The sequence below is a fragment of the Carcharhinus amblyrhynchos genome, chromosome 25, assembly GCF_965287045.1.
Source record: "Carcharhinus amblyrhynchos chromosome 25, sCarAmb.v2.hapA, whole genome shotgun sequence".
NCBI classification, from domain to species: Eukaryota; Metazoa; Chordata; class Chondrichthyes; order Carcharhiniformes; family Carcharhinidae; genus Carcharhinus; species Carcharhinus amblyrhynchos.
Genome location: NC_137348.1, coordinates 29385964 through 29674321, shown reverse-complemented (window position 1 = coordinate 29674321; position 288358 = coordinate 29385964). Strand labels below are relative to the sequence as shown.

The 288358-nt window shown below is 42.9% G+C and overlaps 4 protein-coding genes across 6 annotated transcripts; 1 reads left to right on the top strand and 3 right to left on the bottom strand.

Moving 5' to 3' along the window:
• Nucleotides 1–28942: 28942 nt before the first annotated feature.
• Nucleotides 28943–142676, bottom strand: LOC145358263 (dual specificity testis-specific protein kinase 2). 2 transcript variants are annotated; one of them, XM_080212132.1, is made up of 9 exons: nt 141849–142676; nt 79935–80131; nt 58961–59082; nt 50894–50942; nt 50631–50780; nt 41000–41173; nt 34881–34964; nt 32689–32775; nt 28943–30161 (listed from the first exon to the last, which is right to left on the bottom strand). In XM_080212132.1, exons 1-9 carry the CDS (start codon nt 141910–141912, stop codon nt 30060–30062), a joined length of 1029 nt encoding a protein of 342 aa, XP_080068258.1. In that variant the 5' UTR covers nt 141913–142676; the 3' UTR covers nt 28943–30059. The 2 variants fall into 2 exon arrangements, with proteins under 2 accessions (XP_080068258.1, XP_080068259.1); XM_080212133.1 differs by lacking the exon at nt 141849–142676 and adding an exon at nt 126736–127169.
• Nucleotides 142677–148360: 5684 nt separating this feature from the next.
• On the top strand, nt 148361–219167 carry LOC145358437 (dipeptidyl peptidase 2-like). Its single transcript, XM_080212519.1, has 12 exons — nt 148361–149672; nt 168106–168245; nt 171669–171832; nt 177288–177423; nt 187913–187994; nt 189434–189600; nt 189773–189833; nt 209360–209478; nt 217747–217903; nt 217985–218049; nt 218130–218200; nt 218344–219167. Exons 1-12 carry the CDS (start codon nt 148427–148429, stop codon nt 218444–218446), a joined length of 2511 nt encoding a protein of 836 aa, XP_080068645.1. The 5' UTR covers nt 148361–148426; the 3' UTR covers nt 218447–219167.
• LOC145358439 (kelch-like protein 9) lies at nt 190703–209750 on the bottom strand. The gene is made up of 6 exons (XM_080212523.1): nt 209699–209750; nt 203828–204003; nt 202426–203473; nt 197957–198209; nt 195482–195642; nt 190703–193573 (listed from the first exon to the last, which is right to left on the bottom strand). The coding sequence occupies exons 3-6, from the start codon at nt 203467–203469 to the stop codon at nt 193208–193210; spliced, it is 1824 nt and encodes a 607-aa protein (XP_080068649.1). The 5' UTR covers nt 203470–203473; nt 203828–204003; nt 209699–209750; the 3' UTR covers nt 190703–193207.
• A 323-nt stretch (nt 219168–219490) lies between the features above and the next one.
• On the bottom strand, nt 219491–278668 carry LOC145358438 (endoplasmic reticulum mannosyl-oligosaccharide 1,2-alpha-mannosidase-like). 2 transcript variants are annotated; one of them, XM_080212520.1, is made up of 14 exons: nt 278619–278668; nt 273923–274065; nt 271383–271491; nt 262141–262244; nt 258419–258576; nt 252532–252635; nt 248331–248516; nt 247520–247668; nt 243522–243710; nt 241154–241344; nt 240008–240128; nt 228694–228888; nt 223844–223975; nt 219491–220972 (listed from the first exon to the last, which is right to left on the bottom strand). In XM_080212520.1, exons 2-14 carry the CDS (start codon nt 274025–274027, stop codon nt 220772–220774), a joined length of 1944 nt encoding a protein of 647 aa, XP_080068646.1. In that variant the 5' UTR covers nt 274028–274065; nt 278619–278668; the 3' UTR covers nt 219491–220771. The 2 variants fall into 2 exon arrangements, with proteins under 2 accessions (XP_080068646.1, XP_080068647.1); XM_080212521.1 differs by having other exon boundaries at nt 262141–262241.
• Between the last annotated feature and the right edge of the window lie 9690 nt (nt 278669–288358).

The following is a 288358-nucleotide window of genomic DNA, read 5'->3' as shown; positions in this document are numbered from 1 at the left end:
ATGGCTTTAGCTGAAATTGCTAAATCAGCCTTTCAAAAGGCCCTTTAGATCAGGAGCAACTCCCTTGTTCCCTCCACAGCTGTGTAACCAGGAGTGTTTGTGACGGTGGTCTCTTTTACTTCCTCCCACTATCAAGGAATTAATCATTCTAAGTATAGATTTTTGTAAAGTCGCTTCCTGGTGTCAGGGTCTGTACCTTAGGAGAGCACTTTGGAATAGCAGGTTCAGAGGTCAGAGAGCCTGCACAGATATTACAAATGTTATAAACCTCTCCCACTCAAAGCACTTTGAATTTCTATAATAGGAGTCACACGTCAGAACACTGAATTGTTCAAGTGCAGAAGGAGGCCATTAAGCCCACGGTGCCTGCACTGAATCTCTGAATGAGCTATCCAGTTAATGCCATTCTCCCATCCCTGCACATTCTTTTCAAACAGTCTAATTGCATTCTGAATGCTCCATTTGAACTTGCCTTCAACAAACTTTATTCGTTTGTAGGACATGGACGCCACTGGCTAGCCAGCATTTATTGCCCATCCCTAGTTGCCTGAGGACAGTTGAGAGTCAACCACATTGCTGTGGCTCTGGAGTCACATATGGACCAGACCAGGTAAGAACAGATTTCCTTCCCTAAAGGATGTTAGTGAACCAGATGGGGTTTTCCTGACAATCAGCAATGGTTTTGTGATCAGTAGAGTCCCAATTCCAGATTTTTTTTTATTAAGTTCAGATCCCACCATCTGCTGTAGCAGGATTTGAACCCAGGTTTCCAGAACATTAGCTGGCTTTCTGGATTAATATTCTAGCGATAATACTTCAGGTCATCACCTGCCCAAAATTTAAGCAGTGCATTACAGACGTTAACCGTTTTTCTCTTTTCATTTTTGCTTCTTTATTTTAAGTCAGTACCCTCTCGGTCTCAATTCTTTCATGAGTGGAAACAAGTTCTCGCCACTGTCAAGAGCCTCTCACAATTTTGAATGTGCTAAGGTGCACACCTCCTTTCAACATATCCTGCATTTACTGCATATTCACACCAATGTTGCTTTGTGTAATGTTTTAAGGCCTCGTTGACCTGTTGAGGTGAAAAACCACACAGCTCAACTTCACTCTAAGTACACACCACAAAAGCAGCATGAGGAACAAGTGATAGAGTCAGAGAGAAACAGCATGTAAACTGGCCCGTCAGCCTAACTTGTCCACGTGGACCAAGTTTCTTAAACTGAACTAGTCCCATATCCCGCTAAACCTTTCCTATACACGTACCTGCCTCACCTTTACTCCAACAAAGATAAAACGCTGGAAAATCTCAGCAAGTCTGGCAGCATCTGTAAGGAGAGAAGAGCTGATGTTTCGAGTCCAGATGACCCTTTGTCAAAGCTCAAAGGCATAGAAAGTGGGAGATATTTATGCTGCAGGGTGAGGGAATGAAAGATGAATCATAGCCACAAAAACAAGAGCCTGCATGAATATTACAAGTGTTATAAATCTCTCCCACATAAAAGCACTTGGCAGCCCAGAGAGAATAAAAAGTGCAAATGGCCGATTGGCAGAAATCAGAGGGTAAATTGTGACACGCAAAAGATGTGGCGGGGGGGGGCGGGGGGGTGCACGGTTGGAGAGTTAAAAGGGGGAAGCAAAGGGGGAGAAAAGGTAAGGAAAGGGGGTATAAAATAGGGGAAAGAAAAATAAAAGACAGACAATAAAGTCGTAAAAGGTAGAGAACACTTAAAAATTAAAAATGAAGTGAAAACGAAGGAGTCGTCGAACTGGGGTAGAACTAATTATCTGAAGTTGTTGAATTCGATACCTTCTTTTAACCTTCACTCCAGGGGTTTTAGCACCTTTACTTGACACAATCCTCTACCCAACTGAGATTTACTTCATCCCCAGTATCTGCTGCTTTTAAATCGGAACGGGTTCCACACACACCGCCCCAGGGCTGAGGGAATGGGTAAACGTCTCTCCTGGAGGCTCAGCCTCTGTTTAAGGTTATTTCCCTCTCACTTTCCAGAATTTGACAATTGTCTCAAAAGAAGCCAAGGCTCCTGCTTCCCCACCCCATGATGTTTGATTATAATTCATCACAGAAATCTGCATTCATTTAAAAGCTTGGTGATAAAGCTCCCTTTGTTCTGAAATGCTGTAGTGTAGTCATGACAACTGTTATAAATATAATCAATATAACTCGTGCTAAAGTGAAGCCTGTGGGATTTTTTCTGCTATTTCACTCAGGCAGTAGTTCTGTATTTTGCAGGTTGCTACGATACATATCACATACTTTCTTATCATATTAGGTTTCATGCATCAGTTTTTAAAAGGATAAACATGGATCTTTAAAATGAATGTAACATTGTATCATATTGGGCATTGTGCCTTGTATACCCTTGTTTCTTAGGGCAATATGTAGCAGCTTAATTGAGCTTTTTGTTTGTAAAATGATATTGACGTCAAATATGTGGACTCCCGATAGAGATGTCTGATAGATGTGCTTTATGACAGTGAGATAAATCCAATCACACTGTGGCTATTGTACCCAAGCACGATACACCCAAGCTTACTCTACCTGCAATGGCAAAGCCCTCATGTATTTTTAGCTTGGCTGTTTAAACAGCTAAGGGCCAAGGGTCAATAGTTTGGATGCGGGACTGCAACTTCTGCCCAAGGTCGAGATAAGCTGATAGATGTCCAAAAGCACCAGCCAGTAGTAGAACATCTTCCGACCTGTCAGAAAAGTTGGGGGTTGCGATGAGAGAATTCTTAGGTTATTCCAGTTTAAACATGGTACAAGGACTTTGAGTTAGAGATATTTCACATCAAGTCCCCCAGGGTGGCACAGTGGTTAGCACTGCTACCTCAGTGCCAGGGATCCAGGTTTGATTCCCAGCTTGGGTCACTGTCTATGCAGAGTATGTACATTCTCCCCATGTCTGCATGGGTTTCCTCCAGGTACTCTGCTTTCCTCCTACAGTCTTAAAGACATGCTGGTTTGGTGCATTGACCCAAACAGGTGCAGGATTGTGGCGACGAGGGGAATTTCACAGCAACTTCATTGCAGTATTAATGTAAGCCATACTTGTGACTAGTAAATAAACTTTAAAGTTTTGAAGCAGAGGAAGACACAGGGTGATGGGGAGAAAGCTAACAATGTGATTTGTTTTTCAGCATTCTAAGTAAAGTTCTCGCGTGGATGCGATGGGCCAAACAGTCTGTTTATTTACTCTCAATTTCCATGGTTTTCTGGATGATCAGAATAACATGCTCTGGATGAGTGTAGCTCCAACAGCACTCAAGAAGCTCATCAGCATTCAGGATGAAGCAACCTGCTTGATGGCTACCCCTACCACAAACCAACAGTGGCAGCCATGTGTACCATCTACAAGGTGTACTGCAGGAAATCACCAAGGTTTCTTAGCACCTTTCAAACCCATAATCACCACTATCTAGAAGGATAAGGGCAGCAGAGACATGGGAATATTGTATTAGAATTTGACTTAGAATACGTAGCTATTCCTTCACTGTTGCTGGGTCAAAATCCTGGAATTCTCTGCCTAACAGAACTATGGGTATACCTATACCACGTGGACTGCAGGGAGGAAACCGAAGGGTGGTAGTGGCACCGTGGCTAGGGCTGCTGCCTCAGTGCCAGGGACCCAGGTTTGATTCCTGGTTTGGGTCACTGTGTGGAGTCTGGGGGCTCTGGTTTCCTCCCACAGTCCAAAGATGTGTGGGTTAGGTGGATTGGCCATGCTAAATTGCCCCTTAATGTCAGGGGACTAGCTATGGTAAAAAGCATGGGTTACAGGGATAGGGCCTGGGTGGGATTGTGATCAGTGTATACTCAGTGGACCTAATGGCCTCCTGCACTGTAAGACTATGAGTTCAAAAAGGCAGCACACCATCACCTTCTCAAGGACGATTAGTGATGGGCAATAAATGCTGGCCTAACTATAGAATGAATTTTAATGAATGTTCGAGTTACCTTTATTCCATATTTATAGGCCAGAAAGGATTTTGTTATCTTAATCCCCATTCCAACAGAATGCCAAAATTACATTAAAAAGAACAGAATTATGGGCAGCAATTAACCATCATTTGCTGTCTTCCAAAGATTTGAGAGAACAGTTCAGTGGGTGACATGGTGGCACATGGGCAGCACAATGGCACAGTGGTTAGCATTGCTGCCACAGTGCCAGGGACCAGGATTCAATTCCCAGCTTGGGTGACTGCGTGGAGTTTGCACATTTTCCCTGTCTGTTTTTCTTCCAGGTGCCCCGTTTTCCTCCCGCACCCCAAAGATGTGCAAGCTAGGTGAATTGGCCATGTTAAATTGCCCCTTCGTGTCACGAGGTGTGTAGTTCAGAGATATCATGGTAAATGTGTGAGGTTATGGGAATAGGGCAGGCGTTGGACCTGGCTAAGATGCTCTGTTGGGGAGTCAGTGCAGACTTGATGGGCTGAATGGCATCCGTCTGCAGTATAGAGATTCTATGATTCTGTTTTATACTCTTGCCTTTCATTTCATCTTTCCTGTGACATAGACTAATCAAGGACTTTCAGGATAAGAAACTGGTCAAGACGTTTCACAAGTATGCAGTATTATAATTCTGTAGATGGATGAAGTTGTATTTACTCAGGAAGTCATTCATATATCTTAATCACCCTGTGGGCTCAAGTATAATCTGGCTGAATGCCCGCCCTGTGACTTCATGAACAGATCTGCTGCTGAATTCCCTCGCTCAGAGATTTGGTTCTTATAGACATGCAGACTCTTTAGGAGTTTTTACCCACCACTGCATGGGAAGGGTGCAGCTCCTGAGGCAATGAAATTCTTCATATGAGTTGAGCTTGAGGTGGCTGTGGGTTTTTTATTTGGAGCACAATTTCTCAGAAGATACTTGATCTAATACAATCGAACATCCCCATCACTGTAAGAGGTCAAAAAAATTTTAAGTGTATAGCAGGCGAGCAAACAGGAAGTTTTCTCACCCATTTTCTCAGCAAGGTCAATTTACAGCACTCTGCGCAAGACCGAGGCTGTAACGTGAATCCCACCAGCATTGGGTGGGGGGCGGTGGTGGTGAGAAATCTTTGCTGGCTGCTGAGCTACAGGGTGCCGCTGCTCAGATGCTGCGATCTTCCAGATTCCTGGGTGTGAGGTTAATTTTGCTGTAGAACGGGGCTGGCAAGAGGTGAGAAATAGTGTGAACCTGATTTTTCACCTCTCGCTCTGTCTTACCGGGTCGCCATGCTGAACAACAAGTGTGGCGACCCGATAAGATCCTGCCCAATGTGTCTCAAATACTGGGAGAACTCAGCACTGTTATTGGCCTTCAGACTCCTGGAGTTTGAATTGGGGCTAGAGGGATCAAGGGATATGGGAGGAAGGGGCATCAGGATATTGAATTCGATGATCAGCCATGACAAAGATGAGTGGAGGAGCAGGCTCAAAGGGCCAAATGGCCTACCCCTGCTTTGAGTTTCTATATTTCTATGTTTTTATGTCCTCCGTGGTTAGATGTCAAATCTAATTGTACAGCTGGTAATCTGAGCAAGTAAATCCCCACCAGTTACCAAGATATCCCTGTTGTTCACAAAAACCATTAACCTTAAAATGATCTTCTGAAGAAACCATCCAATTCAAAATTAACTAGCTGCACCGGGACTTATTCTGGGGGGAGGCAATGGCCTAGCGGTATTGTTACTAGACAAGTATTCCAAAAACTCAGCTAATGTTCTGGGGACCTGGGTTTGAATCCTGCCACGGCAGAAGGTGGAACTTACATTCAATAAAAAGAAATCTGGCATTAAGAATCTACTGATGACCATGAAACAATTGATGATTATTGAATCAAATGGGCTTTTCCAACAATGTTCTTTATGGAAGGAAATCACCCATGCTTACCCGGTCTGGCTTTGCTGTGGCTCTGGGGTTACATCTATGTGGTTGAGTCTCAACTGCCCTTGGGCAGCTAGGGATGGGCAATAAATGTTGGCCAGCCAGTGACGCCCTTGTCCCATGTATGAATTAAAAAAAAAAATAAAATAAGATTGCTGATTCTCAATACCTGCCTTTTTGGATGTAGTGCTTTGCAGTTGTCCTTTGGGATATATGGACACGTAGTTCTTTTCATGCTAACTACCTCTCTTCTCGCGTCTCCAAATTTTCACAAATAAAGGGCTTGATTTAACTGAAGAAGATAGGTGGGTTTGGACAGGGAAGCAGGGACGTTAAAGAGTTGGAAATATATTTCCTGCCCCAATCCTTCCTCCAACTTGTCAATTTTCATCCGGAGCAGAGGTTGCAATGTGGACAGGCGACCAACCCAATCCAAGGAGAGAGTGGATGGCACGTTTAGTCTGGAGAGTGTGGCTTGGAACTTCAGTGTCATTCTGCTTGTGAACTATGACTGCTGTTGCCTGGTTTTTCCAAGTGATGGATAGTTCAGCAGCTTCAAGTCAAAAACAACTTGATGGATTCAGGAAGTAAGCAACTTGCATTGCCCACCTCCTGGATCCAAGTGTTGCGAGTTGAGCTTCTGCAATTGGGGCTCCCCCCCCCGGATGAGCATTTGTCACATCATAACATTCAGGGCTATGGGCCAAATGCTGGAAGATGGGATTAGGTGTGAGTTCAGGTATTTTAATGTGTCAATGCAGACTCAAAGGGCTGTTTGTGCTGTACAATTCTCTGTGATGAGTGATATTGACTGAGGTATAAGTATTAAACAGTACTAAACAGCACAGGTCAGCAGGGTTAGCACTCCTTTGGTTGAAGTGATGCTGTGGGATCTTATACATCCACCTGAGAACTCAGGGGGATTGTTTAATATCTCACACTAAAGGGAGAACCTCCAAACTCAACCGGAATGGCCAGCCAGATTTTGCCCTTTTGTTTCTGGAATGGAGTTGGCCTCTGACTCTGAAGCAAGTGTGGGTGATTTTCAAAATCGGGTGCTAAGTTATACCAGAAGATGCCTGAGTGGCATCATTTAATTAATTGGCTTGTAAGATAGCAACAAAAACCACAGGAACAGATCATTAAGTCAGCTAGACAATCACCATCTTTTTCCAAAGGTAGGGGAGTCTAAAACTAGAATGCGTAGGTTTAAGGTGAGAGGGGGAGATACACAAAAGGGTCCAAAGGGGCAATTTTTTCAAACAGAGGTTGATGAGTGCCTGGAACAAATTGCCAGAGGTAGTAGTAGAGGCATGTACAATTTTGGCTTTTGAAAAGCATTTAAAGTTATTTGGGTAAGATGGGTATAGAGGGATATGGGCCAAATGCAGGCAATTGGCACTAGCTTAGTAGTTAAAAGGTGGCATGGATAATTTGGGCCAAAGGGCCTGTTTCAATGCTGTAAATCTCTCTGACACTGACTATTTGCCAATCATTAAAACACAGGGCTTCTCTGAATACTTTTGTCTCTGAAACCTTTTAATAGCAGGTGGCTAAATTGCTTATGTGGAAGAAAGACTATCTTCACTTAATATGTTCAAAAGGAGGAAAGGAAGTAAGCAATGTAATACGTGCCGTTGTGGTATGAAATCACTTTGGAGTTTTGAAAACTAACAACCCAAAACACAATAAATGTTCGTGGCAAATAAGGCAACGACAGAAAGAAAGCAGGCGAAGGTATTCACCCTGATGAATGCAGAGGCAGCCGTACATGAGAAAGATAAATAGAAAAGTGCAACATTACTGCGCTAAGCAAGCAGAAAAATCAATGTGACATCGCCCTGTTGAATGAATAGATTGCTGTGTCAGCCCATTGATTGAATGCAAAGGGCACTGGCAGCGAATCCTCTGCAGCTACCACATACCATTGCATGACCCACAAAAACCCAACTTTAACCTATTTGTCTGCCAGAAATCTGCTTTTTCACCTATGCTCCAAGTAGTATTGCAAATAAACACAGTATGTTAAAGAGACACATAGGATCCTGGGCTTTACACAGAGGTAAAGAAGCAAGAATGTGACGCTAACCCTTTATGCATTACTGGTTAGGCCTCAGCTGAAGTAAAGGGGGTTCCCTTTTGGCATTTCCCCATTTAACCTTTGTTTCAGTTTAATGTCAGGAAGTTAATGGGGCCTGTAATCTCATTGATTATCGTGAGATTTATTTAAACATCATTTCCTGCAATGATCCGATTAGCATCACTTTGGAGCGACCTCTCTTGCTCTCTAACTCTGAATTCCATCTCTCCCTGTGCCTGACTTTTGACTTGTACCTCCTCCCTCATCTCTGACATGCAACTTCTCCCAGTGTCCAACTTCTGAACTGAGGCCACTCCCCACCCAAAAGGGAAAAAGGAGTTTGAAACAATATTCTTATTTCCCCTTTTTTTTTACTATTTTTTCCTTCTGGGCTGGCCCACAACCTGACTTACTCTCTCTTGCCGTGCCCAATCTCCAGCTTGCAGCTACACCCCGTATCTGACCTCCAGCTTGTGGCCACTCCCTTGCCCAACCTCTGGCCTACAGGTCAGACTTCTCTGCCTGACCTCAGATTTGTGACCTCTCCCTGTGTCTAACCTCCAGCTTGCCACATCTCCTGCGCCTGACCCGACTTCCAGACACTCCCAGTTCCCAGCCCCTGACCTGTGACCTCCCCTCATTACCTGACCTCAGGTCTCTCCATGCCTGACCCAGCCCCTCATGGAACCTCCTGCTGTCTTCCTCCTTACTTCCCGTGAACCTGCATTCCTGTTCAAGTTCCAGATCCCAAGCTCTAGGGCTGTAAGAATGTGAGTTCCAGTGATGCAGTAGTGCCAAGCTGGAGCTGTCAAACATTTTTTAAAATTACCCAAAGTTGCTCATCTCCAAAGGCCTCAGTCACACTGAGGGTTTAGGAGAAGCATCCCTGATTTAACCATCAATTAGGACTCAGATAACTCATACTCTAGCAAGCCAACTTCATTATCCTGGCTGAAATCACAACTCCCCCCTTCCCCCAGTGAAAGTGACTGCCTTCTGACAGTCTTAGGACTTCAGAGGGATTTTCTCACCTGCGGCTTCCTATATAGAGGGGAATTCCTTCTGCTGAATGGAGTGCTGAGGTAATTTGGAATCCTTCCAGCTGTTCAGGGGGCATGAAAATTAGAGTGACCAGGGAACTTGAATGGTTTGAGGACAGAGACAATAATGAATATTTATGCCAGGATGGTGGCAGAATTTGCCATCCTGAGACCGAGCAACACTTTTGCCCTGGCTGGAAACAGGAAACCAGCCACAAGACCCCCGTCCTGAGGGGAGACTGCCAAGTTCAACCCCTTGCCCCCAGCCCAAGCCTATCCAACCTCCAGGATCCTTGGAGAGAACCTCCCTCTGCAACCTGGCAGATGGGCACTGAACCCACATTCAGGGTCCAAGATGCCAGGGGCAGTACAGCATTAGCACTGTCAAGGAGCAGGGCTTGAAGAGGAGGGCCTGAGGAAGACGTGAGGATAGTCTATGGGGGAGGGGAGCTGGTCAGGTTGGGTCATTCTCATGCCTGCATGGTGTGGCGGTGTCTGGTTATGTCAACGGTGGTGGGGCAAGGATGACCCTCTTGGCTGAGGGGTTGGTAGTACTCCCCTTGTCAACAGAGGGGTCCACCATTGCTGTGGGAGAATTCTACCTGACAGTTACTACCAGTGCCAGCTTTCATTTTCCTGCTGGCTTGGGCACTTAGTCCTAAGTCAACAGAGTCCTAAGTCATGGCCATAGAAAATCAGAAATAGGGAGAATGAACTCTGATCATGTTTGATGTCAGAACACTGAAGGTAAATAATTGCAAACATTTTGAACGCTGCAGTTTTAGGCCTCCTGATGGACAATGGTGTCACTATTTGTCATGTCAAATAATGTCAAAATGATTGTGACTGATTTTAAATGAGCGTGAATGAACACTGAATGCAAATGATGGCAATATTTTCTGGTAGGGGAAACAATATAGAAAAATTTGATCATGTTACAGACTCGTGGTTTGAATTGTGGTTATGTTCTTCACAATGTTTGTGGTTTATACTGTATGCCACTGAAGTCAATTAAATCCTGAAAATCAAAGGGAGATTCCATGGCCGTTAAAGGCAGAGTAAGAAGTCTCACAACACCAGGTTAAAGTTTAACCTGGTGTTGAGAGACTTTTTACTGTGTTTACCCCAGTCCAACACCAGCATCTCCACAAAGGCACAGAGTGCCATGCTCTGAAATCAAACCTTGCATTTCATCATTCATTACTTTTCATGTATAAACTAAAGGACACAGAAGTTTAGTTTTACATTTGGTAAATGTGCCTTATTCTAGGGGATGCATGGCAAATGTCCTTCATGAATGATTGATAATTTCAGCAGTAACCGGGTTGAGATTATGAAATGGTGATGCTGGCATTGGACTGGAGTGGGCACAATGAAGTCTCAACACCAGGTTAAAGTCCAGGTTTATAATAAACCAGGTTTATTTGGAATCAAGAGCTTTTGGAGCACTGCACTTTCATCAGGCGAGTGATGAAGGAGCAGTGCTCAGAAAGCTCCCGATTCCAAATAAACCTGTTGGATTTTAACTTGGTGTTGCAAAACTTCTTACAGATTGAGATTGGATTGAAATGGAATTGCTAAATTGTTACAAGATGTGTAATTACCTTTATAATGCTGTTATTTTTGATTTTGATTTGATTTATTATTGTCACACATTGACATACTATGAAAAGTAGTGTTTCTTGCGCACCAAACAGACAAAGCAAATCATTCACAAATGAGGAAGAGAGAATGTGAAATGTAGCATTAGTCATAGTTAGGTTGTAGGGAAAGATCAACTTAATGCAAGGCAAGTCAATTGAAAAGTCTGACGGCAGCAAGTTTGAGTCAGTTGGTACGTGACCTCAGATTTTTGTATCTTATTCCTGAAGGAAGATGGTGGAAGAGCGAATGTCTGGGGTGCATGAGGCCCTTAATTATGCTAGCTGCTTTCCCAAGGCAGCAGGAAATGTAGAGAGTCAATGGATAGGAGGCTGGTTTACATGATGGATTGGGCTGTATTCATGAATTTTTGTAGTCCCTTACAGCACTATAGCAATAGCGTTATTCACCTCATATCATACTAAGTGTGAAACTGCATTTATTCAATAACCATCCAGCAGATGTTGCATGATATAATGACATTGTGCTAGTGTGAAAGGGATAGATCACTGGGAGGAGAGATAATTAAGCAAACTACTGTGTTCCTGAGCTTCTTTTCTTGCAGCTGCACCCGTCCTGGCAAGTTGCGAGTATTCCAGCACACTCCAAATCTGAGCCTTGCCGCTGGTGAAGAGGATGATGGAACTTGAACTGAGCATCAGTTGGTAATGCCATGGTCAGTTTAGCTTAGTTGACTGAATAGTTAGTTAATGATGCAGAGCAACACCAACAGCGTGGGTTCAATTCTTGTACTGTATTCATGAAGGCCCAGCCTTTGCAACCTTGGCCCTCATCTGAGGTATGGGGACCCTCTTTGGGATTCTCCCAGTCCCTACACCTGATGTAATCTGGTTCATGTCCACCAAGTGTAAATCAGATTAGGGGACCTGATGTGCTCTGATGAAGGGTCATTGCGACTCGAAACATTGGCCCTATTCTCTCCACAGATGGTGTCAGACCTGCTGAGATTTTATGGCATTTTCTGTTTGTATAAACCAGATCACCATGTTTAAATAACCATTTAAATATGCAGGGTTGGTTAGGAGCCAGATTGCTAAATGCCTTTCAGTTCCACTTGTGTAAGCATTGTGGTCAGGTACAATGGGGGTGTGGGTAAGCACTTGATCTGCATTCAAGGTTGAAGGGAAAGGTAAATAAAAATAGCTGACTGTACGCTGAGTAAAACCATTAAGTCAAAAAGATAGTTAAAAGGACTGGACTCTAATTGAATGGAAACAAAGATTTTCAGGGGGTTTGAAGGCTATTGTTTTCTATGAAGGCTCAGATTGCAAACAAACATGAGCTCTATTGAAGGATCATCCTGACTTGAAACATTGACTCTATTCTCTCTCCACAGATGTTATTATACCTGCTGAGTGTCTCCAGCATTTTCTGTTTTTATTTCAGATTCCAACACCTGCAGTATTTTACTTTGGGCTGCATGGCCTCTTTCTGCACTGAGATGAGCATGTTCCATCAAGTTTGCACTGACCACAATCCCACTCAAGCCCTATCCTCTTAACCCCCACGTATTTACCCTACGAGTCCCCCTGACAACAAGTGGCAACTTATCAAGGTCAATCAACCTAAGCTACACTTCTTTGGGAGGAAACTAAAGCAACCAAGGGGGGTCAGAACACGGAGAACATCGTGCAAACTCCACACAGACAGTGACCCAAGCCAGGAATCGAACCCAGGTCCTTGGCACTGTCAGGCAACCGTGCTAACAACTGTGCCGCTGTGTTGTTCCATTCATGCGAATGTCTTCAACATAAGGACAAGAAACAAATTAGAATTATGCTGGCATCATGTTCACTTGCAAAGTTAGCCCAACTTAACACCTTTAGACTTGAAATAAATAATAGTGGTTGTATCCGAGACTGAATGACCAGCTTAGAAGGGAAATCCTCCCCCTCACCTTGTGAAATTGACTGACTTCTTTCAGTCAGAGGACTTGAAAGGGATTTCCTCACACTTGCAGCTTTCTAGACAAAGGGAATGCCTTCTGCTGAACAGACTGCTGTGGTGATTTGGACCTTCTAGTTGTTTAAGGGGCATGAAGATTAAAGTGACCAAGGAACTTCAAAGGTTTTAGAGGACAGATAATAAGTATCTTATCCCAGGATGGTGTCAATTTTTTTAAAAAACAGAAACCATTGTGCGACTCAAATTGACAAAGATCACGAGTGGAGGGGGGAACTCACTGTTAAAATGGTGGCGCAGGCTCGTTGGGCCAAAGGGCCTGTTTCCTGGGCTGTTTTGTTCTTTGTTCAAATGCATTCTGGGTGAATTCTCCTTCCTCGCTGTAATAATATTGTGAGGCCTGTGTTTTTGTACAAAATTTAGGATTCCCAGCACTGGAGAAAAATATTAATAATTACTAACAGTGGTTGGTACCTCGTCACCTAGTCGTGCACATTCATCTGTTCCCATAGCAACGTTTTTCCTAGAAGGAGGTCATTGGCCTGTCACCAGATAACTTCTATCTTGAGGACACCGCTCCGCAAACATGGCTGACTAAGAGTCTCTCCCGCTAACCAGCTACCGTTGGCATGTTTGGAAGGATTAGTCACATTATGAATTCACTTTCTTTGGCCACCAAGTTCTGGGGGTGGGACTCGAGCTCCTGGCTTCAAGGCAGGGGAGTGCTAGACACTGTCACGAGATGTCTAACATTCAGAGTGAAGCCTAATATTGTTCTGACCAGTATCTTTTTCCACATGCATTGCTAGACAATTATGTCTAAAGTTCTCAGAAGTTGAATTACATTCACACTGCAATGAAGTTTGTGAAAATCCTCCCAGTTGCCACACTCCAGCACCTGTTTGGGTTTGCTCAGGGAGAATTTAGTATGGCCAATGTGCCTAACAAGCATGTGTTTCAGACTGTGGAAGGGAACCAGAGCACATAAGAACACAAGAAATAGGAGTAGGAGTAGGATTAGGCCATCTAGCCCTTCGAGCCTACCCCGCCATTCAACAAGATCATGGCTGATCTGAAGTGGATCAGTTCCACACTGAGCACCTGGCACCCACAGCTGGAGGAAACCCATGCAGACATGGGGAGAACGTGCAGTCTCTGCACCAGCAGTGACCCAAGCCAGAAATTGAACCTGGGTCCCTAACACTGAGGCAACAGTGCTGACCACTGTGCCAAATTATGATCCATAAAGATAAATTTGATCAATGTTATGCATCATTCACTTGGAGTTCAAGATAATAAGCTGAATGTTTACTGGATGTGTGGATCAGTAATTTGAAACTTAGCCCTCATATTTATTAAGCCTCACTTTACAGGTCATCGAGCAAGTTGCTATTGACAACTTGATAACAAAACAGTGTCTGTTTGAAAAGGTTGAATTATTTTGTGGTTTATTGGCCCCAAAGAAGCAGAAAAATTGATTATAATTTTTAAATCTTTCATTACATTTTCCACAATAGTGTTGTGCTCCCTTGCTAAAAATGGAGTTCTAATTTTAGAATCAAACATAGAACATAGAACACTACAGCACAAACAGGCCCTTCGGCCCACGAGTTGCGCCGATCACATCAACACCTATCTATAACCCCCAATCCCATAAAACCCCATATACTCATCCAGAAGTCTTTTAAAAGACCCCAGCGAGTTCGCCTCCACCACCACTGACGGCAGCCGATTCCATTCACTCACCACCCTCTGAGTGAAAAACTTACCCCTAACATCACTTCTGTACTTTCCTCCCCGCACCTTTAACCTGTGTCCTCTCGTAGCGACCATTTCAACCCGGGGAAATAGCCTCCGAGAATCCACCCTATCTATTCCTCTCAACATTTTATAAACCTCTATCAGGTCGCCTCTCAACCTATGTCTCTCCAGGGAAAAGAGACCCAGTTCCCTCAACCTAACTTCATAAGGCATGCCTCCCAGTCCAGGCAACATCCTTGTAAATCTCCTCTGTACCCTTTCAATAGCTTCTACGTCTTTCCTATAGTGAGGCGACCAGAACTGCGCACAGTACTCCAAATGAGGCCTGACAAGGGTCTTATAAACATTTCCATTGGGGGCAAAAGTAATTTTTTCAATGTTGTTCAAAAATGGGTCCAACCCAACCTCCAAAGGTTAACCTTACTGGATATAGTATTATCTTCAATCCATGAAGATCACCTTGCCAATTCACTCAAATGATAATTTTCACGTTTAGATTTGTCAGGTATTCTGCAGTTTGCTGCCATTCCCTCTGGGGAATGGATTTTCCCCATTTCTCTTACACAAGTTCTCGTAGCCATCTGAGCAGAGACACGTTCATCCTGAAAGTTTAAATCTTGGTCACAGGATAATATTGTACATTGAATAGAATCCCTATAGTGCAGAAAGTGACCATTCGGCCCATTGGACCCAAACTGACCACGGTGCCACCCAAGCTCTATTCCCATAACCCCACATATTTGCCCTATTAATCTCCCTGACATTGAGGGAGAATTTAGCACAGCCAATCAACCTAACCTGCACATCTTTGGACTGTGGGAGGAAACTGGGGCATCTGGAGGAAACCCACCCAGACTTGGGGAGAACATGCAAACCACACAAGGCTGGAATTGAACACAGGTCCCTGGTGCTGTGAGGCAGCAGTGCTAACCATTGTCACTGTCTCCCCTTCTGTATCCAGACAAATTCTCTTCTGCTTTTTGTAAAGTTTTACAGCTTTGAGTGCTGTCATTTAGTGACAATTTATATTTTTGAAATTTAGATCAGGTGCAGAATATTTAGAAACTGGAACTCATGGTTTATTCTTTGATAGGTTTCACACCTTAAGAAGTCTCACAACACCAGGTTAAAGTCCAACAGGTTTATTTGTTATCACAAACCAAAAGCTTGTGATACCAAATTATCCTGTTGGACTTTAACCTGTGTTGAGACACTTCTTACTGCACCCACCCCAGTCCAACACCAACATCTCCACATCAGGTTTTACACCTGTCATTTGGGTTAAAAATCAGGGCTCAGGTCACATAAGTTTTCAATCTTTTAGTGAGGTCTTTCCTCAGACAGAAAGGAAGTTCCTCACTTTCCAGCTGTAATCAATTGATGCCGTGTGTCACTTTCTTTGGCATTTATTCAGATTCTACAATCCAATTTTTAAACAATGCACTAAGGATAAGTTTTCTTGGAAAGTAAGCTGTCCATACTTTGATTTCAATAGTTAATAAGACAGAAAATGTCCTAGATGAGAACTTTTGAAGACATCAGGTTTACCTGAAGACTAACAAGCTAGAAAGCTAGCACGAGGGGGCATGGCTTTAAATTAAGGGGGGGTAGCTACAGGACGGATGTCAGGGGTAGGTTCTTTACCCAGCGGGTGGTGAGGGATTGGAATGCCCTGCCTGCTGCAGTTGTAAATGCGCCTAGTTTGGGGGCGTTTAAGAGATCTGTGGATAGGTTTATGGACGAAAAGGGATTGGTATAGGCTAGTGGGTCATTGTTTTTGTAACTGGTCAGCGCAACATCGTGGGCCGAAGGGCCTGTTCTGCGCTGTAATGTTCTATGTTCTATGTTCTACATTTGTGGAAATCCACAAAGGCTCAGTATGTTTCATTGTCTGAAGAAGGATATTAATGTAGCTTCCACAGCTTAGCTTCAATTATCTTCACATTAGATCTTTTGAGACCAATTGTGTCAGATAACACTGTTTTCCTATTTGGAATGAACATTGTCACTACCTTGCGACATTGTTCAATTGCTCAAGCCCAATATTAGCCAGGTAGGGAAGATTATTATAGAATATCAGTATCATCTGTCGATCTATAGCTTGACAGCACCAAATAACTCATTGTCCGTTCTTCACCGATTGCCCCAGGTGTGTAACAAAGCGCAGCCTTTATTCTCATTCTACGCACAGTCATGACTCTCACCAGCTCTATTAAAAGTATTGGTCTGAGGTAATGGTTAACATCACACGTAATTGTACCATCAATTTTAACTGCATTAAACTACATATTCCAGGCAAAATGTTGGGTGCTTAATGTCCACCTACATTTGGGAGGTGCAATCTTAAATCTTGTTAATTGCACCGTGTATAGACACAGCCTTCTCCATTATTCAATAACATCCTCATATCTTAGTTGAGTGTTTCATAGTGTATTAGTATTTTGAAAAATACAGTGGTCATTTTGTTCACTTGAAGCAATTACATTCATTTGCACTAAAAGATGGAGTCTAATTAAGCCATTGTTACACATGCAATTTTAATTCTACATGCCTCTAGCTGTTTTTTGTCCCAAGAACTTCACAAAACAGAGTGATTTTCACTTAGTCTTCAAAGTAAAGTGTTTCCCACTGTATAATCTATAAATGGTTGATCATTTTGCATTGCCAAGCAAATTGGGAACTTCAGTTCTATGGGTTTTTTAAAAATTATTAAGGAGGGAGAGATGTACATTTTATTTCCATCACTGCTAAATCTGCTCTCCCAATAGCTGCAAGTAATTGCTCAGTCTGTACCTTTAAGAATCGATTACCTGTAAAGACTCACATTCCAACCACTGTTTTGTAAGCTGAGTTTGTGTCTTTATATGCCCTGTTTGTGAACAGAAATCCCACTTACCTGATGAAGTGGCAGTGCTCTGAAAGCTAGTGGCTTGTGCTACCAAATAAATCTGTTGGACTTCAACCTGGTGTTCTGGACTTTATCAGAGTCCCTTTGGGTGTTTCAGCACAGCAATTGGGTTGGCTTTGTTGGTTCCTTTCCAACTCTCTTTTCATTGTATGGTAACAGTATATGCTTGTAAATGAGTGCACTTTCTTTCTGCCAAATTGCTTTTCATCCCAAAGGAATGCTTCTCCTCCAGAAGGAACTCTTCAGTTGTAGGCAATAAAATAAAAAAAAAACACTCCAACTCATAAATCAAAGAAAAACGTTTAATAAAGAGATTTCATTACTGCAACACTTGAGACCTCACCATGGGCCATTCTAATCTCCCCCAGGTGCCAACAGATTCTTATTTATACTGAGTCAGCTGGTCAGCTGACCACCATAGCATTTTGTCATTGGTTACATAGTTTACTGGGTCAGCTGATCCTTACAGCTTGTTACCATTGGTCACACTATAACAGATCCAATGTTATCATTGGTTACATCCCAACAAGGAATGTGTATTTTCTCAATGGAAACTCAAAGATCCCATGGTCACTTTCTTACAGATATCACCATTTTAATTGTAAGGGTAGTATACAGTCTTTGGTGGAGTTTGGTTGTTCTTGTAAGTATTTTCACTCCCTGAAAGGTGAACAGGATCTGAGCACCAAACTCAGCAGGAGCTTGTAAAAGCCAGGCTGGAGGTGGGCTGGGAGGTGGAAGGCCTTGTAAAGTATTGGCAGCAGGTTTCAAGAAAGGAACTCAATGCTGCCATGAGCGGCAGAGTGTTAGTACTGCTGCCTCTCTGTGCCAGGGACCTGGATTCAATTCCAGCCTCGGGTGACTGTCTGCGTGGAGTTTGCGCATTCTCCCTACATAGAACACTACAGCTCAGACAGGCCCCTCGGCCCACAAGTTGAGCCGATCACATCCATACCTACCAGGCCAAAGAACTATCTATAATTCCCAATCCCATTGAACCCCATGTGCTCATCCAGAAGTCTTTTAAAAGACCCCAGTGAGTTTGCTTCTACCACCACTGACGGCAGCCAATTCCACTCACTCACCGCCCTCTGAGTGAAAAACTTACCCCTGACATCTCCTCTGTACCTGCTCCCCAGCACCTTAAACCTGTGTCCTCTCGTAGCGACCATTTCAGCCCTGGGAAATAGCCTCCGAGAATTCACCCGATCTATACCTGGAGGAAACCTCTGTGGCTTCCTCCCACAGTCCGAAGATGTGCGGGTTAGGTGGAACGAATTGTCCCTGAGTGCCAGGAGGACTAGTAGACTAAAGTATGTGAGGTTACAGATATAAGGCCTGGGTGGGATTGTTGTCAGTGCAGGCTCAATGGGCCAAATGACCTCCTTCTGCACTGTAGGCATTCTATGAATCGAGGATATTCTCAAGGGCATGAACACACACCCCCCCCCCCCCCCCTCCCCCAGCACAGCTGCTGTCTGATTTGAGGCAGGAACCTGATTAAACTAATTAGGACCACATCCTTCACCCCCACCCTCGTCCAATCATTCCCCGTTATGTTGCAGCATTTGAAAGGATGGGCACCGTGTCGAGATCGCTAGGTAAACCCTGGCAATTCTTCATTAGGGTGTCATGGGGGAGGGCCAACCTTTCATCACAACTGGCTACATCCAGAAGGAAACAAATTTGGGAAGTATTCTTATTTCCCTGTTTTACTGTTTTCCCTTTCAAGGTAGAAAAGAGCAGTTTAGAGCAGAATTCTTGTTTCCTTATTTTACTGTTTTCCCTTGTGTTCTGCAGCTTCTTGTTCTACCTTACTTGTGTCAGCATCACAAACTAACATCCTTAGTCCGCCAATGTTTATTTTTATAGTGCTCACTAACCCAGGGAGCCGGATGGAGACCATTTCCGCACCCCTCCCCCCCCCGCCACCACTCCCCCTGCCCAATCGTGGCATACCTGCCTAGATAGGCAAGGGAATGAGATGGACTTACCTGGCCATTGACGGTGCCTCAAATTAGAGGCTACTCTGGCCACTTCTATCAGTGGTGCTGCCAAGCTGTTGACCCTCTGACAAAGCCTTGACCAAGGATCATCCTGACTCGAAACTTTCTCCACAGATGTTGCCAGATCTGCTGAGATTTTCCAGCATTTTCTGTTTTTCTTTCCGATTCCGGCATTGGCAATATTTTGCTTTTATGCTGACCCTCAGATCGTCCTGGGAGGCAAGCCACATCCCTCAATTAGATGGACATGTTGGCGGCAGACAATTAGAGGCCGCCACTGGTAAAATGCCATCCAGGTTCCTACTGCCTATCGACGCAGGATCATAAGAACATAAGAAATAGGAGCAGGAGTAGGCCATCTAGCCCTTCGAGCCTGCCCTGCCATTCAATAAGATCATGGCTGATCTGAAGTGGATCAGTTCCACTTTCCTGCTTTCTCCCCATAACCCTTAATTCCCCTGTCTATCAGAAACCTATCTACCTGTGACTTAAATATATTCAGCGAGGTAGCCTCCACCACTTCAACAGGCAGAGAATTCCAGAGATTCACCACCCTTTAAGTGAAGAAGTTCCTCCTCAACTCTGATCTAAACTGCCCCCCACTTATCTTGAAGCTGTGTCCTCTAGTCCTGCTATCCTTTCTAAGCGGGAAGAATCTCTCTACCTCTACCCTATCTAGCCCCTTCATTACCTTATACGTCTCGACAAGATCCCCCCTCAGCCTTCTAAACTCCAACGAGTACAGACCCAGTCTATTTAGTCTCTCTTCATAGGCCAACCCCCTCATCTCCGGTATCAGCCTAGTGAACCTTCTCTGAACTCCCTCCAAGGCCAATATATCCTTCCGCAAGTGTGGCGACCAAAACTGCACACAGTACTCCAGCTGTGGCCTCACCAGTGCCCTGTACAGTTGCAGCAAGACCTCCCTACTTTTATATTCTATCCCCCTCGCTGTAAAGGCCAACATTCCATTCGCCTTCTTGATCACCTGCTGCACCTGCAGAGTGGGTTTTTGCAACTCGTGTACAAGGGCCCCCAGGTCCCTCTGCACCGTAGCATGCTGCAGCTTTTCGCCTTTTAAATAATAATCCCTCCTACTATTATTCCTGCCAAAGTGGATAACCTCACACTTGCTAACATTATACTCCATCTGCCAGGTCCTTGCTCACTCGCTCAGCCTATCCAGATCCCTCTGCAGACTTTCCACACCCTCCGCGCAATTTGCTTTTCCACTCATCTTCATGTCATCAGCAAATTTCGTCACCCTACACTCAGCCCCCTCCTCCAGATCATCTATATAAATGGTAAACAGTTGAGGCCCCAGCACCGATCCCTGCGGCACTCCACTAGTCACCAGTCGCCAACCAGAATAGCACCCATTGATACTAACACTTTGCTTCCCATTACACAGCCAATCCTCTATCCACGCTAACACCTTACCCCCAACTCTGTGCACCCTAACCTTCCGTAGCAACCTTTTGTGAGGCTCCTTATCAAATGCCTTTTGGAAATCTAAAAACACCACATCCACCGGTTCCCCTCTGTCTACCAAACTAGTCACATCCTCATAAAAATCCAATAAATTTGAGTTCCGCTTTTTGGTGGAGTGACCATTTGTCTCCTGGAAGCATTCCTCCTGCATTTGTTTCTGTCAAGTTCTCCAATCAGTTAGTATTTCATGGAAGTTGGTGAGTAAAGCTTTAACTAGATCCTGCAAATGGGTGGGCTTCTTCCAAGTGCTCTGGTTTCCTCCCACAGTCCAAAGATTAGGTTTTAAATGTGCAGGCAGAGTCATCCAGGAGGATATCAAGATTGGATTTGTCTTTGATGCAATGTATTTTGCTTCAGAAAGTTCACTTGTGGATTTGTAATACTACACTGGGTTCAGAGCATCTGAAGTGATAAAACTTCCAAAGATTAGGTTTGTTTATTAGTGTCACACAAGATTAGGGTTAGGTTGATTGGCCATGCTAAATTGTCCCTTATTGTCCCGGGATGTGTAGGTTAGAAAGTTTAGCGGGGTAAATATGCGGCGTTGTGGGATAGGACCTAGGGTGGGATATTTTCTGTGCAGACTCAATGGACCAAATGGCCTCCTTCTGCACTGTACAGATTCAATGGTTTCTAAATGATGGTCTGGAATATATCCCAACATGGATTTGGACTGGGCATTATTTAATCTTTCCAACAGTTCCATAAGACAGAGACTGAGATCAAATCCCTCAAGAATGTTTCATGTGTCTACCCCACAAAAAGAATTTCTTTCTATGGTAATGAATATTGGTGACTCATATTGATTTAATAAATAAAAATTATCCTAAAAGAAATAAAGATAATCAAAATAACTCAATTCCTCTCTAAAGGCCAAAATTACAAGGCCCCATTCTCTCTCTCTCATTTGACATTTTAGAAAAAAATCTTTGTAGACAATGTTCACTTGATTCGAATTCTCATCGGAACATAAAAAGTAGGAGCAGGAAGTGGCCATTCAGCCCTTCAAGTCTGCTCCCACGTGCATTATGATCCATGGCTAATCATCCAACTCAATAACACGATCCCAGCTGCCTCCCGTATCTTTTGATCCCCTTTGCCCCAAAAACAATATATAACTGCTTCTTGCCCTCAATTACTTCCTGTGATAGTGAATTATATAGGTTGACCACTCTCTGGGTGAAGAAATTTTTCCTCACTTCTGTCCTAAAAAGTCTACCCTGTATCCTCAAACTGTGACCCCTGGTTCTGGACGCTCCCACCATCGGGAACATCCTTCCTGCATCTACCCTGTCTAGTCCTATTAGAATTTTATAGGTTTCTATGATGCCCTCCTCATTCTTCTGAACTAGGGCAGCACAGTGGTTAACACTGCCATCTCACAGCGCCAGGGACCAGGATTCAATTCCTGGCTTGGGTCACTGTCTGTGCAGAGTCTGCACATTCTCCCCATGTCTGCATAGGTTTCCTCCAGGTGCTTCAGTTTCTTCCCGCAGTCCAAAAGATGTGCTAGTTAGGTGCATTGGACATGCTAAATTTTCCCTCAGTGTACCCAAACAAGCACTGGGTGACTAGGGGATTTTCACAGCAACTTCATTGCAGTGTGACACTAATAAACAAACTTAAACGTAAAATCCAGCAAATATAAGCCTAACCAGCTTGATTACTCCTCATACATCAGTCCTGCTATCCAGGAATCAATCTGGTAAACTTTGGCTGTACTCTTGCTCAGGCAAGAGCATCTTTCCTCAGTTAAGGAGACCAAAACTGGAGACAATATTCCAGGTGTGACCTCAGCAAGGCCTTGTATTATTGCATTAATTACTCTCAAATACCCACTATTAAAACCCCCAATACCCTACCCCACCTTTATGTGACGATTATAAAATAAAAGCCCACTTATGGGGTGATTTAGAATGCTTCACTGAGAGAGAGAGTAGAAAAAGCAATGGGATTTGATTGTTGAGCTTGTGTCAGTCAAGGCTTGGTCCATTTCAAAGTTAAAATGGGTTAAAAATATGTGCATCTGCATCCACATCCCCACCATCCCCGCACGCCCCCCCCAACCAACCAGGAGGCCAGATCACTTGGTTTTTCCTCAGTCACAAGGAGGGGTTTAAAAACAGGTGGAGAAAGAACATTGACTATCACTGTTACTCTGTACATTCTCACTGTTTACAGTATAAAGCAGCTTAGCTATTTATATTTAGCCTCATCTCATTAAAGTGTCATCAGCCCAGGCACTGAAGACTGGGGAAGTACAATGTTCCATCCAAACTGCTCAACCCTAAAGCTCCCTCTCAAGGCTGCACACACGTCAGTCTCTTTAAGTATGGCATCAGTGCCCATACCACAACATGCAAAAAAGATCTGAAAGGAACTGCACTCTTGAAGGAATTGGCCAGGCACCACACAAAAAAATTAGGGGGTATGTTGATGAGGATATTTGAGAATGGGCCGGATCTGCCAAACGCGCCCTCAGCGAAGATTTTCCAGTCCCGCTGCAGGGAATGGAGATTTGGCTGAGCGGCAAGTTCTCCGTTCTCGCTGGCAGCACTGGAGAATTCTGGCCAACATCTATTTCAAACAGCAACAGGATGCTGCTGTTACCACCACACTACCCAACCCCCACCCTCCTTTCCCCAACCCCGGGGTCACACAGTCCTGTCATCAAAATCCTTAAAGAGCGAGATTCTCTTCCTTAAGTCTCTCCACCTCTCCCTCCTCCTTTGACACTCTGCTTAAAGCTTTAATCTTTGACCAAGCATTTGGTCACCTGCCTTAGTACAGCCTCACTTGGCTGATTACAATCTTGTAAACAGCTTTTCACTGTTTTACTGTACTAAAGGTGTTTTTATAAATGCAAATCTTGCTGATTAGATTGTGGGCAGCACTCACCACTTACTGGAATGGCCACCGCCTGAGGAGATTATCGGCAGTCTTGAAATGTGTCATGGTGGTATTTTCATAAGCTACTTTTAATATAAATCGAGTTTTCTTTAAGCTATTTGCAGGTTGTCTGAAACACCTTTGTTTCTTCAATCGGCAAGCAAATGAATCAAATGTACAAAAGCCGTGTTTCTTTCAAATTAACTTTTATTGTTTCAAAACCATTATATGTATTAATGGGTGAACAACCCCTCACTATCCTTGACTAATGTAAATATCGGAATTTAAAAAAGATAATTGAGATGATTAAAGTAATATCCATTTTAACAAAATGTGCATTATTAAATGTTTTTAGTAATAAGTAACAGCTAGCTTAAATTTTCAATTGCAAATCTTCAAATGCAAGGCAAAAAAACAATTTCTTGAGTATGTTCAGTTCTGCGCAATGCTTTTCAATAATTTAGCACCATCTAGAACCAGCAGGCACTGACCAAATCACATGCTTTTGTCTGTAAGCATATCTATATACATATAGATATGAATATGTACATTTTATCAATCCACAGGTGTACAGTGCGTTATATACAATACTTGGCTATAAACAGGAGAAGCAGGAGAAACTCTGAACAAGGATCTTAAAATCACAGACTGACGTCTTGGCATACATAATGAACGAGCGAGTCAAGTACTCCTTTGCAATGCAATTCTATGCAGCATAAAAAAAAATCAGTTCCTTACTTGTTCTGACCAGTTTCACAGCTAAAGTCAGTTTCGGATGGGTCTGATGACCCTTAAGGACTTGGTGTGTAAAATAGCTCCCTATATTTATTGTTTCTGATTTTACACTTTCAATGCCCATTATAGGTTTTCTTTTTGCAAAACAAAAATGGTCCCCTATTAATATTAATTTGCCCTTCGAGATGACCGACGTGGAACTCAATTCCCTAGACTTGGTTGGTGCTGAGCCAGTAGCATTTGGGGAAATGAAGGCAGCTTGAAGTGTCTCTTCCCTGAAAGGTCTTCTGAACTTCCCTAATTTCCTGAGGGAAAAGCAGTCTCGTGTTCTACTTGGGTAGTTGCTCAGATTGCTCAGTCCAAACTAAGGAATTACTTTGGAACAACAGAGATTGGACATGCCCAGCTACACCCTGGCATGACATACTGGTAGTCTTTAAGTCTCTTACACAACTGAGCAGTTTTTTTTTTATTTCTATAACTTAAGAAGTGCAGACTGGAAGATTTCCCTGATCAAATGCTCCTGTCACAAAAAAAAAGTGATTGCACTTGGTACAGCCAATTAAATCAGAGACTCTCCAAGCAATACAACACAAAAATAAATTGACCATTTTTCAGAAAATTAAATGCATTTCTCTCCAGTTTTCACATTCTACACTAGGGTATTAAATACTGCAAATCTACAATATAATCTTACACTTTCAAACGCTACTGTTCTATTTTATAGTCAGCATCACGAACATTCAAAGCAGTCAATGTGTATTTGTTCTATGGCAGATAACATAAGGGAAATAATTCAGTAACTGAAATGTTAAATCACCTTCTCTCTACCTCCAAGGATTGGGTTCGAAAAGGGTCAGCCCTGAAAACTGCTGCACCATTTCATCCATTCACACAATAGATGCACCTTTCCAAAACAGCAGTGCCAGAGATTTTAAAACAATTGATACTGAAATGATGACAGTTGTATTTCACAGATTTCGGGGATCTCAAAAAGGCGTTCAAAATCTATTTAAAAACTGCACACAGATTTCACAGCTTTGCTGACCTATTGTGAAATGTGATTTAACAGTCCCAAACTGGAGCTAAAGAAAACCAAGGGAGAATATTAGGTCTTTAATCTCAGGTTTTCTCTTTATTTTCATTTTTGCCCAGCTGTTAGTAATATCGAAAGTGTTACCGCTATGTCCAGTTCCATCTTTTCTCTTGAAGATATTGACTTATGCTGGGTACAATTCACATAGAATCGCTGCAGTACAGGAGGAGGACATTTGGTCCTTTGAGTCCGTACCCACCATATCCCATCCAGGCTCTATTCCCATAATAGGGCCTCATTTATCCTGCTAATCCCCCTGACATTCGGGCCAATTGAACATAGCCGATCAACCTAACCCACACATCTTTGGACCTGTGCTGGACACCTCAGGACCATAACTGGGTATGTCATCCCAGAGGTGACTGCAGGCTATTTTCAGAATGGACAGCATCGTAACTGAGCCCAGTCCTTCCCTGGCCTGACACAAACATGCTTTCCAGCCAGCAGGCATGGAATACTGATTGCTTTCTTTCCTTTTTCCAAACACTGGTTCAGAATTGTTAAAGCCATTTGTACCATTATCGCAAATGAGATTAGTTAACATAGCCATGATCAAGAACCAAGCCTAGAGCTTCTTTTATCCATATGTAGACATTTTTTTAAGTTTGTCATGAATTTTAATTGGTATCTTGGCCAATATTCGTTCCTTAATCAACAGTTACCTTAAAACATTACCACTGAACGTAAGAACTCAAGAGTTAGGAGCTTCAGTAGGCAGTTCAACCCCTCCAGCCTGCTCAGTCGTTCAATACCATCAAGGCTGAGCTTGTCTTGGACTCAACACCACCTTCCTACCCATTCTCCATAATCCTTCAACCCATTACTAATTAAGAATCTGTCTAGCTCCCCCTTAAATGTACACAATGGCCAGAATTTAACCGGCATGCACGCCTCGGAATCAATTCTGGGGCGGGCGAGGCTCACAGAATGGCATTCTCCATTGGCCTCTGGTGGGATCTTACGAGCTTCAGGCGTGCGAGGCAGTAAAATTCTGGTAAAGATCTCTGCGTCCACCGCAATCTGGGGTGGTATCTCACAACCTAGGAGAGAAATAATTTCTCCTCAAACCTGTTTTGAATCTGCTATCCCTTATCTTAAAACTATTACCCCTCAAGAGGAAAAATCTTCTCTATGGCTAGTCTGTCAATCCTCTTTAGCATCTTATATACCTCAATTAGATCTCTCATTCTTCTAAATTCGAAAGAGAAAAAGCCTAATCTCTCTTCATTAGACAAACACCTCATCTTTAGAATCAATCTAGTGAACCTCCTTAGGGTGTATTTTTGTTCTGGGATCTGATCCCCAGACCGTTTTCTGGTCCTGATCTTGTGTCATAATAGTAATGTGATGTAATTTTCAAAGTGGCAGCAACTAATTGGCCCATGGGTGAGTTAAGCGCTCATTTAAGGCAACCTCGTGGTTCTCTGATGCCTCCCCTGGGGCTTTGCTTGATATTATGGTGGAAAGAAGAGCTATATTCTTCTCTTCATCTGGAAGAGAGCCAGCCAAACCAGGCATGGCTAGAACTGGCTGCAGATGCCAGCAGCCCCATGTTCATCTTAGGAGTCTAAACACACTCTCCTCTCAAAATCAAGCCCCCCCCCCCCACCGCAACCCCCTCCCCCACCCCGGCTCTAGCAAAAGTAACCCTGAGCCAATCCACGAGCAACTGAGTCTCAATCTCCCCTTTTGTGTAATTTGTTCATTTCAGCGATGGTGGCACCCCGCTGTGTTCCTGATGGTTAGACACAAACTTGTCCCAGACCCTCCATGTTCCTCAGGCTGGCTATTTGAAAACTGCTGTCTGCTGTTCTCCATACTCCTCACACGTTTTCCAAGGAGCTTAACAAGCCTCTAATTAGAGGCAGGAAGGTTATCATAGAATCATACAGTGCGGAAGAGGCCTTTCGACCCATCGAGTCTGAACTGGTACGTTAGAAACACCTGAACTCCCAACTAATCCCATTTACTAGCACTTGGTCCATAGCGTTTAATGTTATGATGTGCCAAGTGCTCACTCGGGTACTTTTTAAAGGATGTGAGGAATCCCTCCTCCACCACCCTCCCAGGCAGCGCATTCCAGACCATCACCATGCTCTGGACAAAATAGTTTTTCTTCAAATCCTCCCTGAACTTCATGCCCACCACCTTGAACCTATGCCTCTTGTGCCTGACTCTTTAACTAAGGGGAACAGCTGCTCCCTATCCACTACGTCCATGCCCCTCATAATCGTATATACAAATTATGAGCTGTACTCTTCTAGTCTCCTTTTGAAAATGCAAACGTGTTGCTCAGAAACCAGTGACCTCTTTCCAATACCCAAATCTGCTCCCGTGGGCAGTGAAAAATTTAACCCATTATCACTGTGGGCTGGGCACAGTAAGAAGTCTCACAACACCAGGTTAAAGTTCAACAGGTTTATTTGGAATCAGAAGTTTTTGGACTCACCTGAAGGAGCAGTGTTCCAAAAACTCAGATTCCAAATAAACCTATTGGACTTTAACCTGGTGTTATGAGATTTCTTATTGTGCCCAGCCCAGTCCAACATCGGCATCTCCAAACTGTAGGCTGAGTTTTGATGCTGTGTGAAAACTGGCCTACACTACAACAGTGACTAGGCGTCGAACATACTTAATTGGCTGCAAAGCACGTTGAGACATTCTGAGGTTTTGGAAAGGTGCTTTATAAATTCAAGTTTTCAATACCTGAAGCATCAAGGGAACTTCTACATCCAAACCCTTTTGCTTTTCCAATAAAACTCTGAATAATCAGTTTTTGTATTCAAGATAATGAGTAATTAGTTCATCAGTGGAACAGATACAAATTACTTTTGATTATTTTTCAGTCTGAGCACTACTTATGGTAGGTACTAGAATTCAAGTTTTCACATAATTATGAAAAACATATATAGCAGAGGATAATTAATTGCTTCTATACGTACTGGAATGCCATCTAACAAAGGAGGATGTCAGCTTGATGCAGCAGGGAACAGCTCTTTCATTAAATTCAAGATAGACTTAATTATCGTGAACCCATCTTCTTGAAATATTTTGGCTTCTGCTTCTGTTTGCTTTTGAGGTTTAATGGGGGCACTATGCTGCCATTCTTCAGAGCATATATTACAGTAAAAAAAACAAGGTATTGTTAAGGCAGACATGATATCATTGAAGGATAAATAAAATAACGGGTTCCAAAGTTGAGTCCACAAGGATTTGGCTATTCTGGGGAGAATCCACCAGAATTGGCTTCACTGAACCTTGGTCTCAATTTTCAGTCAATTGACAGATAAACCTCTTTAGAAATCAGATCCATCCCCCGATGTTCTTCTCTTGTGCAATAATTGCCTGTGGGTGAGGCACTTCCGCGTTTGATGGGTGGCATTTGGGCTGAGCCAATATTGGTTCTCTAGATATTACTGCCAACCCTTGGAGGTCAATTTTCTTGGGACAAAAAAAAATCAAAATTCAGGTAATACTCCTCATACAAATTTAATATGTAATATTGTTTCCTTCTCTGACGCTTGCTGTAAATTATTCAGTATTAGCAACTTACACAAGATTTGCTTAGCACAGTGTAATCAAAACACAGTCAGAAATACTGCAGAGAAAATTCACTAATGAGTTAGGCAGTAGACTGACTCTTTTGCATGGATAGCTTTAGATTCACAGAGGTTGCATTTCCAATGAGAGCAGTCTTCAGGATGTACATTACAGTCCATCAAATCAAAGAATCAAGAGTCAAAGAACCCTGACCGTGCAGAAGAGGCCATTCAGCCCATCAAGTCTGCACCAATTTTTTTGTATCTTAGCCAGGCCCTTTGCTCTGCCCTATTCCAGTCACCCCATCCATTTACCATGGCGAATCTATCTAACTTACACATCTTTGGGCACTAAGGGGCAATTTAGCATCACCAATCCATTTAATCCACACATCTTTGGACTGTGAGAGGAAAACGGAGAACACAGAGGAAACCCATGCAGGCACGGGGACAACGTGCAAACTCCACACAGACAGTCACCCAAGGCCAGAATTGAACCCGGGTCCCTGGTGCTGTGAGGCAGCAATGCTAGCCACTGTGCCATCATGCCACCCTGTACTCCATCAAGTATGATGGATTCAATGAAACCACTTCTCTGCCCGGTAACCCAGAATAATGGCAACTTTTCAACAAGTGCCAAACATTAATATCTTGAATTTTGTTTACTGAAGGTGGGATCATTTGGACATTGAGTAACAACGCAAAATGAGGAGATATCAAATCAGCCATCCATGCCTTGCTCCCAAATTTAATTTCCATTAAGGGACAAAAAGATCAAGAGAGATAACAGGTGGCTGAATCAATATTGCCCATTTAACTTGATAACTCCACATTCAAAATTGCACCACTCCCCTTGACTAACACATTGATGTAGTTTGATAGTTGAGTGGGTCCTTTCACTATCTTGAGTGAATCAGTCCGTTTGAACATTCAATTCCCACAGGTCGCAGGTACATTTTTCCTCTCTTTTTCTCTCAATACTCTAGATGACGTTAACAGTAATTGCTGTCACCCACGTAAGGCCTTGTGGCAGAGTTAAACATTGATAAATTCACACAGCCATCTGATTGTCCTTATTTGTCTCCAAACTTTCAGCGACCTCCTCGAGTTGGTCCAATAACTCACTGAAGGATGGCCTCTTAAAGGCATCAATCTGTTGGGTGAAAAACAGAGTACAGGTTTGTAAGGAAAGATACTGACGTGGTGTACAGCCATAATGAAACTGTACAAACAGAAAGAAAAATATCAAATTATTGCTGCCTTGCATATATGTTTTGGCATCATTTTAAAATGCTATAATTTGGTATTAGTTTTTCTCCCCCCAGTAATGAGATTTTGACGCATCAAAGGTGGATAATCTGGGTGTTACTTGTGAAGTGTAGACTCCACATATTGGGCAGGATTTTCCAGCCTCGCTCGCCCCAAAACTGGAAAATTACCATGGTCTACGCTTCACTCGCTCTGATTCTCATGATGGACGGGAAAGTAAAATTCACCCCATCATGTGTAAATAAAAATCGTACAATTGAGAATATCAAAGGAACACCCAATTCTAAGACACTAAATAATCTTTCACTTATAAAACACATGCTACAGTCTTGTTCCGTTTGTTAACCAGCCAATGTGTCCTTGTGATACCTATTCCAGCAGTTGATCATTCATCTTGACTTCTGCTTTTCCACTAGTCATAATTCCAATCTTCATGACTTTGATCCTTTGTACATTAAGTTTCATGTCAGAAGTTTTCACCACTTAATTCATTCTATCCATTACTGTCTCCTGCTGTGCTGGCTACTAGGGCCTGGTCATCTATGAATCTTACTAACTTCACCCATTGACTTCCTGCACCTTACTGGATTTCATCTAGTGCTTCCCTCACCATGGCTTCCACGTCAATGTTAAACATCAATGGTAATTGTGAACAACCTTTTCCCACTCTGCACTCAATTACACCAGGTTCAATTCCACTACTGTCCTGATTCTGTCAGTCAGTCCCTGGTACAGAGCTTCAGTCATTATTTTATCCCTCCCAATCTAATCTGATGACCTCCACTATTTCTAACAGTTTTTGCCAATTCACCCAGTTGAAAGTTTATTCCCAATCAACAAAGGAGGTCTAAATGTCTTGTTAATATTCTATGTTTCTTTCACTTAACACACTCATCACTCTTTATCCTCTCGAATTCACAACCTTTTATGGGCGGCACAGTAGCACAGTGGTTAGCACTGCTGCTTCACAGCTCCGGGGACCTGGGTTCGATTCCCGGCTTGGGTCACTGTGGCTGCACATTCTCCTCGTGTCTGCATGGGTTTCCTCCGGGTGCTCCGGCTTCCTCCCACAGTCCAAAGATATGTGGGTTAGGTTGATTGGCCATGCTAAAATTGCCCTTAGTGTCCTGAGATGCATAGGTTAGAGGGATTAGTGGGTAAATATGTAGGGATGTGGGGATAGGGCCTGGGTGGGATTGTGCTCAGTGCAGACTCAATGGACCGAATGGCCTCTTTCTGTGCTGTAGGGTTTCTACGATTTCTTTTCTCAAATCACATTGATCACAGCCAATACAATGGTTTGCTTTGGCTTCTAATCCTCTTAAATATCTGGGAAGTGTGTTGTCAGAAGATGGTTAATGCCACAAAGAAATTATAGCTAGAATAGCACTGGCAAACAATACATTCTCCAAACGTATAGGGCAGGATTTTCCAGCCGTGCTTGTCCCAAGACCGGAAAGTCCTGCCAGAGATCAACAAGCCTTTGCATAGTCCGTATTCCACCCACTACAATTCCCGTGGTGGGCGGAATGAGAAAATTCCGCCCATAGGATTACTTGGTATGGGAATGAGTAGCGAGCTTACAAAAATAATTATAAAGATTGTGATTTGGAGTTTATATTGTTTGAGGCTGAAGCATGGACTTTGCTGCCTCACAGGGCCAGGGACCCGGATTCGATTCCTGGCTTGGGTCACTGTCTGTGTGGAGTCTGCATTTTCTCCTCTGGGTTTCCTCCGGGTGTTCCGGTTTCCTCCTACAATCTGAAAGACGTGCTGGTTAGGTGCATCGACCCGAACAGGTGCCATAGTGTGGCAACTAGGGGAATTTCACAGTAACTTCATTGCAGTGTTAATGTAAGCCTTACTTGTAACTAATAAATAAACTTTACTTTACTTGAGAATAGTGAACATCCATAGATTAGAAAGTTGTGAAAGCTGTGATCACGAAAGGACCTGGGCTTGGCAGACCACAGCTATATGTGCTCCCATGTTAGACTGGCCAGGACTGTTCGAATTTCATTAAAAAGTTAGGAATATTAAAAGTTCAAATGACTCAGTATGATTAATGATCACTGCAACAACACATTCATTTGAGATTCCTTTGTCTGACGTTTAATGGGTGCAAAAGCCTGTCCAAGGTCTATGTAATATAACTAACAACAGAGCAGTTAAGTAACTCTGTAGAAAGCATGATGGTTAATCATGAATACAATAGAATGGAATAGAATAGAATAGGATACGGTATTGTACTGAATACAATAGGAACTGTATTGTTCACGCAAAATTGGAAACTTGTCCTCACCTTCAGTATAACATATAATTATAAAGTCATTTGTTTAAAACAGTGACTAGTTCAGGACACCTACATTCATACATTTGTGTAAATATAACATACAAACATAACTCCATACCTTACAGCAGTTCACAGTTAATTCCAGGACACATTTTGGACAGCCATTCACCATTTCCTTAAATGCTTCAGCATTCAGTCCATAATCCTAGAAAATATTTATAAGAACATAAGAAATAGGAGCAGGAGCAGGCCATCTAGCCCCTCGAGCCTGCCCTGCCATTCAATAAGATCATGGCTGATCTGATATGGATTAATTCCACTTTCCCGCTTTCTCCCCATAACCCTTAATTCCCTTATCGATCAGAAATCTATCTACCCGTGATTTAAACATATTCAACAAGGTAGCCTCCACCGCTTCAATGGGCAGAGAATTCCAGAGATTCACTACCCTCTGAGAGAAGAAGTTCCTCCTCATCTCTGTTCTAAGCTCCTTAACTCTGTTCTAATTTGAAGAAAATCTATTTAAGAATCGTGTACAGTTTTTCTACCTGCTCTGTCAAACTTTGTGTAAACACGTGGTATTAATAATTGCATTCCAGGCAATAGCTTTAAACTGCATCATTGGCTTCAGCCAGCATTTTGATAAGTAGATGCTAAATAGGTTACTATACAGGTTCACATGCTGTGTATATATAAAATTCACTGTCGTCACGAGAACCTACGGGCTGGATTTTGTGGACAGTCACAAAGTGATAGCACTCATCACTAGCCACTGGAACGTTGCTCACATAGATCCAGCAGCCTCTGGGGCATGGGTTTCACTTTTTCTAATGTTAATCAGCTGTTTGTGTTAAATTTTTTGATCCTGAGGTCTTTTCAGTAACCGCTGCACAGTTGGGCATCAGGGAACATGATTCTTTATTCAGTATACTCGCTCCGCACTCCAAACATTGACTGCCCAGTTAGAGCGGTTTCCAACCAGCTCACCCAACACCCAAGGTCACATGACCTGTTCCTTAATGGGCTATGCCTTAACAGTAGAGGTCTCTGATGGCCAACAACAGTGATGTCATCAAGTAAACAAAGCAGCCATTAAAATAGTGAAGAATTCGCAGACAGAAAATTAAGAAAGAAAATGCACTAAGAGTCCTTCATATTTAATCATTGTACAGAGAATGAAATAAAAATTGAGCTATACAGGAATAGGAAGTCCTGTCGTCATGATGTGGAGATGTTGTCATGCCACGGGCAGTGTCCCTGACTCCAAGTGCCATTTCAGAGTTAAGCACATTCCTGTGAATCTGGAGTCACATGACCAGACTAGATAAGGACAACAGATCCTTATTGAGCCACATGGAATTTTATGACAATCAACAATGGTTTCATTAGATTTAATATCCAGATTTTTACTGGATTCATATTTTGCAATCTGCCATGGTGGGATTCAAATCTGGTGCCCCAGGCATTATCCCTGGTTTCTGGCTTACTAGCCAAGTGACAATACCACTACACTACCACCTCCTATTATCTTATTATGAAATTTGCTGTCAAATCATAATTTGACATCGAATTTAAATTATTCAGTTTTATATTTAGAATTACCATCTATCTTCTCTCTGATCATTTAATTAATCCTGTCTGTTGACAGTTTTGTTATTGTTCTGTGACCATGAATCAGGTAGTACATTGGTGAATCATTTGCTGGTTTATATTATGATATCTAAGCATTCAATTTCATTCCCATTATTTTGTTCAATCTGGAAATGGAACAAAATTAAATCTTTTGTTGCTGACCTCCACATTTCATATAGGCTCAAGGGAATGACCAAATTCAGGTTTTCATTGTGTTAAAAATATTCAGTTGTTCTGCACTTACATTGATGCAATGGATGGCACAGTGGCATAGTGGTTAGCGCTGCTGCTTCACAGCGCCAAGGACCCAGGTTCGACTCCCTGCTTGGGTCACTGTCTGTGTGCAGTTTGCACATTCTCACTGTGTCTACATGGGTTTCCTCTGAGTGTTCCAGTTTCGTCCCACAGTCCAAAAGATGTGCTAGTTAGGTGCATTGGCCATGCTAAATTCTGCCTCAGTGCATCTGAACAGACGCCAGTGTGATGACTAGAGGATTTTCCTACTAACATCATTATGAATGTAAGCCTACTTGCGACACTAATAAACTTAAAAGACCATCAAATTTTGGGTGTTGATCCATTCCCACCTAAAATGGCTTCACCTTCCACTTAAAAGTACTATCGTTCAACTGTTCTGGGATTCAAGTGCAGCCAGCTAGCCAGGCTGTTAATAGGTACCTGCGTTCTGGGAAGAAATTCAGGATCAGCGGTGACTCTGCCAAGTATTTCACACAATACTATACCGAAGGAGAAAACATCAACCTGAAAGATACGTAACAAAGAACAACAACCTAATTTGATACCAGATATCAACGTACCTTTAAAAAAAAACATGAACCCTCATGGATAAATCAAACCATGGCATTTCTAGCAGGTAACAATGCACTTTCATATCATAGATCACTCAAAAATCTTGATTTATAGGACAAAGAAACCTTGGTAAGAGTAAAACATAATTCACAGCCTTTACATTCATAGTTTTATCAGCTTGTCTGTATAAGTATATTCCCCTTCGAAACAATGTAATCTTATGGTTAACGCTAAGATAGGTACATAGAAACATAGAAGATAAGAGCAGGAGGAGGCATTTGTCCCTTCAAGTCTGTTCCACCATTCTTCATGATCATGGCTGATTGTCCAACTCAATAGTCTAATCCTGCTTTTTCTCCATAACCTTTGATCCCCTTTACCCCAAGTGCTATATCCAGCCGCCTCTTGAATACATTCAATGTTTTGGCATCAATTACTTCCTGTGGTAATGAATTCCATAGGCTCACCACTCTTTGGGTGAAGAAGTGTCTCCTTGTCTCCGTCCTAAATAGTCTATCCTGATTCCTCAAATTTGACCCATAGGCTCCCTTACCATCAGGAATAACCTCCTTACATCCTTCCCTAAATGGATTCTCCTAAGAGCTCCAATTATGATATTCAGGATAGTGCATTTTAGTGTTTGTGTTCAGGGTTACATTACCTAGGAAGAAATATAAATGGAAAATGCAGAGTAGCTGTTTCTAAAAGCAATGTGAATTCAGTTAAGTTTGCGTTAACAGAGTGTATCAGCTCCATAGGTGGGATTTTCCAGGCCTGGCTGGTCTTGGGATTATGTAATCCTGCCAAATGTCAATGGCATTTTGGCTGGGCCCACCAGAACTCCCACAATGGATCTCATCATGGAAGGACTGCGCTCGACCCAAGACCAGAAAATCCCACCTGAGGTCAACAGACTTTTGCATTGTCTTGTCCCACCCACTACGATTCCCGTGGCAGGCAGTATGGGAAAATTCCGCCCTATATCTGTAAGTAGTTGCAAACGTGAAGAAATCAAATTCTAAGTCTCTTGCTCTCCATGTTGGTTTGGGCTGACGTCTTCAAGACCTTTAAGTAATTAGTAACCTGTTTGTGATTGACAGTCGGTGAGATAATTATCGGTTGTGAATTGGACAGAAGCAAATTACATCTGAGGCATTAGTCAGTATGAATCTGAATTGCACAAACATCTGTAAGGGAACATAGGAACATAACAGGCCATTCAGCCCCTCCATCTTGTTCATCCATTAAATGAAATTGATGCATGGCTAATTTGTACCTCAATATTCACTTTCATTCAATATCCTCTTTCATTCAATATTCTTTAGTATCTTTACCTAACAAGAAGCTGTCCATCTCACCCTTAAACATTTCAATTTGTCCGGCGTTCGTAGATTCTTGGGAGAGAGAATTCCAAAGTTTGTATGAAAAATCTTCCTGATTTCACTCCTCAATGATCTAGCTCTAATTTTAAGATTACGGCCTCGTATTCTGGATATCTTCCATCAGAAAAAAATTGTTTCCTCACATCCACTGTGTCAAATTACTTTAGAAACACTGGGATTTTCCGGCCTTGGGCCAAGTATGGCTGGAAAATCCCATCCCCAGGTCAAGAGATGTCTGCGTGGTCTGCCCTCGCTTGCTATGATTCCCATGGTGGGCAGGATAGGAAAATTCTGTTCCTGGAGTTGTTCACCCTTCAGCCTCCTAAACGTGAGGGAACACAAATTAAGACTTTGAAATCTGTCATCATGATTTAACCCATGAACTCCTGGATTAATTCTGGTGACTGCACTGCATCGTGTCTGAGGCCAATACATTTTTTCTGAAGGTCAGTACATAAAATTAATGCAGTATTCCAGGTATGGTCTGACCTCACTTCCTTCATTTTGTATTCCGAACTCTTCATGAGTACCTTCACCTAACAAAAGGCTGTCCATCTCACTCAGGGAGTTTTCCCTGAATTGCACTAAGTGTGGCAGCAGACATGAAGAACTATGTTATTCCTGTCAGTTGCTATGGTGTGTTTTTGCACCATATAGTCCGTTTCCTGGTGCATCCCGTGTCGTTAATAATGGGTTCACAGGTAACATGCAGGATTGCTGGTGGTCAGGTTCAGTTTTGTCTGCCACACCGTGACCTCAGCGCTTCTTCACTCCAGGCACCATATTTAAAGTGCACTAGAGCACAGCATACTTCATGAATACAGACAACACATTTTTTCTTTGCCCACAGCTTGAATTTTCCACTCACGCTGCAGTGAATGTAGATTTGGCTGGGTGTCAGATTTTCCGTTCTCACTGGTGATGGGGTATAAACGGTTGGGGAATTCTGGCCCAGGACTGCTCCAGGCCACAGATGGCCCTGAAAGCCAGAACTGTGGCAGCCCCAAACTTAGTAATGCATATCCTTTTGTATACTGTTGAGGACCTCCACGATGGCCTCTATCCTATTCTGGCTGCATGGTGTCCACCAGAGGCAATGGCAGTGGCAGTCAGCACCAACTGAGCACAAAGAAGGTCAGCCCTACACTATCACAAGAGGAATGTTTTTATTATTCATTCATAGGAAAAAGGCGTCACTGGCTGGCCAGCATTTATTGCCCATCCCTAGTTGCCCGAGGGCAGTTGAGGGTCAACATTGCTATAGCTCTGGAGTCACATGTAGGCCAGACCAGGTAAGGACTGCAGATTTCTTTCCCTAAAGGACATTAGTGAACCAGATGGGTTTTTCCAAGAATCGACAATGGTTTCATGGTTATCTGTAGATTCTTACTTCCAGATATTTTTTAATTGAATTCAAATTCCACCATCTGCCATGGCAGGATTTGAACCCGGGTCCTCAGAATATGAGTGGATTAATAGTCTAGCAATAATACCACTAGGCCATCTGTTCTGCCAGGTCCATTCAACCAGCCTGTCAAAATCTCATTAGCATGGTGTAAATCGGATTCACGTTGGCCTCCAGCATTATTGGCAATCAGCGTGGAGGACACCAATGCATGATCCTGCTGTGATTTCAAACTGGCATGAAACCAATTGCTGTCCCCCATCAAATTCCACATCCCCCCCCGCTCCCTCACCACCCTTCACTCCCAACCTGTGGTTCTGGGGCTTCTCCTCAAAAGCTACTCCCTCCACAGTCAGGGATCAGGGAACACAGCTCTTTATTATGTCTGTATGTTCTACAATCCAAACGTAGACTGCCCTCTCAGGGTGGATCCCAACAGCTCGTTCCATACCCGAGCTCACAGGACCCATTCCCTTAAAGGGGCTATGTCCCGACATACATAACAAAGCTTGCCATGAAGCCTGTCACAAATGGGAGCATATGGGTGGTTGTGTAGCACAGTGGTTAGCACTGTTGCCTCACAGCGCCAGGAACTGGGTTTGATTCCCGACTTAGGTCACTGTCTGTGCAAAGTCTGCACGTTCTCCACAAGTCTGTCTGGGTTTCCTCCAGGTGCTCCAGTTTCCTCTCTCAGTCCAAAAGACATGCTGGTTAGGTGCATTAGCCATGCTAAATTCTCCCTCAGTGTATTCAAATAGGCACTGGAGTGTGGCGACTCAGGGATTTTCACAGTAACTTACTGCAGTGTTAATGTAAGTGACGAATAAATAAACAATAAACTTTAAAATCCTGACCTTTGTGATAAAGGCCATTCTTCTTTTTGATGACGTTTTGAACCTGTAAACTAGATTTTACCGATTTGTACACACGGACACCTTAGACCTGTTGCTTCCTGTGTCAGCATTAAGAAAACATGCTGATTTACATTTCACTGATAAAGTGGATGGCCTCCTCTGTCTGCCATAGACATCACTGCTGAAGGAGTAAGGTAAGAACGATAGTGTTTCGGACAGCTAAATGCGATTCCAAGTCTGTTTTAGTGAGGTCTGAAAGAGGGTGAGAACTCATTGCCATCACTGAGTCAAAATTCTGACATTCTCCTAGCCAGCTGTAGAGTTGGGGATACCTTCACCATGACGATTGCCATGAATTGAACCACTCGTTGGTACCCCCATGAATTAGGCAGTTGGTGGTTCAATTTCCTACGTGTGAATCTTAGTCCAATAATTAATGTATTCCTGATTTTTTAAAATATTTGCTTTGTGCTACTTTGTCAGAACAATCAACCTGTTTCAAATAGAATTAACAGCTGTGTTCAAATAGGGTGGACAGGAATGTGCGAGAATATATGAAATAGTGCTTTGAGTCGTACACTTAAATTAAATTAAATCTCCCAGTGGGGACAAAAATCCGTGGCAGCATTGAGAATATCTTCTTAATTAAATCTTTCATGGACACAATGAAGGAAGCTCTGTGCTAAATGTAGAATGAGAATATTTTCACTAGAAAAGTCACAAACATTGGCTACAATAAAGAGAAGCTATGAAAGGAGTGGCCCACAATGTTCCATCCTTATTGAATGTGGACCCAGGCGCTTATTGAGCAAGGAACTAATCATTAATGATTTACATTTTCTTTACCGGTTTAGAATATATTCAGTTGACCCTTTACAGGGCCCAATGTTTATATCAGCTATATCATTAGACCACTAACAACACCCCAAAGCAATTGTGCTATTTATTCCTTGGGGTTTGAGCCTCACTGGGAGCCTGGCATTTTTTTTTGCTGATCTCCACTTGCCATTGAAAAGGAGGTAGTGAGTTTTTCTCAATTCATGGCAGGCCACATGGTGAAGGTATCCCCACTACTACAGTTGGCTAAGGGAATTTCAGAATTTTGACCAGTGATGGCAATATGTGCCCCAGTCAGTATGATAAGCGTTGGGGATTGGGGGGTGGGTCTTCCAGCTGGGGAAGGTTGTGGATTTGGGAGGTTTTGCAAGTGAAGCCTTGTTAAGGTACAGCAGTGCATCCTGCAGACACCGCAGCCATAGTGCATTGACGTGGAGAAATTTGATCATTAAGATAGCACATGGGTTTACAATCAGGTGGTCTGCTTTGCCCTATTTTTCAATACGAAAGAGACACCGGTCTGTGGAGCAGGGGGTGCTCTCTTTGACTCCACAGACATCATTAACAACCCCTACACAATCATTCACCTCCCAGGACAGACCAGTAGGACACAGCCAGTGAAGTAAGCAGACCCAGCGTTCATCATCTTCAATGAACGAGCTACCTGGGAAAGTGTGACAGGCATTGGCAGCTTGTTAATGAGGTTTGGGCCGGTGTCTGTGGGAGTTTGCACATTCTCCCCGTGCTTGCGTGGGTTTTCTCCGGGTGCTCCGGTTTCCTCCCACACCCCAAAGATGTGTTGTTAGGCTGATTGGCAGGGATAAATTGTCCCTAAATCAGCTTCCCTCAATCTGGATGGCCATAAAACATTAGACAGGGGTCATGGGTAGAGAGGTGGACTGGTGGTGTTGAGATGGCTGCACGGGCTCGTTAAGCCGAAGGGCCTGTTTCCCGGGCTGATTTTGTTCTTTGTTAATTCCAGGCCAGCTTCAGGCCCCCACAGTTAGTGCAGTGATAAGTCTCTGCCTAAAGTTGGACAATGCTTAGGGTGCAATCTCACTGGCCGTTCACGCCATTCTCCCGCTGCTGCGAGGCTGGAGAATTTGGCGGCCCAGCCAAATCTCCGTTCTGGAGGGGATGGGAAAAATTTTACTTGCATGAACAATGGTACCATTCTGACCCTTAATCTCCAACGCATTCAGTCCCAAAAGAGTTAAAGATAAACCATTGATTAAACCAAACAAGCAAGGACATGAAACGGAAAGTAGGGAATAATATTGCCTGAGACAGGCAAATCTGTCTGAAACTGAAAACTGAAACTGGATTTATTCTAAAGAGATGAGAGAGCCTGATTTCATATTACGTTTGTACTTGTAGCTTTTTTTATGGTTTTGTTTCACATTTGTTTTTTAAAACAACACATTCAAATTAATTTGTATCTTGTTATAGTGGGAAAACAATTGAGCAAGAGGAATTCTACCATTTTCCAAGTTTAGAACCACGCTTTACCTTTCTGTCGTAAGGTTCACCACGTAACATTTCAGGTGCCATCCAGAAAGCTGATCCGACCAAGGAAAGCTTCCGGTCAAGGTCCTTGGTAGGCAGCTCAACTACTTCTCGTGCCAGCCCGAAGTCTGTAACCAAGGCCTCTCTCCCACGCGACGTTACCCTGATCAAGCAGTTCTGATGCAAAATACAAGAGCATGAAGTTAGCTTATGTCAGCATTTGGGAATTATTGATGACAATTTTTAGAAAACACTTTTTTCGAAATTGGAAACAGATTACTTTTATGCAAAAGTGTACCAATGAAACCATGTACCAGGTGGCATAGTGGTTAGCACTGCTGCCTCACAGTGCCAGGGACTTGTGTTCAATTCCGGCTTCAGATCACTGGCTGCGTGGAGTTTGCACATTCTCCCCATGTCTATGTGGGTTTCCTCCAGGTGCTCCGGTTTCCTCCCACACTCCAAAGGTGTGCAGGTTAGGTGAATTGGCCACGCTAAATTGTCTCTTAGTGACCCAAGATGTGTAGGTTAGGGGGATTGGTGGGGTAAATACTTGGGGTTACGGGACACAGGTCTGAGTGGGATTTATCCTCCATGTCAGGGGGATTATGTGGGGTTACAAGGATAAGGTCTGGATGGGAGTGTTACTGGTGCAGACTCGATGGGCCGAATGGCCTCCTTCTGCACTGTGGCAATTCTATGTAGGGACTCTATGGGAACACTCACAATTTAATCGTTTTGCAGTAAAGTTGGAACTAAGTTTGAACATCGTGATGAAGTAAAGCGTTGGTCATGCACTTGGTCGAAGCCAATGAGGTTATACGGAGGCTTCACCTGAAGCAATTGTTCAAAGTTGTCTCAGCCTTTAGGCTAAGATGAAACTCAGGTCAAACCCAGGAGGGGGTGTAATGCCTCATCCTGCCAGCTTGGGTCTTATTGATCGAGCCCACGTAGGTGGTATTGGCCCTGTCTTGTCGGCTTGGATCTGTAATGTCTCTCTTGTGGGAACTCTAATCGGGTCAAATTGGGTTTTTGATTGGAAATAAATAAAAATTGGTAACCCAGCTTCTACATCAGCAAAGGATCTCTTGAACGACACACATACACACTCAGGATAATGTAACTTTGTAACAAAACACTCAACTACTATGTTGAAGGAAGTAGTGCTGAATGTTTCTGGAGCAAAGCCAAGGATTGCACAACTTAGGACCAAGCAATGTTTGCATTGAGCTTGTATGCAGCTGTTTGACTCCAGGCATGCCAAGCTATCGCTGGCCCCACAGCAAAGCAATTCAATATTTGGCTAGATAGACATACCCTTTGCCAATAACATGATTCCATAACCCGCTGAGGAATAAACTGAAAGCAAAGCTACCTTTGATATATCATTGTTGAACTGAGCTGATTGTTGGTGTTGGCCTTTAACTACTGTGCCAACAATCGTTGGCACAAGTGATTATGTTTTTAATCAGAAATGGCATTTTTATTGCCTCCAGGACTTTCATACAAATTACAATTACAGTGCAATTTAGACAAAATTATAGTTTTTATACAAAATTACAAGAGGGCAAGCCTAATAATTATAGCTCAGAAATTTTACTGTATATGTGATATGCGCTGAAAAATGCATACAACAAAATTATGGCTTCTGATTAAAGCCTCCACATGATTTTGAAGAAGAAACCAAGCATAACTAGTGTGCCAACAACAATTTGCATCACTAGGATTACTCGTACAGTAACTTTAGTACAAGATAATGCAAGTTAACTTATTTTTATATGTATTGTATTTACAGGAGATCCTCCATCTTTAATAGTTCCTTCCTCCCTTCCTTGACCTCCATGGGAAAGCTTCACTATTCTTCTATCAATTTAATTCCCTGTTGCATTATGTGGATCAGCTGAAAGCAACAATTCTACGTGGCAATGCACCCTTGCAATGTTTATTGCGTTATAAAATTGCATTAGTGGCAATGGATATGTGTCGAGTTGTCCTAGCAAATGTTGGCAGCACAGTGGTTAGTATTGCTGCCTTACAGTGCCAGGGACCTGGGTTCGATGCCGGCCTTGGGTGACTGTCTGTGTGGAGGTTGCATCTTCACCCAGGGCCGGATTTTATGGCCTCGCTCATCCCAAAAGCGTAAAATCCCACCCAAGGTCAGCAGACCTCTCCTTGGTCCACCTCTCGCCCATTCCAATTTCCATGGCGGGCAGAGTGGTAAAATTCCAGCCCCCGTGTCTGCGTGGTTTCCTCCAGGTGCTCTGGTTTCCTCTACAGTCCAAAGATGTGCAGGTTAGGTAGATTGGTCATACTAAATTATCCCATGGTATCCATAGATGCATAGGTTAGACAGATTAGCCACGTTAAGTGCACAGGATTAAGGGAATAGGACAGAGGGAATGGCCCGGGTGGGATGTTCTTTTGGACAGTTAGTGCAGAATCGATGGGCCAGGTGGGCTTTTTCTGTATTGTAGGGATTCAAAGGGGAAAAATACCTTTTAGGGGGATTTGGGAAACTTTTCTGTCACCAACAACTTGAAGACCTATTAATTAAAAATGTTACTTTTGCTGACCTTCTCCTATGAAAATCTTATTTTGGGAAATAATTGCTGATTAGTACAGTTGGGATGACAGCTTTCAATCCCAATGAAGCAAACTGAAATGTTGTTCCCAATTCACAATGAGCATGTGCTCACCATAAGATCTGATATGTAAATAATACTCCTGTTTTAATCATACTGGTTTCTAATCTACTTATGTCCAGGTACAAAAGTATATCTGCAGGTGTGCCTTATGTTTTATGAAATTCATTAACTGCCCCAGATTTCCTCAGGAGCTCCACTGGACTCTTATTGCACCAATTCGCTTTCCTTTCTGAGATTTCCTGGTTAGCATCATCAGGGACACCATCCCATCTACAAAGCCAAAGACTTATTAACGGCATTAAAAACAAAAGCAGGGATTCTTTGACTTATACTTCCTACTTCACTCGCTCGGATTTGCTATATGAAGTAGGCGTCATCCTTCTCCGAATTTGATTTTGGATCGATATTCCCAATCCAGCATGCAAATCGACTGACTCCTTCTACACTCCTCGGAAAAGCAGCCAGCAGAATCAAGAACTCCACACACCCCGGACATACTCTCTTCCACCTTCTTCCATTGGGATCACGTATGAGATTACATATCAACTGACTCAAGAACAGCTTCTTCCCTGCTGCCATCAGACTTTTGAATGGACCTACCTTATATTAAGTTGATCTTTCTCTACACCCCAGCTATGACTATAGCACTATATTCTGCACTCTCTCATTTCCTTCTCCCCTACGTACTCCATGAACGATATGCTTTGTCTGTATAGCGCACATGAAACAATACTTTTCACTGTATACCTACAAGTGGTAAACAATAACAATAATAAATCAAATCAAATCAAAAAAGTCAAAGATATTTTTCATGCACCAAGGGAGAGACCAATGAAGCCTTTGGGAGAGAGTTGGCAAGAATAGGTCTGGTATTTTCTCTCCAATATGACAGGCTGATGCCTAATTTCCCAGTTGAATGGTGGCATGTGTGCCCATAAACCTCACCTAAACAAGAAACCCCCACCCCTCCACTCCTGGTGATTCAGTACATTTTGTTAGTGTCACTACAGTCAACACTGAAGGATTTGATCCCAGTAGATATTTAATAATCAGAGGAGTAATTTTCCAAGTATGCATTGGCAGCAAGGAATCTTGTCCAGCGCCACATACTGAGAAACCGTGCCAGTATGCACTGATGGTAAGGAAGGTTCTTTGTCATTGGTTAGTACTTGGAAAATGATATCCATATAGATGAGTTAAAGTATATTTGATTTAAGTTAAAGGATTGGTGGCATCTTCTTTGATATGTAATAGTGAGATGATATATGATACACAAGCTGCCTGTGTTAATGTAGCATGAGTCAGATTCCATCTCCTGGAAGCAATAAAAGAGAGTATCTTTCTCTTCAGGTGTTTGGTCAATTTAGCCAAAGTCAAAATTTTGTACATCGTTGACAACAAATTGCCATAAGATGTAATGTACATTCTGAGTCAAAAATACCCTATTCACCACATCAGACAAAGCATTGCAGGAGAGTATAATAGCGAATGCAGCATCTTCTGTGGATATCCCATGTTTCACCAATGGCTAGCACGCAGCCTCACAGTGCCAGGGACTGGGGTTCGTTTCCCAGCTTGGGTCACTGTCTGTGCGGAGTGTGCACATTCTCCCCGTGTCTGTGTGGATTTCTTCTGGGTGCTCCGGCTTCCTTCCACTGTCTGAAAGATGTGCTGGTTAGGTGCATTGCCATGCTAAATTCTCTCTCGGTGCACCCGAACAGGTGGAGTGTGGCGATGAGAGTACTTTCACAGTAACTTCATTGCTGTGTTAATGTAAGCCTATTTGTGACACTAATAAATAAACTAAACTTGAATGCAGGAGAATAATTGTTCCTAGTTATTGGGATGTTTGGTTTCATCCGGGTTATTGCAGTTTTGTTTATTTTTTGGATTGTTCCCTGAGGTTTTGGGGTAAGGTTGATTGACAACAGCACATCATATACTAATGGGAGGAACAAAGCTTACAGAGGGAAAAAGCGTTAAAGTTTAAAGGCTCAAAGTTTATTTATTAGTGTCACAAGCAGGCAATTTCTGCTTGGATTTACAAAGAGCGGCAGCTCTTCTCTTTTTCTCTCTCTAAAGCTTGAACTCTGGGACCTGCTAGAAAATAGTTATCTCTCTCCCAGAGATGTTATGGAGGTCTGAGGACTAGCAGCCCACATACTAGCTCATTAGTCTGTTGTTTGCCGACTAATTTTGAAGAAGAGTTTACGTGCATGAGGAATATTGCTTAAATTGGAACTAATAGAGATAGGCTAGTAGTTAAGAATTATATCTTGTCACATTTATGTATTTCAATTGATAAAAGCTACGCTAATTCTTCTTGTTATAGTTAAATGGTATTGTTAAATAAAGTTTTGTTTTGATAAAAGCTTACTAGTGGATCAATCAGATAACACCTGGAGTGTAACACATTATGTTCATACTAATGCTAAAACCAAAAATAGTTGGGGTCTAAGCTAACTTCATAGTATACCTTGAAGTTTCTGAATTTGTTCCTAACAAAATCCCACCCCAAAGACTTGAGCACATTACCTAACCTGAAATTTCATTGTAGTACTGTACTGAGGGAATGCTGCACTGTCAGAAGTCTTTTAGAAGGGACATTTAAGTAAAGTCCCATCTGCTCTCTTGGGTAGATATTAAAGATCCCACGGTACTGTTTTGGAGAACAGCAAGGGAAATTTCTCTGTGTCCTGGTCAATATTTATTCCTCAATCGATATATTAATGTAGATTATCTGGCCAATATCTCAGTATTATGCTTGGATATGCCGTGTGAGAATGCTGTGTTAAATTGGCCCCCTTGCTTCTGACATTATAATAGCAACTGCACTTCAAAAATACTTCATTGGCTGTAAAACACTTTGGGAAGACCTGAGGACAGGAATAAGTGCTATAGAGATGGAAGTTCTTTCATTTTCCTTTTAAGTACCCATCCAATCATCCTTCAACATTTCAGTTACCAAGTGTGACATGGCTCACAACTGTCTATGTCAAAACTGGAAGTAATTGCCACAGGCTAGGATTTTCTGACCCCTCCTGCCAGCTGGATTTTCCGTTCCCACCTAAGACATTTGAATGGCTTGCCCCATCCTCCATAGTGGAACTCGCTGTGATGGAACTGGAAAATTCCAGCCATACTCTTAGCTCTCCTACTTTCTGGATGTAGAGGTCACAAAATGCACAACTCTAAATACTGTAGACTACTAATACTAATGTATAAGTGAGATCTCCATTTCTTTCTAATCTTCTGTACCTCTGTTAGCAAGATGAAATGGCATTTTCTACGCAGTGCTTCCTCTTTCTGATCTGGATCACCAGTCATTCATGTGTAAACTCTTTGGCCATGCCAAATTCTCCCTCCATGCAGCCAAACAGTCAGCTGAGTGTGGCAACTAGGGGATTTTCACAGTAACTTCATTACAGTGTTAATGTAAGCCTACTTGTGACACTAATAAATAAAACTAAAACTTAAGCATGAAATACGTGAAAATCCTGAAATACATGTTCATGATTTGGATGAGGAAACTAAAGGTATTGGGCGAGTTTCTTTGGCCTCCCTGCCACCTGTTTCCCGACAGCGGCACATTGCTTGCTGGTGGAGTGTTTCTCTGGTCCCACTGTCGTCAATGGAAATTCCCACTGATGTCACCCCGCACTGGCAGAAAACCCACAGGGGGAATGAGTTGCCACTGGGACCGGAGAATTCCACCCGCATAAAGGGCTGGAGAGTTCTGGACATTATCTCCAAATCTGCAGATAATATAAAGTTGGATAGGAGGGTGAGCTGTGAGGAGGACGCAGAGATTCAGCGTGATTTGGAGCAGCTGAGTGTGTGGGCATATGCATTGTAGATGCAGTATAATGTGGATAAATGTGAGGCTATCCACTTCAGTAGCAAATATAGGAAGGCAGATTATTATTTGAATGGATGTAAATAAAGAGAGGTGGCTACAAAGCGAGACCTTGGTGTCCTCATGCACCAATCACTGGAAGTAAGCATAGGGGTACAGCAGGCAGTAAAGAAGGCAAATGGTATATTGGCCTTCATAGTGGCAGAATTTGTGTATAGGAATAGGGATACGTTACTGCAATTGCTCAGGACATTGGTGAGCAACACCTGGAGTATTGTGTGCAGTTTTGTTATCCTTATCTGAGGAAGGATGTCCTTGCTATAGAGGGAGTACAGCAAAGGTTTACCAGGCTGATTCCTGGGATGGCAAGTCCGTCATCTGAGGAGAGACTAAGTCAGTTAGGTTTGTATTCATTGGAGTTTAGAAGAACGAGAGGTGATCTCATAGAAACTTATAAAATTCTAACAGGGTTAGTTAGGGTAGATTCAGAAAGAATGTTCCCAATGGTGGGGAGTTCAGAACTAAGAGTCATAGTTTGAGGATAAGGGGTAAACCTTTTAGGACCAAGGTGAGGAGAAATTTCTTCACCCAGAGAGTGGTGAATGTGTGAAATTCGCTACTACAGAAAGTAGCTGAGGCCAAGATATTGTGTGATTTCAAGAAGTAATTAGATATTGCTCTTGGGGCTATGGGGATCAAGGGATATGAGGAGAAGGAGGGATCAGGATATTGATTTTAATGATCAGCCATGAATGGCAGGTTTGAAGGGCCGAATGGCCTACTCTTGCTTCTATTTTCTATGTTTCTAAGTAGCATGCTGCATATTGTGGCAGGAGAGCTTTGTATTCTCCAACAATGATTCAACAATATCCTATAACTCTACGAGCTGTAGTCTGTGTTTTTGTAAGGAGCTGACCAACTGAACAGTGCAATTCCAGTTACATAACAGCTTTCAAAATTACACTGAAAGAGAATAAAGGCAACCCAGTTCTCGTGAATAAGAAAGTTAATCCTTATTATCTGCATCCTTCACATCATGTTTTCACCACATGATAAAGAGGAAGTGGTCTTTATTCCACTCAATAAAAGACATTATTCATTTATCACCATCTGAAAATTGAACAGAATGTTTATCAATATTTTACAGAGAATGTTCTCTTCTTGTATCTCTGAATTGGTGAAGATTTGTTGTATTCAGGCAGCAACCTTGATATTTCTTTTTGTAATTGGGCTATTAATCATTCTATATTTCCCATTCAAAAGTTGCATCCACTTCAATCTTTCTAAACCCATTCTACAGTTAAAGGAAGAAAGCAAAGTACTTGACCAAATCAACTTCATATTCTTTTTATTATTTTTGCTTATTTTTTGCGGCACAGATATAGGCCTTTGTCCCAGCCCATTTTGGTAACTGTAATTGTCCATTATGCTGTTCAGTTAGTGTCAGTCAACCCTTGATTTGCAGCAATTCAAAGATTTCTTTTTCTGAAAAGCCACATTCATTTCAAGGATGTGATATTCAGAAATGTGGCAACGTCTTTTAATCCTTTTTTTGCACTTCCTAAAACCCCTGAATCTTGCTGGCTTAAGATGACAGGTTACCATTTTCTACAGCATTCTTTGTGGTTAGTTGACAAGGTATTACTAAACTGGAAAGAGTGCAGAAAAGATTTACTAGGATGCTACTGGGACTTGATGGTTTGAGTTATAAGGAGAGGCTGGATAGATTGGGACCTTTTTCTCTGGAGTGTAGGAAGCTTAGGGGTGGTCTTTTAGAGATCTATAAAAAAAAAGAGGGGCACAGATCAGCTAGATGTTCAATATCTTTTCCCAAAGATAAGAGAGTCCTAAAATTAGAGGGTATAGGTTTAAGGTGAGAGGGAAGAGATACAAAAGGGTCCAGAGTAGCAATTCTTTTCACACAGAGGTTAGTGAGTGTCTGGAACAAGCTGCCAGAGGTAGTAGTAGAGACAGGGACAATTTTGTCATTTAAAAAGCGTTTAGACAGTTACATGGGTAAGATGGGTATAGAGAGATCTAGCCAAACGCAGGCAATTGGGACTAGCTTAGTGGTTTAAAAAAAGGGTGGCATGGATAAGTTGGGCCAAAGGGCCTGTTCCATGCTGTAAACATCTATGACTCTATGACTCAGATTGTCCATTTAAGAGTCATTTTTTGAGAAGCAGTTAACTGGAAATCAGGCGAACTAAAAATTGACTTGAGACCCAGGACAGTTTGAGCTAAGAGACCAAAAAGAGGAAAGCATTTCATCCATGTGACTGAGATTCAAACCCAAATCTCAGGAATGAAATACAAGTGATTTAACACACAGCTCAACCTTGTGTCTAGAGAAAGGAGGCACTGGCATGAGGCGCCTCTTCGCAAGCTGTGCCCAGCATAGTCTCTAATTCTATCTTTTACTCTCCTTCTATGCTTCTAAAACTTTATCCTAACTCTTTTAAACTCTAAAATGCACTATTACAATCTCTTACAGATTTGGCGCACTACATTTTGCATTCTCTCCTTTCAATTTGTACAGTATGCTTTGTCTATATAGCACACAAAAAACAATACCTTTCACTATATACTAATACACGTGACAATAATAAATCAAATCAAATTTGCACGGTGGCACATTGGTTAGCGTTGCTGCCCTATAGCAGGGACCTGGATTCAATTCTCGGCTTGAGCCACTGTCTGTGCGGAGTCTGTACATTCTCCTCATGTAGGCATGGGTTTCCTCCCACCCTCCGAAGATGTGTGGGTTAGGTTCATTGGCCATGCTAATTTGTCACTTATTGTCCCAGAATGGATGGGTTAGAGAGATTGGCAGGGTTATTATGTAGGGTGACGGAGATAGGGCCTGGGTGGAATTGTTGAAGCTGTAGACTTGATGGGCCGAATGGTCTTGTTCTGCACTGTAGGGATTCTATGAAAAGTTCCTCACTTAAAAACAACTCTGATTTAGGAACTGGGAAATAAACATAAATTCTTATTCGAACAACCTTAAGTTGTAAAGAGAAAAAAGTTCGGGTGAAGTGTTGGGGATTTTAAAGAACAAAACACGTTTTATTGTGACAGCTAAACTGAAGACAAACTGAATATTTAAGTATATAAAGGCACTGTTTTTTACCTTGGAGTTTAAGTCCCTGTGATAGATATTCTTTGAATGTAGGTATACCATTCCTCGTGTAATGTCTGATGCGAGATCCACTTTTTCCTTCCAAGTGAGATTAACTTCTTTGTTGGCTAGAAGTTCTTCCAGGCACCCGCCATTAATATACTGCAAAACAGTGCACACACAAATATTTGAGAACACAAGTGCACTAATTTGCTTATCTCTTGTTTGCATTGTATTTGTGAGGTAAAACAATGTTTATATGAAATAGTAATTACCTCAAGCATAGGGTAGAGTTTATCTTCTTTAACACACACCCCCAGATACCTGGAAAAAAGTCAATATGAAAACTTTTTGTAAAGTAGGTCACAAGTTTTGCGTTAATGTGTGTGACGCAGCAAATCTTTCCCATGTTGATTTGGTACTTGGAGCAGAGATTACAATTTTTGACTTTGAAATTAATGAATGATATCTTTCCTCCCTGTGTCCTGAGCAGCTAATACATTTGTGGTAGATAAGCAGGATGGAATTTAAGTGGAGGCGGTAGCCAAGTGGTATTATAGTTGGACTATAATACCAGGAACTCAGCTAATGTTCTGAGGACTTGAGTTCAAATCCTGCCACGGCAGATGGTGGAATTTGAATTCAATATAAAGATCTGGAATTAAGAATCCACTGATGACCATGAAACCATTGTCAAGATGGAAAAACCCATCTGGTTCACTGGGTGGCACGGTAGCACAGTGGTTAGCACTGCTCCCTCACAGTGCCAGGGACTCAGGTTCAATTCCGGCCTCAGGTGACTCCTGTGCGAAGCCTGCGCATTCTCCGTGTCTGCATGGGTTTCCTCCGGGTGCTCCGGTTTCCTCCCATAGTTTAAAGCATGGGTTAGACTGATTGCCCACGCTCAATTGCCCTTTAGTGTCGGGGGATTAACAGGGTAAATACATGAGGTTGTGGGGGTAAGGCTTAGATGGGAATGGCGTCTGTGCAGGTTCAATTGGACTGTGGGAGAAAACTGGGAAACCTGGAGGAAACCCACGCAGACATGGGAAAAACATGCAGACTCCACACAGTTATCGGAGACCAGAACCAAACCTGGATCCCTGGTGCTGTAAGGCAGTAGTGCTAACCACTGTGCCAGAATGCTGCTCTACGCATGTGCTAACAGAGCAGTCAACTCTTGGATCAGGATATGGTAAATTATCAAAAGAATATTGCAGTGGTATGGTTTGACTGTTGTGTCTCACACCCTGCACAGACCGAATAATGAAACGCCTCACTACTCTTTCATTATTAAAAAACACAACATATTGAAAATGTTTACTCATTACACGTAATAATGCCAGAAAGGTTTTCATTAAAATATATATTATTATTGCATTAACATAAGTTTGTTTAAATCATTGGCATCTGTGTACCAAAGAGTTAACTAATTTGTTCCATATGCTGTGACATTATTAAATAAAACAGTATTATTTTCACTTGAGTGAGACAAATTTAGATTAATAAATTATGATTATCATAGACTCCCAGGCAACGTCTTAAAAATTACCTTCTGTTTAATGATTTGTTAGGTGCAATTATGCAAATGGTTTTGGGACTGGTTACATTTTTGCCCATCTTTCATCAAATTGAACGTTAGCATTTTTCACCCATGCTGTACTTTTGTGCATGAGACCCCACTGATCACCCAGGTGGTAATTGGCTATTCAGTGCTTTGGGCTACAAAGTCCCAAAAGGCAATCACCGGAATTCCGCTGCCTCGCCCGGCACGGAATCGGAGTGGGCGAGGGGTAGACAACGGAAATGTCCAGTGACCTTGGGCGGGAATTTTCGGTCTCGCTCACGGCCATAAAATCCCAATCGAGAAGACCAAAAGAAATAGGAACAGGAGAAGGCTGTTCAGCCCTTTGAGCCTGCTCCACAATGGCTGATCTAACATTCATTCCGCCCACTTTCCTGCCTTCTCTCTGTAACCCTTAATGCCTCCACTAATTAAAAGCCGATCAATCTCAGCTTTCAAAATCATAGAATCCCTACCAAAGGAGGCCATTTGGTCCATTAAATCTGCACTGACTCTCTGACAAAGTATCTTACCTAGTGAAGCCATGTTTAGAATATTGTACATAATTTTTGTCACTTTATTTAAGGAAATATATATTATCATGGAGGAGATTTACTGGGTTGATATGGAACAACTGCCACAAGAGAAAAGATTAAACAGGTTGGGGTGGCACGTTGGCACAGTGGTTAACACTGCTGCCTCACAGCGCCAGGGACCCCCACTTCAATTCCTGGCTTGTGTGGAGTTTGCACATTCTTCCCGTGTCAGCGTGGGTTTCCTCCAGGTGCTCCGGTTTCCTCCCACAATCCAAAAGTTACGTGGATTGGCCATGCTAAATTGACCCTTCATGTCAGGGGGACTAGCTGGGGTAAATGTATGGGGTTGTGGGGATAGGGCCTGGGTGGGATTGTGGTCAGTGCAGGCTCGATGGGCCAAACGGCCTCTTTCTGCACTGTAGGATTCTATTATTCTATGAGGTTGAGCCTCATAGAACTCCTTAGAGTTCAGAAGAATGGGAAGTGATATACCGTATCCCCAAAACAGCACACATTTACCATGAACAACCCACCTAATCTTTGGACTGTGGGAGGAAATTGGATCGTCTGGAGGAAACCCATGCAGAGATGGGGAGAATGTGCAAACTCTACACAGGCAGTCACCCAAGCCAGGAATTGAACCCGGGTCTCTGGCACTGTGAGGCAGCAGTGTTGACCACTGTGCCACCATGTGACCCTAAGCATTCAAAGATTCGGCCACCACAACTTTCCGGGATAAAGAATTCCGAAGATTCACCACTCTTTCAAGAAGAAATTATTCCTCAAATCCATCTCAAATGAGTACCCTTTATTCTGCAACTGTGCTCTCTGGTCCTACACTGTCCCATAAGTGGAAATATCTTTCCAACATTTACCCTGTCTAACCCCCTAACAATCTTCTATGCTTCAATCATATCATCTCACGTTCTCCTGAACTCCAAGGAGTACAGGCTCAACCTTTTTAATCTTTCCTCATATGGCAGTTCTTCTGCATCCAGGATTACCTAGTAAACCTTCTCTATGATTATATACCTTTCCTTAAATAAGGTGACAAAAACTATCATAGTATTCTAAATGTGGCTTCACTAGTACCTTGTAGAGTCGCAACACCTCTTCACTGCTGTACATCAGCCTTCTTGGAATATAAGCAAGCATTCCATTTGCCTTCCCTAATACCTTCTGCACCTATATGCTAGCTTTCTGGGTTTCATGAACAAGGATCCCCATTCCTTTTATGCTACAACTTTCTGTGGTCTCTCCCCACTTAAATAATAACCCGCCTTCTTATTCTTCCCTCCAAAATCTGCATGGAGTTGACTGATCTCAGGAGGTTGTGGTGAGGGCACTATAATTGCTTTAGTGCCATGAGCTACGGGGAACGAATGCAGCCTATGGTCCCTGTTGGAGGACGCACACATGGATACCAGAAGAGGATCAAGTAAAGGCAAAATACTGTGGATGCTGGAAATCTGAAATAAATACCAAAATAGAAGATAACCTCTGGATTAACTCAACAGGCTCTGAAAAGGAATCGTATGGACTTGAAAAGTTAACTCTGTTTCTCTCTCTCCACAGGTGCCGCCTGATTTGCTGAGTTTGTCCAGCATTTTCTATTTTTATTACAGAAGAATGGTCAAGACCTGACTCAACTATAAAATCTTCCACTGTTGAAAATAATTCATGGTTGAAAAGTCAGCCCTGGGATTTGCTGACTGGCACTCCTTATAAGCTCCACTTCTTGCTAAGAGTACCAGTCGGAGCCAGCCTTACATAACAACTTTGTTTAAAAGTCAAAACAAAGCAAACATTGGAACAAACTATTAGTTTCGGGCATCAATGGAACAGTCATTTAGGGAATAAAGATCAGGTACATCGGAATAGTGTGCAAATTATTTTTTAAAATTTTAAAATTTCAAATTTGTGAATTTGAATGAAAGATTTCAGATGTCTAGATGGGTTAGTAATGACGTTCTACACAGGAGAGGGAGGGGGAGATCTTACTGGATCAACACGCTGGTTGATCAGCATGGCGAGCCAATACGATTGGGCGAGATATGAAAAACCGGGTTCGTGCCCAGTGTTTTGCCTCTTGTGATGTTACGAGCCCCAGAAAGGGGATTAATTGGGGTAAAGAATAACTGAATATAAACAAACTGGTTGTGGTCTATAGTATACCACACGCATATCTTGGAAGACAGTTCACTGAGGAAATCTAACCCAATCATGTGATGTATAGCCAGCAGGATAAGCCATAAATTGTGAAAGGCGATGTATTTGTGGAAATCACCGATACGGACATGGCTGGAGTACCATACACTGGGAGATTGGGGCACCTGCGTAATGACAGCCCTAGGGCTCTGATGACAAGTTCCAGACAAGAAGATGCTCTGCCCCCTCCCACTGCAGGCAAGAACCACACTTGGGCTCTTGCATTTTCTAAGTGCCGTACAATTGCATCTGGGAGCTCGCCCAAATAATGGGCAAGATTTTCTCCCCTTTTTCACTCTCATTTGGCACTTAGAATTTTATTGGTAAGAAAGCCCCCCATGGGTATTTCTGATAACAGGTCAACTAAAGGAGAAAGCTGATAGCAGGTTTTGAATCCTCCACCAAACAGCATCGTCAAAGTAGAGTTCCTGTTTACACCACTCAATCACACTCTAATCCTGGTGCCCTTCATTCTATCTATTGAAAGCCAGAGAGACTGTCTCGATGATGTATTCTCAGGTATTAGAATGAAGGAAGTGGGGAGTAGGGGGATTAGTTTTCTGGTGAGGTTTTTGAGCTTTCATTACAATACATCATCATCGTGCTGCCACAGAAGACTTAAAAGTTTGGAAATGCAATTTCCAAACAATCAGAATGTGTCAGAATTGTTTGGATATATTGATTTTAAAAAGCTAACCACTTGCAAGTTAATAACTACTCCTTGTAATTCTAGATCTTAAATGTTTGAAACTAAATCCGTTGGTAAGACTATTTGATTAATTCATCAATCCTGCACTTCCAGCAGAGAACTACATGCTAAGAAATCACAGGTCAAAGAATTGACACTAAAGTCGATAGCCCAATCCTTTTCTCTTTGATAGTAGATTTGGTGAACTGACCATTACATCTTTGCTTTTAAACCATTTTACTGAAGTAGAAGGAAGTAAAATTAGCAAATGGAGTTAAGCTGTTATTTCATTGCTACAATGCCCAATGTATTTTATATTTAATCTAGAATTTTAATACGTGTGTCATGGTTTGTCAGGCCATCACACGCAGCACGGTGACACAGTGGTTAGCACTCCTGCCAGGGACCTGGGTTCAATACCTGGCTTGGATCACTTTGTGTGGAGTTTGCACTCTCTCCTCTGGGTGCTCTGATTTCCTCCCACAGTCCAAAGATGTGCAGGTTAGGTGTATTGGCCATGCTCAATTGCCCCTTAGTGTCAGGGAGACTGGCTAGGGTAAACGCATGGGGTTATGGGGATAGGGCCCGGGTGGGATTGTGGTCAGTACAGACTCAATGGGCCAAATGGCCTCCTTCTGCAATGCAGGAGTCTATAAGCTTTTTAAGCTGTTAACTTTACAATGCATATGTCAACTTGATTGTTTCATAAGAAAAATGGGCTTTTTCATTGAGATTGGAGTCTCTCAGTAAAAAGCGCCAGCTTTTTAATCTAGCAGTTGTCCACTTATTAGCATTACAAAGAAAAAGACACTTTCTACAGTCCAATGATATGCAGGTTGGTTGGCTAAATTGCCCCCTTATTGTCCCATAATGTGTAAATTAGGGGGATTGGCCAAGGTAAATGTGTTGTTTACAGGCATAGGGTGGGTGCACGGGCCTGGGTCAGATACTCTGTCAGAGAGTCGGTGCAGACTTGATAGGCCGAATGGCCTCTTCTACACTACAGGGATTCTATGACTCTCTTCACTGGGACTAAGGATTCACTGTCTTCCAACTCATAGCAGACAAAGGTCAAACTGAAACCTGTCTGAATCAGTCACGTGGAAAGCAAAACTCAGACTGACACCATTGAGAGCCAATTGGACCAGTTGAAAGAGGTACACAAGTCTGTTCAAGCTAATCAAACTCAACTACTTTTTACCCACTGTTGGTGGCACACAAATCTTGTGAGTTTGAAGGGGATTTCCACACCCCCCCCCCATTCCGCCCCGTGTTTTGCGGCATATAAGGTGACCCGCCATTGGCCGGCAGTGAGATCTTCCAGTCCCACCGCTGTTCACACCCTCCTCCACCATCTGGGAACCTGTGGCGGGGAGTTGCCGTTAGTGAGATGCGGTGATCCCGTCGGCGGGACAGGCTGGAAAATCATGCCCAATAACAATCTGTCTGATTTTACTTCCACTTTAATGAACAGGAGAATTTGAAGAGGCCAGAGCAAAACTACGCTCTATCTGTATAGTGCTTAATGCCCAGACAATAAATGGGTATAAATTAACCCTGATGTTTCCGTGTGACATTCCAACCCAGGCACTTGTTCAACTGAAACATCAAAATATATTAAAAGTTATAGGGCTAGGTTCTCAAGTTTGAAACAAAAATTGTGTCATTGAAGGAGGAATGATGGTATTGGCTCACAAATGAGAGTTTTACACCTGGAAGAGAAGTTAAAAATCAAGCCCCCCCACATGAAGTCTTTACAATTATTTCATTTCCTTTTTATTTTTAGAAACCTTTCTTCCAGGATGGATATACTTTGCAATGAAGAGCAAAGTCTTAGGAAGTTCCAAATAAGAGAAGATGCAGAGTCAAAGGTCAAAGTTATGTGTCTCCCAATCCAACTGGCAAAGAAGCCTTGCTTCTTCAGCTATTCCCCTTCACTGATTTCTAATTCCATTGCTGCTGTAAATTGCGCCTTTATGTACTTCAGATTTTATGCTCTACCATACAAGTGGCAAGTATTGAATAAATCTTGCTTAGAAGTCATCTAATTCTTAGGTCAATTAATCACAGGGCAAGAGCTAAAGGAATTTACAGTGAACTAACAGCTAATGCTCAATCCCTGCCCATAGAGCAGACCAGGCTCTGAAGACAAGCAACACCCACAGAAAATAATTGGCCTTCTCTTCCTTTATACCTTTGATGCTCTGGAGTCTGCGATGTGAGACTCGTGGCCTGAATTTTAAGGATGGTGCGTGTTTGGTGCCCAGATTCCTGAGAGTTGGCGGGGAATGCACTCTAACAGGCCTGATGCCATTTCACACTCAATTGAGCAGCAGGCCAGCCACTTAAAGGCCTTAATAAAGGCAAGGGTAGACTTCATGAATGAGGCCCTGCTTGCCCTAACCTAAAATCTGCAGGTGTGATCCTAGGAGGAATCCTGTTCATGCAATCTCATGTCAACCCCCCCATTCCCCAAAACCCACCACCATCCAAGCCTCAGAACCTACGGGGAATTGGGGAGGGGGGGGGCTGTAGAATTCTGGCTCATGTGCTGGATGGAGGATTAAGTTTCAAGTTTATATATCAATGTCACAAGTAAGCTTACATTAATGCTGTAATGTAGTTACTGTGAAAATCCCCTAGTTGCTACACTCTTTGGGTGCACTGAGGGAGAATTTAGCACGGCCAGTACACTAACCAGTACGTCTTTCAGACTGTGGGAGGAAACCAGAGCATCCATTGGAAACCCACGCAGACACAGGACGGACAGTGACCCAAGACAGGAATCTAACCCGGGTCCCTTACGTTGTGAGGCAACTATGCTAATCATTGTGCCAACATGCCACCCCATGGATTATCTGGGTATGTACAGATAGACAAACACAAAGATGTTGCAAGTATGTTAGCGTAGTTGCTCTGTTACAAGACCGGTAAATTTTGAAATTAACTTCAATACATTGTGTAATTTGTGCCCCTCAGACTGTTTTTTATCGAAATGTAACTAGTTCAATAATGTCCTTTGATGCAAAGGAATCTCTAATCTATACCCAGTGCGAGCTTCAGGTGACGATAGACTCACACTCCACTGTTAGTACTTAATACTTTCTCAAGTTGACCAACAAGCTAATAGAATACTAAGTAAAAATTGCTTTGTTCACTAAAAGAGCAATGTCAATGTCACTCACACTCTAAGAACAAACAATAGCATGAATGATTTCTAGAGTTTTGCATAGTTAATATTGTAGCAAAGGGCTGGCATTGGATTTTATAACTACCATTATTTAATGCACTCTCAATAAAGAATTATTGGAACAATTAATCAGGAATGAAAATCCCTAACTTTTACCTGACAATGTTAGGATGAGAGAGTTTCTGGAGAAGGCTGATCTCTCGTACAATGGCATCCTGGTCAACATCCTGCTTGTAAATTTTTACCACCATAACTTTATGAGTTGTATTGTGAGTCACCTGTTGAAAGAGAGGGAGAGAAAAAGAGGCTGGATTACAAAGGAAGCACCAAAACAAAAGTAGTGTTAGGTGAGGTGAGACTGACTGCTTTTGACATCAAGTGAATAAGACATCAAATAGCCCTAACAAAACTGAAGTCAATGGGAATCACGGGGGAAACACTCCGCTATTTGGAGTCATGCCTGGCTCAAAGGAAGATGGCAGTGGTGGATGAAGGTCAATTATCTCAGTTCCAGGACATCACTGCAAGAGTTCTTCAGGCGAGTGTCCTAGGCCCAATCATCCTTAGCTGCTTCATCAATGAACTTCGGTCAGAGTGGGGATGTTCACTGATGACTGCACAGTGTTCAACACTATTTATGACTTTTCAGATACATAAGAATATAAGAACATAAGAAATAGGAGCAGGAGTAGGCCATCCAGCCCTTCGAGCCTGCCCCGCCATTCAATAAGATCATGGCTGATCTGTCGCTGCTCAGTTCCACTTTCCCGCCCTCTCCCCATAACCCTTAATCCCCTCTCCTATCAAAAACCCATCAACCCGCGTCTTAAAAATATTTAGCGAGGCAGCCTCCACCACTTCAACGGGCAGAGAATTCCAGAGATTCACCACCCTTTGAGTGAAGAAGTTCCTCCTCAACTCCGTTCTAAACCGCCCCCCTTTTATCTTGAGGCTGTGCCCCCTAGTCCTACTGTCTTTTTTGAGCGGGAAGAGTCTTTCCACCTCTATCCTATCCATCCCATTCATCATCTTATACGTCTCAATGAGATCTCCCCTCATTCTTCTAAACTCTAACGAGTACAAGTCCAGTTTATTCAGCCTCTCCTCATAGCTCAACCCCCTCAACTCCGGTATCAGCCTAGTAAACCTCCTCTGCACTCCCTCCAAGGCCAAAATATCTTTGCGCAGGTGCGGCGCCCAAAACTGCACACAGTACTCCAGCTGCGGCCTCACCAATGCCCTATACAGCTGCAGCAAGACCTCCCTACTTTTATATTCAATCCCCCTCGCTATGAAGGCCAGCATCCCATTCGCCTTCCTGACCACCTGCTGCACCTGCAAGCTGGGTTTTTGCGACTCATGCACAAGGACCCCGAGGTCCCTCTGCACCGTCGCCTGCTGCAGTTTTTCGCCCCGTAAGTAATAGTCCTTCCTACCATTCTTCCTACCAAAGCAGAGTCAATGGTCAAATGCAGCACTACCTGGACAATACTCAAGCTTGGGCTGACAAGTGGCAAGCAACATTTGGGCTGTACATGTTCCAGGCAACGACCATCTCAAACAAGAGAGAATATAACACTTCCCCTTCGATATTCAATGACATTACCATCACTGAATCCCCTACTATTTGGGAATTAACATTGACCAGAAGCTGAACTGGACTAGTTATGTAAATACTGGGACTACAAGAGCAGGCCAGAGGCTTGCAATCATGTGGCAAGTAATTCACCTCCTGGTTTCCCATCACCTGCATGGCATAAGTCAGGAGTGTGATGGAATACTCCCCACTTGCCTGGATGGGTGCAGCACCAACAATACTCAAAAGTTTGGCATCATTCAGGGTAAAGCAACCTAATGATTGGCACCCCTTCCGCAAACATTTACTTCCTCCATCACTAACGAACAACAGCAGCAGTATGCAACATCTACAAGATGCACTGCAAGAATTCAGCAAGCCTCCTCAGACAGCATCTTCCAAACTCTCAACCACCACCACCATCTAGAAGGACAACAGCAACAGATACATGGGAGCGCCACCACCTGGGAAGTTCTCCACCAAGTCGCTCACCATTTTGACTGAAAAGTATCATCATTCCTTCATTGACACTGTGTCAAAATCCTGAAACTCCCTCTCTAATAGCACTGTGGACATACTACACTACACGCACTGCAACAGTTTAAGGCGGCACTCATTTGCAATCCAGAGATTCAGGGTAATATTTTGGGTACCTCTGTTCAAATCCTCCCATGACAGATGGAGAAATTTGAATTCAGCAAAAATCTGGAATGACAAGTCTAATGAAGACCATGAAACCACTGTCAAGTATCGTGAAAATCCATCTGATATAATAATGTCCTTTAGGGAAGAAGATCTGCTGTCTTTACCTGGGCTGAGCTACATGTGACTCCAGACCCACAGCAATATGGTTGACTCTTAAGTGGTCTAGTGGGGACGGGCAATAAATGATGGCCTTGTCAGTGATGCCCACATGCCATGTAAGAATAAAAAAAGGTGCACATTCAGGTGAGAAAACATTAAATTTAGGTCTCAATTGGCATCTAATCCCTACATGTCAGAATGAATATAGGGTCAAGTAGTCACAGCTGCAGTGCAGAAGCAGCATGCACTCGACAAATGTTCACGTTTCCTTCATGGTATCCAGGACACATGTTTGCACTCAGGACTTAAGTGCAAGATATCTTGGCATTTCAGCAAATTACCTCTAAGCTTCAGAGACTCATAGATTCACCAGTCCTATATACTTATGTAATGGTAACTAAACATGAATGTGTATTATGAATGGTTACACTTTTTTGGAAGAGGGGAAATTATCCTTAAAAAGAAAGCGATGTTGTTATTATGCCTTTAAGGAATAGCAGCATGGCATCACTCAAAGGGAAGTGTGGCATGTGATCCAATATTAGCTTTGCTTTTCTTTTGAGCAGAGCACATGCATGCATGTATGCTTGTGCACATGCACACAGCTCTGTTGTTGATGTCTTCAAGGTTTACACCTATGTATATTTGTTTTCATGTGGCTCATCTTAAATAAATGAAGCCACAACATGTTTACCCAATCCCTTATGAGCAGCTTTTTTTATTCAGTCATTTGATTTGTTATTGTTACATGTAGTGGGATACAGAGAAAAGTATTGTTTCTTGCATGCTATACAGGCAAAATATACTGTTCATAGAGTACATAGGGGAGAAGGAAAGGAGAGGGTGCAGAATATAGTGTTACAGTCATAGCTAGGGTGAAGAGAAGATCAGCTTATTATACGGTAGGTCCATGTCAGCAGGGAAAAGCTGTTCTTCGCTTGTTACGTGATCTCAGACTTTTATATCTTTTTCCCGATGGAAGTAGGTGGAACAGAGTACGTCCAGGATGCGTGGGGTCCTTGATTATGCTGGCTGCTTTTCCAAGGCAGCGGAAAGTATAGACAGAGTCAATGGATGAGAGGCTGGTTTGCGTGATGGACTGAGCTACATGCACAACTCTTTGTAGTTTCTTGTGGTCTTGGGCAGAGCCGGATCCATATCAAGCTGTGATTCATCCAGAAACGATGCTTTTTATGGTGCATCTGTGGAAAATTGGTGGGATTCGTAGTGGACGTCCCGAATTTCTTTAATCTCCTGAGAAAGTAGAGGTGTTGATGGGCTTTCTTAATTATAGAGTCAGTGTTGAGAGACTAAGGCAGGTTGTTGGTGATCTGGGCACCTAAAAACTTGTAGCACTCGACCATTTCTACTTCATCACCATTGAGAGTGGGGCATGTCCTCCATTTGGAAGGGCATGTCCTCCATTTACAGGATGTGGCCATTGCTGGCTGGGCCAACATTTGTTGCCCATCCCTAACTGCCCTCTATTTCAGAAGGCAGTTGAGAGTGAACCACACTGATGTGGATCTGGAGTTTTGTGTAGGCCAGACCAGGTAAGGACGGCAGATTTCTTTTATTAAAAGACATTAGTGAACCAGATGAATTTTTTCCAACAATCAACAATGGTTTCATGGGCATCATTAGATTTTTAATTCCAGATTTTTTATTAAAATCAAATATTACAATGTACCATGGTGGGATTTAGAACCCAGGTCTTACCCAGGGTCTCTGGGTTACTAATCTAGTGACAATAACACTGCGCGCACAGCATTCTCTCCGTTGGTGGATTTACATCATTATAACAACATGACAGGCACCACTCCCTCTCAGCCTAAATCCACATTTTAGAATCCACTGAAACATTTTTGATGCTGGTGAAATAAAGTCAACTTTTATAAGATCACGGTGCTCTTAAACTCTTTATCAAATGTTATATCTTGTTCGTGACTCATAGATCTCACATAGGGAACTGCAATGTTGTTTTGTAGTGTTTCCCAGGTAGCAGACAGTAATCCTGAGAATAGCATTCCAAGTCCTGAGGCATATCTCACACATTTCATTCACTGCAACTCAAACACTGAGTTTCTGAGGCAGCAACCATTCCATCGCTGCTTCTAAAATTGCTGCCAACATCTAGAAACATAGAAACTAGAAGTAGGTGTAGGGCCATTCGGCCCTTCAAACCTGCTCCGCCATTCATTTTGATCATGACTGATCATCAAATCTGCACTATTAATAATCTGCAAAGCTAGTCAATTTCAGGTTTACCTTGTGAAATGTGAAAGTATTATATCTGAGTAACAGCAACAGCTACAGTACCAAAGACACACATGCAGAATGTCTATCCCTTGCAGCTATGAGTGCAAAACTCTTAAGCTCTGAATAATTAATAAAATAGTAAGAGAGACGACCTGAGCATTCTCTTGTATGCCTGAATCCAGTGTGGTAGTTTAGTTATCACGCTACTGGACTAATAAACCAAAGGGCTGAACAAATGATCAAGAGGCTTGGGTTCAAATCCCACCACAGCAACTACAAAATTTAAATACAGTTAATTAAATAAATTTGTAATTAAAAATTTGTATCAGTAGTGGTGACCACAAATGATCACACTGTTAAAAATGCCTTTGCAGTTCTTTAATTCCCTCTAGGGCATGAACTCCCTGCTCTGCAAATAGCCCACCATCTCAAAAGCAATTAGGAATGGGCTGTGATAATCCACTTCCCATGGAATGGTCAAAAGACTGGAACAGAAAGTTCTACTACTGTCTGTTCAGAGTTGCATAACCAGTTTTATTTTTTAGACTTAGAAATATTTCCATGCTGAGATTAAGACCAACTATCCACTGTCGTAAACGCTTCAGGCTCTGATTTTACAGCAACTGAAGACCAGTTTTTCTCCAGAGTGCAAAGTGTTTCAAGGGATTATTTTCTGACATAAGAATGAAACCTATTTCCATGCAATTTTCCATCATGGTCAGTCAAATATGTTGTTTTTTTTTCTACATTCTACAAAAAGTTCTGTTTTTCAGCATGCAAAACGATATAGATTTACGCAATAAAAACAGAAGAAGCTGAAACTCAGCAGGTCTAGCAGCATCTGTGGAGAGAAACACAGAGTTAATGGGCACGGTTTTACAGCCTCGCTCGTCCTGAAACTGTAAAATCCCAACCAAGGTCAACACACCATCACATTGTCTGCCCCTTGCCTGCTCCGATTCCCGTGGCAGGCGGGGCAGTAAAATTACAGTCAATGTTTCAAGACGATATGACTCTTCTAAACAACTAGTTTAGGAAATGGATTTCAATCCAGACTTCCACTGTACTCTGCAATATTGGCCTCTTTACAGGAACACAATACTTACATATGGCTCCATCTGAAGTAGCAAATTCTTTCTGCTGGGGAGAGGTAGCAATAGATCTGCCAGCAAGACCAGCAGATTTATGAACCATAAGGTTTAATCTCTCTCTTCAGGCTTCCTATATGGTATATCAGCCTCATTAGATGATATCTATGTTTCTGAGTCACAAGGTTCCAGGTTCAAATCCCACCTCAAGTGCACCAATCAAGATTGACACTCCAGTGCACTACGGAGGGAGTACTACACTGTCAGAGACACCATCTATCAAATAAGACATTAAACCGAGACACTTCTATCATTATGGGTGGATGTAAATGATCCCATGGCACTAACTTTGAAGAAGCAACAGGAAGTTATCCTTGATGTCTGGTCAAATATTTATTCCTCGATTAATGTCACTTAAGACAGCCTCTCTAGCCACATTGCTACTTTTGAGAGCTTGCTGTATGCAAATTAGCTGCTGTATTTTGTACATTGGAACAAGAATTAAAATTCGGGAAGCATTTTGTTGGCTATAAAGTAATGTGAGATGTCCGAAGTTTGTGTGCAACATTACATGAATACAAGCCTTTTTGTGATGATTTAAGGAAAGGATAATCATTCATAGAATCACAGAATCCTTACAGTGCAGAATAAGGCCATTCAGCCCATTGAGTCTGCATGACCACAATCCCAACCAGGCTCTATTTACCCTGCTATTCTCCCTGACACTAGGGTCAATTTAGCATGGCCAATCAACCTAACCTGCACATCTTTGGACTGTGGGAGGAAACTGTAGCACCCAGAGGAAACCCACGCAGACACGGTGAGAATGTGCAAACTCCACACAGTGATTATTGTCCCAGATAATTGATAAGCCATCGAGGATCAGAGTCCTGTGGTCTGTGCCTGCCAGATTAGGACCAGACGCAAACTGGATTTGAAAATCGAGGTTCTGGAGGTTGAATCCTGATCCCGACACCTCCAGGACAGCCTAAACTTTCAAAGGGCCAGCAGCAGGAAAGGAATGGGAAATCTCCTGGCACCCAATTACCAGGCCATATAAGTCCCTTAAGGAGCATGTTAAAGGGGTTTGTGAAGTCAGGAGTGTAACCACTCACATAGCTATACAAAATGCTTGAGAAACTCAACAAGCCTGACAGCATCTGTGGTGAGATAATACAGCCAACGTTTTGAGTCTGCTTGACCCTTCGTCAGAGCTCCACAGCATCCAGAAAAACTCTGACAAAGGGTCATCTAGACTCGAAACTTTGGATCTATTCTCTCCCCACAGATGCTGTCAGACCTTTTGAGTTTCTCCAGAATTTTCTGATTTTGTCTCAGACTCCAGCATCCGCAGTATTTTGCCTTTATCAAAGAACAAATAACAAAGCAAAGTACAGCACAGGAACAGGCCCTTCGGCCCTCCAAGCCCGTGCCAATCATGATTGCCCTAACTAAACTAAAATAAACCTTCTGCCTTTACTCGGTCTATATCCCTCTATTCCCTCTCTATTCATGTACCCATCCAGATGCCTCTTAAATGCCTTTCGGCACCCGCCACTCTCTGCATGAAAGATCTCCCCTGCACATCTCCCTTAAACTTTCCCACTTTCACCTTGAACCTGTGCCCCCTTGTAATTGACACTTCCACCTTTGGAAAAAGCCTCTGACTATCGACCCTGAGTATGCTTCTCATAATTTTGTAGATCTCTATTCTGTGTCCCTTAAGCCTTCGTTATTCCAGTGAAAACAATCCTAGTTTATTCAATCTCTCCTTCTGGCCAACACCCTCGAGACCAGGCAACATCCTGGTCCATCTTCTTTGCCCTCTCTCCAAAGCATCCACATCTTTCTGATAGTGTGTGACCAAAGCTGCATGCAAAACTCCAAACGTGCCCTACCCAAGGTTTTATACAGCTACAATATAATTTCCCAACTCTTGTACTCAATGTCCTATTGTGCGTTTTTCACTCTTTAGTTTGGCAAGCCTAAATATTCTCGTGCTACACAGTTCACCCAAACCACTCTTCCCGTGAATGGTTTTCACAGTTGCAGATTCAATTGAACTAATTTAGTCTCTGCAAATTTTCACCTTGCCTCAAAGGGGAATTGTGAAAAATTCTGACTGAATATCCAGCAGTATGCATCTTAAGTGTGTTTCATTTGCTATTGTCCATAAGTGGCCTAAGAAGCAAGGGCCCTGATCATGTTTGTGGTTGTAATGAAGCAAAATTGGCTGTGTTCACTGTCATAACTCCTCTGAAGTGGAGCAACCTCTGGAGGCCTTGCAGCTGCAGCTAAAAGCAGAAATCCAGATGCTGCTGTCAATGATTCTAGCCTCCTCCATGGGGTATGCTGTTCAGGTCCACCCAAATTCAATGCCGAAACAATGAACTGATCAAGTCCTCCATTTGTTTCACTGTATCGGAGATCTTATAGCCAGTATGGATTATACTGGTGTCAAAAGCACAGGATTCAATTACTGTTCTGATTGGCGTGGATTCAGGACCTCCTTCTTGCCCTGACCATAGTGGAGTTTGTGGCACTTTGACTCAGACCTGCCTGCTGGTGGTGAACTGTACGAGAAGGACGGCATGGTGGCACAGTGGTTAGCACTGCTGCCTCACAACACCAGGGACCCGGGCTCAATTCTGATGTTGAGTTACTGTGCAGAGTTTGCACGTTCTCCATGTTTGCGTGTGTTTCCTCCGGGTATTTTGGTTTCCTCCTACAGTCCAAAGATGTGCAGGTTAGGTGGGCTGCCCATACTAAATTGCCCCTTATTGTTTCAAGATGTAAATATTAGGGGGATTAGTGTGGTAAATAGGTAGGGTTATGAGACAGGGCCTGAGTGGGATGCTCTGTTGGAGAGTCGGTGCAGACTTGATGGGCCAAATGGCCTCCTTCTGCACCGTAGGGATTCCATGAAGAAGTTTCACTGTAAAAGTAATAATTTGCTGAATGAGGTGTAACTGGGTTCAGGACAGCATTCTAACTTCACAATTACTGCTGAACAATCTCACTGGCTCTGAATGAGTAATCTTATGTATGTTGAAAATCAAATTTTTCCGTTATGACTTTAGGCCGAATTGCCAACTCTTGCTTCTAATTTCTATGTTTCTATTCATCTGATCGCTGAGACCACAAAGAAGCAGGGCTGGCACGGTGCTTAGCACTGCAACCTCATAGCGCCAGGGAGCTGGGTTCAATTCCCGACTTGGGTCACTCTGACTGTCTGGAGACTGCACATTCTCCCTGTGTCTGCATGGGTTTCCTCCAGGTGCTCCGGTTTTCTCCCACAGTCTAAAAGCCATGCCAGTTAGGTGCATTGACCATGCTAAATTCTCCCTCCGTGTACCCGAACAGGCGCCAGAGTGTGGCGGCTGGGGAATTTCCACAGTAACTTCATTGCAGTGCGAACGTAAGCCTACCTGTGACATAAGAACATAAGAACATAAGAAATAGGAGCAGGAGTAGGCCATCTAGCCCTTCGAGCCTGCCCCGCCATTCAATAAGATCATGGCTGATCTGTTGTGGCTCAGTTCCACTTTTCCGCCCTCTCCCCATAACCCTTAATCCCCTCTCTTATCAAGAACCCATCAACCCGTATCGCTTCTTAAAAATATTTAGCGAGGCAGCCTCCACCACTTCAACGGGCAGAGAATTCCAGAGATTCACCACCCTTTGAGTGAAGAAGTTCCTCCTCAACTCCGTTCTAAACCGCCTCCCCTTTATCTTGAGGCTGTGCCCCCTAGTCCTACTGTCTTTTTTGAGCGGGAAGAGTCTCTCCACCTCTATCCTATCCATCCCATTCATCATCTTATACGTCTCAATGAGATCTCCCCTCATTCTTCTAAACTCTAACGAGTACAAGCCTAGTTTATTCAGCCTCTCCTCATAGCTCAATCCCCTCAACTCCGGTATCAGCCTAGTAAACCTCCTCTGCACTCCCTCCAGGGCCAAAATATCCTTGCGCAGGTGCGGCGCCCAAAACTGCACACAGTACTCCAGCTGCGGCCTCACCAATGCCCTATACAGCTGCAGCAAGACCTCCCTACTTTTATCTTCAATCCCCCTCGCTATGAAGGCCAGCATCCCATTCGCCTTCCTGACCACCTGCTGCACCTGCAAGCTGGGTTTTTGCGACTCATTCACAAGGACCATGAATAAATAAATAATAAATGAAATAAATGGAAGCTATTAGAACAGCTTGTAACAAACTGGCACCCATTCCATGCATAGCCATAAATGCAGCTGCAGTTCAATGGGGGAAATAGCATGAAAATAGCATCACTGGGCTTAAACTCGTTGATCCACTGCTTGCGTTGTAACACAGTGATCTAATCCATTCCATTGTTCGCAATAACTCCATTCCATGTTTTAGTCAGCGAGGCGGCTAACACAGGATTAAAGGGGTCTGAGCAGCAAGCTGAAGTATAATGAACAGCCTGGATATACAGCCATGTTTAAGCTGTTTTAAACAAAATATATTAAACATTACATTTACAATGTTGGAGACATTAGAAGAGGATTTTCTAGTCTGGGAAACTAAAATAATCACATTTGTTGCAGCCAATCTTGCTTCTAAAAATTTCTACAACCTAAGCACTTTTGTGTCTTGTAAATCCCTTTACCACCACCTCATCACTGTTAATCCAGATTTATGAATATTTGAGTGCCAGACAAACACCTTAACTACAAGCTGCTTGACTCCCAGCAATAATAACGAAATTGTAATCCAAGTATGAATAGTGTTCTGTTGTACATTATATTCATGATTTCTCATAACCGTATGCCCTGGACAAATAAACCCCTGCAAAAATTTAGTTTGATTCAACTGCGCTGCTGCTCTTCAAAACTGGTTAACTCTTGATTCTAAGGCATCTCTGTTCCACTATCAAACTGATGGGCATTTTGTCCACACTTCAATGGAAGTATCCCTTTGTAAATAGCTTGAATTTTCTTTTTATTTAGAGTGACAGACATCACTAAGACATCCCCAAAATCAACAAGCACAATTTCATTCTGCTCCTCTATGTAAGAGAATCCCCAGTTAACTTCCACCACCTGAATACAATTAAACAACTAACTAATATACAACTAATAGAAGCTAGAAGCAGGAGTAGGCCATTCGGCCTTCGAGCCTGCTCCACCATTCACCTTGATTATAGCTGATCATCGAGTTCAATATCCTGATCTCCCGTTCCACTCTCGATCCATTAAGCCCCAAGAGCGATATCTAATTTCTTTGTGAAATCACACAATGTTTTGGCCTCATGAATTCCACACATTCCTCATCCTCTAGATGAAGAAGTTTTTCCTCACCTCAGTTTTAAAAGGTTTACCCCTTTATCCTCAAACTATGACCCTTAGTTCTGGACTCCTCCACCTTTGGGAATAATTTTTCTGAATTCCTGTTTAACACTGTTAGAATTTTATAAGTTGCTATGAGATCCCCTCTCACTCTTCCAAACTGCAGTGAATATAATCCTAACTGGCTTACTCTGTCCTCAAATAACAGACCTGCCATCCCTGGAATCAGCTTGGTAAACCTTTGCTGAACTGCCTCTATAGCAAGGACAATAATATCAATTATTCGTCCAGACTTTCTGCAGATTCCCCCTGAGAACACAACCCAACCTTTCCTTGGCCTGATGTAATCTAAAACCCATTACAAAAAGCACATCAAGCAAGCAATTGCCTACTCTGAACCTGTACCGTGTGCATTGCATGACTTCCTGTCTCCAACTATTCCAAGTAATCAAACAGTTTTTCTTTCCAACTGCCAATATTTTTTATAATGACCTCAATGAGGCCTCTTGGAGGATGAGCTTCCTGACTGAGGTAATGATTACCTGCCCAATCAGGGAGTCTCACCTGTGTATATATTGAGGAGTGTTCAGGGCTACTGACACTCTGGGGGTGATTTTACCATTTTGATACTAAGTGCTGAATCTGGGCGTAATTCAGGTCCAACTTGGAAACCCGTTCTCAGGTGGCCTCAGCCTGAAAAAACACAGCGAGTCCGAATCGTGCTACGGATGGGGCTTATCGCGCCCGAAACGCTGCAGCTCTGATCAGAGCTTTGAACTGCGCGTGCACGGTGAAAAAAAATTGAAAGACGCTCTCCTGTCATATTGTTCCCGGGCCCCTAAAAGCAAATAAAGTGGCGTGGGAGTGATGGCTCCCACAAACATCGCCCCATCTCCACAACATAACTATCTTGTTTATCCGTCCACCCCTCCGCTACCCAGACCGATCGTGACCCCCTTTGACCTCTTTCCCCCACCAACTGCCCCCAGAGTGGCAGTGGACACCCCCTACTCCTTCCCCCCCTCCCCCTGGACCCCCCACCAGAGAACCATCTGGACTCCCTTCTCCCCCCTCCTCCTCTCCCCGCAACCCCCCCACCCCGAGAATGATCTGGCCTCCATCCTCCTGCCTCCCACCTCCCGCACCAGACAGCAATCTGGCCCTCCCTCCTCCCCCCACCCACCAGAGATGCACCTGACCCACCTCCCCCTCACTCCCTTCACCAGAAATGATCTGGCCCGCCTCCCCACCCCCCCCTCCACCCCACTACCAATCTGAGTCAGAGAGCGGTTGGAAGCTCTGAACTTACCTCTTCAGAAACTGCAGCGCTCGAAACAGACCTTTGCCGAGCATGTCTGTTTCGTGCCGAATCTGGACAGGCAAACGCGATGGTAACGGAGGAAATGCTGGTAAGACTGGGCGTCCAGTTCGTTAAGTCAATTTAAATGCATGCAAATGTATTTACATTGATGTTGCGCCCGTTTCGGGCACGGTTCCGATTTTTGGGCCTTGGTAAAGTGGGAATCTGCGTGGACATGGGCACAGGTCACGCTATTCGCCTCACGCCTGACTTTACCAAGTTTTGCACCTGAAAACGGGTGCAACGCAATGGTAAAATCGGGTCCTCTGGATTCTGAAGCACTCTTAGGAGTGGAGATACGTTTCTAAATGAAGGCTATCTGGTGAAGGAACACTGGCCTCGGAGGAGTTATTTCAATTTTTCTGACTGACAAATTGTCCAATAGTAATTAAAAGAAGATGTAATTTATTGTAATACCTACATGACTATTCCTGCCGGCAGCTTGGAGGAAGAATGAATTGCATACACATAAAGTTTTAATGTAATACAAGATCCCTACTTGTTTCATAGGAGCAAAAAATATATTGACACAGTGCTCCCCAGACAAATAATAGGGCAGATATTTGGTTAGTTTTACAGAGTATCTTAAAGGAGGGAAGAGAATTAGAGAGATTTAGGGAGGGAGGTGTAGAGCTCAGGGTCTAGACAGCTGATGGGCACAGTTATTAACAGAAGGATGCTAGAATAGTAGGAGTGCAGAAGCCACAGAAGGCTGGACATCTGGAGAAGGTTACAGAGATAGAGAGGGGACCAAAGTCATGGAGGGATTTGAAAACAATTACGGGTGGCATGGTGGCACAGCGGTTAGCATTGCTGCCACATAGCGCCAGGAACCCAAGTCCAATTCCAGCCTTGGGTGACTGTCTGTGTGGAGTTTGCACATTTGCTTTGCGTTTATCTGGGTTTTCTTCCACAATCCAAAGATGTGCAGGTTAGGTGGACTGGCCATGGTAAATGCACAGAGTTATGATGATAGGGCAGAATGGAGGGTTTGGGTGGGATGCTCTTTCAGAGAGTCAGTGCAGACTTGAGGGGCAACACTTTGAAATCAAGGTGTTGCCAGATAGGAAGCCACTGCAAGCCAGCAAGCACAGGGCTGAAAGGTGAACAAGTTAGGAAACGGGCAGCAGAGTTTTGGATGCTCTCATATTTATGGAAGATGGGAGTTCAGGTAGGAGAACTTTGGAATAGCCAAAGTAAAGATAACAAAGGTATGGATGAGGGTTTCAGTCAAAAATGAGCTGATGCTGGAGAAGAGACAGGAATGTTTGAAGGTCTACAGTGCCCTGGAGAGTAGTCATTAATTCAAGGACACTCCAGACCAGACCATCAATTCTCAACCCTATCTATAAGCATATCTGCCACATTTTATCAGAGTGGAAATGCATAAAGAGGTGTGGCCTTTGTTCGTCAGGAACGCTTCCATTTAACTGCCAGTTCACAGAACCCTCCAAGCATCAAAGCTGCAGAGATTGTGTTCGACCAATTAATGAGAGCGTACTAGCACTCCCAACATTCACCCGAACACACACAGAAATTGTACCTACTCAAACTAGATGCCTAACTAGCCTTGTGGCCCAACTTCCCTGCTTGATGTACTTCCAGAATAAAGTATCAGCCCTGTCAATGTACAGGGCGACATAAATGCTGCAAACTGAGGAAGAATCCCCATATATTGAGATATTTATCATATAATTGGTCATTTATCATCAGTCATCCGAGAAGCCACGTTGGTTTGTAAAACAAAATAAACATTTAAGAACGGAAAACAGATGCAAACACCTTAATATCAGGGAATCCAGAGGAATTTGGATATGAAATATTAAAAGTTATATCTTGTGTACAGAACTAGTGAAAGTTACAGATCATGGGACATTAAAAAATTTAGAAGAAATAAAATGATCTACCGTTCTTAAAAGTATTTATACGTTATCTTGTAATTTCAGACAATATTACTGATTTTTAGCAGCACCTTACTGCTGCTATATAAGTTTAATAGGGTTATTTGTCTTTCACATAAAATTTATGTTCTAACATTTTAGAAAGGTCAGCCTGGTTACATCAAAACATTGAGTACAACCCCATAGTAACCTATGGGAACACAGGCATTTGGAGCAGAAGTAGGCAAATTCAGCCCTTCGAGCCTGCTCCGCCACTGAATCAGATTATGGCTGATCCCTCCCTGTCTCAAATCCACCTCCCCACCTGTTCCCCATATTCCTTTAACCCATTTTTGTTTATTAGAAATACGTCTATCTCCCTCTTGAAAGCATGCAATGATTCAGACTCCACCGCTGTATGCGCAACGAGTTCCACAAATTCACCACCCTCTGCGAGAAGTAGTTCCTCCCCATCTCAGTTTTAAATCTACCACCTCTCAACTTGTACCTGTGACCTCTCGTTCGAGATTGGTCCATAAGTAGAGACATTTTGGGCACAATTTTACCATTGCGTTGCAGTGCGAACACTTGTTGAAGTTGGGCGAGAGGCAAATAGCACGATTCGCGCCTGCGTCCGTACAGACGCCCACTTTATCAAGGCCAGAAAATGGCCGTAATCCAAACTGCACCCAAAACGGGCGCGACGTCAATTTAAATGTATTTGCATGCATTTAAATTGACTTAATAAGCTGGACATCAACCTTACCTGTATTTCCTTCTTTACCATTGCGTTCGCCCGTCCAGATTCGGCACAAAACAAACATGCTCGGCAAAGGTCTGTTTCGAGCGCTCCAGCTTCTGAGGAGGTAAGTTCAGAGCTTCTGGCAGCTCTCTGACTCAGGTCATTGGGGGCGGGGGGTCATTGTCTGGTTGGGGTGAGGGTGCGGGGCAGATGGATCTCTGGTGAGGGGGGCAGGGGGGGGTCTGCTGCCACTCTGTGGGCAATTGGTGGGGGGAAAAGGGGGCAGAGGGTCGCAATCGGCCTGGGTGGCAGGGGGGTGGGTGGATAAGGGCGAAAGTTCTGTTGTGGGGGTGGGGCAATGTCTGTGGGGGCCATCGCTCCCAGGCCGCTTTATCCACTTTTTGCGGCCTGGGAGCGATGTGACAGGAGAGCGTTTTTCAAATTTATTTTTACTGCACATGCACAGTTCAAAGCCCCGATCACAGCAGCAGCGTTTCAGGTGGGCTAAGCGCCGCCCACAGTGTGATTCAGACTGATGACTTTTTTTTCAGGCTAAGTGCATATGGGGGTGCCTGAGAACAGGTTTCCAAGTCAGATCTGAATTACACACAGATTCAACACTTAGAATCAAAATGGTAACATCACCCCCTTGGTCTACCTTTACTTTATCAATTCCTGTTAAAATTTTGTACACCTTGATCAGATCTCCTCTTATCCTCCTAAACTCCAACGAGTACAAGCCCAAGCTGTTTAATCGCTCCTCTTATATCAAGCCCTTCATCCCCTTACTTAGCCTAAGGAACTCTAACAAAATTCTGACTCCACTTTGCTGGAAAGGAAAACCTTTCTTGACTGTTCACTTCAATGAAAAAAGCATTAGTGGCCACAAATTACATAAGGCCATGAAATTGTCTCCCTATTGTCCTGGAAAGCTGACAATGCTTGGCCATTTGCTCCTTCACCGTTTAATTTAATGGCATATCTGTTCAGCATTGACAGCACACCTTCATTATTTAAGGGTTTTAATATTTAAGATAGTGCTCTTTGAAATATTATACCAATATTAACATGCTCTTTTTAGTATATCTTCATTAAACATTGATCAACTTGGGGCTGACTGGTATTGTTTAATCTGGTTAATAAACATAATGAGCTCTGAGAATAGCTTCCCTCGAGGTGAACTTTGTAAATACTTTATTATATTTCCTAAACAATTAAACAGCAATTCTCTCTCATTCTTATGTAGCTACACAGTTTACGCCAATTAGTTCTTTATACACAGGGCTAAAATATTCCTCTGCAACAGAACTTTTTGATGTAGATGGCAGAATACATTTGAAGGGGATGATCTAAAAAATTGTAAATCCAGGGCGCATGTGAAAATGGGAGAGTTTCTTATCTGGTTTTTGGGCAAGTTCAAATCAGCTACCTCATGTGCTTAGACAAAAAACACTCAAAAACGATTTCCCGCCAGTGGGGGTGGGGGGCTTAGATCACCCGAATGCTGACTGAGAGCAGCAGAGGGTGCCATTGCGCACGTGCAGGTCTCAAGCAGCAGTGGCCTGTCACTCAGCCTCCATCGCTCTCAGCAAATCTAACAAAGCAATCAGGTACCAAAAGGGCCCGCGGCCTATTGCAACCCACTCCCCGACCCGTGCGGATACCTCTACCTCCATGAACCCCACCTCCACCCAACATCTCCTACCCTGTGAATGTCAGCTTGAATTCCTCCTCCCACGATCACTGGCCCAGACCCCCAAACTTTTGACAATATTAGTGATTAAGAGCCACAGTGAGAAGTCACCGAACAAGATTTGAAGCAGGATACTGTGTAGAACTTATGGATAAAATAGAATTCTCAGAAATTGGTTGTGCAGGTTATGATGAGAGACTACCAAGAAATTGTGGCCATTTTCACTAGGTTTAAGAAGAAAACTGATGATGGTGTTCAAAGTAAATTACAATAAATCACTTATATGAATATATTTATATGAATCAATCATATATGAGGAACGGTTGAGGACTCCATGTCTATATTCATTGGCGTTTAGAAGGATGAGGGGGAATCTTATTGAAACTTACTGGATACCGCAAGGCCTATGGTAGAGTGGATGTGGAGAGAATGTTTCCACTAGTAGGAAAAACTAGAACCAGAGGGCATAACCTCAAGCTAAAGGGACAATCTTTAAAACAGAGATGGGGGGATTTTCTTCAGCCAGAGAGTGGTGAATCTGTGGAACTCTTTGCCGCAGAAGGCTGTGCAAGCCAGGTTATTAAGTTTCTTTAAGACAGAGATAGATAGGTTCTTGATTAATAAGGAGGTCAGGGGTTATGGGGAAAAGACAGGGAATTGGGGCTGAGAAAAGTATCAGTCATAATTGAATGGTGGAGCAAACTCGATGAGTCGAGTGGCCGTATTCTTATGTCTTACGGTCTTACATGAGGGAGGCTCAAAGAGAACTGCTTTCTTTCAATTCTTGACTTGGTTGTCAGAGCACAATTACAAATTTCTCAGAACACACAATGTGGAATGTATTGTGAACTGTGAGGAGGACACTGGCGGACTTCAAGGGGACACAGGAGGAATGGATGGACAAGTGGCAGATCAAACTTAACATGAAAAAGTGTGAAGTGATCAATTTTGATAAAAAGCATGAGGAGGGACAATGGGTGCAATTCTCCTGTCCTGCCCACCGTGGGCATCGTAGCATGCAGGATAGGACCATGGATAGGAATTTCTGGTCTTGGGATGAGTGCGATCCGGAAATCCCACACAATATGAGAAAAGGATATGATTCTAAAGGAGGTGCATGAACAGAAATTCCTGAGGCTATGTGCATGTAAGTCATTGATGGACAGGTTGAATCAGTGGTTTTTAAAGCATACACGATCCTTGGTTTTATGAATAGAGGCATACAACGCAAAAAAAAGCAAGAAAGTTACAACACACTGGTTCATCTTCAACTGGAGTATTGTGTCCAATTCTGGGCAGCAGAGATTAGGAAGGAACTCTAGGCATTAGACAGGGTTCAAAAGATATATACTGTTTGAGAATGGTCCTAGGAATGAGAGACTTCAGTTAGGTGAAAGTATCAGCCTAGATCTCCTGAAGGAGAAACAGTTGAGAGGAAATTTGACAGGGGTGTTCAAAATCTTGGACTGAGTAGGTAGAAATTGTTCCCATTTTTGGATAATTGATGAGATAGGTTAAGCCAAGATATTCTGTTAAGTAAAGGAAGACCACAGGAATACTGCACATATGAAGGTTAAGCACAAAATGAAAGGTTAACGTTTAGGTCAAGTTCATTTATTGTTGCTGCTGGAGGAGTTGATTGGCATATTAAACAGGTACGTATTCACTTATCCATGGATTGTCCTATATATTTGCTTGATCCTAAACTCTTGCGGTTTCTATTACTTTCTGAAGAAGGAAGCAAATTCCTGTGTTGGCACAGAAAGGAAACAGTAGTTAATTTAAACAAGGCTTTTCCAAATATTATTCTGAACTTGCCTTTAACATGTAAGCTAGGTATGAGGCCCACTGGACATACTTGTAGACAGCTAACATATAACAGTGGCACAGTGGTTAGCAGGACTGCACCAGGGACCCAGGGTCACCCGAGGCCGGAATTGAACATGTGGAGTTTGCACGCTTCTCTTCTGCCTATGTGGGTTTCCCGCTGGTGCTCTGGGTTTCCTCCCACAGTCCAAAGATGTGCAGTTAGTTTGATTGGCCATGCCAAATTGCTCCATGGTGTCGGGGGAATAGCAGGGCTAATATCTGGGGTTAAAGGGATAGGTTCTGCGTGGGATTGTGGTCAGTGCAAACTCGATGGTCTTAGTGTCTTACTACTGCATTGTAGGGATTCTGTGATTCTATAATCTAAGATACAGAACTGAAAAGATAAGAAAGCAGAATAGACCCAAAAATATAACAGAAGCAATGAGAGGAAGTATCACAGTAGAGTCACAAATTTTGCAGAAACTTTAGAAAGTCTCAATGGCACATAACACATCTGTAGCCTTTATAAAGGCTGAAAAGGCAAGCAATTAAGGCATAACAAGCAAAAATATAAAGAACAAAGAACAAAAAACCGGTGTGTGCTGATCCCTAATCCTTATTTAGACCACTACTTATTGCCCATTTATGGTTTCTGTCCTTCTACTCGCCTCCCAATCATGTGTCTATCAAAGTACACCTTGAACACTGCTAATGTCTCTGCTTCTACCACCTCCACAGGGAGTGCACTCAAGGGACCCACCCCCCTTCTGTGTGAAAAACTTTCCCTACACATCTCCCAGAAACTTTCCCTCTTTCATCTTGAACTTGTGCCCTTTTGTAGTTGACTTTTCCATTCTGGGAAAAAGCCTCTGGCTATCCACCCTATCTATGCCTCTCATAATTTTGTAGACCTCCAACAGGTCGCCTTTCAACCTCCATCCTTCCAGTGAAAACAATCCGAGTTTATCCAACCTCTCCTCACACCTAAACCCCTCCAAACCAGGCAACATCCTGGTAAGCCTTCTTTGCATCCTCTCCAAAGCAGCCATGTCCTCTTGGTAGTGTGGCGACCAGAACTGCGCGCAATATTCCAAATGCGGCCTAACAAAGAGAGAAGGCCCAACAAACAGACATGAGTTGTGACAACTGAAGGATCAACTCCAACACATATTGAATAGCTGTTACAAGTGGATGAGAACCAGCATTGCAACACGCCCAGGAGGATTCGCAGGCAGATTTGACCGTCCTTTTGTATCTTACAGTTACTGGCTGTGCCAGCTCTAAACTGCTGCAGATGTCTTTATAGCAGTTAGTTCTGATTTGCAATTTCTGCTCTACTGGTCCAGGCCCACTGATGCAGAGGTGACCTTACAACTGATCATTAAATCTTCTTACGATGCCCTTTAAATGAACTGCTGATCATTTAGTGATTCTGACATCCATTTACTCATAGGCAAGATTTGGCATTCAGCATGATGCAAAAATAAAACAGGGCATAAGATAAAATTAACTCATTATGGCCTCATATTAAGATTCTCATAAATTTCTCCAGTTTAAGGTAGGAACACTTTGACCTCTATTGCTAATGAAATCAGGAGTGAATCAACAAGGTGGTGATCCTTTACTTTACCTTGGTACATTCAGTCATGTGGGGCACTGCCTTTGAAAAATACCAGAGGTAAATGTCTACTGTGTGAAACAGATCGGCACAGTTTGTAGGTGACATGCTTGTCTTTCAATTAATCTGCCTATGTTCAACAAGGCATCTAGGAGGTTTTGTTCAGTGATAAATATTAAACTGTTTAATTTGCACTTTGCATATTAATTTGCCAGAGCATGACTTATGAACTTCTGTACATGAAGGAGATGCTGTTTCAAAGTAAATAGGTATTTGGCTCAGAATAAAGACCAACAACATTGTCTAAAAATATATTGCACACACTTATAAACAGAGCTAAGCAATGAACAACAAAACTAACAAAAAACAGAAATTGCTGAAAATACTCAGCAGGTCTGGCAGCATTTGGGGAGTGAGGGAAAGAAACGGTGGGAGAGTGGTTGCATTGTTAATGTAAGCCTACTTGTGACACTAATAAAAAAACTTTAAAACCTTAACCAATGTTGAAGCTGTGAGTTGAATAATACTCTTCTTCAGAATAGAACCAAAAATTTGACAAATCAGTTCTTAGTGTCCACATGAAAGGAATTTCAACTTAGGGTGAAATTTTCCTGTCCCGCCGCCATGAGTATCGTAGTGGGAGGGACAGAAAATTTGGCAGAACACGCAAAGGTCCATTGATCTCAGGCAGGAATATCTGGTCTTGGGGCAAGCACAGCTGGAAAATCCCACCCTTAGGCCAGAATTTTACCGGCACGCCCGCCCCAATTCCGAGGGTGGGCAAGGCTCGAAGAATGGCATTCTCCTTTGGCCTCAGGCAGGGTTGTACAAACCTCAGGCGGACATCCTGGTAAAATTCCACCTTTAGTCTTTAATTAAACTTTGAGCGTTCATCTCTACAAAATGAGGAAGGAGCTGACACAAGTGAATTCAATGTAAGTTGTGTAAGAATGAAGGGTGCTGTTAAGATGGTGAATCATGGTTCTTTTACCTTATACACTTTAGAAAAGAACCCACATCCTGCCAGTTCAGCATTGAAGTTTTCCCAGAACTCTAGCTTCCTGACAGCTGTTCGAAGCTTCTGCCAGCGGTCCACACGATAGTATGAATCCGATGATTTGCCATAATATGATGAAGGGCTTGTGGGTTCGTTTGATATTATTTCTGTTTCACACATGACAGCAATGCCTAGAATGGTACAAGCAGAGAGACACTTTAACAATATAACGTGTACAGCAAAGTATTGAAATTAGATATCTTATAAGGGAAAGAAAGATTTGCATTGAGGTAGTACCATTACTAATCTCAGAAGTCAAAAAAGCACTTTTAAAACCAATGAAGCATTTTTGAAATGATATAATGTAGAAAATGCAGCTACCAATTTGCACGCAGCAGAATCACATAAACAGCACTGAAATAAATGGCCAGCATAAGTGGGCGGTACAGTGGCACAGTGACCAGCATTGCTGCCTCACAGCGCCAGGGACTCGATTCTCGGCTTGCATCACTATCTGTGAGGAATCTGCACATTCTCCCTATTTTTGCATGGGTTTCCTTCAGGTGCTCCAGTTTCCTCCCACAATCCAAAGCTGGGCAGGTTAGGTGGATTGCCCATGATAAATTGCCCCTTAGTGTTGGAGGGACTAGCTAGGGTAAATGCATGGGGTTGTGGTGATAGGGTCTGGGTGGGATTGTGGTCAGTGCAGACTCGATGGGCTGAATGGCCTCCTTTTGCACTATAGGATTCTTTTGGTTATGCAAAAATGTTGCCTTGGATGCTGGGATTCTCTTCTTCCAACACTTCTTTGGGATTCTTCATATCCAACAGAGATGGTAGACGGATCTTCAGTTTAACATTTCATCTGAAATACTGCACCTTACTTTCAGTCTAGATCATCTGCACAGGTCCCTGGAGGGGACTTGAGCTCACAAACATCTGACATAGAGGTAAGAGTGCTACCACCGAGTGTACTGCTGATACACAAGGCGGGATTTTCCAGCCTCGCACAACCCAAAACCGGAAAATCCTACCCAAGATCAACAGACCTTTGCAGGGCTCTCTCCCCACCCCCCCACCCCCCCCCCTCCCCCACCAACACGCTACAATTCTTGCGGCGGGCGGGACAGGAAAATCCCCTCACAATGTTTTAGACCACAAACAAAATACACACTTTTTCTTTTTCTCCAACAGCCTGATACTGTAACAAGAAACAGAGACGCTTTATTTCATGGTGATGTTGCCTACTTATTTATCCTTCTCTTTAGATCAAAACTTAACCCTATGCACTTTAAAGGCAACATATGTCACTTGTATTTTGATTGAGATATGTGACCAGATGCCTTTCAGATTAAAATAAATCTTATGCAAAACATATTGCATTCATTAATGCAGAACAAAGTCTGTCTCTTATAAATATTTCAGAAAGTTTCACAGACAAGAGACTAAGCAGGTAGTTGCACTTAAAGCCAGCGTGGATCAGAGATAGGTCTACACAGAAATGCAGCAATGGTTCTCAGACTCCTGATTCCATTCAGTACAACTACGCACCAGAAACACAGGATTGGTGAACTAATATTTTTGACACACAAAGACGCATATAAAAGCTGCCACAAGTCTACAGTCTATTTAGCTCAACTAGCCCATATCAACACACCCACTATGCAGGCAAAAAAATTCATATTTACTCACCCTGTTCTAATTACACTTCAATGCTTTTTCTTTCATTCAACTTGTTACAACTAGCCCAGGTAGAATCATAGAATCATAGAATCCCACAGTGCATAAGGAGGCCATTTGGCCCATCGAGTCTGCATTGTGTACAATCCCATCCAGGCCCTATCCCCATAACCCCATACATTTTACCCTAGCTAGTCCCCTGGACATGAGAGGGCAATTTAGCATGGCCTAACCATGCAAAATTTAGCATGGCCTAACCATGCAATCCACCTAACCCGCAAATCTTAGAACTGTGGGAGGAAACAGAATCTGGATCCCTGGTGCTGTGAAGCAGCAGTGCTAAGCACTGTGCCACTGTGCAGTTCCCCAAAAGCTGCTGATCCAGGAGAGAGCCCTTGATTTGACACACCTGGCTGGGATATCCCCAAAAGTGAGGAAAGGTGACTATCTGTGTGTCTTTATTCAACCCAACCTCTGTTGATAACAACAAAGGTTTAATCTAACAGAATTTCCTTCCCCTTGGATATCTTTTCCAGACCCAATAGTTATGTTTAAAAAGGAACCAATTTAACCAGGCATTCTTGAGTTAAGATAGACTAAGTTTATCAACTACTAAAAAGGCAAGGAGAAATGGTAAAACACATGCATCTACGTTCATGGGGATTAGAAGTAAGAATTGAGTCCAATAGTAAGTAAATATAAAAAGTGTTATATGAAACAATCCTTGAGTTGCGAGAAGTAGACGATGAGTTTAATGGCTAATATAGGTTGATCACGGTAGTGGCTTCCGTTGGCTAACAGTTGATTCTTCAGTTCAGGTGTTCTCTGGTTCATTAGAGAGATTTCTGTTCTTGTTCCAGCTGAAATTTTCTGATCGACTTCCACAAAGAGAGAGTTTTAGATGTTCCTGTGAAAAATGGCTATTTTGCAATTGCCCTACCCTGATTATTATATCACCTTCAGCGTGACAAACTTCCATCTGCTGTTTCTCATTGCATAGGCTGACAGCCAGACAGAAACTGGGCAGATCCCTTGGCTTTTAACCCTTGCCTTTGAGGGGTTGCAGGGCTGGCCAGCAATTGAGTTGGCAGCAATTGAGAAGCCAGCAATGCAGGGCCACTGTGCATGCGCTGGTCTCTACGCTGACAGATCAGTGCATGTGCAGGTACCCACTCAGTGCTACGTTGCCAGCTCTTGGCCCAGAATAGGTCCCGCCTCCTGATTTTTTAAAATGAATCCACAAGGGTAATGTGTGATGCATAGATTGAGAGAGGTTCCTTCTGGAAATCAGAGGGCAGCACGAGGGCACAGTGGTTTGCACTGCTTCCTCACAGCACCACAGATCCAGGTTCAATTCCAGCCTTGGGTCACTGTCTGTGTGGAGTTTGCACATTTTCCCCGTGTCTGCATGGGTTTCCTCAGGGTGCTCCGGTTTCCTCCCACACTCCAAAGATGCACAGGTTAGGTTGATTGGCTATGATAAATTGCCGCTCAGTGTCAGGGGGATTAGGAGTGTAAATATATGAGGTTACAGGGATGAGACCTGGATGGGATTGTTGTTGGTACAGGGTCAATGGGCCAGATGGCCCCCTTCTGCACTATAGATTCTATGATTCTGTGATTTGTGTGGTCAAACTGGAGTTCACTAGTTGTTCTGAGCAATTGTACCTCAGGTCTTTGGATGAGTTAGCCATTATGTTCCTTTGTCTTTGCCAGAGATAGTAATCAGCCTTGTCATTTTGTCTGGAACTACAGCCCCATTTGGGACCCTTAAGTGGATACTGATGACCATTTAGATGATGTTTTCAGCCTGGCCTCAATTTTCAGGCTGGCAGAAGGTGATCAGGAGCATGGGGGACGGCCCGGAACATCACCCTTATCATGTCTTGGGTGAGAAGGATAAAGGTGGAGGCATCTTCAACAGCTTCCTTTCCACATCAAGTGCCCCTCTGAAACTGTGGATAGCACTGCTGCCTCACAGCGCCAAAGACCAAGATTTGATTCTGACCTTGGGTGACTGTCAGTGTGGAGTTTGCACGTCCTCCCCGTGGCGGTGTGGGTTTCCTCCGGGTACTCAGGTTTCCTTCCACAGTCCAAAGATATGCATGTTAAGTGGATTAACCATGCTAAATTGCCCTCTTTTGTAGGTTGGGGGGATTAGCGGGGTAAATACATGGGGTTACAGAGATAGGGCTGGGGTGGGGGTGGGTTGGGTAAGAAGCTCTTTCGGAGAGATGCTGCAGGCGTGATGGGCCAAATGACCTCTTCTGCACTGTGGGGATTCTATGATTCTAAGATCTACCCCTCGCGGATGCTCCCTCCCCACTGCCTCCTACCAGGATCTCTATCAGGACCCCCACTCCCCTCTCCTCATCCCTCCCTTGAGCCTCATCTCCCTATCCGCCATAAGACCACCAGCATTTATCTGGTCCCAGACTTCAGCACTTCTAATCTGGAGACTGGTTGTACTCGTACTCCAAACCGATGCTGTTTGGACCACCAAGCTGGTGGGCAATCCAGCATACCTTTTAATTCTATCTTTTACACTCTTTCTATGCTTCTAAGATTTTATCCTAACTCTTCTAATCTCATTAGCAATGCTTTAATTCAATCTCTTCTAGACCCTAGTGATGACGACAACACTACATTCTGCACTCTCTCCTGTCCTCTTCTATCTACGGTGTGCTTTGTCTGTATAGCACAAGAAACAATACTTTTCACTGCGTATTAATACACGCGACAATAATAAACCAAATCAAATCAAAGCCAGGAGCTCTCTAAGGTGGGACTTGCTCCTGAGTTAGGGGCGGATGTCCCTTCTCCAACCCAAATGAGGCTGAGTGGCAGCCAGTATCAATGGAAATGCATTCCACGCCAACTCATCAGATGACAGGCTGGGACACTTCACCATCCAAAAAATCCTGTCTGTATCAATATTCTACATTCTAATTCTCTCACATTCAATCCTGCTTCTTTAATATTTCATTCTTGATGCCACAACTACAGGATCCACTCTGCTTCTATCTATCCTGTCTCATGCTTCTACACTTTTATTATATCATCCACAATATGACTTGCTGTTCTTCACATCCATTTTTATATTTGTATTACTTCCTACCAGGTAGTACCCCAGTGAATATGTGCTGTACCTTTTCGGAGACAACAACATCCTTCCAGATTGTGGTGTTTAACAGTGCACACAGTACTCGCACTGAGGCCATATTATGGTTTTACACCAGCTTAACGTTATCTGCAGCGACTTAGTGTATGCAAATAAGGCAGCCACGTCACACTGGAAGATCCCACAAACACTAATGAGAAGGAGCCGCTGCTGTGGTTCCTGTTATCTGTCCACCTTAGCCATTTTGTTTGAAGTAACGGGGGAAAGACATCCAAAAAGTTATTAAATAATTGTTGAGAAATTTTATGCAGCACATGTGGTCTGTTCCAGTGCAGTTTTCCTGTGCACCATCAGATGGTGTGCAGTAATTTTGTATTTTGTTATGACCATTAGATATTATATCATAGTTATGTAAATTGCCTCTTTAATGCAAGTTAAAATGGAGTAATGGAGGGGGCACATGGTCTTCCACTAATTCTGCTGATGATGTTCCTTTGTGGCCTGGTTGCCATGGAGACCAGGGACCCAGGTCAAGTCCTATTGAAATCCAAGTGCCAAATTTCACACCTGAATGTAAAGAAAGGAGCAGCTGACTTTGCAATAGGTAGTCGTGTAGACTCTGAGGCAGTCTGACTGAGAGACTCTGGACAGAGAGAGAGGAGGAGTCCAGGAGAAAGAGGGATAGAGAGAGGCATGGAATCCTCTACTTTCTCAGAAGACTAAGGAAATTTAGCATGTCAGCTATGACTGTCACCAATTTTTACAGATGCACCATAGAAAGCGTTCTTTCTGGTTGTATCACAGCGTGGTGGTATGGCTCCTGCTCTGCCCAAGACCACAAGGAACTACAAAAGGTCATGAATGTAGGCCAATCCATCACTCAAACCAGCCTCCTCCCATCCATTGACTCTGTCTACGCTACCCGCTTCCTCGGCAAAGCAGCCAGCATAACTAAGGACCCCATGCACCCCGGCCATTCTCTCTTCCACCTTGTTCCTTCAGGAAAAAGATACAAAAGTCTGAGGTCACATACCAACCGACTCAAGAACAGCTTCTTCCTTGCTGCTGTCAGACTTTTGAATGGACTTACCTTGCATTAAGTTGATCTTTCTCTACACCCTAGCTATGACTGTAACACTGCATTCTGCACTCTCTGGTTTCCTTCTCTATGAACAGTATGCTTTATCTGTATAGCACACAAAAAATATTACTTTTCACTGTATGTTAATACACGTGACAATAATAAATCAAATCATAAGAACATAACATAAGAACATAAGAAATAGGAGCAGGAGTAGGCCATCTAGCCCCTCGAGCCTGCCCCGCCATTCAATAAGATCATGGCTGATCTGTTGTGTCTCAGTTCCACATTCCCATCCTCTCCCCATAACCCTTAATCCCCTTGCCTATCAAAAACCTATCAACCCGCGTCTTAAATATATTTAGCGAGGCAGCCTCCACCACTTCAACGGGCAGAGAATTCCAGAGATTCACCACCCTTTGAGTGAAGAAGTTCCTCCTCAACTCTGTTCTAAACCGCCCCCACTTTATCTTGAGGCTGTGCCCTCTAGTCCTACTGTCCTTTCTGAGCGGGAAGAGTCTCTCCACCTCTATCCTATCCATCCCATTCGTCATCTTATACGTCTCAATGAGATCTCCCCTCATTCTTCTAAACTCTAACGAGTACAAGCCCAGTTTATTCAGCCTCTCCTCATAATTCAACCCCCTCAACTCCAGTATCAGCCTAGTAAACCTCCTCTGCACTCCCTCCAAGGCCAAAATATCCTTGCGTAAGTGCGGCGACCAAAACTGCACACACTACTCCAGCTGTGGCCTCACCAGTGCCCTGTACAGTTGCAGCAAGACCTCCCTACTTTTATATACAATCCCCCTCGCTATGAAGGCCAGCATCCCATTTGCCTTCCTGACCACCTGCTGCACCTGCAGGCTGGGTTTTTGCGACTCATGCACAAAGACCCCGAGGTCCCTCTGCACCGTCGCATGCTGCAGTTTTTCGCCATGTAAGTAATAGTCCTTCCTACCATTATTCCAACCAAAGTGGATAACTTCACACTTACCAACATTAAATTCCATTTGCCAGTTCCTGGCCCATTCGCCCAGCCTATCTAGATCCTTCTGCAGACTCTCCACACCCTCCGCACAATTTGCCGTTCCACCAATCTTGGTGTCATCAGCAAATTTCGACACCATACACTCGGTTCCCTCCTCCAGATCATCTATATAATCAAATTTCTGTAAGTTCTGTCTCTTCAACTAGAGAATGTCATGCCATCTGTATCCCTCCTGGATGCTCACAGAAAACAGCCTTTTCTCCTGGTCTCACAACACCAGATTAAAGTCCAACAGGTTTATTTGGTAACACAAATTTTCGGAGCACTGCTCCTTCATCAGGAGGCTCTAACCTGGACTTTAATGTGGTGTTGTGAGACTACTTATTGTATAATAATATGTATGACAATAATCAATTGAATTAATCAACAGTTGACTCATCCAGTTCTGGCAGTTACAGACAGTGCAGTGTTCAGCTTTTCCCCCATTTGGGGGGAAGTGAGAATCGAGCAGTCTCTAGGTGTTTTCGGTTTACATTTCTCAAATCCAGATACCAGTAATCACAATAGAAAGTGCAGCCCAACAATAGTGATACTTCACACAAACCATTGCAGTGCAGCTCTTAAGCAATTAGCCTAAGACATGTTTGCAGCAGTAAGCCTAATTGGCATCACAATTACAGAAATGCACATTGCAAAAGCTTGCTCGAAATGCCACACAAGTCAGCATATCAGGATAGCAGTAACCTTGTAATCCTAGGAGGGCCTCTTCACTTTGTTAACAACATTTCTCTTGTCCAGAATTTTAAGCAATATGAGCTTTTGTTTTATAGGGAACCATTCTGTGTCTACCACTATAGCTCCAGCGATCGGATGTCTCCAAAAGCAGGCTAACGTTGTATAGCTGATTATCTGTGCACATTACAGCTACATGCCAGAATGAATGTAAACATCTACTTTGCTAAAAACAGACCGAAATTGAAAAATGAGCAGCTATCTCTTGTTCCAGATAATCACAATGAATACGTAAATAGAAAGAAAATTATCGAGGGTGCTTGAAAACAGGAGGCAAATAAGAAACTTAAAATGAGACAAACAGGGAGGATGGAAGTCAACCAAGTGAGAGAACTTGTCACTACAAGGGCACACCACTGTTTGCCAAATAATTGACTGATTTGGCAGATAGAAGTTCATTCTAAATTTCTTAATTGGGATGTGGCAAGCCCAGCACATTTAGCCCATTCTCAATCCCCCTTGAACTGCATGGGTAGCTAGGCCGATTCAGAACTTAGGGCAGTCTGACATCATATGTAGGCCTGACCAGGTAAGGGTGGCAGATTTCCCTCCCAAAAGCACACCAGTGAAGCAGAAGGGATTTTACAAATGTAAATTTCCCTGTTCTATATTAGCTGCATGGATGGTGCCACGGATGATTGTCAGACCAAGCAAGAGATCTCAGCAGATGTTCATAGGATCATAGAATCCGTACAGTGTAAAAGGGGGCCATTCGGCCCATTGATCAGCACTGTCAATAATCCCACCCAAGTGCTAGTACCCCCCCTGAGGGGGACTAAGAGGGAATTTGGCTTGGCCAATCAACCTAACCCGCACATCTTTGGGGCATGGGAGGAAACTGAAACACCTGGAGGAAACCCACGCAGACACAGGGAGAAAGTGCAGACTCCACACAGACAATCACCCAAGGCTGGAATTGAACCTGGACCCCTGGCAATGTGAGGCAGCAGTGCTAACCACTGGGCCACCATGCCCTCTCCCCCCACCGCCGCCCCCCTTGAAGCATGAAACACAATCGCCTGGCAATACCTCAGAGAGTCTGACAAAGAGGACCTCCACTGTGCAATCTGAATCTATTTGCTGTCGCTGCTTCTTCAAGTTGCGCATATAATTAAAGCAACTGTCTGCTTCCGATAGGAAGGAATCAGTCAAACCACAACAAGCACCTGAGCAAGAGAAAACCACCAGAGAGCAAAAGCATTAAATTTCATCCTGCTGATGACCTTTGAAACAGGAACAACTATCACACCACGCTGACTCATGAATGAAATCCGGCATGTTACAGTGATAAAATTCCATCACGAGCTCTTGCTTCTTGCATCACAAATTGTCAACTCTTCAAAAGTTGAAAGATTGGAGCTGGAACTGAGGCAACTGGTATGAGGAAAATCAAACGTAACTGGATAAGTAAATAAACTCAGTAAGTGAAGCAGATTAGAACCTCATTGCTCTATAGTGTGACGGGGTGGCTAATCTTTGAGACTTCAATAGCTGGGAAGAGAAAATGTTGCTGACATTGGGCAATAAGTTTTTACTATTTTATATGTTCTACGTTCAAGGATTTCACTAATTTCACCTGCATCAGGCAAGAAGTTCACCTACCCCAGGCAAGAAGTCTTAAAACCAAGGTCATCTGCACCCATGCTAAATCCCACTCACCTATCAGTAATCCCCCATGAAGAATGTTGTGCGTTCCTTAAGTCAGTGACATGAAGAACTTCCAACAATGGTAGTTTATACCTAAGCTCAACAGCTAAGTACAGAATTTGTGCTCTGCCTGAAATCCCAGGGATAACTTCCCGAGCCCCACAACGTGACCTGTACTGTAGCCACATCATTACATTCTTAAATGGTCAATCATTCTGCACGCCTCTCTGGCCTATTTTAGTTCCATATCCACAAAACCTTGTCCTCATCCATAAATCCATTCACAACCTTGCTTTTTTCCATCTGGTTTCCTTGCTCTGAAATAATCTGGGCAGGATTATGCCGTTTGGGTCAGAACCTTGATGTCAGGGTCAACGGGGGTCACAACCCCACACTGTGATGGGGAATTTGGCAGCTCAGAAAGATATGAAGCATGATGTTCTAATAACGAAAACAGAGAGTGCCTCCATTTTGGGAAACCCTCTCTCTAACTTGGTAAACTTAAAAAAGAATTCAGCATCTGGACCACTGTTGTGAAGGAGAAAATTGCAGCTGACCCTCCCACTTGCTGAACATCCCTCTCCCACTCCCATGATCCTCCTTCTGACTGCCAACCATCCCTCTTGCTAAACCTCCTCCTCCCCACCTCTCCCACACACGCTTCCCTCTCCAAATCCTCACTGTGTCCATGGGCCTGAGAGGCGAGAGGCGCAAGACAGGAAGAGCTCTCTGGAGGGACAGCTCCTCTACATTGCAGTGAAGTGAAGCTGCAGGCCAGAAGAACAGTGAGAGGGAGCATTAGTGCGAGGGAGAATCGGTAACAGAAAGGTTGGGAAGAGCAAATATCAACAAGAGACAGAGTCAAACAGAGGGAGGGTGAGTGAGTGTCAGCGAGAGGGAAGATTGGAGAGGGGAAGGATCGGCAACAGAGTGAGTCAGCGAGAGATCGGGTTGCAAGAGGGGGCGGATTGATAAGAGTGAGGTTCGCAAGAAGGATGGTCGAAAGAGGGAGGGTCAAAGAGAGAGGGTCACGAGAGGGAGAGTTTCAAGAGGGAGGGTCACAAGAATGAAGGCCGCAAATGTCAACTGAAGGTTGGGTCAGTGAGAGAGAGGGTCGGCAAGACTGAGCTTCAGCAGAAGGAGTATCAGTGAGAGAGGTCAGGAAAGAGAGGAGGGTCAGGATGGACTGGGACTGTTGGTGAGAGAGAGAAAGAGAGAGTCAATGAAGCACAGAGTCAGTGAGAAGAAAGACCAGAAAGGGAGAGGGTTGGCAAGAGTGAGGGATAGGATTGGTTAATGGGTGGGTTGATGAATGGGAATGTTGACATAAGGGCCAGGAAAAGGGGGGTTGGCAAGTGGGAGGATTTGGTGAGGCAGAGTGTCAGTGAATTGGTGAGACGTTGGGCCAGGGGAAAGGGGGGGGCTGGTGGTGTGGTGTAGTGTTTGAGAGAGTCAGGAGCGATTGTGATGGTAAGTCAGCAAAATGGAGGGTCAGAGAGTGGGACAATCAGGAACAACTTGTAGGATTGACAAGTGGAAGGTCTTGCAAGCAGGGGGATCAGCAGTAGCTGGGAAGGTAAAGGAGGGGCCTCTCCAAAATGATGCCAATTGGGTCATATTTAATGGTCGTGGGTTTTAAACAAACAGAAAAAGACATGGCTTGCACACGTAGATTCAAAATAACAGTAAGAAGGTTTATTGAAAGAGATGTTTTTTGCACAGAACAGAAAGTGAAACTAATACAGAAGTCTGTGAAACACCCAATGACTGCATGATAACGTCATGTGACCTGCTCTTAAAGCAATCATGCAACCCTTTTCATAGCGACACTATTATATATCATGAGTAAAAGCATTATAGAGTCTGAAACTGAACCCACACTTAATATGTATGCCCAAGGAGGCAAAGTTTGCAAGCTATGATAACACCTTTCTATATTTGATTAATGTACATTTATAACATTATAATGGTTATTGTATAGAACTAGTATTCAGGGGGGGTATTTGTTCAAAATCCCACCATGATAAATTGTGAAGCTGAATTTAAAAATCTAATCATTTATGGCCTGGTCAAGGAAAACAAAATGGCCCGTGAAAATTTTGGATTTGTTATAAAAGCTCAAAGGCTTTGTGCCGTTCAGGGATGGAAGACTTTTTAAAATTCATTTGTGGAACATGGGCATCACTGGCTGATTAAAAATTATTACCCATCCTTAGTTGACCTTGAAGGGCAGTTGAGAGCAAACTGCATTGCTGTGGCTTTGGAGTCACATGTAGGCCAAACCAGGTAAGGGCGGCAGATTTCCTTCCCTAAAGGATATTAGTGAACTAGTTGGATTTTACTGACAATCGACAGCATAGAAACATAGAAGATAGGAGGACGAAGAAGCCATTTGGCCCTTTGAGCCTGCTCTGCCATTCATCACAATCATGGCTAATCGTCCAACTCAATAGCCTAATCCTGCTTTCTCCCCGTAACTTTTGACCCCATTCGCCCCAAGTGCTATATCTAGCTGCCTCTTGAATACATTTATGGTCATCAGGTGCCCACACTTCACACTGGTCATCAGTAGATTCTTGATTCCAGGCTGTTATGCAATTTGGACTGGCCTGCTCATGACTTTGTTCCCACACTGATTGACTTGTGATGCCTTTGGAAGTGACCCATGAAGCTGTAAAGAAAAACAATTGCTTCTCAAGAATGCAGGTCTATTATCAACTCCACCGATAACTCAGCAAATCAGTTGGCGTTCATACTGAGAAAAGATAGGTCATGATGCTTTGCATTGACTGTTACACTGATCTGCCCAGGAAAAAAGATATTTCAGTGTTTTAGCTATAGTGAGAAAAGGTTTCACCTAGAATGTTAACCCCTATTCCATTATTCTTTTCTTCACAGTATTTTCCATTCTTCCTTATCTGAACAAATTATGAAAGATTAAGGGAATATTAAGGACAACACTGGAAATTTCAAAGCAATCGATTCACAAAACACATCAATATATACCATGGCCTTCTTTCTTCAGGGAAACCTTGTCTCTCTCAAATCAAATGCAGCTCAAGTAACTGGACCAGATTGTTGGTAGCATTGCAAGCCAATTTTGTTTACCCAAAATAGGACCTAAGGGATTATAATGAACTAAACCAGGTCTGAGCCGAAATCTAATCAACTGCAACAACAGCAGCTTTTGTTCATATGACGCCTTTAACTTAGCCAGTGTTCAAAGTTGCTCGACAGAAACAACATCAGATATAAATTGACATAAATTGAGCCAAGAAAGGAACACGAAGAGAGCTGATGGAATGCTTGGTCCAAAGTTGGAGAGGGAGGTGGCAAAGTGAAAAGGTTTGGACTTGGGAATTCCCGTGTTTAGCTCCAAAAGGGCTGAAGATAAAGCCACCACAAGACGCCAGAATAATAGGAACACAGTTTTTTTAAGGGATGCAGGGCGGGAGGAGGTTATGGATATGGGAAAGGCTTGTAGAGAGATTTGAACACAAAGATATCAATTTTACAATCTAGACATTGAAATTCATTCTTATGCCTTGGTAAAATTAAGTATGAGTTTAAAACAAAGCGTAAAACAAAGGTGAAGTACTCATATTTTAGTTACGTGAGCTATTTTTCAATGGGCTAAAGGCAATTGTCTTTGTCTCCAGTTTTGACAATCTGAATTTTAATTAACATGTATTTAACTATTATCCCATTTTCAAAACAGTCATCATGAGTTAACATCCACTAATCTTCTTTAACATTGACAGTCAGATTAAGAAACCACAACAATTAGAAGCTTAGGCTGAACAGGTTTTAACAATTAACATTTTTGAAATGTTATTCATTGCCTAATGACCGGAAGATGTGAGCAAGATCGAATTTCAAGATTAAATCTAGGGTGCGGGTTTTGTTTAACCCTGCAATAAGATTTCTTGATGTATTTACAGAAATGTCAAATTGTCTTTTTTTTATAACAATTACGGGGTGGTATGTATGAGAGTCATTCCGAGAAATGGTAACAGGTACCTAAAGTACTTCCTGTGGTTTGTGTACTATAATAGCCTCACATTGCAGGATATAGCAGTTCTGCCTTAGTGCTTTTGCAATTGTTCACATTCAGTAACTCAATATGTGAAGCAGCTTACAGTACACTGGAGATTTACAGTACAGTTCTGCTTGCTACAAGAATTCAGGACAAATGCTGGAAATGCAAGAATTGTCTGTGGAGTGTGTTTACAATTATATAAAGTAGTTTGATCAATTTATGACAAAATACAGTAAAGTCCCGCCTTTCCTGACTTGTCTCCTGAGTTGGTTTTAACCGCATGAAAGTCCTTGCGCACACAATCACTTTTTTGCAGCCCCATTCTTCACCTATCCGTGATCTAAACAGTTTGTACCTGAAAATGTACTGGTCCTGAAGTAAAGAAAAAACAGTACTTGGGAGATATAAAAATCAAGCTTTCTGTGGCGCATATTTCCCAGTAGGAAGTGCACGCTGCGCACGTGTCATGTGTAACTGCACATGGGTTGCTGTGATTTACACGATACAGTATGTTACAGTAAAGCACTATATTAAAAGCGAGAATCAGAGCCAAACACTAAGCAGCCAAGGAAAGTGATGGCACTTGAACATAAAGGCTGGAATTTTGCCGCTTCTCTCGCCCAGAATTGGGGCGGGTGCGGCTTATAGAACGGAATTCGCCGTTGGCTTTGGGCGGGGTTTTACGAACGTCATCCCAGTGAGGTCATAAAATCCCAGCCAAATCTTACATAGAATGAAAACTGGTGCAAGTGGTGTCATGCTGGCCAAGGAACGCTCTGTGAATGAATCTATAATTAGGTACATTAGGCAGTCTGAAGGAAAAATAAGGGCTAGTCAGTGTTAGTGGTTCTGGTTGTCATGCTGCCAGATTAACTTTTGAAAGTGGAAGAGATCCATACTTGGAGGAAGTGGAGAAGTTACTAAATGTGTGGATAGAGCACCAGCATCAAAGGTGGACCAATCATTCAAAACTAAGAGCCTGAATTGTACCATTATGTAGGAAGTAGTAAAGAGGGTGCTGCTGGCGTCGCTGGTGATAATAGTGATGATGAAGATGGTGCCTTTCCTTCAACTTCCAAAGGATTGTCAGCCAGGACAGGATGGTTTGATTGCTTTAAGCAGTGTTCTGCACTGCATGGTGTGAAGTTGAGGAGGGGGTGGGGAGGGGGGAGGTGGGGGCGGGGGCGGTGCTGTTTCAGGCAACCTCGCAGCTGGAGCAGAATTCCCCAAGCTCTTGCAGGAATGTATTGAGGACAAGACTACCAGGCAGAACAAGTCCTTAACACAGATAAAACTGGCCTGTTCTGGAAGAAAATGCCAAATAGGGCTTACATATCAAAAGAGGAAAGGACAGTTTTTTTTTTCATTTGTGGGACATGGGCGCAACTGGCTTGCCAGCATTTATTGCCCATCCCTAGTTGGCTGAGGGCAGTTGAGAGTCAACCATTCTGCTGTGGCTCTGGAATGGTTAGTGGTTAGCACTACTGCTTCACAGCTCCAGGGACCTGGGTTCAATTCCCAGCTTGGGTCACTTTCTGGGTGGAGTTTGCACATTCTCCTCATGTCTGCGTGGGTTTCCTTCGGGTGCTCTGGTTTCCTCCCACAGTCCAAAGATGTGTGGGTTAGGTTAATTGGCTATGCTAAAAATTGCCCTTAGTGTCCTGAGGTGCGTAGGTTAGAGGGATTAGTGGGTAAATAAGTAGGGGTATGGGGTTGGGCCTGGGCAGGATTGTGGTCGGTGCAGACTCGATGAGCTGAATGGCTTCTTTCTGTACTGTAGGGTTTCTATGATTTCTACTCAACTGTTGGCCACATTACAAATGCACCTTCCTTGGCCATCAAATCCTAGGGTCTGACTCGAACTCAGAGCTTCTGACTCAACGGAAGGGATGCTACCATTGTGCCACAAGACCTCCTATGTGCTTAAGTGACTGTTTTTAAATGTAAACCAATAATGGAAAAGTTTGGCTTTAGGATCCCATAGAATGTCTACAGCGCAGAAGTCAGCCCATCAGATCTACACTGACTCTCAGTAAGATAATCCTACCCAGACCCATCCCCCAGGCTATTCACATAACCCCTAGTGGCATGGCACAGTAGCACAGTGTTTAGCACTGTTGCTTCACAGCTCCAGGGACCTGGATTCGAATCCCAGTTCGGGTCACTGTCTGTGTGGAGTTTGCACATTCTCCCTGTGTCTGTGTGGGTTTCCTCCAGGTGCTGTGGTTTCCTCCCACAGTGAAAGATGTGAGGGCTAGGTTGATTGGCCATTCTAAAAATTGTCCCTTAGTATCCCAGGATGCATAGGTTAGAGGGATCAGTGGGTAAATATGTAGGGATATGGGGATACGGCCTGGGTGGGATTGTGGTTGGTGCAGACTCAATGGACCGAATGGTTTTTTTCTGCACTGTAGGACTCTATGATTCTAGTGGACACTAAGGGACAATTTAGCGTGGTCAATCCACCTAACCTACACATCTTTGGACTGTGGAAGGAAACCGGACCACGTGGAGGAAACCCACGCAGACAGGGAGAGAAGGTGCAAACTTCACACAGACAGTCATCCAAGGCTGGAATTGAACCTGGGTCCCTGGATCTGTGAGACAACAGTGCTAACCACTGTGCCATCATGCTGCCATTAACTACCTTCTAAAATGGCCAAGCAAAACCACTCAGTTGTACTTTAGAAGGTGGCTCCCCACGCTTACTCACGGGGATTGGGCAATAATTGCTGGTCTCATTTGTAGTGCCCATATCCGGTGAATGACTGAAGAAGGAGATAAATGTATTGAATACTAGTATTCCACACCTGCTACTTAACTCACCCAGCATCAAGCTGTTAGATTCCTTACCAGATACACTAATAGATCACTTTTGAAAGGAAGAATTAATGTCCTGACATCATAAATCATAATTTTCTGAGTCGAGATTGTAGGTGAACTAATTATTTGTTATTTGATTTGGGAGATTTTCTATTCTACAGACTAACAGTGTACATAGTGTGGAGACAGTGAATGGGGAGATGAGCAAATGCTAAAAGGTAAATGGAGAAAAGCTGCAATTTTAATTGTATTTGGTGACAAAACTGCTCTGGGCATTGCACACTTATTGTACCAGCATCAGAGGCTTCTCTTCAATTCTGACAAAAGATCATCCAGACTCGAAACTTTGGCTCTATTCTCTGTCCACAGATGCTGTCAGGCTGGCTGAGTTTCTTCAGCATTTTCCGTTTTTGTGACACACATTTTATGGTTTGGTCTTTACAAATTCATCGAATCCCTACAATGGAGAAGATCATTTGCCCATTAAATTTGTACCAACTCTCCGACAGAGCATCTTAACCAGGCCCAGTTCCCACCCTATCCCTGTAATCCCACATATTTACGCCACTAATCCACCTAATCTTTGGATGCTAAAGGGGCAATTTATTATTGCCAATCCACTTAACCGACACATCTTTGGCTTGTGGGAGGAAATCGGAGCACCCAAAGGAAAACCATGCAGACACGGGGAGAACAAGCAAACTCCACAAAGACAGACCCAAGGCCAGAATTGAATCCGGGTCCCTGGTGCTGTGAGGTACCAGTGCTAGCCATTGTGGCACCATGCTGCTCCAATTGGTGTCCCTATGCAACATTTTTCATTGTACTTTGATCTGAGCTGCATTCGGAAGCTTCTGAAGATCAGGTGGCAAGGCAAAATGTCAGACGCTGAGATGCTCACCCCAGCCAGCATGGCAAGCAACCACACCATATTGAGCAATTCACAGCAAGTTGGACTGGTTATTTTGTTGGAATGCCTGATGCTCACCAAAGCAAACCTCCAACAGAGAGCTTGAGTCTGGGGTGCCTGCTCATGATGCTTAAAGAAAGCAATACAAGGACGCCCTGAAGGCTCCATTAAGGGGGGTATTTTGTTATCAAGTCCGGGTCCTGGGAGAAGCTCAACCAAGATTGTTGCATCTGGCACAACCAAATATAAAAGTTTGCAGCCTCCTTTGAAAGCAAGTGCATCAGAGGCAGAGGAGAAACACATAGAGAGGAAATCCCTGAGAAAACAATTTGTCCCAAATTCCATCACCTGCTGTATCCTGTTCTATTTTCAGCAGAAATTCTGGATGCAGACTGGCTTCAGCAATCACCTCCATACCCAGTGGAACCTGACCAAACACCCCAGATGACAGGCATGGCCATCTCCGCCTTGAAGGACAGACAATACCAATAAAACCAAGTGTCTTCAGCTTTACGCTTTTGCTAATAGTTAGAATACTTCAGTTCAAAAGGTTTGCTTGTTTGCAGCACAGTTTTTGCCAGTTATGATATTATCTTTGCTGATTCCGGAATGTACTGTTCCTTCCTTCCATTTTATAATGAAAAATGTCACATCCAGACACCAATTCGTAAAGCCGAAACCATAAGAAATGTGTTTGACGTTTTTGTATGTTGCTAGCTCTCTCAAGCACACTGCACAGATGATACTGAATGTCAGTCTTCCTTGAAAAGTGCAAATGACACACTTCAACAAGTGCTAGCTTTGTACTGGAAATGAAAACCCTTTTGCTTTCTGATACAAAAGTGATAGCGAGTGCCAGGAGTAAGCACAGAAACAAGGGCTGACACATCGCAATTTGTTTGGTGCCCTTTAGAAAGAATGTATCTTTCTTCTCACTTGCCCCTTATAATTGCCACCGGACTCATGGAAACCCCTTTCTCCTGGGTCCTCTGATTTCATTTGGCTTCAATTCACACTCAGTTATGTAGAACTAAATGTTTAATGTAACAGGTCATAAAGACATCCACTGGAGTTTTGTGGTACTATTAATATCCTTGTATTACTACCAGTAATATTAATTATAAACTTTGCGATAGTTAAGAAATCCCAGCAGTGCCGCTACTTTCTCAGGAGGCTAAGGAAATTCATTACAACTCTCACCAACTTTTACAGATGCACCATAGAAAGCATCCTTTCTGGTTGTGTCACAGTTTGGTATGGCTCCTGTTCTGTCCAAGGCCACAATAAATTTGAAAAGGATCATGAAAGGAGTCCAGTCCATCACGCAAACCAGCTTTCCATCCACTGACTCTGTCTACTCTTCCCGCTGCCTCAGAAAAGCGGGCAGCATAATCAAGAACCCCACGCGCCCCAGATGTACTTTCTTCCACCCTTTTCCATCAGGAAAAAGATACAAAAGTCTGAGATCACGAACCACTCAGCTCAAGGACAGCTTCTTCCCTGCTGCCATCGGACTTCTGAATGGACCTACCTCGCACTAAAATTGATCTTTCTCTACACCCTAGCTTTGACTGTGACACTACATTCTGCACCCTTTCCTTTCCTTCTCTATGAACAGTATGTTTTGTCTGTACTGCACAAGAAACAATACTTTTCACTGTGTACTAATACATGTGACAATAATAAAATCAAATCAAATCAAACACAATTTCATGCAAAATGTAAACAATATTCACGGGTTGTCATATTTCGCACTATTTTCTCTTCTTTCAATTTCTCCTTTTAATGTTTAACAGGAGCTCATTATCGTACCGTATCTATCTTTACCCTTTGCACCTATTGTTTCATTTGCTGGTTTTCATGGGTAGCTTGTATTTTTAGCACACTGGGAGCCTAAATACTACAGGAAAACACAATTGCATTTTAAAGACGAACAGGTCACTATCTATTCAAGAAACATATATAAACCGACTCGAAGCCTTAACAAAGGTGCAAGAATAGGTCAATCCATCCTAATGATAATAACCTTGATGCTCATCCACCTACAGTTTGCAACGTCTCTCACTAATATTAAACAGCTGGGGAGCAGATGGTTCTCTTGGCAACAGGCAGCACTGAGTGGTTGCTACTGCATATAATTCTTAACTCTCCATGTAGCTGAAATTAGTTCTTGACTTCAATACTGTCCCCATGTCTAACACTTCTCCCATCTTCAGAAAAGAGGATAGGGGCGAAGCTTTAATTGGAGACCTGTAAGGTTTGCTTCCACTGTTGGGAAAATATTTACAAGGGACAATAGAAGGGAGCATTTTGAGAAGCATGAACCAACATGGGACAGTCAGGATATTCTTAGCAGTGGGAGACTATGACTTGTTATAATTTTGTGATGAGATACTACATGGAGTAGAAAGGGTAAATGTTATCTACCTGGATTTTAGGAAGGCATTTAAGGCTGTCCCATGTAATAGGTAAATACAAATGCTCCGAGTCCACAGGATGGATAGCAATGTATTAAAATGCATTTGCAAATGGCTGTCCACTAGACATCAAAGAGAAATACTGGATGGGCATAAATCTGGTTGATATACAGTTGATGATGTGGGTATATACAGTTACCAGAGGAATACCACAAGGCTCAGTTTTTGGACAACTGTTGTTTATCATTTTATAAGTGAATTAGAGAGCAGAATTATATGCCATATGCCTAACTGTGCAGATTAAATTACAATCAGGAGCATCAGGAAATGATAAATATCAATGTGAACTAATTCACGGTTAACCAATGGACATGGAAATATCAGATGCAATTTAATTTGGGAAAATGGAAGTTTTTGTGCTAAATCAGAATGTATTTCAAGGCCAGTATTTTACGACCTCGCTCAGGCAAGGCTCGTAAAATCCAGGCTGAGGCAAACAGAGTATTCCGTTCTGCGAGCCGTGCCCGCCACAATTCTGGGGCAAGTGTGTCAGTAAAATTCCGGCCCAGATGTTGAAAGCTTAGCAACTTGCCAAGGCTCCCTTGATAGCCACCTTCCAAACCCATGATCTTTACCACCTAGGAAGACAAGAGAACAGCAAATGAAAATAGACATGGGAGAACGTGCAGACTCCACATAGTGACCCAAGCTGGGAATTGAAGCCACTGTGACTTCTCTGTCGCTGTTTCAAAATCCTGGAACACCCTCTCCAACAGCACTAGAGGGACTGTACCACTTCAAAAAGCTCACCATCTCCATCTCAAGGATAATTAGGTATGAGCGACAAATGCTACCTTTGCCCACATCCTATGAAAGGATTTTAAAAATGGGCTTTCATAGAATCACAGAATCCCTACAAGTGCAGAAGGAGGCCATTCGTCCCATTGAGTCTGCACCGACCACAATCCCACCCAGGCTCTATTCCTGTAACCCTACATGTTGACCCTGCTAATCCCCCTGACACTAGGGTCAATTTAACTCGGCCAATCAACCTAACCCGCACATCTTTGGAGTGTGGGAGGAAACCGGAGCACCTGGAGGAAACCCATGCAGACGCAAGGAGAACGTGTAGATCCTGCACAGGCAGTGACCCAAGGCTGGAATTGAACCTGAGTCCCTAGCACTGAGAGGCAGCAGTGCCACCCGAAACTGCACCAATCTTTCGGTGGATAGATCACCAATGGCCATAGGCTTTTGTAAACAAAAAACAAATCAAGCGTTGTGATACAAAATTAAAAGGACGAACATAAATTTGCAAAGCTCATTTTAAAAATGTGTTTAGCCATATTTTTGCTACGGTTCTGATTTTTAAGCCTTCCTGCTCCAGCAACGGAGACAGGTGGATGCTAAAAGTAACGCTACCAAGTTGTGTCTCAATTCCATCCATCCCAGCCCGAGGATATTCTTCTTAGGCTGCATGAGGAGGGCAAGGCTACCTGCGTTCCCCCCAATGACAGGTAGCCATCTAAAATAGTTAATGGCCACCTACAGCATGGTAACAAAGGTCAACTGGGATTTGCCAGTCAAGCTCCAGGTTCCCACAGGCAGCAGACCAAAGGAAAAGCTTAACTGTCTGGTGACAGCATCCTGGTGGCAAATTAGACGTCAGCACTCAGAAAGGCAGTAAACGACACATACCCTGACAGTGCTGTTTTTAGCATCCACCTGCCTTGGTTGCTGGACTAAGAAAGCCTAGAAATCAGGCCCCTGGCTGTGTGGGTTCAGGAGCAGCTTCAGATGCCCTAGAGGAACTCTACACATTACCTTCCCCACCAAATTGCAATTGTTGTAAGCCACAGAAGTGTTGGAAAGTCAGCAGGCCTTCATTTTGAAGCCTCCCTTACCTTCAGTTGTGTCTTTTGCTGCTTTCAAGTTGGAAGACCTCTGATTGGCCCTCAATTTTTCGGATACATATGAAAACTGATGGTTTTCATTGATAACTTAGAAATGTAAAAGAAGAAGGGGGACAAGAATGGAAATGTTGAGTGCTGTGAAGATTACAGTGTAGGTGTAACAGCAGACACTGGGTGGGATTCTCCCATGTCCCTGCTACGCACTGCCATGAATTTACAGTGGGATTTTCCACTGATGCCCACAATCTCGGAACTGGGAATCTCACTGGTAGCCAGCGTGAAACTGATTTGCCTCCCACTAATGGGATGCGGATGAAGGATGAAAACACACCAGTCCGGAACAGGTCTGGAACAGCACGGTGTACAAACGTCAGGACTTACGTGAAGGCGGCCTGGGCTGCTTCTGGATTTCAGGATGGACCGTTAAACACCACAGTACTGGGTAAGGGGAGCATCTATCAGATGGATCTCTCAGCATTAGTATCATCCAGTTTCAGAGGTCCATCTTCTTTCTTCAAGGTGGGTCAGTGATTTCAGGTGCCTCTTAAATATAGCATCCAGTTATGACATCAGGATGTGTGCCTTCAAGCTCATCCCTTCACAGGGAGAAGGCGCAAAACCCCCAGATGCGTAATTAACAATGCCAGAAAATGCTCTCTGCTCCCCACCGCAGGACTTAGCTTCAGATGAGGGGGGGATTTCCACCCACTATTTTTGTGGAGATGTGTTGGTCCAAACAAGGATGGAACCAAGTGTGGGTGCCAGTTTCCTGAAACTGGACCATGGCAGAGCAACAGGAGAGGAGGATGAAATGATCAACTGTACTGAACACCACCAGCAGATCAGGAGATAATGCACCTCAGCTGTAGTCACAAAGCATCTTTTTAGTAACTTAGCTCAATGTGACGGGCAGGGCAGAAACCGGATTGTGGGGATTCAAAAGGAAATATTTGGAAGAGGAAGGCATGACATTAGGTGGCAAGAAAACTATCAAAATTTGTGGTGAGCAAAATGGGATATGGAACAATAGTTATAAAGAGGGGAGGAGTATGAAATCCTTACTGTGCATTGAGTAGCTCCTTCCATTCTAATTCTCCAGTAATGGAAAAGTAAATGCACCCTCTTAAACTAATAACATTAGGAAGCTTTATGATGGCTCAGTGCTTTGTCATTTATCCTTCACCTATCCACAATCTAGCTTACTAAATGGATGTTTCTGTGGCGTCGCATTTTTATTTACATCATTGACAACCCAAAGGTGTACGCCATGAAATCAGCATCTGTTCAGCCTCCTCTTTATCTAATACTTGAAGGAAAACCTAAGAAGTGATCCACTTCACCACATGGAAGTTACCTGACAATGTTTGCTCTTTCTATTCCCTTTACTCCCTTATGCTGAGCAAGGATTGCAAAGACTGCCCCTTTTTTTCTTTCACATGGTGCCCATTGGCAAGTTGTTAGCGAATTGGACTGTTGAGAACAGATCAAGTCAAACGACTCACCTCTCTCACAAAAAGATGGAAAATTTAGATTGCCATTTACCCTGAGGTGCTTTTGTAAAGCTGGACTGGAATCTTACTGACCCACCCAGCTTGAGAATCGTAATGGACGAGGGGCTAACATGGAAAGATCCGTTGATCTCGGGCGGGATTTTACAGTTTCAGAACAATCGAGGCCATAAAGTCCTGCCCCGGTGTTTGTTAACTAACATTGGCTCTCTGGCTCACCAAGGCTTCGATTTTAAACTTATCTTGCGTAAATCTCTCTCATCCCGTCCATAAGTTTGTAATTCTTCCAGCCTGACAACGATCTGAGAACTCTGCTTTCCTCCAGTTCTAACTTCTCAAGCGGCCCCCACTTCATTCGCCCCATCATCAGTGGCAATGCCTTCACCTGTCTGTGGCCATTTCCTTAAGCTTCACACAGAAAGTCATTGTTTCTGTGGGAAGCAGTGAGCAGAAGGAATGAATAAAACACTAATTTATTTCTACAATGCATTTTCTTCTCCCACTTCATTTTTGAAATGGGGTGAGCAGGTCAGAAAAGTTTAAGGTTGTTGCCTTGTTTTCTTGACTTGCGGGGGCTGTGGTTTGTGGTGGGCGGCGGGGGTGGGGAGGCATCTGAAGATCGGGTGGGATTCTGAAGATTGCAGCATAAGATTTTCTGAAGATTCAGGGGAAGCAATCGTGCTCCTCCTGGTCCACAAGCACCTTTGCAAAAGCACTTAACGGCTGATTCTGACAGTTCCCATCTCCCCTCTCGCTGTTGGATTTTCCAATGATTTGGAAACCTGGTCAAAAGGCAGTAAATTCAAATTGCTGCTGAGCCCAATTTAAACATTACAATCAGTGTTTAAATGTTTAAATTTAACAATTTAAACCTTTACATTTAACAATTTATATTGACTTCAATCAGGCCATTGAGGTTGACCTATTGGAATGTGAATTCCCTGATTAAAAAGTCGATAATTTATTAACGGGGGGTTTGAGGTTAAGAGCCAAGGGGTTATGCTGCAACTGTATAGGACCTTGGTGACACCACATTTGGAATATTGTGTGCAGTTCTGGTCACCTCACTATAAGAAGGATGTAGAAGCACTGGAGAGAGTGCAGAGGAGATTTACCAAGATGCTGCCTCGTTTGGAGGGTAGACCTTACGAGGAAAGGTTGAGGGAGCTAGGACTTTTCTCTTTGGAGCGGAGGAGGATGAGAGATGATTTAATAAAGGTTTATAAGATGATGAGGTGGACAGAGTGGACGTACAGAGACTATTTCCTCGGGTGGATGTAGCTGTTACTAGGGGGCATAACTATAAGGTTCATGGTGGGAAATATAGGAGGGATGTCCGAGATAGGTTCTTTTCTCAGACAGTGGTTGGGGTGTGGGTGGGACCTGCTGTGATAGTGGAGTCGGACACTTCAGGAACTTTCAAGCGGTTACTGGATAGGCACATGCAGTACACCAGAATGATAGGGAGTGGGATAGCTTGATCTTGGTTTCGGACAAAGCTCGGCACAACATCGACGGCCGAAGGGCCTGTACTGTGCTGCACTGTTCTATGTTCTAGATGGACCAATCTAGGAGTCTTTTCCTTATATTTAACTGGGAGAGTCAGTTCCTCTGGCACTCCCAAAGGTAAACTGCTGACTGATAGCACTCTGTGTACTGCTGTTGGAATTGTAAATAAAAGGATTTTGGTGAAGGGACTTCTGCTTCTGAATACACAATTTAAATCTTTAAATTTAACAATGTAAACCTTATTTCCACCTCAGAAACTCTCCTGCATATCAAGGGGGCTTAAAGCTTCCTGGAAAATGCCAATGGGTAGGATTTTATGGTCTCACCTGGAGACACAAAATCCCACCCGAGGTCAATGGACCTACCCGCACTCTGCCCATCGCCCGCTTCAATTCCTGTGGCGGGCAAGCCGGTAAAATTCCAGCCAACATGTCTTAAAATCCGGTTAAGGTCTTGTCCGTCAAATTTTGTTTTGAACTGGTTGGTAAATACTCACATGCGTGATTATATTCTAATAGATGTATGCTCTACATATCCTCATTTGTTCTTCTATATATTTTGATTAAGTCTTATATATCCAAAAAATGCCATATCAAATTTCTAACTGGAAAGAGGCAAGTTAGTTTTATTGCTAATTATCCTCAGTGCTGCGAATTCTCACTCACTGCATCTTGAGAGAAGGGCGGTGGTGAAAGACTTCCTAACCCATAGACTGCAGTCAAGGATAGGCAACAGTACCTCCTCTATGATCATCGTCGACACCAGCGCCCCATAATGATGTGTTCTCAGCCTCTTACAATACTTCTTATAGATTTATGACTGTGTGGTCAAATTCCCCATCAACTTGATTTTCAAGTTTGCTCATGACACCATTGTAGTGGGTCGGATGTCAAACAATGATGAGACAGAGTACAGGAAATCTGCTGAACTGGTGCAACAACAATAATCCCTCGCTCAACATTAACAAAACGAAGGAGATAGTTATCAACTTCAGAAAGCGTGTCCCTGCCTGCACCAGTGGAGATGAAATGGTCAAAGGCTTCAAGTTTCTAGGTGTCCAGATCACCAACAACCTGTCCCGGTCCCTCCACACTGACACTATTGTTAAGAAAGTCCCCCAACGCCTGTACTTCCTCAGGAGGCTAAGGAAATTTGGCATGTCCACTACGGCTTTCACCAACTTTTACAGATGCACCATAGAAAGCATTCTTTCTGGTTGTATCACAGCTTGATATGGCTCCTGTTCTGCCCAAGACTGCAAGGAATTACAAAAAGTGGTGAATGAAGCCCAGTCCATCACACACACTAGCTTCCTACCCACTGACTCTCTTTACATCTCCCGTTTCTTCAGGAATGCAGCCAGCATAATCAAGGACCCCACACACTCTCTCTTCCGCTTTCTTCTGTCAGAAAAAGAATACAAAAGTCTGAGGACTCATACCAACTGACTCAAGAATAGTTTCCTCCCTGCTGCCATCAGACCTTTGATCAGACCCACCTCATATTGAGTTGATCTTTATCTACACCCTAGCTATGACTGTAACACTACATTCTGCACTCTTTCCTTTCCGTCTCTATGTATGGTACGCTTTGTCTGCATAGTGCACAAGAAAAAAATACTTTTCATACATGTGAGAGTAGCAAATCAAATCAAATAAACAACTTAGTCTCTCCTCACACGACAGCCCTGTCATCCCAGGAATCAGCCTGGTAAATATTTGCTGCACTCCCTCTAAAGCCTCCTTCCTCAGATAAGGACACCAACATTGCACACAATTCTCCAGGTGTGGCCTCACCAATGCCCTATACAAATTGCATAAAACATCCCTGTTCCTATACTCAAATCCTCTCACTATGAAGGTCAACATACCATTTGTCTTCTTTACTGCCTGCTGTACCTGAGTACTTACTTTTCATGACTGATACACAAAGACACCAAGGTTTTGCTGAGTATACACCTCTCTCAATTTACACCCATTCAAATAATAATCTGCCTTCCTGTCCTTGACACTGAAGTGAATAGCCTCACATTCATTCACGTTATACTGCATCTGCTTTAAGTATGCCCATTCACTCAGTCAGTCCAAATCATGCTTAAGCATCTCTGCAACCTCCTCACAGCCCATCCTCCCACCCAACTTTGTATCATCTTCAAATTTTGAGATAATAATTTAGTTCACATGTCCAAATCATGAATATATAATGTGAACATATAGAATGTAACTTTTATATATATAATGTCATGTAATGCAATGTGAATGGCTTGATTATAAATCTGCTCTTCATTTTCAACAATTTAATCAATTGCAGTTGTATACGTACAGTCCTTTTCATAACAAAGTATAAAGTGTTCTGCTCAGTGTAAAAGTCCTTTTACACAAATTGAAATTAATTTATTACAGATGCACTAGTTCCTTCTTTTAATTTTATCACCGTCACAATTTATCTCCTGTAGCCTTATTCACTTAAGCAATTGCAGCACTGCACCTGTCCACAGATACATGAATGTTAAACGGGAATGGGTCACTCAGCTCCTGGAGCCTATTCCAGCACTCAATTAGATCATGGCTGATCTGTATCTGAACTCTATTCTTCTGCCTTAAATCAAGAAGCGTAGAAAAGTTACAGCGCTGTAAGGGAAGCCAATCAGCCCATCATGGCTGCACCAGCCAAAGAACGTAGCCACTCCTTTTAATCCCAATTTCTAACACCAAATCTGTAACCTTGCATTTGCAGCATTTAAAGAGCAGATTCAAGTGCCTTTTAAATGAAAGAAACACAGAACTCTGACTCGAAACATTAGCTCTCTTGTCCCTCCACAGATGCTGTCAGACCTGCTGAGGTTTTCCATCATTTTCTCTTTTTGTTTCAGATTCCAGCACCCGCAATTATTTGCTTTTATCTTTTAAATGAGTTGAGCGTTTCAGCCTCATGGAACAGGAGGTATAACTCATGGACAAGGTTCACTTGGAAAGGAAAGTAGGGAGAAATAAGAAAAATTAACGTGATGCGTGTCTGAGGGTGAGAGGGGAACTGGAGGGGGGGGATTCTCCCATCCTGCTGCACTGCTTTTTTAGCGCAGTGGGCCGGGAGACTCGATTGGCAGTCGATTTGCGCGATTCATGCTGGGCGTCCAGACTTCCACCGGTCTCCCAGCGCTGGTTGTCAGCTCTGCACCAGAAATCAGTGTGGAGTTGCCTAATGTATGCAGCCACTAATTTGAATCTAGTTTAAATCTCCTTCGCGGTCTGAAGTCTCCAGGCCCGCTAGCCTCTCCCCCTCCACCAGGGGTATTTTACTGCATTAGGGTTTATTATAACTCCCCAATTGTGGGGAGCTGACAGCTCCAGATCGCTGGAGTGAAGGGAGGTCATTCGAGGCCCCCCCCAACGCCCGCATGCCTCCCCCCCTCCCCCCCCCGAGAGGGTTGCTTGCGGGCATTGCCACCTTGGCAATGCTAGTTTAAAGCAAAGTGGCAATGCCTGGGGGGGCACATTGGCACTGCCCATCGGACATAGAGCAGTGCTGAGGAGTGGGACCTAATGGAGACAAGGCCTCTGGGGGCATTTGGTGGGGTTTGGGATCCCGTTGCCACTCTGTAGTCTGTCAGTGGGAAAGGGAGGGAGGCAGCAACTGGGGCTGGCTATCAGGGTGGAAGGATGGGTCAGACTGCTGGGGGGAGGGTTGGAGGCAGGATCAGCACTGTGGGGAGCGGGTGTCGGGGGGTGAGGGGGCAGGAGATTGAGGTGAGCCGAGGGCTGGGTGGAAGGGTGGTGAGGCTGGCGCGGACATGTCCAGGAGACCAGCGATCAGGCTTGTGTGGCTCGGGGGGCCAGTGATGTGGGGGACATAGGTCTGGCCAGCGGTCGGGGGGGGGGGGGGGGGGGGGGCGGGTGCGTGGGGCAGACGGCAGAAGACAGGGGCCATGAGCCGATCTCCACACTGACAGACCAGCACACGCGCAGTGGCCCACTCAGCCCAATGCTGCCGGCCCCTCCATTGGGAACCTACTGATTTTTCACGAGATTCATACTACTACACTCTGCAGTACACAGAGTGTGGGAGATTCATTGTGAAATTCCCACTGAAAAAACAGTATGATTCACTCCCGTTGTTACATGTATTCAACATTTAAAAATTCTTTGGGAGAATCCCGCCTGAAGTGTTTGACATAGGATCAAGCGGAACAGAAAGCAGGTGAGAGACCTTAATAGGCGGATATCTAATTTATTTGTCAGAGAAATCCATGTTCTGCCTTCACTTGTCGTTGGAGTTGTGGACGGAGGGATATGGGGTTTACAGCATCATTGTTAGTTGAAAAAGAGAACACGAGGTTCCTTTTGACTTTCAGTATTCTACAGTAATTGGCAGTTGTGGTGGAGGAGAGAAAGGCCCAGCTGAGTTTAATGTTGAAAGTCAGAATTTATAACGGGTGGTTGTGCCTTTAGTGCAACAATGGTGGAACACTAGTTAGCCCTGCTGCCTCACAGCAGCAGGGACCCAGGTTCAATTCTGGCCTTGGGTGACTGTGTGGAGTTTGCACATTCTCCCCACGTCTGCTGGTTTTCCTCTGGATGCTCTAATTTCCTCCCACAGTTGGAAGATGTGCAGGCCAGGTGGATTGGCCAAGCTAAATTGACTCTTAGCGTCAGGGGGATTAGCAGGGTAAATGCGTAGGGTTATGGGGATAGGGGCTGCGTGGGATTGTGGTTGGTGTAAATTCGATGGGACAAATGGCCTCCTACTGCACTGTGGGGTTCTATGATTTTGACTGCACCTTGTAGAATCAAATTTCTATCCTTCAGATTTGAGGAAGAGAGGGCGAAAGTTAAAAGTAAAGTTCATTTATTAGTCACAAGTAAGGCTTACATTAACACTGCAATGAAGTTACTGTGAAATTCCCTTAGTTGTCACACTCAGGCACCTGTTCGGGTCAATGCACCTAACCAGCACGTTTTTTGGGCTACGGGAGGAAACAGGGGCACCCGGAGGAAAATCGCACAGACATGAGGAAAATGTGCAAACTCCACACAGACAATGACCCAAGCCAGGAATCGAACCTGTGTCCCTGGTGCTGTGAGGTGGCAACGCTAACCACTGTGCCACCGTGCCACCCAGGATAATAATGAACCTGGCACTGGGGCTGATAGCATTATCAACAATTTTCAGGGAACGGCTGAACAAATTGATAACTTCAGAACTCGTGAGACAATGGAGCGAAGTTGAGAATTTGAAAGGGCAGTTGTAAATTTCAGGGTTTTTTCCATGGATGGAGACTGAAGGGAGTGAAGTCAGAAGGGGCATGTGACAAATGGAGATGCCAGCCCAGGTATACTCAAATTTGCAGCCCCTGAATTTGAGGGAGTCAAGATTAGCTCTATACCAGGGAGAATGATAGCTGGTAAGGATTACAATTTAACTCATATAACTTTTAAAAAGTGACACTAAAAATTAAATAAATTCACAAAAGCAACCCACAAACTCATCCAGAAATGTTCAGTCTTCCTCAACACAAAAGACTGGGTTCAGGTATACCATCCCTTCCCAGGAGATAACAGAATAACCATCTACACTCCTGTACTGCAGGACCAGGGTCAGAGTCAGTTCAGACTTGCTGTGTGCTGAAATATTCCCAACAGGGTGAGGGAGGCAATTTTAGCAGGGTGAGTACTGGAAGCCTGCACTTAGATAGCTTTTCTCCTGCAATCCAAACTAAGCAAGCAGTTATGCAAAAGCTGCCTTTTAACAGGATCCTTCAGCCTTTTATGTTTCAATGGGACATTTTGTTAATGCTGCCCAAGGCTTTTTCATCCACTGGAAGTACTTCTTTTAATCAGAAAATCTTCACAGAGCCTCTATTGTCACTCATGCTCCCTTCAGCTTTTGTTTTAATATTCATTTTTACGGGATGTGGGCGTCGCTGGCTAGGCCAGCATTTATTGCCCATCTCTTTCTCTGCAGGGCTTTGACAGTTGAGGCAGTTCTTAAACAATCCAATTTTTGTCTGACATCGTGCCTTATTTGCACAGCTAACAAAATAAATCTTGTTGCCACTTGCATTCAGAAAATTTTTTTCAAGGGCTGTGTCAAGTGTTCTACAATCAGATAGCTTACTTTTGCCTTCATTTGGAACCTCAGTACTTTTGATATTATTAAAAATAAATCTCTGTATTGTTTTAAACTTAGCAGGGTTTTGGTGTTTAATCACTTAGAGATTCAGGTGCTTTAATTGAATGATTTCAGTTTTTTTTAATTTGATTTATTGCTGTCATATATATTAGTATTCAGTAAAAAGTATTGTTTCTTGCGTGCTATACAGACAAAGCACACCATTCATAAAGAAGGAAAGGAGAGAGTGCAGAATGTAGTGTTACAGTCATACTTAGGGTGCAGAGAAAGATCAACTTAATATAAGGTAGATCCATTTAAAAGTCTGATGCAGCAGGGAAGAAGCTGTTCTTCAGTCGGTTGGTACATGACCAAGATACTTTTGCATCTTTTTCCCAACAGAAAAAGGTGGAAGAGAGTATGTCCAAGGTCCTTGATTGCGCTGGTTGCTTTTCCGAGGCAGCAGGAACTGTAGACAGAATCAATGGATGGGAGGCTGGTTTTCATGATGTACTGGGCTTTGTTCACAACACTTTGTGGCTTCTTGCAGTCTTGGTCAGAGCAGGAGCCATAACAAGCTGTGATACATCCAGAAAAGATGCATTTGTAAAAGTTGGTGAACGTCGCAGCTGACGTGCCACGTTTACTTAGCCTCCTGAGAAAGTAGAGGCGTTGGTGGGCTTTCTTAACATTACCAGAATTAATTTGTTCCTGCTCCAATGGCTGCAAAACTTCTGGTCTCCTGATAATCATCAAATTTGATCAAAAGAAGATCAATGTTTTAGTATTGTCTCCATGCGAATCTACCCAGTGTAAGGTCTTTGGTAACAACTACATTTCCCCAATGTTTCTGCCTTTTAAATATCAAGGACTATTTCATGAACTGCAATGTTGTATAGAAGCATTTTTTAGAAGTCAGTACAGCAGCCATAAAAATATAATGACATGTACTCATAAGGCGCCTTTTATGTAATATGCCCTGAGGAAGTTCACTGAAGTGATAAAAAGCAAAATTTGGCATCAAGCTTCACACAAATAAGACACTTGGGCCAATGTTTGGTAACAGAAATAGGATATAAGGAGCTTCTCAAAGGGCAAAGCAGAGAGATGAAGTGGTTTAAGAAAGGAATTTAGAGCAATGGTGGAGCAAATTAAACCGAATATGCTCAAGAGGCCAGAATTAACGGAGTGCAGATCTCCTGGTAGGTCATGCAGCAGGAGGTGATTGTAGAGATTGGAGGTGTTGAGGGATGGGGCATGTCATGGAGGGATTTGAAACCAGGGGCAATAGTTTTCATATTGAGGCAGGGCTTAACTAGGAGCCAATGATAGTTAATGAGAAAAAGGGTCATGAGCGAATTATTCAGTGCAAACAAACACATAGGCCAGAATTTTACCGACCCGCCTGCCATGGAGTCAGAGTGGGCGAGGGGCAGACAATGAAAATGCACGTTGAGCTCAGGCGTGATTTTACAGTTTTGGAACAAGCGAGGCTGTAAAATCCCATCCATGGGATTTTCTGGCTGCGTGCACCCCAGTGCTGGAAAGCCCCACCTGAAGTCAACGAACATTTGCAGGGTCTGTGTTCTGCCCGCTCCAATTTGCGTGGTGGGTGGGATGGAAAAATTCCCTCCAATGGCAACAGAGTTTTGGATGACCACAAGTTTATGGAGGGTGGAATTTAGGAGGCTGGCCACATGTACGGAATCTAGATGCAACAAAGCCATGAATGAAGGTTTCATCGTCAGATAAGATGAGGCAGCAATGGAGTCAGGTATGTTACAAAGCTGGAAATAGGCAGTCGTGGTGATGACACAAACCATAGACAATGGGCAAGATTTCCCGGCTTTGCTCGAGTGAGACCAGAAATTCCCACCGAGGTTAATTTCCATTGTCTGCCCCTCACCCGCTCCAATTCTCATGGCGGGTGGGGTGGTAGACTTCCGGCAAATGGGCAGGATTTTCCAGCCCTTCCTGCCAGTGGGATCAACAGTTGCAGGGCTCCTAGCGGCAGTGGAGAATGCAAACAGTAGGAAGTCCCATTGACATCAGCAAGACAGGAAGATCCTGCCACTGGCCAAATTCAGGCCGTCTCCACATTATGTGCTGTGGAAGGGGAGGGAGGGGTAAATCCCACCCAATGATGTAAGTGTTCCCATTATTTAACTGGAGGAAATCTCTGCTGGTCCAGTATTAGATATCAGACAAGCAGCCCCATAATTGAAAGTGAATGAGTTGAGAGAGGTGGTGATGCGGTAGAGCTCGGTATCGTCTGTGTCCAAGTGGAAACTGATGCAATTTTCAGATTACGTCACAAGGGAAGTAACGTAGGTGAGATTTAGGGAGCAAGGAAAGATCTATTGAGGCCATCAGAAGTAGTGATCAGGAGTTGGAATAGATGCCATTGCAGATGACTCACCGGCTACAATGAAGTAGAGAGGAATGGAAGCAAGAGATATAATTGGTGTGATTTAAGAACAGATACAATCACTATTTGCAGCACAAGTAGTAACTTAGGACATTCCTATGTTTTTTCATCTTCTCATTTTCTCTCCCTCCCTGTAGGCACTGCTGAGGTATGGACCGTAAAAAGTCTGACAACACCAGGTTTTAGTCCAACCTATTTATTTGATAATATACCCACAAGCTTTCGAGGGGACTGCCTCTTCGTCAGGTGAATGGAGAGTTCTGGCCTCAGACAGAGCATATAAAGCTTTATATGCTCTGTCTGAGGCCAGAACTCTCCATTCACCTGACGAAGAGGCAGTCCCCTCAAAAGCTTGTGGGTATATTATCAAATAAATAGGTTGGACTAAAACCTGGTGTTGTCAGACTTTTTACTGTGTTTACGCCAGTCCAACGCCAGCATACCCACATCATGAGGTATGGACCCTCAGCCACTGTTCCCCTCTCTGCCCATTCTTCATGCATGAAAGTGAGTGAGGTAGGATCACTAAACATTGGGCAAGGAGAGTGGGGAATGGGACATCATTGGCAAGTTCAATCTGTTTCTTCACCCAAAGACTCCAAAATAGGCACCTTCTATCAAGAGTTATCGGACAATGAGCAACAGCATAAAGCACTGCTGATGATTTCCTCCTACTAGTTGAATGATGCAAAGGCCAGTCTGTCTTTTCCAGGGCCTGTTCAGCCAACAGGTAACATGGCACAGTGCAGGGATTAAATTCAGTGGGGGGAAAGAATTTTTAAACTCGTATGCCTCATGGTGGGGCCTCATAGAAGGGGCAACTAAATAATGCCAAGCAGTGGCAGAAAATCTAACTGCATAGCTTTGTTCTAAACTTGGCAGCACATCTGCCAGCTGAGTCATTGGAGTGAGCTTTCATGTAAGTTATGAATCAGTTCTTGCCACTCCAAGCACAAATAAATTTATCAGTTTTTTCTTTAGATTACTATTTCTGGTTGATGCCCTTTTTTTCCCTGCAGAATATAAGTGTGATTATAATAATCATCCCCACAAATAATTGGTGCAGTTCTTGTGTTCAACTGCAAAGTGCTAACCGCAGAGAAGAGGCAGCGGCCACTGAAACAGCCTCTATATTAATTTTGTTTATTCTGTAATAACAGCTGTTTAATGGGGTGTAATTTAATGCCGACAGGGCCATCATTTCAATCGCTCGCTGGCCCGAAAGCATTTTCTGAGAGCTCCACTTTCTTTAAGTGTTGTTGCACACGGCACTATTAAAAAAAAATCATTACAACTGACTGATTGACTTGGCAAAAGCTCAGTCTCCCACCCTGCACAACCAATGTAAATAGAATAATGAACTCTTCATTTGCCACTACTCCACCCTGTAAACACAGTAATTGTGACGTGCAAGACAACTTAGCAAGTTTCCAGCTCCCTTTTTAAAAAGTAGACATTTATTAGTCACAAGTAAGCTTACATTAACACTACAATGAAGGTACTGTGAAAATCTACTCTGTAGCATCCCACTGCCTCGTCCTGAAGATGTTAGATGCACTCAGTAAATTGAAATACTCCGCCTTGACTCTGAGAATCACAATTTTCAGGTTTAATAACACTTTTTTTATTGGCACCTTTTGGTACTTTAATTCTAAACAAGAAAGCCAATTCAAATTAATTCCAATCATTGTACTCATGTGTGTGAGGGGCAAACAAGATGCAAGCTGACTAGACAAGATTCTCTTAAGATTAACGTGCACGTTCAGTCAGCAGTTAAGAAGCAAATGCAATGTTGGCATTCATGTCGAGAGGGCTAGAATACAAGAGCAGGGATGTACTTCTGGGGTTGTATGGGGCTCTGGTCATACCCCATATTGTGGGCAGTTTTGTGCCCTGTAACTAAGAAAGGATGTGCAGGCCTTGGAAAGGGTCTAAAGGAGGTTCACAAGAATGATCACTGGAATGAAGAGCTTGTCATATGAGGAACATTTGAGGACTCTGAGTCTGTACTTGTTGGAGTTTAGAGAGATGAGAAGGGATCTTACTGAAACTTACAAGGTACTGCGAGAGCTGGATAGAGGATGTTACCATTAGTAGGAAAAACTAGAACCAGAGCACACAATCTCAGGCTAAAGGGACAATCCTTTAAAACAGAGGAGAATTCCTTCAGCCAGAGAGCAGTGAATCTGTGGAACTCTTTGCCGCAGAAGGCTGTGGAGGCCAGGTCATTGAGTGTCTTTAAGACAGAGATAGATAGGTTCTTGATTAATATGGGGATCAGGGGGTCATGGGGCAAAGGCAGGAGAATAGAGATGAGAAAAATATCATCAATGATTGAATGGTGGAGCAGACTCGATGGGCCGAGTGGCCTAATTCTGCTCCTATGTCTTATGGCATTGCATCCCATCTTGGGTTCGATTAAACAAATCCAAGCTGATAGGATGAGGTATTGCACCCCCTCCCGGCTTGACCTGACGCTTCGTCTTAGTCAAAAGTCCGAGATAGCTTTGAAAAATTGCCTCAGACAAAGCCTCAGTTTAACCTATTGGCTATCCTGAATATTTACTCTACCCTAGCCTGAGCAAATCTTCATCGCAGGTGTCAGCACACCCCCAGTGCAATGGGCTAGCCTCATTTCCTGCCCGATCATGGTTTCTTTGAAATCAAGTCAGCATTTCATTATTTGTTAATTATATACCAATTGAGGTTAATTCTATCAGGTGTTGGGCATTCATCTGGGGTTCACCTTTGCTTATGGATACAGAAGCAGTCGAAAGTGGGGCTATTGATTTAGAGGTGAATGATATGTAATGTGTGTCTCTAAGTTATATGTGTATAACGATGAGGCTGCAATTCTATCCTTTATCTCCTAGTTATTTGAATTGAAACACCAGCAGCAAGCAATCACTGCTTTAATGTTATTAGCACCTGAAATCAGGATAATCCAGACCTAACTAGGATTGTTTTCATTGAAAAGACAGAGGCTGAGTGGAGACTGATGGAGATCTACAAAATTATGAGAGGCATACACAGGGTGGATAATCAGATAATTTTTCCCAGGGTGGAAGTTTAAATTACAAAGGGAGACAGGTTCAAGGTGAAGGAGGGAAAGTTTAAGGGAGATATGTGGGTGAAGTTTTTCACACAGAGAGGGGTGGGTGCCTGCAACGTTTTGCCAGAGGAGGTGGTGAAAGCAGGCACATTAGCAACATTTAAAAGGCACCTGGATGGGTACATGAATAGGAAGGGAATAGAAGGGATGCAGTCTCAGTAAGGACAGAAGGTTTTTTTACTTTAGTTTGGGCATCATGGTCAGCACGGGCTTGGAGGGCTGAAGGGCCAGTTCCTGTGCTGTACTTTTCTTTGTTCTTTATTTTGAGAGTGGCAGTTTCCCATTCTTGGGAAATTTTACCTTGGATATTCTTTTCGCAGATTTAGAAATAAACACTATGCCTATCCTTTTGGACCAAAATGTGCCTTTATCTGCCAAGCATCCAGGTAACTGTAATCAGTGCTAAGATGCAAAATGAAACCTGATATGTTTGAGACTCCCTGTTGGTGACACAAACTCCAAAAACTGTTCCAAATAGTTCAAGTTGCTGTCTAAAAGTAGTTGCTTCTTATAGTTCCCAAGAGAGAGGTGTGATTGTTTACATATAGTGAACGATTACTATAGGCAGGTGCTTCAGCAAATCAACGTCTGAGGATACAATGGCAGTTCCTAAGTATGTGGAGGTGAAAAACAGACTGCGGTGCAATTGTTTCACAGAGGAAGGCCATTACATTTGAATTATGGCACAGAAGGTTCGAGCACCATTCCACGCCTGTGATTCTTTCTCAATTTCTAATTTTATTTTTTGAGCTGATGGCCATTGCGTTTTCCACTTTGCCTCACAGGGATCACTTTCCTGGAATAATATGACAGAAACATAGAAGATAAGAGCAGGAGGAGGCCATTTGGCCCTTCGAGCCTGCTCCGCCATTCATTATGTTCATGGCTGATCATCCAACTCAACAGCCTCATCCTGCTTTCTCACCATAACCTATGCACCCATTCGCCCCCAAGTGCTGTATCTAACCACCTCTTAAATACATTCAATGTTTTGGCATCAACTACTTCCTGTGGTAATGAATTCCACAGGTTCACCACTCTTTTGGTGAAGAAATGTCTCCTCACATGTTACATTAATGTCTGCATGGTTAAAAAGAACTAGGAGGATTTTCACTGGGCTCTTTTTTGAAATAGCTCCCAGTATCTTATGTTTCATCCTGAATTTTATTTTAATTAATTTGTGGGACATGGATACCGCTGGCTGGCCAGCATTTATTGCCCATCTCAAGTTGCGCTTGGAGGGCAGTTGAGAGTCAACCACATTGCTGTGGTGCTGGAGTCACATACAGGCCCGTCCAGGTAAGGATGGCAGATTTCCTTCCCTAAGGACATCAGTGAACCAGATGAGTTTTTCCGACAATGGTTTTGTGGTCATCAGTAGATTCTTAATTTTAGATTTTTTTTATTGAATTCAAATTCCACCATCTACCATGATGGGATTTGAACCCAAGTCCCCAGAACATTAGCTGAGTTTCTGGATTAATCGTCTAGCGATAATACTACTAGGCCATCACTTCCGTGACTGGTCCAGATCTTGCTGCAGCAGAACAACTGGCAGCATGCATTGTTAGTTTGACGGTTTTCTGCACCCTTCAGGTAGCAGGGGTGGAATTTTACAGCCCCTCCTGCCAGCAGGATCTTTCACTCCCGACAAAGTCAATGGAGCTTTGAATGGTTTGCCATATTTTCCGGCCCTGTGTTTTCGCACTGTAACTTTTTGGAATGTGAGCTGTTAACAGTACGGTGAGGGCAATGGGACAATGGTGAACTTTGGAATCTACAGTGTACCCTTTTAACAAATGTGAGTTAAGGATTGAAAAAGAAACCGGAACAACAGAGAAGGAGGTAACTTAGAATCAAATAAGGTACACAAGGGCAAATAATGATAGAGAAAAAAATGCTTGGAAAAAGAAAGAGAAGAGATTCAGAAATGAAGAAGAAAACCAAGATTTCTAAAATGTAAAATTATAAATACCTAACAACAATTTACTACACACAGGAAGGAGATTAGGCCAGAATTGTTAATGCAGTACTATCAACCATTACCATTCTCTGAGGGAGCATCCCACTCAGGCCCTTTCCTCTGCCTATCTCCTCCTATCCTGTTTATTTACCACGACCTAACCTGCACATCTTTGGGCTGTGGGAGGGAACCGGAGCACCCAGAGGAAATCCACTTAGACACAGGGAGAACATGCAGACTCTGCACAAATAGTCACCCAAGAATCAAACCTAGGTCCCTGATGCTGTGAGGCAGCGGAAATGATGTGCTTACAGTTCACGTAAACGGATGTTAAGGATTCTTGCTCATTGAGCATTGAACAGATCAATTACAGTTTGCACTTACACACAGCACATTTAATGTAATTGCACCACATATAATTGGAGATACATGGACACAAAATCAAAGACATTAGAAGGGTGACTAAAAGCTATGGGCAAGGTTTTAGGGAGTGTTTTAAAGGTTTTTGCTGCTAAAGTGTAGGAGAGAGCTGCAATCATCATATCATAAAATCTCTACAGTGCACAGGGAGGCCATTGAGCCTGCACCGACAACAATCCCACCCAGGCCCCACATACCCCCATAACCCCACATACTTAACCTACTAGTTTCCCTGACACTAAGGGGCAATTTAGCATGGCCAATCAACCTAACCCACATATCTTTGGAATGTGGGAGGAAACCGGAGCATCCGGAGGAAATTATGGGAAGAATGTGCAAACTCCACACAGGCAGTAACCCAAAGCAGGAACTGAACCTGGGTACCTGGCACTATGAGGCCGCATTGCGAACCACTGTGCTACTGTGCTGCCCAGTGACTGTACCAGTCAGCTATTACTGAGGTCTGCATTCATCTCCTTCAAAGGAAACTGCAATGTGGGTTTATCATGATGATGCTATGAAATGGGACTTCGGGCTATCCTTTTCATATATCACATTAAACAACATCACCTTCACTTTAACAGCTAGAAAATAGGTCAGAATCTGGGCTGCTCCATTACTTGCTTACATGCTGACTCATGAGGTTTGCTTCTCTTTCACGTTCAGTCTTCTTATTCTATTTTTCTCTGTTCCTTCAACCTTGACAGAAGTTACTGACTTTCACAGTAACTTCATTGCAATGTTAATGTAAGCTTTACTTGTGACTAATAAATAAACTTTAACTTATTTGATGAGGTGCATTTGCTCCTTTATATACTTGTCACCCTATTGTAACAATCTCTTTTAATAGTCCCATCATTTTATATTTCATTTACACACAAATTCCTCCAGCAACCCTGACAACTCCTGAATTTGCACCTGGATTTGTCAACAATTGTGCAAGTAAGTCAGAAAATTTGAGTTCTCATGTTATTTATCATTTCAGGAGGATTAGCTTCAGCTCTTCAACATTTAGAAATAGCTTACATCAGTAGATGAAAAAAAAATGCCCCTCTAAGTTTGAAACAGGAGTATCATACACAATTGACTACCAGTTCTGCTAAAGAGTTCTACTTTCACTACGAAATAATATGTCACCAACTTAGAATAAGCTAGAATATTTCACCTGCAAAAACATTGTAATATCTACTCCCAGTTTTCCCTCACCTTTCTCAAAGGTTGTGCCTCTTCCTAAACTCTACAAAGGGAGGGTCACTTTCCATTACTTCTATCAAGTTTCCATTACTTCAATTAAGGCAGCACAGTAGCTCAAAGGCGGCACTGTGTCACAGTGGTTAACATTGCTGCCTCACAGCACCAGGGATCTGGGTTTGATTGCCGGCATGAGTCACTGTCTGTGCAGAGTCTGCACATTCTCCCTGTGTCTGCATGGGTTTCCTCTGGGTGCTTCAGTTTCCTCCCACAGTCCAAAAGATTGCTGGTTGGGTGCACTGGCCATACTAAATTCTCTCCCAATGTACCCAAACAGGCACTGGAGTGTGGCAACTAGGGGATTTTCACAGAGACCTCATAGTAATGTTAATGTAAAGCCTACTTGTGATGCTAACAATAAATAAAACTTTAATAAAGTCCTTTAGTGTGATCCTTATCATCAGTTTTGTTAGAATTTGTGATCTTCTAAACTCAATCCTGTCCTCACTTGAACACTCACACTCTTTCCAGTAGAGATGTGAGCCCTGGCTATTCTTTTTCTCCCCTCTGCATCCTAAGGCGGATTATAGTACTTGCACTCACCTTCTTAGAGATCAGCTAATTCAATGCAGACCAGAGTTTTAACCTCATTCCTAGTTTCCACGGCTCAGTAATATCCCACAGGCTATTCACTGATTGAACCATAGAAAAGCAATCTCTGCTCAGTTGGCCACCTAAATTAATACTTAAAAAACATGCGCAGTTGATCTGTTTAATTTCCGCCATTGCACCAGCTAGCGTAATCCCCATGGTATTACTAAAAAATCCAAACGAAATACCACACTGGCAATGACTAGATTGCTTGTTTCCCATAGCATAAGTCATCTGACATTAAAACTCCTTCAGGGACATATTAAAGATTAAACTGAATGATCCAGAAGGTGCTATGATGGCATGGGAATGCAAACTTAATTAACATGCTATTCTCTTGCCCAGTCTGTAACTTTATGTCCTATGGTTAGTAGAAAACCTGCTACAATACTCAATATAGCTGTAAGTTTTTGGACAATCACAGCTCTATATCAATTCAAGATTCCTGTCTTGAAACTGCCCATCACTATGATCGGTGAGCTCATCTGTAGCCGTTTCTTTGCCCCCTTCTGTTTTCACATCTCTTTTGTTTGGTTTTGCTGAATGCAAGGCCTGTTACCCAGAACACAGTGTTGTCTTTGTGATGGAGTTAGATAATGGCGGCAGTAGAGAATTCTAAGAGTGCATTTTCCCATTCACCAAGCCCCTTTCTCCTGAAACTTTAACAAGGAGGAAATGCTTTGGGTTGATGATGCGCATTCTTCAATAACCTCACATGAGGTGATTCTGAAAAGCCAATATCCTTTCCATCCAACATCCAGCATTTTGAGGTTTCATTGCTCGCTTATATTACAAAGTAGGTGCCAGGTTTCTTATTGCACCCTTCACGTAATGTTATTTCAAAAACTTTTTTCTAACTCCATCCTCCCTCGATTCGTCATGCTCTGTTCTGCCTGTGAAATTCTACATTGGAGAGGCTAAATGAGTAATGATTGCAATATGTATCCATTAAAAAGTAATTTCAGTTCCACCTACAGCTTTACTTCAGACAAAGCAGTGTCAATATTTCAATACATTGCTGTATATGTAATTAGGAGCAGAAGTAGGCAAATTCAGCCCTTCAGGCTTGCTCTGCTATTCAATCAGATCATGGCTGATCTCACCCTGGTCTCAAATCCACCTCCCCACCTATTCCCCATATCTCTTTATCCCCTTTTTTAGTAAAGGAAATATCTATTTCCTTCTTGAAACCGTTCAACAATTCAGACTCCACCACACTATGGGGCAGCGAATTCTACAAATTCACTACTCTCTGCGGGAAGTAGTTTCTCCTCATCTCAGTTTTAAATCTACCACGTCTCAACCGATACCTGTGACCTCTTATTCTATATTGCCTCATAAGAGGAAACATTTGGTCTACATTTACTTTATCGACCCCTTTGAAAATTTTATATACCTCGATCAGATCCCCTCTCATCCCTTTAAACTCCAGCGAGTATAAGCCCGAACTGTTTAATCTTCCCTCATATGCCAACCCTTGCATCCCTGGAATCAATCCGGTGAACCTCCTCTGAACTGCCTCCAATGCTACCACATCCTTTCTCAAACAAGGAGACCAAAATTATATCAGGTAATATTTGGTGACTGAAAGTCCTTATATGCAGATTCATAAGCATTTCAAATTTTTTAAAAAATTCTCTTTATAGCCTCTGACATTTAAAGAACTTTCCTTTGTAGGTATACATTTTTGTTGAGGAATTAATAATTAGTTGAATGTTTAATTCCATGGCAATACAATTTCTAAAATGCACAAATGGTATAATTGATTGTTGCAACAGAAACAATAAAAATCAAGTAACTTATTAATATGGGTGGCACGGTGGCACAGTGGTCAACATTGCTGCCTCACAGCACCAGGAACCCAGGTTCAATTCTGGTCTCAGGACACTGTCCATGTGGAGTTTGTATGTCCTCTGCGTATCTGCGTGGTTTTCTCCTGGGTGCTCCAGTTTCCTCCCACAGTCTAAAGACTTGCCGGTTAGATTGATTGGCTATGCTAAATTGACCTTTAGTTTCAGGGGGATGAGCAGGATAAATATATGGGGTTACGGAAATAGGGCTTGGGTGGGATTGTGGTCAGTGCAGACTTGATGGGCCAAATGGCCCCCTTCTGCCCTGTAGGGACTCTATGTCCTCTAACTTGGTGTGGGCTGATAATACTGTTGCAGATGGGGAGAGATATGTGGAAGAATTTCTCCCTTTCCTCACCTCTCAGCTAACTGCAACAAAGTGTGTTTTTGTGAAAAAGTGTTTTAACCCGAGTAGACTTTAAAGAACAGTTAAAACACCTTTTCCTGTAAGTTCAATTTGAAAGAAAGAGTAAAAGTTTATTTCTCACAATCACCAAAATGTAATCGCTACACCATTCACTCCTCTCACATACCAGATACACACAACAGATAATCTCTAAAGATATAATATACACTTAAATTACTTCAAAGGTCAAAAACGTCACTTCCACTCAGTCCTCAAGGGGCAATATAGTGGCACAGTGGTTAGCACTGCTGCCTCACAGTGCCAGGAACGTGGGTTCAATTCCAGCCTTGGGTAACAGTGTGAAGTTTGCATGTTCCCCTTGTCTGTGTGGGCTTCCTCCAGATGTTCTGGTTTCTTCTTACAATCCAAAACGTGCAGGTTAGGTGGATTGGCCATATTAAATTTCCCCCTAGCGTCCCACGGTGTCTAGGTTAGATGGATTAGCCACAGGAAATGTGTGGGTTATGGAGATAGGGCAGGGGAGAAGGCCTGGGTAAGGTACTCTGTCAGCGAGTCAGTGCAGACTCAATGGGCCAAATGGGCCTCTTTTGCACTGTACGGATTCTGTGATTCTATAACAATTCTATGATGGTAGTAGAGAGGTTGCTGGCCTGAAATATTCTGTATCAGTGCACTAAAGATTCCATGTATCTGATGATGAATTCACACTGATATCACCTCAGACTGACCTGCTTCACTGCCCCAGTGTACTGCCTCTCTCCAGCCAGTTTCAAACATGTGATGACAGTATCCATACATTATATTGTGCACACAATTGGTTGAAACTGATGTCACTGACTAAAAATGGGGGAATAGCTGTTATCCCATCAACATTCCAGCAACGATTATCCTGCTGGATGGCTTTATTTGAAATTCTATCTTCATTGGCCTGACAAGTCTAGTATTATTTTAAATTTCATCCATTGTAATGGTGAGGTGTAGTTAACCAGTATCTGGAGAAAGCCATTTGCATTTTAAGTAGCTTCCCAGAGATATGGTCAGACTTCTCTGTCGCTGTCTGTACAGCAAACACAAAATGTCATCCGACTCCCTTGGAGCCCATTTTGTGGAAATGCAGTGTTGATATTCCATGTTGCTTTTTTAATAAGGTAGTGTCCATCTGACAATAAGCCATTTGGGCCTACGACACAACCCTAACAATATTGATCTTGCAAGTGTTAATATTATGCTACATTGTATCACAGTACTGTCACTAGGTTGCTCTAGCTGCAGCACTGTAAATATAAATGATGTGATACTAACACTACTGTAACACTGATTACCCCTTCACGAGGCAGTTATATAAACACTCAAGGCACAATGTCGACTGGCCACCTGCTTAAATAAATGCTGTTATTACTCCTGGACTCTGCATGTCGCACATTTACTTTGGCCAATGGTGGGTTGAGCGCTCAGTGTGGTCTTCATGTTGTTGGCACATCAAATCTATCTCCTGGCAGCACCGAAGTTTTACGATCACAAAAGTAAGGAGACAAATGCCGCACGCAGCTTTCCACCAAGTCACACAATTTTGAATTGCCACTGACACCCTGAAAATCACCCAATAACTTGAACAGGATAGATTGCAAAATACAAGGAGGTAATAAGGCTCTGCACAATGTAAACTCGCCATTATTTTGCTCATCCCTACATGTGTCATTGACATCAATACAGGGTATCTAAGGGATTGCGTAACTATGATTTCACCTCAGTGATGTGGATTCGAATCATCCTCTGGACTCACAGGGGTTCTAGTCTCTACTCCAACAGCTAAGAGAGATCCAAAATGTAAGCAACACTGAACAGTTCATAGTGGAGAAGCTGAGAACAAAAGTGTCTTTGAATTCTATGCTAATTAGAACCACAACAATCTTTTCCAAGAGACCAGAAGAACAGCATCTGGGTAACAGAAATGACACTGCGGTAGCAGAAGTCCTTTATAAATTATGCTGGGAGCGCATTGTTGAAATAATGTATAGATTGATTCACAAAATACCCGACTGGCACCTGACAGATGCCAGTCGTGAATTTGGAGTGAATGTTGGTTTGTATTCTGTGTACATTTGCATATCATAGAAATCACAGAAACCCTACAGTGCAGAAAGGGGCCATTTGGCCCATCAAATCTGCTCCGACCACAATCCTACCCAGGTCCTACCCCCCCATCCCTACATATTTACCACTAATCCCTCTAACCTATGCATCTCAGGACATTAAGGGGTAATTTTAGCACGGCTAATCAACCTGACCTGCACATCTTTGGACTGTGAGAGGAAACAGGAGCACCCAGAGAAAACCCATGCAGGCACAAGGAGAATGTGCAAACTCCAAACAGACAGTGACCCAAGCCGGGAATCGAACCCAGATCCCTGGAGCTGTGAAGCAGCAGTGCTAACCACTGTGCCACCTTAAGAAAATAGCATTGCCATTAATCCAATTTTAGAGGGGTTCAGAAACTGTTAGCTGACACAAATCCCATTGTAAAACTGATGTTTCTTTGTAACTGCAGAATTGTAACATCTCCTGTGTTGTCTTGGTATCAAGCAGCAACGGCAACTTGTATTTATATTAAGAAGTCTCACAGCATCAGGTTAAAGTCCAACAGATTTATTTGGAATCACGAGCTTTCAGTGCGTTGCTCCTTCCTCAGGTGAGTGAGGAATGAGCTCGTGATTTAACCTGGTTATGTGAGACTTCTTACTGTGCCCAGTCCAATGCCGGCATCCCCACATCTTGTAGCATCTTTGACACCGTAAAATATCCCAACCGCTTTGCAGGAAAATTGTCCAAAAAAATTTAACACCAGCCACGTAAACAGTTATTGGGGGAAATGACCAAGAGCTTTGTCAAAGAAGTAGGTTTTAAATGTTTCTTACAAGTGGGAAACAGAGGCAGCGAGTTTACAGATGGAATTCCGAAGCTTAGAAGCTGAGGCCTGGCCACCAATGGCGGCACAATTACAACCGGGGACCACAAAGAGGCTGGAATTGGAGGGCACAGATGTTTTGGAGGATTGTAGACCCGTGATTACAAAGATAAGGATGAGGTGATACTGTGATTGGATTTGAAAACAAGGGTGAGGATCTGAAAGTCAAGGCTTTGCTCTTTCAGTAACCAATTACAGGTCAGCGAGATGATGGGCGAATGGATCCTGCTGTGAGATTTGGACGATCTTGAGTTTAAAGAAGGTGGATGATGTGAATCTAACCTGGAGAGCTTTGGAATCAAGTTTAAAGCTAACAGAAGGCAAGGATGAGGGTTTCAGCAGCAGCTGAACGGAAGCAGGGGAGATAATTCCACCACATCCTGTCACAGATTTGAAATATGATTTGCCAAAGTCCTGTCATTGACCTGAGCAACATGTGGCAACTGCATAATAGCATACTCAGACACAGACCTAAGGCATGCTGGCATAGGCTACTGCTGTGAATTGAAACATTCAGAAGAGGCTGTTTACAACTGGCACCTTCAAACTGCTGGTATTCTCCGGGCAATATTAATCTTTCGTAATCTTTCGTAAGGTGATGAAATTACACCATCATTAATGATCCAGGCAAAACGTTTGATGTAAATCTATACGAAAAGAATTTGCAATTGGGTTTCTAGTCAATCCATAACCTCTATGCTAGTCTATTCGTTGAATGGTTTCAAGAAGGAGATAGATATACTTCTGACAAAAAGAAAGGAAAAAAGGGATAAGGGGAACAGGAGGGGAGGTGGCTTTGAAACCAAGGAAGAGATCAGCTATGATCTTATCGAATGGCCGAGCAGACTCGCAGGGCTGGATTTGCCTAATTCTGCTCCTAATTCCTATGCTCCTATTCTCATCTATTGACTGAGCGGGCATTGCACTGAAAGCTGCACAGATGTTCTTGTAATTTACACAACAACAAATTTGCATTTAAGTAGCGTCTTTAACTTTAACTGGCGACCTGGCTCCAATAAGTTTCACTAGCTGCGCTCCCGCAATTAACAAGACATCGACATGAAGCGATTAATCCTGGTCGCTATTACAGAGAGAGAGACTTTGCTGTAACTGCACTGTAAAACGACACACTGTTACAATTCTAACGACACGAAAACTTTATTCCACCCCCTCCCCCATTGCAGTTCAAAATGGAAATCATTCAAAGACTGGAGGCGATGGTGTAAACATTAAGAAATAAAAATACAGCGCTTGGAAAGCAGGTTTGTCAGCACTGTAGCCAAGTCGAAAGCTAGATTGTTAAACCTACCCTGGGTGGCAAGTTGTATAAGGAAAGGTGCAGTCACCGTGGCAAGCGGCTGGGAAGAGAATACCCCCCACTGTCTCCTCACTGGAAGTGGAGTTCAATCTCGCTTTCAAACGTCCGCGGTGGCAAACTCTTCCCGATCACCTCCCAGTTCAGTCCCACATCCCAAAGCTTTTTCGGACAGGGTGCATTGCAGCAGGTGCCTGGATCCCATGTAGCAGAAGGTTGGTTATTTCACACGGTAGCCCGGGGAGGAACTCTGCTCAGCCGCGATGTCAGCGCACCGCATTTCCCCGGCTGCCCTGCGAGGTTGTCCTAGAAACTCCCCGGCTCAGCTTGTCTGCGACCGTTCCGCAAGAGCAGGGTCAAGATCGCAGGATTCAGCGCATGTCACACACACACAGCGACAGGGCAGTACTTGCGGAGCCAGTCAGAGGCACATCCAGGAACGCCCTCAACCCAAAATACACGTTTATTTTTTATCAAACAACATCTACAAATAGAATACAACAAAGATAAAACCACACTCAAATACAACCATCTATAAGGTCAGGAAAGTCTACACTTTTGTCTTCCATTCTCTATCATCTATCCTCTACATCCATTCGAAAGGCGTGCTAGTTAGGAGTATTGACCATAATAAATTTCCCCTCGATGGGAACAGGCACAGGAGTGCGGCAACTAGGGGATTTTCATATTAACTTGTTGCGGTGTTATTGTAAGCCTACTTGTGACACTAATACGCAAACTTCAAAGTTTAAAAAATAAATTTCCATTCATGCTAAAATGTATCTTTTCTCCTATCCCATCTGGCATTGTCCCCTTCACTATCATTGTTCGAGGTTAGTTTTATCCGTTCGTGAGCCAAGTACTGGCAGATGGGATTACTTAGGAGTTCAGGTGTTTCTAATGTGCCATTGAGAACTTGATGGGCTGAAGGGCCATGTGCTATATAATTCTATGACATGGGCATCACTGGTTGGCCAACATTTATTGCCCATCCCTAGTTGCCCATGGGCAGTTCAGAGTCAACCACATTGCTGTGGCTCTAGAGTCATATGTAGCCCAGACCAAGTAAGGACAGCAGATTTCCTTCCCTGAAGGATATTAACGAACTAGATGGGTTTTTCCGATAATGGACAATGATTTCATGGTCATCAGTACATTCTTAATTCCTTTTTTTTTATTGAATTCAAATTCCACCACCTAACGCGGGATTTGGTGAAAGATTACCACAGGAGACCTGAGGTTGATGGATCTGTGATAATAGATTAGAATCATAGAATTGCTACAGTGCAGAAGAAGACCATTTGGCCCATCGAGTCTGCACCAATTCTCCTACAGTGTATCTTACCCAGGCCCTATCCCCATAACCTCACTTTATTACCCTTAATTCCCCTAACCTATACAACTTGGGACACTAAGGGACAATTTAGCATGGCCAATCCACTTAATTTGCACATCTTTGAACTGTGGGAGGAAACAGAGCACCTGGAGGAAACCCACACAGACACAGAGAAAATGTCTTCACACAGTCACCCAAGACTGGAATTGAACCTGGGTCCCTGGCACTGTGAGGAAGAAGTGCTAACCACTGTGCAGGATTTGGATTCATGTCAACAAAATTCTGTGATATAATGTCTACATTCCCCCAAAACAATAACAATTTGCATTATATAATGTCTTTTTGTTGTAAAGCTGCTTCACAGCATTGGAATGAGACACAAGTTGACACAAAACCTGGGAAGGAGTCCTAAGGACAACTGACCAAATCTTTAGTCACTGAGGTAGGTTTTAAGCAGCATCTGAAAGGAGGGAGAGAGAGAAAAGTAGAGAGGTAAAAATATCTGAAAAAAATCTGTTGCTGAGTTTAGTGCCCAGATGGCCAAAGACAAAATCTCCAATGGGGAAATTAAGGAAATGGTGGACATAAGCAAGAGAAAGAAAAATAAAAAGAGACTTGCATTTATATTTTCACAATCACCAGATGTCTCGAAGCACTTTACTGCCAATGAAGTGCCTTTTGAAATGTACTCACTTTTGCAATGTTGGAAACACAGCAGCCAATTTTCATACTGCAACTTTCCTCAAACAGCAATGAGACATGACCAGAAAATCTGTTTTTGTGATGTTGATTGAACGATGCATATTGGTCGGAACAGCAAGAAATAACTCCTCTAGCCAGTGATGCCCACATACCATAAATTATTTTTAAGAAGTGGGAGGAGGTGCAAATATGTTAACATTCAGGTTGACTACATTCTTCTAATTTTCATTGCAACTCAACCCTTCACCACCCAACTCTAACCTCTCCTCTATGGGACTGTAAAATTCCACTCATTGTCTCCTCTGCCAGCAGGTTAAGCATGGATCCCAAAAATCAGACAGCATCAAAACAAGCTTGGTCCTCTACAAAGTACAAGCTGAAGAAGCTGAATGTAAAATATAGTTCAATGCTGATAATGTCCTTCTTTATACAACTAACTCTTCTGGTTCATTTTACAACAGTGAGTTTATCTGATTTTTGGGATCCATGGCTAACCAGTTGACAAAGGAGACAATGGGTGGAATTTTACTGGGCCTTTCGAGGAGAGGTTGTGGGTTGGGTGGTGAAGGGTTGCGATGCAATTAGAAAAATGAGGTCAGACCTGAATGTCAACATATTCGCACCGCTTCCCACTACATAAAAAATAATTCACGGTATGTACGTCACTGGCTAGGATAGTTTTTATTGCCCATCCTTAATTGCTCTCCATTTTAGCAAGAGGAAACTTCTGGGCACTGAAGGCAACTTAGCTGGCAGCAAGGGGCAGCTAATTGAGGTTCTTAGTGAAGTAATTAGCAAGAATTTTCTGAGAACACTGGCATTTTCCTGACAGGGGATGAGACCTATGCAGTGTTGGCAGCTCACTGGACATAGCAGGAGCTTGGACTACCTTGAAACTGAAATAAAAACACAAAATGCTAGAAAAACTCAGCGGGTCTGGAATATCTGTGGCAAGAGATTCAGAGTTAACATTTTGAGTCCATATGACTCGTTAAGGGTCACATGCACTCAAAATGTTAATGCTGCTTTTTTGTCCACGAAGCTGCCAGACTTGCTAAGTTTTTCCTGCATTTTCTGTTTTTATTTCAGATTGTGGAGATGCTGACATTGGTCTGGGGCAAGCACAGTAAGAAGTCTCACAACACCAGGTTAACTACCAAATAACTACAAATCTGCTACCAAATAAACCTGTTGGACTTTAACCTGGTGTTGTGAGACTTCTTACTTTATTTCAGATTCACAGCATACACAGTATTTTGCTTTTAGCATGAAAATTGTATGCATTCTGCATGGCAAAGGTGCAAATTGGCAAGCCTGATATCATGCACAAGCACAGACTTGCAACTGCATAATTACCTCCTGGAAACTGATGGCATGATGACACTGGTGGGGAACAAGTAATTTTCCAGAGAAATTTATTGTTAAATGAAACACCACCCTGACATAAGGTCAGTATTTTTTCCTGTCACAAGCGCATAGGCCATCATAATCATCACAATCTGACTTCCAATGTTTCAGAGTTGCAGTGGCTCCCACATGCATGGACCAGCTCAAAATAAAGTCTTGGGCTGCTCATTGAAGGCAAAACCAAGAGAGCTGTTGAGCAGGTCAACAGTAGGAATGGTGCTTTAATGGTAAAGAGCCATGGCCTGGAAATAATTAGTCATGAGAGTGAAAGAGGGTCGTTTTTCTTAGTGGTAGATGGTGAGATTAGTGATGTTGGGGAAATGGATGGAGAGGAAGATGTGGAAGTGATTGCAGATAACTGAAAACTCACATGTTGACGATGAGGCATTGGAATGTGGCAACAAGGGGATTTTCACAGTAACCTCATTGCAGTGTTGATGTGCGCCTACTTGTGGCTAATAAATAAATAAAGGATTCTATCTACGCAAGTTGGCTGCTGCATTTGCATAACAATAGCAACAACAAAAGTAGTTCTTGGCAAATTTGTATCTTATATAACTACAAATTATTTCTGTCCTGTCAAGAATCATATCTCCAAGTTAATGAGGCCACATAAAATTATGATGGACTGGTAAGATTACGAATGGAGGCATTGACATATAGCATGTTGATAGAGCACAGAGAAATTAAAGGGGAATGAACAAAGTGTACCAAGGTAGGAAGATAAGTTGCTCAATTGCCAATAGAGGAAAGAATGCAATTTAGCCAGGGGAATGGTGTGGCTTACCAGGGTGATGGACGATAACAATCTTACAAGGCAGGAGAGATGAAAGAAAGGAGTTTGTAAAAGGAAAAGGTACCTTAGGAGTGGGAAGAGATGTCAAAAATGTCCTTGACAATATCAGACACAGTGTAGGGCAGCAATCTGGGTCAGGTAAGGATGATTTATCTCTGGGGTAGTTTAGGTTTGGCAGCTGCAAGCAAAGTTCCTATCAGGCACCAGACACCAAAACTCTTACCTGCTATCCGGTTGCAAGTGGCAAGGCCCTCATTCACAAACAAAAGTTTTTTTGTTGGCAATATTAGAGCAGTAATACTAGATGACCACCAGACATACAGTCAGTAGGAAAACAGTGATGGAAGAGATTAGAGCAGTGTTCCCCTTAGAGGGTATTCAAATGGAATTTTTGTTTGGAATGGGCAATGAGGCCATTAGAGTAAATGTTAGGCTGGAAGAAACAGACACCTAAGACAGAGTAGAGGAGATATGTAGTTGCATCGAGAAGGCAGGCTTGATAGGACAGCAGTAGGAGAAATGATCAGCTGAAAAGTACCATTAGATGAGACATGAAAAAGGCAAGTTGCCCATGTGAAGTTAGGATGGGAGAGAGGGAGACAGACGTGTTAGGGAAGGGACAGAGGTTTCAAGTGAAGGGAAAGGAAAATAAACCAGAATGTGGCTAAAAGCCAGTCGACAGAGAAGCCATAGAGGCGATCACGATGCTTAATTCATGGATTCCATTATAAGTGGGTTGGAGCCTATGAAGAGTGATTGTTTACATGTTGATGAATGCATTAATCAGCAAGACAATGGCTAGGATTGGGTGATGTGGAGAAAATTATTGATTATAGTGTACAGAGGCATAATGTTCAATGGCACAAAGCCCTGAAACATTTGAGTTATTGAAAAAGGATCAGAGGATATGTAAGCCAATGGCTGCACAACAGATTTGAAAATATATTAGACAGCTGTGATCACAGTACCAGACTATATAATAAATGTTGATCTGAAATTGCCGTGATAGAAGAAATACATTTAGATGCAGAATCATAAACCAACGAAATTGTCTTGTTACATTCTCAAAGCTGTGTTTGTGTTACAATTGAACTGCAGACTGAAAATCTAGCACAAGCTTTTGCTGTCGTCAAATAGCTCCTGGGAATATGTGTCAAAATATTTTCTGAATGTAAGGGGGCGGGGGGTAACATATTACCACAGATAGATGATTGGCGGGCTGGCAGAAAACAGTGAGTATGCATCAATGCATCTTTGTCCGGTTGGCAAAATGTGACAAGTAGAGTCCATAGGGTACTGGTTGAGGCTTCAACTTTTTACAATTTACATCAATGATTTAGATGAGGGGAGCAAAGGCATGGTAGCTAAATTTGCAGATGACACAAAGATGGGTAGGAAAATATGTTGTGAAGAACACATGAGGAGTTTGCAGACGAATATAGATTGAGTGAGCGAGCAAAAATCTGGCAGATGGAGTAGAGTGGAGCAAAATGTGAAGTTATCCACTTTGGCAGGAAGAATAAAAAGGCTGAGTATTATTTAAATTGAGAACAATTTGGGGAGGGTTTAAACGAGATTTGCAGGGAGGTGGGAACCAGAGTGCCAGAGCAGATAGTGGAGTGGGGGTGAAAATAAATGATAGTTCATGCAAAATCACAAATAGAAGGGTTGTGTGTGGTGGTAATAATCTTCTGAGATGTGTCTATTTCAATGCCAGGAGTATTGTGGGCAAGACAGACGAGCTGAGGGCGTGGATTGACACATGGAATTATAACATTATAGCCATTAGTGGAGCCTGGCTACAGGAGGGGCAGGACTGGCAGCTCAATGTTCCAGGGTTCCAATGTTTTCAGATGTCATAGAGGCAGAGGGATGAAAGATGGGGGGAGTGGCATTGCCAGTCAGGGAAAATGTTATAGCAGTGCTCAGGCAGGACAGATTACAGGGCTTGTCTACTGAGGCCATATGGGTGGAGCTGAGAAACAGGAAAGGTATGACCACATTAATGGGGTTGTATTATAGACCACCCAATAGTCAGCGAGAATTGGAGGAGCAAATCTGCAGAGAGATAGTAGCCAACTGCCAGAAACAAAGTTGTGATAGTAGGGGATTTTTAATTTTCCACATATAGATTGGGATTCCCATACTGTTAAAGGTCTAGACGGGGTGGAGTTTGTAAAATGTGTTCAGGAAAATTTTCTGAATCAATATATAGAGGTACCAACTAGAGAGGATGCAATATGAGATCTCCTATTAGGAAATGAGTTAGGACAAGTGATGGAAGTGTGTGTAGGGAAACACTTTGGTTCCGGTGATCATAACGCCATTAGTTTCAACTTGATCATGGATAAAGATAGATCTGGTCCTCAGGTTGAGGTTCTGAACTGGAAAAAGGCTAAATTTGAAGAAATGAGAAACGATCTAAAAAGCGTGGATTGGGATAGGCTGTTCTCTGGCAAGGATGTGATTGGTAAGTGGGAGGTCTTCAAAGGAGAAATTTTGAGGGTGCAGAGTTTGTATGTTCCTGTCAGGATTAAAGGCAAAGTGAATAATAATTAGAAGCCTGGGTTCTCGAGGGATATAGCACACCTGATAAAGAAGAAGAAAGAGATGTATGACATGTATAGGCAACAGGGAACAAATAAGATGCTTGAGGAATATAAAAAGTGCAAGAAACTATTTAAGAAGGAAATCAGGAGGGCTAAAAGACATGAGGTTGTTTTGGCAGTCAAGGTGAAGGATAATTCTAAGAGCTTCGACAGATATATTAAGAGCAAAAGGATAGTAAGGGATAAAATTGGTCCTCTTGAAGATCAGAGTGGTTGGCTTTGTATGGAATCAAAAGAAATGGGGGGGATATTAAATGGGTTTTTTGCATCTGTATTTACTAAGGAAACTGGCAATGCAGTCTACGGAAATAAGGCAAACAAGTAGGGAGGTCATGGAACCAATACAGATTAAAGGGGAGGTGCTTGCTGTCTTGAGGCAAATCAGAGTAAATAAATCCCCAGGACCGGACAGGGTATTCCCTCGGGCCACGAAGGAGACTAGTGTTGAAATTGCAGAGGCCCTGGCAGATATATTTAAAACGTTGGTATCCACGGGTGAGGTGCTGGACGATTGGAGGATAGCTCATGTTGTTCCGTTGTTTAAAAAAGGCTTAAAAAGTAATCCGGGAAATTATAGGCCGGTAAGCTTGACGTCAGTAGTAGGTAAATTATTGGAAGGAGTATTAAGAGATCGGATCTACAAATACTTGGATAGGCAGGGACTTATTAAGGAGAGTCAACATGGCTTTGTGCATGGTAGATCATGTTTAACCAATCTATTAGAGTTTTTCGAGGAGGTTACCAGGAAAGCGGATGAAGGGAAGGCGCTGGATGTTGTCTACATGGACTTCAGTAAGGTCTTTGACAAGGTCCCGCATGGGAGGTTAGTTCAGAAGGTTCAGTTGCTAGGTATACATGGAGAGGTAGTAAATTGGATTAGACATTGGCTCAATGGAAGAAGCCAGTCAGTGGTAATGGAGAATTGCTTCTCTGAGTGGAAGCCTGTGACTTGTGGTGTGCCACAGGGATCAGTGCTGGGTCCATTGTTGTTTGTCATCTATATCAATGATCTGGATGAGAATGTGATAAATTTGATCAGCAAATTTGCTGATGATACAAAGACTGGAGATACAAAGCTTGCAGAGGGATTTGGACCAGCTAGAAAAATGGGCTGAAAAATGGCAGATGGAGTTTAATGCAGACAAGTGTGAGGTATCGCACTTTGGAAGGACAAACCAAGGTTGAACATACATGGTAAATGGTAGGACACTGAAGAGTGTAGTAGAACAAAGGGATCTGGGAATACAGATATATATTTCCCTAAAAGTGGCATCACAGGTAGATAGGGTTGTAAAGAGTGCTTTTGGAACATTGGCCTTTATAAATCAAAGTATTGTGTAAAAGAGTTGGACTGTTATGGTGAGGTTGTATAAGACATTGGTGAGGCTGAACTTAGAGTATTGTGTCCAGTTTTGGTCACCAAATTACAAGAAGGACTTGAGAAACTGAGTTGTAGAGAAAGGTTGAATAGGTTAAGACTATTCCCTGGAGCGTAGAAGAATAAGGAAAGATTTGATAGAGGTGTATAAAATCATGATGGGTATAGATAGAGTGAATGCAAGCAGACTTTTTCCACTGAGGCTAGGGGAGAAAAAAACTAGAGGACATGGGCTAAGCGTGATGAGGGAAAAGTTTAAAGAAAATATGGGGGGGGGGGGTAGTTCTTCACACAGAGAGTGGTAGGAATATGGAATGAGCTGCCAGATGTAGTGGTAAATGTGGGCTCACTTTTAAGTTTAAGAAAAACTTGGACAGGTACATGGATGAGAGGGGTGTGGGGGGATGTGGTCCAGATGCAGGTCAGTGGGAATAAGCAGAAAAATGGTTTGGCACAGCCATAAAGGGCCAAAAGGCCTTTTTCTGTGCTGTAGTGTTCTATGGTTCGAATTACAGAATTCCAAAGTGCTGAAGAATCTAGGTGTTCTCCTGCATGTGTCATAAAAAGTTAGTATGCAGTTACAGCATTCAATCAAGAAGGCTAATGGAATGCTATCCTTTATTACAAGAGAAATTAAACATAAAAGTTAAGAATATTATGCTTCAGTTATGCACGGCATTGATGAGACCACAACAAGTTCTACTCAGTAGCTGAAACAAATGTGATTTAATGTTTGCCCATTTCCTTGGTAGAGCAGAGAAGACTGAATGAATGAATGGATTAACCCTAACTTCTGGCAATTATTAAAAAGTCATGAATCAACAGTTATTTATTAATCTCCTTATGACTGATGCCAAATTCTGCTCCAACTCCATTTTTATGTTAGCTGATGATACCACTGTTGTGGGCCAGATCTCAAATAATGATGAGGCACAGTATAGGAAAGAGATAGAGAATCTGATGAAATGGTACAACAACAAAAATCTCTTCCTCAATGTTAGTAAGACAAAGGTGATAGTCATCAACTTCAGGAAGAGGAGTGGATGACATGCCCCTGTCTACATCAACGGGGTGAAATGGAAATGGTCAAGAGCTTCAAGTTTCTTGGTGTTCATATCAGCAACAATCTGTCCTGGTTCCTCCATGCTGACATTATAGTTAATAAAGCCCACCAATGCCTCTACTTTCTTAGGAGGCTATCTGTATATGGTACAAATGACATCAATGAAAATAGCCAAAGGGGAGTCAGAATCAGGTGTAATTACATTAGGAACCAGATCAGAAACTCCAAGTTATATTATAAAGTTAGACCAGACCCCAACTACATTTGATTCTAAAATTAGTTTGAGCATAAGGTGTCCTGCTCCATGTATGATTCTATTGATCCACTAAGAAGCTTTTATTAAAACCAACTTTATTTAACAACACAGTTAAAATATAACAAAACAATTTAGCATAATCTTAACCAATTGAAATAGTTAAACATGACAAAGTATAATTCTTAATTGCTAGCAATTTAAGCAGTAACCCAATAGGTATAAATTCCTCTTCAAAATCAGTTAGGCAAACTAATTAGAACAGTTTATTAACACACCCAGGGTGGCGCTCGAGTCCCAGGACACCTGACCTGTTCTCTTAAAGGGGCATGCCCCTAACATACATCGTCCCCTCTTTCCCATACAACATATGTTATTAAATCAATTATATAAAAAAAACTACATACAAAAAAAACAACTTTGACAGGATCAAAGTTCATTGAAAGTCTACATAGACAAAAATCAGTCTATTTGGAAGACAACAGTTCCTGGTTGACCGTTTCATTGCCACCTGGCTCTTCTCGGGTGTTCTTCCCTGCACTTCCAGAAGCTCTCAATCTTCCTCTCTAACCTGGTTACTGACATCAGCAACTTCTGCTAACATTCCCTCTCTGGTCAGAGCTCCCTCAGTTTCAGGAACACAAAACTCAGTCAATTCCTTAGGTTCATCATGCAACAATTCTGTGACAGGGCGGACTTCCCTGCTTTGATGTGGGACCACCTACAGATCCATGTGCCTTCTCTAGACCCCTTTATTCTGGTTCTCAATTGTGTATGACTGGTCCCATCTGGGCCACCACTGTTGCAGGGACCTATTTTCCCCCCACCACGTAATTCCTTGACAACACAGTTTTCCCTTCTTGAACTTCCTTGCCTTTCCCTCTCTTTGGGCTATTTGCCCTTCTTGGTTCCTTGTTATCACTTCTCATGTCCCCTCTGGACACATCAAGTCAAAAGTGGTCCTCAATCTGCAGCCACACACCAATGGCACCAGGGAAATTTGGGTCATTGCATTAGGCGTGTTGCGATATGTATTTAAAAATCAATTCACTTGCCGTCCAAGGGACCCCTTCCCTTGGGAAATCTTCAATGCTTGTATTAAAGTCTGACCATTTTTTTTGGCCTGGTCATTTGTTGTAGGGTGATATGGAGCCAACTTCACCTGCAGAACTCCTTGATGATCGAAAAGTCCACAAATCCTTCGCCACAAACTATGTCCCGTTGTTGTTCACTATGTGATCAGGGCTTCCAAAATGAGCAACCAATTTATTGAATCACTCTATAGTCACGTCTGTGAACACCAACTTCATAATTGCTAGGTCTGACCATTTCGAGTGGATATCAACAACTACCAAAAGCATTTTCACTTCCACCGGACCTGCAAAATCCACGTGAATCCTTTGCCAAGGAGTTCAGGCTATTCACATGAGTGAAGGGGCAACAACGGCTGTGCACAGGATTCACAAGCACTTCTCCTCGATCTGGGAGCTAACACCTGGCCACCAAAAATAGCATCTGGCAATCTCTTTCATCTGCACCACACCCCTGTGCCCTTGATCTAGCACCTTCCTATGTAAAGTGGGAGGAATTAACACTCTCATACCCCACAAAAGTCTTCCACCCAAAGTCTTATCTCCATTATGGACAACTCCCACTTCCTTGACAGGTAGAGACTCAAATCAGGCTGATTCCTATGAATATTCTACCCTTGTAATACTAAATCCATTATGTGACTTGAGACTGGGTCATTTCTTGTGGCGTTTTGAACCTGGATCACTGATACAGGTTCTTTATTATCATGGTGAAAATATACAATTTTCAAATGCCAATCAGGAACATCCATTCCTTCAGCAAGAGCCAGCCTTGAAAGTGCATCAGCAATACCATGCTGTTCAGATTGTCTATACAGTATATCGTAGGCGTATGTGGCATGGTAGTACAGTGGTTAGCACTGCTGCCTCACAGCGGCGGGGACCCGGGCTCAATTCCTGGTTTGGGTCACTGTCTGTGTGGAGTTTGCACATTCTCCCCGTGTCTACATGGGTTTCCTCCCACAGTGCGAAAGATGTGTTTGTTAGGTTAATAGCCATGCTAAATTCTCCCTCAGGCACCAAAGTATTGCGCATAGTGACTTCATTGCAATGTTAATGTAAACCTACTTGTGACACTAATAAATAAACTTTTTTTATAGTGCCCATCGTTGTAACCGTGCTGCTGCTGCCATAGGTGGTATTCCTGTGTATGGTTTGAAGATGGTAACCAATGGCCTATGATCGGTTAACAGCACAAAATGCTGGTCATATAGAAAATGGGAAAATTCCTTCACCCCAAATATGATACTTAACTCCTTTTTCTTGACCTGGGCATATCTTTCCTGTTTTTGTCAATGACCTTAACGCAAAAGTGATGGGCTTTCTTCTCCATTGGATAGTACGTGTAACTATTCAGTGCCAATTCCATAAGTTGTGGCATCTCAGGCTAATTGCAATGGCAACTTCAAATTGAGGTGTACCAACACTTCCAACCTTCATAAGGCATGTTTTCCCTCCTGGTAAGCTTCTTCACACTCTTGGGTCCATCTTCATGGTTGGCTTTTACTCTGCAGGTGGTGTAAAGGTTTCAGAACAGTGGCCAAATCTGGTACAAATTTGCCATGATCATAACTGCTGTTAAGGCCCAGACCAGAAACTTCAAGGTATGTTATATGGACCTAATTTTTGCATTTGATTTTGGCATTAGGATGAGCATAAGGTGTTTCACAACAGGTATGATTCAACTAATCCACTAGGAAGCTTTTATCAAAATAAACTTTAATTAAGAATACAATTAGAACAAGACAAAAATAATTTGCATAATATTCACCAATTAAAATACTTAGACATGGTAAAATATAATCCTTAACAGCTGGCTATCTCTTTTGTTCCAATTTAAAGCAATGCCCATAGACATACACCCTTCTTCAGAATTAGTTAGCAACAAAATAAGTATGCTCATGTGAGCTGGACTTTCAGCTTTTTAACGCATCTAGACAGAGACAGAAAAGAGAGATACTGCTCTCTCTCAACTCTAAAAGTAGCAACTAAAGCTTAAATCTTCTGTGTAAACCCAGCTTCACTATCACATGATCATACCTGCCAATCATCCCAATCAAGCCCCACTCTGCAAAATCTGAGGGAAAACAGCAGAACAGCATTAATTCAGATTAAAACCAACATCTGGCTATTAAAATTATGGTAATTATGCTGTTGCAGCAACAACACAAGATGGTAGCAGACAGTGCAGCTCTGAGTGCATAAAACTGCTACAGCTGATCCTGCTCAAGAACATGGCTCAAATACATTTCTTAAAGGCACAGTACTGTCACACTGCAATACATTTTCTGGTCTAGGAGTTTTCATGACAGCCTCCATTTTCTTGGGCGCCTTCTGTAGTCTCTCACAATCAATGGCAATCAAGTGATTCTTTAAAGAATTTGCATTTATCATTCTTTGCTTACAGGTCATGTTCCTACAACCTTCTTAGGCTGTCTATAAGGTTTTTCAAATGCTCCACCTTGGTACAGCCCATCACCAAAATGTTGGCCAGGTAACATTGGTAACCCACTTAGAATTTGGTGCATTGATCTTTGGAAAAGGACTGGTGCTGATGTAATACCAAAAGGAAGACACTTATAATGTAAAAGCTCCAAATGAGTTATGATTGCCAGGGGTGATTGGGACTGTTCTGCAACTGCCATATGAACATATGCTTGAGATAATTCTATCTTTAAAAATTTTGTCCCTCCTGCTAATCTACTAAGTAAGTCCTCAATCAGAGGAAGTGGGTACTGATCTGCACATAGTACTGGGTTTACAGTTAACTTGAAGTCCCCACGCTCGGTCTTCAAAACTGGCACAATTGGGGCGGCCCATTCACTGGTTGAGATTGCTTCCGCCGCCCCTATTCTCAACAGACATTCTAATTCGGCCTCTATCTTTGGCCTAATCACATATGGCACCAGACATGCCTTCAGGCTCCTTGGACAAATCTCAGACTTAAGTTGAATCTTTATTTCAACCACTTTCATCTCATCCAGGATCCCTTTGAATATATCTTTATATCTAAGACAATCCTGTAACCTTGGCTCTGAATCCGCCAGCCTGATTACCACGCATCAGTTTAATTTTAATTTCTGCAGCCAAGAAAGACCAAACAGGACAGCGTAGTAACCCTTGACAACATACAATGGTTGTGCTGCACACTGATCGCTCAGTTGTACCTTTACCATCATATATCCTCTCAGTGGCACCACTTGCTCCATAAATGTATGTAAGGTGATTTTTGAAGGCTTTTCAAACTTGTCTCTGTGTACTGAGTCTGGGATCAATGATACTGCTGCCCCTATATTTACTTCTGCTTTGGTTACCTTCCCTTCCACCTTTGGATGGGCCCAGAATCTATCTGCTACTCCTCAAGCCAATAAAACATTCAACTAAAATCCTGTTGATTTGGGTTCTTCTGCCTCATCGGCAGATCCAGCAGACTCTCTGGTCCCTTCTTGGCTGGTGGCATGAATCTTCTGCCTAGTCTTCAGGTTTGTCCCCTCGTCCTTTTTTAATTGCACCCTACAATTCCAGGCAACGTGCCCCACCCACTTACAGCAGTGGAATTGTGCTTCACAAATCCAGCACTTTGGCTCTTTGTGGTCGGATTTGCTTTAGCAGCAGCATTCTATATTTGACACCATGTTTTGTTGCTCTTTGGCTATTTTCTGTATTTGGGCACTGACGCTCAACTGTGTTGTTTCACTTGTAGCCAATTCCATGCAAGTAGCTATCTCAAAAGCTAATTTAAAATCTAGACATTTTTTGTCAGCAATTTTTGTGGTATCGCTTCATTTGGAAGCCCACACACCAAAAAATCCCTCAAAGCATCCTGTAGGAAAACTCTAAATTCACAGTGTTCAGCTTGTTTCTTCAACACAGCCACAAATTGCACAATAGGGCGGCACAGTGGTTAGCACTGCTGCCTCACAGTGTCAGGGACCCAGGTGCGATTCCGGCTTGGGTCACTGTCTGTGTGGAGTTTGCACGTTCTCCCCGTGTTTGCGCGGGTTTCCCCCACAGTCCAAAGATATACAGGTTGGTTGGATTGGCCATGCTAAATTGTCCCTTAGTCTCAGGGGAACTAGCTAGGGTAAATGCATGGGGTTATGGGGATAAGGCCTGGAAGGGATTATGGTCGGTGCAGACTCAATAGGCTGAATGGCCTCCTTCAGCACTGTAAGGATTCCATGGATTCTATTCTAAAATAGATTTAACTTCCAATTGCATTCTCATATAAAATACGAACTGTCCTGCTATCATAAGTGGCTTCGGGGCATAATGATTCTTAGTGCTTCACACAGCTCTGCTCGGGGACACTTTGGTTTTCTCTGGTTGTATGAAGCTTTTTAATGTCACAAATATTTTACTCGCTATCATGGTTAAGGACACTGTTACTGCTGGTTTATCCTCTATCTTATTTGCTTTTAAATAAGAATTGAAACGCTCCATGTATAACATCCATATGACCCCAAACAGACCTGTCATTTCCTGGTTCCTTTGGTGGGAGCTTTCCCCATCTTTGCATTCTGTAGCCATTTCCATGCACTTTCCCTCCTCTTTGCGCACTTCTCGATACTGCTCCCTCGCCAGCTATGCTCCTCTACTCTGCCCATTGGTTGCCGTCCACGTCTCCTTTCATCCGCCACCCTCCTGATGGTCTTGGTGCTCCCACTGAAGAGATTCCTCTCCTACATCTGGCCTCCAACTATAGCCCGAGTCCCCTCAAGGCCACTGCTTTCAGCCTTCCCGGCGATTAACTCTGTGGTGTTGAATGTGGTCCAAGTGCCCTTGTGGCTGCTCCTCTCGATGCCGAGGCCTGCTCCCTTGAGTCTACACCATTATCGCAACAATTCCCACTGCTTTTGGAGATCAGGGCTACAATGTCAATCTTCCTCCCTCACCTGGAAATTGGAAATGAATTGCCATCCACAGGCTGCAGCTCTGCCCCATTGCCAGTTGTTATGTAAGCGGTCTGTTATTGAAACTAATAATAAACCACAAGGTCAGTGGTAGTAAATCAGAAGAGTTGATTAACAAGTCTTAATCCTAAATGTGTCACAGTCAGCCCAAGTCTGAGTTTTTTTGATTTGTAGGCTTTGCAATGAAGCGCCACAGCCCAGGTCACCTGATCCAGGGGCGGCACGGTAGCACAGTGGTTAGCACTGCTGTTTCAGAGCTCCAGGGTCCTGGGTTCGATTCCCGGCTCGGGTCGCTGTCTGTGTGGAGTTTGCACATTCTCGCTGTGTCTGTGTGGGTTTCCTCCGGGTGCTCCAGTTTCCTCCCACAGTCCAAAGATGTGCGGGTTAGGTTGATTGGCTATGCTAAGAAATTGCCCCTTAGTGTCTAGGGATGTGTACGTTAGAGGGATTAGTGGGTATAATATGTAGGGATATGGGGGTAGGGCCTGGGTGGGATTGTGGTCAGTGCAGACTCGATGGGCCGAAGGGCCTCTTTCTGCACTGTAGGGTTCTATGATTCTATGGTCCATTCTCTTAAAAGTGGCATGACCCCAACATACATAGGTTAAAGTCCAACAGTTTAATTTGGTAGCACAAGCTTTCGGAGCGCTACCCCTTCATTAAATGAATGGGAGTTGCGTCCACAAACAGGGCATATGAAGACACAAACACAATTTACAAGATAATATTTGGAATGCCAGTCTTTACAGGTAATCAAGACTGTTGGACTTTAACCTGGTGTTGTGAGACTTCTTACCGCGCTTATCCCAGTCCAACGCCGGCATCTCCACATCCGACCCAATATACACGACAAGTGTGTGCGTTCCTACAGGGAGGGGGGTGGCGGCGAGGGCTGCACAGAGCAGAGTGGAGCTTCTGCGCAGCCGCAACAACCAGATTTCACCGGCAGCCCGGGTGGAGTTAATACGCAGCCGCTTCAGCCGGCGACACGGTGAAGCTCCTGGGCAGCCGCAATGGGCCAGGTGAAGCTCCTGCGCAGCCGCAGTGGGCAGGGTGAAGCTTCTGCGCAGCCGCAGCAACCAGATTTCGACGGCGACCGGGTGGAGTTAACGCGCAGCCGCAGCAGCCATCGACCAGGTCGGTGAAGTCGCCTCCCCCTGCGCAGCCGGAGTGGGCAGGGTGAATCTCCTGCGCAGCCGCAGCAGCCGGCGTCCGCCGGGCCTCCCCCGCGCAATGGCGGTGGTGCGCACGCGCGTTCCAAAAGCGTGACAACAATGGGCTTGACGGTTGGTCGCGTGGTGCCGCTGCCAGGCGCACGCGGGTCGCCCTTGGACATGGCGCCGGTGGCCATGAAGTGGAGCGGGCTGTGCCGTTTGCTCTTGATGTTGTGGCTCACCGCACCGGCCAGCCAGCGGGCCGTCCCCCTCCGCCGGAGCATGCCGAACCCGGCCGCCCAGGAGTCCATCTTGGCAGACAGCAACACGCGGCCGCTGCTGATGGCGATGGATGAGGAGAAGAAAAGTCATAGTGAGAGCGCCGCCGCCCCCAGCAACAGCACCGGCGAGGCGGAGGCGGTCAAAATCGAGATCGGGAAGATGGACGACGGCAACGGGCCGCCGCTGGGCGCTACCGAGCCGGCCCAGCACCCCTACCGCATCAAGATATCGTCTGGGGCCTCGAAGCCCGCCCCGTCTGAGAGCATCGGACCGCCACCGCCCGTCCTGGCGGAGGAGACCATCATGCTGGAGCTGCCCGAGGCCAGCCCCAAGGACAGCGCCTTGGACATCATCCCGTCTCCCCTCGTCGTCGTGGATCTGACCACCGGCACCCCGCCGCCGATCGACCTCGTCGCCGACGCGTTGCTGGCGGTGGAGGAGGACGAGCCGCCGGCCCAGCGGCCGCTCATGAGCCAGCCCGGGCAGGAGCCGGGAACACCCAGGAGGAAGAAGCAGAATGAGGAAGGGGAGCCCGAGAAACCCAGACCCCCTCCCCACAAGCAAAAAGCCACGCCGCCAGTGGCCAAGAAGCCCAAAGCCGAGCACAGCTCGGGCAACAAGACCAAAGCTCACCCCGTTACCCGCCGCCCTCCTCTTTCAGTGACCGAGGGCGCCGGCAACAAGGGGACCAGTCTCCCGCAGGTGTTCCTTGTCATCGAGGACGTTGAACCCACTGCCACCGCCGTGCAGGAGAGTGAGCTTCCATTGGCCATCGAGATTATTGCCAACGAAGTCGGTGCCCTGAGCGACGCCATCGAAAATGCCACTATCACCCATGCCCCCGACAGCAGCCAAGTGCCAGAGACCGTCACCAAAACCCCAGGCACCATCGCCCAGGAGGAAATCATCACCAACTCCAACGACCTGAATTCAAGTACTGTCACAGACAAGGACACCAAAACCCCAGAGCTGATTGTCACAGACAAGGACACCAAAGCCCCAGAGGTGATTGTCACAGACAAGGACACCAAAGCCCCAGAGGTGATTGTCACAGACAAGGACACCAAAGCCCCAGAGGTGATTGTCACAGACAAGGACACCAAAGCCCCAGAGGTGATTGTCACAGACAAGGACACCAAAGCCCCAGAGGTGATTGTCACAGACAAGGACGCCAAAACCCCAGAGGTGATTGTCACAAAGAATGCCACCGATGTCCCAGATGTAATTGTCACAGACAAAGACACTGTTACCAAAGTCCCAGAATTCTTTGTCACAAATGTCACCAATGTCGTAGAAGTGATTGTCACAGGCAAGGACACCACAGTCCCAGATGTAATTGTTACTGATAAAGACACCAAAGCCCCAGAGATGAATGTCACAGAAGAAGACACCAAAGTCCCAGAGGTGGTTGTCACAGACAAAAACACCACAGTTCCAGATGTAATTGTTGCAGATAAAGACACTGAAGTCCCAGAGGTGGTTGTCACAGACAAAGACACCGAAGTCCCAGAGGTGGTTGTCACAGACAAAAACACCACAGTCCCAGAGGTGATTGTCAGAGACAAAAACACCACAGTCCCAGATGTGATTGTCACAGACAAAAACACCACAGTCCCAGATGTGATTGTCACAGACAAAAACACCACAGTCCCAGATGTGATTGTCACAGACAAAAACACCACAGTCCCAGATGTGATTGTCACAGACAAAAACACCACAGTCCCAGATGTGATTGTCACAGACAAAAACACTACAGTCCCAGATGTGATTGTCACAGACAAAAACACCACAGTCCCAGATGTGATTGTCACAGACAAAAACACCACAGTCCCAGATGTGATTGTCACAGACAAAAACACCACAGTCCCAGATGTAATTGTCACAGACAAAAACACCACAGTCCCAGATGTAATTGTCACAGACAAAGACAGCACAGTCCCAGATGTAATTGTCACAGACAAAGACACTGTTACCAAAGTCCCAGATGTCATTGCCACAAATGTCACCGAAGTCCCAGACATGATTGTCACAAGTAATGTCACCACGGTCCCAGATGTAGTCGCAGAAAAAGATACCGAAGTCCCAGATGTGATTGTCACAGATAATGTCGCTGAAATCCTAGGCATGATTGTCACAGACGAATACACCACTGTTTCAGATGTGGTTGTTATGAAGAATGTCACCGATGTCCCAGATGTGATTTTCACAGACAAAGACACCGAAGTCCTAGAGATGATTGTCCCAAAGAATGTCACCGATGTTGCAGACGTACTTGTCATAGACAAATCCACCAATATTCCAGACTTGATTATCACAGGTGAAGTCACTGTAACTGAAGTCCCAGAGATGATTGTTATAGATGAAGACACCGAAGTCCCAGAGATGATTGTCACAGATGAAGACACCGAAGTTCCAGAGATGATTGTCACAGATAAAGACACCAACGTCCCAGAGGTGATTGTCACAGACGAAGACACCACAGTCCCAGGTGTAATTGTCGCAGATAAAGACACCGAAGTCCCAGAGAAGATTGTCACAGATGAAGACATCAAAGTCCCAGAGATGATTGTCACAGATGAAGACATCAAAGTCCCAGAGATGATTGTCACAGATGAAGACATCAAAGTCCCAGAGATGATTGTCACAGATAAAGACACCAAAGTCCCAGAGATGATTGTCACAGACAAAAACACCACAGTCCCAGATGTGATTGTCACAGACAAAAACACCACAGTCCCAGATGTAATTGTCACAGACAAAGACACCACAGTCCCAGATGTAATTGTCACAGACAAAGACACCACAGTCCCAGATGTAATTGTCACAGACAAAGACACCACAGTCCCAGATGTAATTCTCACAGACAAAGACACCACAGTCCCAGATGTAATTGTCACAGACAAAGACACCACAGTCCCAGATGTAATTGTCACAGACAAAGACACTGAAGTCCCAGAGGTGGTTGTCACAGACAAAGACACCACAGTCCCAGATGTAATTGTCACAGACAAAGACACCACAGTCCCAGATGTAATTGTCACAGACAAAGACACCACAGTCCCAGATGTAATTGTCACAGACAAAGACACCACAGTCCCAGATGTAATTGTCACAGACAAAGACACCACAGTCCCAGATGTAGTTGTCACAGACAAAGACACCACAGTCCCAGATGTAATTGCCACAAAGAATGGCACTGATGTCCCAGATGTAATTGTCACAGACAAAGACACTGTTACCAAAGTCCCAGATGTCATTGCCTCAAATGTCACCGAAGTCCCAGACATGATTGTCACAAGTAATGTCACCATGGTCCCAGATGTGATTGTCACAGATAATGTCGCTGAAATCCTAGGCATGATTGTCACAGATGAATACACCACTATTTCAGATGTGGTTCTCATGAAGAATGTCACCGATGTCCCAGATGTGATTTTCACAGACAAAGACACCGAAGTCCTAGAGATGATTGTCCCAAAGAATGTCACCGATGTTGCAGACGTACTTGTCATAGACAAATCCACCAATATTCCAGACTTGATTATCACAGGTGAAGTCACTGTAACTGAAGTCCCAGAGATGATTGTTACAGATAAAGACACCGAAGTCCCAGAGATGATTGTCACAGATAAAGACACCGAAGCCCCAGAGATGATTGTCACAGATAAAGACACCGAAGTCCCAGAGGTGATTGTCACTGATAAAGACACCGAAGTCCCAGAGGTGATTGTCACTGATAAAGACACCGAAGTCCCAGAGATGATTGTCACAGATAAAGACACCGAAGTCCCAGAGGTGACTGTCACAGATAAAGACACCGAAGTCCCAGAGGTGACTGTCACAGATAAAGACACCAAAGTCCCAGAGATGACTGTCACAGATAAAGACACCAAAGTCCCAGAGATGACTGTCACAGATAAAGACACCAAAGTCCCAGAGATGACTGTCACAGATAAAGACACCAAAGTCCCAGAGATGACTGTCACAGATAAAGACACCAAAGTCCCAGAGGTGACTGTCACAGATAAAGACACCAAAGTCCCAGAGGTGACTGTCACAGATAAAGACACCAAAGTCCCAGAGGTGACTGTCACAGATAAAGACACCAAAGTCCCAGAGGTGACTGTCACAGATAAAGACACCAAAGTCCCAGAGGTGACTGTCACAGATAAAGACACCAAAGTCCCAGAGGTGACTGTCACAGATAAAGACACCAAAGTCCCAGAGGTGACTGTCACAGATAAAGACACCAAAGTCCCAGAGGTGACTGTCACAGATAAAGACACCAAAGTCCCAGAGGTGACTGTCACAGATAAAGACACCAAAGTCCCAGAGGTGACTGTCACAGATAAAGACACCAAAGTCCCAGAGGTGACTGTCACAGATAAAGACACCAGAGTCCCAGAGATGACTGTCACAGATAAAGACACCAAAGTCCCAGAGATGACTGTCACAGATAAAGACACCAAAGTCCCAGAGATGACTGTCACAGATAAAGACACCAAAGTCCCAGAGATGACTGTCACAGATAAAGACACCAAAGTTCCAGAGATGACTATCACAGATAAAGACACCAAAGTCCCAGAGATGACTGTCACAGATAAAGACGCCATAGTTCCAAATGTGATTGTCACAAATAATAGCACTACAGTCCCAGATGTAATTGTCACAGACAAAGACACTGTCACCAAAGTCCCAGACATGATTGTCACGGATAAAGACAACGTCACTGAAGTTGCAGATGTGGTTATCACAGATGAAGACACAATGACTGAAGTAGAAGTGATTGTCAAAGATGAGACTGCCACCAAAGTCCCACATGTGACTGTCACAGACAAAAGCGCTGTCAGAAAAGTCCCAGACGTTATTGTGACAGATAAAGACGCTGTCACGAAAGTTCCAGATGTGGTTGTCACAAATAATGTCACCGAAATCCCAGACGTCATTGTCACAGACAGATACACCAATATCCCAGACATCATTGTCACAGATGAAGGCACTGTTACCGAGGTCCCACAAGTGATTGTCACAGATAAAGACACTAAAGCCGCAGATGTGATTGTAACAGATAAAGACACCGTCAACCAAGTCCCAGACATGGTTGTCACAAATAATGTCACCGAAGTTCCAGACGCCATTGTCACAGACAATTACACCAATATCCCAGATGTGATTGACACAGACAAAGATACTGAAGTTGCAGATGTGATTGTCACAGATAAAGACAATGTCAGCAAGATCCCAGAAGTTATTGTCACAAATAACACTGTCACCAACGTCCCAGTTGTCACAGATAGTGTCGCCGAGGGCCCAGATGTAATCATCACAGACGAATATCCCAATATCCCAGACATGTTTGTCACAGACGAAGACACCAAAGTCGCAGAAGTGATTATCACAGACAGTGACACTAGCACCATTGTCCCAGATGTGATTGTCACAAATTTTGACATCGAAATCCCAGACATGATTGTCACAGATAAATATACCAATTTCTCAGACGTGATTGTTACAGACATAGACACCAAAGCCCCAGAAGTGATTGTCACAGATAATGGCATTGTCCCAGACGTGATTGTCACAGACATTAGCACCAAATCCCCAGAGATCAGTATCACGGAAACTGACACCGAACCCCCACAGATCAGCATTGTGGAAACAGTCACCAATGCCTCAGAGATCAGCATCACGGATACAGACACCGTCTCCAGCACCCAAAGCATTAACACCAGCACCAGAGATGTAAATGCTGCTGTCAATGATAATGAATCTGAAGCTGGTGATACAATGGTTAGCATCAATGACGAAGGACTGAGTGACACAAATGTTGTGACTAAAGTAACAGTCCCAGAACCACAATTCAAGGAGCTGTATTTTAATCAGCTTGTAGACCACTTCAGTTTCACCTCCCATCAAAAACTCTACCGTCAAAGATACCTTTTAACTGGTAAGGGAGGAGCTTTCTTTTGAAATTTTCATTCTGCTATTGATGGTCTAATGGTGTTGCAGTATGTGGCTTTCTGAATGATTTTACTGGGTAAATGCATCAGCCAGTGTGATAATGTTATACAGACTGTGTTAAATTTGCTTAACTGATTAGCTGATCTCAAAAATTATTTGGCATTTGGGATGGGAGAAAGGGAGGATGCAACAACTACATTACATAATTGTTATAGTACAGAAAAAGGGCAGTTGATCTAACAGCATTATCCTTCAGCCAGACTTCCTCCTCTTCATCTCATTTGCGGCATGGTGGCACAGTGGTTAGTACTACTGCCTCACAGTGCCAGAGACCCGAGTTTAATCCTGGCCTCAGGTTACTGTCTGTGTGGAGTTTGCACGTTCTCCCGTAGTCCGCATGGGCGTTTCCTCCAGGTGCTCTGATTTCCTCCCATAGTCCAAAGATGTACAGGTTAGGTTGATTGGCCATGCCAAATCGTCCCCTTCATGCCAGGAGGTTAGTGGTGGAAACAGATGGGGTTACAGAAATAGGGTCTGGTTGGGATTGTGGTCAGTGCAGACTTGTAGAGCCAAATGACTTCCTGCTTTATAGGGATTCTATGATATCTTTCTATTCATTTCTCAGTTCTTAGCTCAATTTCCTTAAACACATACGTTCTGCATGCCCCAACAACTCTGTATGGCAGTACGTTCCACGTTCTAACCTCTCCCCAAGGAATGAAGTCCCCTGAATTCCTTATTGGATAGTTTGGTAACTATCATGTTTATGATCTCTAGTATTGGAAGTACTTCTCTAACGTCTCTCTTAAAGAGAGCACGTTAATAGTAAAGGCAGTGTCAGTAATCTTAGTACCAGACAGATCAGGCAAAAACAAGATAGAGAGTAACGAAAGTCCAGATTGCGCTGCATTTATTTCAATGCGAGAGGCCTGACAGACAAGGCAGGTGAACTCAGGGCATTGATGGGTGCATGGGACTGGGATATTATAGCAATTAGTGAAACAGCTCAGGGAGGGACAGGACTGTTCCAGTATACAGATGCTATAGGAAAGATAGAACAGGAGGTAAGAGAGGAGGGGGAATTGCATTTTTGATTAGGGAAGGCATCATGGCTGTACTGAGAGGGGATATATCCAAGGGTTTGGCCACTGAGTCTATATGGGTAGAACTGAGAAATAAGGGGGAAATCACTTTGATAGGGTTGTACTGTAGGCCCCCAAATAGTCAGTGGGAAATTGAGGAGCAAATATGTAAGGAGATTACAGATAGCTCCGAGAAAAATAGGGTGGTAATAGTTGGAGATTTTAATTTTCTCAGCATCGACTCGGATAGCCGTAGTATTAGAGGGCTGGATGGAGAGAAATTTGTTGAGTGTATTCAGGAGGAAAGTTTTTATCCTGAACCCTAGATAACTATCTCGAGAGGGGGGCAATACTTGACCTCCTCTTGGGAAATAAGGAAGGGCAGGTGACAGAAGTGTTAGTGAGGGATCACTTTGGGACCAGTGATCATAATTCTATTAGTTTTAGGATAGCTATGGAGAATGATATAATAATAATAATATAATAATATAATAATAATAATACGTATAAGATGATGAATGGGATGGATAGGATAGAGGTGGAAAGACTCTTCCCGCTCAAAAAAGACAATAGGACTAGGGGGCACAGCCTCAAGATAAAAGGGGGGTGGTTTAGAACAGAGTTGAGGAGGAACTTCTTCACTCAAAGGGTGGTGAATCTCTGGAATTCTCTGCCCGTTGAAGTGGTGGAGGCTGCCTCGCTAAATATTTTTAAGACACGGGTTGATGGGTTTTTGATAGGAGAGGGGATTAAGGGTTATGGGGAGAGGGCGGGAAAGTGGAACTGAGCAGCGACAGATCAGCCATGATCTTATTGAATGGCGGGGCAGGCTCGAGGGGCTGGATGGCCTACTCCTGCTCCTATTTCTTATGTTCTTATGATAGGTCTGTCCTAAAAGTTAAAATTCTAAATTGGGCCAAGGCCAATTTTGATGGTATCAGGCAGGAACTTTCAAAAGTTAATTGGGGGAGTCTGTGGGAAGGCAAAGGGACGTCTGTTAAGTGGCATGCTTTCAAAAGTGTGTTAAGCAGGGTTCGGGGTAAACATATTCCTTTTAGAGTGAAGGGCAAGGCTGGCAGAAGTCAGGAACCCTGGATGAGTCGGGTATATTGAGGCCCTGGTCAAGAAGAAGATGCGGAGATGCCGGTGTTGGACTGGGGTAAACACAGTAAGAAGTCTCACAACACCAGGTTAAAGTCTAACAGGTTTACTTGTAGCAAAAACTAGTGGTGTTTGCTACAAATAAACCTTTTGGACTTTAATCTGGTGTTGCAAGAAGAAGAAAGAGGCGCATGACATGCATTGGCTGCTGGGATCAAGTGAATGTCTTGAAGAATATTGGGGGTGTAGGGTAGAGTTAGAGAAATCAGGAGGGCAAAAAGGGGGCATGAAATTGTTTTGGCAGATAAGGCAAAGGAGAATCCAAAAAGCTTCTACAAATACATAAAGGGCAAAAGAGTAACAAGGGAGAGAGTAGTGCCTCTTAAGGATCAACAAGGTCATCTATGTGCAGATCCACAAGAGATGGGTGAGATCCTAAGTGAATATTTCTCATTAGTATTTACTGTTGAGAAAAGCATGGATGTTAGGGAACTCGGGGAAATAAATAGTGATGTCTTGAGGAGTGTACATATTATAGAGGAGGTGGTGCTGGAAGTCTTAAAATGCATCAAGGTAGATCAATCCCCAGGACCTGATGAAAAATATTCCAGGAATTTGTGGGGCGCTAGGGAGGAAATTGCAGGTCCCCTAGCCGAGATATTTGAATCATCAGTAGTCACAGGTGAGGTGCCTGAAGATTGGGGAGTGGCAAATACCGTGCCTTTGTTTAACAAGGGCTGCAGGGAAAAGCCTGGGAACTACAGGCCAGTGAGCCTCACATCTGTGGTGGGTAAATTGTTGGAAGGTATTTTGAGAGATAGGATCTACAGGCGTTTAGAGATGTAAGGACTGATTAGGGATAGTGAGCATGGCTTTGTGAGTGGAAAATCATATCTCACAAATTTAATTGAGTTTTTTGAAGGGGTAACCAAGAAGGTAGATGACGGCAATACAGTTGATGTTGACTACATGAACTTTCATAAGACCTTTGACAAGGTACCACATGGTAGGTTGTTGCATAAAGTTAAATCTCCCGGGATCCAGGGTGAAGTATCTAATTGGATACAAAATTGGCTTTTTGACAGAAGCCAGAGGGTGGTTGTGGAGAGTTGTTTTTCAAACTGGAGGCCTATGACCAGCGGTGTGCCTTTGGGATTAGTGCTAGGTCTGCTGTTGTTTGTCGTTTATATTAATGATTTGGATGAAAATATAGGGGGCATGATTAGTAAGTTTGCAGATGATACCAAGATTGGTGGCAAAGTGGACAGTGAAGAAAGTTATCTCCATTGCAATGGGATCTTGATCAGTTGGGCCAGTGGCTGACGAATGGCAGCTGGAGTTTAATTTAGACAAATCCGAGGTAATGCATTTTGGTAGATTGAACCAGGGCAGGACTTACTCAGTTAATGGTAGGGCATTGGGGAGAGTTACAGAACAAAGAGATCTAGGAGTACATGTTCATTGCTCCTTGGAAGTGGAGTCACAGGTGGGCAGAGTGCTGAAGAAGGCATTCGGAATGTTTTGTTTCATTGGTCAGAACGTTGAATACAGGAGCTGGGACGTCTTGTTGAAGTTGTACAAGACGTTGGTAAGGCCACACTTGGAATACTGTGTGCAATTCTGGTCATCCTATTGTAGAGAGGATATTATTAAACTAGAAAGAGTGCAGAAAAGATTTACTAGGATGCTACCGGGACTTGCTGGATTGAGTTATAACGGGAGGCTGAATAGACTGGGACTTTTTTCTCTGGAGCGTAGGAGGCTGAGGGTGACCATATAGAGGTCTATAGAATGAGGAACATAGACAAGGTAGTTAGCCAATATCTTTTCCCAAAGGTAGGGGAGTTTAAAACTAGAGGGCATAGGTTTAAGGTGAGAAGGGAGAGATACAGAAGTGTCCTGAGGGATAATTTTTTTCTCACAGAGGATGGTGAGTGTTTGGAACAAGCTGCTGGAGGTAGTCGTAGAGACGGGTACAATTTTATCTTTTAAAAAGCATTTAGATAGTTAGATGGGTACGATGAGTAGAGAAGGATATGGACCAAATGTGAGCAAATGAGATTAGCTTAAGGGTTTTTAAAAAAAGAGCAGCGTGGACAAGTTGGGCCGAAGGGCCTATTCCCATGCTGTAAACCTCTGTGAGTTTTTCAGTCTTGGCCTTCTGTTTACAGAAGAAAAGAAGCCGGCGTGTTCAGTCTCTTGATTATAACTTCTCTGTTCTGATATCATACTTTGTCAATCTTTTTTGCATCACCTTCACCTGTCTTTTTAATATGGAGAATGGAAGTGTTATTACACCCCAGTATCATGGGAAATATACATTCAGGCAAAGTCCTTGCTACTTTCATTCCCTAGTTACTTACCTTGCATGTGTGTGCTCAGATGTAAATAAAATATTGGCTGTGAGAGTCTTTGCTTTTGACTCAAACTGTATTATGGAAACTAAGTTCAACCTAGAAAATGCTGCCCTTTGGTCCAATAACAATATCCGATTAAAATAGAATCTGAAACTTTGAAAGTACAGCTAGGAGTCCCAAGTCTAGACTGCCAGAGGCTCCTTTCCCTTACTTCACAAACTGTTTAAGGTACCACAAAAACCTCATCTCCAACTCCTCATTACTATCTAGGTTTCTGCAAATGACAACTTACTTATCCTAAATACATAACTGAAAACCAAAATATCCAAAAACGAAAACACAATCTGCACTAAGATTTTGGATAAAGGATATTGATCTGTATTTGAAATTGTTACAGATTGCTTTCTATTAATTTGTTAATGCTCCACTGGTGTTCCTGAGAAAGTTCCATTTATTTTCTGTTCTGAATTCTCTTTGGAAGATAGTGGTGGGCATTCTTATTGAAGTCCTTGTAGTGCTGTCCACTATGTTGTCACACATAACACAGCGATTTAGCCTATCCAATCCACATTGGTTAATCGTATAAACAATTCCATCAGGCAGGCCAGCCCCTGATAGATTCATCACCACCACTCATCTGAACTATTAAAAATTATATTTGTTCTGTGCCTTCTATCTTAAATCACTTAGCTTAGGTATTGAATTCCAGGAATTAACCTAGCAGCAGTGAAGGGGTGTTGATGTATATCCAAATTAAGGTGTTGTGTGGCTTGGAGAGAAACTGAGTGTTATTTTCTCCTTGATTACTGCGCTTGTGGATCTTGGAGTTGCTGTTGCAAATTGCACGATGTGATAGTGACAATTTACAATTCAGCACGCCTCGTCAGACTCGGTTTGACAAACGTCGATTCAACTCCAGATGTGCATCCACAGCATTTATTGATCAAATGTTACGATGTAGGGTCGGTCTTCCTTTTACAATGAAGCAGGCAAACAGCCTACATCACCAAGGAGAGACTGACACTGACTCGTGGTTTTAGCACAATACTTATAGGTTCTGCTAATGCATGCACGTAATCTTATTAGCTACAGCTTAGATATCATCAATCAGAGTAGTATTCGTATAGCAGGAGGTATTGTTTTCCAGGCACTATATCATATCACTGCAAGCATCTAATACAATCAACTTCTGCAAATTCAATCATTGCTATGTGCACATATCCTCACTGTCTAATACAATCAACTTCTGCAAATTCAATCATTGCTACATGCACACATCCTCATTAGGATTACTGAATATTTAGAGGTTTCTTTTGTGATTTGACTTCTATCTTGAACTAGTTGAGTTTGCATTCCGAGAGGAAACGTTCCCAAATTGTTCCGAAGTTGTCCGAAAGAATGGCAATGGAATTTACTTGCATATACAAGTCAGAGACATATGGAGCAATTTCAATCTTCCAGACATTGCACTATGGAATAATATTAGATGGCAGCAAAATGCACTGCGGAAAGTTACCGAGACTCCTCAGACAATGCCTTCGCTACCATTTTGAGAAAGCCAAGGTCAGCAGACACATGAGAACACCACCATTTGAAAGTTCCTCTCCAAGTCACTTATCATTCTGACTTGTCAATTATATCGTCATTCCTTCAGTGTTGCTGGGTCAAAATTCTAGAACTCCCCCTCATAACAGCACTGTGGTTATGCCAGCACCACAACGACTGCCGCAGTTTAGGAAGGCAGCTCACCTCCTTCTCAAGGGCAATAAATGGAGACCTAGTCAGTAATGCCCACATCCCATTACAAATAAAACTCAACACAAAACACTGGAAAAACTTGTGTCTCTCAGCATCTCTGGAAAGAGAGACAGAGTTGATGTTTTGAGTGCAATATAATTTCTTTGGAACTGAAGCGAGCTAGAATGTAATAGGTTTAATGCTATTGAAAAATCAGGGGTGGGTGGAAGAAAATAGAACGTCAGGGATAGGTTAGAGGGCACAAAAGATCAAATGGCAAAGATACAATGGACAGCTAATGGAGCACTCACATTGACATAGGATCTCAGAAAAGGCCCATGCTAAAAACCCTTGTCTGAAAACCTGTAGTCCTACTAGAATATCCATCACACCCTACAAACTGACAACAGCCTCAGCTCCTCATCAACCAGTTCGAACCTGATAACTGACTTTTTTTTCCTATTCATTCATTTGTTGTGGGCATAGTTGGCTGGGCCAACCTATTTTCCTACCTATTACCCATACCTATTTTCCATACCTCTTTCTGAAGGTCAGACCAGGAATGGATGGCAGAAGATATTAGTGAACCAGATGAGTCTTTATACCAATTGGTAATGGTTTCATGGTCAATAGTGTTATGAAGTTGCGTATCTAAAGTTAAAACTGTAGTGTTTGAAAATGTAAATAGTGAAAAGAAATGCTAAGAAAACCAAAAGAAATCATATAACGTTGTCTTTGTAAATAGCAGGTATCCTTCTGCTTGAAATTTAAATTGCAGAGTGAAGGCAGCAGGCTTAGGAAGATTTGCAACATTTGATTCAAAAGCCAGCAACAGAGTTTTGCATTGGCACAAAACAGGCTTTTGATTTAGACTTTTAGTTAAAACAAGCCCTCAGAGACCCAAAGCCAATAAAATTCAAATGTGAGTTTGTGTATAGCTCTGAACCAGTTGGTTTGCAGGAATACTGTGAGATAATTCTGGGTATAAAAACCAAGACCAGTGGTTTCAACTGCCAGAGCAGAGAGCAAGAGCTGGAGAGTAAGCTTGCCACCTCTTTAGTTGGAAGGAGGGCGAGGGGAGGCTGTCATATAGAATCTTGCAGTTTAATATATACGTCTTCAGGAAGTCATCATTTAAAGAGAAAGAGATACTAACTCAGAAAGTACCCTAGATGGAAGCCTCAGAAGAAAGTTCATACTTCCAACAGACGCCTGCTTTTATATTATTTGAGAGATTATATTCTATAAGAATTTGTTTTATTCCTGAATGAGTCTTGTCAAAAACGAATAGCATTCTATTGGGATTTTATTTAGTTTGTTAATTGTTTTAGTGAAGTTGTCACCAGTTTAAAAATAAAGATGTTAATTGTTCATGATAGAGTGTGTCAGATCCTGCTTTAATTTGCCAAGACCAGTAGCTTCTTATTATCTCACGCACTTTCGTATAAGATTATGAGATGAGGTCCCCCTTGTGGGGGATGGGGGGGTTCCAAAATCGCGCAGAGAAAAAAATCATCTCCATGTTGTATACTAGGCATTAGACTTTTATTAAGATTTTTATTCAGTTCAGATTTCAACATCTCTATGGTGGGATTCAAATCAAGGTCTCTGGATTGCTAGTCCAGCAACAATGTCACTCTACACTGCCTCCCCTGAGTGTGAAGTCCCAGGTTTCAACCTTAAATGGGCAATCTTGATAACCCTCAACTACTTGAAGACGCCATAGATGATGTTCATAAGAACATTAAATTGGGAACAAGAGTAGGCCACTCAGCTTCGAGGTAATGGCTCATCTGTTTGTAAACTGAGCTCCAAATTCCTGCTTATCCCTGATAATCTTTCTCCTCCTCTTTCCCCCTCCCACTTCCCCCCTTCCATTGCTTATTAAGCACAGAGCTCTGTCTTAAAAATGTGCAAAGACTTTTCCATCACTTCTGCTGGAAGAGAATTCCTAAGATGCATAACCCTATGACAAAAAATAAATTACTCATCTCTGTCTAAAATGGATGACTTATTTTTAAACAGTGGTCCCTAGATTGACAAGAGAAAAAACATGGCTTGTCTCTGCCCGATCGCCTTGAATTCACTTTAGTGATCTACTATATGTATTTAATAATAGCTTCTAACATTTTCCCTATGACAGTTATGCTATCTCTGCAGTTTCCACATAGAGTTGAATCATTGAGGAAGTTATGATTGGGGGAGGGGCAGGGTCATGTCGAGGATCCGCTAGGAGACTCATCGAGAAGGTGCTGTTGCTGGTGACTGTGTTCGTGTTGGGGGCAGGGGAGGGGGTGATAAATGCCACTGATAGAGGGTGTTCGATGTCTGGGGAGGGAGAGTGAGTAAGTGAGCTGGGCACCCTGCGCAATGGCACCTGAGTGCTCAAGCTTCCCCAGTATACCTAGGCTCTGTTTCCTCCTCTCCTCCCCCCCCCCCCCCCCCCCCCGTCAGCACAAAACTCTCAACTGTCAGAAAAACTGATGAGTACCAGACAGTGGCAGTGCCAAACTTGCCCAAAAGACTAGGGTGGAACACTGCCGTTTTCACACTTCTATGACACTTCAAAATTTTTGGGAAGATTTCGTCCAAATCCAATAGTGCATAAATCTTTCTAGTTGCATGGAGTTTAATGAAGTTATGTCACTGATTATGTTTTCCCTCTGGTCTTGCTACTTGTAGACTTTAACCTACTTGTAGACTTCTACTTCAATTTCTTTTCTATTAGTTAGAAGAGGATTATAAGAACATCTTTAGGTGTTTTTTTTATAGTTTAACATTTGTTTAATTACCTCTCACAATAGGCTAGCTGAGATTAGCAGTGAGGACGAAGAGAAACAAACATGTGTCCAGTATTTGTAATGACCCACTTTTAATTTAGGGAATTGGTGCATTCCTAAACTAGATTTGTATGATCTGGCTCGTTATGTGGTTATATCATGGATCAAGTTGCTTGTCAAATGTTCTGCATCCCAGAAACTTAATTTAGATCACCTTTTAAAGGGACTAAAATTATCAGGCCATGCTTCTCAATATTATAAAACACCATGGTAAAATTTATTTGGAGTTTCATCCTCTTGCTTTTATGAATGGGCTAGATTTTCCTGGGTACTTTGCCCCTTAATAGCACTGCTATGGATAAGGGCACTTGCAAATGAAAGAAAGATTTATGGAATAAGTGACTTATACAATTACTAATTGCATGGCATATTTGCCTGGGTGCTGAAAATATGATGTTAATTCCTATTTATGTTCCCAATTAAAATCAACAGCTATACAGATGTTCCTGGATGGAGGCCAGTTTCACTGCTGCTTAGACTGAAAAACAAATTAACATGATATATTGTGCTTGAACTTTTAAAACATAATTCCGCTGGCCCACAGAAAATATACCATCTGCTTTAGCAACATGCAGTAGTTGGACTTGAAACATTGCATCTGTGGCTTGAAATCATTGTTCACCAAGAATTATAGGCTGTTTCCAGGTGTGGAATATTTTGTTCTTATACTGTCTCTCAAGTGAAGGTCCCTTTCGAAATACTGGGCTAAATCTTCCGCTGGACTCAGAAAAACCAAACTGTCATGGTCTGCAAAGCGCGCACCAACCCATATTTTAGATTCTTTGGTGTATGCATACACCTCTCTGCCAGATAAAGACTCCGTATCATTGATTCATAGAATAACATCATTCTACCATGTGAAAAAATTCTTGAAATACTTTTAATTGTATATTAACTTGTGGCAATACGTTAGAAACAACATCAAAGCACAATCTATTATTCAGCTTCTTGACATTGTCATTCATTTCAGATGAATATAACACCCATTGTACTAAAACATTAGCACTTGAAATTCAGTTAAGCATTGGTAGAGACCACAGTTTCCAAACAATTGACTTCTCTCTGGGAAGGAAAGAGCATAGAAATATAGACGAGAGGAGGAAGCCATTTGGCTTTTTGAGCCTGCTCCACCATTCATTACGATCATGACTGATCGTCTAACTCATTAGCCTAGTCCTGTTTTTTCCCCATAATCTTTGATCCCATTCACCCCAAGTGCTATACCCAGCGCCTCTTGAATACATTCAATATTTTGGCGTCAACAGCTTCCTGTGTAACGTTTTCCACAGGCTCACATTCTTTGGGTGAAGAAATGTCTCCTGATCTCCGTCCTAAATGATCTACCATGAATCCAATGATCCCTGGTTCTGTACTGCCCCACCATTGGGAATATCTTCCCTGCATCTACCCTGTCTAGTCCTGTTAGAATTTTATAAGTCTCTATGAATCTCCCTGCCACTCATTCCCCCCCCCCCCCCCCCCCCCCAGAAAACGATCCTAATCTTGTCAATCTCTCCTCATACTTCATTTCTGCCATCTCCGGAACCAGCCTGGTAAATCTTCGTTGCATTCCCTCATGAGCAAGAACATCCTTCCTCAGAAAAGGAGACCAAAACTGCACACATAGGTGTGGCCTCACCAAGGCCCTATATAATTGCAGCAACATATCCCTGCTCCTGAACTCGAAACCTCTTGCAATATGCCATTTGCCTTCTTTACCGCCTGCTGCACCTGCTTGCTTATCTTCAGTGACTAGTGCACAAGGACACCCAGGCCCTGCTGCACATTCCTCTCTCCCAATTTACAGCCATTCAGGTAGTAATCTGCCTTCTTGTTTTTGCTTCCAAAGTGAATAAGCTCACATTTATCCAGATTATACTGTGTCTGCCATCGATTTGCCCACTCACCCAACCTATCCGGATCATTCTGAAGGATCTCTGCAACCTTGTCACAGTTCATCCTCCCACCCAACTTGTTATCATAAGCACACTTGGCGATGTTACATTTTGTTCCCTCATCCAAATCATTGATATTGTGAATAGCTGGGGTCCCAGCACTGATCCCTGTGGCACCCCACTAAAGAACAACAAGGGCTTAGCAGAATGCATGTCTCAAAGGGAATAGGTGGTTAGACTTTCAAGTGTTAAAAACAAGGGGGCATGTTGGAATCTTACCATTGCGCCCCACTGGATGATGGGCGGAGCAAGCCTGTAAGATCGTGAGAGAGCCGAGAAATCAGGTTTGCGCCCGGTGAGGAGGGAGGGGATTGCTGCCATTCTGTACAGTGATCAGTGAAGGAGCAATGGGGGACCACTGCGCACCCTGCACAGCGATTGGTGGGGAGTGAGGGGGGGTGGTCGCTGAATCCACTATGATCAACAGCCTGGGTGTTATAGTTGACCTAAAACTTAACTGGACTAGCTATATAAATACTGTGGCTACTAGTGTAGTAGCTCAGAGGCAAGTCCTGCTCCTAACCACATATATCGCTTATCATTCACTATCATTGGGTCAACATCTCGGAACTCCTGAATAGCACTGTGGTTGCACCTGTGTCAGATGTATTACATTGATTCGAGAAGGTGACTCACCACCAAACTTCAAGAGCAATTGGGGATAGGCAACAAATGCTAGACTTACCAGCAACCTTCCTATCCATGAAAGAATAAAAATAAGTCAGTGGACCATTCCCTTTCTGTTTTAAACAGGGGATCTGTGTCATTGTCGGTATATATACAATTAATCTGAAGGCAGATCAAGTTAATTTTAAATGAGGAAAAGCTTATTTCAGATAAATCATTCAGTCTCTTTAACTCCCACAGTAAGGTGAATGGACAGAGCAATAGTTATGACTTGATACTTCTTTTCAAGAAGTAATCTACATGTAGTAACCTACATTTAAATTACTGGAATAGTGTGCATTCTGCAGCAGGGCAAAAGGCTGGACACTGAAAGGGTGCCGCTGTTAGCAGGCCCCAGGTAATTAGGGTTCTGAGAATGCCTGCGAGCCAGTGCTGCAGCTCTTAGTTGCAGTTTAGACTTTATTTGCAGGTCACAGAGAAGCTCTGGGAGTTATTTAGTATAGTTCAAGCTCAGGAGAAATCCGGAAGGGCTGGGAACGTGATGGCAGGCCACTGGTTCTATCCTGGAGAGGATTCTGGCTCAGAATAAGTATATGAGCCACTCATAGATCGGTGCAGCAGAGAGAGACTGGTATTTGGAGAAACTCAGAAGCAATGTGAGCTTAATTAAGCTAGCTTCTGTGAAATAGTTGGAAATGTCATGATAATTAGAGACGGAGTGCAAGTTTACGAATCTCAGGTGAAGAGATTAAACTATTGGAGGCGAGCTCAGAGTGACTTGAATGAATTCAAAGATCAGGGGTGAGATTTTCTGGCCCACGCTCGCCGTGAAACCAGAAAATCTCACCTGAGGTCAACGGACCTCTCCATGGTCCACCCTCCGCCCATTACAATTCCTGTGGTGGGCAGAATGGGAAAATTCACCCCTAGATCTTCGAAAGTCAAAAGTTGAATCTCTTGTGAGGTGACTTTCAGTGGTCAATAACATCTAGCTGGGTTGCTGAGAATCCATCGGATCTGACTTTTTCGTATGTGCCATGTAATGTGCAGTGTTCAACCATAGTTTTCCCTTAATCCATATTTATCTCATGTTAATTCTGAATGCTAATAGTATGTGGATTGTTTTACTGTTCTGACTAGTAAAATTTATTTTGTGTAAAACCATTTAATCTTGTGACTATCCTAGTGGGTAACTGGGATTTCAAACAGTTTACCTACATTAAGCAAGGAGTTCTTAGCCCCTAACCAGAGCATAACAGTATTCAAACCCAGCAGCAAAGATACCTTCCCGAATAGTGCAGTTTTCCTCTTGTGTTAGAAATGAGGATAAGACGTTTAAAGTTCTAAAGGAAATGTTTTTACTAGTTTTTCCTGGGATAAGGAGAGAAAATATTTTGATTGGTTTGACATGATTTATGTTACTGTTTTGCTTGAAGCAAATTTCTTTTGAGGTAAATTTGCAGAAGAGTAAAATTGACCATGTGAACATAAAATAGAGCAGCTGTAGCCAATCAAGAACTGATATGTTAAGACCAGCGTTTGAAACTCAGTGATAATCAGTGAGTTGTTTTTGAGAGACTGAAAATTATTTACCCGAATAGTGTAGAGTGAGGGGCATGAGTGGATGGGGCATGGATTGGTGTCACCTGGGGCTGGGCAGTGAAATGATCTCTGCCTGAATGGACAAACCTGAGGCTTTCACAATGTTACTGTTAAACTGACAAGCTGTAGAGCCTAGTTCTTTCATCAAAGGAAGGCCCAATGATTGCAGGGGGAGAACTTACCACTGTACTCCATCAGACAATGGGCAGGGCGAGCCGGTAAGATTGTGAGAGAGCTGAGAAATCAGGTTCACACCAGATTTCTCACCTATCATTATCTCACTGGCACTGGATATCTGGCATGTTCAGCCTTATGACCATTTCCAGCACAAGGCTGATTAAATTATTTAAATGTCATTTAATTATCATTTCAGTCTGATCAGAGAGCTCTGGACAGAGTTGTCTGGGCTCGAGTGCCTGTGTGGCCTCATCAGGGGAGGTTCTCTCCAGTAAGTATCATGTATGGTGCCCTATTAAGGGGGACCAGACATGATGGCCTCACTAGTGGAACCGGAAGCCATTGGGACCTTCCTGGGAGATTGGAGGCAAGAGAGGTTGCTCCTTGGGCAGTGCCAGCCTGACACCCTGGCAATGTCCACTGGACACTGCCAGTATGGGAGAGGACCTAAAGGGAGCAGGGACAGACGAGAGGTGGGGCAATCAGTGGTGAGGGGGGAGAGGAGTCCGTTGTGTACACTGCATAGCAATTGGGGGCTGGTTGGCGATCAGTCCAGCCTGGGGGTAGAGTGTGACACGTTTAGGCCATGAAGGCCTGCTGGCTAATGTAGCAGAGGCTGTGTGACAGGTCTCTACTGCTATCAGAGCAGAGATCTGCATATGTGCACCCTCTGCTGCTATCATCCTATCTACCTACTGGCATGAAATGGATTTCAAGATGTATTCAAGCACAGAGCACATAAGATTCAACATGTGGACTTGCCAAAAAAGGGAATCGAAAGTCTCCTGTTTTCATGCTCATTCTGGACTTAGAATTTTTTTCGTAAGATTGCCCCTCAGGTCTCAAAATTTTCAGCACCATTCCTCTGTTAATTCAGAATTTGCAACTATACTTTGGCAGTAGCTTACTTGCTACCTCAAAAGGCACTTGCAATTCATTTATTTTGTTTTAATAAATTGATATATTGATTTCATTCATAGATGCTGCTGTAGTTTCTTTTGTAATCAAAACTTTGACTTAACTATATGGAAGAATTAAATCTTTCTCAAACTGTATCATGAAGCAAGTTGATGTAAGTTGACCTTTTTAGCACAATGAAAACTTTAGCAGTCTTTTTTTGGAACAATAGAATTTTGATCCTTGATTGTTTTGAACTGAAAATTTCCCCATCTGAAGATATTACTAGCCGTAATCAATTTAGTTCATAATATGTCTAGTATAATCAAACAGAGCATTTAGAATTTAACAATTATATAAGTACATGACATATATGAACTGATTCTGAAACATTTAATCAACCAGTATATTTTTAAAAATACTCATCCTTAGTATAAGGCCATCACTGGCAAGGCAGTTATTGCCTATCCCTAGTTGCCTTCAAAGATGGAGAACAACCACCTTATCCACCTTCTTGACTGTTGTAGTCTGATGAATGTACAGCTGTCAGGAAAGGGAATCCCAGGATTTTGACCTTGTGACAATTAAGTAATCGTGACATATGTCCAAAGAAAGTTGTTGCGTGAGGTGGAAGGGAACAGGTCGGTATTGTTCTGGTGCAAAGGTTTTGGATTATGGGAGACACTATTGAAGAAGTTTTGAGGCCCTGCTACATGACTCCTCTAGGTAATACATACTGCAACAAAGTGTAGTGAAGGATGTTAAGCCACAGTGAAGTTGAAGCTGATATTTTGTAGTGAAAAATATTTATTTAAACTTCTTCCATTTCATATTGGATTGAACTGTATAAATTCATAGCTAACTCATTGAACATATAAAGTAGGAGTAGAAGTTGGCCATTTGGCCTCTCGAGCCTGCTCCTCTATTCATGGCTGATCTGTTTGTGTTTTGAATTCTAAATTCCCGTCTACCCCGATAACTTTTAATTCCCTTGCCAAACAAGAACCTACCTTTTTACAAATATTCATTGACTCATCTTCCACTGTCTTCTGAGACGGAGTTTCAGAGTCGCACAGTCCCTCTGAGATAAAAAATGTCTGCGCATCTCTTTCGTAAAAGAGCAATACCTAATTTTAAAACAGTGCCCCCTAGTTGTGGACTCAGTCACAAGAGGAAACATCCATTCCATGTCCAATTTGCCAAGAACATTCAGGATCTTATATATTTCAATCAAGTCACCCTTACTCTTCTAAGCAGCAGTGAAAACAAGCCAAGCTTGTCCAATCTATTCTCCTAAGACAACCCCTCATTCTAGGTATCCACCTAGTAAAGCAATCCACTGAACTGTGTCCAATGCATTTACGTCCTTCCTTAAATAAATATTTGAGATGTGGCCTCACCAAAGTCTTGTATGACTGAAGCATAACATCCTCTTGTAATAAAGGATAGCATTCCATTATAGCCTTCTTGATTACATTATGTACCTTCATATTAACTTTTTGTGACTTATGCACAAGAATACCTAGTTTCTTCTACACCTCAGTCATTCACCGTTTAAGTAATACTCAGCATTTTTATTCTTCCTGCCAAAGTGGATAACTTCACATTTGCTACGCTATTCCATCTGCCAGATTTTTGCCCGCTTACTCAGTTTACCTATATCAGAATATAGTGCAGAAGAAGGTTATTTGACACTTTGACAGAGCAGCTTACCCAGGCCCGAGCCCCATAACTCATAATTTTTGTATTTATCCTGCTAATCCTCCTAACCTACACACCTTGGGACACTAAGGGGCAAATTAGCATGGCCAGTTAATCTAATCTGCACATCTTTGGATGTGGGAGGAAACCCATGCAGACATGGGAAGAATGTGTAAACTCCACATAGACAGTCGCCCTAGACTAGAATTGACAATAACCTCTTTAATGATCGACAAGAGCACCCATCCCACAACAGGCATCAAGTTTGGAGGGCCTAAGGGCCTGTTCCTATGCCGTACTTTTCCTTATTTTCTATATTCTAGTTGGCATAAAAGAACCATAAAAAATTACAGCTCAGAAACAGGCCTTTTGGTCCTTCTTGCCTGTGCCAATCCATTTTTTGCCTAGTCCCACTGACCTGCACTTGGACCATATCCCTCCACACCCCTCTCATCCATGAACCTGTCCAAGTTTTTCTTAAATGTTAAAAGTGACCACGCATTTACCACTTTATCTGGCAGCTCATTCCACACTCCCACCACTCCCTGCATGAAGAATCCCCCCCTAATATTCCCTTTAAACTTTTCTCCTTTCACCCTTAACCCATGCCCTCTTTTTTTCTCCTCTAGCTTCAGTGGAAAAAGCCTGCTTGCATTCACTCTATCGATACCCATCAAAATCTTGTACACCTCTATCAAATCTCCCCTTATTCTTCTATGCTCCAGGGAATAAAGTCCTAACCTATTCAAGCTCTCTCTGTAACTCAGCTTCTCAAGACCCGGCAACATCCTTGTGAACCTTCTCTGCACTCTTTCAACCTTATTTACATCCTTCCTGGAACTAGGTGACCAAAACTGTACACAATATTCTAAATTCGGCCTCACCAATGCCTTATACAACCTTGTAAAAAGTCTGACAACACCAGGTTTTAGTCCAACCTATTTATTTGATAATACACTCGCAAGCTTTCGGGTTAGCCCCTTCGTCAGGTGACGAAGGGGCTAACCCGAAAGCTTGCGAGTATATTATCAAATAAATAGGTTGGACTAAAACCTGGTGTTGTCAGACTTTTTACTGTGTTTACGCCAGTCCAACGCCGGCATACCCACATCATTATACAACCTTACCATAACACTCCAGTTTTATACTCAATACTCTGATTTATAAAGGCCAATGTACCAAAAGCTTATAGTTTCATCTTTTCTGCCTCCCTCCGTTCTTGAATTAGAAGGGTTACATTTGCTACTTTCCAGCCTGATAAAACCTTTCCAGAATCCAGTGAATTTTGGAAAGTTAACACCAATGCGTCTGTGATCTCCCGGCCCACCTTTTTAACACGCTAGGCTGAAGCCCTGGACTTGGAGACTTTTCAGTCCGCAATTCCATCAGTTTGCTCTGTGTCACTTCACCAGTGATTGTAATTTTTCTATGCTCCTCTTTCCCCTCCACCCTCTAATTTACAGCTATTTTGGAATTTTTTTGTATGTTCTATCGTGAAAACAATAGCAGATTATTTGTTAATTTCATCCTTTTATCTACGATTTTCTATTGTCATTGCCTGTAGGATTAACACACTTTATTTACATATTGTTTTTCTGTTTAAATACATGAAGAAGCCATTGCTATCTGTTTTTACATTTTTAGCTAGCTTCTCTGCTCTTATTTCTTTCTTCTGATTAACGTTTTTTGTCATTATCTGCCATTCTGTGTATTCGGACCAATCAGCTAATCTGTTACATATCTTTGTACAGTTATATGTTTTATATTTAAATTGATGTTTTCTCTAACTTCTTACATTAACCATGAATGGTGGGCCCTCCAATTAGAATTTTTCTTTATAGTAGGAATGTACTTACTCTGAGTATTCTGAAATATTTCCATAAATGTCTCACTATTTTTCTATTGATCTATCTCCTAGCTTCCTATCCCAGTTCACTTTAGCTAGATCAGCTTTCAGGCCCATACAGTTGCCCTTGTTTAAGTTTAAAATACTAAACTTCTCCTTTCAAACTGGATATAAAATTCAATCATATCATGGTTGCTGCTACCAACAGATGCTTTTACTCTAAGGTCATTAATGAATCCTGTCTTATTACCCAAAACTAAGCCTGAAATAAACTGCTCCGTGGTTGGTTCCAGAATGTGCTGCTCTAAGAAACTATTTTGAAAGCATTAGAAAGAACTCCTCATCCAGGTTATTACTGCCAGTCTGATTTTTCTTGAGCATTTTATTTTCACGAGTACTTTACTGGGCTATTCTGCTTCTCTCTTTTTAATTATATACTCAATTCCATATTATTTCTCCTTTAAAAAAATGCAAAACTTTTTTTTTAATTATTGCAGATCAGTTCTGGGTCAAGAACTTTGGACCAATATTCCTGTATACTGGAAATGAAGGTGATATATGGGACTTTGCCAATAGCTCCAGGTTTATCATTGAATTAGCATCAGAGCAACAGGCTATGGTCATTTTTGCTGAACATGTAAGTTCATTATTTCATTAGAAGTGAATTTTAGTGACTGATTCAAAATTAACCTTGAATTATTTTTAATGTTTTTTCACCTGGCAAGACTAACAAAAGCTACTGTGTTGGATGTTGACCAGGCAAGCTTATGCTGAATGCCTAGAGTCCACCCTGTATTAATTAATCTAAAGGAACTGTTGGACACTAAATAGAAAAAAGCAAGGCAATTTCTACGTTGGAAATACTTCTGTATATACAATACTGTAGTTCATTTATATTGTTGCACAGATAAGTTGTACCATTCACCTAGAATTATGTGTTAGAGTGAATTTTATGAGGCTATGCTCCTTGCAAATTATCTTACTTAGCTGCAGAATGATTTGCAGCAAACTCCCTCTAGTCTCCAGTTACTGCACTTCAGTCATCTTTGAAAACAGAAAAGGAGAATTGTGTGAATTTTGCAAGGCTTCATTACCCAGACTTATGCCCGGAATTTTGTAAAGTTTTCTGTTTTCTTCTTCTTGGTAAAGAACTTGCTGATTTATTAAATGATGATTACCAAGTGAAAATTGATTTTCTCTTTGTATCCAATTTCTGGATTCTGCATTTTCAGACCATGGGCCATAACCTCGGTGGAATGGCAATTGAGTTGGATTGTCATTCTGTTTGTAACTCTGTAATTACTTACTTGAAACCCAGCCAGTGCTATTTCATCCTAGGTTAATTTGGAAATATTCCCTGAGTTTTATCTGTTACTGTTGATTTATTAATATGGGCATAACACTGGATTGCCATATTCTGTTAGTTTTGAAAAGCATATTGCTATTTTCTTCCAATCTTTGCTAAGTATCATTTCCTGTAGGTGTCCTCCATTCCAGACTCAAACTTCAGAAGGTCAAGAGATCTAACTCAGGAGTTTACTCCCAGTTCCTAAGATCTTCAGAGATTTTTAAAAAATTGTGACATGTGATGTGAATTTTGTAGGTCCAACAAAACTTCAAAGCACACAATTAGAATTATAAATGCAGCTTGGATATGAAAGCGATTGAATGAAGGATTGTACTTTTCTAAAATTAAAAAAAGGTGAATACAGTAAATTGCTATTGTCTATGGATACTGCTTATCTGTTAAGAAAATTGTTTCATGGTTCACAGGCATGTTCTGGAGAAAATGTTAGCATTTTCAAGGAGATGATAAGGGATAAAAGGTTTAGGTGTCCTTGTACTCGAATCACAAAATGTTAGCATACAGGTACAGTAAGCAACCAGAAAGGCAAATAGGACATTGACCTTTTTTGCAAGGGAGATAAAGTACAAAAGTAAAGAATAAAAGCAAAAATTGCTGAAAAAACTCAGCAGATCTTTGGACTCAATGTTAATTCTAGTTCCCTCTCCAACAATGCTGCCGGACGTGCTGAGTATTTCCAGCACTTCCTATTTTTATTTCAGATTTCTGGCAATCACAGTGTTTGATTTTATACAAGTCTTGCTACAAGTGTACAAGGCAATGGCGGAATCACGCTTAAGAGTACTGTTTACAGTTTTAGTTTTCCTTTTTAAGGAGGGATGTATTTGCATTGAAAACAGTTTAGAGAAGGTTCCTAAGTTGATTCCTGGAATGAAGGGGTTAGCTTCTGAGGAAAAGTTGAGCAATTTGGGCCTTTGTTCACTAAAGTTCAAAAAATTGAGACATGCTCTTATTGAAACAAATAAGATTCTAAGGGGACTTGACAGAAGAAGTGCTGAGAGAATGTTCCCTGTCGTGAGAGAATTTAGAATTTAAGGTGCATAGTTTCAGAATAAGGAGCCTCCCATTTAAATCTCACTGAGAGTCATTAAACTGTGCAATTAATTGTACCAGAGATCAATGCAAGCTGTGCCATTGAGTATATTAAAGCCTGAGCTGAAGCAGAGTTTTAATCCACAAAAGAATGAAGGGTTATGGGGGCTACAAGAAAGTGAAGTTGAGACCTCAAACGGAGCAGCTATAAATTTATTGAATAGCTGAGTAAGCTTGAAGGGACCAAATGGCCGCCCCCTGTTCCTATTTCTTAAGATAAATATGGTAGAGCCTTCTGCAAATGTATTAAGATGTGCTGTATGTAAGATCATATTTCACTTTGTAAAGTGTTGGAGGGAATTTTTTTGATTTTTTTTATTAATTCATTCGACATGGGTGTTGCTAGTTGGCCAGCACTTTTTGCTCATCCCTAATTGCCCGAGGGCAGTTAAGAGTCAACCACATTGCTATGGCTCTGGAGTCAGATATAGGCCAGACCAGGTAAGGATGGCAGATTTCCTTCCCTAAAGGATGTCAGTGAACCAGATGGGTTTAACATACAAGAAATAGCTAGACAAAAGCCAAAAAGGGTGTATGTATTAGTACCTGAACCAAGAATGCCAACAAATGAAGTTGCACAGCCACCTTGGTCTGTGCAAGAAAGAAAATAGGATTTGTTGTTTGCTGATATGACAGTGTCTACTCTTAAAATAGGCCTGCTCTGGAATGGTATTATCAACAGTAAGTCCCCGATTAATATTGACTCAATTAATGTTGTTTCACTTTAACAGCATTAATAAAGTAATATTAATATATCAATTTAACTGTGTCAGTTTCACTTTCACATCATTTGCCACAAACTTCCTCTTTGGTGTCTTTGCTCCTGGCTCCACTGCTGATTTTGCACTGAGGTCCTGGGCTCCTTCTATTGGCAGAAGTTGGTCAGTGTATGTAATCCTTGGATTCCAGCTGCTACTTATATCAATCAACTTCTACCATATACGACGCCTGGTCCATCTGAAAGTACTTTGTAATGCTGTAGGTGAGTGTACAGTAATTCTAAGCATTTTACATGATATTGTATATTATATCGTAAATTCAAGATTCACTTAAAGTTACTTCTATTAAAATTGTGATTTCCAGGAACACAACACAACTTTAAGTAAGAACTCCCTGTACTGAGATGATACTGAAATAAACAATTGTGGTGACATTATTACTTATAGCACTTATTGACAACTTCAGTGGTCAATCTAGAAAATTTTCAACGCTTAAAGCTGTATTTCTTGCATATTAATGTTCACAGGCACTTGGTCATACATATAGGTTATTGCTTTGGAAGGGGAGGGGGAAGAAGTTCTGATTCTAGATCAACAAAACGTTGCCTTATATATGAGCATGTAAGCTGGGCTAAACTACAGTTATTAATTTGCTGTAGCATCCCTCAAATAGCTGAATTAGTTTATTAATTAATTTTGCTAACAGTAGCTGTTTAATTTTAAAGGCTGTGTCCTTGGTAGTTTTCTATATTGTAATGTATAATTTCCCTTTAATTAATTATTTGAAATTCGAGGCTGACTTGTATAGTTAAATCAGATCATACAGTACAGAAGCCACATTCATAAAATAATTTCGTTAAGATTTTCTATCTTTTTCCTGCAGCGATACTATGGCAAATCCCTTCCTTTTGGGAAGAAATCGTATGAAAAGTCAAATATTGAATTTTTGACAATAGAACAAGCTGTGGCAGATTTCGTGATTCTAATTACGCAACTGAAAGTTGACCATAATGCAAATAATTGTTCTGTCATTGCATTTGGTGGCAGGTAAATATACCCATTGATTTGTAATGCTGCATTTTTTTTGACAATAATGGAACTTTTTCTTCTCCCATATTTTGCTTTGTACGCACTATCTGTGTGGCATTCCTTTTTCAAGACAAGTGAAATGAAGGTAGCCTTGTGAACTACTAACCTACAGTTACAATATTCGCAAGCAGCACATCAAAGTGATATTGAAGCAACCATTTTGGTCTGCTCAAGCAGAGTGCATCCCAACATTCCAACAGCATGTTGCAAAGTCATACTGTTATATGCTGCACAATTTTTGAGTGAGCATACAGCAGGAAGATAAACAGTCACAAAGGGAACAGGAGGAAAAATACAGTGTGATATAGGAGGGCATTGAACATAAGAACATAAGAAATAGGAGCAGGAGTAGGCCATCTAGCCCTTCGAGCCTGCCCCGCCATTCAATAAGATCATGGCTGATCTGTCGTGGCTCAGTTCCACTTTCCCGCCCTCTCCTCATAACCCTTAATCCCCTCGCTTATCAAAAACCCATCAACCCGCGTCTTAAAAATATTTAGCGAGGCAGCCTCCACTACTTCAACGGGCAGAGAATTCCAGAGATTCACCACCCTTTGAGTGAAGAAGTTCCTCCTCAACTCCGTTCTAAACCGCCACCCCACCCCCCCTTTATCTTGAGGCTGTCCCCTCTAGTCCTACTGTCCTTTCTGAGCGGGAAGACCTCTATCCTATCCATCCCATTCGTCATCTTATACGTCTCAATGAGATCTCCCCTCATTCTTCTAAACTCTAACGAGTACAAGCCTAGTTTATTCAGCCTCTCCTCATAGCTCAACCCCCTCAACTCCCGCATCAGCCGAGTAAACCTCCTCTGCACTCCCTCCAAGGCCAAAATATCCTTGCGTAAGTGCGGCGACCAAAACTGCACACAGTACTCCAGCTGCGGCCTCACCAGTGCCCTATACAGCTGCAGCAAGACCTCCCTACTTTTATATTCAATCCCCCTCGCTATGAAGGCCAGCATCCCATTAGCCTTCCTGACCACCTGCTGCACCTGCAGGCTGGGTTTTTGAGACTCATGCACAAGGACCCCGAGGTCCCTCTGCACCGTCGCCTGCTGCAGTTTTTCTCCACGTAAGTAATAGTCCTTCCTACCATTATTCCTACCAAAGTGGACCACCTCGCACTTGCCAACATTAAATTCCATTTGCCAGTTCCTGGCCCATTCGCCCAGCCTATTTAGATCCTGCTGCAGACTCTCCACGCTCTCCGCGCAATTTGCCGTTCCACCAATCTTGGTGTCATCAGCAAATTCTGACACCATACACTTGGTTCCCTCCTCCAGATCATTTGTATAAATGGTAAATAGCTGAGGCCCCAGCACTGACCCCTGGGGCACTCCACTAGTCACCAACCACCAATCTGAATAGTACCCATTGACTCCCACTCTCTGCCTCCTATTTGACAGCCAATCCTCTATCCACGCTAACACCCTACCCCCAACTCCATGCCCCCTTCTGCAATAACCTCTTGTGAGGTACCTTGTCAAACGCCTTCTGAAAATCAAGAAAGACCACATCCACCGGCTGTCCTCTATCCACCACCCTAGACACATCCTCATAGAGCTCCAGTAAATTTGTCAGACACGACTTCCCCTTAGCGAAACCGTGCTGCGTCTGCTCTATCAAGCAATTCCCCTCAAGATGCCTCGCTATTTCCTCCTTGATGACGGATTCTAACATTTTACCTACAACAGACATTAAACTAACCAGCCTATAATTCCCTGCCTTTTGCCTGGCACCCTTCTTAAACAACGGCGTAACATTAGCCATTTTCCAAACTTCCGGCACTTCCCCGGAATCCAGCGACGTTTGGAAAATAACCACCAAGGCATCCACTATCACCTCCGCCATTTCTTTCAGAACCCTTGGATGCATTCCATCCGGTCCTGGGGACTTGTCCACAATCAGTCCCTCCAGTCTGTCGAGCACCGCCTCTCTAGTAACAATAATGTCATTAAGACCCTCCTGTCCTACCATCTTTCCATCGCTAACATTGTACATTGGTACAATGTAATTTAGAATTTTGTCTAGTAATGGACAAACCATGCTGTGGTTGTCATATTGTTTCCATTGAACATACTATGCATTCCCTCTAGTCAAGATCATCCCTAGTGTCTGCCTGTTCTGAATCTTTTTAAGGGCCTTAGCTGGAGTGACAGGATATGCAGACACTCAAGAGGAAAGCTGCCTCATTGGATGCATCTACCATGTCACTTCCAGCAACCAGCATAACAACAGCCCATGCAGAGTCCCTGCTGCAGATAAAGCCTGCTGTCATGACTCTTGAAATATTCACCCATGTTTCAAATCCGGTAACTGGATGCCTAAGGTCTCAGGGTGCTGTAGCATATATGGATTATGCTATTGACCTAGAAATCCAGAGATTTGTGTTCAAGTCCCATCATGGCTTTTGGGAGAGTCTGATTACCTAATTAATTAAATCCAAAATAAGTTGGAATCAGTAATGGTGATCATGAAAATGAAAGGTTGTTATAAAAACCCCTTTGTTTCACCAGTGCCCTTTAGGAAGAAAACTTGCCAGTCTGACCTGTCCAGATTCACAGCAATGTGGTTGACTCTTAACTGCTCCCTGAAATGGAGTAGCGGGCCTTTCAGTTTAATCAAACAGCTATGAAAACTATAATAAAACTGAAACTGGATAGACCACCCAACATTGACCTAAGTGCTGCATTTGGACATGACATGCGTGTCGAAATTTGCTGATGACACCAAGATTGGTGGAATGGCAAATTGCGCGGAGGGTGTGGAGAGTCTGCAGAAGGAGCTAGATAGGCTGGGCGAATGGGCCAGGAACTGGCAAATGGAATTTAATGTTGGCAAGTGCGAGGTGGTCCACTTTGGTAGGAGTAATGGTAGGAAGGACTATTACTTACGTGGCGAAAAACTGCAGCAGGCGACGGTGCAGAGGGACCTCGGGGTCCTTGTGCATGAGTCTCAAAAACCCAGCCTGCAGGTGCAGCAGGTGGTCAGGAAGGCTAATGGGATGCTGGCCTTCATAGCGAGTGGGATTGAATATAAAAGTAGGGAGGTCTTGCTGCGGCTGTATAGGGCATTGGTGAGGCCGCAGCTGGAGTACTGTGTGCAGTTTTGGTCGCCGTACTTACGCAAGGATATTTTGGCCTTGGAGGGAGTGCAGAGGAAGTTTACTAGGCTGATGGCGGAGTTGAAGGGGTTGAGCTATGAGGAGAGGCTGAATAAACTAGGCTTGTACTCGTTAGAGTTTAGAAGAATGAGGGGAGATCTCATTGAGACGTATAAGATGATGAATGGGATTGATAGGATAGAGGTGGAGAGACTCTTCCCGCTCAGAAAGGACAGTAGGACTAGGGGGCACAGCCTCAAGATAAAGGCGGGGGGTGGGGTGGCGGTTTAGAACGGAGTTGAGGAGTAACTTCTTCACTCAAAGGGTGGTGAATCTCTGGAATTCTCGGCCCGTTGAGGTGGTGGAGGCTGCCTCGCTAAGTATTCTTAAGACGCAGGTTGATGGGTTTTTGATAAGCGAGGGGATTAAGGGTTATGGGGAGAGGGCGGGAATGTGGAACTGAGCCACGACAGATCAGCCATGATCTTATTGAATGGCAGGGCAGGCTCGAGGGGCTAGATGGCCTACTCCTGCTCCTATTTCTTATGTAAAGGCAGAAACTCTTAACACCTAAAACGAGGCACATCATGAATGGGAATATCCCCATCTCCATGATTGCCTCCAAGTCACAAACCATCCGGGCCTCGAAATATATCACTGCTCCTTCATTGTTATTGAATGAGATCCTAGAGCTCATATCTAATAGCTCTGTGTGAGTACCTTCACCACACTATCAGCAGTTTTTCGATAAGTTGGTGCACGACCACCCCTGGGCAGTTAGGCAATAAATCCTTGCCTTGCTACTGATGCCCACATCCCATAAATAAATACATAAATATCACAGTCATCTGGTGGGAAAAGGTTGTTCTTTCCATTACCATGATTCCATCACCTGGTCTTGCAGATTTCAATGAAGTCAGCTCTTTCCATGTAGCTGCCTTATGAGTTTGCATTTCATGTGGGAGATGCATTTCTGTGCACCATCTTCCAGTTCTTGCAGACAGCTCACAGTGAATTCAAAGGATGTGGTAAATGCCTTTTGCTACTGCATGAGCTGCCTGTGAGCAGATGCAGTAAGGTACCAGTCCCTGTGTAACTAAGTTACAAGTCATGATTTGGCTGCATTTTTTCATTTCCTGTCCTTTCACTCACTCCTTCTGTTGAATTGCAGATCACTCATGCCAGTTTCTGAGTTATTAATATGTTATAGTGCCAATATAACCTTATAAAGTCCCTTGGCCCAACAACAGTTGCCCTAAATATATATTTATTTTTTAAATGTATATTTAGTTGCCCTAAATGCAATATAATTCAGATAATTTAAGAAGTGAGGTAGTGAGTAAAGGATCATAATAAATGGAATAGAATCTCTGGGTGGTGAAGTCAAATCTTGAAACTTATTGTCAAAGGATTCCTTGGCGAAAAATACATCTTTCTACTTAGACACGAGTTATAGCAGACCTATGTTTCTTCATTCATTCAGTTGAGCTGCTTCCAAACATGCGGTTTGCACCTAGAATTTACAGATAGGAGCTTTTCAGCAGCGCTGTACTGAATTGAATTCATTTCTAGTTGTCACATATATTGGGATACAGTGAAAAGGATTGTTTCTTGCACACTGTACAGACAAAACATACCGTTTGCAGAGGACATAGGAGAGAAGGAAAGGATAGGGTGCAGGATATAGTATTTGCAATTACCAATAGGATGAAGAGAAAAGTCAGCTTAACCTGTTATAGGACCATTCAAAAGTCTGATGGCAGCAGGGAAGAAGCTGTTCTTGAGTTGGTCGGTACATGGGTTCAGACCTCTATCGTTTTCCTGGTGGAAGAAGGTGGAAGAGGGTATGGCCGGGATGTGTGAGGTCCTTGATTATGCTGGCTGCTTTTCCAAGAAGGAGGAAGTGTAGATGGAGTTAATGGATGAGAAGCAGGTTTGCATGGTGGACTGGGCTATGTTCACAACCCGTTGTAGTTTCCTGCTTAACTGTATTTCCTGTGATAAAGCCTCCAGTATCACATTACCTAATGGATAAGTCATTGGCGTCAGTCTCATCCAGAAAAATAATGAGGAATGCATTTGAGAATGAAGACAATTCACACTTGGGCAGAAGAGTGTTTTGAGTTTGGAGGTTAAACATCTGGCCTGTAGTAAATCTGACTTGGCAGTTTCATCTGTTTACATCAAATGCAAAATAATGAAGTGTTTTGCTTTGCAACATTGATATTTTTCACCTTGATTAAATGAAAATGTCAGCAATGTTCCAAAAAATGCAGATCTGACATTATCTTCTAATTCTCTTTCCCAGTTATGGAGGAATGTTAAGTGCTTACATGAGAATCAAGTATCCGAATGTTGTAGATGGTGCTCTAGCATCAAGTGCACCTGTGGTCTCCGCAACTAATCTTGGAGATAGTCGGCAGTTCTTTCATGATGTAACTAAAGTGAGTATGAGTGTGTGCACGTGTCTATATATTCAGTTCTTTTCGTTTCATCTTAGGGCAAACATTGAACAATTTATTTTTGTGATTTCCTAATTTCTCCAGAAACCTGGCCACTCCATAACACATCATCATCTTGAAGTCTGTTCATTCCTGCATTTAAATCATCTGCCTCATTTTCATTGTGACTTTTTTATGCTTCGTACATATGATGAATATGGTTATTAAAAAATGGTAGTATTTCAACAAAGCAGAGCCCTCTCCTGGATATTCTGTTTCAGATTGGAATTAAATCATATTATGCCACGTAATGGCAAGAAACGGGTGTACAACATTGTTCATGATCTTTAAGGACTTTTTAAAGTTAGTTTTTACACATGATTTAGAAAGGCAGTTTTTTAAAATTATTTTGCATCTTGAGATAATCAAGGAGAAACCTAGAACCCCCAGGACAGTTAATTTGGAGTAAATCAGTAAAAAGTCTTGGGGGCTATCTCACCAAAAAGTGCAGAACAAGCATGAAAATGGGAGAATTGCACCCATTTTGTTTGGTAAGGTTTCAAGCGGAATCTTATGTACTTAGTGCAAAAAAAGAGGCAAAGTGTGATTCACGCCAGTAGAGGGAATGGACAAAGCCTGTTCTCATCAGAAAGCGAGCTGCCCACATTAGTGTGTGCTGTTGTGTTTGTGTCGATCTCTCAGTGTACTGTGCAAGCTCAGACAGTACACTGAGAGATCTGTCACTCCCCCTGCTGCTCACCCCCCCACCAACCACCCGTCCTCTCCCAGCCACTGACCTCCATTTTCCACCCTGTTTCCTGATGCAGAGTGTGCAGCTCCCCCCGGCCTCCCTTTCAGGCTCACCCTGACCCTTGGCATTGCTTGGTGGGCAGTGCCAGGCGAGCAGTGCCAGGGTCCTAAGCTGGCACTGTTCCCCCCGACCTCCCAGGGGACTTCAATGGCCTCCAATCCCGCCCAGTCCTAGTTGATGGGGACCATCCATGATCCTCCCCAGTGAGGAACTCCACCATTGAGTCCATTAAGGCAAGTGAACCCAGACGATTGCATCCTGGGCTCACTTGTAATATTTAAATACAAATTTAAATATTATGATCAGCCTCGTCCCCTCCCCCAGATGTGAAGCTGATCAAGCCAGCAACTCAGTGCCTGTAAGATTGCAAGAGGCAAGAAAGTGTGCGCGAATCTGGTTTTTCGTTTTTTTTCACAATCTTACAGGTTTGCCCTGCCCATCAACCAGTGTGATAAGCTGGTAAGATTGCACCCTTTGTTTTAGATATCATTAAGCCTCAACAAAATAAGCATGATACTCCGAAAACATGGTGGTCAAGTTAAATGGCAATCTACAGTTACATATACATCCAGAGGTGACATTTTCATATTGGTAGTTGCAAAAATAGTCTTAAGTTTGCTAAATCACAAACCTGCTGCAGTTATTTTAGCTGTAAATTATTTTGATTTTATTTGTGAATAGAATGCTTTACAAAAAGATTGTGGAACTCACTGCCACATAGTGGTTGGAACACATGTTGCATTGACTCGTGTGGCAGGAGGATTGATGCATATATGAAAGAGAGGTAATAGTGGGATAATGGGGTAGGGTAGGAAGAGGTAATTAGAATAGGAAAGATTAATGGGGTATAAACATTGGCAGAGATTAGTTGGAATTCAGGTGAAAGAGATGTAATAGATGGGATTAGATTCTCTGGAATTTAGAAGAATGAGAGGTGATTTAACTGAAACATGTACTATTCTTTAAGAACATAAGAAATAGGAGCAGGAGTAGGCTATCTAGCCCTTCGAGCCTGCCCCGCCATTCAATAAGATCATGGCTGATCTGTCGTGTCTCAGTTCCACATTCCCGCCCTCTCCCCATAACCCTTAATCCCCTCGCCTATCAAAAACCTATCAACCCGCGTCTTAAATATATTTAGCGAGGCAGCCTCCATCACTTCAACGGGCAGAGAATTCCAGAGATTCACCACCCTTTGAGTGAAGAAGTTCCTCCTCCACTCCGTTCTAAACCACCACCCCCCCCCCCCACCTTTATCTTGAGGCTGTGCCCTCTAGTCCTACTGTCCTTTCTGAGCGGGAAGAAGGCCCCTTAGGGTAAATTCTGGAAGGACATTTCCCTGGCTGGGATTTTCAGAACTGGGGATCACAGTCTCAGAATAAATGGTCAGCAATTTTGGAATAGGATTGGGAGAAATTTCTTGCGGATCTTAGAAATTCTGGGTGGAATTTTACGAGACTTTTTCAAAGTGCCAGGCAGGTGTGAAACTGAAAGAGTTCCAGATCTGTTTTTTGGCCACGTCTTCAGGTGCAATCTTATGTATTCTGTTTGCAAAATTTTGGACTAGTCTGTTTTTGGCCAGAGAAGCTGTGGGTGGGGCTTAATGCACCTGACAGCCTGTAGCGAGAGAGAGTGTGCAGCAGCAGGAGTCTGACAGAGTAAGAGCCGTCAGGCTCCTGCTGCTGCAGACAGCCTCAACCAGCTCCCCCACTGTGGACAATCACGGGGCCCATGACCTGAGATGCAACCCCAACGACCCCACTGCCCAGACCAATCATGACCCCTTTACCACCCTGACTGATTGCAGAGATCTCCCTCCCTCACCAATCGCAACACCCTGTCCCTCATCGATCGCATGCAGAGTGGCAGCGGGCCCTCCCTCCCCCACCAATCAAATGCAGGCTGGCAGTAGGCCCTCCTTCCCATGTTGAAGTGGAAATTTTCCTGCTTCTTGACTGTGGTAAAAAGACTCAACAAAGTTCGTTCTGACAAAATAACTTTCTTTCCGAAGGACAGCGTGCAGTATTGGCAAAAACTTGAATTTGGAGAGCCATCGTTACAACTTGTTAATTCCTTCTCAAGTCCGCGTTTGCATAAGGAATCAGTTCAATATTTATACATAATTATATCAGTTTGCGTGACCAGAGCTTATTCAGGAATTCGATCAGTAGTAGCATCATAAGCAATGTCATAAATCGTGGTACAACCTGCTGACCTCCTAGAACTCTTTGTCTCATCAGTCATACCTTTATCTTGCCCTTTGATAGAACAGAAGAAGGTCAGTGACTCATTCATCCCTGACCTTATCTTGTTGTACTCATTCAGCCCTAGGTTATGCGGAGTCAGCCTTATCAGGTCTTGACCTTTTCCAGTCTTTTTCGTGTCTTAGGTTATGCGGAGTTGGTTTTTCTTACCAAGTAGTTGACCAATTTTCCCTTCATGCCATTACTTCATTCGTACAACTTCACACCCACTCATGTCCCCCCACCCACAGGCCCATCCCCTGGCTCCGTCCCCATTAGTGCCACCCCCTGGCACTACCAAGTGGGCATTACCAAGTACCAGGCTGGCATTGCCATGGTGCCAGGATGGTAACAGCAGTCTGGGAATGCCCAAGGGACACCCCTGCCTTGCCCTCAGGCTCCCAGAGGGCCTCAGTGACCTCTGGTTTCCCTGGCAAGGCCAACAAGACTGTTCCACGTTCATGGGGAACAGGAGGTTTCCTCGCCAGTGAGAACCTCTCCTGGTGAAGCTATAAAGGCAAGTCAGCCTGGTTGATTGACCACCAGCCTCACTAAACGCATTAAAATCAGCATTTAAATAAATTTCAATAAATTAACCAGTCTATCGCCCATTTCCAGTGAAAAACTGACTGCGCCGGAAATCTGACTGTCGTAAAATCCCACCGATCATGAAAACTGACGCCATTCACAATAGCCACTTTACGCACAATTTTATAGCATTTTCCCGTTTAAAATGGTGGTAAATTCCTGACCTCTGTGACACAAAAGGCTGTTGAGCATATTCGAGAAGAGACTGATAGATTTTTGGAAATTGGTAATATACGGATATGGGGGTAGTGCAGGAAGGTGATGTTGGGTATAAAAACGACCATAATCATATTGAATAGCAGACTCAATGGCTAAAAGGCTTTCTCTTGCTTCTGTTTTTAGGCTGTAAATCATAAACTGTCTTGAAATTTGCTTAAGAATTATAGTTGACTTAAGTCTAATTTTGAAGTAAATGCTATGAGCATTCTATTATCATTGTATGCAATATAACAAACTTATTAACATTGCTGAAGTCATTATTAAGACTCTTTAATATATATCCTGATGCAATGCATAACCATATCTGGACTTGATTTTTGATAAAACAGTATGATTGTTTAATGATTTTCTTCAAATTTGAGAGGAAATCAATTTTTAATAATTCTTTCCTCTAAAACAGCTTATGGTGATAAATTAAATTGCGGACCCAGAAAAGATTTCAAAGGCCAGATGGACCCAAATAAAACGGATAGTAAATTGTTTATTCAGTGCTTAAAATTTTCATTTTGTTCATTTTTAATCTTCATTTGTTCTGACACCATAATCTGCTAAGTTTACAACTTATCACTATTCAGATTTGAATGTGCTATGAATGTGTCAAGTGGATGTTAAGAAAATTCATAAACAACTAAAATTTAGTGAATTGGAGGTTAAACTTAAAGAAAACTTAAAACTTAAAGACATTGGTGAGGCCACACTTGGAATGCAGTTCTGGTCACCCTATTATAGAAAGGATATTATTAAACTAGGAAAAGTGCAGAAAAGATTTACTAGGATGCTACTACCGGGACTTGATGGTTTGAGTTATAAGGAGAAGCTGGATAGACTGGGTCTTTTTTTTCTGGAGCGTAGAAGGCTGAGGGGTGATCTTATAGAGGTCTATAAAATAATGAGGGGCACAGATCAGCTAGATAATCAATACTTTTTCCCAAAGGTGGGGGAGTGTAAAACTAGAGGGCATAGGTTTAAGGTGAGAAGGGAGGGATACAAAAGTGTCCAGAGGGGCAATTGTTTCACACTGAGTGGTTATGTCTGGAACAAGTTGCTAGAGGTGGTAGTAGAGGCAGATACAGTTTTGTGTTTTAAAAAGCAGTTAGACAGTTACCTGGGTTTGATGGGTATAGAGGGATATGGGCCAAATGCGGGCAATTGGGATTAGCTTAGGGGTTTAAAAAAAAAGGGGTGGCATGGACAAGTTGGGTCGAAGGGCCTGTTTCCATGCTGCAAACCTCTGAGACTCTATGACTGTGAAATACATTTGTGGTTTTAAATAATGTGCAATTTCAGCTGTCGAGTCATCATCATCAGTTCTGTGCCCAATGGCTGGTCTACCCACAGCACCATGATCTCCACCAAGGGCAAGGAAGCAGGTCCCAAAACCACCCCAGCCAGAACCGGAAGCCAACTCTGTATTGTTGGCTCCACTTTGATCTACATCAGCCATCCAGCCAACTGAGCCAATTTCATATGCATGTTCTAGTCTACAGCTGTGCATAATGAAGGTACATAAGAACATAAGAAATAGGAGCAGGAGTAGGCCATCTGGCCCTTCGAGCCTGCCCCGCCATTCAATAAGATCATGGCTGATCTGTCGTTGCTCAGTTCCATATTCCCGCCCTCTCCTCATAACCCTTAATCTCCTCTCTCATCAAAAACCCATCAACCCGCGTCTTAAAAATATTTAGCGAGGTAGCCTCCACCACTTCAACGGGCAGAGAATTTCAGAGATTCACCACCCTTTGAGTGAAGAAATTCTTCCTCAACTCCGTTCTAAACCGCCCCCCCTTTATCTTGAGGCTGTGCCCCCTAGTCCTACTGTCCTTTCTGAGCGGGAAGAGTCTCTCCACCTCTATCCTATCAATCCCATTCATCATCTTATACGCCTCAATGAGATCTCCCCTCATTCTTCTAAACTCTAACGAGTACAAGCCTAGTTTATTCAGCCTCTCCTCATAGCTCAACCCCCTCAACTCCGGCATCAGCCTAGTAAACCTCCTCTGCACTCCCTCCAAGGCCAAAATATCCTTGCGTAAGTACGGCGCCCAAAACTGCACACAGTACTCCAGCTGCAGCCTCACCAGTGCCCTGTACAGTTGCAGCAAGACCTCCCTACTTTTATATTCAATCCCCCTCACTATGAAGGCCAGCATCCCATTCGCCTTCCTGACCACCTGCTGCACCTGCAAGCTGGGTTTTTGCAACTCATGCACAAGGACCCCGAGGTCCCTCTGCACTGTCGCCTGCTGCAGTTTTTCTCCACGTAAGTCATAATCCTTCCTACCATTATTCCTACCAAAGTGGACCACCTCGCACTTGCCAACATTAAATTCCATTTGCCATTTCCTGGCCCATTCGCCCAGCCTATCTAGATCCTTCTGTAGACTCTCCACACCCTCCGCGCAATTTGCCGTTCCACCAATCTTGGTGTCATCAGCAAATTTCGACACCGTACACTCGGTTCCCTCTTCCAGATCATCTATATAAATGGTAAAAAGCTGAGGCCCCAGCACCGACCCCTGGGGCACTCCACTAGTCACCAACCGCCAATCCGAATAGCACCCATTGACCCCCACTCTCTGCCTCCTATTTGACAACCAGTCCTCTATCCACGCTAACACCCTACCCCCAACTCCATGTCCCCTGACCTTCTGCAATAACCTTGTGAGGTACCTTGTCAAACGCCTTCTGAAAATCAAGAAAGACCACATCCACCGGCTCTCCTCTATCCACCGCCCTAGACACATCCTCATAGAACTCCAGTAAATTTGTCAGACACGACTTCCCCTTAACGAAACCGTGCTGCGTCTGCTCTATCAAGCAATTCCCCTCAAGATGCCTCGCTATTTCCTCCTTGATGACAGATTCTAACATTTTACCTACAACAGACGTTAAACTAACCGGCCTATAATTCCCCGCCTTTTGCCTGGCACCCTTCTTAAACAAAGGCGTAACATTAGCCGCTTTCCAATCTTCCGGCACTTCCCTGGAATCCAGCGACGTCTGGAAAATAACCACCAAGGCATCCACTATCACCTCCGCCATTTCTTTCAGAACCCTCGGATGCATTCCATCCGGTCCTGGGGACTTGTCCACAATCAGCCCCTCCAGTCTGTCGAGCACCGCCTCTCTAGTAACAGTAATGTCATTGAGACCCTCCAGTCCTACCACCTTTCCATCACTAACACCCGGCAAATTATTCACGTCCTCCTCCGTGAAGACCGAAACAAAAAAGTTATTCAAGACCTCAGCCATTTCCCCATCCCCTACCACTAAGTCCCCCTTCTCATCCTCTAAGGGTCCAACGTTCACCCTAGCCAGCCTCTTCCTTTTTATATACTTATAAAAACTCTTGCTATCCTTGTTTATATTAAGTGCTAGCCCAGCTTCATAGTTTCTCCTACCCTTCTTTATCAATTTCTTTGTCAATCTTTGTTGACATTTAAACCTCTCCCAATCCTCTTCTCGCCCACTACTCTTAGCTACTCTAAACGCCTCCGCTTTTAACACTTTCCTTCACCTCCTTCGTTATCCACGGCTTATTACCTCTCCTCCTACGGTCCTTTTTGACCATCAGAATAAATTTCTGCTGAGCACCAAGAAAGATCTCCTTAAAGATCCTCCACCTGCTCCTCAGCAGACCTACCTTCCAACACGCTCCCCCAGTCCACATTCGCCAATTCCTCTCTCATCCTACCGTACTCCCCTCTGTTCAAACAAAGGACGCGTGTCTGGGAACCCACTTTGTCCTCCTCCATCTGCACCAGAAACTCCACCATACAATGATCACTCTCCCCAAGAGGATCCTTCACCGCAAGGTCCCTAATTCTACCCGCCTCATTATATAACACCAGATCCAAGATAGCTCGCTCCCTCGTCGGCTCCAACACACACCGTTCAAGGAAACTATCCTGGCAGCATTCTAAGAACTCCTCCTCGAGCTCACCGCGTCCAACATGGGTCGACCAGTCAATGTGCAGATTGAAATCCCCCATAATTATGGCCGTCCCATTCCTGCACGCCGCACTTATTTGCGCGTTAACAGCCCGCGCCACCTCCAGATCATTATTCGGGGGCCTATAGACGACACCCACCAGCGTCTTCCTCCCTTTGCTGTTCCTAATCTCTACCCACAACGATTCCACTTTCTGCTCCTTGGCTCCAATATCATCCCTTGCTACCACCCTGATGCTATCCTTAATCAGCAGAGCTACACCCCCCCCTGCTTTTTCCTCCTGCCTATCCTTCCTAAACACTTGATACCCCTGGACATTCAGCTCCCAGTCCCTGTCACCTTGCAGCCACGTCTCTGTAATGGCCACCAGATCATATCCATTTGTGCTGATCTGCGCCACCAGCTCATCCACTTTGTTCCGAATGCTTCGTGCATTCAGATAAAGTGCCTTCATCCCAGCCTTCACCTGGACCCTATTTGCCGGAACGCCACCAACCATGCTCACGCCCCCCCCACTCCCTTTATTATTGGGACATCCTCGGCCTCTACCCTTACCTGTACCCTCTCCTTAACTTTAGGCCTCGTAACGTCACCTACCCTCGCACCCTCCCCCCTCCTAATTAGTTTAAAGCCCTGTCTACAGTCCTCTTTACACGATTCGCCAGAACTCTAGTCCCAGCACGGTTCAGACCCACCCCATCCCGCCCGAACAGGTCCCACCTACCCCAATACTGATGCCAATGCCCCATAAATTCAAACCCATTCCTCCCACACCAATCCCTGAGCCACCCATTCACTTCCTTAATCCTGTCAACCCTACGCCCGTCTGCACTCGGTTCAGGCAGTAGCCCAGAGATAACCACCTTGTCGGTTCTACTTTTTAATTCCATTCCCAGCTTTTCATACTCCCTCCCCAGATCCTCAGTTTGCATTTTGCCTATGTCGCTGGCACCCACATGTACCACAACAACCGGATTCTCACCCTCCCATTCCAGGTTCCTCTGCAGCCCAGATGTGACATCCTGGACCCGAGCACCAGGCAGACAACACACCCTTCTGTGCACTTTGTCATTGTGACAAAGGACAGTGTCAATACCCTTCACCCCACTATCCCCAACTACTACTACGTTCCTTTTCACCTTCTCTTTGCCTATGTCCTGCTGCATCACTGTACCATGTGCAGTTTGCTCACCGACCTCACCTCCCTCGTCCTCATCCACACTGGAAGCAAGAACCTCAAACCTGTTATGCAGTTTGAGAGGCTGAGGCCTCCGCTCCCCACCCCCCTTCCTCCTCTCAGCAGCCCCCTCTTGTTCCTGACCCTTAGAGTTAGCCAGTCTAGGGGGGGTGAATGTCATTTGCACCCCATTGACAATGGCACCCTCTCTCCCCCTGATGAGCCTCAGTGTCTGTAGCTCAGAGGCCAGCTCGTCTACCTTGAGCTGGAGCTCCTCCAGCAACCTGCACTTACTGCAGACGTGGTCACCGGGAAGGACCCTGGGGTCCACCAGCTCCCACATCATACAGAAACAACACATCACATGCCCCTCCATTATTCACTGTAGTAGTATTGAATATTTCAACACAAACTTACCTGGCCCTTTTTCCCCCCAGCCCTTTTGATCTTAAGCCCTAATAGCTCACTCTGCTTCCCTCTTACTCCGCTGCCCGCTTTCTACACCAGGCCTCCTTTTAAACCTGGCGCTGATTTAAAGCCTGCTCCCCCTCAACTCCCTTCTAACCACTCCCTCAGAATTCTTAAAGCGGTAAATACAAAAAGCCCACAAAAATGCTTTTAAATGATTTAAACAGTTCTACAAGGTTAGTTCTTACTACAAAGTGCTTTAAACTTATTTAAACAGGTTTTTAACAGGTAGTTTCTTATCTGTCTCTCTGCTCCTTCACTCATCTGCTCCAGCAAACAAGGTAGAGGCTCCTTCCAATCTATCAGTTTTGATATTGGCAAAGGGTGAACTGTAAATCTAATATTTGGTTAGATCCCAAACAAGCTATCTAATTAAAGTCCATCATATAATAAAAAGTGAATTGATAATCTCATTAGATAGTTGTAAGAGACTTTGCCAGTATTATTTTAGGATTTTTAGATTGAATCCATGTGTCTTGTGCTATAATCTAAAAGAAGCACGATTATTATAATAGCATCTTTTCTGGAATATTTAGTGATAGAAAGATTCTAGCAGAATGTTTTGGTTGATTATATATTTTTGCACTGTGCATTTGACATGATCACAGCACTTTCACATCTGAGTTAGAGATCTGCAAGTTTGAGCTCCAGCCCAGAACTTCCAGCATCTAACCCAGACTTACTTTGTTGAACGAATGAATGTTAAACCAGCGTCACATTTACCGTCCTCGGGGATCTCACAGCACCTCTTACACAGGAGTGGGATGTTTGCCTGAGGTCTTGGCCAACATTCATCTCTCAACCATTGCCCTCAGATTGATTAACTGGACAGCTATACAGTTGTTATTCTTGGAACCTTGCTGCATTAGCCTAAAATGTAACTGTGACTGTACTTATGAATGAGCTCATTGACTGTGAGGTGTTTCGGAATGTGAAAGGTGCTTTACAAGTTCAACTTTTACTTTTAACTGTGATGAAATTTTCAATTTGCTGTTACTCACTAGCAGTTATTATAATTTTAATTCTTTAATTAGGATTTTGAGCGTAACTCACCAGACTGTGTTTTGTCAATCCGGAGAGGATTTCAGGAGCTTGAAGCTTTGGCACAGCAACAAGGTATGGGGTATCCGTTATGAAGAATTTCATATACTTCAGAGTCACAATTTCAGACTTTCTGTTACTGAATGTTGGAAGAAATGCACAATCATTATATGAAGGAATTAGCAAGCATGTTGTAAACACGCACAAAGAAGTAGATACCCATTTGTCCCTGATGCTCAATGCTGCTATTGAGGCAGAAACAGAAGGTTCATTATTTTATATCCAAAAACACTAAGGGCCCTATTTTATCATCAAGCTGCTCCTGTTTTCACGCACAAAAACTTGGTAAATTTGGGCGTGAGGCAAGTAGCGTGATCTACATCGCTTCTGCGCCAGTTCCCCCTTTACCAAGGCCCGAAAATGGCCATGATTGGGACTGCGCCCAAAGTGGTCGCGACAGCCACTTAAATGCATTTTCATGCACTTAAATTGACTTAATGGGCTGTACACTATTTCCCCCTTTATCACCGTGTTCGCCCATCCAGAATTGATGTGAAACAGACATGCTCCATAGAAGTCCGATTTGAGCGCACCAGTTAGTGAGAAGGTAGGTGCCTAGCATCCAAAGGCTCTCTGCTTGAGATCTGTGGAAGGAAAGGATCTGTGGAACCGATCTGCCACGCTGCCTGAGATTAGTGGAGGGGAGGGGGGGTCCACTGCCACTCTGCCTGAGATCGGTGGTGGGGGAGGGGCCCGTGATCAGACTGGATGGCAGGGAAAGGTGGGGGATAAGGTAGTCAGTAATGTTGTGGGGGTGCAGCAATGTCTGTGGGGGCCGGGGAGGAGGCATTATCCGGCCAGGGAGGGATGTAGCAGGGGACTGGCATTCTATCATTTTTTTGTTGCACATGTTGGAGATGCTGATCAGAGCTGCAGGGTTTCGGGCGTGTTAAGCCCCACCTCCAGGCCTCTGCAGTGTGATTCGGAATCACTGATATTTTTGTTGGCAGAGTGCGTATGACACCTGAGAACAAGTCTAAAAGTCAGATCTGAAACACTCTTAGTTTCAAGTTCACCCAGCACTTAGAATCAAAATGGTAAAATAGGGCCCTAAGAGTGATCAATTGCTTTAGCAGCAAATTCAATCTTGCATCAACCAGGGTAGATCTTTTGATGGAAGCAGGGGAAGCTACCAAGAAAATGCAAATTGACCTACATTCGAAAATTAGCCTGGGTCAAGAATGTATCTAAATTTGCCAACCTGTCATGGTTTATTTTCCCATGCCGTCAATTTATTGTGTGGTACATGTACTGATGCATGTATCTTAATTTTTCTACATTGATACAGTAGTTCATTGTATAGCAGTTATTCACCATCTTGCCTGATAATTACATTGCCTGAATGGGATCAGGCCTCTATGCTTTGCTGAACATATCATTTCAATGGTAGAATGAGCTATAAGGAAATCGGTCGCAAACTTCAATTTCCATGCCTGTTAATCCGTCTTTTACAGCATGGGGCAAGATCACCACTAAACTGTCTTTGTGCAAGGCAGTGAAATCCAAGAAAGAAGTTGATCATCTCTATGGATGGGCACGAAATGCATTTACTTATTTATCAATGTTCAACTATCCGTACAAGACTGAAGTCGGATTGCATTTCCCTGCAAACCCAGTGGATGTAAGTTATCTTATTTTCCTGAATAATGAAAAATGTTACTAAATGAATGAATTAGTTTAATATAAGTAAAGTATTTTCAATGTGAAAAAAATTCCAATTTTATCAATTTTAAAAGTCACGTTTTATATGTGCATTCATACACATACGTTCATGATAATGTTAATTTCCCAAGGTTGCCTGTCGTTACATTCTGAAGAAAGCTGATCATATTGAAGGCTTGCTAGATATATTGGGTAAGTGTGCTATTTGAAATTATAAAGAAATTGAGACCCAATCAGAAAACAAAGCAGACGTATAGGCATGTATCTTCTTTAATTCAGTTATAAGTGTTCATTATGACAAAACAAGTGAACAAAACTACTGGTGTAACACACTAGTTCTTCTCGAGTTATCTTTCAAAAACAATTGCCTCTGGTAAAGAAGTGACGTATCTAGTATGAGGAGTCAAATAAGTTATTATTGTATATTTGTGGGTAACCCTTGATTTCTCCTATACCATGCCATGTTGCTCCAGCACAGATCTTTATTGTTTCATGTGTTTGAACACTGCTTCCATTTATTTGTAAATGTAGATCCAATTGTCCTTCCTTTTGACATTGGAACTGAACATGAGTTATCGAAGCAAGTCATCACTCTAGCATTACTCTAGGCTTAGTTTAAATAAGAATAAACTTCGGTGTTAGAGAGATCCAGACAAATGGAATTTTATGAGAATGATTCTAAGTATCTAGCTGGCATGAAAATGGGGAGTTGCAGATCGTTTTTTGGGCATGTTTTCATACCCAATTAGTGCTTGAAAAGATTGTTTAGACCATTTCTGGCTGCTTCAGGCAGTGGGTGGGGCGTTAGTCATCAGCTAGCCTGCAGAGGGAGCTATTGTGCATGTGCAGACCTCTGATTCTACCCACCCTCTCACCACTTACCTGCAGAGTGGCAGCACTGCCACCACTACCCCCCCCCCCCCCCCCCAAACAAATAACGATTGGACTTGCAGAGTTGCAGAGGCCCCTCCATCCCCCCAGTCTCCCATAAGCCCTTCCTCCATAAACCCCAATCCTGCCAAGCCCCACCCCCTTCAGGCCCTGCCCCTATAGGCCTTGCCTCCATATGTCCTACCCAGTGCACTGACCGGTGACAGTTCCAAGGTGCCCAGTGAGATTACAAAGGTGCCAGGCTTGCCCTCAGCTGCTCCAGAAGGCCTCAATGGTCTCTGGTTCTACTGGTGAGGGCAACACGACTGTTCCCTGTTCGTGGGGAGTAGATGTTTTCCTCGCTGGAGAAAACCTCCCCCGGCGAGGCCATAAAGGCAGGTGAGCCTGGACAATTGAGCTCGCTAATCCCATGACAAACACAATTTCAATAAATTTAAATTATTTATTCAGAATCTAGCTTTCGCAAGATCGCAAGAGCTGAGAAATCGAGTATCATCAATAGACGAGGCGAGTTGATAAAATCCCAGTCATAATCTTTTGGAGCTTTTAAGGCACAGTTTTTACTGCCATCCGTTGCATGCTATTTCTATATCAAGGATGTCATCCTTGCCAAGACACAAAAGCTATCACATCATCTGCATTTCTAGCTATATTTTATGAGCTTTGGATCAAATAATTGCAGCAAGTTGATTATTGAAGTGTATGTAGTGCAAACTATGCTGTCATTTCAAAATTGTGTAAATGTCAGGTGCAGAATTTATCACTCAATCTCCACCAGATTTGCAAGCTTCAGAGCGTTTCTTTTTTTAAAAAATGTGGCTGTGGTACACTTGAGCTTATTTTATTAGTAAAAGTAAAACAATAAAGGACAGAATTATATATAACACCTTTAAAACAAGTAATTGTTTATAAATCAAACTGATTTTAGTCATCAGATTTCAGTGTCCCTTTGAAAACTCGTCAGAATTTTATTGTAGGGCTATGCAGGGTTAGTATTAGGACCATTTCTTTTCCTGTGAACTGGATTTGGGTATAGGGAATATAATTTTGAAGTTTGCAAATGATGCAAAATTTGGAAACAGTAAATAGTGGGCAGGATGGAAGCAGACTTCAGGAAAATACACACTGATTTGTGAAAAGAGCACATAGCTCACGATGCAAATTAATATGGATATGTAAAGTATTGCATTTGACAAGAACAGTATGGAGATGCAGTACAATCTAAATTGTATCTTTTCCGAAGGATGCAAAAAAGAACGTAAGACAATCCTCTCAAACCTCTTAGGTGGTAGAGCAAGTTGAGAAGGTGGTTAAAATGTATGAAATACTTGTCTTTGTAAATAGGGTATTGAATAGAGAAACAAATAAATCCTGATGAACCTTTACAAATATCAGGGTAGGGCTCAGTTGGAGGATTGTGTACAATTCTGAGCACCACAAATTTAAGAAGGTTGTTAAGGTCTTGGATGAAATATGGAGGACATTTACCAGACCTACACCACGAAAGAGATACTTCAATTATGTGGAAAGATTGGAGACACATGGATTGTTCTCCTGAGAGTTGAGAAATTTGGGTGGCGATCTAATAGAAGTACATAAAATTATTAAGTGTTTTTATTGAACTAGTAGGGGCAAAACTCCTGCTAGGCGGGCAAACCACTAGTATCATAAATTTAAAATAGTTGAATAAGAGCTTGAGGGAAAATTAGGAGAAATTATTTTATGTGGAACTCACTACCTGAAAGGATAGTGGAATCTGATCCATAGAAACTTCAAAAAGCATTTGGGCATGTACTTGAAAAGAGCAACTTAGAGGGTGTTGGGGATAAGATGAGATGTGGGCCTAAATTGGACAGCTGTTTCAAGGGGCTAGCTCTAGTGTGATAGACCAAGGACCTCCTCAGATGCTGTAAGATTCTGTGACTCTAAAGCTTTTTGACAGAGTGAAGTTTTATCATTTGCACTTGGCATTTGTGAGATCAAAATGATAAAACTCTGTCTCAATTAATTTTATTATTGATCCTTCCCTTGCTAGAATTGATGAAAATGAAAATCTCTATTTTTTGGGATGAGCTCAGCAGGGTACTTAGAAAACGTACATTATCAGAGGGATTAAAAATAACCCTTTATTGTTATAGTTTAAAAAGAGTTCACATTTTCTTCATCTGTTTAATAACGTGCTGATCTAGCACAAAAGGTCTTAAAAATGTCAAACATTGTCAATTAATTTGTTGATTGTAATTTTCTATTCGTTGTTCAGGTGAAGTATGTTCAACACATAATGATTTTGTATTGTTTTGTGATCCATTGCCAGATGCAGTGGTTGTAGAATTCCAAATTACTTAAGCCTGAGTACGTAGTGTACTCTTAAAAACTACTCTTTGTATATATGTATTTTACTTTGCTTTATGCTGTAAAACTAGTGACTTCACAAATAATAGTAATCATGTGTTGATATCAAATATCCTACCCTGGTTAATTTCATAAATAAAAATTTTGATTCTTGCATGATTTTCAGGAAGCTCATTCTGATAACATAACTTGTACATATATTCAACTTTACACAAGCAGAAACATTTGTAGGCAAACGGCAAGCTTCTAGCTTTTTATATAGTTATAGCTTTGCAATCCCTAGTACATCTAGTTTAATTTTTAGCTTTTGTATTGTGCATCTATTATTCAGTCACAAATAGATTGAGAGTCGAACTCCTTTTTGTTCCAAGAAGTGGATGTACGCACTCCTCACTTTTTAACTTGTGCAATATTTCGCCAGAAAGTTTAACCATGCAGGCTGCATGATCCACCAGAGGCAGAGGTAAGGCACCTGCCCTTCCCCACCGTCTGGCTTCTGGATCATAGATGAAAACACTATCCTTTTTAATCATTTGACGGAGGGACCCCCCGCCAGTGATGTACATTTTGGAATTGTGCACAGAGGTGCTAAATTGACAGCAGTCGAAAGGCGATACTTTAAGTGTCGTCCACTGGTCAGCTGCAGGAATGTAATATTCTGTTTCGTTTACGTGAAACCACTCGTCTGACTGGAAGAAATTAATACATTTCTGTTAAACTACAAAAAAGTAACATCACAATATTTGTTTATTTGTAATTAACGTGTCTCCTCCCTTTCACAGTATTAAGTAGTGCAGAGATTGAGACACCTTTTTCTATGGAAATTGTGTTCAGAAATAACAGTTTGTCAATGTATTTCGAAGTTATTGGATTGAATAGTGTTTTTATATATATATATTTTTGGGCTGAGTTGCTTTGGTACATAGAATAATTGTTCGGTGTTGTTTTCTTGTTTCCTGGATTTAAACCTAGCTGAGAGAGATAATTCTTCTGAATTAAAATTTATTTCTGAATTTTAAATCTTCTGTAGATGACATAACTAAATTATTTTTGTTTTTGCTCACATGTCTACAGTTTATTACCAATTTAGTGATGATGTTTGTAATTTTCTTCTTATTCATTTTCACAATATATTATGGCCCCATTTCTGCACATAATCTCCCCAGTTAGTTGACCTGACACAAAGAATTAGTATGTAAGAAATTATGATGATCCTAATATTAGAATACTTGGACATACTTGGCTATCTACCTGTTTGATAACTTAATTACTACAATTATTTTATGCTGATCTGTGTGGCATTATTAAGATTTAGTTAAAGGCAGTGTGTTTTCAGTAATCCTGTTTACAGGGTTTGGGCTGAGTGCAATTGAGGAAAGGTACCTTGGACTGTTAAAGGCTGGCAAGTGACATGATAAAAATGACAAATGTCATTTACACATTAGAACTGTTAGCTTAACAGAACATAGTTACTTGAGCTAACAATTTTTTTTGCTTTCATAGCTGTTTTGAGGCCAATGCCTTTGAGTAGCCATACCTCTGAAGAACATTGCACTGCTGAAGATGCAAGGCTTTTCATTATAATTAATGTGCACTTCAATGTATTGTTCTCCAATAATAATCAATAATTGCCATCAAACATGAGTCATTGGTTGCCATTCTACATCAAGTAAAACTGTGATCCAATGCTTAATATCTCATTCTTTTAGTATATGTTGAGTGAGTAAAATATAATGGTCGTCATGGTGCTATTCTAGGGTATTTTCTATTGTTTTTACTAATCCAAAGGGAGGTTGCAGTTTAGTCATCTCTGGATGAATACTACTATAATGACAATATCTTGTATAGTTTTATATTTTTTGAATGTGATAGAAATAAGACTGCAGGCAGTCTTATAATGGTGCTAGCAACAGTCCATAATCCATTTAGTAGTACAGTTTGTGAAGAGTAATGTCTTATTATTTTTTAAAAGAGTTAATAGTTAATGTGTACAGGCTTGAAGGATAGATTAAATCCCAAAAATCTTGCTTATGCAGTCTCTATCTTTACCTATTTCGCTGTGTAAACCATGGATGGCAGAGCTCAATTGTTTGCCAATTTCTTCTTACAATTTGATACTGCTTGATATGGCCTATGGGCCAAGTGCTGATATATAGGATTAGTGGGAGTTTTTTTTCTTGACTCTTTCTTCATTATTTCTGTTTAGTGGGAGGGGGAACGACACTTGTTTGTGGGATGGGGCTGGATAGATCACTGCGCTGCAGCATCCCACAGAGTAGGGCAACCATTACCCACTCAGAAATTCATCTTGCACAAGGTGGCGAGGACCTAAGCATTATCCTGGACTGTTATTTTCTTTGCTCAGTTTAAAGTGGGAGTCCAGGTGTTTCTCACATGTCACTGCAGACTCAGTGGGCTGAAGGGCCTCTTCTGCACAGTATAATTCTGTGATATGTTGGTAAGTGTTCTTAGAAACGTTTATTGGTATTGCTTTGGGAGTTGTAATTAAAACTGTAACCATTGACCTATTGACTTTTTTTAAGAGTGAAAACATTTGAATTTAAAACAACAACATGAAGATTTAAAATTTTCCTTACTGAATTTAAAGTCCTTCCTCCTACACAGAATATTTTGTCTCCGATAGTAGCCATACCATGGTCACAACGGGCAAATGTCATGGACTGGTTAGTGATCCATCGTTGCAATCTTGGGAGGTAGCTGTACAGATCCTTTACAGCTTTTCCTGCTGAGAATCCACCTGGTGGTAGTGATGATATAATTAAATATATATGCTGTTTTAAAATTCACATTCTCTGTTTTGAAATAAGTTCTTGCAGAATACTGTTCCCTGAACATATGGGTTGGAATTTTCCCATCCTGCCCGCTATGGGAATTGTAGCGGGTGGGACAGTGATTGTGCAAAGGTCCATTGATCTTGGGCAGGATTTTCTGACCTAGGGATAAGCATGGCCGGAGAATCCCACCTTTAATGTTGGGAAGGTGGAGTGTTTCCTGCAGCAACAGCTGGCAGGAAAACACCCAATCTTCCCGCCCTGCCATAATGAATAATTATTCATTACGTATCCATGTATTTCATGCCGGCTTCATTAGCAGGGCAGTCCTAGATGATGTGTAGTCTGCTGTCGTGCCCAGTTACCATATTGAAAAGGCATTCGACATCATGAATAAAGAAGGTAGATTCCTGAAAATGAAGATAGGTCTCCGATTGCACTCTGAAACCGAAAGACGGACTCCCTGAGACCTGAAGACCAATCTCCAGGAACATTCTGAGGGCAACCCCAGTCCTCTGCTGTTATGTTCCAGGGACTAGGATTGCAGGCAGCATCCATCCTGAACTTCGGGGCAGCCCCAGGCATTGTTCACATGAGCCCCACATTATTCTGAATGTTTCACTCTGTTTCCTTGCATTCAATTAACGAAATGCAAATGAGGTTCATGCCATCCTCTGACAGATTTTCTGACCCACCAATGTGGGCACCATGGAAGACCCGCTGTAAATTCTGGCCGGAGTGAAACTTAATTTCTCAGCCTCGTGCTATATTGTCCCACCATGCCTACCATCAAATTGGCTGCTGGGAGCTTGGAAGAATTGTGTCCAGTGTTTATAAACTAAGCTACACTAGAAGGGCCTAGGGAAACAAAAATGAAAACACTCAGAGTTGGTTACAACAAGAAATGTGAAAGTTGGATTTAATTTAGATCTGAAGTTATTGGTCAGAGTTGGAAGGGATAAGGCACCCGGGAGATAAATATGATACTGCTTTGGAACCTTACATCAAACTAATATTTTCTTGTACTGGAGGGTGAGAAATGAACTGATAAAGATTTCATTTTCTCACAATCTCCACTCAAATATAATCTTCAGGCAGTGGATGTTTTTATTCATGCTATACCACAGCATGCCATCCACCAATTCCAACTCGCAAGAAAAGACAGGGAGAAACAGATGAGGCCTGTGCAAAACATGAAAGAAAAGACCAAAGCTGCAAAAATTATAAAGAAGCAGACAAGACCATATTTTGCAACTACCCATGTGTAACACCACAAGACATTAACAAAAAGCACATTTTTAATTTAGTAAAAATATTTTGAGGTTTTTCTCAGGACTATAATTGGACAAAATTTGATACCAAGCCAAAAAATGAGATATTGGGATGAGGTGACCAAAACATTGGTCAATGGAGCTTTGAGATACACCTTAAAGAAGGAGAGAATTTTAGGAAAAGAACTGCAGAGATCATTGCCTGGATGGCTGAAGTTAGAACTATCAGTGACAAAAGAAATCTTGTACGGAAAAGGCTAAAATCAGAGCTCTTCACATGTTTTATGATTAGAAGAGTTTACAGAGATGAAGAGAGGCACGGGATTTGAATGCAAGGATGAAAGTTTTCAATTTGGTTCTTGGTCCTGCAAAACCTCAATGTGCATAATAATATAAAACTTTCTTCCTGTGTGCTATATAAGTAGTTCTCCATAGTCAGTCTATAACTGTAGTGACCAGTTTGTTAAAAGTTCATCTAAATTATGAGGGTTGATTAACTACACTGTAACTTCTGTTTTTGCAGTTGGAAGACTTGCGCTCATATCACTAAATAACTGATATTTGTGTTCATCTTTCCATAGAAGTGAGTTTTTTTTAAGCTGGGGCACTCAATTTCATTTATTGGCTAATTAACAAATACTGTTCTTAGCAATGTTGCTTCTAGAGATTATCTTTCTCCTGATATTACCCTCCTGTTTCTTTTTCCCCGTCCCTTCCTAAGTGTATCTCAGACATTGCACTGTTGGTAGGCAACCTACACAATGCCAGTGGATGTGCTGCCGTTATGCTAGAATGTGTTCAAAAATGGTCCTATGAATAGTGTCACTAAATATCCTCGCTCATAATGTCCCTTTTATAGAAGCTGATTTAGGGTATGGAGATGAGATGAAGTATTTTTTTGTGGTACATGTCAGCATGAGATGTCAACACTTTTTAAGGTGAATATTCTTGAAAGGCCAGTCTTCCAGATATCACACATAGTTGGTATGTCCCTTTCTTTCATCCTCACCTGAAATGTACAGAATACCTTTATGTACAGCCCCAGTGTGGTCTGCTACTGCCATTGGGAAAGATGCTACAAACTCCCATTTGTTCTCATCGGCCTTGTATTCTTCCACAGTATTTGTGAGGCTCCCTGAAAGTGTCCCTCCTGCCACAGAAATAATGTTCTTTAAAACTGCATCCACATAAAACCGCGTGCGTCTTTCCAGCATACCAGCAACCTGAAGCCATGAGTTATTTCTTGGATCAAACCGATAAACCTAGGGAAAGAAAAGAAACTAAATGTGATCAGTATATTTGCTAAACTATTTTTAAGACTTATAAGTTGACAGGGAACCTTACTACAGAAGAATACCTGATACTCAGAAAATTAGCTTAGTTGTGCCACATCACTTTCATATTAAGCAGTGAACAATTGACGAGTATGCTTTTGCCATTTTTGTTTCATTTACACAGTTTTCTTGTTAACCCACTTTGATCTGGGTTGCATTTCGGTTACCAATTTGCACCAGGGTTGTTTTAATCATTAGTCATTAAAGTACTGCCCTGGCTGAGATCAGCTGATTCAGTAGTGAGCAGGAGTCAAGCTTGAGCCTTAGTCTGTTGTGACACTGCTCCAAACAGTAAGTCTGCCAGAAATCTGGGGAGATTTAACTCCTGTTATTTTCCACCATTTCACCCTGTCTCCTACACTATTCTTGTGCCGTATGTCATCTCACAAACTTGAAAGAGGATAACTTGTTAGTAGCATCATCCAGAATGAAGCAGCTACAGTATAGGAATGGTTTCTGATTTTTGCATTGCCTCATCAGTCAACATTAACAAATGTTTTTTTAAGAGTGAGGGTAATGATCCTGCTGTTGTAAAAATGTTTGAAAAGGAGTTTTCAGAGTTTGCATAAATTGTAAAGGGATCAATTTAAATATTGTTCAGTAATGGGAAATATTGGACACCACCAATAGGCAGGAGAGAAGTTAAGAAAGAAGCCATGTAGATACAAAAGAGAGTTGCAGACACAATGAGCTACAAGCAGAGGAGCACATTGCAAAGATGCAGACACAAAATGAAAGCAGACAGAGATAAAGAAGAACACAATTCTTGTGTGGAGAAGAACCAAGTTACTCTCAAGAACAAGTCAGCTTTGCTGTTTGGCAGAAAAGGAGACAGGACCTCTTGGAGATATTATCTGACCTGGTGTAAAAGGTCCAAAACCTGGAAAGCTGTGTGCATGGTTCAGAGGTATTTTCCCAGAAGTGTCCACACCATGAACCAGGATGTTATTGGTTGCTCAATTGAAAAAGAATACTGGGAACAAACACCATCGGGTGTTTTGTCACCTGAGAGCAAGAGGGTTGGAAAAGGTGTGCCATGAAATCATGCTCATTAAACTTAGCACGATAGTTGCTGTTGGATAGGATTCCTGACCTCCCCTGTGCAAATAAAGAACAGCTAAGTGGAGAACAATGTAGGGGAATGCTTGTGATTGTAAAGGACATATCTTTGTCTTATTAACTATTTAAAGTCAAATTTATCTTTTTTATTTGAAGTATTATTTGCCTGTTCATTCATATTTAATTTCCATTCTGGGTCATGTTAAAATAAAAATTACAGAAAATGAAATTCTGTCAATAATTTCTTCCTTTGAGGGTCATTTAGTAAATTTGACTATTTTGGTTTACGGTTTCCACACATGGATCACAACAGTAACAAGTTTTCTTGAAATCAGTCCATTAGTTTTTGCGATATCGAGACTAACAAATGAGCAAAAGAATTACTTTCCCCTACTTTCAGTGACAAAGGTAATAAAGACATGCATAACTAGTTAATATTTATATATTCCCTGCTATTTTATCTTAATAACACCAAAATTGAATATAATTTCTAATGAAATGTATTTGAATTTTGAATATTTTCAAACAATCAACTGAATTGACATCACATTGATTCTTCTATATAAATGTAATGCCTCACAAATTTTATTTTCTTCCTTGGTTTTACTGGTGTAGCAATTTTTCTGTCTTTGGATTGCAATGCATTTTGTCTTTTGGTAGTATTTTGCAGCCAAATCAGTACTCAGAAAACAGATGTCAAACATTGGCATGAAACCTTGCAATAATTCTGTAGGGAAACTGGTTCCTCAAATTGTGCAATGATCAATTTGTGGTGGCTAGTTTTGTTGACCAGAAGTTTTAGAAACAGTTGGGCTCTATTGCAAATGTGGCAATGTTTTATTTCACCACAAAGATGTCTATTTATTGGCTCGGCACAGATTAAATTTGCGTTTATTCAGTGTGTGAGTTTGGTGGAGGATTAAGGTGAGTGCCTTTCTGAATCAACTTTATGATTCTTACTGGAAAGTGCATGTATTTGGATGTCAAATGTGCATTTAAATCCTACTGAACTGTGGTACCCATTATGATTCAGGTCTGCAGTCACTGTTGAAGTCTGTCACACAGAGGAAGCAAAACTGTATGGGGAGGGAGGGAAGAAATTATGGGTTCTGAGATTAGGGTGAAGTAAGTCTGTGGGGGGAGGAGTTTTTTTTTAAATGAGTTTTAAAAGAAATACCCAGCTTTATCCAGTAAGTTGTTTTTCTGGTTTAACTTTCATAGAGTGGGAGGTGTCCCAGTATATATTCTGAGGTACATCCTGGGCACAGACTCCCAGATATTGGAAACTCTGGGCTGTGGTGTCATAGTGCGATGTGAAGAGGCACAAGCTGATATTGAGCAGCCAAGTTTGGGAAAACGGCTGAATGTCAAGGAGGCAAGATTTGAGGATGATTTTAAAAGTGAAAAGAATAAAGGTAGAAATGTTAGAAAGAGAATTTCATATAGTGGAGTCCAGAAATCTAAAGGTTTTGTCACTTAAGGTGGGTTAGATGAAATAAAAGGAAATCAAAATTGGAAGAGTGAAAATCGTTGTGCTAGGAGGTTATTGCAGCATAGAAAGAGAACAAGGCCAAAGAATGATTTGCATAAGGCTAGAATCATTGAATTCAGTGTGTTGGGTGATGGAGAGCTAGTAAAGACAATGCGAGTGTGATTTACGCCAGAAACCTCAGACTTCACCCACAGCTGGGATTCTCTGGTGCCTTAGCAAAGAATGGAGGTTTGGCTGAGTGCTAAATTCTCCATCCTCGCTAGCAGTGGAGCGGGACGAAGGGAATCGGAAAATCCCAGCCTTATGCCGGAGTTTTACCACCTCGCCTGCCCAAGGCTCATAAGATCCTGCCTGAGGCCAACGGAGAATGCCATTCTGCGAGCCTTGCCAGCCCAGATTCTGGGGCAGGCAAGGCAGTAAAATTCAGCCTTAGTGTGGGATAGAATGCAAGTGTGGAGCTTTAGACAACCTTGGACTGACATAAGATGGAACTTGAGCAAAGGTGTGGATGAGGACTTTAGTGGCAATGGTGGCAATGTGAAGGAGATAAAAAATAAATAGGTTTACCGCTGCATGATATGCAGAGATTTGAAGCTAAGCTTAAATATCCAAAAGGCCACACATCATGCAATGCTGCATTCAGTTTGTGAGAGCAGCCATAGAGGGGATGAGATTAGTACTAGAATGCAGCAATTTTGGCTGGAGGAAAGCAGTTGAAATATTGTTATAGAGAGGTGACAATTCAATGTCTTTAGCGTCCATGTGTAAACTGACCCTTTAATTACTTACAAGATTGAAAGTAGTTGTGGTCCATATTGCAAATGTTGGAATCTTAGTTAATAAGTAATTAATAGTTAATAAACAACAGTTTATGTCCAAAAAAAAATTGCAACTGAAGTGAGGCATATTGGTGTAAGTTATATAGCATGTACAGCACAGAAACACCAGTGGGCACTGCCTTCAGGACACCACATCTGCCAGTTCTGAAATTCTTTCCTTAAAGTAAACTATCTTTTGCATCCATATTTCAATCAATTTTCACCCTAGCCCTTGATTGCATGTATCCTGATCTTTGTCATAATCCTTGCAAACAACCTCTTAGAAGTATGCTTCTTATAATCAATCCTTAAGGATATACTTGTTATCCTAGCTTCGTAATCTACCAAAGGCATGCCCTAAAAACCCAAATCATAAAAAAAGGGTATCTATCAAATTTATTACTATTATTATTACTATTGTCAGTTATGCCCACCAGACTCTGACTAGCTCACCAATCATTGAAATCTCAGGTCCACCAGAGGATGCTTTATGCTTCATCTCCATCTCCAAGGCCACCTGGGTATGGACAAGAGAAGTGCTGGCTGTCAGAGCAACCACACCAGTAAGCTATATCCACCTTGGACATGTGGATGGCCACTTGGCAAGATCCAAAGCAAGTCCTCGCATTTGGTTGTCAGTACCACAGCCTCCACACCAGGTGATTAAACTCCCAGAGCATAGAGCTAAAGTGCAAGCAAACTTTGAAGAATAACCCTTGCACATTTCTGAAAGTGATTTTAAAAATCTTGATTTAATGCAAATTGAAGGATGTACCTCATTTGATGGTTGGTTTCCAGTGGCATCGAATGTGTTTTGCCCGCCTATAACAAATACAAAATTATTCACAACCACTACCCCATGATTGTATAATGGAGCTGGCATTTCTCGCAGTTTTCTCCAACAACTACCGGTTTCATCAGCAACCCAAATATCACTGCAAACATTGTTGTTCATTGTACGGCCTCCAAGGATTAACATATTTTCAGAACTTGACCGAATCCGTGTATGCTCAGATGACAGCATGGGCTGAGCATATAGCCGAGAATGGTAACTAAGTGCTTCCTGGAGGTATTTATAACACTGGGGGTCGGTCTTCATAATTGAGATTTCTTGAACATATTTCTGTAAATCCGGAGCTGAAATGAGGCCAAATCGAATTTTTTTCAGGACATGAGCAGCATCTTTCAACCTGTTGTTATCGTGATGTAACCACATTGTCGCACGATTAAATAGTTCCAGTTCGCTGTACTCTTGTATATCATTGTTCTCTAGAATTTTGCACAGAGCTGCTTTGTCCAATTCTATTAAATGACTAGGATTTTCTAGTATATATTGGTAGTGCTGACCCAGGTATGAAAATGCTTTTTGTTTTAACTCCTCTGGTCCAAATTTTTGAGTTATTTTAAAGATATCCAAACAATTTTTCTTGTTGAGATGTTCTTCAAGAAATCTAAAGCATAGTTTGATTGCATCTCGGATCAACAAACCCTCTGCAGCTTTTAATACATCTTCAATGATTTCTAAAGTAAGATCCAGTCTGTTTGAATAAATAAAATCCAACACGTGCTTGAGCCCTCTTGCAGTGACATTCAGCTTAATAACTTTAGTATGTTGGCTCTCTAACAATAATTTGCAGTAACTACTTGCAGATACTAGAATTACTTTGTGTGCAGGAAAAGTAACTCCTTCAGCCTCCATCGTAACATCGCACAGAATATTCCTTATTCGTAAATTGAGCAGCCCCTCCAGTAATCTGCAAGGGTAGGTGTCTGAAACAAGTGGCTGGTACTCCAAACTGTTTTGGAAACTGGTTGACATTTTTCTAAGGTAGAAAAAAAGATTTATGTAAAGCTATTATTTCTAAGTTTGCTTACAATTGTTTATTTTATCACAAGCTCCAACTTGGTAAAAAGCAAACACCATATCTCATGCTACAGTACACTGATGCTTTAAGAAGGTGTTTGCATGTTTGACTTTAATCATAATAGTGAAAATCTGATGAGATTATGGCCTGAGGGTGCCAGTTATAAACAAGGGTCATTCAGTGTTAAGTAGCCCTGAAGACTTCCAAAAGTATACGTTTAACTATTTTCAGTTTTTTTTTACTCTTTGGTATGTCGAATCATTTTGTTGAAGCATATGTTAAGCTACAATTTAATTGTGGTGCGTAACTCACAGTAATCCTGCTGCTGCCTCTTCAAGTTCTGTAATCCTTAGAAGGCATCCTTTGTTGCTTACATTGTGTTTCCTTTCTGCTTCATTAATCTGTAGTTATGGAGATGTTCAGCTAGTAAAGGTGTTGAAAGTGCTGAATCACCTTTGTCCCCTGTTGGTTGTTAGTAGCCAGTTGTCCTGCATTATAACACGAAATGCCCTTAGGTTATCTGTGTGACAACGTAGGTTCATTGCTTGCTTCTTCGTACTGCCCTTTTTCATATAGTGACCAGAGTGAGATGTTTTCGAACTGGCTGCTTAGTTCCAGTACTGTTGTGCTTTATCTCAGTCAATTATAAAATGTCAGCGGCACTTGCCTGGACATGTCTGAATGTTTAATTCTACAAATGAAATACTATCAGCATTCAGGTGTATGCCGTAGGACCAATACAATTCGTATTCAGCAATCCACGGATTATTTTATGGATGTTAAGAACACTGCTTAATGTTTTTGCAAATAAAAAGAATTTGAATCATGTGAAAAGTACCCTTGCTACTTGTTAAAGGGTACTGTTAATTAATTGAAGTGCTGTCAGAAAGGGACTGGAGTAAACCTAAATGATTTGATTGAACCTTGGGCTGAATGCAAAATTATTTTAGTTTACAGATCTCTTTAGGCTTCTGCCAGTCTTTGGATTAAGATTTGGATATGCAAGTCCATTTTAACCATTTGCCAGTAGTTTTTTGAGCAGATATTAATGTAAAATGGACCAGAAAAATTATTTATAAAAACAAAATCCTGGAAATAACAAAGAACAACACAGCACGGGAAACAGGCCCTTCGGCCCAACAAGCCCGCGCCGCCATTTTAACATTATGAGTCCCCTCTCCACCCATGATCCTTGTCTATGCCTATGGCATTCCACATTGAGGGAAGACTAATTTAGGGACAATTTGTTACACCAGTCAGCCTAAGAGCACATCTTTGGGGTGTGGGAGGAAACCGGAGCAACCGGAGAAAACCCACGCAAGCACAGGGAGAATGCGCAAACTCCCGCAGACACTAGCCCAAATCCATGTATCTGCACAGCAAACAGTGATAGTCACTGAGCTGTCGTGTTGCCCAGCATCTGGTGCAGTTAAAGCGTACACTAACGACGTGAAGTACTAGGCTACTCTCGAACATCCAAGAACAGCCCTTGAACGACCCATCGCGTGCATGCCCTTTGTTGGACAACAAGGCAGACCGAAGCACCTGTGGATTGAAAGAGAAAAACGTCAATACCATGCACATCCTTGTACAAACGTTCAAGGGAATCCCCAGAAGCTCAAAAGTAAAACAAGTGAGCCAGAAAATATGTTGGAAGGTCCATAGGAATCAGTTGATTCCCAGGGACATCCCGAGGTTCCTGAACCTTATTTAAAACAGTCTCCTATATCCCTCCATCTCCATCCTGCTCATGTGCCTGTCTAAGTAACTCTTAAACAACTCCAGTGTGCCTGCCTCCATCACCTTGCTTGGCAGAGCATTCCATACCCCCACTACCCCACTGTGTGAAAAACCTCCCTCTAACATCCGAATTATACCTCACCCCCCCGCCCCCCCACCCTAAGCCCGTGGCCCCTCGTAATGTGCGTTTCCAATCAAGGAAAAAGCTTACCACTGTTTATCTATACCCTTCATAATCTTATATACCTCTATTAGATCGCCCCTCAGTCGCCGTCTTTCTAGGGAAAACAGCCCCAATTTGCCCAATCTTTCCTCATAACCCAGTCCTTCCATACCAGGCAGCATCCTGGTAAACCTCCTCTGCACTCTCTCCATGTCTTTCCGGTAGTAAGGCGACCAGAACTGGACGCAGTTCTCCAAATGCGGCCTAACCAACGTTCTATACAAATGCAACATTAGACTCCAGCTCTTGTACTGTATAACCTTCCTATAAAGGCTAACATACCGGAAGCTTTCTTCACAACTGTCTCCACCTGTACTGCCACCTTCAAAGACTTGTGCACTTGTACCCCCAGGTCCCTCTGCGTTTCTATACTCTCCATTGGTCTACCCTTTAATCATATAACCCCCCCTACGTTATTTCTCTCAAAATGCATCACCTTACATTTATCAGGATTAAATTCCATCTGCCATTTATCTGCGTAATATACCAACCTGTCTATATCCTGTTGTATTGCCTGACACAGCTCCTTACTGTCTGCCAGTCCAGCCATCTTAGTGTCATCTGCAAACTTGCTGATCATATTACATACTCCCTCTTCCAAGTCATTTATGTATATTACAAATAGACTGAGGCACACCACTGGTGACATACCTCCAGCTAGAAAAAGACCCTTCCACTACTATTCTCTGTCTCCTGTTACCAAGTAAACACAGTAAAAGTCTGACAACACCAGGTTTTAGTCCAACCTATTTATTTGATAATAGACTCACAAGCTTTCGGGGTTAGCCCCTTCGTCAACGCCGGCATACCCACATCATCCTATTACCAAGCCAGTTATCAATCCATCTAGATACCTGTCTTTGTATTCCATGAGCCTTAACCTTTTCAACCAACCTACTATGAGGGACTTTGTCAAATGCCTTACTGAAATCCATATAGACGACATCAATGGCTCATCCTCCGTCAACCATTTTTGTCACCTCCTCAAAAAATTCTACCAGATTCGTAAGGCAAGACTTCCCCTTAACAAAGCCAGGCTGCGTATCCCTAATCAGATCGCAACGCTTTAAATGCGCATACATCCTATCCCTAATAATCCTCTCCATCAACTTCCCTACCACTGACGTCAAACTCACCAGCCTGTAATTACCAGGGTTATCCCTACTACCCTTTTTAAGCAATGGTACCACATTCACTATCCTCCAGTCCTCTGGGACCTCATCTGAGTCCAAAGAAGAGACAAAGATTTGCGTCAGAGGCCCAGCAATTTCATCTCTCGCCTCCCTAAGCAGCCTAGGATAAATGCCATCAGGCCCCGGAGATTTATCAGTTTTAATGCTACCTAAAAGCCCTAACACTTCCTCCCTCGTAATGGATAGTTCCTTCAACTGGTCTGCAGCTCCCTCCAAGACAGTACCGGACATCAAGCTCCTCTCCTTCGTGAATACTGATACAAAGTATTTATTCAGGATCTCCCCCATTACTTCGGATTCTAAGCACAGCTCCCCTCCTCTGTCCCTGAGAGGACCGATTTTTCCTCTAACCACCCTTTTGTTCCTGACATAGGAGTAAAATGCCTTTGGATTTATCTTAATCCTGTCTGCCAAAGCCATTTCATGCCCCCTTTTTGCACTTCTAACTCCCCATTTCAGCTCCCTCCTACTCTTTGTATTCCTCCAATACTCTCTCCGTTCCCAGTTGCTTAGACCTAACATACGCCTCTCGTTTCTTCCTGACCAAGTCCTCAATATTCTGAGTAATCCACGGCTCTCTAATTTTACCTTTCCCATCCTTCCTCTTAACCGTTACGTCTTTCCTGCAACCATTTCAGTTTTCCCTTGAAAGACTCCCACATGCCGAATGTGGACTTGCCCTCAAAAAGCCTATCCCAGTCTGTATCCCTAAGTTCCTGCCTAATCCGGCTGTAGCTAACATTCCCCCAATTTAGCACCCTACCCTTAGGACAGCACGCATCTTTTTCCATTAATTTCCTAAAGTAGATGAAGTTGTGGTCACTGTTAGCCACATGTTCACCTACTGCAACCTCAACCACCTGACCTGGCTCATTACCCAGAACAAAGTCCAGTATAGCCCCCTTTCTAGTCAGGCTATCTACATACTGCTCCAAGGACCCTTCCAGTAAACATTTTACAAATTCCTCCCCATCCGAACCCCCAGCTCTAGGCACCTTCCAATCCACCCCAGAGAGATTAAAATCTCCCACTACAACAGTCCTATTCTTCCTGCACTTATCCAAAATGTCTCTACATATCCCTTCTTCCACTGCCTGCAGGCTGTTGGGTGTTCTGTAGTACACCCCTAGCATAGTAATTGCTCCCTTCCTATTCCTCAACTCCACCCACAGCGACTCAGTTCCTAACTCCTCTATATTATCCTCCCTCTGCACCGTCGTGATGTGCTCCCTAACTAACAATGCCAATCCCCAACTCTTTTCGACCCTCCTCTGTCACGCCTATAACACTTATACCCAGGAATATTTAGCTGCCAGTGCTGCCCTTCCTTTAACCACATCTCTGTCACTGCCACCACGTCTAAATTCCTCGCGAACACTAAGGCCTTAAGTTCATCCGGTTTACCTGTCACGCTCCTCGCATTAAAACAGATGCACTCCAGACCTCCAGGCCCACTCGGATCCTCCTTCTCCCGGGGAATTTTCCTCTCATCCAGACTTACCCTGTCAGCCAACTTGCTCCCAATCCCAGTGTTTACTGAGCTATTGGTCTCATCCCCACCCCCCCCTCCATATTAGTTTAAACCCTGCCGAAACACTCCAGCTAACCTCCCAGCTAAAATATTCGTGCCTTTCCCATTTAAATGTTCCCCATCCCTCCTGTGCAGGTGTCCTTCCCTCAAAGACTTCCCAATGGTCTACAAATGTAAAACCCTCTGGCTTGCACCAATCCTTCAGCCATGCATTCAGCTGTAGGATTTCATTATTCCTAGCCCCACTGATATGAATGTCCACAAAAGTTCTGGCAACATCTGTGCAGAGGAACAAGGGGATGGATTTTCCCATTCCGCCCACCATGAGAATTGGAGCAGACCATATAAATATCCGTTGACCTCAGGTGGGATTTTCCAGTTTTGGGGTGAGCGCAGTCAGAAAATCCATTCAAAGTTAACATTTATGGTCTGTGATTTTGCATCAGAAAAGTAAGTTTTTGTTCCTGTTTATCCAATTTTTTGCATTTTTTTCTTACTCATAGATCACTTGAACTATTCCAGCAGTTTCAAAATATTTGTTTTAAGTTTTTCCCCGACTCCGCTCCCCCTCCTTCCTACTCGTTGCTTTTGGACTTAGCCTTAATAAGGCAATTTGCAATGAATTGTGAAATGTTGAGAACCGGACCCCTCTGGAATTTTAACATATTAAGTTCCTGCTGCACAGGATAAAGCTATAAGATATAACATGCATTGTTTATTGTTAACATATCCTTCAAATATGCTGTATTGGTGGTGATAAAACCTGTCAAATTATGTAGGATTCTCTGATTTTTATATGAAATTCAGGCAGCTTGTTGGTTTTGAGAAAGTTCATATTTTTAAGTATAGTTTTTATGATGTAATTAATTTAATCATTTTTTATCACCAAGGATTATCTCTGATGGATGAGTTAGAAAAAGAAACTTAGTTTGACAAATGACTGAAGATTTTCAAGTTTGTTGTACAATATTATTGGCGTTGTTTGTAAGTGGCTTTAAGACTGAAATCAGATGTGTTTTAACTGTCACTATTAGTTGAAATGCTGATGATTTGCAAATTGGCAGAGCTGTCAATTGCAAAGAAAATGATTAGTTGAAGAAGTTGTCAAGTTTAGTAAATGTCACTAATTGTACTCTTTTTTAATGCTCATTTAACAGGTATGTTTTATAATTCAACTGGGAACAAAAAATGCTTTGATATCTATACCGAGTACATGCATTGTTCCGATCCGACAGGATGTGGCTTCGGCCCTGCAAGTCAAGCATGGGATTATCAGGTACCAGTTTTGTTTATGTATTTATGAAATTTACTGTGCAAATTTTCTTAAACAATTGATTAGGGCTCTTCCCAATTTAATGTAGCACATCAAAGTGAAATGTACACAGTGAAAAAGTGATCATGTACCATGTGGAAATTAAACAGCACTTTTCCTAATGGGTGACCTTGGAGATAGATTCTATTTTTCAGTGGTTTGGGGCAGTGCACTGGCTACCTACCCATCAGCTGTATGGCCCCAGTAGAAATCCTTGTGCAACTCATGACTTTTGCAATATCCCATTGCTCAGGTACTACATGGCTGGCAGCTTTTCTGAGCAAGGCAAGAGCTTGAGGTAGCAGCGACCATGATATTGTTTATGGAACCAAGAGGTTCACACCTGCACATAAAATAATTGTGTATTAATCTTTTTTTTTGAGCTTTCTTTATTCACTTTGAGCTGAAAAATAAGAGGCAATATAAACGAAATGTTACAATTTTAAAGAGGCTGCAGGAACAGGGAGACATGACAAGGTAGCTGGACAAGTTAAGAAAACTTATTTAAAAAAGCATGTGGGATCCTAGGCTTTATAAATAAACAAAAACGCAAGGAAATTATGCTAAACCTTTATGAAACACTGATTAGACCACAATTAAAATATTCTAAGCATAATACAGAAGAAGGTTGTCAAGTCCTCAAGAGTACATTGCAGAGGAAATTTACCAGAATTGTACCAGAGATGACAGACGCAGAGCCCATTTCATAACTTGCGCAAAGTCCCATTTGTTGGGGGTGGTTCTCCCATCCTGCTGCACTGATTTTTTAGCATGGCGGGCCAGGAGATTCTAGCAGCACCGGATTTGCGGGTTCCCAACTGGATGCCCAGGTGCGAACTCGTCTCCCAGCCTGATTTCTGTTGCTGGAAAACGGCACGGAGCTGAACACATTATGCAGCACCTAATTTGCATGTAATTTAAATACCATTGGCAGGCCCAGGACTGAAATCTCCAGGCCTGCTGGCATGTCACCAGCCCTCCCACCCCAACCTACGATTGGTGGGGGTGGGGGGTCTTGCTGCCACACTGCAGTTGGGATCGGTGGGGGAAGGAGGGCACCCAGCCTGCTGGGGGTCGGGACTGCAGGGTCGGAAGTTTGGGTCTGCCGGGAGGTGATGGGGGCGATCGGGCCATGGCAGGGTGAGAGGGCCGTCAATGCTAGTGCCGGAAAGGTCGCCAGCAATTGGGAGACCGGCAGTGCGGTGCTACTGGGCATGTGCCGATCTCGTGCTGACATGGTGCATGAGTAGTGGCCCACTCAGCATTATACTGCCGGCCTTTCGGGGGAAAAGACTGCACCCCCTGTATTTCATAATGATTCACGCAAGTTCATTTTGCAGTGTACAGAGTGTGGAAGATTAATTTTTAAACCAATGGAAAAAAAGCAGCGTGATTTACTCCATAATTCAACACTTTGAATTTTTTTGGGAGAACCGCCCTGGTTGTCTTTGTTCTCATTGACCTACATTTACTCTGGGACAAGCAAGCATTGCACTCACACTGAGTCTTCATCTGCCAATTGTTCTTGCGCAACTTCAAAGTTGGTATGCAAAGAATTGAATTCTCCTTCACCCAAATAAGTGCACAGTTGTTGGATGATAGGTTTTTGATAGGCAAGGGGATTAAGGGTTATGGGGAGAGGGCGGGAATGTGGAACTGAGACACGACAGATCAGCCATGATCTTATTGAATGGCTGGGCAGGCTCGAGGGGCTAGATGGCCTACTCCTGCTCCTATTTCTTATGTTCTTATGTTCTTACTCTGCTTTGCTCAAAACAATCCACCGCTTTCAGTCAGAGATCCTAACACCATCAAACTGTTGGTGAAATTTATCCAGGCAGATCTAAAAGATTCTCCTTGTCTTGACAGGTTCCAAGAATTACAGAAATGATGAGACAACACTCAAACGCATCAGTTAATCATCACTACTCTTGCATGCAAACACATCCAATGCACTGTTAGCCAAGCACTAAAAACAACAGAAGTACAGGGCCTGATTCTTCCATCCCGTCGTGTACGTTTTTTGGCACGTTAGGATGGGAGATGTGCATGTCATTTCGTGGGATTTGCGCATGCATTCCTGACGCGCGTACATCTCCCACAGCCGAAGAACAGGCGCAATTAAGACCAGAACATGACAGGAAGATAGGTAAGTGATTTAAATCTGTTTTTAGTGTATTTTAAATGCCATTATCGGGCCCAGCACAGAATTCTCCAGGTCCAATAGCATTTCCCACCCTGCCAGGAATATTTCATTCCAGCGGGGTTTAGGGTATTTCTCTACTTGCAGGGCATTACCGGGAGATCTCGCTGGACTGAAGGGGAGCAATCAGGACTCTCCAGAGGGTCGGGTGGTGTCCCTGCCAGCCTGTTCCAACAAAGAACAGCAGAGCACAGGAAACAGGCCCTTCGGCCCCACAAGCCGGCGCTGCCCATTGGCCCAAGAGTGAAGTGCCCATGCTCAGGGGGCACCTCAGCATTGCCTACCAGATATCAGTCAGTGCCAAGAGGGCGGGGCCTCAGGCCCCAGCGATTGAGTTGGCCAGCAAACTGCAGTCTGGTAGATCGGAGCCATTGTGCATGCACAGAGGCTCAAAACCGTCAGACTCCAGCATGAATAGCTCCCCCCACCCAGGCTTTTAATGCTACTCATGATTGTGACCTCTGCATTGCACCGAGTGTGGGAGATCCGAGTCTGAACTCCCACTGAAAAAGCAATCGTGATTTACACTATTTTTCTTGCTAGTGCAGCACTTAGAATTTTTTTGGGAGAATCGGGCCCACAAAGTTGCAAGGAGCTAAACTCCAGAAGCTGCTGAAGATTATTCAGGTCTGTAGTGGTTGTCAGCTTCAGTGATTTGATTGGATCACTTCTCTCTCCCTTGACAGCTGTTTTGAAATTCAAAATTCATAGAATCATACCATGCAGAACGAGGCCCTTCGGCCCATCGAGTCTGCACTGACATGAGAAACACATGACCTCCTACCTAATCCCATTTACTAGCACTTGGTCCCATAGCCTTCAATGTTATGACGTGCTAAGTATCCATCTAGATAGTTTTCAAACAATGTGAGGCATCCCGCCTCCACCACCCTCCCAGGCAGCACATTCCAGTCTGTCACCACCCTGTGAGTAAAATGTTTTTCCTTATATTCCTCCCTCAAACCTCCTGCCTCTTGCCTTGAACTTGTGTCCTCTCGTGACTGACCGTTCAATTAATGGGAACAGCTGCTCCTTATCCGTTCTGCTTTGGCAAAGCAGCCAGCATAATTAAGGACCCCATGCACCCCAGACATTCTCTCTTCCACCTTCTTCCTTTAGGAAGAAGATACAAAAGTCTGAAGTTGTGTACCAACCAACTCAAGAACAGTTTCTTCCCTGCTGCTGTCAGACTATTGAATGGACTTACCTTGCATTAAGTTGATCTTTCTCTACACCCTAGCTATGATTGTAACACTACATTTTGCACTCTCTATGATTGGTATGTTTTGTCTGTATAGCGCGCAAGAAACAATACTTTTCACTACGTTAATACATGTGACAGTAATAAATCAAATCGAATCAAAATCAAATCCATGCCTCTTATAATCTTGTACAACTCAATCAGGCACCTCTTAGAGTCCTCTGCTCCAATGAAAACAACCCAAGCTGAAATAACTTCCCTTAATTACTTAAACGTTCCATTCCAGGCAGCATCTTGGTGAATCTCCTCTACGCCCCTCGAGTGTCCTTCCTCGTGAATGCTTAAATGTTCCCAGCCACCATTCTAGCTCTGAAACTCTAAATTCCAGGAGCTACAGCTGAGCTGGACACACTTCCTGCACACATGCTGGCCCAGGCACTGGAAATGTGCCCAGCCTCCCACATGGAGCAAGAAGAGCAAACTATGGCTTCACGTTCTCCTGCCATGACTAAAGTTTAAAACTTTAATAGATTTCTTAAAGTGTTATAATGCAAGTCAAAAACTACAGTGTCTTATGAAGTCCACGTGGGTCATAAGTTTTTTGCATTTTAAATTTGGCTAGGGTGAGCATGAGATATTTCACTTCAGATTCGACTAACCCACTAAGGAGCCTTTATCAATGAAACTTCATTTAAGTATACAGTTAACATATAGAGAGAGAAATTAGTAATAACTTCTACTAATTACAGACAAGAAAAAAGCAATCATAATATTGTATAGCCCTTAATGAATGTAGGAAATGTCCCAATCAAACCAATCCCATAAACAAAATCCTTCCCACTGGTTTAATACAGCAAAAACTAATGCCTACATGATACTGGAACTTAGCCCTTTGGTTGAATGTTGCAGTCCTCATTAGGTGCACATGGACCAGCTTGAATTCAGAACAGCTCCTCAAAACATCAGGGAGAAAGGCTTCAGTCAAGCTAACTTTGCTTCCAGTTAACAGCAGAATTTCCAAAACCAGGGAGAGAGAGAGAAACACTGCTTTCCAGTCTGATCAACAACCCCTTTCTAATTAAAACTGAAAAATGAAGCCCGAGATTTTCTTCTGGGGAAGAACCACCTGACTGACATGTCAATCAATCTTCCCCCTCTCACAATGCAAGGTCGTAAAGAACCTGGGGCCCCAGGATAAAAAATAAATCCCACTTAAGCTATTGAAGCACCAATAAAATGACTTTCAGTAGACGGCCAATGCCATAATGAGAAAAAAATTGTGATTGAATTGAAGCAGAGAACATGATTTTAAAAAAAAATTCTTAAAGGCACACAAACATCACAAAAAATAATTAGTTAACTAACTCCCTACCCTTGATTAAATTTGTTTGTACATATATTACTAATCTTTACTGTCTACAATTTGTTCCCTTACCTAGTTTTCACTTTCAAAGTCAGAGAAGTAGAAGAGCGAGAAACTCATTTCCCAGTCACTTACCTATGACTGACGTGTTCAGTCCTCCTGCCTTAGCCTGCAACTGCCCTCATTGACCTATAGGCAGAATAAAGAAAAACGAGATACAATACCTCCTCCCCCAACTTCCTAATCTCCCACCCTTAGCTTAAATAAAAGATATTACTAATTTAGAAAAAGTGCAGAACAGATTTATTAGAATACTACCGGGACTTAATGGTTTGTGTTACAGGGAGAGGCTAGACAGACAGACTTTTTTCTCTGGAGCATAGGAGGTTTAAGCGTGATCTTACAGAGGATTATAAAATAATGAGGGGCACAGATCAGCAAGATGGTCGATATCGTTTCCCAAAGGTAGGGGAGTCTAAAACTAGAGGGTATAAGTTTAAGGTGAGAGGGGAGTCTAGAGGGGCAATTTTTTCACACACAGGATGGTGAGGTCTGGAATTAGCTGCCAGAGGTGATAATTGAGGCGGGTACAATTTTGTATTTTAAAAAGCATTTAGACAGTTACATGGGTAAGATGGCTGTAGAGGGATGTGGGCCAAATACAGGCAATTGGGACTAGCTTATTGGTTAGAAAAAGGGGGCACATGGGCAAGCTGTAAACCCCTTTGACTCTATTAATTCCCAAGCACTCAGAAAGAAATGGCACTTCTTGCAAAGGCACTGGCAGGTTTGTTTTTACAGTCTCTGCTGCCCCTTTTCACCTAAAAAGTCAGAACTGGCTTACTAACTACCCTAAATCAATCATCTGGCTAGTCCAATAGGGGAACTTGTTGTTACTTTCTTTAAATCTGAAGGATTCTCAAATTTCCACAAGCAATTTGTAAACCAGAATATTTATCAGCAATTTTAAGTTAATTCTGTTTAAATTGTAATATATATATGAATGTAAAGTTGGTAGGTACTATGTTTAGAGTTGTTTGTTTAGCATTTGAAGCTTAGTTTATTCCTTAACTCCCAAGCACTCAGAGCAAAATGACAACTATATTTTACAGGTAAAACCAGCATGTGGTAATTTGGGTGTGGATCTTTGCTTTCTGATGATCTTTGTCAGATCTTGTTTCGGATTGACTATGTTGTCTAGTGTGTCTGGTTGGTAACTGGTTGTGCACATGAAGTCTCAGGGACATTGAAGGATGCATGCATACAACTGCCTTTTCACATAAGGCCAATTTCAAAGCTCTTTTAATAAACATTCTTTGTCTTAGTCCTGTTTTGACTGTTTAAGTTTATATGATGTAATGTTAGTGTACCTTTAAGGAAGTTTTTTTTTAAATCATGATTTTTGCAGCTCAAAGCTTCACTGGTTTCTTAGCTCACAGCTTCAGTGGTGTCATTGTTGCCGGCTTGACTATGCTGAGTCCTTTTATTGCGTCTTAATAGTTTAAATGGTGTTGTTTGTATTTACTCTGGGATTAGTTTTACGATCCTGCATTATTAGGAGAAAAGGTCATGTGTACGTGGATAGGTTCCCCCCCCCGCCCCCCCGGTGAGTTTAAAGTTTCAGTTTTGAGAGTTCTAAGGCTGCAGTTTAGTTTTTAGTTTTAGCAGGGGCCTCAAGCAAGAAAGAAGCTGGAGTCTCTGTCTCTGTCTCTGTCTCCCTCTTCTATTTGGAAATTCTGCTGGTTATCCTGAGCATTTTGCCTTCCAGAAGGAAATGCAGGCTTCGAAAAGACTCATTTTCGGTCAAGTGAGATTTTAATCTGTGCTGTGTTAAGCCTGTGAAAAGGGTTTTGCCTTTGAAATGTTTTGGTTTGTTGAAAGAACTTTAATATTCAATTAAGGGCTAATACATTATTGTGATTGTTTATTGTGATTGTTTTTCTCTTTTGTATGTAATTGATAAAAGTTGCTGCCAATTTTCTTTCTATACATGTTAACTATATTCTTATATAAACCTTGTTTGATAAAAGCTTTCTAGTGGGTTATTGAATCATACTTGAAATGAAACATATCATGTTGATCCTAGCTAAATTCAGTGTAACAAAACTTCTGTTTCGGGCAGACTTCATAAAGCAGTTTGGTACTTCTGCCCTGACTCATAACATTGGGAACAATTTACTTCTCAAAAGAATTCTCAGTTCAACAATTTTAAGAAAAGTAAGCTGTTTCCTATCAGACCTGCTGTTCTTCATGTCTCCAAGCATGATAGACTGGGTTGATCAAGTCTAAGCACATGAACCCAGCCTGCAGTGTGACCTCTGATAATACGTTATGATGCTAATAACTTTTAATTCAGCAGCAGGAGCATCAGAGACATATGCACACTAGCAGAACATCAAATCATACTTCAGATTTCTGCTTTATTATTGGGAATAAATTTGTTGAATTTGCCATGCATTTTGTGTGTACAAACTAAGAATGGTGATTATAGATTAAACAACAGCCTTCTGAAATTGGAACCACCTAGTGAAGGTAATGCCCAGTTGGTAATTAATAGAATTGTTAACAGAGTTAAATTGGGCAATGGTTTTATATGATGTTTATATATATAACAAAGAAAACATGAATTATAGAAATAGTTAAAATTAAGTAACTTCTTAGTTGTTTAGGTAGCACCTGAGAATGTCCTATTCGAAAAGCCATACTGATGTATATCAGATGAGAATTTCAATAAACGGGCAACACAATGGTTAGCACTGCTACCTGACAGCTCCAGGGACCCAGATTCGATTCCCAGCGTGGGTCACTGTCTGTACCAAGTCTGCACGTTCTCACCATACCTGCGTGGGTTTCCTCCAGGTGCTGCAGTATTCTCCCACAGTCCAAAAGACGTTCTGGTTAGGTGCATTGGCTGTGCTGAATTCTCCCTTAGTGTACCTAAACAGGCACCAAAGTGTGACGATTAGGGGGATTTTCACAGTAACTTCATTACAGTGTTAATGTAAGCTAGTTGCGACATTAAATAAAAGTTATTTATAAAAAAAAGTTCAGCCTCTTTTAGGTAAAATTTGACAAATGAACAGTTTGGGGAGCAGTCGATTCCAACATTATTTTAATTTACTCCCCAAGGCCAATTTGTAACAACTTAATTTAGGATGTTTGTGATTGCAAATGATAAAGTAACAGGCTGATTCATTAAGACTGGCATTTTGTGTACGTGCAGGAAGTTCTCCCCTAGTGTTGCAGTATAATTAACAGCCTTTAATATGTAGCTCCTTTATTGCCTTGAACAATTTCCAGCTCATTCACTACAATACTATTAAAATGCTTAAAACTTTTTTTATCCTGCTTATAATTCTTGCACATTTCCCACCTTCTTCATACTAGGTTTTAAGATGTGGAGGGAGTAAGAGGTTTAAACACAGCAGCTTTTCCTTCATTATCCTGTTTCTGACATTTTTATAGGCTTGCACAGAAATCAGCCTGCTGTTCGAAAGCAACAATGACACAGATATGTTCCCTGTCATTCGGTTTACTGAAGCAATGAGGAGGAATTATTGTCACAGTAAATGGGGTATATACCCAAATGAGGAATGGCTGAAAATCCAATACTGGGGAGATGGTAATAGCACATATTATTTTTCTTTTCTGTTATTTTGTTGTAATGAGTTTTGATTCAACCACAAGTTTGTTGATATTGTAGATTACAACGCAGCAAGCAATATAATATTTTCTAATGGTGACCTGGATCCCTGGGCAAATGGTGGTGTAAGTATCTACTGTACTAATGACTACAATTCAAACGAGTATGATGCAAAACAGTGATTATTTTTTCCTGTGTGAAACAGATCCTCAAAACTGTGAATCCTTCAGTGATTTCTTTAATTATAGAGGGTGCAGCGCATCATCTAGACCTGAGGTACGTGCCGGGAGTTGTTAGAATTAAAGCTGAAGTTAGTTGCCCCATGTTAATGATATAACATGGAGCAGTCAACAGTTTTAAGCTTCTGGCAACTACATTCAAAATAGACCAGTCCACCTAAATGATGTTTCCTCTTTCAGAGCTTCTAATGCTGCTGATCCACCATCAGTTACTTTAGTTCGTAAAATGGAAGCGAGCATCATCAAAGACTGGGTGAAAAATCATCAGCTTCGTTTTGTTTAACACAAGTCGGATGTAATATCTGATAATGTTGAACCAAAAGTGTGTACAAGCAAAAAGGATGTTTTTGTTGACTGTGTTAATGTTGGAAATAATTATGAGACTAGGAAATATATGAAACAAACTAAATAGTGTTGGAGAGAGAAATAATTTTTGAAAAAAATTTTTATACAGTTGTCATGTTTTAAATGAAATAAACAAACAATTTACAGAACAATTATCTTTATTTACAATGTTTTCTATAAGGGGGAAAAATATGAAAAGGTCAGTTAACTCACCAAAATTTTTACATACTTCTAAAAGCCCAGTCCAACATTTCTATAACAGTACATTCATTTAAAAATGATAAGGATCTAAATCAAAAGCTATATATAATTTAAAACCATTCTGGAAATAGAAATCAGCTAAAGAAAACAGTTTTACAGAAAGGGATGGACATTAATTGGATAGCTCTACCAAAGAGTAATGCTTTAAATAATTTCCTGTGTCGTAAGTGCTGCTGCAAGGAATCTACATTTGGCCATTTCATACATTTCTACCATTAGCAAAATCACTTTGTAGAAATATATTTCAACATTTGACAATAGAGTACATGACAGGTCTGCACGCCCTATTTCATAGGAAGCAGTTGGCCATTATGCACGTTTATGCCCCATTATCCTTTTTCAATTACTTCTTAGCTCACTGAAAAATTCGATTCATCTGCATTTCTAAAGTACACTTCCTTTCCCTTTTAAGCATGGCGATATTTCAGTGGTTACCTGGAAGAGGGCTGTTAAGTTTTGAACATTTTACTTTTAAGGTAATTTAAATTACTTACTGGCACAAAGTAGCACTACCAGTGACCTTCTAAACTAATCTGTAATCACAGAACAGTTTATTTTCAAGTACATTATGTAAATCAAATCATTAAGACAAAGAAATCATCCATGCATTAACAAACTGGATCAGATCAGCATTTGCTACTAGTTGCATAAAATCTATAGATCTCAACAACAGATCTAAAAGGCCATCAAATCAAGTTTTACAACTAGTTCGAAGATTGAATTTGGTTACTGATCCTCCGACAAATTGCACAACTGAAATATTATGGCTCATTTCCTAAGTCATGTGTTTACAATAGATTTAAAATAGTCTCATATTGCATCTTACTATTTGAATTTTTCTTCCTCCACCAGTACCAGACCATTTTTCTACACGGTTAAATCAATAAAAGATGCTTTTAAATTCTTGTGTCATGCAGCAAAAGTATCGTTTTATTTGATGTATAAGGGAAAAAATAAATTTTTTCTACCATTAAAAAATAAACCCTTTTCGGCAACAGCGCCTATGTAAAAACGCTTTGGAAATGTATTGCCAAATGATTTCATGTATTTCAAATATAGTCCAACTCTAGCCTGAAGCATAGCAGAGAAAAGCACAATAAGCATTTAAAACAATCCTGGAAATAGTGCTGTTGGATTAGAGGACGCAGTGGGAAATGAAATAAATTCTAACCTGCATCAAAGTTGAGAATCTAGATAAACAGCAGCTGTGATAACAGAAGAAATGTCTGTTGGATTATACTAACTACCCTTCATAAGTAAACAAGTAGCCTTCATAAATAAAGTTGGGACCCGCATTTTTTCCTTTAATATTTCACACTTGCATCCATTGCAAATATAGTTAATTAAAATTGTTGCTATATTTATTTACATAACCTTACCAATATTTTGGACTAAAATGATCATTTGAATCAACTCTGGTCTGTATTTGACCCAAGGAAGATATTAAATACAAGTGACTATGGCAATTGTAAGAATTCCACCCTTGTCAGTCTAGCGCATCTACAAAAGCTTTTCTCCCATTTCTGAATTTGGACCACTCAATGTTCATTTTTTTAAATGAATTAAGAGTTAAGATGTTAACTCTCAATTGTCATTGAATCTTAGGACCTACCAATTTTTTGAAGGCATTATTGACTGCACAAATGTCATTTTCCTTTGCAAAGACTTTTGTGTATAAACTCATACATAGTCATTGGTTGGACTGAATCGAAAAGGCAGGAAGGAATCAATGAATGGACAGGAGGCAACATGTGGTAAGCAAGTTTTATAATGTAGAAACAGGCCATTTTGAGTGCAACAGTTCACGTAAATATTTGTTCCCTGGTTTATAGTTTTTGTTGCATTCACATTGTTTACACATCTGTGTAGGTATGGACTTTCACAGTGATCAATACAAGTAGAACAAAACCTCCACATAGTGGTTATCTCTAGCTAACATCGTAGACCCCACAGCCAAAATGTGCCAAGAATTAGAACTCCATTCAAATCATTCCAAGATTCATCAGGTTGTCCATATTGGAAGAACATGTGCTTCAGTATTAAAAATATATTTGTCCAGGTTTATTAAGTTGAAATCATCAGAAAATAGAAGGAAGAAATACTTCAGTGTCTCTCCAAGAAAGAAGCTCTCCATTTTATCCCTAGGTTCAGGGTTCTCAGAACTCCTTACATTATTAATGGAAGTGTATCCTCCAGTATCAACCTGTGTAAAATTAGAAACAACCAAATTGAGGATGGCTGTAAAAAGCTCTATAATAAATCCATCACTTGCATTATTATAACACCTTTTATGATTTCAAGACATCTTAAAATGAAGTCATTGTACTCTTGGTGTTGGAAAAACTTTGAGTAACAATAATCTAGAATAAAATAAAGTCAATTGCACATGTGGATTAATTAAGGAAAGCCAGCAAAGATTTGTCAAAGGCAAATTATGTTTAGCTACATTTTGAGGGGAGTTGATGCGGGTAATGCATTTTAAATTAACTTCCAAAAGGTGATAAAGTGCCACATGTTAGGCTTACCAGCAAAGTTGAAGCTCATAAACTAAAGGGGACGTGGCAGGCAGCATGGATACAGAATTGCCCGAGTGACAGGAAACAATGATAGTGAGTGATGGCTTTTTTTGGAAAGGATGAAGCTACAGTAAGATCTCCAGTAATTGGTACTAAGATTATGTTTTTTCTTGGTCTACATTAATGACCTGGCCTTGGATGCACAATTTCAAAGTGTGCAACTGATACAAACTTCAAAGTGCTGTGAGGAGGACAGTGTTCCGCTTCAAGAGGACATAGACAGGCTCCTGGAATAGGTACATACGCCTCAGATGAGTAATGTAGAGAAAAGTGAAATGATAAATTTCGGTAGGAAGCATGAGGAGAAGCGACATAGAGTACAATTCTCGACTAGGTGCAGAACAGGGCAGTCTTGGTGTGTAAATGCACAATTGTTGAGGTGGCAGGGCAGGTGAAAAAGTGGTTCAAAATGGCAATCAGAATCATGGGCTTTATAAACAGAGGAATGAAACTAGATGAAGTGGGTAGTTCAAGTCAGGAAATTTTCAAAACTTGCTGGATCTGCCTCAGTAAAATGTGCACTGACAAATGCAGATTTGGCTTTGGGAGAGGCAGGTGTGAAATGTAGCTGGGTCCACCAAACATCTGCAGCCATAGAGATGGGCAAGTGGTGTGGTGGACTGGTTAGATAACTCACCTTGGGCCTCTGGAAATTCCTATATGTGTCAAAAAGAACTTAGGACCTTACCCTTCACACATCTCCAATGCCCCCCCACCATACCAACTCACATGTTCCCAACCAACCTAATAGCTTAATACTCTCTAGCCAGCTGAATGCTAACTCAGGCCCTGATCAAGTGAGTGAAACCAATAAAGTCATTAGCTCTGCAGTTCTGACAATAGAAGCAAGTAGCTGACTTTGTTCAACTGATAACATTTAGGTGGTTATAAACTGTCTGTGAACTTTTTTGTCAATGTCTCTATTTATTTGGACAGCATTAACAGGTGTGAAGTGTTTAAAGCTCCTGTTATTGATACTTTAATAGTTTGGCACTTCTATAGAACTGTAGGAACAGCAGTTTACTTTGAAATAGATTTGTCAATGGATGTTTAATTTTCTCATAGAAGGTCCTCACCTGCCATGTGGCATATTGGTTATGTACATAGTGCATACTGGGCCAATGGGAAATGGAAAGAGAATGCATTGGAATGATAAGTATGAGGGGCAAAGGACAAGGCACCAATTTGAGTGGCCAAAGAGAAAGATAAAAGGATAAACTTTCTTCTCACAGCACATGTTTAGCATTTGGAATGCACTCCCTGAGAGTCTAACAGAGGCAAATCCAATCAAAGCCTACAGAAGAGACTCAGAAAATTATCTTAAATGGAAATAAATGCAGGGTTGTGAAGGAAAAGGCAGGGGAGGGCTGGTAATGGGATGAGCAGGCATGGACATGATGAAAGGAACAGGCTTTGTGCTCTAATCATTCTGCAATTGTCTTCTTTCCCTCCCACTTTTCTTTCTCTCGTTCCCTCCTATACAAAGCCATTTACCGTTCTCCACATCTCTCTGATTCTCTCCCACATGCTGTTTCCCTTCTCTTCAACTTCTTGCCTTCCCTCTCCTTTTCCAGTAAAGTTGTTTCCTTCCTGATTTACCCTTCCCTCTCCTGCCATTTCTTTCCTCCCTTTCGCCTCCTCAACTCCCACTGTTTCAACTTATTAGCCCTCTGATTGCAGGGTCAGAAGAAATTCAGCTCCTGAACGGAAATGGTAAGAGTACCTAGCAGTGGCAGCATGAAGTGGGCAGGGTGCGAAGCAAACTGAACAAAATCCAAACCGACCCGATCAGGGTAAGGGAAGGGCCCGGGAGAAAAAATTATTGCCAACGGTAAAACATTCTCCCACCACAAATTTGTATTATAAAGTTACCCTCAATCTACTTCACGTCTCCTACCACCTCCATCTGACTGAGATACATCCTTAAATACACCATTCACTTCACATTCTCATGCCTTCTTTCCACGTGCCCCACCCTTTGAATGCTTCAATGTTTGGAAATCGGATTGGGTTGGAAGACACCAAGTGGCAGCGCAGCCTGCTGTAGCTCCATGGGAATAAGGTACAATTCCCAAAGTACCTCCCACTCAGCTACAACTTGTCCATCAGGAGTTGGGAAATCCTGGAACAGGAACCTCGGGTGGATGCTACGACCAGGACTATTAAAAGTTACGCCCCAAAAGCAAGGGATATTTGGAAGCTTCTTTGCGACTTCCAATATTAAGTGACAAATTTTAGGGGTAAGCTTAAACAGAAGTTAATTATGTATTTATTATTTATATACACCATAGCTGGACCAGAAATCAAAACAATGGCTGGAATCATTTTGTAAAAATAAATTGCTTTCTTGATCATTATATCACAAAGTCAGCAAAGGTTAAGCTCATTATTTGAACTAAAAAAAAAGGTTGACAGATCAGCATGTTAATTTCATTATATTTGCAATCCTATGAGCAACCTTACAGCTGAAAAACCAAGAATCATCATGCTTTACTCACTCTGGTATACTTGTTGAAGTTCTGAAGAATTTGCCAGCCCCAATCCTGGTACTTTTTATCCTGTGTAAATCTATACATGTAGAAAAGACTTTCCACTGTCTCAGGCCTGAGAAGGTTGTGTCTGTCGGCAGGCTGTTAAAAAGATCGAGAATGATTTGAAACAACACTTTGTAAAGCCATTAAAATGACATACATAGCCAGGTACATACAATTTATGTGTGGAAAGTAAGGACTTTCACAAAAGTAGCAAAAAACAATGTTTAAGCTGAACTGGCATAATTGTTCCGATCAAATTGTCAATGTATCAGTGAGTAATGGTTTTGGCAATTACATTATTACGATACTTGTCTTAGTAGAGACAAGTGATGATTGTTGTCTTAACCTCCAAAAGAATTAAAATGCACACAGCTGGAACACTTGGACGTGGGGGAAACCATACAGATTTTGTATCTCTGCTGAAGTTTTAAGTTTATTTATTAGTGTCACAATAGGCTTACCGTAACATTGCAGTGAAGTTACTGTGAAAGTCGTCTGGTCATCACACTTGGGCATCTGTTTGGGTACACTGAGGGAGAATTTAGCATGGCCAATTCACCTGAGCAGCACATTTTTCGGACTGTGGAAGGAAACCGGAGTACCCAGAGGAAACCCACACGAACACATGCAGACTCCATACAGTGACCCAAGTGGGGAATCAAACCCAAGTATCTGGCTCTGTGAGGCAGTAGTGCTAACCACAGTGCTACCCTAACTGTATGTAGAATAAACTTGGTGATGGTAAAAGACAAGCTGCTGTATAATTCCTCTATCATATAATAGTGTTGATATTAATCAAATCGCATGCTACATTCTCAGCTTGGTACATCATTCTGGGCGAAGGCAGGCTGTAATTCTCCAAAGCTGCAATCTATTACGCACATCTGATTATAACGATTAATGAACGCAACAATAAATAAAACTTAATAGTGAAGTAACTTTCATTCTAATTGTCAACCTAGATGGGAACATTTGGCAAGTTAAAACAACGTTCATCCACCACAGTGTAGCAATGTTGAATGCATTCTCACTGCCTTACTTCTCAATTGAATGCCAAGCCAATTTAGTTTTACATTTAGGCATGCTTGTCTGAGGTTTATGCATAGCTCTGGTTTTAACATGCAGCATTTTAGACAACATTTGGTTGACATGACATTTAATTATAAGTATGGATAACCCGTGCATTGCCAGCAAACTGACATGTGATTCGAATGGAGTCGTAGACAGTGCATATATATCTTTCTTATGATGTATATTTCTGAGGAAGATCGAATGCCATCGTGTAGCTCTATACGCCCTGGGATTGGGAGCGAGTTGGGTGACAGGGTAAGATTAGACGAGAGGACAATCATCCAGGAGAGGGAGGATCCGAGTGGGCCTGGAGGTCTGGAGTGCGTCTGTTTTAACGCGAGGAGTGTAACGGGTAAAACGGATGAACTTAAGGCCTTAACGTTTGCAAGGAATTTAGATGTGGTTGCAGTGACAGAGACTTGGTTAAAAGAGGGACAGAACTGGCAGCTAAATATTCCTGGGTATAAGTGTTTCAGGCGTGCCAGAGGAGGGTCAAAAAGAGGAGGGGGAGTGGCGTTGTTAGTTAGGGATCACATTACAGCTGTGCAGAGGGAGGATAATTTAGAGGAGTCGGGAAATGAGTCGCTGTGGGTGGAGTTCAGGAATAGGAAGGGAGCAATCACTTTGCTAGGGATGTACTATAGGCCACCAAATAGCCCACGGGAGGTGGAAGAAAGGATATGTAAAGAACTTCTGGATAGGTGTAGAAAAAATAGGGTTGTTGTAGGGGGAGACTTTAATCTCCCTGGGGTGGATTGGAAGGTGCCTCGGGCTGGGGGTCCAGACGGGGAGGAATTTGTATAATGTGTACTGGAAGGGTCTTTGGAGCAATATGGAGCTAGCCCGACTAGGGAGGGGGCTATACTGGATTTAGTTCTGGGAAATGAGCCTGGTCAGGTGATCGAGGTTGCAGTAGGGGAACATGTAGTGAACAGTGACCACAATTCAGTCTACTTCAGGATACTAATGGAAAAAGACAAGTACTGTCCAAAGGGGAGGGTGCTGAATTGGGGGAAGGCTAGATACAGCCGGATTAGGCAGGAACTTACAGATACTGACTGGGAGAGGTTGTTTGAGGGTAAGTCCACGTTCGGCATGTGGGAGTATTTTAAGATTTAGCTGAAACGGGTGCAAGAAAGACATGTGCCGGTTAAGAGGAAGGATGGGAAAGGTAGGATCAGGGAGCCGTGGATAACTAGGGAGATTGAGAACTTGGTCAGGAGGAAAAGAGAGGCGTACGTTAGGTCTAAGCAACTGGGAACAGAGAGAGTATTGGAGAAATAGAGAGAGAGTAGGAGAGAGCTTAAACGGGAGTTAGAAGGGCGAAAAGGGGGCATGAAATGGTCTTGGCAGACAGGATTAAGGAAAATCCAAAAGCATTTTACTCCTATGTTAGGAATAAAGGGGTGGTTAGAGGAAAAATTGGTCCTCCTGGGGACAGAGGAGGGGAACTATGCCTAGAGTCCAAGGGAATGGGGGAGATCCTGAATGAATACTTTGCGTCAGTATTCACGAAGGAGAGGGACCTGTTGTCAGGTACTGTCTTGGAGGGAGTTGTAGACCCGTTAGAGGAAATATCTATTACGAGGGAGGAAGTGTTAGGGTTTTTAGGTAGTATTAAAACTGTTAAATCTCCGGGGCCTGATGGCATTTATCCTAGGCTGCTTCAGGAGACGAGGGATGAAATTGCTGGGCCTCTGACGCAAATCTTTGTCTCTTTGGACACAGGTGAGGTCCCAGAGAACTGGAGGATAGCGAATGTGGTACCGTTGTTTAAAAAGGGTAGTAGGGATAACCCGGGTAATTATAGGACGGTGAGTTTGACGTCAGTGGTAGGGAAGTTGTTGGAAAGGATTCTTAGGGATAGGATGTATAAGCATTTAGAGTGCGGAATTTGATTAGTGAGAGGCAGCATGGATTTGTAAAGGGGAGGTCGTGCCTTACGAATCTGGTAGAATTTTTTGAGGAGGTGACAAAAACAGTCGACGAAGGACGAGCCATGGAATTCGTCTACATGGATTTCAGAGAGGAATTTGACAAAGTCCCTCATGGTAGGTTGGTGGAAAAGGTTAAGGCTCATGTGATACAAGGACAGGTGTCTAGATGGATTAAGAACTGGCTTGGTAATAGGAGACAGAGAGTAGTAGCGGAAGGGTCCTTTTCTAGCTGCAGGTCTGTTACTAGTGGTGTGCCACAGGGCTCAGTACTGGGACCTTTGTTATTTGTAATATACATAAATGACTTGGAAGAGGGAGTAAGTGGTGTGATCAGCAAGTTTGCAGATGATACGAACACGGCTGGACTTGCTGATAGTGAGCAGTGTCAGGCAGCGGGTTATAGATAGGCTGGTATATTGGGCAGAGAAACGGCAGATGGAATTTAATCCAGATAAATGCGAGGTGATGCATTTTGGAAGAAATAACGTAAAGGGGAGTTACATGATAAATGGTAGGCCTATTAAGAGTATAGAAACCTGGGGGTGCAAGTACACAAGCCCTTGAAGGTGGCAGTAAAGGTGGAGAAGGTGACGAAGAAGGCCTATGGTATGCTTGCCTTTATACGGAGGGGTATAGAGTATAAAAGCTGGCGTCTAATGTTGCAGTTGTATAGAACGTTGGTTCGCCCGCATTTAGAGTACTGCGTACAGTACTGGTTGTCTTACTACCGGAAGGATGTGGAGACCCTGGAGAGAGTGCAGAGGAGGTTTACCAGGATGTTGCCTGGTATGGAAGGCCTGAGCTACGAGGAAAGATTGGGCAAATTGGGGCTGTTCTCCTTAGAAAGGCGGAGGATGAGGGGAGATCTAATAGAGGTGTATAAGATTATGAAGGGTATTCATAAAGTGAACAGAGGTAAGCTTTTTCCTAGGTTGGATACAATAATTACGAGGGACCACGGGCTTAGGGTGGGGGGGGGGGGGGGGGGGCGAGGTATAACTCGGATGTTAGAGGGAGGTTTTTCACACAGAGGGTGGTGGGGGCCTGGAATGCACTGCCAAGTAGGGTGGTGGAGGCAGGCACGCTAGGGTTGTTTAAGGCTTACTTAGACAGGCACATGAGCGGACTAGAGATGGAGGGATACAGGAGACTTTTCTAAATAAAGATCAAGAGCTTTGGGACATCCCTGGGAATCAATTGATTCCTATGGACCTTCCAAAAATATCTGCCTTATTTCTGCACCTGGGGATTCCGTAAATGTCTAAGTTTTGCATGTTTATTGATGTCTTTTCTTTTACTTCACAGGTGATTCGGTCCGCCTTGTTGACCAACAAAGGGCATACACGCGGTGGGTCGTGCGAGGGCTGCTCTTGGATGTTGCTTCGAGAGTTGCCTAGTGCTTCACGTCGTTAGTGTATGCTTGAACTGGACCATCTGACGGTCAACATGACAGCTCAGTGACTATCACTGTTTGCTGTGCAGATACATGGATTTGGGCCGGTGTCTGCGGGACTTTGCACGTTCTCCCCGTGATTGCGTGGGTTTTCTCCGGGTGCTCCGGTTTCCTCCCACATCCCAAAAACGTGCTGTTAGGTGTAACGAATTGTCCCTAAATTAGTCTTCCCTTAATCTTCCCCAGTAGGTGTAGACAAAGGTCATGGGTAGGGGAGGGCACTCATAATGTTAAAATGGTGGCCCGGGCTCGTTGGGCCGAAGGGCCTGTTTCCTGTGCTGTGTTGTTCTTTGTTCTTTGTGTACCCCTGCAGGAGAAACCAAATTAAAATGAACAATTCCCTTTGCACCTACCTTAACTTCTACATCCTTGCTGCTGTGTGGACTCAGATTGAAGTGTACAATCTCTGGGCTTAATCCAGTTTCTATTTGTGCGTACATTTGATAGCAGGTTTCCATCAGCTCCTTTGCCAACTCCATGTGATCTGCATTAAGCCCATGGTGAGCTCCTAAAGCTAAGGTCCCAGGGAGGAAACACACCAAATGATCCTTTAAAAACAAGGAAGAAATAACTCTGATCAACAAAGTCTATATGGCAATACATAGTCCTGGGTGCACCCACAACTTTGCTTTTAATAGAAAACAAGGGAAGTTGTTGTGAGATTTGACTTGAAATAATGATGTTATACTCTAACACACATTTTAAATGTGATTCTGTGACAGGGTTAAAGTACGCTTCAAGGGATATCATTTCAGTATGAGTTGTCCTGGTATTCTCATCATACAATTCACTTCTCCCATCTAATCTAATCGGGCAACACAATGGCACAGTGGTCAGCACTGCGGCCTCACAGCGCCAGGGACCCGGGTTTACTTCCCAGCTTGGCTCACTGTCCATGCGGAGTGTGCACATTCTCGTGTCTGCGCGGGTTTCCTCTTGGGTGCTCCAGTTTCCTCCCACAGTCCGAAGACGTGCTGGTTAGGTGAACTGGCCATGCTAAATTCTCCCTCAGTGTACCCAAACAGGCGCCGGAGTGTGGCCACCAGGAGATTTTCACAGTGACTTCATTTCAGTGTGACTTCTACTCGTGACTAATAAGTAAATAAAATAAACTTAATAATTACTTTTTATATTTTTATTTAATGTGCATAAATACTAAAGTTGCAAAGGTATGAGGTGTAATTTTTTACTAGAGTTTAGGACAGAGTTTGCAATAAGGAACAAATGACCGTCATTATTTTCATTTAAATTTTAATCAAATGACAATTGGCATGTCCACATTTGGCAAGCTCCATTAAAACCCCAAATATAAATAATCTGAGCACAGATTGTGGAACTGGGTCTGAGCACAAATACAAGTGGTGCATGGAAGGAGGAACAAAAAAAGCAAGATGTCTCTTGGTAGGGAATTCTCAAGGGTTGAAGGGCAGAGACACAAGCAAATATTTACATGCATAAGCTGAAAAATACAGTCGTCATTTGCAGCACTAGTATTAGGATGGGATAGCTGTCGCATTGAGTGAGTGTGATTTCTCCCCCAGCGATCAGGAATTTTGTCATGTGGCACGGCTTTGGGTAACTACACTCACTGAGTCACCTAAATTAAAAACATTTAAGTGGTTTTTCCCTCTACAATTGGATGAGATTTCTAATGCATAAGGACAGTTGTTATACCAACACCTGTTTAATTTGTATTCTTATAGGCTAAGGTGTCTACACTCTCGCCTTCTGATTACTAAACTGGGCTCTTTTCCAGTATTGAAACTGCAGACCCAGTTTATCATTAGGCTTCAAATTTTACCAAAGAGACACTGGGGAGAGGGGCGGTGGTTCGTAGATTCAACAAGGCCTATTTCCTTGCAATCAGTGTTAAAAACTGTGAAAAAGGATGTCACATTTGCCATTTATATAAAGCTATCGTTCATCTGAAATTGTGATTGATCTCAGCTTGACAAAGGCATTGTGACCAAAAAATAATAAAGACATAATAAGAACTCCAACATGATCCTTATTTCTACTTTTTACAAATATCTGTCCAGGGATTAGGGACTTCAGTTAGGTGGATAGATTGGAGAAACTGAGGTTCCATAGAGCAGGGAAGGTTGACAAGAGATTTGACTGTAATGTTCAAAATCACAAGTAGCCTTAGAGAAGTGATGGCCTAGTGGTATTATTGCTAGACTATTAATCCAGAAACTCAGCTAATGTTCTGGAGGCCTGGGTTCCAATCCTGCCGTGGCAGATGGTGGAATTTGAACTTAATTTTTTTAAAAATCTGGAATCAAGAATCTAACGATGACCACGTAACCATTGTCGATTATCATAAAAACCAATCTGTCCTTTAGGGAAAGAAATCTGCCATTCTTATCTGGTCTGGCCTATGTGTGACTCCAGACCCACAGCAACGTGGTTGACTCTAACTTCCCTCGGACAACTAGGGATGGGCAATAAATGTCGGCAACCAGCAACGCCCATGTCCCACAAATGAATAAAAAAGAAACACAGTAAATATGGAGAAACTGGTGGTAAGGTTACTGTCCAGAGGGCAACTGGTTACGAGCCCGGGGCAATTGGCTATGTGGCAGAGCATAACTGGTTCTTTTTCCAATGACTATAAATCAATACCGACAGATGATAAATATGTTTTACTTAGCGAGTGGGTTAGGATCTGGAATGCAGTGCCTAAGAACATGATGGAGACAGATTCAATCATCCCTTTCAAAAGGGAGTTGCGGAAGCATCCGAAGGGAAATATTTACAGATCTACGGAACAAGAGCTGGGGAGTGTGACCAGCTGAGTCGCTGTTACAGAAAGCTGGCACAAGCATGATGGTCTGTCTGGCCCCTCCCCTGCCGAGCATTAATTAATTGATTAGAGCTAGCCTCCTCATAATCCTGCTAAAATCTCTCTCTTCCTCTGTTTTTTTTCCCTTCTCCATTCTGAACCTCATCCTCCCCAAACTTGGCCCCATTTCAATTACCTTTCACACTGGGACCCTGCATGATTCGAATGCGACACCTGATCTTGGTGATGCACAATGTCACAGAAATTACGAGCACCATCAATTCATAGATTCAGAAGCTGCCTGTGGTTCTCAATTCCATTAACGCCAGTGTAGAAAAAGTGTTAAGACCCAAATGAAAAATGTGCAACTCCTTACTGGAAAAATCATATCTTGAAAAACTTTTTTAAAGACGTTGCATTATTTGGACAGAAAAAATGGTCTTAAGTTCATCTCAGACTGAGATCAAGTCTCAGGGCGGCATGGTAGCACAGTGGTTAGCACTGCTGCTTCACAGTTCCAGGGTCCTGGGCTCAATTCTCGGCTCAGGTACTGTCTGTGTGGAGTTTGCACATTCTCCTCATGTCTGCGTGGGCTTCCTTCAGGTACTCCGGTTTCCTCCCACAGTCCAAAGATGTGCGGGTTAGGTTGATTGGCTGTGCTAATAAATTGCCCCTAGTGTCCAGGAATGTGTAGGTTAGAGGGATTAGTGGGTATAATATGTAGGGATATGGGGGTAGGGCCTGGGTGGGATTGTGTCTGGTGCAGATTCGATGGGTCGAAGGCCTCTTTTTGCACTGTAGGGTTCTATGATTCTAAGTCTGCCTTCTTCTAAGAAATCACCCAACCTGCATGGTATTTGAGGAAGATCTGTTTGCTTTGAACTTTCCATCATTTTAATTGATGGGAAACAACAAAAAGGCAAAGGTTAGTGACTTACTAGAAATCATATGGTAGAAACAACCTTTAAGTTCTGAACCTGCTGGTTTGGAAGTCAATCTTGTTGGGGAATAAGCTAAGAAAGGAAGGCCACCCTACTGGACCCTCCCTCTTTCTTTGCCCTGCCCCAAAAAAGTAACACTTATTTATTAGTAAGGCTTACACTAACAATGTAATGAAGTTACTGTGAAATTCCCCTGTTGCCACAGTTTGGGTCAATGCACCTAACCAGCACGTCTTTCAAAATGTGGGAGGAAACCAGAGCACGTGCAGGAAACCCATGCAGACACAGGGAGAATGTGCAAACTCCACACAGTCACCTTAGCAGGGAATTGAATCCGAGGTCCCTGGCAGTGTGAAGCAGCTGTGCTAACCACTGTTGTGTGTATGCTTGGTTCTCAATCTGCTGCCAGAGAATCCTCTTCTGAGTGTAACATGTCTGCATTTGGATCTGCAAAGCTGAGACGAGAAGAACTGATCCAGCATATTCTCTATGCTAAAGTCCCGTTGGTGAAAACTTCCGGATATCCATCGGGACCCCTGCCCATTCTCACCTGAGGGAACTCTAGATCGACAGCATCAAGGCCCTTTGAATTTTATCCTTTATTTTATAATGCCTATCTTCTAAAGACCATCTCTGTAGAGAGTGCCTATCTGTTTGTTTGTCTGTGTGGATAGGGGAACTTTTAAAAACAGATAGTTATACTTCCAAAGTAGAATTGTATGTTAACCAATGCTTGCAACTTATTAAAAATGTTTTGTTTTACAATTATTGAAAAAAATCTGATTAAAGATTCTTAGCCAATTTGGTGAGTAAATTGAATTTATAAATTCATAATATGACTTGCATAATCGAGGGGCTAAGTAATCCACACACTCCTGCCACCCCAGTTGTAATACTCATTTATAGCAGAGATTTTTCTAAAAAAAATTGACAATAGTAATTGCTCTGACAGCTGTAACTTACAAAGGCCTTTTTCACTTATTTTAATTGCTAAGCGCTAACTGTCCAAAAATGTTCCTCCCATTTCACAAGCTTCATGACCAAACTAGCTCTCTGAAGGAGCAATTACATTCTGTCATCATCCTGTTGCTCAGTTGTCAAACTGCAGGAATTACTGAAACTAACAGTAAAAGCACATTACAAAACATAAATGAATCTGAGATCTTTATATGTTAATTCTTTGTTAGAATCATCACAATGTATGCTGGATATTAACAAAAACCATATCTGCTCAAAGAAGATTCAAATATTGGCACAAATCAGTAATTATATTTGGTTCTGTAAATGCGTCAACTGAGTGCATATGAGAAACCCGTGAATATGCTTCTATGTTTTTACAGACGTAGCTCTTGGGGCTAAAAGGATCAAAGGATATTGGGGAGGGGGGGGATGAATGAAATCGGGATATTAAATTTGATGATCAACACGTGATCAAAATGAATGGCGGAGCAGGCTGAAGGGCCAAATGGCCTACTCCTGCTTCTAGTTTCTACATTTCTATTCTATTCTACCCTTGAAAGTCATCATTGCACAGAAAGAGGCCATTTGGTCCATGAAGTTCATGCCAGCTCTTGACAAGGCAATCAAGCCAGCCCTATATCCTCACTCTAATCCCAGAATGCTGCAAATTTATGCCTTCAAGTGTTCATCTAAAGTCTTTTTGAAATCATTCTTCATTTCCTTTTCCACTGTCCTCGTAGATGGCCACTTCCAGGTTGTTGCCACTTGCTGTGTTAAAACATTCTTCCTCGCATCCCCCCTGCATCTCTTGCTCAAAACCTTAAGGCTGGGTCCTTCCCTCTACCTTGTGCCATTGCTTAAAGGGAACAAGTTTTCCTTTGGCTACTTTATCTAATTCTTTCATAGTCCTGCATAATCCATCAAATCTCCCTCAGTCTCCTTAGTGACACGGGAACAATCCAGACTTATCTAACTTAAATTCGTAGCTAAAATCCCACATCCCTGGAAACATTTTGGTAAATCTCCTTTGCACCCTCACATCCTTCCTAAAATGTAGTGACCAAATTAGCTACGCCTAAATAGAATTTTTATAAAGAATAGCGTAACTTCCTCGCGCTTGTATTTGGCAAACCTCTATTTATGAAGCTCAAGGCTTGTCATAGTAATAGCAGTTATGTGCAGAAAAAGCCACTGAAAGACATTTAATAAGAGTTTGCTACAATACAAGAACAACTTCTGTTACTGAATGAGGGAAAATGTTTTCTGATCCTAGTACTCCAAACTTTGCAAGCTTAATCAATATTTACTCAACAAATAGTGCAACCGAAACTCACTTAGTGTTCGCAGAAAACAACTCACTCAAATAGCTTGAAGAATAAGAAAGAGTCTTTTATTCTGTCACCATGGTGACCCAAATCCAAAACACACAGGATTCTATTTGAAACTAGCGTTTTAACGCACAGATCACCAGAAAACAAAGAAAAGTACAACATTAGGGCAAATGGATTCAGATTATTTTGTTTATTTCATGGAAAGGCCAGCTTTTATTGCCTATCTATCCATTATTGCCCTCAAGAAGGGATTGCTGAGTCAGAGTCAATCCTGTATTGATTGATTAACTGGTGTAAGGCAGGTAATTAAATTGAACCAAGTGAGATGCAAAGATCTATCTGAAGGACACAGATTCCCTTCAGTGCAGAAGGAGGCCGTTTGGCCCATCCATTCTGCACCAATTCTGTGAAAGAGCCCAGGCTCCCCCCTCATTGTTCTCCAGAGCAGTGTACTGGTGGCTTGAATTGCGATTGTACTTTAATTCTCAATTGTATTGCCGGTTCACGGGGTTTTTGTTAGTTTTCGCTTTCCGTAGCAGGACCTAGGTGCAAGGGCAGTTGGGAAGCGAGCGCGGGAGTACAAAAAGAAGGCTGCAGTAGACAGCGGGCAGTGGAGTGAGGTGGGTGCTGAGTGAGTGCTGCAAGGGCTTTGGCTCACAGGGCTTAGGCGAGAGCAGGCTTGGGCAAGGTGAGTTACTGGTCCAATTTTTCCATTTGTGTCCCTAATTCTAAGGTTGGTCAAATAAATGGCAGGGTCCTTTGGGAGACACGTCAGCTGCGTTGGATGCAATATGTGGGAGTTCCTGGAGACGCAGCATCTCCGGAAAGTCCACTTCTGCACCTAATGTCTGGAGTTGCAGCGTTTGAGGGCCTGGGTTAGGCAATTGGAGCTGGGGCTGGAGGATTTATTTTTAGTCAGGGAGAATGAGGCAATAATGAATAGGAACCACGGTCACGAGGGGTTCCCAGAGCCTAGGAGGGGGGATGGGTGGGTTACAGTTAGGAAGGGGAAAAAGAGGAGGAGTAATGGTGCAAAGGCTACCCCAGAGGTAGTCTCCCAAGATATCAGGGGTAAGGCGACAACTGGGGTGGAAAGGACAAGAGAGGAAGACCAGAATGCCTCAGAGGGAAGGAAGGGGGCTGGATGTGAGATAGTGGTGGGGGACGGGAGGGTTAAAGGAATTAATAGGCGGTTCTGTGAGCAAAAGCGGGACTCCAGGATGGTAGTCTGCCTCCCTGGAGCAGGGGTACAGGATGTGTCGGAGAGGGTAGAAGGAATCTTGAAGGGCCAAGGGACCCAGGCGGATGTAATTATACACATAGGAGAGAAGGACGTAGGAAGGAAAAGTAGAGGGGATACAAGTAGGCAGTTCAGGGAGTTGGGGGCCAGGCTGAAGTGCAGGGCCTCCAGGGTGGCATTCTCTGGGCTGCTGCCAGTGCCCAGTAATAGCAGGGATAAAAATAACGAGATCCTACAGCTGAATGCGTGGCTGAGGGATTGGTGCAGGACAGAGGGTTTTAGTTTTATAGACTATTGGGAAGTCTTTGTGAAGGAAGGGCACTTGTACAAGTGGGATGGGGAACACTTAAATGGGAAGGGTACACATATTTTAGCTGGGAGGTTAGCTGGAGTGTTTCGGCAGGGTTTAAACTAATATGGAGGGGGGGTGGGGAGGAGACAGATAGCTCAGTAGGCACTGGGAGTGGGAGTGAGTTGGGTGACAGGGTAAGTCTAGATGAGAGGAAAATCTCCCAAGAGAAGGAGGATCCGAGTGGGCCTGAGGATCTTCAGTGCAATTGTTTTAATGCGAGGAGTGTGACGGGTAAGACGGATGAACTTAAGGCCTTGATGCGCGCGAGGAATTTAGATGTGGTGGCAGTAACGGAGACGTGGTTAAAGGAAGGGCAGGACTGGCAGCTAAATATTCCTGGGTATAAGTGTTTTAGGCGTGACGGGAGGGTCGAAAAGAGGAGGGGGAGTGGCGCTCTTAGTTAAGGAGCACATCACAGCAGTGCAGAGGGAAGATAACATAGAGGGGTTGGAAATTGAGTCTCTGTGGGCGGAGTTGAGGAATAGGAAGGGAGCCATTACTATGCTAGGGGTGTACTACAGGCCGCCCGACAGCCCGCGGGCAGTGGAAGAGGGTATATGTAGAGACATTTTGGATAAGTGTAGGAAGAACAGGGTTGTTGTAGTGGGAGATTTTAATCTCCCTGGGGTGGATTGGAAAGTGCCTAGAGCAGGAGGCTCGGACGGGGAGGAATTTGTAAGATGTGTATTGGAAGGATCCTTGGAGCAGTATGTAGATAGCCCGACTAGAGAGGGGGCTAAACTGGATTTAGTTCTGGGAAATGAGCTGGGTCAGGTGCTTGAGGTTGCGGTAGGTGAACATGTGGCTAATATTGACCACAACTCCGTCTACTTTAGGATACGAATAGAAAAAGATGAGTGCTGTCCTAAGGGGAGGGTGCTAAATTGGGGGAAGGCTAGATACAGCCGGATTAGGCAGGAGCTTAGGGATACAGACTGGGATAGGCTGTTGGAGGGCAAGTCCACATTCGGCATGTGGGAGTCTTTCAAGGGAAAGGCATGTGCCGGTTAGGAGGAAGGATGGGAAAGGTAGGATTAGAGAGCCATGGATTACTAGAGATATAGAGGACCTGGTTAGGAAGAAATGAGAGGCGTATGTCAGGTCTAAGCAACTAGGAACGGAGAGAGCGTTGGAGGAGTACAGAGACAGTAGGAGGGATCTCAAAAGGGGAGTTAGGAGGGCAAAAAGGGGGCATGAAATGGCTTTGGCAGGTATGATTAAGGTAAATCCAAAGGCGTTTTACTCCTATGTTAGGAGCAAAAGGGTGGCTAGGGGTAAAATCGGTCCTCTCAGGGTCAGACGAGGGGAATTGTGCTTAGAGTCTGAGGGAATGGGGGAGATCCTGAATGAATACTTTGCGTCGGTATTCACGAAGGAGAGGGGCTTGATGTCTGGTACGGTCATCGAGGGAGCTGTAGACCAACTGGAGGATCTATCGATTACGAGGGAGGAAGTGTTAGGGCTTTTAGGTAGTATTAAAACTGATAAATCTCCGGGGCCTGATGGCATTTATCCTAGGCTGCTTAGGGAGGCGAGAGATGAGATTGCTGGGCCTCTGACGCAAATCTTTGTCTCTTCTTTGGACTCAGGTGAGGTCCCAGAGGACTGGAGGATAGTGAACGTGGTACCGTTGTTTAAAAAGGGTAGGAGGGATAACTCGGGTAACTACAGGCCGGTGAGTTTGACGTCAGTGGTAGGTAAGTTGATGGAGAGGTTTCTTAGGGATAGGATGTATGAGCACCTAGAGCGTTGCGATCTGAGTAAGGATACGCAGCATGGCTTTGTAAAGGGGGAAGTCTTGCCTTACGAATCTGGTAGAATTTTTTGAGGAGGTGACAAAAACGGTCGACGAAGGACGAGCTGTTGATGTCGACTATGTGGATTTCAGTAAGGCGTTTGACAAAGTCCCTCATGGTAGGTTGGTAGAAAAGATTAAGGCTCATGGGATACGTGGCCAGGTATCTAGATGGGTTGAGAACTGGCTTGCAAAGAGGAGACAGAGAGTAGTGGAGGGGTCTTTTTCTAGCTGGAAGTCTGTCACTAGTGGTGTGCCACAGGGCTCAGTACTGGAACCTCTTCTCTTTGTAGTGTATATAAATGACTTGGAAAAGGAAGTAAGAGGTGTGATCAGCAAATTTGCTGATGACACCAAGATGGCTGGATTGGCAGGCAGTGAGTAGCAGTGTCTGGCAATACAACGGGATATTGATAAGCTGATATATTGGGCAGATGTATGGCAAATGGAGCTTAATCCAGATAAATGTGAGGTGATGCATTTTGGCCGGAATAATGTAGGGGGGAGTTATATGATAAAGGGTAAGCCCATAAGGAGTATATAATTGCAGCGAGACCTGGGGGTGCAAGTGCACAAGTCTTTGAAGGTAGCAGTACAAGTGGAGAAGGTTGTGAAGAAAGCCTATGGTATGTTAGCCTTTATAGGAAGAGGTATAGAATATAAGAGCTGGAGTCTAATGTTGCAGTTGTATAGAACGTTGGTTAGGCCGCATTCAGAGTACTGCATCCAGTTCTGGTCGCCTTACTACCGGAAGGACGTGGAGACTCTGGAGAGAGTGCAGAGGAGGTTTACCAGGATGTTGCCTGGTATGGAAGGGCTGGGTTATGAGGAAAGACTGAACAAATTGGGGCTGTTTTCCCTTGAAAGACGGCGACTGAGGGGGGATCTAATAGAGGTATATAAGATTATGAAGGGCATCGATAGAGTAAACAGAGGTAAGCTATTTCCTATGTTAGAGACACACAGTACAAGGGGCCATGGGCTCATGGTGAGGGGGGGAGAGGTACAACACAGATATTAGAAGGAGGTTTGTCACACAGAGGGTAGTGGGAGTATGGAATGCTCTGCCAAGTAAGATGGTGGAGGAAAGCACGCTAGAGTTGTTTAACAGTAACTTAGGCACATGAGTGGGTTGGAGATGGGTGGATATAGGAGATTGTTTTAACTAAGGTTCATTAGCATTGGGGCGTCCCTGGTAAGGTAAATGGATATGGTATGATAATAATGTTTTATCTCTTTTAATTCACAGGTTTTAAGTCGGTCTGCCTTGTTGTCCAACGAGGGGCATACACGTGATGGGTTGTGCTTGGGCTGCTCTTGATTGTTCGAGATTGGCCTAGTGCTTCATGTCGTTAGTGTGTGCTTAAATTGGACCAGATGCTGGGCAACACGACAGCTCAGTGACTATCACTGTTTGCTGGATTTGGGCCAGTGTCTGTGGGAGTTTGCACATTCTCCCCGTGCTTGCGTGGGTTTTCTCTGGGTACTGCGGTTTCCTCCCACACCCCAAAGATGTGCTATTAGGCTGATTGGAAGTAATAAATTGTCCCTAAATTAGTTTCCCTCAATATGGATTGCCATAAAACAATAGATAAGGGTCATGGGTGGAGGGGGGGGACTGGTAATGTTAAAATGGCGGCGAGGGCTCGTTGGTCCGAAGGGCCTGTTTCCTGGGCTGTTTTTGTTCTTTTTGTAACCCCGCCCACTTAATCTACACATTTTTGGACATTAAAGGGCAACTTAGCACATCCAATCTATCTAACTCACACATCTTTGGACTGTGGGAGGTAACCAGAGGAAACCCACACAGACATGGGGAGAATGTGCAGACTCCAAACAGACAGTCACCCAAGGCCAGATTCAAACTTGGGATCCTGGCACTGTAAGGCTGTAGCACTAATCACTGGGCCACCTGTTTCAAAACAAATGGCATCACGAAGCACTCCACTCAAACAGACGGTTATTCTATATAAATCTGGCTCATTTGTTTTATGGACCCATTCAAGACAGTATAATTGCAGCTACCTAGTCTTGGAATAAACGGTTGTTGATATTCTTCCTCAGCACAGGAATGCTTATTAAATATATGGTGGAAAATGCCTGGTATAAAAATAATCTAAAAGTCATCTGGGTTCAATTATTAATTCAGTCCCACAGTGAAGTCCTCCATCGCAAGCAGCTTTACAATGCAGTGAATGGCAAATCACTAGTCGGTTTCATTAACTATTGATTCATCCAGTAATGGACATCATATTCTACTTACCATCTTTGGACTGAATTGATTGTGGGACAATTCACCTACAAAGGTCAGTTTCTTTGGTTCTGACTTCCGAATCAAGTTCTTCTTGACCCCTTCTATGGCCTCCAGGTAATCATCTAATAAGCTGACAATTAAACACAATAATGCAAATCAGCACAAACCTCTAGTATGTACCATCCTGGCATTAATAGAAAAATGGATTAAAAACAGAAATTGGTATAACATTCAGCACTATAACGAAAAACTGTTTCACCATATATAATCTTCCTAGTTCAGTAGCTGTTTAGATGGTACCGCTGACCAAGGCTTTCAGTGTCCACCCAGCATGGTCACAGATTTTAAAATGGTAAAAACATTTAGGATGAAGCTGGGTACGCAGTGAGAAATTGCCATCAAAATAAATTGTAACATTGCATACCTAGTAATAATTTTTGCAAAAATAAAAATCATTGAATGTTAATCAGCTACTTAAGACAACAAAATTGTTCAGTAGCATTTCTAAAATTAACAAGGGAATCATTGAAACTCTTAAAGGCCAGTAACACTGCATTACTTGAGAAGTTATTGTAACTTTCAATCAGTACAATCTGCAAAGTATAACACAAGTGAAGTTAGCCCGGCCAAATTCTTGCAGGACAAATGACAGCATGTTTTTAAGTGTATTTAAGCATATTTATTTGCATCACAAGTAGGCTTACATTAACACTGCAATGAAGCTATTGTGAAAATCCTCGAGTCACCACACTCAAGCGCCTGTGTAGGTACATTGAGGGAGAATTCAGCATGGCCAATGTACCTAACCAACATACCTTTCAGACTGTGGGAGGAAACCAGAGCTCCCAGAGGAATCCCACACAGACACGGTGAGAAAGTGCAGATTCCGCACAGTCACGCAAGCCAGGAATTGAACCCAAGTCCTTGGCACTGTGAGGTAGCAGTGCTAATCATTGTTGAACAACAACGTCAAACTGCTTCTGCTTGATACCAGCTACAGGCCTACCTGGTACAAAAACAAAAGTTGCCACTTCTACAGATTTATTTTTAATCATTTATTGCTAGGATTTCAATAGATTAAAGAAAATGAAGGACTTGAAAAATGACTGATAAAAACCACACTGGTTGGAGAAATTTGAATCATGTATCACTTACTCTGTTTCTTTCCTTCCTCCCTGGATCCACTGTTTAAGCAGATACTCATAGTAGCTGTCAGCCCTGGCACCAAGTGTATAAACACCAAGATGACTAAACTGTCCAGTGTTAGTGTTTATAAACATTGGAACTAATCCATCCCTTTTCCCACCAAGTGTGTGAATATGTTTCATCACTTCATTTACTGCTGCCTGTTTGGAAGAAAGAAAAGTCACAGATTATTCATTTGAGAATTAACACAAAGACTTGCATTGATATCGTTTCTTTCCCGGCCAGAGGATATCTTAAGATGCCATTAAGTGCTTTTGAAGTGTAGTCACTGACAGAACATAGGGAATATAACAGCCAATGGATTTAGTGAACATTCACAAACAGCACTGTGATTAGGACCAGATAATTCTCCAACCAGAGAGAATCCAACTACCTTCCCCTGTCACTCAATGGAATTCCCATCACTGAATCCTCCTGTTATCAACATACCTCAATCTTGCACATTGCTTCTTTTCAGATGGCATTCCAATTCCCTTCTGAATACCTCGATCAAACCTGCCTCCACCACCCCCTCAGGATGTTTGTTCCAGATTCCAACTACCTTCTGGGTGAGAAAAACTTTTGCTCACATCACTTCTACCCTTTTTGCCAATTATTTTGGATCAGTGCCCTCTAAGTTCTTGATGCTTGAATGAGAATATTTTCCCACTATTTACTGTGTCCATGCCCCTGAGGAATAACTCTATTAAGTCTCCTCTCAGACTATCCATGCTTTTCTAAATTGTTGGCTTTTCTTTTTGTTTGGTGCTCTCTAACGAGACTTGTATGTATTCATTCCGTCTTGAAAGCACTTGGTCTCTTTCTCCTCCCTAATCACTTTAAGCATAGATACTGAATGTATCCATGAAGAGAGAAACACAGTTAGCGTTTCAAGTCCCTTGTACAGATAACAGTGTTTCTCTCTCCACAGATGCTGCCAGACCTACCGAGTTTCTGTTTTTATTTCAGATTTCCAGCATCTGCAGTATTTTGCTTTTAGATGCTGACAATAATTTATGGTCAGTGCAGGCTTGGAGGGCCAAAGGGCCTGTTCTTGTGCTGTAACCCTTTTTGTTCTTATTTGTTGGCTTTAATTAACATGAAGTTTGAACCAATTGTGATTCACTTCAGACATGTATGAAGGGTGAAATGGAATGGTAATGGACTGGTTCAGCAGTGACTAGCTGCTTCTTTGGTTATTTTTGCCAGCAGCGTCCTCCAGACACCACTATCTCATTCTAGATCCCCCTAACGTCCAACTGGCTTTGACTTCCCAAGGCAAGAATTGGCCCTTTATAACCATTTCCAGATTGACAATGGCCTCTGCAGCTACCCAGCATCACTGGGGTCTCCAAGCCTTCCAGGCTGCAGCTGTGGTGCACTGCCTCACATTGTCAAGGAGTGTCTGCACAGCAGGATTAATGAACTCAATCTTGCCACTGACAGGGCTTTTGTTTGACTGTGTAACTATGCACTGCTAAATAAATCAATAAATAATGGACTGGTACAGCTGAGACATCGGTTCCTTTTTGCTCCACAGATCTTGATTTAAAGCAGTGAACCAGAGCTACAGAACAATTTACCATTCACTGAAAATAACCCATCAAAATATGCCTAACCCCACCTTTCCGCGAGTGCATGTGGAAGTTAGTGAATGTGTTCGAGCAGTCTAGAATGTTATTGAAGTGTAGAGAGCACTAAACTTTGTTCACATTAAAATAAAGAAGTATTTTTTAAAAATGCAACAATTATAGCCCAGAACTGAAAACATAGGTACGAAACAGGGAAGTTTTAAAAACCTGCAGGATAGTTAGCACTGCTGCCTCACAACGCCAGGGACCTGGGTTCAATTCCGGCCTTGGGTGGCTGTCTGTGTGGAGTTTGCACATTCTCCCCGTGTCGCCTCCAGGTACTCCGGTTTCCTCCCACAGCCCAAAGACGTATGGGTTAGGTTGATTCATGCTAACTTCCCCCTCAGTGTCAGGGGAAGTAGAAGGGTAAATACATGGGATTAGTGTTGGTATAGGCTGAATGGACTGAATGGCCTCCTTCTGCACTGTGGAGATTTTTATGATTCTACAGTAGCTTTTCTACTTTTTTATCCGATTAACTCATCGGAATAAGGTTGCTATTAAGGTGTATGGAGCACTGTTCAAAACATATAAATCCACTAGAAGTCTCAGTATTGACAGAAAATTAGAGACCAAAAATAATGAAGTAGGCCAGCCTTATGCTAAATTGTAGATCTTCTCAGTTCAGCATTCAAAAATAGTGCTTAAACTTCTAAGGATTAACTTTAAGTCATGCTAAACCAGCAGAGATTCACAATCTACCGTACCTGGTACTTCTCTTCTTTAGTCAAGCGGCTGAGTTCTCGAAACTCCAGCTGAATGCTGGTCACTTCTGCGACAGTGCTGTCAGAGGTCCAACGTGGAGGATGTGCAGTTCCGCGACCGATATTTACATCAGAATATGGTATTTTGGATGGAGTGTTGAAAGCTGGCATAAGACGACTCCCCAACTCGCTCTAGAGTCACAGGAAATAAAAATATTTAATTCAAAAACAACTTCTCAACATTACTGGCGAGCGAAATCACAAAAGAGGAGTGCAGAGTTTACAGAGGATCAAGCAAATCTATGACTAGATTTTATATGAACTAAAATATCAATCAGCTCAATATAACCGAGTGATTGACTTGGTCAGATTGAAAACAATCTGGAAAGGGACACAGGACAAAGTAAAACAGACAGAGCAATTAAGGTCATAACAACAGAGGAATTTATCCCCTGGTGTAAATACCTTCTTTCCTTATTTTTTTTAAACGTGCAATGTAAAAAGAGAATTAAAGAGTATAAACTTGCAGGGTGAACGAGAAAGAGCATGGAGAGAATTAATTGGATAGCTGTTTCAAAGTGTCAACACAAGCATGTTGGCCAAATAACCATTGTGAAAAAACACACTAGGCAGATATAGCAGGAATACTTTACTGGCACTTTCACCCTAGGTTCATATGACGCCCCCGCCCGAGGCTGATGGAGAATGCCATTCTCCAAGCCTCGTCTGCCCCTGGTTCTGAGGCTGGTAAAATTCCAGCCAGCAAGTAACAAAGCCAAACCTAACCAGAACCCAATCAATGTAGATAAAATATAGCAGTAAGCAGCACAAAGGAGGAACAAACATAAAAATGCTGTTGATAAACTGGGCATTAAACTCTTTCCCTACACCATCACACTGAACTTTTTCGAGAAGTTTGAGTCAAATTTGGTTGAAACTATGCCACTATACTGTAAGTTTTTAAAACAAGATTTGTTTCTTTAATGTTGAAACAAATATGCTTCTCTCTCAATCTTACAAGGTCGTGAGCTGCAGAGTATTTGTGTGAATGACGGCAAATAGCAAAGAAAATCAGAAGGCGGATACCACAGAAAACAGGAAATCATATCTGACTTAAAATATTCAAAAGTGAACTTGCTCCAACTTCACTGGCTGCTAGATGGCAGCAGAGGCAACGTTGGAGCAATTTCAGCAGAAAAGTTTTAAATCTGAATCTCAAGGACTGACAATGGGAGCAGACTCAACCACAATAGTGTACTGTGGCAATAAAAAACAGATGGGCATTTTCACCAACTCTTGAGGTAACGTGGATGAATTCACCGAGGTGAATAATGATCCTACGGCACATAATTGCCAACAGAATAGTGCTTCATGACAAATACCCTAATTATGAAGTACAAAACTAAGTTGACGAAAACTGAAATGAGCATCCGATAGGGTTAGGGTTCATGTTGGTTGCAATAGCAACAAAGATGGACCTCTGATGAATTAACTCAAGCGGACCTTTGGAACTACAACGAAACTTGGTGAGATTTGCTGAAACAAGTCAAGTATTGTTGAAACTAAAAGATATTAGCCGATGTGATCATTGTAATTCAGCACAAAGAAACCATTGCTTCCAAATCAAATTGCTTCTCAGCTACAGGAGAATTACACGATGGGAAAATCAGTGACCATTTCAACTCATTTCAACTTAGGGTGGCATGGTGGCACAGTGGTTAGCACTGCTGTCTCACAACTCCAAAATCTCTAAGAAGATCACGCATACGACACCGCAAACTGTTGGCCTCACAATGCCAGAGACCCAGGTTCAATTCCCGGCTTGGGTCACTATCTGTGTGGAGTTTGCACATTCTTCCCTTGTTTGCATGGGTTTCCCCCAGGTTCTCTGGTTTTCTCCCACGGTCCAAAGATGTGCACGTTAGGTTGATTGGCCATGCTAAATTGACACTAGTGTCAGGGGATTGGTAGGGTAAATATGTAGGGTTGCGGGAGTACAGCCTGGGTGGGATTGTTGTCGCTGCAGACTCGATGGGTCAAATGGTCTTCTTCTGCACTGTAAGGGTTCTATGATTCTTAAAAGATAATGTTATACTGTAATGATCAGGATGTTTTCTCTCTCGTCCCTTCAGAAAGACGTACATTCTTGCTGGAATATTAATTCCGGTCCCTCAGCAACCTTTTGTCACCTTGTCCAAATGTGTAATACTCACACGTGAACCTAGAGACAAGGTCAAAAAGTAATCTCACCAAGGAAGCTGTCCTGCAAAGCTCAATACTCTTTACATCCGATGGAACCAAAAAAGCTTAAAGCCCAGATGGAGGTTACTTGGTCCATATTCCCTTTGCGGGTTCTTTACGGAAGCTCCCTAAGTTAATTCCACTTCCCAACTCTTTCCTCTGCTTCAAATATTTGGCCAACTTTCCCAATGGCAGAACATTCCGTGCAAAGATACTTCAAATTCTCTCTGATCCTCTCAGTTTCTAATTGATGTTGATTATTCCCTCAATACCGATTCCCAACCAGGGAAAGTAACCCTTCCCCGACCATTCCTTCATAATAATAAAGACATTCTCAGTTTTTTGGCTCCGATAGAAATAGACCCAGTTTCCAGAATTTTAGTGCCTCGCTCGCCCGAGGCTTGTAAGATCCTGCCTGAGGCCAACAGAGAATGCCACGCTGCGAGTCTTGGGACAGATGAGGCAGTAAAATTCTGGCCAGTATTTCAAGACCCCAAGAGTTCTCATCCTGACATCAAGACAAAAGTGTATTTTTCAGCAGACACTGGTATGCAACGAACGCTGGCTAGTTCTACCCAACCTCATCCAACTCACCAAAACACTTCAACAGTGACATTCAAGAAAATTAACTAACTCAGTAAAAAATGAAACTCAACGCTGGATCCTTCAGGTCAAATGGTTCAGTACAACACAAGTTACCAGGGAATCAGAAAAACTCACAGGTTCCACTTTATTGACACTAGTGTCAGGGGATTGACAGGGTAACTGTGTAGGGTGCAGTAGAGCCTGGGTGGGATTGTTGTCGGTGCAGACTCAATGGACAGAATGGCCTTCTTACTGTCAAGAATCATAGACATTTTCATGATTTTCAAAACACATGGCTGTTATTCTTTAAATAATCACAGAATTGTCGCAGGAGGGGGCCTTTTGGCCCATTACGTCAGTGCTGGATCTCCAAATGGCATTAAGTGAACTGTTCATTCTCTTACTTTCTTCCTGTAACCCTGCACACAGTTCTTTTCTAAATAACAGTAAAGTTAAGAACTAAGACGCTGAATGCTGCGCTAATTTCGCACACACACAACCTTTGCTTAGAAGCAGAGCACACACCCGGTTGGCTAGCAATACGGCACAGGGCCTGTGTAAATTACATGCCCACCTGATGGTCAACATTGAAGGTCAATCCTCCGGTAAACGTCAGGCTCTTCAACAGGCAAGTCACTGAAGCCATTTTCACCACACTATACTGAACTGCAGGATGCTGGGAGGCTGAGGCTGAGGCTGAGAGGCTGAGGCTGGGAGGCTGAGGCTGGGAGGCTGAGGCTGGGAGGCTGAGGCTGGGAGGCTGAGGCTGGGAGGCTGAGGCTGGGAGGCTGAGGCTGGGAGGCTGAGGCGGAGGCTGGGAGGCTGAGAGGCTGGGAGGCGGGGAGGCTGGGAGGCTGAGAGGCTGGGAGGCTGGGAGGCGGGGAGGCTGGGAGGCGGAGGCTGGGAGGCGGAGGCTGGGAGGCGGGGAGGCGGGGAGGCTGGGAGGCTGGGAGGCGGGGAGGCTGGGAGGCTGGGAGGCTGGGAGGCGGGGAGGCTGGGAGGCATTGTCATAACTCTGCAGCTTTAACACAGTAACCATTACAAATAGTCAGGAAAGTAAGGAGATCAGAGCAGCACTTGTCCAGACTATTGCTATTTTGTATCTGCAGTTTCTTTAACATCAGCCATGAAATATTTTCGAATGAGTGCAATGACAGTGAAAGACAAATTCTTACTGCTTTTTGGAGGAAGACCTGGTCTCCAGTCAGATTGTACACACTAAGCAATCCACCGAGAATGCGAATTGTGGTCTCGAACAAATTCACATCCACTTTTTTACCAAGATTCAGCTCGTCAACGACCCATTTCTTGGCTTCCTCAAATTCTAAAATTACAAAATAATAAGTTTGTTATGTACACTTTTACTCTCTGAGGAACAATTTAAAGAGAATTTAGAAATAACAAATTTAATAACTTGATATCACTTTCAATTTAACATGTTTTTTTAAAATTGTCAGATGTTTTCTCTTTGACCTAAAGCACAAATGCAATCAATTAAAAGACTACTTTCATTCTGAAATGAAGCATGTCAGTGCTGAGGAAAAGCAATAACTAAAAAGGGATAAGAGGATATGGGGAACAGATGGGGAGGTGGATTTGAGCTCGGAGATCAGCCATGATCTGATTGAATGGCAGAGCAAGCTCGAAGGGCTTCTGCTCCTAATTCCTATGAACATTTGGCAGATGCATCATCAAATGGTCCAAGGTCTGCAGGTGTATAACAGGCAGGTGATAAAATAAATTGCTTTACAGTGCCTCATCACTGTAGTTAACCCTCAGTCTAAGAAGAATTTTTTGAAATGTGAGAACAGTACAAACCTTGAGAACTCCATTTTCTAAACACAGAAAGCACAAGTACAATGCAACAATGAAGAAGCCCTGCTTATAAATGTGAAAGATCTTGATTTCCTTAACTTTTCAAAGCTTATTGCAACAAGATCAATGGGAAAACCGTGACTTTTTTGTTGCACAGTTCAATGAAGTCACCTTCTTGCTGTCCCAGAATCCACATTGTGTCCAAGGCATCGACCAGGGTCAGTCCTAAGCCAAACCATTCACTGTATGTCTTAGAGATGGGCTTCAGTTCATCGTGACCCCAGGCATACTGTTTGTATCCCTTCCACGCATGCTGGAATGCTTCTATCACTGCGATCTGTCGGTCATTCAGCACTCCTGTAAGAAAACAGAACTAACTTCAAGGAACCGCTGCAGTTATTATGATTTCTGATGATCATTCTTGAAGAAGCATTGTTTTCAAAATGGCCCAAAACTCTCCCATCTGATCCCTGTCTATTTTGTCCCTTTTGCTCCCCATCTCAACTGGTCCTTGTTAAGGTCGGCTTCAACTTGTGCTGGCAATTTTCCAAGTTTGAAGGTAAGCAGACTTTTTAGATAACATTCAGTCCTGTTCCTCCCCTGGTGATACACACAAACTCTGCCTAGCTGCAGTAACTGAGTGATAATTAGAGTTTATTTAAATAGCACCCTTTACAACCTCAGGGCATCTCAAAACACTTGACAGGCGATTATATACGTCTGAAGTGCAGTCCGATGTAAAAGTATCAGTGAAATAGCCAATTGCACAAGGCAGAATATTTAGTGGACATAAATTTATCACAAAAGTCACATAGAAAGAATCATTAGGTACTGTGAGTACTTCTTGAATTGTACTGGAATAACAAAGAATAAAGTCAAAAAATTCCTGGAAGTTTAGTAGATTTAAACTCTCAACATGTCCAAACAAGCAGCAAATAAGCCAACAGAATGTTGAACAAGAAGTCAGCCCTGGCTTAGTGGATTGCATTCCTGTACAAATCAGATAGGTTAAAGTACCATTTCAGAAATCTAAGCATTTTATTGAGTGCAGTACCAAGGGAGTGCTGAACTGTCGAAGGCATGTTTTCTTAGTAGAGATATGTAAAGTTAAATAACTGTCCTTTTGGGTGATGCAAAGCTTTCGTGGAAAAGAGCTGTAAAGTCCTGGTCAAAATTTATCCCGCAACCAAAACCGCTAGAAGCATGATTTGGTCTTAAAATTTTTGGTGGGATCGTACTGAACTCAAATAAGCTGCCGTGTTTCCCTACCTTAAAACAGTAACCACACTTCAAAAAGTAGTTCATTGGCTGTAAAACACCTGGTCGTGAAAGATGCTATATAAATGGAAGTCCTCTCCTTGAATAGAGAAAACAGCAGAATACACATCAAGTGGTTACCAAACTGTAGTGCTCTGATCAGACCATACTCCATTCAGCTCGAATTACTGAGATATGGGGGAAGAGAAATCTTAAAATATTGAAAAGTGGAGCGATATATACTGATCCCTGGTGGCAAAGATGAAAGAATGACGATACTTCCCAGGCACCGAATGAATGTAAGAGAATGGAAAAGGGAATTGGAGAACATTCGTTGGTTAAATGGACGTAGAATCATAGAATCCCTACAGTATGGGTGGCCATTCGGCCCATCAAGCTTGCACCGACAATAATCCCACCCCATTCCCGTAACCCCACATATTTACCCTGCTAATCCCCCCGAAACTATAGTCAATTTTGCACGGCCGATCCAGCTAACACACACATTTTTGGACTGCAGGGGAAAACCAGAACATTCCCGGAGGAAACCAATGCAGACATGCGGAGAACACGCAAACTCCACACAATGACCAGAGCCAGGAATTGAACCCAGTCCCGAGCACTGTGAGGCAGCAGTGCTACCACTGTGCCACCAACATAAACTAGTGAAATATAAATTTAGGACTGATGCCTTACACAGACTGACCAACACGCAAAATAGGCATCCAGGAAGTTACCACGTGCAAAAATCCTAGTATCTTTTAAGAAGTGACTGAACATTGAAATGATATGCTTTAAAGGGGTTGTGCTTTCTTGGAAGCCTGCAGATTTGAATAGCACTTTCTCTGATTTTGGGTAGACAATGGACAGAATCCTATTAAACATCCCACATCAATTGCTGTCTTGTAATGCCCTTTGTTCCTTTCCTGGACATCTGCTGTTTGATCTACCCCAGCTCTTCACAACCTTGGTTGCTGCTAGCATGGCTTCATGCGTTGTACAATTAAAGTGGTGCACGGTGCAACATTTTAAAGCTACTGTACGATTAAGTGGTGTGGTAAACATAACACTATAGGTGACAGGTAACAAGAAACCCATTTTTGGAAACTCAAAAGAGTAATTAAAAATGTGTTTGAGATTTTATAACAGAGCTCCTTAAAATCTGTAAAATGCGGAATCTGTAAAGAGTAATTAAGTTAAACATTGAGCTAAAAAGCACTTGCAATCAGCAACACTACTTACAAAATGCACTGTGAACTCATTGGCTCATTTCAGAACCGGCAAGGTGGCCAATTTTGCTTTAAAGATATTTCACCTCAGTGCTATGAAGTTATCTGGCAACTTCCTCACCCCGTCACTGAGGCAACAAGCACACTCATTCACCTCCATCTCACTTCCTTTTCTTTCCCATTTTATTTCTAACCTTCCTTCTCTCCCTGCCTTTTATCCTATCCTTTTGCTTCCCTCCTTCTCCCCCAAGGACAGCTGATTTGCTCCTTTCACCTGACCATTCCTCCCACTCTTACCTTCCAACTCTTTCCCACTTTGCTACTGCTTCCCATCACTCCCCAATCATCCCATGTCCAGTTAACCTTTCCTATGCTCAACCCTGTCCTCAACCTTTTACAGCAAGAAGTCTCACAACACAGGTTAAAGTCTAACAGGTTTATTTGGTGGTCACAAGCTTTCAGAGCATTGCTCTTTCATTAGGTGAGTGGACAGGTAGGTTTCACAAACACCGCACATATAGATAAAGACACAATTGCAAGATAATGGTTGGAATGAGAGTCTTTATAGGTAATCAAGTCTTTACAGATACAGACAGTGCGAGTGGAGACAGGGATAATCACAAACCTTTAGCACCCCATCTCCCTCTACCTCACGCCTCGTTCACTTTCTCCGTGTCCTTTGTGGTTTCCTCCTCCTCCAAAATTACATTTAGTCCCTAATTCCCATCCCATCCTCCCCATCATCTCTTCCTCTCATTGCTTGCTTGAATTAATTTCCTGTCTTCTAACTTTGCTCGACCTGCAAAATTCCTCTGGACTTGACTACCTACGTGCAGCGCCATAGAAAACCAACCAGACCTCAAGAAACAAAAACAAGCTTTGGCCATAGAGTGGATGTTAACGAGTGCATGGAAGACTGCTATCTGTTAAGGCTGAAAGTACATGCTGCTTTTGGAGAACAGCAGTGAATGCAATGGATTTGCAGATGAACATCAAGGGAATTAGCTTTTCCAAGTAGCCAGTGACGTTGTGGGACTACAGCTGCAAGGGGGTCAGGTAGCTAACTTTCAGTAATGCAACTGGTGAAATCCGGTGCCGTCAAATTAATAATGGTCAAATTAGCAATCAGATAATTACCTACCTAGTGCTGTGTTGTCTGGACATGGATGACACAGCAGGAAAGGACTATCTACCGGAGGTGGTATGAGCACAGTCCACTTGATACACAACAGCTAGAGAGGAAAATCAAGTGCTGATTTTCTAGAAAATGAGATGACAAAAGAGCATAGAAATACTAAAAATACCAGTTAGTTTAACCAAGGCAAATCACCAGCAGATCTGTGATATTACCTGCAGCTCTGGTGTTGTAAGGGTGAGGGTGATAGGGATACATGAGTAGTGAACATCTCCACTGAGGGGAATCGGAAAGACAGCAGCTCAGAATAAAGTTGTCGATTTGTTCCAAGGAAACAAGTGTCCTCCTTATCCGCAGTTATCCAATAAGAAACAAAAACACATGCCTCTCCGCAGAATACATCTTTGAAATCTCCTTAACAGTCAGTCTCCCAAGATTAATCATTCAGATGAACTAATAGTCATTAGCTGGTGAATATTTCAGTGGTGAGACACTTTTGTCAATTCAACTAACCTCCAAAGTTATCCAGGAGGTTCAGAAACTATTCAATTTGAAATCTACTCAGCAGAAAATATATCGGAGTAGACACAATCAATGATGACTAACCAAAGCTTAGAACGTAGCTCTATCCTTCAGAATGACCCACCTGTCCTCAAATCCTCAGTTGCTTCTTGCTGCTCTTTAATTTGTTATTATTAAAATGAAAAGCATTGACTGCCAGTACAAAAACACCTTATAAATGGCATGTTACCTGGTTCTTTGGGGTTTGTATTTTCATTAGGCACTGGCTCCTCTTTTTTTGCATCAGGTAAAGATGGAGTAACCTGTACAGCTTCAATCTTCATTCCACGCCAACTGCAAGTAAAGAAATGATAGTTATGGATAGAATGCTTCACGCGAGAGTGAAGAGATCAAGGCTGATCTGCAAGAGATCAAAGTTGGACTCAACGGGTGGAATGAACAGGGAACACTGGGAACTAATGTCAGAAGCAATGTTAGTGTTGCAGAGGGAGCAGAATGGTGGGCAGTTAAGTGAAATTTGTTAGTTTCTTCACTTAGTTGGTTTTCACTGTTGATTATTCAATCAGTGGTAAGTTTCATTGTGTTTTAGATTGTTAAAGTACCAGTGGTCCAATCGATGCCTGTACTTGACCATTTTATTACCTCAATATTTTCCAGGTCAGTTTTAAAGTTTATTTATTAGTGTCACAAGTAGGCTTACATTAACACTACAGAAGTTACTGTGAAAATCTCCTAGTCGCCACACTCCGGTGCCTGTTCGGGTACACTAAGGGAGAACTTAGCATGGCCAATGCACCTAACCAGCATTTCTTTGGGACTGTGGGAGGAAACTGGAGCACCCGGAGAAAACCCACACAGACACGGGTAGAACATGCAGACTCCACACAGACAGCAACCTAAGGCCGGAATCGAACCCAGGTCCCCGGCGCTGTGAAGCAGGAGTGCTAACCACTGTGCCATTCTCGAGGAGGAAGAATTATTAGGAATTACCTAGCATACTTTCTCCTCTCTGTAACCCTTCTTCAGTTATCACTAAAATGTTATTAACACTGGTTTAGCAACAAGAGCTGGATTTTCTTCCATCTGTTAATTCATTTTTTAAAAGTACTTCTCAGATGAAATACTCAGATGTTTTTCACTGAAATTGATGGCAATTTTGAAAAGTAGTCTGGAGCTTTTCAACTGATCAAAGTAACAACGGTTTTTAAAAGCTCACAGGAGAAATCACATCAGATGGAATGTATAGAAGGAAATGAAACATCACACAGCTCTGCCTGATGTGGAGAAAGAACATATTGCAACGCCAAATTGACAATATACTTCAGCTTGCAGACACAGCGATGGTGGGTACACTTCAAAAATATACCCTGCAGGATTACATGACTACCAAAATCCCAAAACAGTTCCAATCGTAACATTTTTTAAAACTGAACGGTCAGACGCCGAATGTGGGACACCACCAAAATTAAAAAAGTAAAAAGGCGGCAGGGTGGCCCAGTAGTTAGCACTGCTGCCTCAGTGCCAGGGACCTGGGTTTGATTGTAGCCTTGGGTGACTTTCTGTGTGGAGTTTGCACATTCTCCCACTGTCTGCATGGGTTTCCTCCGGGTGCTCTGGTTTCCTCCCACAGTCCAAAGATGTGCAGGTTAGGTTGATTGGCTATGCTAAATTGCCCCTTCGTGTCAGGGGAACTAGCAGGGTAAACACATAGGGTTACGGGGATAGGGGCTGGGTGGGAACGTGGTCGGTGAAGACTCAATGGGCTGAATGACCTCCTTCTACACTGCGGGGATTCTACGATATGAAAAGGAACAATCTAAATCAGAGATTAGTGATGAAGAGAAACACTATGGGCCTGATTTCACCTTTGCGTCACACCCGAAAACATGGTAAAGTCGGGCGTGAGGCTATTAACGTGATCCGGGCCCGCCTCCGTGCTGATAGCTACTTTCTGATTCCTTCGGATCCAGGAATGGCCGTGATGCGATTCACGCCTGAAATGGGGGCAATGGCGATTTAAATGCATTTGCACACACTTCAATTGAACTAATGAACTGCCCACCCACCTTTATCAGCATTTCCCCCTTTACCACTGCGTTCGCCAATCTAGAGTCGTGCCAAAACGGATCTGCTGAATAAAACTCTGTTTCGGGTGCTCCAGCTGCTGAAGAGGTAAGTTCAGAGCTTCCAACAGCTCTATGACTTAGAGCGGTGGTGTGGGGGGAGGGGAGGAGGGGGCCTTATCATTGTCTGATGGGGGGAGGGGTGCGGAGGAGGAGGAGGCGGGTCAGATTACTTCTGGGGGAGGTGAGGGAGGGAGGCCAGATCATTCTTTGGTGGGGAGGCGGGGTGATGCCAGATCATTCTCTGGTTTGCGGGGGGGAGAGAAGGGAGTGTGAGATGTATCATCTCTGGTTGGGGGGGGGGGGGGGGGGGGGCGCGGTGGGGAGGTGCAGATGAATCTCTGGGAGTGGGGGAGGAAGAGGGGGGCAGGCAGTCCGCTGGTACTCTGCAGCCGATCAGTGAGGGGGAAGGAGACCGGGGGTCGCGATTGGTCTGGGTAGCAGAAGCGGTGGGTGGATAAGGGGGACAGTTATGTCGTGGGATCGGGGTGATCTCTTTAGGGACCACTGCTCCCACTTTTCGCTCCCAGGCTGCTTTCTGAGGCCTGGGAGCGATGTGACACGGGTGCACTTTGTCAAATCTTTTTTTAACTGCGCATGCAAGTTCAGAGATCCAATCGTTTTGGGCACACTAAGCCACGCCCACAGCGCAATTCAGACTCGCAGATTTTTTTTTCAAGCTAAGGGGGTGCCTGAAAACAGATTTCCAAGTCAGATCTGAATTGCACCCAGGTTCAGCACTCAGAATGAAAATGGTAAAATCGGGCCCTATGGTTGGATATTAAAAGTCTATTGCACAGCAAGACAGAGGCAGATGAGGATTTCCAAAGCAGGATGCAACAGGATGGAATTTTTTTTTTGTTCTTAATCTAATTCAATTCAATCAGGTCCAATTCAGAGTCTCAACAAGTTGAGACATTCCCGATCCGAGCAGACAGGACAAGGCTCTCACCTCCTGTCTTGGGCTTGATCTACATGATCCAAGCTGATTGGAGTAGGTGTAGCTCCTCCTCCAGGGCTTGATCTAATTTGCATCTTAGCCAAAAGGCCGAGATGCCGCTTTTAAAACTTGCTTCAAATGAAGCTGAAATATAACCTAATGACTTCAACCAAGTACAGCATGTTGATACGACACTTGATCTTAGCAGGAGACTGTACAGTCAGTGAGGATTCAGGTGTGTGCCTTCACAAAGTGGAAAGAACGGTGGGGCCAAGTTCATCCATCTTTTACTGATTTACACTTGGATGTTCTTGCCAACTTTCTGCTGAACAAAAATTACATTAGAATGTGCTATAAATGCCGCAGATTAGCTTCGTAAAAATCGCCTATTAGTTATTTTGTTTGATATCTTAAAAATACACAAAATACAGAGCGGTTGTTTGGGGGTGGGGGGGGGTGGAGAAACGGTGGGGAGGAGGGGAGGAGTTCTCAAAATCTGTACCTAATGGACACAAAGCAATTCAAAGTATGGCCCAACAAGCATGTTATTCAATGTCAGCATGACCTTTGCCTGACAGCAAAGTACAATAGTTGGTTTTTTATGTCACCAGCAAATCCTGCCATTAAGATGTCAGTGGGCGAGTGCTGAATGCTCAAAACCCCCGGCACAATCGTCTTGCTGAAGAGAAAAATCAAAGATAGAAATCACACTGAGCTGATCTTTCTGGTTTGTGCATTTACAGCACCATGTCCACTTATCCTGAAGTGACATGAATATGTAGCCTGATTAACTTTCCGCAGCAGATCTACACAATGGTTATCACAAACCAAATGTCACTTTTTTGTGCTCAGTGAAAACAGACACAATGACTGTTGCATTACTAATTGCACTGAACAAGAGGCATGTGCATTTGTGTCTAAAGCCCAGAAAACCTGCAGAATTCATTCAGCTTAGTCTGTGACTGTTGAGCTAGAAGTTTAGATACATTGGGAAAGGAGGGAAAAGGGAGAGCCAGCATGGGGTGGGTGGGGAATAAGGGAAGAGAAGATAGCGAGGGAGGGCGCGAGCGGGAGAGCGAGGGAGGGCGCGAGCGGGAGAGCGAGGGAGGGCGCGAGCGGGAGAGCGAGGGAGGGCGCGAGCGGGAGAGCGAGGGAGGGCGCGAGCGGGAGAGCGAGGGAGGGCGCGAGCGGGAGAGCGAGGGAGGGCGCGAGCGGGAGGGCGCGAGCGGGAGAGCGAGGGAGGGCGCGAGCGGGAGAGCGAGGGAGGGCGCGAGCGGGAGAGCGAGGGAGGGCGCGAGCGGGAGAGCGAGGGAGGGCGCGAGCGGGAGAGCGAGGGAGGGCGCGAGCGGGAGAGCGAGGGAGGGCGCGAGCGGGAGAGCGAGGGAGGGCGCGAGCGGGAGAGCGAGGGAGGGCGCGAGCGGGAGAGCGAGGGAGGGCGCGAGCGGGAGAGCGAGGGAGGGCGCGAGCGGGAGAGCGAGGGAGGGCGCGAGCGGGAGAGCGAGGGAGGGCGCGAGCGGGAGAGCGAGGGAGGGCGCGAGCGGGAGAGCGAGGGAGGGCGCGAGCGGGAGAGCGAGGGAGGGCGCGAGCGGGAGAGCGAGGGAGGGCGCGAGCGGGAGAGCGAGGGAGGGCGCGAGCGGGAGAGCGAGGGAGGGCGCGAGCGGGAGAGCGAGGGAGGGCGCGAGCGGGAGAGCGAGGGAGGGCGCGAGCGGGAGAGCGAGGGAGGGCGCGAGCGGGAGAGCGAGGGAGGGCGCGAGCGGGAGAGCGAGGGAGGGCGCGAGCGGGAGAGCGAGGGAGGGCGCGAGCGGGAGAGCGAGGGAGGGCGCGAGCGGGAGAGCGAGGGAGGGCGCGAGCGGGAGAGCGAGGGAGGGCGCGAGCGGGAGAGCGAGGGAGGGCGCGAGCGGGAGAGCGAGGGAGGGCGCGAGCGGGAGAGCGAGGGAGGGCGCGAGCGGGAGAGCGAGGGAGGGCGCGAGCGGGAGAGCGAGGGAGGGCGCGAGCGGGAGAGCGAGGGAGGGCGCGAGCGGGAGAGCGAGGGAGGGCGCGAGCGGGATAGCGAGGGAGGGCGCGAGCGGGATAGCGAGGGAGGGCGCGAGCGGGATAGCGAGGGAGGGCGCGAGCGGGATAGCGAGGGAGGGCGCGAGCGGGATAGCGAGGGAGGGCGCGAGCGGGATAGCGAGGGAGGGCGCGAGCGGGATAGCGAGGGAGGGCGCGAGCGGGATAGCGAGGGAGGGCGCGAGCGGGATAGCGAGGGAGGGCACGAGCGGGATAGAGGGAGGGCGCGAGCGGGATAGAGGGAGGGGCGGGGGGGGGAGAGGGATGGAGAGGGGAAGAAAATGCACAGTGATAGAAAAGGAGATCGAACAGATTATAAATGACTGCCATGAGAAAAAGCCCAGGTATCCTCAGGCTGGGAACAACGGAGGTGAGAAACAATTATCAAGCATTATTATCTGATACAAGGAAGTGGCACATGAAGGCAAGTTTATAAAAAATAGTTTTGTTCCACAGCTTCAGGAACCAAATAAGACGTGCCCAGGATGGAATAGATAGATGGGCTTCCTCAGATATTCAAGTTTCAGAAGATTTTGGACTTTATAAACACAGCTGTGTGTTGTTAAGCACAAACTAAATATTTTGCATAGGAGGGGAAAACCCAAACCACGGAAGACAGTGTTAGCAATGAGATAGTAAAGCCCCAAGGAGAGATCAAGGTAAAAAGAGAGAGAGCAGCCGGTGCTCTGCTTGCTGAAGACATGGAAGGAAAACAAGTTTTGAAGAAACAAGAAACAATTGCCAGAATTTTACCACTGTTGACGCCGGATTCTCCCATCCTGTCGCAGCAAACGGAGATTTGGCTGGCCACCAAATTCTCCAACTGCGCTGCAGTGGAAACGTGGCCTCAATGGCCGATAAGTTCGCGTCCAATAATTCCACTACTTCACAGAGTAGCATGGATATCAAGATAAAGCATACCAGCCATGTGAATATGGAGCACATACACCTTGAAGGATACTGATAATGCCACAAGTGATGGTGGGTTATCATTCACTGAGTACCTAATCATATTGTCTTTCTCCTCCGCCTTGTCCTTGGCTATAGTTCCAGCTTCATCTTCTTTCTTACTGATTTTAGCTTTGTTTTCATTTTCGTTCCTCGACGATCTCTTCTGTAAAAATGGTGGCCCTCGCTTATTCAGATTTGGTCTTCGAGGTTTCTGGATTAAAACACACCTGTTAGTTAAAAGTAAACTAAAATGAAGCATGGCATTTTATTGACAATAGAGGGAAAGTACTCTGCATTTGCATCAGCCCTGTTCAGTTTACGAAACAGTATGCCTTTCACTGCAACACAATTGTAATTCATGATTAGCATACTATTTTCTATTGCTAAAGATCTAGGAATGCTCAAAATATTTAACGCTAACAACAGACACATTGTCATACAAATATATTTCTCATTTACAATAATCATAGTAAAGCAACTCATGTTTTCTCTCACATCTTTGACAGAATATTAAGCAACGGGTTAAGTTGCCAAAAGGAAACAGTAACCAAGGAGAACATCTAATTTGTTTTAAGTATTCTTTCCCGTTACGTGGGTGGCACTGGCAGAGCCAACATTTATTGTCCATCTCTAATTACGCTCGAGAAGTGATGGTGAGCCACCTTCTTGAACCGTTGCAGCCCGCGGGATGAAGATATGTTCACAGTGCTACTGATGATGTGGCGATGCAGGCATTGGACCAGGGTAAACACAGTAAGAAATCTCACAACTTGGTAGCCTGACGAAGGGGAAAAGCCCAGAAAGCGAGTGGCGTTTACTACCAAATAAACCTGTTGGACTTTAACCCGGTTTGTGAGGCTTCTCACAGTGCTATTGGACAGGGGGGTTTCAGAATTTGGACTCAGAGACAGATCTTTCTAGACGGTTGTAGTCATGGGTTTGGAAGACACTACCATCTACAAGATGAATTGCTACAACTCATCTTGTAGATGGTACACACTGCTGCCAATATGCACTCATGCTGGAGGGAATAAAAATGTTTAAGGTGGTGGATGGAGCGCTGATTAAACAGGCTATGTCCTGGGCAATGTCAAGCTTACTGTGTTGGAGTGTTGGAGCAGCACTCATCCAGACAAGTAAGGATGATGTTTTATTAGCATCCTATTGCACTCCCTCTGTAGCCAGGCAGAGGGTAAGAAAACCAAGACTGAACACAATACTCCAGATGTGGTCTCACCAAAACCCATATTTAAATTTATTTATTAATGTTACAAGTAGGCTTACATTAACACTACAATGAAGCTGCTGTGAAAATTCCTTAGTCGCCTGTGTGGATACACCGAGGGAGAATTTAGCATGGTCAATGCATCTAACCAGCACATCTTTTGCACTATGGGAGTAAACTGAAGCACCCAGAGGAAACCCATGCAGACATGGGGAGAACACGCAGACTCCACACAGACAGTGACCCAAATCGGGAATCAAACCCCGGTCCCCGGATCTGTGAGGCAACAGTGCTAAACATCGTGTCACTGTGTTGTCCTATCCAACCACACATAGACTTTCTTACTCCTGTACTCTAATCCCCTTGTAATGAAGGCTTACATACCATTTGCTTTCCTAATTGCTTGCTGCAGTTGCATGTTAGCTTTTAGTGACTAATGAACAAGAACAACCAAGTACCTTTTGGGCATTTCCCAATCTCCTCCCATTTAAGAAATAGTCTGCATTTTTGCTTTTCCTACCAAAGTAATAACTTCACATTTTTCAACATTAAATTCCATCTGCCAAGTTCCTGCCCAGTTAGCCTGTCCAATCTCATTAAACTTTGTGTCATATATTGGAAACACTACATCTGGTCCCCCCAATCCAATTCATTGATATAGACTGTGAATAGCTGGGGTCCAAGTACTGATCCTTGCAGTACTCCACAGTCCATTGCAAACCCGAGAATGATCCATTTATGCCTATCGTTTAATGTCTGTTAACTTTTGTCAAGAGGAGGATGATCACATTCTGTCTTGCTGGAGATGATCATTGTCTTACACTTGCGTGGTGCAAATGTTAATTGCCACTGATTACCCCAAGCCTGAATATTACCCAAGTTTTGCTGCATGCTGTATCTGTGGAGTTACAAATGGCACTGAACACAGTGCAATCATGAGTGAATATCAAGGATTCTTTAACGCCATAGTCGGTACAATGCTGCCTTGACGTCAAGGGCAGTCCCTTTCAGTGCACCTCTGGCATTCAGCTCGTTTGTCCATGTTTGGACCAAAGTTGAAGTCTGGTCCTGGCAGAACTCAAACTGAGTTTCAGTGAGTAGGTTGTTGCTGTCTAAATGCCTCTTGATATAGCTCGTGACAACACCTTCCATTACTTTATGTTGATTCGGAATAGACTGATGGGAGATTTGCCCTAGTTTTTGTGGTCAGGACACCTGGACAATTTTCCACTTCGCCGTACTGGAACAGCTTGATTAAAAGCACAGTTTGTTCTGGAACGCACGCACTGCAGCTAGGGAGTTGTCAGGGTGCACAGCCTTCGATGATCCGTATGGAATCAGCTATTTCTTCACATCACCTAAAGTGAATTGAATTGGCTGTAATAGTAGGAGGAGGTTAAGATGGATCATCCACATGTCTGTTCTGCTGAAGCTGACTGTAAATGCTTCATGTCTGTCTTTCATATTCACCTGCCTGCTCTGCTATTGAGGATGGGCATGTTCATAAAGCCTTGCTCTCTCATTAGTTGTTTAACTGTCCACCACCATTACCAAGCCACTGTTAGTGATAAACATTGAAGTCTTCAACCAGTTATGTTCTAAGCCCAGAAAGATAATACAAGGAAATGTTAAATATTTATAATAAAAACTGACTACTCTTTGAAGCAATGCCATGTACGTACTGTTTTTATTTAATTAGTCATCATTTTGAAATAAACCTTTTCACAAACGTGCAGTATATACTAAGCAGCGATCACTGTCTTGAGTCCTTCGAACTCTGTTTCTCTGATAAATTTAGGTTCCTCTAACTCAGCATTTCCATAACTGGGTTCCGCAGAACTGTGGGCTTCCGGGAGACTTGTGCAGGGTTCCGCAGTGACTCCGGCAAATTTAAATGTGAAAAAACGCTGTCCTTTCAGCCTACCCAATCAAAGGCACTTTTCACAGTGCATTGGCTGCCAATTCGTCAGCCTATCAGCAGCCAATGTACTGAAAGGAAAAGGGACAGGCCAGTGCCTGTGGTAATGAGGTGACTGCGTAGGCAACTGAGGGTGGGGGTTCTGTGCAACCAAAAGAGAGGCACAAGCATGATGGAGATACATTAGTAGTAGCATTCCCATTAAAAAGGACAAGAAGGTAAGACTTAAATATTTGTTTGAAAATAGGACCTTTTCATTACAATAAATGTAAACATAAAAGGAATAGAATATACTCTTATCAATTTGTTTTTGTATGTTTGCACCTATTGCACAAAGAGAATAAAATGTTTTGAGGTTTAAGTCTTCAATATAATAAGACTGTCCCCTTGGGGGATTCTGCCAATATTCTTGGGAGGTCAGAAGGGTTTCATAGCTGGTAAAGTTTGGGAAACCCTGCTCTAACTGACTAGTTTACTACCTTCTCCAAGCCAGGCTTCTCTTGCCATTTGCACTTACTGTTCATATTCACCAACGGTCTTCCTGTGTCCACCATTCAACAACTGATACTCAAAGCCAGCTAAAATAAATTTAATATCAGATTACAACTGGTTCTAACTAATTGTTCAGTTACCTGTGCTTGTGAAAAAGGCAGTGCTCTGGGGAACGGAACAGCTATTTCTGGTCTAACTGCGGGCTTGGCTTGCTTCAGCTCCCCATCATGGTGACTTTCATCTGCTGAACACAAAGAAAGGGACTTCTTAAACATGTTAATAAACTTTAGTGCCATCTATTATGTATGATCCTGGAAAAGATAAGGTATAATCTCACATCTTCAACATATGAATTTGACATTGCTCCAGCAATATAAAGTCACAGATGACCATTGCCTGACTGGTGGTTATTTTAACCTGAGGATCATCGCACCTCAGGTGAGGGGCAAGGTTGAGAAGGCCTTCATGAATAATCTCAGCCCTATCGGAACTGAACCCACACTGCTGCATCGCTCTATATTATGAAGCAGCCATCCAGCTAACTGAGTTAAACTGACTCCTGACATAAAATACACAAAAGTTACAATGGGATGGAAAAGCTAGAATCCAACTTTAAAACTGATATATTCTTAGTATGCTGTAACACGGTGGCACAGTGGTCATCACTGTTGCCTCACAGAGCCAGGTACCTGGGTTCAATTTTCGGTTGGGTCACTGTTTGTATGGAGTTTGCATGCTCTCCCCATATCTGCGTGGGTTTCCTCCAGGTGCTCCGGTTTCCTCCCACAGTCCAAAGGTGTGCAGGTTAGGTGGATTAGCCATGCTAAATTCTCCTTTAGCATACCCGAACAGGTGCCAGAGTGTGGCGACTAGGGGATTTTCACAGTAACTTCATTGCAGTATTAACGTAAACCTACTTGTGACCGATAAATAAACTTTTAACTTTAACAGGTACGGTACAGTTAAGCAAAACTTTCTCCCCCTTGTACTCCAGCCTCAAGGTTGTACCTGTGCAATAATTTGTACGGAAACCTTGTCAAATGCCTTTCACGATCGTAGAATATTCACGGTTACAATCAGCTGATATAGGAGCAAGTCCTATACCGAGACAAGGCAAACTTTGCAAAAACGCATATTAGTGTCAAAAGGGAACATGATAGGGCATAGTTGTAATAGGATCTGGGGGTCAAAAAACCTGTGCAACAATCAATCTTACAGCTCATGCATGATGAGTGATCACTTGATTAAGATACCGCACAGCTGGTGACAGTAAGAATGAGTCTGGCCAAGAGAAGGTGCAGAAAACTGTTTAGGACAGAGATGGGTAAAACGTATAAAAACTTGTATCACGAAAATAACTTCAAGTGCTGGTTAACTTCCTGCATCTTCTGCTGCGGTTCTGTGCAAACTTAATCACGTCTCACGTTCCACGCTAGAGTATTAAAGAAAAAATTAAGACAGACCTACGAGTTAGTTGAACGCTGAAAGAAAATCAACTTGTATGTCACTAGTTTCCTCTGAATATTATGTGTCTGAAATACAACCATGTTACATGTGTTAACAAGCCCTGTTTTGCAAGCATGGTAAAATGTATGATGTGACAGAGTGTGTTTTCATGTACAAAGTCATTTGGGTGTATTTTGAAACAGAACATGATCAAACAAGCAATGATCTTATACGATCAGCTGAAGGAAAGATGTTTCTATTTTCCTTTTGGGAAGGAAGAATGGAATGGAAAGGGCTATACCAGGTCTATAACATACAGCCAAACCCATAGCCATGTCATGATGCTACAGATGTGAAAACTAATGAGAACAGCATCTGCTGGCAAACTGACTTTTTTAATTTGTAGAGCTAATCAGTTATGGAGCAGCAGGAATCAGGTTAATGTAAAATGGCTTGACTGATCACTGCAGTTTAATACTATAAAATGAACAAATAACTGTTGAGGGCCATAGGTGCACTCAACCATGCTGCAGATACAGTGACTTCTGTAAAAGAAATTGTAATACTGGATAAAACTGAACAGTCTGAGATTGGGTTTCATGGATTTGGTTCAGAACAAAGTTAGTAATATTTAACCAACAACCTCAGTGCTCACCTCAGTCACAGGATTCTAATTTCACCCCCACGCAGAACTCAAAATGCTTTTCTAAGTATGTCATAAGCAGCCTGTATGTGTGAACCTTATTACAACACATCTCCAATGGGTTGATACATGTTTCAAGGTCGCATAATAGCATGACAGATCCATATTTTGCCTAGGGGCTCAAAGTGTTGAAAGGTTATTCCAGCGTTCTACATGTAAACAAAACTCAACATTAAAAGGCACAATAAGTTGCCATAATCCATGATCCAAACTCAAAGCTTTGTTATTCAGCTGAATACCAAGGCTCTCCCCTGCTGCTGGTCACATCAGTAAATAGTATCACTGTGAGAAACACATGTCGCACCCCAAGATCAAAAATTGCAAGGGAGGAGCAACGCTGGGTCATTGAATACATTCAAGGGTGAGTTATGTGTATTTTTGATTGACAAGGGGCGTCGGGGATAATGGAAGGGGGAGGCACAGACTGGGAAGTGGAGTTGAAGCCACAGTCAGATCAGCCATGATTTTATCACACGACAGATCAAGCTTGATGGGCCAAACGTGACTCTTCTTAAAAATTTGTTCATGGGACATGGGTGTCAGTGGTTGGGCTAGCATTTATTGCCCATCCCTAATTGCCCCTTGAACTGAGTGGTTCAGCTAGACCACTTCAGAAGGCATTTAAGAGTCAACCACATTGCTGTGGCTCTGGAGTCTCATGTAGGCCAGACCAGATAAGGATAGCAGATTTCCTTCCTTAAAGGACAACAGTGAACCAAGATGAGTTTTAAAGACAATTAACAATGATTTTGTCATGGTCATCATTAGACTTTCAATTCCAGATTTTTATTGAATTCAAATTTCACCATCTGATGTGGTGCGATTTAAACCTGGCTTCACCAGATTTTAGGTGTCTGGATCACTAGGCCAGTGAAAATACCAATGTGCCACAGCCTACTGTTCCTAATTCCTGTAACGCTGCTAAGGCATGAGGAAGGCAATTAAGTTCCGAGTTAAACCCATAAAGGAGTCCTTAGTTGTTGAAGAAAACGTTCTTCTTTAAGGTTGTGTAACACACAAACTTCACTTTAAATTTCCTACATTACTGATCCCAAGGTAGTGGATAGCTGGTGTGATAATGTGCTTAATTGTCTGCTTTCACATGCTATAATTTCTATTAAATGGAATGGTAATTTTGGCTCTCCTTGACACCCAGCAGCTCACATTTTCTCAAAAGCAGTTCCCTTCACAGTCTGTGTGTGACCACATATTCTCTGGAGGCTAAGAGGTGGTGGGTTGTGTGAGAAGGGGTTAAAATCCAAATATGGTGGAGGTGCAGAACTGGTGGAAGTGAATCAGCAGCCGTTATACATTCTGCCAAATTCCTTGTTCCATTAAAGTCAATCCACTACTAGGCCAAGTTTTATTTCTAGTGACTGTACCTTCACAGTTACTAAAGTATAGCTGCAATTCGTATCTACATTTATATGTTTGCAGTGCTGCCTATATCCATAGAATTGAGATTGCAAGTTAGATCCTTAATAACTTTGCTTTTGAGAAACATGTTTTCCATTAGTTCTTACAAGTCAGTACTTGATAGATCAGAAAATGAGAGTTATAAACTTAATTTGCAAAACCAAAGATACAGATTATGAAATTCCATTTCACTTTACCATCGGCTGTGAGCAATTTAATTAAATGAACAGAATTTAAAGCTCCCACCCACCATTTCCCATCCATCATTTATTTCCACATCCCACAAGTCACACAAAAATCAAGCACACTTGGGGATTTGTTTGCTAAAATCCATTGTTGGTGATAAAGGATCAGCACCTTTCAACATCTACATTTGTAAAGTGCCGTCTGATAAAAGTTTCTACGGTACCCTCTTACTATCAGAGGATGTTGCTACATTGCTTTGGCAGAGGCACGGGAGTAGGTGTCCATCCCATCCTCTTGGCCAGGCTAGGTGAGTGGCGTAGGGAGGTTACATGAGAGGAAACTGGGGAAGAAACAAAATAAGATTACCTCTCAAAAACTGCACAGGGGCTTCATAAACATCACACTTGTTTGGCATTATAATGTCACTGTGAGCAGAGCTACCCCTCAGATCCCCCTAGTTTTTATAAATATATAAAAAGGAGGAGACTGGCTAGGGTGAATGTTGGACCCTTAGAGGATGAGAGGGGGTTTTAGTGGTGGGAGGAAATGGCTGAGGCCTTGAATAAGTTTTTTGCTTCGGTCTTCACGGAGGAGGATGCGAATAGTTAGCCGGGTGTTAACGATGGAAAGATGGTAGGAGTGGAGGGCCTGAATGAGATCATTGTTACTAGAGAGGTAGTGCTCGACAGATTAGTGGGACTGATGGTGAACAAGTCCCCAGGACCGGATGGAATGCATCCCAGGGTTCTGAAGGAAATGGAGGAGGTGATAGTGGATGCCTGAGTGATTATTTTCCAAACCTCGCTGGATTCCGGGGAAGTGCCGGAAGATTGGAAAACGGCTAATGTTACGCCGCTGTTTAAAAAGGGTAGCAGGCAAAAGGCAGGGAATTATAGGCCGGTTAGTTTAACGTCTGTTGAAGGAAAAATGCTTGAATCTGTCATCAAAGATGAAATAGCGAGGCATCTTGAGAAGAATTGTTTGATAGAGCAGACGCAGCACGGGTTCGTTAAGGGGAAGTCGTTTCTGACGAATTTATTGGAATTCTACAAGGACGTGTCTAGTGCGGTGGATGGAGGGGAACCGGTGGATGTGGTGTTTCTCGATTTTCAGAAGGCGTTTGATAAGGTGCCGCACAAAAGGTTGTTACAGAAGGTTAGGGGCATGGAGTTGGGGGTAAGGTGTTAGCGTGGATAGGGGATTGGCTGTCAAATAGGAGGCAGAGAGTGGGTGTCAATGGGTGCTATTCGGATTGGCGGTTGGTGACTAGTGGAGTGCCCCAGGGATCGGTGCTGGGGCCTGAGCTATTTACCATTTACATAGATGATCTGGAGGAGGGAGCCGAGTGTAAGGTGTCGAAATTTGCTGATGACACAAAGATAAGTGGAACAGCAAATTGTGCGGAGGGTGTGGAAAGTCTGCAGAGGGATCTAGATAGGAACGAGTGGGCGAGAACCTGGCAGGTGGAATACAATGTTGGCAAGTGTGAGTTATCCACTTTGGTAGGAATAATAGTAGGAAGGACTACTACTTACAGGGCGAAAAGCTGCAGCATGCTACGGTGCAGAGGGACCTGGGGAGTCCTTGTGCATGTCACAAAAACCCAGCCTACAGGTGCAGCAGGTGGTCAGGAAGGCAAATGGGATGCTGGCCTTCATAGCGAGGGGGATTGAATATAAAAGTAGGGAGGTCTTGCTGCAACTGTGCAGGGTACTGGTGAGGCCGCAGCTGGAGTACTGTGTGCAGTTTTGGTCGCTGCACTTGTGCAAGGATATTTTGGCCTTGGAGGGAGTGCAGAGGAGGTTCACTAGGCTGATACTGGAGTTGAGGGGGTTGAGCCATAAAGAGAGGCTGAATAGACTGGGCTTGTACTCGTTAGAGTTTAGAAGGATGAGGGGGGATCTTATTGAGACGTATAAGATGATGAAAGGGATGGATAGGGTAGAGGTGGAGAGGTTCTTCCCACTCAAAGGACAGCAGGACTAGAGGGCACAGCCTCAAGATAAGGGGGTGCAGTTTAGAACAGAGTTGAGGAGGAACTTCTTCATTCAAAGGGTGGTGAATCTCTGGAATTCTCTGCCCGTTGAAGTGGTGGAGGCTACCTCGCTAAATATATTTAAGACACGGGTAGATAGGTTTTTGGTAGGCAAGGGGATTTAAGGGTTATGGGGAGAAAGCGGGAAAGTAGAACTGAGCCACTTCAGATCAGCCATGATCTCATTGAATGGCGGGGCAGGCTCGAGGGGCTAGATGGCCTACTCCTGCTCCTATTTCTTATGTTCTAGTGGCTGTGGGTGAGGTTGCCCTGTATCTGACGCATTTTAACAGAGTTGGGGCATGTGGCACATACCCAACTCTGTGCCAATTTTCAGACTTAGCTGTTGAGAAGGATCAGGAGACCATCGTCTCTGGTATGTTCTTTCTTCAAATGAAACTCCCTTCAATATATCATGTAGACATTTCCATATAACCCAGATGAAGTTAGCAACTCGCAATACATCAAAATCACAGGGATGAGCTAACGGTAGGACTCTGAATAGTGTGGATGAACAGAGGGATCTAGGTGCATGTGTATATAGATCCCTGAAAATTGGGAATCAAGTAGATAGGGTTGTTAGGAAGGCATACGGTGTCTTGGCGTTTATTGGTAGGGGGATTGAATTTAGGAGCCGCAGCGTCATGTTGCAACTGTGCAAAACTCTGGTGCAGCCGCACTTGGAGTATTGTGTGCAGTTCTGGTCCCCACATTATAGGAAGGATGTGGAGGCTTTGGAGAGGGTGCAGAGGAGGTTTACCAGGATGTTGCCTGGTATGGGGGGGGAGGTCCTATGAGGAGAGACTGAGGGATTTGAGGTTGTTTTCGTTAGAAAGAAGGCGGCTAAGAGGGGACCTTATTGAAACATATAAGATGATTAGAGGTTTAGATAGGGTGGACGGTGATAGCCTTTTTCCTTGGATGGAGAAAGCTAGCACGAGGGGGCATAGCTTTAAATTAAGGGGTGGTAGTTATAGGACGGATGTCAGGGGTAGGTTCTTTACCCAGAGGGTGGTGAGGGATTGGAATGCCCTGCCTGCTGCAGTTGTAAATGCACCTAGTTTGGGGGCGTTTGAGAGATCTGTGGATAGGTTTATGGATGGAAAGGGTTTGGTTTAGGTTAGAGGGTCATTGCTTTTTAACTGGTCGGCGCAACATCGTGGGCCGAAGGGCCTGTTCTGCGCTGTTATGTTCTATGTACAGCATTAGTAACCTTTCCAAAAGGTTGTCTCTGCTTTCCCAGTGTGATTCAGTCTAGCAGCTTATGTGATTTTTAAACTTGTGATATTATTAACCTTTTCAGTGGTTTGGAGTTTGGTTGTTTCTGTCTAATTGATTGAAGAGCCTGCCTATTACTAGTCCTGCTCTCAGGTGCCAGAAGAGAATGCAATGCCAGATGTCAAACTGTTGCCTGCAGCATGCTGGAAGGCAGCTGTGTTATGTCACATCATGTATCTCGTCATTGGCAGAACTTTTTGATTTATTATTGTCACATTATTAACATACACTGAAAAGTATTGTTTCTTGCGCGCTATACAAACAAAACATACCATTCATAAAGAAGGAAACGAGACAGTGCAGAATGTAGTATTACAGTCATAGATAGGGTGTAGGGAAAGATCAACTTAATGCAAGATAGGTCCATTCAAAAGTCTGACAGCAGCAGGCTCTTCAATCAATTAGACAGAAACAACCAAACTCCAAACCACTGAAAAGGTTAATAATATCACAAGTTTAAAAATCACATAAGCTGCTAGACTGAATCACACTGGGAAAGCAGAGAAAACAACAGATCTTGATTTAAGCAGACCCAGATAAGAGTCAAGGATGATAAAACTCCAAATTTCAATGGAGGCTTCAGTCACACAGTATACATATAAGGCTTCCATTGAATCAAGTGCAGCTGCAGCTTGTCAGTATCTGTTACCGCAATGAACAATGTATATAGGACAAAGAGGTTGGGGGGTATACCATTGGTCAGACATCTAGCTATCATACACATGTCCGGAGGATGGTGGATAGCAAAAGAAACACTTGTTAGATGATATTATAATTAGGTTGACATGCACAAATTGTAATTGGACAACATTACCTTTAAGTAAAATAGTTCTGAGTGGAGTTATACAAATGTTCATCTCTGACTGGTATATGCTAATTACTTTTAATCGAATTTGGAAATATACGTATCTGTGTATCCAGTACTTTAGACTGCCCAACCAACTAGTAATCTGGAGTCCTTGCCGTAGCTTGTAATAAACAACCAATTTAAAAACTCTAGAGTTCTTCATCTGGTCACTTGAAGAGGATGAGGTCTGTAAGCAGCTGCCCATCACAGCACCACAACACCAGAAAGTATCAATTTGACTTAATGAAATGTAAAAACACAGGAAGCAAAACAAACATTGTAGAAAAAAGGATGAAATTAAGGGAAAGATACATAAAAAGACACAGAGAGGAACAGTAAAAATAAAATCTCCAAAACCAATCAAATACTAAAGGAATGAGAATGCCAACTTGTAAAACAATTTTTTTGAGGCCAGAGTGGTTGTTGGTAGTACTTACCACTACTATCTGATTTAAAATTCATTTACATCAGCCTCAACTTTTTTTGACCTGTTTAGTGAGTAACTATTGGATCAGTACTCCAACTTCACCTCATTACATTAGCTTCAATGCTGTGTTTCATGGGCAAGGGCTGATAGCAGGATACCTTGTGGAGGGATAGGAACTTGGACTACAAATTTTAGATTTCCATTTTTAAACATGCAAACGCAGACTGTAGAAGTTGCTACTTTATTTACTCTGTGGTAACGGTGAGCATTAAAGCTTAAAGTTTATTTCTTAGTCACATGTACACTTATGTTAACACTGAAATGCTGTGAAAATCCCCGAGTCACCACACTCCGGTGCTTGTTCGGGTACAGAGGGAGAATTTAGCATGGCCAATGCATCTAACCAGCATGTCTTTCGCACTATGAGAGGAAACCAGAGCACCCAGAGGAAACTCATGCAGACATGGGGAGAACGTGCAGATTTCACACAGATAGTGACGTAAGCCAGGAATCGAACCCAGAAATCAGGCACTGTGAGACAGCAGAGCTAACCACCGTTCCACCGTGCCTCCCTTAGTGTTTACTCTTAGTGTTCTACTTAATGCAAAATCCAGGCCAATGTTTTTTTTTTAATGTTTAAGGTCTGATGAAAGGTCTCGACCAAAAACATTTGCCGGAATTCTACCGCCTCACCCGCCACAGAGTCAGAGCTGGCGAGGGGCGGACAATGGAAATACCCTCGAGTAGGTTATTCCATCACGCTCAAGCGAGGTCAAAAAATCCCGCCCACTATCTTTGCTTCTCTCTCCATAATTGCTGCCAAAATTGCTGAGAGTGTTTGCAGCATTTTCTGTTTTACTTCTGTTCAATGCATTTACCTTAAACATATTACTCACACAAAAAGATGTCATCACCAATGAGGCATAAAACAAGTTCATTGTAGCACCGCCAAAACGCTCAATGTTTTGAAGCAAAGCAATGGAACTGCGTTCAAATCAGCAACTAAAGAAAAGCTCCATTCCAAAAGGCTGGGGTGGTTCTTACCTTGCCATCGTTCAGACAGGTTGGGGTATGCCGCAATACCAGAAACCACCATGAAGACAAGCAGGAATGCAATTAGGCTCCGCTGCAATCTTGATAGCTGTTTCCATTTCTAATTTGAAAAATGAATTGTACTTGAAAAGATACAGAACAGTGGAAACAACTGTAATTACCTGATAGCTCATGATGGCATGTTCTGTGTAGTAAGCATCTTTAAAGAAAAGCCATCATTCTTTCTTAAGTTTCAGGAGCTTGTTATTTACTTCAGGTTTCTTACCCAATTGGACAGGCTAGAGGCTGACAAAGTCATCCTTTAGTTATCTATCTATCAGGAGACAATGCAAGATTAGCTTGAGACAAGTATCCTTAATTTTCTATCCTTGCTGGTGGAAAAGCATCACCCTTTATCCAGCGAGAGGACAGTCAAAGTTAACGTCATAATATTGACTAAAGCACAAACCCATAAGCACAGCATCCGGAATTAGCAAATTTATTTGGGGGGCAAAGGATTTCAAAGCAGTTTCTTCTCATTTTGGACTTTGAAAATTCAGCCAGATTTGTAAGTGAGGTTTTGCAAACCCAGGCGTCACGGGGGTTACAGATAGTGCGACATGAACCCAAGATCCCTGTTGAGACCGTCCTCATGTGTGCGGAACTTGGCTATCAGTCTCTGCTCAGCGACTCTGCACTGTCGTGTGTCATGGAGGCCGCCTTGGAGAATGCTTACCCGAAGGTCAGAGGCCGAATGCCCGTGACTATCTGTAACCCCTGTGACTTGCCTGGGTTTGCAAAACCTCACCTACTGTACTGTCTGGAGACAATACACATCTCTTTAACATGTGATCAGTGCTCCTTCCACTCATATTGTCGGCCACTTTAAGACTTGAATAGCGGGCTAGGTGTAAAGATTTGCATTCTAATCAGTAATCTGTAAACTGTCTGTGCTTTATATGCTCTGTCTGAGGCCAGAACTCTCCATTCACCTGACGAAGAGGTTAACCTCGAAAGCTTGTGAGTTTACTATCAAATAAATCGGTTGGACTTAAACCTGGTGTTGTCAGACTTACAACTGGAACAGCCCAGGACAGATCAGGAATTGAATTAATACCCAACCGATCACTGCAATCTCCACATCATAACCGATCACTACACCAGACCTTCACGCTTGAACTATCAAAACAATTCAACTCTTGACATGGTCAGTCATTGAGGGTCAGAAACAGTAACCCCATCCGCACTCACATTTCTTATTGGGCTTGTTCTGTTCCAATTTTGTGCGGCTGAACATTTGGAAAGATGTTACTTTAGCACTGTTGCCTCATTGGCAGATGAATCCAAGAAAAGGACATCGTAAGTGAAAGCTCCAAATTAGTGAGAATGTGCTTTTACTCTGTACACATGATCACTGAGCTCTACAGTGTGCGCATGTAGTCTACAAAAACATAAGTTTAGATACTCTGAGCTAGGCCAGTGGGACACCTTGAAGGAAACAGCACTGCAGCAGCTCCAACAGAGGACATTCTCTCCCAGAACGACAATATATACACTCTTATTAACAAAGGCAGTGTTATAAGGTTAGTGGCACACACTTATTCTACACAAGCTCCTCTTACTGCTTCATCACAAAGTGGTCCAGCTAAGCGGGATCCAGTCTCAGCATCGATCAAGCACCCAGTCTTGGATAAACATGGCATGGAGAATACAAACTCACCCTGAACTGAACACGAAGAAACACTAAAGAAAATCCAGTTGATTTTCTGATGTAGATTCCAGCTATGAAGCACTCAATGGAAGCTGCTATTCACACTTGCAGTATCCCCCTAATGCGAAACAGGAAACTCTGACTCATCATCCAACATTGTGTGAAAGGCACTGACCGATGTTTAGTCACACTGTCCTTTCACATCATGATGCACACAACCGAGATACGAAGACTGCAACAATCTGCTGGTGAGTACAACAAACATCAAAACCTGGAGTTCAACCCTCTTGGCAGCAATGAAGACCAAGACCTACCACACCCCCATCCTTATTCAACAGGCTGACAACAGCATTAAACACAGTAAGAAGACTCACAACACAAAGGCATATATATGCCTTTCTCTGACCAGAACCTTCCACACACCTGACAAAGGAACACCGTTTCCGAAAGCTTGTGGGATTACATCAAATAAACTGGTTGAACTTAAACCTGGTGTTGTGAGACTTCTTACTGTGTTTACCCCAGTCCAACGCCGGTATCTCTGCATCATGAACAGCATTAAAAACAGGGCCCTATGAAACGGCTCTTAAAACAAACTGGTCGGAAAATAATTAAGTCATTTTGTCCCTTTTCTTGGAAGAAAGTCGTTGGGAGGAATTTTCCCATCCCACGTGCCTCGGGAATCGCAGCAAGTGGGATACGGACCATGCAAAAGTCCAGTGACTTTGGGCGGGATTTTCCGGCTTTGAGGTGAGCCAGGTGGAAAATCCAGTCCACTGTCTTCCAATTCAATCAAAAGCTTTATAGCTATTGAGGGAACAAACTACCTCATCTGCCTTACCCGCCAGCAGGATTGCCTCCTCCAGGCCTTACTGTTGTCGTAGGTTCTTCCAGCCTGACTACCCAGCGTCACAGATATAAAGTCCCTCCGTTGTGGCGAATACATCCTTCAGGTTTCCTGGGAGGAAGGCACTTTCCAATACACTGCAAGTTGATTCAATGGAAAAAGCATTGATACTAGTCTTATTTTTAAACTTACAAGAGTTCCATGGGAACAATCACATTTGTCTTTCTCAATGTGAAATAAGATAAGATTATAGCGGTCAAGGTTACAGCCGTTCACAAAAAAAATTGTATAATGCATGGTGCAGCAATCCTCATTAAAGTGCAATGGGGATGGAGTTGGAATTGAGTGGTCAGAAGTAGTGGGAGGAACACAGCAAGAAGCTATTCAGACTATCAAGCCTGTTCTTTTATTCAATGACATCGTGGCTGATTTGTACCTTAAACTCCAATCACCCACCTTGACTTTGTAACCTTTCACAAAAAAATCAATTTCTATTTTAAAATTGATCTAGACTTTACAGCTTTCTTTTGAGGGGAAAGAAGATCCAGATTTAACTTAGCCAAGATGTGCTTCCTGGCATCACCCTAAACAGCCCAACATGAATGTAAAGGTTAGGCACCCCAGTTCTGGCCTCTCCCACTGAAGAAAAATAGGAGCAGAAGCTTCAATCTTTCCTCAATTCTTCAATAGCCAAAGTGAACCTTAAAGTAACACAGAAAAGGCCTCTGGCCATCTGGTTTCTTTTGGACTAGCCAAGGAACATCATGGTTTGCTTTTTGAAAAGGACACAATCCACTGACATTCCTTGGTTAGCACAAAGTTATTAGGAAGGCTTGAAGTATACTTTGCACCTTTCCTAAGACCATTCAAGTCAGCGCTTTGTTAATTCACAGGATGCACCCCCTTCACCATCCCCACTTCGATTGGACTATCTGCTCTAGGGGCTGAAGTTGAAAGTGCCTTGGGTCACATATAGCAAACATAGGCAACAGTGGAATAGTGGTTATGTTATTGTACTAGCAATGTGGACGCCTGGATTAACAACTCAAAAATGTTCAAATCCCACCTTTGCAACCGGGGAATATAAATTCAATAGTAAGTAAATCTGGAATCATGTCATCATTGTAAGAAGCCATCCAGATCACTAACGTCCTTACCCAATCTGGCCTGAATGTGACTGAATAGCTTAGGAAGCCAGTCAAGGGCAATGAAGGGTAGACATTAAACACTGGCCTTGCCAGAGACATTAACAATTCATACATAAATTTTAAAAATGACCTTAACACTTGAATTTCTGGTTTGCAACCGAGAAGTTGAGCAAAGTTTGTACCAAAGGATATTAATAATTATTTCACTAGTAACATAAATGTAAAGTTTTTCAATCGCTATGAGTGGTGAACTTGGATATTTGCAAACTTCACACCAGGGTCATTTTGAAAACAAACAAATGATGGTTATATTTAATGTTGACATTCGCAATAAGCAGATTTTCTTAAACTCAAGTTTCCTAAAATCTCACCTGTTGAGAGATTTGCCCATGAAGCCCTTTAACAAAGGGGCAGCACGGCGGTCAGCACTGCTGCCTCACAGCATCAGGGACCCGGGTTCAATTCCCGGCTTGGGTCACTGTGTGTGTGGAGTTTGCACATTCTCCTTTTATCCATGAGTGCTCTGGTTTCCTCTCACAGTCCAAAGTTGTGCAGGTTAGGTGAATTGGCCATGCTAAATTCTCCCTCTGTGTACCCGAACAGGTGCCAGAGTGTGACAATTAGGGGGTTTTCACAGTATCTTCATTGCAGTGCAAATGTAAGCCTACTTGTGGCTAATAAATAAACTTTACGTTTTTTACTTTTTAGAAACTGGTAAAACTTCACATCTCGCAACACAATCACTCAATTTCCACTTCTATTTTCCTCCATGTGTTTATCCAGCAATTCCTCAGATGCATCTATGTGATTCAACCCCTGTTCCTGCGTAGGCATGTTCCACATTTAAGTCATTCTATGGGCAAATGTGTTTTTCCGAATTCCATGCTGGATTTATTATTATTTAATATCTACAATCTCTAGTTTTGTCTCCAAACCGAAACATTTTCATTATATCTACGCTATCATATCTATCCTCACCTTTCTTGTTCCTAGACGAACGAGTTCTAGCCCATTCAAAACATCCTTGACAGCGTTAATCTCTCAATTCTCATATCTAGTAAATTGTTCTGTGCCTTTGCCAGTATTCTTCTTTGATACGGAGACCAGAAACGTGCTGTTAACCAGGTGCGGTAAAACCAATGTTCTATATTTGTTGAAAAAACAACCCTATTGCTTTCTTTTATGGTCTTATTAACCTGCATCAATATTTTCAACAACGCGTGTCCGCACCCATATATCTCCTTATTCCTCTATCCCACTTAAGTTTCTTATATTTTAAGGAGTTTGGGCGGCACTGTGACGCGAGGGACTCAGGCTCAATTCTGGCCTCAGGTCACTGTCTGTGCGAAGTTTGCACATTCTTTCCAAGTCTGTGTGGGTTTCTACCGGGTGGTCCGGTTTTGTCCCACAGTCCAAAGATGTGCGGACTATGTTTATTGGCCATGCTCAATTGACGCTGGTGTCAGGGGAATTAGCAGAGCAATTGTGTGGGGTTAGGGGGATGGGACCTGGGTGGAATGTGGTCGGTACAGACTTGATAGGCTGAATGGCCTCCTTCTGTAACGTAGTGATTCTATGAGTAAATGGGAAGACGGTGGCATTGTGGTGACGTCACTGGACTATTAATAAAAAAGCCCAGACTAATTCCCTGGGAGCATGAATTCAAATCACAGAATTATAGATTACTGCAGTGCAGAAGAGGCCCTTCAGCACATCAAGTCTTCACCAACACAATGCCCTGACCTGCCCACCTAATTCCACTTGCCAGCACTTGGCGTGCCAAGTACTCATCCAGCTACTTTTTAGAAGGTGGTAGAGGCATCCTGCCTCCACCACCCTCCCAGGCAGCACATTCCAGACCAGCACCACCCTCTGAGTAAAAAAGATTTTCCCTCAAAGCCCCCCTAAATCTCCAACCCTTCGCTTTTACCTTGTGTCCTTTTGTAATTGACCCTTCAACTAAGGGGAACAGCTGCTCCTTGTCCACCCTGTCCACGCCCCTCATAATCTCAAACACCTCAAACAGGTCGCTCCTCACTCTTCTCTGCTCCAGAGAAAACAACCCAAACCTAACCTCTCGTTATAACTTAAATGTTCCATCCCAGGCAGCATCCTGGTGAATCTCCTCTGCACCCCCTCCAGTTCGTTCACATCCTTCCTGTAATGCGGTGACCAGCACTGCATACAGTACTCCAAGCTGTGGCCTTACCAAAATTCGTTACAATTTCATCATGAACTCTCTGCTTTTGTAATCTGTACCCCGATGGATAAAGCCGAGTGTGCCAAATGCCTTTTTCACCACCCTATTTACTTGCCTTTCCGCCTTCAGAAATCTATGGACAAACACACCGAGCTGGTGGGATTTAAATGTAATTAAGAAACTTGAATTAAAAGCCTAGTCTCAGTAATAGTAACCATGAAACCATCTGGTTCACTAATGTTCTTTCAGGAAGGAAACTGCTATCCTTATCTGGTCTGGCCTACGTGTGATTCCAGACCCACAGCAATATGTTTGGCACCGGGGCAATGAGGGAAGGCAACGAAATAAATTTAAAATATCCGTGTCAAAATGGAAGGAGAGACCGTAATGGGGTACAAAACAAGGAAAACAAACTGAGAAGCAGTGAATAATGCCATATTTAAGTTAAGTTTTTAAGTTTATTTATTAATGTCACAAGTAGGTTTACATCAACACTGCAATAAGGTTACTGCGAAAATCCCCTAGTCGACACTCTCCGGCACCTGTTCAGGTACACTGAAGGAGAATTTAGCACGGGCAATGCACCTAACCAGCATATCTTTCGGACTGTGGGAGGGAACTAAAGGAAACCCACGCAGACACAGGAAGAACGTGCAAACTCCGCACGGACAGTGACCCGAGGCCGGCAATCGAACCCAGGTCCCCTGGCGCTGCGAGGCCGCAGTGCTGACCCACTGTGACGCTGATATCTGACCAGTGCTGATCCGATGGTGCCCCTAACGACACTTTCTTGCCTTGTTGTTAACCGTCAACCCAGCCTTCCTCGGCCAAGCACTGAACAACCTCACTCATAAAGAGGACAAACAGAAGCTGACTGACTGACTAATTTTAGGTGTAATGTGGGTCCTGCTGTCAACTCCACGGGATGAAGATTAAATCCACTGAGGTGGCAAGTAGTTGTTTCCCTGACAGGAACCTGCCAGCATCAGGAGTGAAAGCCTGAAGGTGGAAGCAGCATAAAAATCCCATCGAAACACCACAAATTGTCCCTTTACTGAGTTAATCCGGTGACCGTGTAATCGGGTTCAGGTCAGGAGGTGGTCTGAACAGCGGTAATCAGGGCAGCTCCTGCCCCGGGACGCTGAATCCAGCCCCCTCACCCCCGGGCTCCTCTCTACTCGAGCAGCCGGTCCGAGCCGCGGCCTAGCAGCCGGCGGGGGCCTGGTGGGGGAGGGGGCTCCCAGCAGCCGCACTGCCCCGGGCTCAGGCCGGCCCCCTGTCCGGGAGTGCTGGCACCCACCTCGCCGCTGCCTGTCCCAGCCCTGTGCCCCCGGCTCCTCACCTTCCTCCAGCCCCCCGGTCCCTCCGCCCGGCTCCGGCTCCAGCTCCGCCACAGCCTCACTGCCGCTCGACACCTCCCACTGGCCTCAACAAGCAGCACATCAACAAAGCTGCAGCACTGTAACCACAATCAGCACTGTAACAGCAGGATTGTAACCACAATCAGCACTGGAAGAGCAGGATTGTAATAATAATCAGCACTGGAAGAGCAGGATTGTAATAATAATCAGCACTGGAAGAGCAGGATTGTAATAATAATCAGCACTGTCACCACATTCAGCACTGTAATAACAGAACTGTAATCACACCCAGCATTGGAATAAAAGAATTGTAATAACAATCAGCACTGTAATAATCAGATTGTAATGACAGGGTTCTAATAACAATAAACATTGTTATTCCAATCTTGCCGTGACAATCAGCATTGTAATAACAAAACAACTATAATGGTAACAAGCATTGTAATAACAATAAGGATTGTAATAATAAGCATTGCAATAACATGATTGTAATAACAATGAGCATAGGAATAATAATAAGTTGTAGTAACAATAAAAATAACAAATTGTAATAACAATAAACATTAATAATAAACATTGTAATACAATAAAATAATAACAAACATTGCAACAATATGCATTGAAATAATAAAAAAGATGACAAATATTGTGATAGAGGAATACAATCATAACTAGTACTTTTATACAATGAGTACTATAATATTGATATTGTAATATCAATAACATAATAAAAATTATAATAAATATTGTAACTATAAGGATTGTAATAACAAGAATTATAATAATAAACACTACAATAAACATTGTAATAATAACAATAATTGGAATAACAGTAAGGATTGTAAACATTTTAATAACAGTAAGGTTTACAACAAGATTACAATAAAATAAGGATTGTAATAAAAACAAGGCTTGTAATAACAGTAAGGATTATAACAACAATAAGCATTGCAATAAGAAGGATTGCAGTAAAAACAGAATGTCAATAAGAATTGGAATGAAAACAAGCATTGTTATAACAATCAGCATTACAAAGCAAGAAACATAGTAATAATAATAAGGATTGTAATAAAAATAAGCACTGGAATAACAAAAAGGACTGTAAGACCAATAAGCATTGTAGTAATAGCAACAACCAGTAGCATCCAGGACTAGATGAGCAGAAAAAAAGCAGTAGGAATAGAAATTTACATTGTTAGCCAACATGCCTGTTTCTAGCTCTTTGCTGCCCACGGCTATTTTCTCAGAGGACCGATGACAGCCAGTACTATAACCCACCTGTAAGTGGTGTGTAGCCAATTAAGGGAATTATATGGCCACTCAAGGCCTAATTGTCAGAGGTCAGGATGGCCTGCCTTCTCAGTCTATCGTTTATTTAATCTTGAAACATCTCTCCCTTTCACTCCTTTACCAAAAGGCAGACTGCTGTTTCTTCAATGTCAGAGGACCCCATCTTAATTGGGCAGCAACTCTGCCTGCTAGCCAGTAATTAGTCAGTTCAAGGAAACTCACATCTGATGGTTGTTTCCCACACTGTGTGGGCTTCTGACCACCATTTGGTTCTGACATCATGGCCCTGAAGTCCATGAGGAAACTCATGGCCAAAGTGTTCTGACAAATGAGCATTTGCTTGGCTGTTATCTCCTGATTTTGTCATACCTGATGACAGTAATGCCTGAAGGAACACCTGAGATGCAGCACATTGGATAAGAGTTTAGGTTTACAAATCTGCTATTTTCAAGTAAATGGCACTGCTGCGTCTTTTATATCCCTTACTCAGCCGACCCTAACCCATTTGTATTTGGTGATCTTACAGCTTACACCCCACCGATGCTTCCAATTACAGTGCTGATTGTTATTACAATTCTTTTATTCCTGTGCTTGGTGTGATTACAATTCTGTTATTAGTGCTGAATGTGATTACAGTGCTGATTGTTATTACAATCCTGTTGCTATATTGGTAAGTGTGGTTACGGTGCTGATTGTTATTACAATCCTGTTATTCCAGTGCTGATTGTGATTACAATCCTATTATGAAAAAAGCATTGTCCAATTGCCGCCTTCCCACATCACATTTCACTTTGGCCTTTCACTTATACTCATTAGTTATGACAGCCATTTAAGTGTTCGTTTCTTGCCCTGTCCTAACTCTGGTCTCCCGCTCTCTGAGATGCTATTGTTTTTAGTTCTACTGCCACTGCAAATTCAATGGGGGCCAAAATTCTCCAGCCTTGCCCGCAGCTGGGATTCCCCTGTCCCGCTGCAGCAAATGGAGGTTTGGCTGAGTGCCAAATTCTCCGTTCCTGCTGACAGCAGCGATGGAGTGTACGAGACCAGGTAATTCTGGCCAGGAACTCTATGCATCTATCACCCACTTAAGCTTGTCAAGCTGCTGATTTAAAGTTTCCATATCGGATTTCAAAGCTGGGTGTGAGAAAACAAGATGAGATGCATTCAGAAAGGCGAGATGGAGCAGAAAGAAACAACACAAAAGATGCGGAATTACAGGTGTGAGAAACAGATTGGAGAAATAAGGATGAGAGTTTACAATAGGCACAAATGTTCAGAAGATGACAGGGTAATCACAGGCGAGAAAGATCACTTTGATTGACCTTTTTGAATACTATATAGTGTTCCATTTCTCTACACCACCTTAAACAGATCCCTTTCAATGTTGAAAAGCCCAGCTTTGGTATTTTCTATCAGCTCAAAGCTCAGTGACAGAGGATCAATCAATTATCTCTTAGTGTCCCAGTATGTAGATTAGCGGGATAAATACATAGGGTCACGGGGATAGGGCCTGGGTGGGATGCTCTGAGAATTGATGCAGACTCGATGGCCTCCTTCTGTACTATTGGGATTCTATGATCATCATTGTAAAACATTTCTTTAGTTCCTCAATAATCTGAATATCGCCTTTGTATCCCAATGTGAACTGACCAGAATAATGAAGGTACAGTCTGTCTGGAGCACTGTATTGTTTGGTAATGGCGCCTTCTAACTTGTATTTTTTAGCTTTGTACACAGCCTCAGGGCAACACAATGTGCTTTACAGCCATTGAAAGTCCTTCCAAAAAGTAGTCACTGTAACATAGGAAAGATAACAGCCAATTTGTGCACAGCAACATCCAACAAGTAGCTATTTGATCACGATCACACATTTCTCTTAATGCTTGAGAGGTGTGTGTCGACTAGGAAACTGTGGATAACTGCCCTCCCTGGAAACTGCCATGGATCTTTCATATCCACCCGAGAGAGCAGATGGGGCCATGGTTTAACATTGCATTCAAAAGAAGGCACCTCTGCCAGTGGGGTACCCCCTCAATCCCACATCGACCTGAAAGTCTATGTTTTGGTGCTCAAGTCTCTACAGTGGGACTTGAAACAACAACCTTGTGACTCAGAGGATGAAGTATGCTCAACTGAGCCATGGCTGACCCTGTAAATAGAGTTCAACATCCTTTTATTCATTGCAGCTTTTGAACAGGTTGGGAATTGAGGCCTGAATTTACACAGTGAGGAAGCTCTCCACTTCTGAACCAAAATGGTGCCGGATTTAGGATGTATCCCCTCCCGAACCCAGATCCACCACTCTCGTTAGGGTGAGTGCGACTCGGGCAGGAGGTATATATGTATATATGGAACAGCTGTGGTTACAAAGGTTAAGGCATGATTAAATGTGTACATACTGTGGAGGGAAGTTACTGAACAAATTAGCTGAGTTTCTGGATTAATAGTCTCATGATAATACCACTAGGCCATCTACTATTTCTTTACCAGAATAGACACATAAACCATTGAAGAGTTACCACCAGTATGACATAGAGACTACTCACTTACACACAATTGCAAACAGTTTTTCTCCCGTGATGTCCAAAGATGTGCGGGTTAGATGGATTGGCCATGCTAAATTGCCCCCGAGTGTCAGGGGATTAACTAGAATAAATGTATAGGGATAGGGGTGGATGGGATTGTGGTTGGTGTAGACTCAATGGGCCGATTGGCCTCCTTCTGCACTCTAGGATTCTACAGATTCCTGAGCATTCACTTGGTGCTTCTTATCTGACTAGTAATTCTCTCTGAGACCTAAAAACTGCACTCTAAACTCACTGTTTATCAACTGCAGATGAAACAAATGAGTTCCCTAAACCCGCGATGAAATTCTCCCATTTTGAGACTCAGTGGCGGGGGCGGGAACATGGAGTGCTTCCTGCTGCAGCAGCCAATGGGAAAACACATTATAACTTCCAGTCCCAACCTGATTAATTATGCATCCAGGTGCTGGTCTGGATGGCGTATAGTCTATCATTGCGTCCAGTTGTCATGTTGAAAAGATGCCCAACATCACTGTCCCACTGCTAAAGGAAAAAGGTGGACCTTCTGAAAATGAAGCTAGATTTCTGGGAGCACTCTGGAGATTTGCACAATGGACCTCCTGTGAATGAAGATGGTTCTCCAAAGACATTGTGAGGCTGGAAGATGGACCCCCCCCCCCCTCCAGGACACGTGATCTGAAAGAGCCACCTGAAGGTGCACCTCAACCCACAACTGATATATTCTAGGATCCAGGGCTGTGGGTGGCCTCCATCTTGAACTCTGGAGGCAACACTAGGCATGAGTAAGATGTGTCCCAACATCTGCAAGCTATGTTGTATGAACATGTTTCATGCCAGCATGTTTTCCTGCCCTGTCAGATCACCCATGTCACGTCTGTGCCCCTATGTATCTTGCATAGATACTCACCCAGTCCATTGGTTCCATCCAATATCAATGGGGAGTATTTAACATTTCTTGGAGAAAAATAAACCTCTGGCAATTTAGTAAGATCCATCATTGATACTGAGAAAAAAGTGCATTCTGTTGTGAATAAAATGTCATAATATTTCTAATCCTATCAGCTAGTGCCAATGAACCAGAAACCACAAAGAGAAATCTGTTATAACAATGTTTTGAAAGTGTAATTCATTCTCAGATGAATGAAACACAGTGTTGGAAATACATTAGCACTTGAAACTCAGCCAAGCATTGCTGTCCAAATAATAAACTCTGGGAGGGAAGGAACAGAAGGTGCTTATTTTAGGTTCATAGTAGGGGGCCTGTCACTGTAAGAGAGCATGTGGTTAAGATTTTCAAGTGTCAAAACTGAGTTTTATTTCTTGAACTAGAGCCACTTAAATCACATTAGAAAAGATGACAGCATAGGCTGAAAAGGGCATGTTGATCAATTTTTCACAGCATTGTGTTACTTTCTCATTGAGAAAAGCATTGTAATGCATGAACAAAGACACAGGCTGACCAATGTAAGAGTTCAGTTAACTTTAAAGAACAAACCCCTATAATGAATCCTTGCATTAAAAATATATTTACCGTAGTATACAACATTGAAGTGTGATATCTGAAGGTGTGAACACACTTCACATTCATCTTTCAGAACGTTCCAAATTCTTCGGCATTTTCCTCACCTCGCAAACCTGGTATGCTTTTAATGGGCTTTTAAAACCTTGCACTACCAGATGAAAATTCTATGTGGGAGGAAAACTGACTTTTATCCCCCATTTAAAATGGAGACCTTAAACTTATTGGAGGGCATGTGTATGTGTCTGACTTGCAAAAAGACTAGATGAAAATGGTGCAGGATTGACAAGTCATTTTGAGTAATGCATTTTGGTAGATTGAACCAGGGCAGGACTTACTCAGTTAATGGTAGGACACTGGGGAGAGTTACAGAACAGAGAGATCTGGGGGTGCATGCTCATACCCCCTTGAAAGTGGAGTCACAGGTGGACAGAGTGGTGAAGGCGGCATTCGGCATGCTTTGTTTCATCGGTCAGAACATTGAATACGGGAGTTGGGACGTCTTGTTGAAGTTGTACAAGACATTGGTAAGGCCGCACTTGGAATACTGTGTGCAATTCTAGTCACCATATTATAGAAAGGATATTATCAAACGAGAAAGAATGCAGAAAAGATTTACTAGGATGCTACCAGGACTTGATGGATTGAATTATAAGGAGAGGCTGAATAGACTGGAATTTTTTTTCTCTGGAGCGTAGGAGGCTGAGAGGTGACCTTATAGAGGTCTACAAAATAATGAGGGGCATAGACAAGTTAGATACTCAATATCTTTTCCCAAAAGTAGGGGAGTCTAAAACTACAGGGCATAAGTTTAAAGGTGAAATGGAAGAGATACAGAAGTGTCCAGAGGGGCAATTTTTTCATGCAGTCGGTGATGAGTGCCTGGAACAAGCTGCCAGAGGTAGTTGTAGAGGCAGATACAATTTTGTCTTTTAAAAAGCATTTAGATAGTTACATGGGTATGATGGGTATAGAGGGTTATGGGCCAAATGTGGGCAATTGGGATTAGTTTAGGAGTTTTAAAAAAAGGGCAGCATGGACAAGTTGGGCCGAAGGGCCTGTTTCTGTGCTGTAAACCTCTATAACTATGACTCTAAGTCAGATTTCCTCCAAGAAACAACTAGGCAAGGTCATTCACACACCAAAACGTGCCTCTGCACCCAGACAAAAATTCAACTCCTAAATTACAGAAAAATTATTATTCTTTGAGAATGTTATGGAAAAGCCTGTTGCTTGTGTGAAAAGTAAAGTCCCTCTCAGGACTTGAATGCATTTTAAACTGAGTATACACAGAGAAGTAGATAAAAATGAAGCATGGTAAATTATGAGCAGCCACACTTTGAACATTCTTGACATATTCTGCCTACTCTCAGTCAGGAATCACACTGTTAACCACGACTGAACCCTCACTCCTATTACATTAATAACCACACTCTCCAGATGCAGCTACTTGTCACATACCCATTATCCTTTCCACTCATCCTTACTCTATGAGTGGGATTTTCTGGTCATGCTCACGCCCCCAATCCTTACGATTCCTTTGGTGGGTGGGATAGGAAAGTTCCACTCGTATATACAAAGAAAATTACTGCACAGGAACAGGCCCTTCAAGCCTGCAGTGACCATGCTGCCTAACTGAACTAAAACACCTACCCTTCCAGGGGCAATATCCCTCTATTCCCATTTTATTCATGTCCTTGTCAGGATGCCCCTTCAAAGTCACTTCCGTATCCGCTTCCACTACCTCCCCTGGCAGAGAGTTCCAGGCACCCACTACTCTGTGTAAAAAAAATCTGCCTCATGCATCTCCTTTAAACCTTGCCCCTCACACCTTAAACCTGTGCCCTCTTGTATTTGACTCTTCCGTTCTGGGAAAAAGCTTTTGACTGTCCACTCTGTCTATGCCTCTCAACCTTATAGACGTCTATCAGGTTGCCCCTCAACTTCCATCGTTTCAGTGAGAACAAACTAAGTTCCTCCAACCTCTCCTCATAGCTAATGCTCTCCTTACCAGACAACATCCTGGTAAATTTTTTCTGTACCCTCTCCAAAGCCTCCACATCCTTCTGGTAGTGTAGCAACCAGAATTGAATACTATATTCCAAGTGCAGCTTAACTAACATTCTAATAAAGCTGCAACATGACTTGCCAATTTTTAAACTCAATGCCCCAGCCAATGAAGGCAAGCATGCCGTATGCCTTCTTGACTACCTTTTCCACCTGCATTGCCACTTTCAGTGACCTGTGTACCTGTACACCCAGATCCCTTTGCCTATCAATACCCTTAAGGGTTCTGCCATTTATTGTATATTCCCTATCTGTATTAGGCCTTCCAAAATGCATTACTTCACATTTGTCCAGATTAAACTCCATCTGTCATCTCTCCGCCCATGTCTCCAACTGATCTATATCCTGCCGTATCCTCTGATGGTCCTCATTACTGTCTGCAAATCCACCAACCTTTGTGTCGTCCGCAAACTTACTAATCAAACCAGTTATATTTTCCTCCAAATCATTTATAGAAATTACAAACAGCAGAGGTCCCAGCACTGATTCCTGAAGAACTACACTTGTCACAGCCCTCCATTCAGAAACACACCCTTCCACTGCTACCCTCTGTCTTCTGTGAGCAAGTCAGTTTTGTATCCACTTTGCCAGCTCACCTCTGATCCCATGCAACTTCACCTTCTGCACCAGTCTACCATGAGGGACGTTCTCAAAGGCGTTACTGAAGTCAATGTGTACTGCCCTATCCCCATGAATCATCTTCGTCACTTCCTCGAAAAACTCGACCAAGTTCATGAGACACAACTTCCCCTTTACAAAATCATGTTGCCTCTCACTAACACGTCCATTTATTTCCAAGTGGAAATAAATCCTGTCTCGAAGAATCCTCTCCAATAATTTCCCTACCGCTGATGTAAGGCTTACTGGCCTGTAATTACCTGGATTATTCTTGCTATCCTTCTTAAACAAAGGAACAACATTGGCTATTCTCCAATCTTCTGAGACCTCCCCTATAGCCAGTGAGGATACAAAGGTTTCTCTCAAGGCCCCAGCAATTTCCTCCCTTGCCTCTCTCAGTACATCTTCAAAAGAAACCTCCATTTTCAAGTTCAACAGATCTGGGTCCCTACTGCTTCACAGTGCCAGGGACTCAGGTTCAATTTCAGCCTTGGATGACTGTGTGGAGTTTGCATGTTCTTCCCTTGTCTGTGTGAGTTTCCTCCAGTTGTTCCGGTTTCTTTCCACAGTCCAAAGATGTGTAGGCTAGATGGATTGGCGATGCTAAATATGTAGGGGTTACAGGGATATGGCAGGAAGTTGGCCCAGGTAAAATACTCTGTCAGAGAGTTGGTGCAGACTCGATGGGCTGAATGGCCTCCTGCTGCACTGTGGACATTCGATGATTTTCCACAGAGGCTGAACTATGTTACACGTTATTCAATACACCTTTTTAAACATTGTCTTTCCAACTTCTGAAAACAGAAAACGTGTGACAATAAAATCTTCCCACTCAATCTCTCCCCTCCCCTTGCAAAGCTGCACAGGTAACACCAGTACTTGAAATGGAGAGGAGAGCAGGAAGACCAAGGAAGGAGCAAGGGGAAAGAGAGCAAGATACATTCGTGAGCAAAGTTACTGCTTGGTACAAATGTAGACAGAATCATTGCTTTGACAGGAGCCAAAGGAGTGAAATGAAAAATCAGCCCGTCTGTTGAAAAGTTAACAGCTGGCCTTCTCATTGGTGCTTTTGAGTCTTCTGGGGTCCACCTGCAGGAGTGAGCTGCATTGTTGAAGTGTGACCTTTTGGATTCAACATTAAACAGAGGATCCATCAACCTTTTCAGATGCGGTAAACTATTCAAAGCAGTGCAGGGGTCAATGCGGTCAATGACTAGGCCAATATTCCTCCTTCAGCTCATCATAAATTTAGATTATCCATGTGCTATTTGGGAGTTTGCTGAATTCAAATGGACTACAATGACAAGTGTTCAAGAGAAGTGCATGAATTGTAAAGCACTTTCTGATGTCCCAATAATGTATTAGGATACCCATAAAAATAGTAGCTCCCTCTGTTATCTGCATAATGTTTAAAATCTTAACCACTATCTGTAGCACTAAAAGTGATTTGCTGTCGCGACAGCACGGTGACACAGTGCCTTACAGTGCCAGGGATCTGGGTTCAATTCCTGGCTTGGGTCATTGTAACCAGTGAGGACACAAAGATTTCTCTCAAGGCCCCAGCAATTTCCTCCCTTGCCTCTCTCAGTACATCTTCAAAAGAAACATCCATTTTCAAGTTCAACAGATCTGGGTCCCTACTGCTTCACAGTGCCAGGGACTCGGGTTCAATTCCGGCCTT

Bases quoted from the DNA above. Each gene is read 5' to 3' on its own strand.
- LOC145358438 (XM_080212520.1), bottom strand. From the start codon at position 274,027: ATGTATTCGCCACAACGGAGGGACTTTATATCTGTGACGCTGGGTAGT. The intron at 262,245-271,382 runs GTAAGAACCACC...CTTTGTGTTCAG, and splicing joins CCTGTCTGAACGATGGCAAG to CAGATGAAAGTCACCATGAT. The intron at 223,976-228,693 runs GTAGGTGCAAAG...TCTTTTTAACAG, and splicing joins GCAAGGATGTAGAAGTTAAG to CCTGCCGACAGACACAACCT.
- LOC145358437 (XM_080212519.1), top strand. From the start codon at position 148,427: ATGATTGTCACGGATAAAGACAACGTCACTGAAGTTGCAGATGTGGTT. The intron at 168,246-171,668 runs GTAAGTTCATTA...TTTTTCCTGCAG, and splicing joins TGGTCATTTTTGCTGAACAT to CGATACTATGGCAAATCCCT. The intron at 218,050-218,129 runs GTAAGTATCTAC...TGTGTGAAACAG, and splicing joins ATCCCTGGGCAAATGGTGGT to ATCCTCAAAACTGTGAATCC.
- LOC145358439 (XM_080212523.1), bottom strand. From the start codon at position 203,469: ATGTCAACCAGTTTCCAAAACAGTTTGGAGTACCAGCCACTTGTTTCA. The intron at 198,210-202,425 runs GTACATCCTTCA...TTCTTTCCCTAG, and splicing joins GAAACCAACCATCAAATGAG to GTTTATCGGTTTGATCCAAG. The intron at 193,574-195,481 runs GTAAGGAAAATT...AATTTCTTCCAG, and splicing joins GAGGAAGGACTTTAAATTCA to TCAGACGAGTGGTTTCACGT.
- LOC145358263 (XM_080212132.1), bottom strand. From the start codon at position 141,912: ATGGAAATGGCTACAGAATGCAAAGATGGGGAAAGCTCCCACCAAAGG. The intron at 80,132-141,848 runs GTCTGTTTGGGG...GTACCATTCTAG, and splicing joins AAGGAACCAGGAAATGACAG to GCATTGCTGTCATGTGTGAA. The intron at 30,162-32,688 runs GTATGGAGTTAT...TTCACCCAACAG, and splicing joins TAACTGTGAACTGCTGTAAG to ATTGATGCCTTTAAGAGGCC.